The sequence below is a fragment of the Balaenoptera acutorostrata genome, chromosome 3, assembly GCF_949987535.1.
Source record: "Balaenoptera acutorostrata chromosome 3, mBalAcu1.1, whole genome shotgun sequence".
NCBI lineage: Eukaryota > Metazoa > Chordata > Mammalia > Artiodactyla > Balaenopteridae > Balaenoptera > Balaenoptera acutorostrata.
Window position 1 is genome coordinate 5121916 of NC_080066.1, and position 224534 is coordinate 5346449.

Sequence of the window (224534 nt, forward strand, 5' to 3'; positions counted from 1 at the left end):
CCATGTTTCTTTTAACATGGTAGCCCTGGCCATTCCCACTGACGGCTACTCATCTTTGTTGGGTCCTACTCCCAGCCTTTGCTCTTCCAAATTGAGTGTTAGTTGGACCTTCAAAAACTTTTCCATTTCTTTTCCACAAATCTAAGTCATAAATAGGGGAGATGAGTCTTGAACTTGGTATTCTCGTCCAATTAGTTCATCTTTAGTAGGCATTCTGGGGGCTTGTGGAACGGGTTTGTGGCCATTTTATAGTTTTAGGATAAATGCGGAGTTTCCATCTCTCTTTTTTGGTCCTTTATGATCTTTTAAGTGGACTTCAGGGAAAGGAGATTTAGACGTTAAGATGTTTTATATATTAACGTCTATTTTATACTGTGAATAATAACTTTATTTTTTTGTTTTGTAATTTTAGTTATACTACAAATTGTTTTTTATGTGTATATATATATATATATATATATATATATATAAACCCAAATGGAATTTGTGTATCATCCTAGGTGTTCTTATCTTTAAAGTGACTTTATACGTGGAATTTCTTCAATTTTTAAAATATTCAATTAGTAACGGGAGAAATCTGTAACAAAACATATTTGAAAATGTAGCTCCCCACCACAAGGTTGTTGATTTCTTGAAGTTATTTCTACTTTTATTTATATCCTCTGATTTACTGAAAATATGTAGCCTTGGTTACGCTATCCTTATGAATTTCCTCCCCCCAAGGAGTAGTTTAATATTTGTGAATGTGCCATTGTCCTGCAGTCCTCACAAATCTCTAATATTACTAAAACCAATCAAGCAGCCTGAAGACATCAGAAACCATTCTTTCTAGACAGGGAGATAAAAATGTCACCCAAATGAATGAAAAATTTTTTGGTGCATCAATTTTCTCTGTTTCTCACAGTACTCCTTCCTTTCCCTGTATTGAAAGTTTCCATTTGTGTATTCTAGTAGATATAGTAGACACTTGATATTTGGGATTTTTCATGAATCCTCCAATCCACGCATTTGAAAATGTTTAAAACCTTATACCCAAAAATGAGAAACCCCAACTTCCAGGAAGATTTTCAATGACTTGGACATTTTTTATATATCAAAACTTCCCAGTATTTTTTTTGTAAGTTATTTGATGAAAGTAAAGGCACTCCTGATGACAAATAAAAAAATAACAAAGGCAAAATGAGAGGCAGATGCTGGGAAAACTGGGAGAGTAAGGTAGGTTCACACACCAGATGGGGCTTCTGCACACCAGCCTGAGTTTCTGAGGGTTCAGATATTTGGGGCTGCTGGTCAAACCTATGAATGTTAAGTGACCAAATGCACATTTTCCCAGTGTTGGTCCTGTGCTGATAATATTTAAAGAATCATGTTTTTGTCAGGTTCTTTGATCTCTCAAGGATAAGCAAGATAATTCATATTTTATCAACCCACGTCTTCAATTACAAACCTTGTGGTAAAGATCCCTACTGTCAAATTTTAACACTGGGTTCAGAATTCCCATTGCAAATTTACACTTGGTTTTCCAATTAAAATGGGCTTTTGTGAGTCCCCTGCTGGTAGCCATTGGCTTGATAAAAAGTAACTTCATTTGCAGAAAGGGTGTTCAGGGAGCCCAGTGCAAGGCTGACTCTTCTGCTGTTGCCTTGAGCCCAGTTATGCTGAAATATTAAACTTTAGTAAATTAGGTGAAATTGCAGCTTCCTGGCTGATACAATAATGCCCTTTACTGTTTTTCTGGAAACCATCTTCAGCGTGAGTTGTCTGCACAATTCTTCAGCTCTGAGAAAGAAAATTCAGACTATCGTCCAAATCCAGACAACTTTTCCATTTTCAAGATAATTGTGCCCTATCCTGCTTATCTAATAGTGCTTAAACTTTCAAACTCATAGAATTGGATTACTTTATTATTTTAGCACCAGCTGAAGATAGCATTACTTTATCATACCCATCCTCAGATAAGCAGCTGGATCCCTAAAAATGTCAGTCTTAAGTAAAAGTAGCAACTTTTCCTTTATCGATTAATACATATTTTAATAGGAATAGAGCTATGGAAGGAAATCCTACTTCTAGTCACATTTATTTTCAGGTTTTTTTTTTCTTTTTCTCTTTAAGAAGAGCATTAATTCTGAGGCGTTTTATTCATTGACCAAACATTTATTGATCAACTGCTATGTGCAAAGTTCTGGTGCGTTTTCACCCAAGTATTTTAAACTGGAGTAAATGCAGAATTAGTAGAAAGGAACTAGGCAGGCTTGCATTTCTCTTCTTGATATATGCTGTGATTTATTCTGTGATGAAATCACTGGCGACAGCTTTATTGAGCTGTCTGGGCTGCTGGCTTCTCAAAGGCTCTCACATTGGTTTTTCAGGTTAAGACCTTATGCCTCTAGGAGAGCTCAGTTGAAATATATTTTTGTTACTAAGGTCACTAAAACCTTTGAAAGCACCTTTATCAAGGTCTTCGCAAGGTGGTAGAGTCCAAGGGTTGCTTTTGGAAAAATATATACAAAAGCAGATGGAATAGTCCAGTGAGCCCCCATATTACCACCATGGGGTTTAGGGTTTATGGATGTTCCTCCAGGGTTCAGAGTCAGTAGCAAAACCCAGGGAGGTTGCACAGTGGGCCCTGGGGCCACGCTCAGACAGAATAGCTTAGGGCCGAAAGAGGAGAGGCCCACGGCCAGATAAATAATTGGGAAGCCAGACTATATCACGCTGTCATGGGATCGTCTCCTCTAGTATATAATACACGAGATACTAACTAATCAATGAAATGCTAACCCATATGATCCAGCCCAACATGAATTAGAGCAGGGGTCTGACACGTTGTTCTGGAAAGGGTCAGAGAGTCAACATTTCCGGCCCTCTGGGCCGTCTGATCTTTGGGACCACGACTCAATTCTGTCCTTGCAGCGCAGAAGCGGCCCTAGATCAATAAATACAGCCGCACGCGGCCATTGATAACACAGAGGAATGGGGCAGGCGGTTGGTCCAAAGAAGCTCTTCACAGAAACGGGCAGGGGACGAGTTCGGCCTGCGGGCGGTAGTTTGCCCGACCCCTAGGGACGGCCTGGCCCCCGGAAATCCATTCGCCGTCCCTCTGAATCTGCCTTCAAGCAAGGGGAGGTGCTTGGAAGTCCCTAAAAGCCTCTGCGCGTGGGACGATCCAGCAGAGCGACTACTCCGTTTTCAAAGTTTTGGAAGTGGGCCCTCCCTCTTCTTTCGCCTCTCCGAGCCCTCGCTGTTCTCCGCAGGGGCGCAGAGCCAGGTGTGGTCCGCCTGGGCGGGCTGCGTGGGCTTCGGGGAAGAGCGCGCGGCCGCCCAGGGGCAGGTGAGGGCGCAGGAAAGTTGGAGCCCAATCAGCACGGCGTCCAGCTCCCGAGCCCCAACCTTCAGGTGACCCCGCGCGGCGGCGGCGGCGGCGACCGGAGCCCGCAGCAGCGCCGAGCGCCTCCGGGAGGAGAGGAGGCGAGCTGGGCGCCTCGCCACCGCCAGCCGGGCTGCCACAGCGATCCGGGGCTGGGCGGGAGCCGGGGGAGAGAGCCGGGCCGCGGCGGCTACCTCTGCCCGCCGAGACCGGGCGGGCGGGGCCGGGGGCGCGCGCCGCTGCCGCCGCCGCCCCTCCCTCCCCGCCGCCTTGAACGCTGGAGGTGTGCGTGGCTGCGGCGACGGCGGCGGCGGCGGGAGGCGCGACTCGGGGCCGCCCGGGCTGCGCTTCGCCGGGGCAGCGGCGGCGGCGGCGGCTGCGCCTGTGGCTCAGGATGCGGCCGGGAGGCGCGCTGCTCGCCCTGCTCGCCAGCCTCCTGCTGCTGCTGCTGCTGCGCCTGCTCTGGTGCTCGACCGACGCGCCCGCCCGCCCCAGGTAATCCACCGCCGCGCGCCCCGGGGGGGCCCCGGCCGCCCCCTCCCCCCGTTCCTCTCGGGCGCGCGGACTTTCGGTCGCTGCGAGGACGAGCCGACGGGCAGCGGCGGCCTGAGGGTGGGGTGGGACGGGGGCGTCCGGGAGGCGGGCTGGGTGCGTGGCGGGTATCGGAGGGGCGACGCTAGCCGCGGCCGGGCGCCGGCTGGGGCGCCGGGGGACCGGTCAGGGAGGCGAGGGAGCTGCGGCGCCGGACCTGCCGTCGGGTTTCCCGTCGGTCACCCGGGCTCTCCCGCGGGTCCGCGCTTTCCCTTTCTTCCCGCCCCGAGCCTCTTCGCAAACTCCGGGGTCTGGGAGCTGCGCCGGGAGCCAGGGCGCGCGAGGATGTCCCGGCCGCTGGGCTGCGAGCGCGAGGCCGAGCCTGCCAGCCCACTGCTCCCCAACTTAGTTTGCTTCCCGGCTGTGCAGGTTCTTGGTGGAGGAAAGCAGGGCGGCCATCCACAGCACCCGCGCCGCGCCGAGGACGCCCGGGAGCCCGCCGACCCGGCCCCCGCGCACCACGAACAGGTACCCGCGGCGCCGGGCGGCCGGAGGGCGGGGGCGCCGCGGCTCGGGGATGGGGCGCGGCTGCACCGCGGGGCTCGCTTCGACTTGTCTGTTGGGACCACACGATTGAGTGGATTTGAGAGAGAGAGAGAGGATGTGTGTGCCTACGCGCGCGTGTAACTCTCACACTCCCTCAACCTCGCCTGTAAAGCCTGCCCCTCGATGTGGATTTCTTCGAACCAAGGGAGATAGGAAAGCAGCTGCACTTTGAAAAAAATGGGTGCTGAGTTCCCCGCGCGATAATGGTGTGCTGAAAACCTCGAGAAGCAGCTCAGCGTGTCTCTTGAGAGGTTTGGTTGGTTTGCTTTGTGTCTTTATGCTTTCAAGTGCACCGGTGTAAGATTCACGTTTGGGAGCGTGGATTCTGTGCTCAGTGTTGATGTGTTTGTCCTTAGTGAATGGAGACAAAATTTTTCTTTGTCACTCCTGGGAGTATTTATCCATGTGCAATAATTATTTGGGTTTTATCTTTTCTTTTTAACCTGTCGTAAAAGTAACCCATTCTTAGTGCAGAAAGTTAGATGATATGAGAAATGGATTTAAAAATATTCACTCGGAGTCCCACCACCCAGAGATCATATTAAGGTTTTGGGTTTATATTCTTCCAGGAGTTTTTCCCATGTACATGTATTTGGGAAATATACTTAATATTTTATATTTTAAATATACTTTATTTTATATTTTAAATATACTTAATATATTATACTTAATATACTTGTACATTGTAATTTGTTCTGCCTTTTTCCCCTAAAAATCAGACATATATGTGTTATTACAATGTTTTTTTGTAAAACATTGCTTTTAATTGTTGCATAATTCATCGTATGAATGTGCCGTAACCTATATAACTTTGTATTTTTGGACACTTAGATTGTTCCCTGTTTTGTTTTGTTTGCTATTAATAATTCTATGAAGTACATCCTTGTATGTAGATCTTTATCTGCATTTTCAGTTCTCCGGGGTGGATTGATAGAAGTTGAATGATTAGATCAAAGAGTATGTACATTTTAGGTTCTGAATACATTTGGCCAGTTGCTTCCTGGATGGGTTGAATCAGTTTACATTTTCACCAGCAGGATCTACTGCTTTGAGCCTCAGCCTTGCTACTATTTTTGCTTCTTTTAATAAATTTATTTATTTTATTTATTTCTTTTTGGCTGCATTGGGTCTTCGTTGCTGCCCGCGGGCTTTCTCTAGTTGCGGTGAGCGGGGCCTCCTCTTCGTTGCAGTGCGCAGGCTTCTCATTGTCGTGGCTTCTCCCGTTGCAGAGCACGGGCTCTAGGTGCGCGGGCTTCAGTAGTTGTGGCGCACGGGCTTAGTTGCTCCAAGGCATGTGGGATCTTCCCAGACCAGGGCTCGAACCTGTGTCCCCTGCATTGGCAGGTGGATTCTTAACCACTGCACCACCAGGGAAGTCCCTATTTTTCCCATTTTGTATACTGTCTCTTTTCCTCTATGTCTTGTGAATCCCTTTTCCCCTATGTATCTTTCTGTGTATTCTTGGATCTTGGACCATCTTAATTTTCTGACTGCATGACTTAAGGCTCTGGTGTAGTTCCTGCATGACCATCAGAAGGGTTTGGGGGATCCCAGAAGGAATCTTGAAGTGCAGCACGACATTGCCTTCTGCAGCCTCCGACTGGAATCTCACAGTGTATCAGAGGCACTGAGAGATCCTGGGGTAACAAAGCTTTAGAGAAAAATATTAGCCTGTACTTTTACTTTATACAGGGTTGTGTATTATAGGTAGTAGTTTTCCAGTGAATTGGGGAGCGTTGCATCTTTTTCCAAGTCCTGGTACTGTTATACATTCTGGTGTTGTCCCTTGGGAAGACTTAGAAAGTACTAATTAAATTATCTGGTCATAGGCCTTTTTGGAGGTAAATCTTGGATGAATTTTTCAGCTTCTTTTGGCGTACTTCTTTTGGCGTACTTCTTTCTACTTGGCATACTTCTTGAGCTAATACAGGTAATTCATATTTTTTTCAGGATGTGGTTCATTTTATTAAGGTTTTATATTTTGTACCATTCTGTTGTATTTTTTCAAAACTTGTCTTTTGATCTACTTTATATCCCCTTTATCATTTATGATTGATGGTTTGTGCGGCAGGGGTACAAATTTTAATCCATACTACTCGGTTGTGTAGAGAAATTATAATTTTGATTTTTCTGTAGCTGGTCTGATCTCTTCCAAGAGCCCCAACTGTAGGTAGAAGGTATAAGTAATAGTATAATAATAATACTAAAAGCAATAAGGGTAGCCAGCATTTACTGAATGCTTATTGTGGACACTGATCTAAGTCCTTTACATTTATTAGCTCGCTTAATCTTCAAAAAATACCAAGAGAAAGTCTTAAGATGCTCACTTTATAGATGAGGGAACAGGCACAGGCAGATGGAGTCAACTGTCCAAAGTCACAGAGTTGACAAACTGTGGACCCAGGAGTCAGACCCAGGCCATGTGGACCCAGAATCCCACACTCTCAATCTGCCCGCTGTGTAGTCTTTCACAGGTGCTGGGCACGATGGAGTGTGTGTGTGTGTGTGTGTGTGTGTGTGTGTGTGTGTGTGTCCAGGTTAAAGCTTAGTCAGATGTGCCAACTTAAGCATCTCTTTCTGGTATGTTTATTCTCTCTGGGAGCAAATGCCCACTCTTTCAGATTGTTTCCACCGTCTTCTCTGACTTTCAGATGATACCCAGATCTAAGGGGGAGAGGGGCTGAGGTGCGGTGGTAGAGTTCAGAGGTGGGGTTCATGATCATGGTATCCTTTGACCCTCTAGTCTCCAAGGGGATGTTGTCCATTTCCCATCTGCTGGATGGGTACCCCGATGATAGCCAGCGATGAAAGCTGCAGTTTGTGGTTCATTCTTCTCCCTCAGGCCTTCCACCTGCTGGTACTCTCCACTGTCTTGGTCTCACCTGAGCTCCCATTAATGCTACATTTCAGGGATCCGGTGAAGATTCTCTTTTAGTTCCATCCTGAGTTGTCCTCTGCAACATTTGCTACAATGCTACTACCTCACCCAGCTCTAGCTGGCTAGCTTCAGCCAGCCTCCCCACTATTTTGGGGCCCTATCTAAACATACACGGACCAAGGCTGGTTCAGGAAGCTTAAGTATCAGTACCTCCCTCTACTTGCCCCACAAAGTGGATGTGACCCTATGTTAAGTTAGTTTCACGGTAGAAGACTGCCCAAGAAGTGATCTTTTTCCAGAGTCCTAATTGGGGGAGGAGACAAAGCCCCATCTACCCTTGTTGTTACCCTCACCTTTCTCCAAGCCAAAGCTCTCTCTTTCCTTTCTTTCTCCTTTTTCCATCTTTGCTCTAGGCTGGAAATGTGCAGGCTTCACCTGCATCATAGTTTCTTTTTTTTTTTGTCGTGACTCAAACCTGAGCCTTAAGGGTACATTGTGGGGACTGGGAGTAAAAAAAAAAAAAAAAAATTGGGAAAGCTCCAGGAGCTGAGTCTTGCAGGTAAGGTAGTTAATGTGCTAAAGAGGCATAATGGGAGGAATTTAGAGAATCTTTTCTTGGGGCTGTAGCAGATCCTATTTCGCTTGTCCAAAGCTGAATATTACCTTATTCTTTCTCTTTGCATTCTTTTAGGAAAAAGTCTTTATCTCTTTATACTCCCCCAAAGAATGCTTCAGAATAACTAGGGAAAAGTCATGTCAAAGTCAGAAAGACAAAAGAGAAAAATATACTAACAATTCTCAAAATATGACCCCATCACAATGGATTGTTTCTCTTTCTAGTAAACTTTGTCAGTATGCGATATTGGTTTGTTTGTTTTTCAAACAAACAGCTCTTGGATTTATTTCTCACTTCTGATGTATTTCTGTGTTCTATTTCCTTTATGTGGTTGTTTTTTTTGTTTGTTTTTTGGTTTGTTTGGGTTTTTTTTCCTTTGTGTTATTTTTATCTTTTAAAATATCATTCCTTTTTTTCCAACTTAATGTTTTGAAGTGAATGCTTCATTTATCGATTTTTCCCTTTTTCTTTGTAACAGCATTTACTACTATGCATTTTCCTTTGAATGCAGCTTTGCACCTGTTCTGTAAATTTGGATACATAGTGTTTTGGTTTTTAAAAATATATTCTAAATTATTTATAATAACATTAGAACATTTTAATTTTACCCCCATAGTTCTTTAGGAAAGTACTCTCCCCGACCCCCAGAGTAGCAGTTTTAACTTCCTTCAAGAACTTTTCCTTTGCATTCACAGCTTGTCTGTTTGGAGCAAGAGGCCTAGCTTTCAGCCTGTCTTTTAGGAGAATACTTTTAAATTTCCAAGTGGTTGGAATTTTTTTTCTTAAATATTAATTTAATATGTGTTCTTAAATAATATTAATTTCATTTTTGATTATAAAAGACACCAAATAAAATCCTGCCATAATGTGATAAGTGAGCTCCCAAATATTCAGTCATTAGACATGAGAGATCGGATTATTGTGACATTAATGACATGGCCAGAGCAAGTGTGTGTAACTGTCTGGTTTCGAATTCCAGGGTCCCTCCAAGGAAATCATCTAGGTCTCAGTTATGGTTTTCCATCTTTTAGTGGCAGTGTCCATTTTGGCTTTAATATCCACGGTGATGATTCAGGATCCTGTGGCTGGCTGGGACTTTCTGGATAGAAGCCACTGTTCTTTGAATGTCCTGCTGAGTTGGTGCCTCTTTCACTGGCCCATCTGGGAGGATTGGACTACAAGTCCACCAGAGTTGTGGGGACCCCACTTCCACTTCTCTGCTTTCCTAGAGAGGTTCACCTGCTATTGCCATTAATGACCTTTCTTTCCATTCCCTGTGACCCTTCCTCCCTGTAGTAGAACTTGATTTGTCCCTCTAGAGAACTGGGGTTCAGTAAAGGGCAGACATCAAAAGTCAGTCATGTTATATCCCAACTGATATTATTGTAGGGAGCATTACTGCAGAGATTTTATTGTATGTTTTTAGATGAACACACTGAAAAGGAAAACCACCTGTCATTTCAATGTCGAAAAAAATGCTAGTATTCATATTTTCAGTAATTTTATATGCACATATCTAGTAATTTTGCTATGCATATTTTGGTATGGATTAGTAACGTTTTTGTAAACAGCATCTGAGCTTTTCTTCATGTCATTAGTATTCTTCTGCAACATAATTTTTAGAGCATGGTGTTTGAACGTATGCACGTACTGTAATTTATTTATTCTTCCCTTTGGTCACTTCAGTTGTTTATTATTTTTGATTTTGATGTGTGCTCTAATATGAACAAATTTATAGCCTTACACACAATCTTGATTATTCAGATAAATTCCTAGAAGTGGAGGGGCTTGATCAAAGAATATGTGAAAATGTTAAAGTGTTGCTATGACTTGTCCAACAACAAAAGTTGTTCCAATTTATTCTTTTGTAAGCAGTATATGAGAGTGACCATTATCGCAAATTGTTGCCAGTTCTGTGCATTAGAGTTTCTTTTCACTTTTTAAAATTTCATACTCAAGAATAGTATTTCACTGTTGTCTTAATATGTATTTATTTGTTAACCATTGTGTTTAATTTTTAAGATGTTTGTTGACCATTTACATCTTCTTTTAAATTTTTTATTATTTAAAAAATTTTTTAAATTGAAGTATAGTTGATTTATAAAGTTGTGCCAATCTCTGCTGTTCAGCAAAGTGACTCAGTTTTACACATATAGACATTCTTTTTTCAATATCTTTTCCATTATGGTTTATCCCACTAGATTGGATATATTGATAGTTCCCTGTGCTATACAGTAGGACCCTGTTGTTTATCCATTCTAAATGTAATAGTTTGCATCTAGCAACCCCAAATTCCCAGCTCATCCCTCTCCCCACCCCCACCCATGACAACCACAAGTCTGTTCTTTATGTCTATGATTCTGTTTTGGTTTCATAGATAGGTTCATTTGTGCCAATTTTAGATTCCACATATAAGTGATATCATATGGTATTTATCTTTCTCTTTCTGATTTATTTCATTTAGTGTGAGAATCTCTAGCTGAATCCATGTTGCTGCAAATGGCATTATTTTGTTCTTTTTTTATGGCTGAGTAGTATTCCATTGTATATTTGTACTGCATCTTCTTTATCCATTCATCTGTCGATGGACATTTAGGTTGCTTCTGTGTATTAGCTATTATGAATAGTGCTGCCATGAACATAGGGGTGCATGTATCTTTTTGAATTATAATTTTGTCTGGGTATATGCCCAGGAGTGGGATTGCTGGATCATATGGTAAATCTATTTTTAGTTTCCTGAAGAACATACTGTTCTCCATAGTGGCTGCACCAACTTACTTACATTCCCACCAACAGTGTAGGAGGGTTCCCTTTTCTCCACACCCTCTTCATCTTCTTCTTTTTTAAAATTGGCTCTTCATAGCCTTGTCTCTTTTACTATAAAGATATTCTAGTTACTTGTTGATTTACAAGAGGTTTATAAGTGTCAAAAGCATCAAACTTTTATTTATCATGCATTTAAATTGGCTTTCTAATATAGTTAACATTTAATTATGTCTGTGGTTATTTAATCTGTAGAAGTTTTCAACTTTTCTGTATTCATGTCACTTATATCTATTTTTATTGTCAATTCTGCTTTTGAATTGATTAATTTATTGATAATTTATTGATATATTTAGTACCCTGAGATAAGTGGACATCTCTCATTTTAAAATATTTAAATCTTTCCTCCTTCTAGAACTTCTTTTAGCACATGGCAAAAGGGGTGGGCTTTTTATTAAGTTACTATTATTCTATTATATACTTTCTCCTTTGAAAATTACTATTTTTTAAATTTGAATTAAACAACTGCTTACAAATCTAAAAATACCATTTAGATTCTCTTTTCAGTGTTTGACATTTGTCTCTAAATGATCCTCTCCTCATTTCTTTTGTTTTGTTTCCATTCCTTTCTTGGTCAGTTGGCATGTCTTCTTTCTTCTAATAGTTTTAGCTTTGGAATGTGGATAGTAGTGTTTCTGAAACTTCAGATATTTAAGAATGCAATTCTTATTTTTCATCCATGAGTAGTTAATTATTGCATCACAACTCCACTTTAAAAAAATTTTCATCTTAAAACTTTCGTAAGATATTCCTCTATTTTCAGGCTGTTAGGACTCTGAGAGAGAAATAAAGGTAATATTATTTTTATTTCTTCATAAGTAACCTATTTGATCATTTGTTTTACTGGATTCTGTCAGGATTTTTTCTTGAACTGAAAATTTAAAAAATTCACAGTGCTATGTCTTTGCAACGACCTCTTTTGATTAATTTTGTCTATAAGCATTTTTAATCCACTGACCAGGTTATTTTTAAATTTAAAAAATTGTGTAGTATACCTTTGATTATTCGATGTGTTCCACAGAGTCTGCTTTTATTTTGAGAAGACAGTCTTCACTTTCTGTGTTCCGTCACTATACCTCTTACCCACCATCCCGGTCCCGTGCAAACAACTTCACTTCTCTTTCTGAGTCTGCTTTTGTCTTTGTCCTTTTCCTCTGCTCTCTGGTATGGCTTCTCAAATTTGTCCTCTACATTCCTGAATTATTTTTCTCTTCGTGTCAATTTTGTTTTGCCCTGTCTAAAACAGTATATCTATTACATTTTTAGATGTTACAATTTTTTCCTTCTTTCAGCCTGCTTCTTATCAGCTCAGTTTATATCTTAGAAAGCATCGAAGTCGCCTTTTAAACCTCACCTTCCATTTCTTCATATTTTCTTGAGAACATGAAGCAAATGCTTTCTAAAGGTTTCTTCTGTTTCTTATAGTAAATGTTTTTCTGAAGTATGATTTTTCTCTGCATCTTAAGAATAATGTTCTATCCCTAAGTTAGAGAATCTTTTAATAAGTTTTATAACTTGGGAGGCTTTTTTTACATATGTTAATTTATTTATTACATGCAGTAGAACTGATGAGGTAGGTATTATTCTAATTCCTATTTTTTTTTTTTTACTGAACTATAGTTGATTTATAATATTGTGTTAGTTTCAGGTGTATAGTAAAGTGATTCAGATATATAGATATATATATCTTTTAAGATTCTTTTCCATTATAGGTTATTACAAGGTATTGAATATAGTTCCCTGTGCTATACATTAAATCCTTGTTGTTTATCTATTTTATATATAGCGGTGTGTACCTGTTAATGCCATACTCCTAATTTATCCTTCCCGGGGGGCTTGTTTTTTAATTTATATATCCCCAAATGAGGAGTCCTTTCTCTGGCCTTGTGCTCATCAGAAAGAATGCCTTAGAACCCCCAGTGGCTCCCACCAAGTGCTGAAAGATCCCCCTTCTTAGAGCGTCCACCAGATGAGAGGCTGAGCCATTTAGCCCTTAAATAAATGTCTGATTTTTTAAAAATTTGAATTGAAAAACAAATCTGGCAAAATACAGGTAACATAAATTTTACTTATTTGGCTTTTTAAATACTGGACCTTAAAGCTATCTCTTGCTCCCCTGTCTTGACCTCATGACTGTCAGAAAGTGCCTATATTCCTGAGTGATCCTAATCAACCTGGACTTCTGCTGCTGCCAGGGATGGTGGGTGACATATGTCACCGGAAATCCAGAAAGGGCCGGGCTCCTGGGGCTCTCCCCATATCTGCCACCCCCTTCACATCCCAGGGTGTGTGAGATGGCTGATTCCCTTTCTATCCCCTTCCATTCCCTCAGTGCTGCTTTATAAATGATATGATATGATATGACATGGTATGATATGGAAATGACATGATATGGTAATGATACGGTATAGTATGATATGATGTAGTGTGGAATGATGTGATATGGTATGGTATAATATGGTATAGTATAATATGGTAATGATATGATATGTTATGATAATGATATAATATATGGTACAGTATGATATGCTATGATATGATGGTGGTGTAATCTCAAGAGGCTGTAGAAAGGCAGCAGTGCCTAAGCACTGGTACAGCAGCGCCCAAACCAGTTCCTGCTGCCTCAGGAAGCAGGTCCTTCCTGTGTGGGAGTAGCCACCTGATTTTCCGGTTGGGGCAGGCTCTCCATCTCAGGTAAATAAAGACAGGCAGTGGGAGGAAGATCAAAACCGCTCCAGTTTTTTTTCTCCCTAGACCTGCTCTGTTTCAGGGGTGAAAATTTACATCAGCTGCTGGTAATTTCTCCACGTGATGCCCTATTACTAATAACTTTTCCTCTCCCAACCTGACACATTTCTAAAGCAGCTATCTGTTGCCATCAAAATGCGTGGTTGTCATTTTGTGTAGACTTGTGTACTTCCGTAAGAATGTAAACAGTCTGGAAGAGGGAGAATCAGACCTTGTTGACGCCTCACTGTCTTACACTGAAAGTTGTGATAATGTTTTATTGGACATTTTTCTGTTGTCCATGCTCACACTGGGGTCATAACTGCGAGCTTCAGAAAATTCAAGATGAGCGTGAACTAGAGGTTGTAAAAAAAGAAGGCTGTAGAGCTAAACATAACTCTGGAACAGCTAGCTGATTTTTACCCTTTTACCCCTTTCCTCTGCACCCCGCCCTCCAAGTAGATGAAGGCTATTAAATTTTACTTTTGAGAATTGGCATCTTTACTTCTTTGCTTTTAGAAGTAATGGTACTCCGTGTGTCCTGATTTTGAAAATTCAGTATGTTTTAAAGCTGCTTGGAGTCTGGTTGCTGGGTTCCTTTGAAATGAGGCTTTACATCTTGCATTCTGCCTCCTTCCCTACTTCCCAATCCTATGTGTTAATTGCAGCTCTTCTTTTAAAGGTATACAGGGAGTTCTCCCCCATTTCTGCACTTCTGGTGTTCCCTGTTTGAAAATGGATGTATGGTGCTTCCCAGATTGACATTTTTTCAGTCCCTTCGTTCCCTGGTGCCTGTGTCATGCCTTTGGCTGCTCTGGTCTGGTGTAAGCTGCAGGGCACCATTGTCCAGGGGGAGGCAACCCAGAGAGAGGGCTTCAGAACACAGCCTTTAGTCCCTGCCAGGCTTCTGTGGGCCCATTGACATGCGGACAGCAAAGCCAGGATAAACCTGCAAGACATGAAGAAATGTTCTGCTCTTTCCTTTGCTTTGTAGGGGAAGTGGACAGGGGATCCGGAGTTCAGGAAGAAATGGTGTGCGATTGGCCCGACTCTCACTTCAGAGGTGGCTGGAGATGGAATTAAATTTTCTGTTTCATATCACTCCATTGCCTGCTTGACAGGGCCTCTCTTCACCGAGAGCCGGGGTGTTTCCTTTTATGACTTCAGAGGTGACATTAGGCCGTCAGCAGACAATACTGTTTGCACCGGGCAGTTCCCTTGCAATGTAAATCAAGGTGGCCTTAGCGCTGTCTGGACTTGTGCCCTTCATAGACATTTTCCTTGAACCAACAGGCATTAGGATGAAACAACAGAAAAAAAGCCTGCCTGCCTGGGGAAGGAATAAAGTTTTTTTTTTTTTTTTCAGGAGTTATAGAGAAGCACAAACATTTGGAAGGATTAGGTGCTAACAGAGGAAATATTGAGAGGTGAGGCTGGGACACAGCAGAAGGGATGTGACGAGAAGAAAAGGAAATAAATGCATCTCCTCATCTGTCAGGAGAAGTTATTCTTTTTAGAGCCACTAGCAGAAGCTGCTCTGTGGTTTCAGGGTGCAGAGGTTCTGCGACCTCTCATTTGGGGGCCGAAAAAGAGGCTCTTTAAAGGGCAATTGATGCTTTGAGTAAACTTTAGGGAAGTGTTCTCGCATTCTGGTGTCTTGTTTCATGTCTCCTTTTGCCATTAAGAAGATGGTTATGGCTTTAGTATACTTATCTGTACTCAGTAAGAGAGTTAGCTTGTCCAGGGCAGTTAAATCTATCTTGTCTGTACTTTCAGGTTTAAAAAACTTTATTTTGTTCCACGAAGTACTAAGAATACATGCTGTAGATAATCAGTCAGTAATTTCTTGGGAACAGTCATATCCATGGGCATATTATTTCTAAAGATAATTTTATAGGGCATAACCTGAGCTTTTGAAATTATTGAAAAATAATTCCCATTATCTTGTCAGTTACAGTTGTTAGTTCTAAAAACACTAGAATTCTCTAACACATAATTTTTAAACTATGGTATTCCAAAAAACTAAAGTTGTAGGTTGTAAAGACCATTAATTTTGAAACTGATTAAAATCTCCCACTGGCTCCTGGAATCTTAGTTGGATTCAACTGGTACCCTCACGTGCTGTCTCAGGAGGATATACTCAATATTCCATATATTCTTTTTGATATTATACCTCATTATTTCTGTACTCTGTGAGATATAATGTGTGATCCAAAATTTTGTGTCTGGAGTGTATTTTTTTATAGCATATGTGCTACTTTGTTATTTCAGGGGAACATCCGTATTTTAACATGTTTATATTTGTCACCATAGCTTTACTATTTGCACATTAAGTTTGTGGGCACATTTTTGTGTTTTTGATTTGGGAGTTTATCCAATACTCCCTGTTTATTTTGGGGCTGCAAAATACTCATGTTTTCCATGCCTGGGGACTTTTATTCATGAGATAGATTGTAGTTCGGTGAGGTCTGTGTCTTGTCTGTTTCTTTCACCAAAGTTATCTGGAACCCCCAGTGTGTTAGGATTTGAGTCCTCTTGCCTTGTGTCAGTAGTGGTACTAGGTTTTTGAAGGTACACGTTACCATGTTGCATTGCAAGAGAGCCATTTAACGAGCTTCCCTTGGTAAAATACCAGTGTTCGCAAAACCTGATTTATAATTGTGTGGTTGTGTGTGATTATATCAAATAAAATTTTGTAATTGGAGGATGGATTAAAACTGCAGGGTTGAAAACTCATATCTGCAAACATTTCTTAAAGGGAGAACATATTGATACATTAACAAAAAATTTGAATAAGTAGACGGGAACTTTTATGATACTTGTACTCCTAGGAGAATTTTTTTCTAATAAAAAATTTAGAGGTTAGTGATCATTTATCTCTGCAGTCCATCATAGAACTGCTGCTTCTGTGGGGTTTTGAGAACTCTTTGAAAATTCACAGAGCATTGGAAACTTTTCATAGAAATGTAACTTTAGGGTAAATAATGATTTTAAAAAATGCATGGCCAAAGCAAAGATTTAGTGTTCCTCATATTTATGCTGGACTTCTGATGGAAGATCCTTTTAAACCAAGATGCATATTCTAAGCTAGAAGGTCGCCACATAAAAATTGATTGTATAGTGTATTAACTACTCATGTATGTAAACTATAGGCTGGTTTCTTAGTAAAGCTCTAGCAATCTGAAAAAAGTGTAGGTTTTACAGAATTTTGAACACTATAGGATTTCCTCCATTTTTCTCAAGAGTGGTGAGAATAAGACATGTATCACATTTAAAAGATTGTTTAATATCATCTTTACTATAAAAATCAGTAGAGGGCTGGTGTTTGGGGTAGTTTCAAATGTGGAACTTTCAGGGGTTTTTTAATAAATGTAATTAATTTTGTAAATGTAATTTAAAAATCTATGAATTTTATTCAGTGTAACAAATTCTTTAAAATGAAACTTATTTAAATTAATTAACAAGTTTAGAGGCGGGACTTCCAGATGGTGGAGTGAGGGTAGTGTCTACATGCCCCTGGATCTCTACATGCAAAAAAATGAGTTTAGACTCTTACCTGACACTATACACACAAAATTAACTCGACATGGGTCATAGCCTTAAGAGCTAAAACCATAAAGCTTCTAGAAGAAAACACAGAAAATTTTCGTGGCCTTGGATTAGGTAGGGTTCTTAGATACAACACCAGAAGTGTAATCAATAGAGGAAAAAATTGATAAATTATAATTTTATCAAAATTAAAAGCTTTTGTGCTTCCACATACACCGCTAAGAATATTAAAAAGATAACCCACAGATTGGGAGAAAATATTTGTAAATTGTGTATCCAATAAAAGATTTGTATGCAGACTATATCAAGAGCTCTCACAAGAAGACATCTCAATTTAAAAATGGGCAGAAGATTTGAATAGACATTTCACCAAAGAAGATATACAGATGATATAAATGGCCAATAAGCATATTAAAAAAATGTTTAACATCATTAGTCATTAGGGAAATACAGATCAAAACCACAGTGAGGTCTCCACTTCACACCTTTTGTGATGGCTCTTCTAGTAGTTCCACCATGAGTGGGGCAGCTCCCTCCTGAAGCTCATGACAGTAGTCCTTGTTATGACCCAAGAAAGGTTTATTACACAAAGTGGGATGTCCCGAGGTGGGGAGGGGAGGATGGCTCTCCAGGAAAATTCAGGAACAGAGAGAAAGAGAGGGAGAGAATAGTGAGTACACAGGAGTTTTGTAGACACCTTATGAGTCCACAGATAATCCTAAGACCTTGAAGCAATTTACGTTTGAGGAATTATTACAAGAGTGACTAAAAATCAGTATCCCTTTGGCTCCAGGAGTTGTAATTTCTCATTTTTTCTTATTATGAAAGCCATGAGCTTTGCCATCCTGAGTCCTGTAACAATCCCTCATTCAAATTGCCATAATCAGTGGAGCCAGAGCTGACCTCCTATTGAAGAATGTTGGTGCTGGGAACAAAGTTAAGATCTTCCTTTCCTCATAGAAAGATGCACACAGTGACAGGGGATGTTGAGCCTGTGTTTTACAGTTTAAAATACATAAACGTGTGTCTGTTATACCACAGAGTATGATGAGACCCACTGTTACAGTTTAAAAGAAGGCACCAAGACATCTGTTTCCTACAAAGGGGGACCTCTAGTTAGCTAACCTTTAAAATGGTTATATCAGGGACAGGGGAGGGCAGCAGTCTTTGGCAGACAGCTTTCTTAAGGCATATAGAGTAGTCTGTTTGGGGGGGAAGGTCCCTCATTTTCAGTAGGCCCCATTTTTTTATCTGCCTTCATCTGGGCTCCAGGTTTGAGAAAGGATGGCAGAATGGGCAGGTGTTGTTAAGTGGGAAAGGGAATTCTCCTTGGGTTTAATAGATCTGTAGGTGAGTAGTGTTCTCTTTTATGGCTAGAATGAGGAGAAGAGGGACCCTTGTTATATTTTGGTAAGATGTCATAAGACTTAAAAGTCAAGAGCTCCAGGTAACTATGGCAGAGGGCAAAAGAGATTTATCTGGGAGACCACTGTCCATTTTGTAATATCATGAGGGTGTCTTTGAATAGGTCATATGTCTCTTTATTAGGACTCTTTATTAGGACTGCTGCCTGTAGACAATAGGAAGAATGGAATTCCCAGCGATGCCTGTTTTATGACTCATGACTACACTGAGTGAGTAGCGTGTACCCCAATCAGAGTGGATAATATCTGGGGACCCAAAGGGAACTAACAGAGTTTTGGTGAGACCTACAGCAGTGGTGTCAGCAGTAGCATACTGGGAAGGATAAACCCAAAGTAGGCCCACATAAGTATTAATCACTGTGAGGCCATAGTGACTTATGCCCACAAATTGGGACAACAACTCAATACAGTCAATTTGCTAATGAATGAAGGGACATTTGCTCCTTGGTATAATCCTCATTGGTCACAATGCCAGGACAGAACAGGCCACAGAAATCGCATTGGGAGGCTAAGGTTTTGGTTACAGCCAGTGGCATTGTGATACCATGGTGTTTGATACCATGTTTAAGAATCCAAGGTCCACAGTGACTGGGCCCTTAGAGCCAAGGAAATGGGAGTGCTATATGAGTTTACTTAATAAATGTGAGCAAGTTGGTTAGCTATGGCATTAAAGTGAGCCTTTTCCATGGGACCTTTAGAATGAGCTGAGTCATGGGAGACTTCAATATAGTATATTAAAGCAGTAGTATATTCCCAGTGTGGAAGGCCCCATAGGGAACAATCCTGAATATGAAATCTAGTTTGTGCTTGTTGGTTAGACCAAACAGTGGACCCATTAGCTACCCCCAAGGAGTCTGTAAAAATATGGACAATGAACATTTACTGAGGGACTCCTCCAGTGCCCACGTGACTGACCTTGTGGCCCATCCTTTATCTACTGTGTCTTGGCAGTGGGATGGAAAGAAGTAACTCTCCGGTGGATTCACATGGGATGGTGGTGCTCTTGTCCATAAAATAAATGGATTCCCTTTCTTCTGGACTCAGGGGACCTTGCAAGTGGTCTGTGGGGCCAGGTGAGGGGCCATCTTTCTCGGGCAAGGAGACTCCAGAAAGCATGAGAATTAGTGTGTAGAGTTTCCACAGTAAAGAAACCACCAGATGCCACTGGTGGCATTGTTAGCTGGGTGGCTTTTGGGGTGGCCTCCAGGGCCTGTCATTGGGGTGCCCTTCATTCAGATTGACCTGATTTTCTTGTGATTGCCTAAATAGATCTTAATGAAATGAGTAGATGGGATGTATGTTGCTTCCAGAAGCCAAATAGGCAAGTAGATGTTGGGCTTGAGAGGCCGGGAAGTTGGGTTATTGACTGGAGATGGTTTGGAGCAGCCTTCTGGGGACCAAACGATGCCCCCAAATTAAACTGAGGTGGTAGAGTCTTGGATCTTTTGGGGTGCAGTGACCCAACTGTGGTTAGTCAAAATCTGGACCACAGTTTGAATGTTTTGTGCAGTAACTTCATGAGTTTCTGGCCTCGGTAGAATATTGGCAGTCAAAGGCCATAGCTGGTGTTTGAGAACAGAGCAAACCCATGAAGGTCCTGTCTGCATACATGGTGGGGATATATATATATATTTTTGGCTACGCCCTGCAGCATGTGGGATCTTACTTCCCCGACTAGGGATCGAACCTGTGCCCCTTGCAGTGGAAGCGTGGAGTCTTAACCACTGGACCACCAGGGAAGTCCCCCATGGTGGGGATATTGATGTAGCCCACAGGTAATTGAGTGAGGGTATATCGGGGCACCTCATAGATAGATGCAAATTGCGACTGTGAAGCTGGAGAAATGGGGACAGAATAAAATAGATTAGTGAGATCGGTAACTCCTGGGATCTACCTCACGGAAGGTATCCTACCACCCCCGCTCCCCGCCGATGATGTTTATAAGCTTTCTTGTCTAAGGAGTCTTATTCTCAATTGTCGGGATTTGAGTTTTCACCCTGTGGCTTCTCTTTAGTGGCAGAATTAACTTGTGAATTTTCCTTTTTAAGTTTAATAAGGCTGTGACATGTTGAAATGCTAGAGCATTAAGAAGGATTCATAGTCTTTGTCGATGACCTTTAAGAATGCATTAGGTTTTTGTTTTTTGTATTTTGGATCTTTAGGAGGTGAGAAGATAAAGCTGGTTAACATTTGAGTTTTAGCTCCTGGATGCCAAGGGCGAGTCCCTCTGTGCCCCTGAAGATCAGGAACTTTATGGCAAAATCAGGGGCAGGAACAGCTGCAGAGGTACTTGGTGTTCTGAGTGTTCTAATTAACCATTTCCTCTCGGGGAATGAGCCTCAGCGGGCCACAGGGGGATAGCTCTGCATCCCAGCTCACCTGGGGGCCCCCCACTGGCTCACTGGGGCAGTGGTGGTGGTAGAATCAGCGAGCGGCATCACAGTTGTGCTGGAGGCGACAGACGCAGGTGGGAGATGCGACTTGGAGACTGCTGGCACTAGCCAGTCAACAGTGGAAGTGCAAGTGCTATGACTTTGAAAAAGAGTTTGAGGGGGACCTTCAAGATGGCAGAGGAGTAAGACGAGGAGATCACCTTCCTCCCCACAGATACATCAGAAATACATCTACATGTGGAACAACTCCTACAGAATACCTACTGAACGCTGGCAGAAGACCTCAGACTTCCCAAAAGGGAAGAAACTCCCCACATACCTGGCTGTGTGGCTGACAGGATCTTGGTGCTCTGGCCGGGTGTCAGGCCTGAGCCTCCGAGGTTGAAGAGCTGAGTTCAGGACATTGGACCACCAGCGACCTCCCAGCCCCATGTAGTATCAGTTGGCGAGAGCTCTCCCAGAGATCTCTGTCCCACCGCTAAGACCCAGCTCCACTCAATGGCCAGCAAGCTCCAGTGCTGGACACCCCATGCCAAACAACTAGCAAGACAGGAACACAACCCTACCCATTGGCAAAGAGGCTGCCTAATATCATAATAAGTTCACAGGCACGCCAAAACACACCACTGGACACGGTCCTGCCCACCAGAAAGACAAGATCCAGCCTCATCCACCAGAACACAGGCACCAGTCCCCTCCACCAGGAAGCCTACACAAAGTGAACCAATCTTACCCACTGGGGGCAGACACCAAAAACAACAGGAACAATGAACCTGCAGCCTGCGAAAAGGAGACCCCAAACCCAGTAAGTTAAGCAAAATGAGAAGACAGAGAAACACACAGCGGATGAAGGAGCAAGGTAAAAACCCATCAGACCAAACAAATGAAGAGGAAATAGGCAGTCTACCTGAAAAAGAATTCAGAGTAATGATAGTAAAGATGATGCAAAATCTTGGAAATAGAATGGAGAAAATACAAGAAACGTTTAACAAGGACCTAGAAGAACTAAAGAGCAAACAAACAATGATGAACCACACAATGAATGAAATTAAAAATTCTCTAGAAGGAATCAATAGCAGAATAACTGAGGCAGAAGAATGGATAAGTAACCTGGAAGATAAAATAGTGGAAATAACTACTGCAGAGCAGAATAAAGAAAAAAGAATGAAAAGAATCAAGGGCAGTCTCAGAGACCTCTGGGACAACATTAAACACACCACCATTCGAAATATAGGGGTCCCAGAAGAAGAAGAGAAAAAGAAAGGGACTGAGAAAATATTCGAAGAGATTATAGTTGAAAACTTCCCTAATATGAGAAAGGAAATAGTCAATCAAGTCCAGGAAGCGCAGAGTCCCATACAGGATAAATCCACAGAGAAACACGCCAAGACACATATTATTCAAACTATCAAAAATTAAATACAAAGAAAAATTATTAAAAGCAATTAAATACAAAGAAAAATTATTAATTATTAAATATTAAATTATTAAAATTATTAAAATTTTAAAATTAAAATCATTAAATTATTAAAATTATTAAAATCAATTATTGAAAATTATTAAAATTATTATTAAATTATTTAAAATTATTAAAATTATTAAAAAATAATTATTATTTAAAATTATTAAAACAACAAATAACATACAAGGGAATCCCCATGAGGTTAACAGCTGATCTTTCAGCAGAAACTCTGCAAGCCAGAAGGGAGTGGCAGGACATACTTAAAGTGATGAAAGGGAAAAACCTACAACCAAGATTACTCTACCCAGCAAGGATCTCATTCAGATTCAATGGAAAAGTTAAAACCTTTACAGACAAGCAAAAGCTAAGAGAGTTCAGCACCACCAAACCAGCTTTACAACAAATGCTAAAGGAACTTCTCTAGGCAGGAAACACAAGAGAAGGAAAAGACCTGCAATAACAAACCTAAAACAATTAAGAAAATGGTAATAGGAACATATATATCGATAATTACCTTAAATGTAAATGGATTAAATGCTCCAACCAAAAGACATAGACTGGCTGAATGGATCCCAAAACAAGACCTGTATATATGCTGTCTACAAGAGACCCACTTCAGACCTAGGGTCACACACAGACTGAAAGTGAGGGGATGGAAAAAGATATTCCATGCAAATGGAAATCAAAAGAAAGCTGGAGTAGCAATTCTCCTATCAGACAAAATAGACTTTAAAATAAACACTATTACAAGAGACAAGGAAGGACACTACATAATGATCAAGGGATCAATCCAAGAAGAAGATATTACAATTGTAAATATTTATGCACCCAACATAGGAGCACCTCAATACATAAGGCAAATGCTAACAGCCATAAAAGGGGAAATTGACAGTAACACAATCATAGTAGGGGACTTTAACACCCCACTTTCACCAATGGACAGATCATCCAAAATGAAAATAAATAAGGAAACACAAGCTTTAAATGATACATTAAACAAGATGGACTTAATTGATATTTATGGGACATTCCATCCAAAAACAGCAGATTACACTTCTCAAGTGCTCATGGAACATTCTCCAGGATAGATCATATCTTGGGTCACAAATCAAGCCTTGGTAAATTTAAGAAAATTGAAATCGTAGCAAGAATCTTTTCTGACCACAGCGCTATGAGACTAGATATCAATTACAGGAAATAATCTGTTAAAAATACAAACACATGGAGGCTAAACAATGCACTACTAAATAACTAAGAGATCACTGAAGAAATCAAAGAGGAAATCAAAATATACCTAGAAACAAATGGCAATGAAAACACGACGACCCAAAACCTATGGGAAGCAGCAAAAGCAGTTCTAAGAGGGAAGTTTATAGCAATACAATCCTACCTCACGAAACGAGAAACACCTCAAATAAACAACCTAACCTTACACCTAAAGCAATTCGAGAAAGAAGAACAAAAAACCCCCAAAGTTAACAGAAGGAAAGAAATCATAAAGATCAGATCAGAAATAAATGAAAAAGAAATGAAGGAAACTAGCAAAGATCAATAAAACTAAAAGCTGGTTCTTTGAGAAGATAAACAAAATTGATAAACCATTAGCCAGACTCATCAAGAAAAAAGGGAAGAAGACTCAAATCAACAGAATTAGAAATGAAAAAGGAGAAGTAACAACTGACACTGCAGAAATACAAAGGATCATGAGTGCTACATTTAGCTTTTTTATTTAGTTATTTATTTATTGGCTGTGTTGGGTCTTCGTTGCTGTGTGTGGGCTTTCTCTAGTTGCGGCAAGCGGGGGCTACTCTTCATTGTGGTATGTGGCTTCTCATTGCGGTCGCTTCTCTTGTTGCGGAGCGTGGGCTCTAGACGTGTGGGCTTCAGTAGTTGCGGCTCACAGGCTCTAGAGCGCGGGCTCAGTAGTTGTGGCGAATGGGCTTAGTTGCTCCGCGGCATGTGGGATCTTCCTGGACCAGGGCTCGAACCCGTGTCCCCTGCATTGGCAGGCGGATTCTTAACTGCTGCGCCACCAGGGAAGTCCCAAGCTTTCTTGAGGCACCAGGAGGCCTTTTGGGGTCCAGAGTTAGGTCAGGTTGGTTAGGTGCTCTCTCCCTTAGAGGCTGAGCCTGGCTTGGTGTCCAGGAAGTACTTCATTGCTCTCCATATTTGCTACCACTGAGGGAAGACTGATCTGCAGAGGGCAGGAGAGAGTTGGTGGATTCAGTATACGGTTGCCAAACCGATTTTCCAGAAAGAGTGAGGCATAGAGATTTTTTCATCTTGAGCCAATTTTTAAAGCTATATTAAAGTATAATTTACATGTACTAAACTGCATATGTTTGAAGTATTATAAGTTAATAAGTTTTCACCTAGGTATGAACCTCGAAACCATCATCAGAGTTCTGATAATGCCCATATTTACTTCATGTGCTATTATTATCTCTCCTTGCCCTTCCCACCTCTCCAGGTAACCATTGATGTACTTTCCTTTAGAATAGATACGCTTGCATTTTCTTGAATTTATCTGATTGGAATCATAAACTGTTTACTGGGTTTTTCTTCTGGTTTCCTTTGTTTCATAGTTATTTGAGATTCATCAGTGATATAAACGAATAGCTCATCTCTTTATTTTTTGATGAGTAGCATTCTCATCTGGATGTACCACTGTTAGGTTACCCGTTCATCTTTTTATGGACGTTTAGGTTATTTCTAGGTTTTCACTCTTGAAAATAAAGCTGCTACAAAATATATATATATACACATATCTCAACAATATTTAAACCTCTCTCGCCTCCTCGCTTCCAAGATGACCAAGAAAAGAAGGAATAATGGTCATGCCAAAAAGGGCCGTGGCCACGTGCAGCCTATCTGCTGCACCAACTGTGCCGGATGCGTGCCCAGGGATAAGGCCATTAAGAAGTCTGTCATTCGGAACATCGTAGAGACCGCAGCCATCAGGGACATTTCCGAAGCGAGCGTTTTCGACGCCTATGTGCTTCCCATAGTCTATTGGAAACTGCATTACTGTATGAGTTGTGCCATTGACAGCAACGTAGTCAGGAGTCGTTCTCGGGGAGCCCGGAAGGACCGAACACCTCCGCCCCGATTTAGACCTGCGGGTGCTGCCCCATGACCTCCGCCAAAGCCCATGTGAGGAGCTAAGTCCTTAAAGACTGAAGAAATACTGTCCCCTGGGAAGACAATAAAGTGGAAATTATACTTTAAAAAAAAAAAAAGGTAGGTACCGTCTACCTTTTTTTTTTTTAATTTTTTGGCTCTTTTATTTGTTATGTAAAATTCACATTTTACAACTGTGGGTAGAGGAATTACAATCACAATTCCTTAGCACCATGGTAGCATTACTGTGGTAGTACCCCTAGATGAGGGAATGGTATGTGAAGTTCACAAAGTACAAATTGACAGCTCTGTAACATAAAATCCAAAATTAGTAAAATGATTTTTAGATAAAAGTCAAAACAAAATGGAGCAACTCGTATTACTGTCATAAAAGCCTGCCTACAAAAAGCCCAAATCAATGGCGATGACGAGTTTTGAGTGGCAAAGAATTTAAAGGGAGACTAAAAATCATGGTTTATTTGTTGGATGAAACCAGCCTTGGAATTTAAGAAAATCACATTTTAAAGTGTAAGCACAGTTATAAAAAACAGTATTTGAAAATTTTCATTTTTGCTTATTCTCATTTTCAGCAATCATAAAAATGTGAATCCAATCCCATCAGTACAAAACAGTTCCAAGAATATAATTCGTGTCTCAAATATTCCTATCAGAGCATTAAGGACCACCTGTAAATAGGTATGTCAGTTCTAACTGAAGACCAAAAACTGGATTAGGGAGAAGATAAATCTGAAAGTAAAATAATGGTTTCATACTTTGGCAGTTTAGAAAATTAAATAATTTTAAACCTCAATGGAAGAATGTACTGTGAGGAAACAATCCTAACAAAAAAAAAAAATATTTTTTTTTCACTTTTGCAATTCAATTTATTTGCTGTTTTACAACTTATATTTCCAAAGGCTTTTACAATGTCATATTTTCTTGATTTTTGATACAATGCTTTAATAGTTCAATCAAGAGAGATATCATATGATGCAATATTTAGCTCTTCCTTGAAGCTGGAACTCAGCAATTTGTTTCCTCTAGAGCTGCTGGGTATTGCCTAAACTTTATAACATCTGCCTCGAATCTCTGTTACTTTGCAGGGGAACTTGGTTTTTGATTTCTCACAGTTACATTCCAATGATTTGTGAGAGGCTCTCCTGGACTGCAGTCCCTCTGGCTTGGGCATAGTGTGTTTTCTTTGGAGGCTGACACCAGTGCTTTCACAGCCATCCTGTCGTTTCAACTGGTAAACCACAGGGATGACGTGCTCATATTCACCACCAGCTTGTAATAACTTGTACTTATTTCTGGTGGGCCACACCGTCAGCTGGGGAGGGACAGAGCACTCAGGTGGCATCCTGATTATCCTTCCAGCCTTCCGATAAGACCTTCCTTTGGAAGATGCCAGAGGGCCCTGTGGACTCACTTCTTCAAGGAGGCATTCTACCTCATCCATTTCGTCTTCAGCTTCCAACTCAGGAGTCTTCTGAATCCTCAGCCACCCCATCGAGAACACCAGCAACACCAACTCCTGCCAGATCAGTATTCCACAGAACCAAGTCAATCGGAAGTCAGAGCTGAAAACGGATGCTGGGGGAGAGTGCTGAAGACCCCAGTGGATGGTGGAGCGCCGCCACCTGGCTTCACTTTTTGGACAAATTCTCCCCGCCTCCAAGGGCAAAAGGATATGATGAGTTTTCTGGAAAGTTCTCACTATTCGAGACTGGCCTGATTTGAAGAGCAGATTCCAGTGCCAGCCGTGACATAAGCGTCCCTGTTTACCCAAAGTCCTACAAATGCTGAATTAATTTACACTGACCGACCTTAACAGGTGTGCTGCACCACCTCAGCTTTCATCTGCTTCTCTACTTACTCCTGACGTTGAACCTTGAACCTGCCCTCTGAAGTGCTGTTAACTAAGCCCTGTGAGGGCCCCTTGGAGCCCCTTCCTCCCTGACAGTGTCAGCTCTCAGTTCCGCTCCCTCTTTTCCTCCTGTATGAGTTCCTCTCCTAAGTGCAAGCCTTTCCCCAACTTCTGTTCTCGGCCATCTTTCCTCTCGAGATCCCGTGCACGTCCACGATTTCAGCTGTCTTCCTCTGGAGAAAGCAGGGCGGTCAAACAGAAGGTAACTGTCAGGTCGGAGACGAACGTTCCGGGTTGAAGCCCAGCTTCCCGACTTCCTCCCTGTCTGCCTGGGTCAGGTCTGGCATCCTCTGTGCCTCAACTTCCACATCAGTAAAGTGGGTTTGTACTGTCTAAAAAAAAAAAAATGAAGTACTTTTTTTTTAAATTTTTTTATTTTTGGCTGCTTTGGGTCTTCGTTGCTGTGCGCGGGCTTTCCCTAGTTGCACCGAGCGGGGGCTGCTCTTCGTTGCGGTGCGTGGGCTTCTCATTGCAGTGGCTTCTCTTGTTGCGGAGCACGGGCTCTAGGCATGCGGGCTCAGTAGTTGTGGCACACGGGCTCTAGAGTGCAGACTCAGTAGTTGTGGCACATGGGCTCTAGAGCGCAGACTCAGTAGTTGTGGCACACGGGCTCTAGAGCGCAGGCTCAGTAGTTGTGGCTCACGGGCTTAGTTGCTCCACAGCATGTGGGATCTTCCCAGACCAGGGCTCGAACCCGTGTCCCCTGCCTTGGCAGGTGGATTCTTAACCACTGCGCCACCAGGGAAGCCCCCCCTCCCTTTTTTTTTTTTTTTGCAGAAGGACTCACATTTATTGGTTGAAATACAGTACCTAACATTTGCTAAACATGCATTTCACACTAATTGGTCACATTTCCACAGGTAGTCAGTTCACAGAAAAGGGCCCATCCCTTGCCAGACGGCAGGGCGGGAGGTAGCAGAGGGCCTGGGTAGCAGAGCCCGCCAACTATCACTTGGTCCTGCAGGATTGATGGAACCAAGTTGGCGGGCAGCCCTTGGCCGGCCCTCTGGGGACAAGGGCTCAGAGACATCCTGTTTACTCGACTCCTGTACAGGACTGTGGGTAGAGGCGGGCCTCGGGTAGGTAGCCCAGGGGTAGGCTCGTGGATGCACGTGCCACCAGAGCTCCTGAAGGTGGTGTCACGGGAGGTGGTGCTCCCTGTGCGTTGGGTCATAGGAAGGAAATGGAGGCCTCTTCAAGGGGGTGGCTAGTCCCTGGCTGGGCAGGTGGGAAGCACTCCCCAGACATGGCCCAGACACTACAGCACAGCCGCACGCCCCTGTCGCAGGCCTGGGATGGCAACACAGACAAAAGCACCAACGCCCCAGGGCAGGCGGGGTTCCTGTCCCGACAGAGACATGGAAACAGAGCAGGGGCTACAGTATTCTTTTCCCGCAAGATTCCTCAGAGAGGAAGAGACCAGGATGTCACTCAAGAGGTAGTTTTTTTTTTTTTCTTTTTCATGGAAATTTGAGTCAACAACATTATCACCTATTATAAGACATTTCAGAGAAACAAAAAGTTTAACATTTCTTTTTTGAGATTAAACAGGCAAGTTTTATTATCAAATGTAGCAATTCTGCAACAACTCAGTAGTATTGTAGTATTACTGCCTATCTTAAAGTCTTTCAGAGCTTTGGGCAGACAGCATCTTAAGGCAGCCAAGTATAAAGAACTATTTTTCTGATCTTAAGTGCCAGTTATCACCAGTTTTCACACAAAATGGGTTTTTAAAAAAATTTTTATTTCTCCTACTGCGGTTAAAGGGCCATTGCTGGTCAGTGAAGAGGGAATGTTTGGCTCTCCATTCAAGGTGTTAATCAAAGTGATGTAAAGTAAATAAAAATAGCAGCCACATAAATCTTCATGGCATTGCATCCAAGCTAAGGACAGTATGAGTAAATTAAAGAAACATGTGCACTCAGTTAATCAAATCCTGTTTCCTCTTCGGAGTTACACGAGGCAGCAGTACTATCTAGCTAGTGTCTAATATTGCACTTTTGGAGCATAAACGCAGCTAAACACACAGTGCTAAACACTGACAGCGTCAGTACCTGTTCTCACCACGTCAGTGTCTACCTCTCAGTCCAGCATGCTGACTCTAACCCTGTGCTTTTAAAAGTTTTAATTATTTGACAGTTAAGGCATTAGAGAAAAAGTTGTAAGGCTATCTTAGTATATACAAGCATTGACTTTAGTTAGTATATTGCTTTCTCGAATACACTGTTCACATAGCTCATGTTTGTGACATTAAAAACTATGGAATTCCTTATTAAAGTCCGAACCATCAATAATGGGAATAGTACAGTATAAAACAATACATATAAAGCCACAGTATTCAATTACAATTCAAACTAGAAATTACGAACTACACGTAGCCGCTTCATTTTGGGTTTTACATTTTGGCCCCTAGTTCATTCCTGTTTACAAGTGATGCCTACTGAGAAAAAATCCAGCTTCTTAACTATGTATGTTTTGTGGTGGGTGCGCCATTTCTTCTCACTTTTTTTTTCTATTAAAAAAAAAAACACAAAATAACTGTTTTTGAGGATGGGGAAAAATTCAAACCCTTGTGCACCCTTGCTAGGATTATAAAATGCAGCAACCACTATGGGAAACATGTGGCAGATGCTCAAAAAATTGAAACTAGAACTACCATATGGCCAAGTCATCCAAATTCTAGGTACATACCCAGTGGAAAGCAAAGACTTGATGAGATATTTGCAAACTCTGTTCACAGCAGCACTATTTCCAACAGTGAAGAGGTGGAAGCAGCACAGATGTTGATCTTCAGATGAATGGGTAAATGAACTATGGTGGAAACCACAATGGAATGTTATTTACCCTTTAAAGGGAACTCCTGTCGCATGGAACAACATGGATGAAACTTGAGGACAGTATGCCAGTGAAATAAACCATTCGCACACAAAAAGTGCTTTAGAATTCCACACACATGTGGTATGTAAAGTGGTCAAATATATAGAATATCAAAGTAAAATGGTGAATACCAGTGGCTAGAGAGAGAGAAATAATAAAGACTTGTTTTTTAAAGGATGTAGAGATCAGTTTTGTAAGATGGAAAAAGTTCTGCAGATCTATAGCATAACAACAAGAATATACTGGACACTACTGACCAGTACAGCAAAAACTGGTTATATAGTACATTTTATGATTATTTTCAACTACAAAATTTTTGTAAATTGTAGTTTTTAAAATAATTAATTTGTTTATTTTTGGCTGCGTTGGGTCTTTGTTGCTGTGTGCAGACTTTCTCTAGTTGTGGCGAGTGGGGACTACTCTTGGTTGCGGTGCGCGGGCTTCTCATTGCGGTGGCTTCTCTTGTTGCGAAGCACGGGCTCTAGGCACGTGGGCTTCAGTAGTTGTCGCACATGGGCTCAGTAGTGTGGCAAGCGGGCTCCTCATTGTGGTGGCTTCTCTTGTTGCGGAGTGGGTGCTAAGATAGAAAGGGCTTTTCCAGAAAGTCTCAAAAGACGGTGGGAGGATGAACCTCCAAATGTGCATATTATTGGAAATCTGCCTTTTAGTGTATCAACTCCACTGATTGTCAAATTGGCTTGAAAATGTTTCTCATAGAAATGGACCTTTTGCTTATGGCAGAACCCAGACGACTTTGACTTTTCAAAAGGAAGTAGCAGAGAGACTTAAAGCCAGTATAGGAAGCAAGCAGCGTAGTTGCCTTTCCATCATGGCCCAGTACCTCTGCGACGTTCAGCACATCTTGACAATTCCAGGTCAGGCTTTCGTCCCCAAACCAGAGGTGGACTTGGGGGTGGTGCATTTCACCCCCCTTACCCGGCGCAGGATAGAGTAGCCATTCAGGCTGGTGGAGAAAGTCGTTCAGAATGCCTTTCAGTTCTGAAGGAAATATTGCCATCGAGGGCTTGGAGTGTTACTCCCTGAAGCTTGGTGATTAGAAAGCACTGGGAAACTGTTACAGTTGGCAGATGTGGACTCTACTCTTCGATCCACCCAGCTCTCTGTCTTACATTTTATGAGCCTCTGTGATGTATACTGAAAAATGTGTGATGAAGACCCACACCTCTTTGCTTACAATTTCAGAGAAGAACTCAAGCAAAAATCAGAAAAAAGGGTATGACAAGGAGAGTTACAGACTGTAGCTGCTACTTCAGGGGCTGGCAGCCTAGTGGATGTTGATTTTCACAATGTTGAACTTTCATACGTGTGCTCACCAGGTGTGACTTATTCCTCTTTTACAGCTTGGTAAAGAGAATAAATATCATGAAATTTTAAAAAAAGGACTTTACTGGTGGTGCAGTGGTTAAGAATCCGCCTGCCAATGCAGGGGACACGGGTTCGAGCCCTGGTCTGGGAAGATCCCACATGCCGCGGAGCAACTAAGCCCGTGCGCCACAACTACTGAGCCTGCATGCCACAACTACTGAAGCCTGCATGCCACAACTACTGAAGCCCACACGCCTAGAGCCTGTGCTCCGCAACAAGAGAAGCCACCGCAGTGAGAAGCCCATGCACCACATCGAAGAGTAGCCCCGGCTTGCTGCAACTAGAGAAAGCCCATGCGCAGCAACGAAGACCCAATGCAGCCAAAAAAAAATTAATAAATAAAAAAAACAAAAACAAAAACCAGTGGCTCTCCATTTCCCTCAAAGGCGAGGCCAAAGCCCTGACATTGCCCGTGAAACCCTCCTAGACCCGCCCCCACTGCCCCCGATCGGTTTCCTTCCTCAAAAAAAAAGAATACTTTTAAATTTATTTATTTATTTATTTATTTATGGCTGCATTGGGTCTTCGTTGCTGTGCGCGGGCTTTCTCTAGATGCGGCGAGCATATGCTACTCTTTGTTGCAGTGAGCAGGCTTCTCATTGCGGTGGTCTCTCTTGTTGCAGAGCACGGGCTCTAGGTATGCGGGCTTCAGTAGTTGTGGCACGCAGGCTCAGTAGTTGTGGCTCGCGGGCTCTAGAGCACAGGCTCAGTAGTTGTGGCGCACGGACTTAGTTGCTCCGCGGCATGTGGGATCTTCCCGGACCAGGGATCGAACCCGTGTTCCCTGCATTGGCAGGCGGATTCTTGACCACTGTGCCACCGGGGAAGTCCCACAAATGAGTTTTTAAAAGTTGCTTTTTCTGAACTTCACTGACCTTCATGGCTGTGGATTATCCTGAAATCCGTAAAAGTCCTGGCAGCATTTCCTCTAAGCTCAGAACACTGTGGTGAGGTAATAACAACCATACTATTGCTACTTTTGCAACAGTACTCTGGAATTGAGCATAATGGGGGAGGAGGAGGTGGTAGGGCAATCACCTCTTCTGCCTTCTTAGTTTGCACAGTAAAGTGGAAAATCCTGGGCTCAAATCCAGGACAGTCTGACTAGAGCCCACTTCAACCACTGAACTCCAATAATTTGTTTACACATCTTATTTAAGTCCATGTAAGTCAGTTGAGAATCAGGTAGTACCTTTGTCCTACTGGCGCAGCCCAGCACAGCGTAACGCCGGGTGAGGAGCGTACCCGCGCAACCCAGCACCTTCCAGCATTCTCAGGACCAGGCACTCGCTGCTGCCCTTGCTCTGGATGCCGAGCAAAACACAGGCACTCCTGCCTGCTACACACTTCTCATCTTTCCTGTTGGAGGAGGTCGCCTGTAGATCCAGGCTGGGCCTTACAGGCTGCCCGGTTGGAGAGTCAGTTGTGGGTTGAGCCCCACCTCACCTCTTTCCTGCTGTCAGCTGGAGTAGATAAACAGCAGATGGTCATCAGAGCAACTAAAGCCTCAGTTTCCTTAACTGTTAAAGAGAAAATTTTTGATGGAGCTCATCCTCCAGTAGCTCCCTGAAAAAGGGTGCATAAAGTGTTCCAGTGAAGAACCTTTTCCAGGACACTCAACGATGACAGTTGCCAAGTCCTGTAGTAGGTCCTGGGTGAGGAAGCCTTGACTCATGGGACATAACAGCATTGCTGGATGCCTGGTACATTTAAGAAACCTGACTGCATAAGAAGCACTCTACATGGGCACAGGATGTTACCTGGAATCAGAGAACTAAATGATCCTGACTTTTCTTGATTTTAAATGGTAAAAAGTCTAACTACTTTGTGTAACATTACTCTGTACTAATGATGGTCAGCTATTTATTTTTATTTGTATTATTAATATTCACAACTTATTTCCTAATTAAATATTTAAAAGTTCTAGTGCTAATTCTGGTGTTAAAAACTTTTCAAATCTCTATAAATCTGGTTTTGAGACAATTGATAGTATTTGACTTTCTTTGTTAGAACCAATTGCCGAGTAATAAAATTTACTTTTCAAAACAAAACAAAACAAAATCAAGAGGTTTAAATCTTGGTGATAACGCAGTTGTCTGTACAAGCAACTATATGCCAATAAAATGGACAACCTAGAAGAAATGGACAAATTCTTAGAAAAACACAACCTTCCAAGACTGAACCAGGAAGCAATAGAAAATATAAACAGACCAATCACAAGCACTGAAATTGAGACTGTGATTAAAAATCTTCCAACAAACAAAAGCCCAGGACCAGATGGCTTCACAGGCGAATTCTATCAAACATTTAGAGAAGAGCTAACACCTATCCTTCTCAAACTCTTCCAAAATATAGCAGAGGGAGGAACACTCCCAAACTCATTCTGCGAGGCCACCATCACCCTGATACCAAAACCAGACAAAGATATCACAAAGAAGGAAAATTACAGGCCAATATCACTGATGAGCATAGGTGCAAAAACCCTGAACAAAATACTAGCAAACAGAATCCAACAGCACATTAAAAGGATCATACACCATGATCAAGAGGGGTTCATCCCAGGAATGCAAGGATTCTTCAATATATGCAAATCAATCAATGTGATACACCATATTAACAAATTGAAGGAGAAAAACCATATGATCATCTCAATAGAATGCAGAAAAAGCTTTCGACAAAATTCAACACCCATTTATGATAAAAGCCCTCCAGAAAGTAGGCATAGAGGGAACTTACCTCAACATAATAAAGTCTATATATGACAAACCAACAGCCAACATCGTTCTCAATGGTGAAAAACTGAAACCATTTCCTCTAAGATCAGGAACAAGACACGGTTGCCCACTCTCACCACTATTATTCGACATAGTTTTGGAAGTTTTAGCCACAGCAGTCAGAGACGAAAAAGAAACAAAAGGAATCAAAATTGGAAAGAAAGAAGTAAAACTGTCACCGTTTGCAGATGAGATGATAGTATACATAGAGAATCCTAAAGATGCTACCAGAAAACTACTAGAGCTAATCAATGAATTTGGTAGAGTAGCAGGATACAAAATTAATGCACAGAAATCTCTTGCATTCCTATACACTAAGGAATGGTGAAAAATCTGAAAGAGAAATTAAGGAAACACTCCCATTTACCACTGCAACAAAAAGAATAAAATACCTAGGAATAAACCTACCTAAGGAGACAAAAGACATGTATGCAGGAAACTGTAAGACACTGATGAAAGAAATTAAAGATGATACAAACAGATGGAGAGATATACCATGTTCTTGGATTGGAAGAATCAACATTGTGAAAATGACTATACTACCCAAAGCAATCTACAGATTCAATGCAATCCCTATCAAACTATCAATGGCATTTTTCACAGAACTAGAGCAAAAAAGTTCACAATTTGTATGGAAACACAAAAGACCCCGAATAGCCAAAGCAATCTTGAGAAAGAAAAATGGAGCTGGAGGAATCAGGCTCCCAGGTTTCAGACTATTGTACAAAGCTACAGTAAGCAAGACAGTATGGTACTGGCACAAAAACAGAAATATAGATCAATGGAACAGGATAGAAAGCCCAGAGATAAAACAAATACCGTACACTAACACATATATATAGAATCTAAAAAAAAAAAAATGGTTCTGAAGAACCTAGGGACAGGACAGGAATAAAGATGCAGACGTAGAGAATGGACTTGAGGACACGGGGAGGGGGAAGGGTAAGCTGGGACGAAGTGAGAGAGTGGCATGGACATATATACACTACCAAATGTAAAATAGGTAGTGGGAAGCAGCCGCATAGCACAGGGAGAGCAGCTTGGTGCTTTGTGACCACTTAGAGGGGTGGGATAGGGAGGGTGGGAGGGAGATGCAAGAGGGATGAGATATGGGGACATATGTATATGTATAACTGATTCACTTTGTCATAAAGCAGAAACTAACACACCACTGTAAAGCAATTATACTCCAATAAAGATGCTAAAAAAAAAAAAAGAAAAAGAGTTTGATAGTTTCTTAGAAAGTTAAACATAAACTTGTCATATGACCCAGGAGTTCGACTCCTATGTATTTACCCAAGATCAATAAAAACATAGGTTCACACAAATGACTTGTATGTCAATGTTTATAGCAACATTATTTATAATATTCAAACAATGGAAACAATCCACATGTCCATCAACTGGTGAAAAGATAAAACACAGTGTATCTGTACATGAAATACTATTCAGCAATAAGAAGGAGTGAAATACGAATATAATATATTACACTACAACACAGGTGAACCTCAAAAACATTATGCTAAGTGGAAGAAGCCATACACAAAATAACATATGACACAGACACAAGTAGATCAGTGGTTACCTGGGGTGGAAAGTGGGGTAGAAATTAGCTACAAGGAATCTTTTGGGGGTGATGGATACATTCTAAAACCAGGATGTGGTGATGGTTGTATAAATCTATAAAGTTACTAAATATCATTAAATTGTGCACTTGAGCTTTTTATGTCCAGGAAACTTTGTGAGAACATACATGTTTTCATCCACAGTGTTTTGCGCTATGTGTAAGCTTTATGTAGTGTGTGTGCCTACCTGGGCAGAAGCTGACGCATGTAAATAATGCTGTACTGTTGGAATGTGCAGAGGATTTAAGTACTTCTGAAGAGCACCAAGTTTAAAAAGTCTTCTTAGGTAATCTGCGTAGTTACCCACAACATTGAGAAATAGATGTGCAAAGTTCCCCCTTAGTGGTGGGGCAGGTGTGGGAGGTACAAACTATTGGGTATAAAATAGGCTACAAGGATGTGTTGTACAACACAGGGAATATAGCCAGTATTTTGTAATAACTGTAAATGGAGTGTAACCTTTAAAAATTGAATTAAAAGTAAATTAAATAAATTAAAAACAAAAAAACTCCATAGTTCCCCCATTAGCATTCAGATTTCCTACACTTTTTTCATGTTTTCTAAATAGTTCGTCAGGTTTGAAATGCTGCTTATTTAAGATAGAGAATAATCACCCAGAAGTATGTGTGATGCGTAGGTTGTTGTATTAAGCTCCACAAAATCAAGGAGGGTTTTTTTAAAATTATAGAACAGCAATTATCGGGCGGCTCCCAGGTGCTGGTCTTAGCAGCCTCATCTGTACGACTTCACTGAATTCTCACAGGGACACTCTTCTGTAGAACTCTTGCTATTCTTGTACAGAAGGAGACACTGAGACCACAGGACTTAGTCACTTGTCCCAGGCCACACAGCCAAGAGGGGCAGCTGATGGACCTCGGAGTCTGTGCTCCAGATGGAGAAACAGGGGCTGGTCACACTGCATCCCATGTTGAATGCAGGGTGATCTTTCCAAACATTTAGGGGACTGTGGGAGGAGATGTCAGGGAGTGGTCATGAATGACTGAGACATGTGGGGACAAAGGGCCTTGGGGATGAGAGCCTGGGAGGCAGGGGACCAGCCCAGAGGGGACCATGGAATCCCTCCAGACCACAAAGGCAGAGTAATGAACAAGGATGCAGAGTAGACCAAGCACGGAGAGTGCGGCTTCAACGGCTAGCCAGAGGCCCATGTCCCTGTGCTCCAGGATGCTAATCCAGGCCCCAGGATGCTAGTCCAGACCCCACGATGCTAATCCAGGCCCCACGGTGCTAATCCAGGCCCCACGATGCTAATCCAGGCCCCACGATGCTAATCCAGGCCCCAGGATGCTAATCCAGGGCCCACGATGCTAATCCAGGCCCCACGATGCTAATCCAGGGCCCACGATGCTAATCCAGGCCCCAGGATGCTAATCCAGGCCCCAGGATGCTAATCCAGGCCCCACGATGCTAATCCAGGGCCCACGATGCTAATCCAGACCCCACGATGCTAATCCAGGCCCCACGATGCTAATCCAGGCCCCACGATGCTAATCCAGGCCCCACGATGCTAATCCAGGGCCCACGATGCTAATCCAGGCCCCACGATGCTAATCCAGACCCCACGATGCTAATCCAGGCCCCACGATGCTAATCCAGGCCCCACAATGCTAATCCAGGGCCCACGATCCTAATCCAGGCCCCACGATGCTAATCCAGGCCCCACGGTGCTAATCCAGGTCCCACGGTGCTAATCCAGACCCCACGATGCTAATCCAGGCCCCACGATGCTAATCCAGACCCCACGATGCTAATCCAGGCCCCACGATGCTAATCCAGGCCCCACGATGCTAATCCAGGGCCCACGATCCTAATCCAGGCCCCACGATGCTAATCCAGGCCCCACGATGCTAATCCAGGTCCCACGGTGCTAATCCAGGCCCCACGATGCTAATCCAGGGCCCAGGATGGTAATCCAGGGCCCACGATGCTAATCCAGGCCCCACGATGCTAATCCAGACCCCACGATGCTAATCCAGGCCCCACGATGCTAATCCAGGCCCCACGATGCTAATCCAGGGCCCACGATCCTAATCCAGGCCCCACGGTGCTAATCCAGGCCCCACGATGCTAATCCAGGTCCCACGGTGCTAATCCAGGCCCCACGATGCTAATCCAGGCCCCACGATGCTAATCCAGGGCCCACGATGCTAATCCAGGCCCCACGATGCTAATCCAGGCCCCAGGATGGTAATCCAGGCCCCACGATGCTAATCCAGGGCCCACGATGCTAATCCAGGCCCCACGATGCTAATCCAGACCCCACGATGCTAATCCAGGCCCCACGATGCTAATCCTGGCCCCACAATGCTAATCCAGGGCCCACGATCCTAATCCAGGCCCCACGATGCTAATCCAGGCCCCACGATGCTAATCCATGTCCCACGGTGCTAATCCAGACCCCACGATGCTAATCCAGACCACTCTTGAAAGGAACCGACCCTCCCCCAAGAGCTTGTTCAGCGTGGAGTCCTCACCTTCTCTCTGGATGGGCGATTAGAGCCAGTTCAGTCTGTGTGGGTGAGCAAAGAGTCTGTGCCGACCTCAGGGACTGAGGCTGTCTGCCGGTGGCCACCTCCAGAAAGTAGCCCTCTCAGCTTACAAGGAAAACCACAAACCAGGTCAGAGAAAGTACACTGAGACTCCACGATTTACTTAACCCAAGTGGGAACTAACCAACGCAGATAGCTTACTTCTCCTCAGGTTTGTTTAATACGAGAGAGTGTGTGTGTGTGTGTGTGTGTGCGTGCGTGTGTGTGTGCACGCGCGTGCGTGTGTGTGCGCGTGCGTGTGCGTGTGTGTGTGCGTGCGTGCGTGCGTGCGTGTGTGTGTGTGTGTGTGTGTGTGTGTCTCTCTCTGCCCTGCAGTCATAGGCACAGATCTTCCCTTTGTTCCCACCCGGTAGATCATGTTTGCGAGATTGTACTGTACATTGAGGAAGATTTCAAGGAACACACACACCCACCACCCTCACCACGAATTTCATTAATAGCAAGTCTCCTAAGAATGAACTTGTATCCAAACGATTCTCTCCCGACTCACTCACAAAAATATTTCAAAGAATGTTTTGAATATTTGAAACTATTCTTCCCAGCAGTACTGCTTCTGGTACCCGGTTGAGGGTTCTTAATGGCTTCATTCATCCATGCAGCAGATATTCACGCTGTAGGAAGCTTCTGCTCTTACCTCACAGCTGGATGGATATGCAGGTGGTACCTAATTTGATTTGGATGAAAACAGCCTGCTTTCCTCAGGGAGCAGTTGCTAAGTCCAGCTCAGCGTTTGCGGCAAAGCACATCAATCCTCTAATTCCAGGTGTTTTCTGAGGCTCCACTTTGGTCACCCAGGGGTCCCGGATCTGTGCCAGCCCTGAATAAGCATCAGTCGCTGCTCTCAAGTAGTCCTCGGCCAAGGGGGAGCGGCTGCCACCTGTGATGCCCGTCCCGTGTAAGTGCTGTCATGGAAACGTGTCCAGGGCAGCGGGCAGCCCGGGGACGGTTGGACAGGTGAGGGTGCCAGTGTGGAGTCTTGAAGCCCAAGTAGAAACCCCACGAGCAGGCCGAAAGGGAAGAAGACATTCATGACACGTGTGAAGGCTTGGGGGTGTACGGACAAGACGTCTTTGTGAAGCTGGAACTCTTTTAGGGAGGCTGGACCTGGGGGTATGAGCGGAGGGGTGGTGGGCAGGTGCTAGAAAGCTGGTGTCTGCCTGCCTGTGGGCAGCGTACCGTCCGTCCTTACCCGTTAGCTTCTCCCTCCTGGTGGGGCTTTCAGTCTCTGCAGAACAGCTCGGAGGTGTTGTTAAGTGTATCCCTTGAGGCGGAACCAGGACCCTGCCCCGAGGCTGCACTGTTGTTTCTTGGCTGCTGTCCCCTTGTCCCTGCGTCCCCTCCCTTCCCTGATGAGCAACTGTTTGAATCTGCTCCTTAGAACTCAGGGAAGGTCATGAAGACTGAATGAAGCCTATTTTCTGTAATCAAAGAAATGGGAGACACAGAAAGGCTTTCGTGCCCAGGAGCCCAACAGGGTCCTGCTCGGTATCAGGAGGACCACAGCCCCGGCCCCCTGCCCTGTCTCCCAGGGGCACCAGAGGCGGTTACCTGGTTGAGCAGGTGCCTACACCGTGGGGACCTTGCCTGGCGTCAGGGGCCCAGCCTCTGTGTGGTTGGGGTCTATTGTGAACATCCCCCCAACCCCGTGCACATGATGGAGTGAAAGGGGAAGGAACTGAGAAACGGGCCGGAGACCATCAGGGCCTGACCTAAAACCCACGTGATGGGAATTTAAGGAGAAACATGAGAAGTCTGGATCCTCAGGTCTAGGTGATTGACTAGAATTGGGGGGTGAAAGGAACCTGGGCAAGGTCACGGGTGTGTGCGGTTATGGACCGTATTAGTCTGCTGTGGCTGATGTAACAAAGTACCACAGACTGAGTGGCTTAAACAACAGACATTTATTTTCTCATTCTTCTTTTAATTGAATTTAGTTCTGGAGGCTAGAAACCCGAGACCAGAGTTGGTTTGCTCTGAGGGTTGTGAGGGAAGGGTCTGTTCCAGGTCCCTCCCCTTGGCTTTAGGTGCCCATCTTCCCTGTGTGCCAATTTGCTCTTCTTGGAGAGACACTGGTCATGCTGGATTAGGGTCCACCTGACTGGCCTCATTTTCACTTAATTACCTCTTAAAGGCCCATCTCCAAGTAAGGTAACATTCTGAGGTGCTAGTCAGGACTTCAGCATATGAATTTGGGGGTATGGGGACACAATTCAGCCCATAACACGAAGACATAGACAAAGCTGTGAGCAGTGTAAAGTGTAAAGTTGTTCATTCTGAGGAATCATAACGAGGTTTGCCTGTACTTCCAGTGACCTGAATGGGTGTGTGTTATTTGTGAGGTGGGAGGGCCTCTTCCAGCGAAAGAATCCCCTGACCTAAATGGAGGCAGCAGGTCTTTTTTTATTCCAATATTTTTTTAAATTGAAGTACAGTTGATTTACAATGTTGTTAATTACTGCTGTACAGCAAGATGATTCAGTTATACATATATATATATATATACATTCTTTTTTTAATATTATGATTTATCTTAGGATGTTGAATATAGTTCCCTGTGCTATACAGTAAGACCTTGTTGTTTATCCATTCTGTATATAAAAGCTTACATCTGCTAACCCCAAACTCCCACTCCATCCCTCCCTCAACCCCCGCCCCTTTGGCAACCACCAGTCTGTGCCCTATGTCTGTGAGTCTATTTCTGTTTCATAGATAGGTTCATTTGGGTCATATATTAGATTCCACATGTAAGTGATATCATACGGTATTTGTCTTTCTCTTTCTGACTTATTTCACTTAGTATGATAGTCTCTAGTTGCATCCATGTTGCTGCAAATGGCGTTATTTCACTCTTTTTTATGGCTGAGTAGTATTCCATTGTATATATGTACCACATCTTCTTTATCCATTCATCTATTGATGGACATTTAGGTTGTTTCCATGTCTTGGCTATTGTGAACAGTACTGCTATGAACATAGGGGTGCGTGTATCTTTTTGAATTATAGTTTGTCTGGATGTATGCCCAGGAGTGGGATTGCTGGATCATAGAGGCAGCAGGCCTTAACATAGTTCTGGAAATTTAGATTTTCTCAAGGTGAGTGCAATTCCTCTGGCTTCTCATAGCTGATGTCTGGGAGAGACTAGCTGAGGGTCAGTGGCTTTCAGCAGGATATTTCAGGAGTGGTCATGCTCTAGTGGTTGGAGCTCTGGTGGGGTGTGTGTGTGATAGATTATTTTGAGCCAGAAGGAATAAAACTGCTTAAGAGGTAGGGTGGAGTCAGACGAACCCAAATTCTCATCTCTCCTCAGCCCATCTCTCTTAGTCAGCTCAGGCTTCCGTAACAAAGTAAGATGGCGTAAACGACAGAAATTTATTTCTCAGAGTTCTGGAGGCTGAAGTCCAAGATCAGGGGCCAGCATGGTCGGGTTCTGATGAAGGCTCTCTTCCTGGCTTGCAGACGGCAGCTCTTCTCACTGTGTCCTCATGTGATAGGGAGATAGAGATAGAGACAGAGTCCGAGACAGAGAGAGAGAGACAGAGTCTGAGACAGAGACAGAGTCTGAGACAGAGAGAGAGAGAGTCCGAGACAGAGAGAGAGACCGAGTCCGAGACAGAGAGACAGAGTCTGAGACAGAGAGAGAGACAGAGTCTGAGACAGAGAGAGAGACAGAGTCAGAGACAGAGACAGAGTCAAAGACAGAGAGAGACAGAATGCAAGACAGAGAGACAGAGTCAGAGATAGAGTCAGAGACAGAGGTAGACAGAGTCAGAGAATTCTCTGGTGTCTCTTCTTATAAGGGTACTAATCTCATCAGAGGGTCCCACCTGCATGAACTCATCTAACCTTCCAGCTGTAAGCTTCACATGGGAAAGGGGCTAATGGTCTCTCTGGAGCCTCTTGTATAAAGGCACTGATCTGTTTCCCAAGGGCCCCACCCTCATGACTTCATCGCCTCCCAAAGGCCTCATCTCCAAAGAACATCGCATTGGAGGTTTGGGCTTCAGCATATGAATTGGGGGAGGGAACACAAACATTCAGTACATAACACAGTCCTAAATGTGTGACTTTAGACTTTTACCTGCCTTGTCACTGACACCCTACATCTGTCTCTCAAGGTGGTTGGAAGGTTAAATGAGATAACATGATGCACTCAGATAATGCATTTATTCTACCACATTTCATCAGAGCCTGGCATAGAGGAAATATTCAATCAATGAGTCTCAGTTTGTATCCCGGTAGAACTCACAAAGCCAATTCTTCCCCATTATTGTTTGTCTGTGGTGTTCCAGATTATTAATGCCATGTGCTCTAATAAGAATTGAACTTTACCGTATAATCTAGGAACACCTAAATCCTGTGTGTAATTAAATTATATAGTTTGAGAGCCTCTGTGCCCTATTTTTAAGTCAATTTTTATTGTTTTCTAAGTTGGGTATTAAATAGTTAGAAAACCAAAAGGGTACTATTAAATATTTTTTTCTAGAAAAAAGTATATATGTGGTTTAGACTATTGTTAGTGCCTGGCACCTATTAAGTGCTATTTATGTAAGTATTATCTATCAACACTAAAAGACACAATGAAAATTAGCAATTCTCTGCCCCATTTTCCCCACACCCTGTGGCAATAACTTCCAATCCATTAGCTATTTTTCTTATATTTACCTCCATATTTCTTCATAAGGTGCTTCAACTTCTGTTCTTGATTTTTAAAATTTAATGAATTTTTAAAGTTTTTAAAGTGTCATTTCATAATTGAACTTTTACATTTAATTATTTCTTTGAAGTCTATTTATGGCAGAAATAGATTTAGTCCTCTTATTCTCCATGTGCCTCACCAAAAGACAGACAGATGGACACACACATCTCTTCTTTTTAAAGATTTATTTATTATTTTATCTTTTGGCTGTGTCGGGTCTTAGTTGCGGCACGCGGGATCTTCGTTGAGGTTTGGGGGATCTTTCGTTGCAATGCGTGGATTTCTCTCTAGTTGTGGCGTGCAGGCTCCAGGGCACGTGGGCTCTGTAGTTCACGGCACGCAAGCTCTCTAGTTGAGGTGCGCAAGCTCAGGAGTTGTGGCGCGTGGGCTTAGTTGCCCCACAGCATGTGGGATCTTAGTTCCCCGACCAGGGATGGAACTCGTGTCCCCTGCGTTGTAAGGTGGATTCTTTACTGCTGGACCACCAGGCAAGTCCCCACACACACCTCTTCACACCTCATTCCCCCACTTCCGTAGTAGAGTTGAATCCGTTTTTAAGTTAATTCTGTATTCAATTTACATTATCACGAGTTTGTAAATATAAAGCTGAGCTTTATTCTGCACTGTGATTCCATTTCCTTTTTGTTCCCCTTGTGCGTGTTTTAAGTATTTTTTAAGAGGAGTTTTAGATTCACAGCAAAGTTGAGAGGAAGGTACAGAGATTTCCCATATACCCCTTGCCTGCCCTCCCCCCAACACACACACACGCACACACACATGCACACACACGTGCATGCACACACACGTACATGTGCACATGCACGCACACGCACACGCGCACACCCACACACACCCGTGCGTGCACACACACAATCACATGCACACACACGCAACCACACGCACGCACACACGCACACACACACGTGTACACACACGCAGCTTCCCTCATTGTCAACATTCCCCACCAGGTGGTACATTTGTTATGATCAATGAACCTACATTGACACATCATAATTACTCAAAGTCCATAGTTCACATTAGTGTTCATGCTTGGTGTTGTACATTCAGTGGGTTTGGACAAGCATATAATGACATGTATCCAACGTTATGGTATCTTCCAGAGTATTTTCACTGCCCTAAAAATCCTGTGTGCTCTGCCTTCTCATCCCTCCCTCCCTCCCCTCAACCCATGGCAACCACTGATCCTTTTACTGTCTCATTATTTTTGCCTTTTCCAGAATGTCATATATGTAGTTGGAATCATACAGTATATAGTCTTTTCACATTGGCTTCTTTCACTAGAAATATGCATTTAAGGTTCCTCTGTGTCTTTTCATGGCTTGATAGCTCATTTCTTTTTAATGCTGAATAATATTCCACTGTTGAATGTACCACAGTTTATTATTCATTCAGTTACTGAAGGAGATCTTTGTTGCTTCCAAGTTTCAGCAATTATGGAAAAACACCACTGTTAACATCCATGTGTAAGTTTTTGTGTGGTCTTCTTGTTTTTTCTTTTCCTGCTTAATTTTTGTTTGCTTAGTTTTGTGAATAGCTTGCATAAATTTTACTCCACATTCTCCAAAGGAGCTGTGAAATCTCACTCAATATAGTCCAACAATCAGATAATCTATCACGTTAATTTCTTTTTCTAGAAAATTTCCCTCTTGGAGCTGCCTGCTGTCCTACTCCAATCAGGACTTATCCCTCTCGGCCTGCTGCCCCGTTGTCATGCTAGAATTTCATTTCAGGATCATTCTGTGAATTCTCCTAGTTGCTGCCTTAAACGGGGGTCCCTGTTCCTGAATCTGAAACTCTTTTTTAATATACTCCCTCATTTTGGTAGATACGTCCTCCAATAGCTTCCTCAGAAAGGGTTCACGAAAGATAAACTCTTTGAGACTTCGCAGGTCTGAAAACATTTTGATCCTTCCTTACCATTTCATGAAAGTTAATCTAAGACTAGAATTCTAGGTTGGAAACCACTTTCACTCAGCCTTTCAAAGGCATTGCTCAGTTGTCTTCTAGCTTACAGTGTGTCATTGGAAAATCTGGTGTCATTCTGATTGCTGATTCATACATTTATTCATGCATTCATTTATTTTTTTCACTCAGCAAATATCTCTGGGACTGTTTCTTCACCTAGTATGTGCCAGGCTCTCTTCTAGGTTATGGGCAACCAGAACAAAACAGATAAAAGTTTCTGACTTTATTCCAGAGCTTACATTCTGATCTTTTCTATTTTTTTTTTTTTCTCACCTGAGGATACTCCAATCCCCCACTCGGGGGGTATAAGTTTGGCTGTCAGCATTCTGAGAGTCCAGTGGAAGGAGGGTTTAGGGGTCTCCCATTTGGTATATATACTTGGACTTTCACTCAATCATCCCTATTTCCACTATAGTGCCTGACCACACCCTCCTTTGTCATAGATGTCTTCAAGTTTGTAGATTCTCTGGTTCCGTTTCTCCAGAGACTATCAGTCATGTATCTTGCTGGTGTGCAGGAGGGGTGGCTGGAGAGGAGCTAGGGTCCTCCTGTGTTAACTGACCCTCCGGTATACAGTGCCCCTCTCTGCTTTCTGGGGTTCTTCATGCTCATAATTCCTGTACCTTTCTGAGGTTCTGTGCTTCAAACCAGCATGTTTCTTATTGGTATTCCCCTCTGTAGGCATATAGGTTGGCGGTTTTTTTGCTTCGCGAAGTCGGTTATGATTCACCCATCAACTTTTCACCTTCCAAGAAATTGTTTAAATCTCATTTTCTGTCTTTTAATCTCTTTGCGCTTACGGATTTATTCCTTTGTTACTTTGTTATTTCTTTTGAAAAAAATTAATGGGAATTTAGAAGGAAGTGGAGATTAAATATAATGCATTTATTCCACCATGTTTGATCAGAAATTGTACCATATCGTTCCAAAATTTTAAAGTAAATGAATTTTCATGTTAATATATGTATGCTGTTTTAATTTCAGAAGGGATTGTTGGGCCATTCCAAGTTTTTAAAAAGTGTAACCTTTTACACATTAAATTTCAAATTACCTGGTGTGTATATATCTGAAATCATCTCAAAACAGCAACCCTCATTTCACTATTTTAGTTTTCCTAATGGGGAGGTATATGGGGAGGTATATATTTGCAACTTAAGGCTTACTTTACCCACTCCAAAGAGACTGTCCAAAATACAGAGAAATGGTACGATAGAACTTATACTCAAGGTTGATCCCTTTTCTTTTATTGCATTCTGTGTTTTTATATTAATTTTAAAATAGATGTTGTATATTCATTTAACATCTAAGACTAAAATGACTTTTTCACTCTATTGGATGATGTGTCACTACTAGTCTCTTTTGTTGCCACAGAAAATGTCAAAAATAGTACTAGCTGCTCCAATGAAAATTGTCTTCTTATTTCATATGTCATTTCAAACAAAGGATGGTGCCCACACAGGACAAACTGGGGGCTTCATAATTAAAAAGAAAACCAAACATAGAAACAGAGTAAACCATTCTCTTGTCTGGAATTTCCTCCCTGTGACATCAAGAAGGGCTTGTCCTGGGGTCTGGAGCAGGGAGCAGCGACTTCAAAGTGCTGGGGAATCTTGGGGAAGCTAATTAGGCATGCAGGTCCCTGGGCCCCGCCCAGAGGCTGGACTTTGTGGGTGGGGCTCAGTCATCTGCGCCAGCAAGTGCACCGGATAATTCCGATCAGATGATCCTTAGATGACCCTTTGAAAACCCCAGGTCTGGAGGATCCATGAGGCCTGAGACAGCATGGCTTAAGTTGTTCTATTTAGTCTTCAGCTTTCACATGGCCCAGATATGTTCAGCTAAGGGTTTGGACACCTCAGAGCTATGTGACACACTTAGCTTCCTTGAGCAAAACAATTTCTTTACCTGGCGTTTTTCCCCTCTTTAACATGCTATTGTAAACCACTTTAAAGTGATTTTAAACTTGTATCTTTTAAAAAATTGTCATTTTGTGATTATAAATGTATTATAAATTCATTGTGGGAAACAGAAAATAACAAAAATTGTAAAAAATAAAATGAAAATGAGTACTCTCTCACCATTGAAAGGCTACTTGCTACCTTTATCATATGGGTGTATTTTCTTACAGAAAAAAAAATGCCATTTTGTACCTTTCTTTTTTTCATTTAATGTTATTAGGAATCTGAAAATTCTTTATAAATAGATGTTTAGCGTTTTTATTTTGTTTGTTTTTAGCTGCACTGTGCAGCATGTGGGATCTTAGTTCCCCAACCAGGGATCGAACCCTGGCCCTCGGCAGTGAAAGAGCGGAGTCCTAACCACTGGACCGCCAGGGAATTCCCATAATTAGATGTTTTAAGTGACTGCTCTTCCCTTGTCTGAGACTTCCATAATTGAGTCATTCTCTTTAATTTCTATTTTTCACTATTATAATCCTGACCTCCATCTTTTCACTTTCACAATACTTATCAATATATGATATGTTATATATTCTTTTTGATGATTGACTGTCTGTTTCACCCTGCAAAATGTAAGCTCCAAAAGGGAAGGATTTGAAGTTTAATCACTTAAACTTCCACCCCTGGGCTTCCCTGGTGGCGCAGTGGTTGAGAATCTGCCTGCTAATGCAGGGGACGCGGGTTCGAGCCCTGGCCTGGGAAGATCCCACATGCCGCAGAGCGGCTGGGCCCGTGAGCCACAACTGCTGAGCCTGCGCGTCTGGAGCCTGTGCTCCGCAACGAGAGAGGCCCGCGCATCGCGATGAAGAGTGGCCCCCGCTTGCCACAACTGGAGAAAGCCCTCGCACAGAAACGAAGACCCAACACAGCCAAAATCAATCAATCAATCAATCAATCAAACATACGCATCTGATTCAAGATCCTCATTAAAAAAAAAAAAAAAAAAAAAAAAAAAAAAAAAAAAGGTTACCTTCATTAAAAAAAAAAAAAAAAAAAAAAAAAAAAAAACTTCCACCCCTATACTCAGTACCCAGAACAGTATCTGGAACAGAGTAGATATTCCATAAGTGTTTGTTGAATGAATAATGAATGAATGAACAATGCAGTGAACATATTTATGCCCATACTTTTTTCACTTTACGGATTCTTTTCTCTGGGGTTGATTTTAGAAGGATAATCCCTGTCAGCAGATACTAACAATTTTAAAGCTTTGATACCTACCGATATTTTCTCAAGTCTGGAAAGATTATGCCAACTTAGACTCCTACTCCTATAAGAATTCTTGTTTCATCAGACCTTTCCTACCCTAAGTATTATTATGTTTTTGTTTTTGTAAGTTTGATGGATGAAAATGGTACCTCTTTGTTTAATTTGAATTTCTTTGATTATTAATAGTTGAATATTAAAGCTGTATCTTAAAGCTTCAACCTTATGAACAAATTGATGCCTTGTGATTTTTTTTTTTTTTTTTTGGTCATTGGTGTTCAACAATTATTAAATTAAGCAAGTTTTTCTCTATGTGTATGTTTAACAAATTGATGTAGAAATGTGGTTCTTTCTACATCATAGAGAAAAGGCAGAGGTTATTATTATTTTTTCTAGATGTAGAATGTTCATTAGTTTCTTTTTATTTTTTAAATTTTTTATTGAAGCATAGTCGATGTATAATATGTTACAGGTGTATTGTATAGCAATTCACAATTTTTAAAGGTTATACTCCATTTATAGTTATTATAAAATATTTGCTGTATTTCCCATGTTATACAATATATCCTTGTAGCTTATTTTATACGTAATACTTTGTATCTCTTACTTCCCCACCCCTGTGCTGCCCCTCCCCCTTCCCCACTGGTAACCACTAGTTTGTTCTTTATATTTGTGAGTCGGCTTCTTTTTTGTTACATTCACAGTTTGTTGTATTTTTTAGATTCCACATATAGCTGAGATCATACAGTATTTGTCTTTCTCTGTCTGACTTATTTCACTTAGCATAATGCTCTCCAAGTCCATCCATGTTGCTGCAAAGGGCAAAATTTCATTAGTTTCTTGAGTCATACGAAGAAGCCAGAAAAGTTGGGATGTGACCGTGGTCTCAGACATCTGCTCCCTTGGGCCAGTAAGCCGGCTCTAAATATGACACCCACCTGGCGTCCATTCTTTGACAAGCTGGAAAGTACATCTCCATCATTGTTTATGAGCTCATAATACGAAACTGTATTTGTTGGCTGTATTTTTTTCTGCTAGCATGTTCTTAGCATACAGGTCATAAACTGACAACAATAATAAGCCGGAAATGCATGCGGTGTTTTGAAACCGAGGCTTACATGCGTTGCATCATAGCAAATTGGTGGGGTAGAAAAGGCCCATATCCACGCGCCTGTCTGGATGGGTGTAATTGCCCCTGTGGTACCCAGTGCCCTTCTAGAGCGGAGTCTTAAAACAATGAGCTGAGGGGTCCTTTTCCCTGTAAACCCTCCCCGCATCTCGCTCAGAACAAGAGCCAAAGTCCTTGCAGTGGTTCATGAGTCATCGTAAAATCTGGCCCCGTGGCCTCCATGACCTCCTCCCTTTCAGGTCTCCTCCCCGTTCCCTGTGCTCCAGCCACACACAACCCCCGACTGTTTCTACAGGACACGCTGTGCTCTGGTGCCTTCTCCCGACTGCATCCTCTGGCCGGACCACTGCTTCCCGAGCCTCACCCGCAAATAGCCCCCCGTCCTGTTCCTTCCCCTCACTTAGACCTTCTTCCAAGTTGTCCGCTCACGGAGCCAGCCCTGGTCCACCCTGTCGGCCACCGACGCCTCCGCTTGCTGACCTCGCTCTCCTGTCGCTCTTTCCCAGCCGTGTTGGTCTCTGTGCCGCTTTCTACCAGATGGCCTGAGGTACATTTTCCTTCAGGTTGTGTCTGTCTTCTCTCACTCAGAAGTCAGCTCCCCGTGGGCAGGGCTGTGTGCCTCTTTTCCTTTCCAGCCAGGCCTGGAATAATAGAGGCTGACTCAACCTTTGCTCGTCCATTCCTGTTTTACAACTGAAGAAAACGAGGCCCGTGGAAATGACTTTCCCACCATCACACAGGGAGCGGGGGTGAGGGGGTAAGCCCAGAGATCTGAGTCGGAACCCCTGCCTCCAGGGATGTACTTAAGGCTGAAAGGGCCACAGCACTGGCTTTCTGAATTCTTCCTTTGTTTTTACAGTGGGCTTTGCTGTTCTAGTTTCTCCTTGCTTCATGGTGGCCTGGATAGCCTCTGGCTGTCAAAAATCCAAACAAATCTAAATTACAAGAACCTCCCCCCTTTAAAACTGTCATTGTTTACTAAGACGACCACTTTCAAAGCAGTGCATCACTATTGAAGGTGTACACATTGTACATCTTGAAGGGATGTGCTTCACACACCTTGCAACAGCACTGGGAAGAAATCCCTTTTACGGAAAGGTTGTAGATGTGCTTTAAAATAGATGCCCCGACTTTCTTTTTTTTATCCTCCATCTCAAGGTGGAATCTCCCTGACCTTCAGAACAAGGACCACAAAGATTTCCCCCTATTTATGTGTCATTCTGTGAAAGTCCCATGTCTTCACTGGGCTGGAGTCAAGAGGCCACTCGGCCTGTGATGCCAGGACCCTCAGGTGGTCTCAGAGGAAGGTGATGGGGTGAGGAGATCCGGTGACACTGCGGGTTCCCCACTCTGTTTCCGCCGGAGATGTGTCTCTTTCATCATTTCATGTATTAAGCATTTGTATTCAATCTTATTAGCAAAAAAAAAAAAAAAAAAAAAAGAGATGTTTCACAGCAAAAGAGTTTGAGAACCAGGTGGTTAGCGATTTTACAGCTGAGGTCCAGAGAGGCTCCATGTGCAACAAGCTTCTCCAGCACTCAGTGCAGGCTCTCCTTCACCAGCTCACAGGTTTTATGGCCTTCAGCAGTTTTAAAACTGGGAACCACATGCATAATTTTCACCTGAGGCGCTCATTGAAGATGAAAAGTCCCAGACCCCACTTCGAATCTAGGGCATCGGAATCCCGGGTCCCAGGAATCTGCATTTCTAAACAAGCCAAGCGCCCATGTTTGTCCTGGGGCTTTCTCTCAACATACACCCCCCTCAGCACAGCCTCAGGCTGCTTCCTTGTTATCAGGGCCCCAGGACCCTGCCTGCTCTGCACTGGCCACTGTTAGACCTTTATTTCCCTCCCCTCCCGTTGCTCCTCCCCTACCGGCCCCTCCTCCGGTAATTTTATATTAATAGGGGGAAGGGATAAGCCCACTTCGGCAGGTGTGACCCATGCAACTGTATACTTTCTCACCCAGGCGAGCTTCTGGTTTTCACCCAGAAGTCAAGAGTGTCCAGAACCCGTCCGATCGGACTCCAGGGTTGTCGGGTAGGAGGGCTTCTCAGCAGAAGCTGTGGCCGCACTCGAGGCAGCGACAGGGCTCTATGCTCCTCACTTAGCAAGAAGTCCTGGGGGAGCGGTCCAGACTGGTGTCCCAGCTCCCCAAGCTCCCAGCACCCCAGCGTCCTTCATCCCTCCTTTCTACCATCCTCAGCGTGTCCTTCTCATCCTCATGTCTGCAAATCATGGATGCCCCCGGACGGTCTGCATTGCAGTTGGGATGAATTCAGAAGGGCTGAGGGCAGAGAGGGCTCTCCTTTCCTAATGAGGCTTTGCCTTTATACTAGGAAAGGAAATCCCTGCCCGTAATTGTCACATGCCCAGCCTGGCTGTAAGGAAGTCTAGAAAGATACACGTTCTGGCTTTCCCACCCTGAGTACTAGAGGAAGACAAAGGAAGGGGCTTGGTGACTGGCCGGGGAGCTGTCAGTCTGCTTCCTGCCACAAGGGGGAGCCCCCAGTCGTATGGAGCAAGTATTTTGTGTAACCCCATTGATACAAAGTATCTACAAAGAGTATAGGTGCTTGGGAGAGGAAGGGAATACATTCATAGATACTTTGCTACAAGAGCAAAGGATAAGATGCTAAATGAAGCCTCAGTTAAGACGTGAGGTCCAGATGAAAGTGGAACAAATACACAGGAGTACGTGGAGGTGTGGATAGTGGGGTTAGTGGTGGTAGTGGTATAACTCTAAAGGGAAAAACTGGTTGAATAAACATGTAAGGGGTCATAAATTGCAATGGCAGGAGATGTACTCAAAATATGGAATATGGATGCCAAGGGACCTGTCTGCAAGTACTGGCTCTAAGCCAACAGCGGTGCACCTCTGGGCTTACTATTTGAGGTGCTAGTGAAACCATGACTTCCCCACAGGACACCAGGTGGTGGGGTGGCAGTGCAGCTCGGGTGACAGAAGCCACAGAGCGTGTTTGTGCTCCGCTCCAGTTCACTTGCCAAGTTACCCCAGACTCACTTCTGCCCCTGCGGCTCTCTTTTTGCTGAGATGATCAGCAACATAGCCAACGAACACTTCTCCATCCCTGGCTTACTTGCTCCGTCGGGTTGCCCGTTCCTTTCTCCTCTGGATGGTTTTGGCCTTTGACTCCCATGATGCCAGCGTGGTGACTGTCCTTCTGTGTCTCTCATTCAGTGTTGCCTTCCCAGCCCCTTATCAAGCCGTCAGAGGCGTCCCAGCTCTGCCCTCCGTGCCTCGTTCTTGCTCTGCCTTCTGCCCCCTCATCTGCCTGGCTGATTCCTCAGCTTTTCCCTGGAGACCTAGCTCAGCTGCCCCTTCCCCTGGGAAGCCCTCCAGACTGCCTTTCCTCCCTCTAACTTCCTCCCTCCGTGTTTCTTTGGCATAACTCCTTATCACTGGGGGAAATTGACTCTATTTGTCCATTTGTCCATCTCCTGGGTAGACTGAGAGCTGTGTGAAAGCAGGGGCTGGCCATCGTGTTTGTATCTCTAGCATTTCCTGAGTGTCATCTCACAAATGTTTGTTGAATGAATGAATGAAAGTATTAGGATTTATAAGCACTCTAACTCTACAGAGAGCTAACAATCATCAGGACAGCTCATGAGGGGGACAGGATGTGAGAGGGGAGGGAAAGGAATGATGGCAGGTCACACTCAGCTCCAAGGAGACAGGCCCAGCTAGACACTTTTTACATATTGTTACCTTTATCACTACAACAGCCTATAGAACGCATGTTAGAGCGTTTGTGTTATAGTATTTAAAGAAATGGACATTCAGAAAGATTGAGTCACTCAGCTAGTAAGTGAGGGCAAACTTGTAGGGATAATACTAAAAGTTAAGAGAACTTAAAATGAAGTCACAACAGTGCCTCGAAACACTCTGACAATAAGCAAAATAATCTTGCTTCTTTTCTTTGTACAAGGAGAAGGGTGTTTCACAGGCATAGAGAAAACCCGCCCCACTGATTCCATCCCTCGTTGGGTCTGCCTTTTGTTTATTTTGTTATTATTTTTTTAAAGTTGTAAATTGCATGCCATTCTTTTTTATTTTATTTATTTTTAAATTAATTTTTGTTGGCGTACAGTTGATTTACAGTGTTGTGTTAGTTTCTGCGGTACCACAGAGTGACTCAGTTATACATCTACCTGTATCCACTCTTGTTTAGATTCTTTCCCATATAGGGCATTACGGAGTATTGAGTAGAGCTCCCTGGGCTGTGCCTTTTGTTTAGACTGACCTCCTAGAAGGTGTCTGGCTTTGCCTCTGCGGGGCCAGGCAGCAGGAAGATGCACCCTCGATTTAGAGGCAAGGTTGTGAAACAGACCGTTCAGAGACTTCCTTCCTTGCTGCAAGCGCCCTGTGCTCCGTGGCCTACCTACCACTTCTAGGTGGTACTGTTTCCAACTGGTTTTTCAGGTTCTGCACTAAAGTACCTCATCTAATCCTGAATTCTCACTGCTTCTCCTTGTGTGTTGTACCCCATGTTCCCCACCATCAAATTTCTTTTTCCGTATCAGACCCTTACGGCTCTGTGCTGAGCCATCCATCACGTGGCAAACTGTATCATATGTTAATTTCCACCGAGGTGTTCCTGCACGATTCTAGCTCAGTGTTGGGCACGCTTGCCAGCCGTATTACAGTCACTGGGAATCTCTTCAAGACTCAGTGCCTCACTGGGAAGGAGTGAATCTGAAACTGTAGAATTTCAAAAGGGTTGGCTTGGATCTGATTGGACATATAGGGCGCTTGCAAGAGTTTCTTAACCCTAACAGGCTGTGTATTCTGAATACACTCTTGAAGAAGGAATGGATTTTTTTTTCGAATTTTATTTTATTTATTTATTTTTTATACAGCAGGTTCTTATTAGTCATCCATTTTATACACATCAGTGTATACATGTCGATCCCAATCTCCCAGTTCATCACACCACCACCACCCCCCCACCACCGTTTTCCCCCCTTGGTGTCCATACGTTTGTTCTCTACATCAGTGTCTCTATTTCTGCCCTGCAAACCGGTTCATCTGTACCATTTTTCTAGATTCCACATATATGCGTTAATATACAATATTTGTTTTTCTCTTTCTGACTTACTTCACTCTGTATGACAGTCTCTAGGTCCATCCACGTCTCTGCAAATGACCCTATTTCATTCCTTTTTATGGCTGAGTAATACTCCATTGTATATATGTACCACATCTTCTTTATCCATTCGTCTGTCGATGGGCATTTAGGTTGCTTCCATGTCCTGGCTATTGTAAATAGTGCTGCAGTGAACATTGGGGTGCATGTGTCTTTTTGAATTATGGTTTTCTCTGGGTATATTCCCATTAGTGGGATTGCTGGGTCATATGGTAGTTCTATTTTTAGTTTTTTAAGGAACCTCCATACTGTTCTCCATAGCGGCTGTATCAATTTACATTCCCACCAACAGTACAAGAGGGTTCCCTTTTCTCCACACCCTCTCCAGCATTTGTTGCTTGTAGATTTTCTGATGATGCCCATTCTAACTAGTGTGAGGTGATACCTCATTGTAATTTTGATTTGCATTTCTCGAATGATTAGTGATGTTGAGCAGCTTTTCATGTGCTTCTCGACCATCTGTATGTCTTCTTTGGAGAAATGTCTATTTAGGTCTTCTGCCCATTTTTGGATTGGGTTGTTTGTTTTTTTAATATTGAGCTGCATGAGCTGTTTATATATTTTGGAGATTAATCCTTTGTCCATTGATTCATTTGCAAATATTTTCTCCCATTCTGAGGGTTATCTTTTCATCTTGTTTATGGTTTCCTTTGCTGTGCAAAAGCTTTTAAGTTTCATTAGGTCCCATTTGTTTATTTTTGTTTTTATTTCCATTACTCTGGGCCAAAAAAGATCTTGTGGTGATTTATGTCAAAGAGTGTTTGAAGAAGGCGTGTTTCCTCTCCCACAAGAGGCTCTCAGTAAGCATTTGAAAAATGAAAATTGTAGGTATGATGAGACTGGCCTTTGTGGCCTGTGGTATTAGAAGCTAGAGCTTTAAATTCTTTGGGGGCTGAATTCTGAGTTTCAGTAGAGATTTTTGGGGGAGGAAAGACTTCCTTCTCTCACCTCCCTGAGACCTTTGTGATGGGCTTTTGTCACCTGCTGGTGAGATTTCAGGGTTTTGTTCTTCTTTCTTTTACAAACAGTAGTTGATCTGGGAATAGCTTCTTCTTTTTTTTTTTTTTAATTTTATTGAAGTATAGTTGATTTACAATGTTATGTTAATTTCTGCTGTACAGCAAAGTGACTCAGTTATACATATATATATTCTTTTTCGTATTCTTTTTCCATTATGGTTTATCACAGGATACTGAATATAGTTCTCTGTGCTATACAGTAGGACCTTGTTGTTTATCCATCCTATATATACTCGTTGGCATCTGCTAACCCCAAACTCCCAATCCATCCCTTCCCCACCTGCCACCCCCTTGGCAACCACAAGTCTCTATGCCTGTGAGTCTGTTTCTGTTTTGCAGATAAGTTCATTGGTGTCGTATTTTAGATTCTACATGTAAGTGATATCATATGGTCTTTGTCTTTTTCGGACTTACTTCACTTAGTATGATAACCTCTAGGTCCATCCATGTTGCTGCAAATGGCATTATTTTATTCTTTTTTCATGGCTGAGTAGTATTCCATTTGTGTGTGTGTGTGTGTGTGTGTGTGTGTGTGTGTGTGTGTGTGTGTGTATCTCACATCTTTATCCATTCATCTGTCAGTGGACATTTAGGTTGTTTCGATGTCTTGACCATTGTGAATAGTGCTGCTATGAACATAGGGGTGCATGTATCTTTTTGAATTATAGTTTTGTCTGGATATATGCCCAGGAGTGGGATTGCTGGACCATATGGCAACTCTATTTTTAGTTTTTTGAGGAACCTCCATACTGTTTTACATAGTGGCTGCACCAATTTAGCTGATTTGGGAACAGCTTCTTGGGCACTAGAATTCAGAGGCAAAAAGATGAAGCACTAATCAGGGTTGTCTTCTTTCATGAGCAAGTGGGTCTCCATGAGACCAAGACACTAGGCTAATTCCAAAGGCAAAAACAGACTCTTGTTGGACTAAAGGGATAAAGGCAAGTGCAATGTGTCCCCTTATCAACAGAAAGATTCCCAGTGGTTGCCTGGGAAAGTGGTTCCAGTTGTCAGTATTGTCTCCTTTGGAAACCCCTTGTCACTTTGTTCATGGAGAGAAGGTCCATGTACGCTGGGACCTTGGGTGAACGCAGGTTCAGCTGCTGTCCTATGTGCTTTTACCTGGACTGTCTCCTTGACCTCGATCTATATAAAGGAAATCATCACCTCCTCTGACAACAATACAGCAAAGACAAAGCTGTTGATTCTTTTTCTGTTATTTAGCCTCATGCTTTGATGGTCCATCCTATTTCTGAAGAGCTCTGTTCTGACGCTATTTTGACTATGTCCCATCCTTGTCACTCAGCGCAGGTCTCCATAGCTCCACACCTGAAGACCTGTGGTGGCAGAGCCTTGGTCTAGAGCCCAGTGTGGTCTCTGGGCCAGCAGTATCAGGGAACTCGTTAGAAGGGCTCACCACGTAACGAGAGACTCTGGAGTTGAGACCCAAGCCCTCCACGTGGTGTGGATACAGGCTAAACCCTGAGCCCCACCCACCCGGGATGCCTCCTTTCTAAATGCTCGAGGTGAAATGAATTGGCATCATGCTTTATCAAACCATGGCATTCAACACTTTCCTTTTTGTCCTTTAAAAATCCTCCTTTCTTGTACAGAACTTTGTCTGTACTAAAAGATGGAGTCTTTTTGTGTGCAAATTAATAAATTCTGTGGGAAAAATTGGGAACTGACACAATTTTGGCATGATGGAGTTTTGAGTCTCAAATAACTGGTGCAGGTAAGCTAGTTCTTTAGATCACCGCACATTTATGGTAACGCTGGGGATGTTGTATTTCTTTCTTTCTTTCTAAAAGAAAAACAGAAAAAATTAGTTTGATAGACACAAGCTAGGAGTAAAAAGGAAGATACTGAGATAACTATGAGTAAATGGAATGAGAGTTACTCTCAGGTTAGACCTGTTGAAATGTTTGCAGAATGAAGATCCATTTTTCCTTTTTCTGTAATTGATAATAAGGCAAAGTCTTAAAGTGAATAAATCAACAGATGACAGATACACACACATTTCGGGGGTACAGGCAAGACTGAAATAGAGTGTCTGTTATAATGACAGTCAGGCAAAAGCAGAACTTGCAAATAATGCTATGAAGGTTGTTAAGGGTAAGATATCAGCGTAAAGCGTGAGGGGATGGAGGGGATGTTGCTTCAAAGCAGAAAGGTGTGGAAAGTGTGAGAATGACCATCACCGGACCAAAGAATCCAGTAAAAATTTGTTAGATCCCTGTTTGTGATTTTGGATAATTTTTTAATAATTGGCATATAACAGGTACTCAGTTAATACCTGTGATTTTGGCATCACTTTACTTAACTGTAGAGGCCTAGTAGAATCTATATGGTGTTGCTCTGAAGATAATTTCAAGCAAAGATGTAGTAAGATTATTGCTTATGGAAATCAGGACCCATCATGGGCGCCTGAATGCGCGTGGGACAGTGGTCTATTTTCGGTGTGCAGAGAGGTGGGAGAAGTGGGCCCCATTGCTGGACATGTCATCTTGTTTTCGGGATGCTGTCTGTGTTGCATTCTTACCACAGTGGTAGCAGAAGAGAAAGTGAGAGTGTTGACAAAGCTAGCGACAACCAAAAAGAGACAAGAAAATAAACCACTGATGTGTCGAGAAGATTATTCACTCATTTAAAAAGTGTATTTGGGGGGCTTCCCTGGTGGCACAGTGGTTAAGAATCCGCCTGCCAATGCAGGGGACACGGGTTCGAGCCCTGGTCCGGGAAGATCCCACATGCCACGGAGCAACTGAGCCCACGTGCCACAACTACTGAGCCCGCGGGCCACAACTACTGAAGCCCGTGCGCCTAGAGCCAGTGCTCGGCAACAAGAGAAGCCACCGCAATGAGAAGCCCGTGCACCGCAGGGAAGAGTAGCCCCCGCTCGCCACAACTAGAGAAAGCCTGCACGCAGCAACAAAGACCCAGCACAGCCAAAAATAAATAAATCAATCAATAAATAAATTTATTTAAGGAGAAAAAAGTGTATTTGGAGAGGTACAAACTACCAGTTACTAAATAAATAAATCACAGTGTTGTAATGTACAGCACAGGGAGTATATTCAAGATTTAATAATAAAAAAAGGTTTTGTTGGTGGTGAGCACAGCATAGCGTACAGAAGTAGAAATACAGTGTTGTACAAGTGAAACATATCATGTTATGAGTCAATAGTACTTCAATTAAAAAAAAAGAGGAAATTAAGGTACAATGAGGTCAGATGGGTGAATCCTAACCTAATCAGACCCTTATAAGAGGAGAGATTAGGACACAGACATTTGGATACTCAGAGAAGGGACCATGTGAAGAGAGAGAGACAGAGAAGATTGCCTTCTACAAGCCAAGGAGAGAGGCCCCCGAATGAAACCAGCCCTGCCCACACCTTGGTCTTGGACTTCTAGCCTCCAGAACCATGAAGAAATAAACTTTTGTTGTTTAAGCCAAAAAAATTCTATTTACACTATACTGTAGTTTATTGCATGTGCAATAGCATTGTCTATAAAAGCAATGTACCTGCCTTAATTTAAAAATACTTTCTTGCTAAAACATAAAAATACATGAAAAGTACTTTTGGAGCACCCGTACTGTATCACACACCCCACTAGGTGTGCAGGGAACCGAACAGTGATGGGGTCTCTGGCCTCATGGACCTGACAGTCTGCTTGGGGGAGGGAAACATTAATCACAGAACCCCAGCAATATTAAGTTATACGAAGGAGAAGAAAATAGGAGGCTATGAAGACGTAACAAGGGGACCCACTCTGGAGGATTCCAGAAGGTTTCCCTGAGGAGGTGATTGGGATTTGGAGAACAGGAAAGGAGCAGGTGTAAATACAGTAAATTTCACAAGCTTCCACTTACCTGTTTTACATGGTTGGACTTTGTGGGATGGCTTCTGCTTCTGGTGTGGTTTTAGTATTTCTAATTACCTGCTAATTTGCCTGCATAATATGTCAGGCACATATTTTTTGTTATCAGACACCCTCTGAGTGGCTCGTTGGCTCTGATGCTGCCAGATGAATGGCAACAATATTCTATTAACAATTGCTCCCGTGCACATTTATTTTCTGTTGTGTCGGAAGAGATTTTCATCACTTTCCAGTTGGCTCTATTCAATGTGAAATTACAATTGTCTATCATCCTGTCTGGTCCATATTGTTAAATAATTTCTATATTTTCTCTCATTCCCTTCTCTATCTCTTAGCATGCTTAATCTTGTCCCATATTTGTTTATTTTTGGGGGGGAAACTTATAGCCAAATTTAGTGGATTTAAGTGGTGTCGAATCCCTGAAACCCAGGCATTTCTGATCATTTTCAAGTCCCTTTGGCTGTAAAGACATAGATAACAGCACTGCCATTAAAGTAGAAGATAAATTGTTGTCCCTGAGAGTGAGTAAAATAGTTTTTTTACAGTCCATTTCACTAAGTGTTTAGAATGTGTATTACCTGATTAATCAATGTGTTGCAAGATGTAACGACGTCGATGTATTTCCCTGTTCAGCCGGAGGCCGGCAGGAAGGGAGGAACAGCATTATTTAAGGCTCTGTTTGCCATGGAGCAGTAAGTTATCCTCTGTTAATCATGAGAGTAGCTGTTGGCTACCCTTTGGTAATGAGAAGATCAGTATCGTGGGAGGACAGAAGGCGATATATACATTTTGTCTTTGTGATTCACAGTAATTGCCTCTGACTGGCTAAATTCTGTCCCATAAAACAACTCTTAATTACTACTTGTGGGGAGCTGCTTTAGGGAAAATGATAACCCAGAGCATACTTGCAATATTTTGGAGATTAAAAATGATATTTCCTAGAAGTTTAGAGTGGTTGACTCTCAAATACGAGCTTTCTCCCAAAGGTTTTTTTTTTCCCCCATTTATTTTATTTTTAATACCAAGTTTCTTCCCTTGTGGCACGATTTGAGACTGTTTCTGTTGGCTTAAAGACTGTTGTTCTCTTGATTAATATCATTGTTAGGTGCTCTTACTTTCTGTAAATAGATTTAAGATTGAAATTATCGATATGCATGAAATTATAAATTCTGAAATATTAAAATTAATAAAATGTCTAATAGCTTCTGAAAAAGAATGTATAAAGCAAACATTTGCAGAGTCTTTATATTTCTCCACTTGTTTCCTTTTTACTTTAGGGGCTGGATACCCAAAAAAGGAAATAAAATTCAATTTAAGACTTGTTCTAACTTTGTATGCATCCTTTAAATTCTTGGATCTTGCTTATTCAGGTCTAGTTAATTGGACAGTTTATATACATGATTTTTTGTGCATACCAATTAGAAGCACAGATGAATTAAACTACATACTATACAATTTTTATCCTATTAGGGATCATTGGAAGTTGGGTTCCCTGGGAAATAGACTCCGGGATGGAGCTTTGTGTATAGGAAATGTATTAGGAAGTGCTCCCAGGAACAATGCCAGTGAGGGTGTGAGGGAAACAGGATTGGCAACGGCAGAACTTACACTTTAATGCTCCTGCAACGAAGGTCTTGGCCACAGGGCATGGGAAGCTGGAGTGTCTCCTCTGAGTTGGGCTGAACTGAGGTAAGGGGTCAGGCATTGATCAGTCATTGGATGCAGCCCACACCTTTGAGAAGGCAGCTTCTTCACCCGAGGATGGTTCCTAGGGAAGGATCCATGTGGGCATCAGCAGAGTCCCAGCAGCTGGAGGGATGCATGTCCTAGTTCTGAAGGAGGAGTCTGGATGCCACAGCCTCCTCTAGACGTGTGAGCACTAATTTCATAGCATTTGAATATTTAAGCATTTATTTTTTTTAACATTTTTATTGGAGTATAATTGCTTTACAATGGTGTGTTAGTTTCTGCTTTATAACAAAGTGAATCAGCTATACATATACACATAGCCCCATATCTCCTCCCTCTTGCGTCTCCCTATCGCTGAATATTTAAGCATTTAAATTGGTTCCAAGAAGTATTCATCAGTATCTGTTCCTGGGGTGACCTTCAATAGAGGGTTTTGGGGGATGATCCCAAGTGATTCAGGTAGTCACATGACTTCATTCAAGTAGTCACATGCTACCTCTTTACAAAGCATTTCAGAGTCCTCGGTCTTTGAGATGATAATTCTTAAAGAATGATCTATCTCACGGTTATCATTTTATAACCTCATCTTTATCTGTTTGGAAAACATACGTCTATTTAAGGCTTGCCAGGTGGAAAAACTCTTTAAAAATAAAATGCTGATGATATACATGCAAATGAGAAGAATTGGGAGGCATCTTGTAAAGTAGTGTGACTGCCGATCTCAGGTTCAGAGAAGGTGCGTGGAAAGTTAATGTTAGGGTGTGTAACAAAGATGTGTGCAAAAGAGTGGCGTGTAAGAATGTTGTGGAAGAGGCTGAAAAATAGAATGAACCTCTGATGTTTTTAAGCAAAAAAACAAACAAAAAAACGGATATGCTTGTTGCTTGGGGCAAATTGGGTATTGTTCCTTGAAGTTGGGGAAATCGAACTGCTCCATTTCTATTTTGCTTCCAACTTCCCTTTCAAGAGCAGTGATCTTCGAAAAGGAAACATCTGGCACAGTAAAGAGATTGGAAACCCAAGACAGGTGAAGAGGGAGTAAGAGATCACCTTGTCACTTCAAGTAAATTCTGTTGTCCAGATGGAGACAATTTATCTGTCAGGAACTAAGTGTTCCTTACCCATGCAATTGTATACCCCACTGCTGGTCATCTTTAAGGGATTTCAGAGAAGAGGTGATAGAAAACTAAGAATGGAACAAATGTTATTTTGATATTTGAAGAGAGCATAAAGATATATTTTGGAAACCATAAATTGGTGAGCTTGACTCACATTACCCCGAGCAATTAGAAGGGAAATGGTAGGAAATTCCCCGGTGGTCCAGTGGTTAGGACTCAGTGCTCTCACTGCAGGGGGCCCAGGTTCAATCCCTGGTCCAGGAACTAAGATCCCACAGGCCATGAGGTGCGGCAAAAAAAAAAAAAAAAAAAAAGGGAAACGGTAATAGAAGGCTGCATTGTTTACTGGAAACAAGACATGTCCAGTTAACCTCCTTTCTTGTTTTGGAGGGAAGCAGGTGTGTAGGAATATAAGCCCAGGCCCTGTAGGCAGAAGTCCTGGCTCTGAATCATCATTTTGTCACAATTAACTGAACGAGTGTGGTTATGTCACATAATCTCTCAGAACTTCATTTTCTTCCTATGTACATAATAACTCTCTTGGAATCACATGGGCCCCTAGAGGTCAACCTTAGGCTGGTCCAAAAGGAAGCACAGCTCAACATGCAAAAAATAAATAAAAGTTGCATTCTTATTTTCCTTTTTTCTTAGAATACATAAAAAGGGATCCAATTCAGAACCCTCAGCCATGCTGTTCATATCCCGTTTACTCTGTCTCTCACCCACTCCAGAGACTCAGACTTGACAGGTGCTGAGAGAGCTCTCTCGCTTACACCTAGACCACATGGATTTTTTTCCCCCTTTTCAATGCTCTCTCTCCCCACCTACTCACTCAGACCTCTATTCTTTATTATTTCTGGCTGACAACCAATTTCTCCATGTCTTTCCCTTCCGAAGCCTTTCAGATCTATCTCCCTTTATTAATTCTCTGTCACTCTCTGACTCTGATGTACGAAGAGCCCAGGACCGGTCTGGCTGAGACAGCCCTCCTTAGGAGACAGATGGGGTAGGGGACACATGGGGGATTGGGGAAAGCCATTACGGCAGCCTGGCGGAGGGAGAGGGTCAGTGATCAATTTTGCTCTTTCAGTGAGTTTTTAGTATATGCCAGGCAGGTGCTTGGTGCTGGAGATATAGCAGGGGGGCAACAGACCAAAGCTCTGCCCTCTTGGGCAGATACGTAGTGATAAGTAGTTTGCAAAAACAGAAAGTCGATGCTAGAAATGAGAGTAGGAAGAGTCACTTGGAGGGGCTGACATTTGAGTTAAGACCTGAAGGACAAGAAATAATGTTCCAGGCAGAGGGGACAGCGAGTGACCAGACCCTGACCTTGGCGTGTTTGAGGAGCAGAAAGAATGGAGCATGGGGAGGAAGGGGGAGATTTATCAGAGCGATCTGGTAAGTCAGAGCACGTTGTAGGACACGGGCTGTGGTGACAGTTTTGAGTTTTATTCTAATACGTGAAATCACTGAAGGGTTTGAGCGAGAGAATGACAAAATATGATTTCCATCTTTGAAAGCTTCCTCTGGCGGCTGCATAGGGAGTGGATGGCAGTGGGGCGAGGTGGAAGCCCAAGGACCATTCGGGGAGGCCCTGGCTCCAGTCCAGACAAGAGAAGGTGTGCCTGGAACCTGAGTGATGGGAGTCGAGGTAAAGAGAAGTCGATGGATTTGAGGCAGAGCTGCTAAAAGGCTGGATGGGAGAAATGAGCCAAGGGGAGAAATCAAGGGTGATCCATTTGGGGCTTGAGCAGTTCATTGCCATCCACTGAGATGGGGAAGCCTGGAAAGGGAAAAGGAAGTCAAGGGTTATGTTTTGGATATGCTACGTTTGACAAGACTATTAGACGTCCGGGAGGAACTGTCAGCCAGGCATTTGGAGCGTATAAACGAGTCTGGAGCTCAAGGGGGAGGTCAGAGCTGCACGTATAAATTTGGGTGTCATCACCAGAGAGACAGGATTCAAAGCCAAGAAACGAGATGAGCTCATTTAGCATTAGAAATAGCTGGAGAAGAGAAGATGAACTTGCAGCAGCAAGTTCTAGGGCACGCCGGTATTCGGAGGTTTGCGAGAGGAGTCGAAGCCAGCAGAGGGAGACCGGGAGAGTATGATGTCATGAACCCGATAAGAGGAGAGTTTTCAGGACAGAGAGTGTTCAGTTGGGTCACATGTTGCTGAAAAGTCAAGTAAGATGGAAAGAGAGATGTGTCCATTGAATTTGGAGCATGGAAGATGTTTAAAAGCGTGAGGCAAGCAGTTTTAGCCAAATTTGAGTGCTCTGATGAGTGAATAAATTGTTGAGGAAGGGGAAGCAGTGATTTTAGAGAATTCTTTCGAGAATTCTTGTCCCCAAGGGAGGTAGAAAAATGCGTTGGGAGGTGGAGAAAGACCGTGGAGTCAAGGGAGGAGGAACGTCCGAATTCTTGGAAGAAGGATCCACAGGAGGCTCTGGTTACACAAAAGAAAGAGATGGGTGGGTCAGTGATTTTCTTAAGAAGGTGCTAAGGGCTGGGGACCCAGAGCCGGTGGGGGGCTACCGGCTTTTGATGGGAGCAGTGACTTTGTTTCTGTTGTGACTCATGGTAACCTGAAGAAGATGGGCAGTGTTAAGGACTGATCTGTGTCTTCACCAAAATTCATATGCTGAAGCCCTAACCCCTCAATTTGACTGTTTGGAGACAGGGTCTCTAGGGGGTAATTAAGGTTAAATGAAGTCATAAGCTTGGGGCCCTCATCCAATAGGACACATGCCCTTATAAAAGGTGGAAGAGATGCCAGAGAGCTCTCTCTCCACGTGTGCACACAGGAAAAAGTCCACGTGAGGGCACAGTGAGAAGGTGACCATCTGCAAGCCAGGAAGAGAGGTCTCATCAGAGACCAATCCCAGTGGCCCCTTGATTTTTAGCCTCCCAGACCGTGAGAAAAGAAATGTCTGTTGTTTAAGCCACCCAGTCTGTGGTGCTGAGTAGACTAATGGAAGCCCAGAAGGCGAGAGGTTTTAGATATAGTGGAAGATGTACGAAGGTGTTGCCCTTTGTGGGTTTCTGTTTTTGCAGTGGAGTATGAGGTAAGGCTGTGAGGTGGGAGCGTAGGGGTTAGGGAGTGTGGGAAGTTGGGGCAGAGGGAAATAAGGAAGTAATGATTTTGAGAGAGGAGAGTGAAGCTTATTAGGGAAACATAGTAGGCTTGCCAAACTTCAATGCCAATTTGAAGTTTGCAGAGCTGAATTTATTTTATTTTATTTTCACTTTATCATTTTTTTATTGAAATGAAATTCACATGCTGTAAAATAATCACGTAAACCACTTAAAAATGTACAATTGAGGGCCTCCTAGTACATTCAAAATGTTGTGCAACCATCGGCACTTATATATAATTTCAGGACTTTTCCATTGTCTCAAAGGAAAAATCTGTAGCCATTAATCAGCCCCTGTCCCTCAGTCCTTGCCAACAACTAATTTGCATTTTGGTTCAGTGGATTGCCTATTCTGGAGATCCCCTGTCCTTGAAATCATATAACATGTAGCCTTTTGTGCCTGACTTTTTTTTATTTAGCGTAGTGTTTTCCTCTTTCTTTTTTTTTATTTTGTAAATTTTGTACTTTATATTGGAGTCTAGTTGATTAACATTGTTGTGTTAGTTTCAGGTGTACAGCAGAGTATCCATGTACAGTTCATATACATGTATGTATTCTTTTTCAGATTCTTTTCCCATTTAGGTTATTACAGAGTAATGAGCAGAGTTCCAAGTGAAGTCCTTCAGCAGAGTTCAGTGGTTTTTCTCCAGCGGTATTTGGCTGGTCCAGGGATGGCCCAGATGGCAGACAGTTGGGTGCATCCAGGGCTCCGCATTTCCCGGGCAAGGGCGACAGAGAGAGAGAGTGTTCTTGAGGGTGTGAGCTGGGGAAGGAGGGAACTGAAGGCAGGAGTTTGTGTTGGAGGGAGATCGCAATGAGGTGAATCACTGCAGAGAGAAATACTGGAGGAAGTGAGCTGGACAAGTAGAATGTATTAAGTTAACAGCAGTCAATTTGATTTATTATGCGAAACTGGTGGTTAAGACCCTTCACAGCATTACAGTAGCCAGGTCATGGGAGCAACCTAAATGCCCATCGACAGACGAATGGTTAAAGAAGATGTGGTACATATCTCAATGGAATATTACTCAGCCATAAAAAGGAATGAAATTGGGTCATTTGTAGAGACGTGCATGGACCTAGAGACTGTCATACAGAGTGAAGTAAGTCAGAAAGAGAAAAATACCGTATATTAACGCATATATGTGGAACCTAGAAAATGATACAGATGAACCAGTTTGCAGGGCAGAAATAGAGACACAGACGTAGAGAACAAACGTATGGACACCAAGGGGGGAAAGCAGTGGGGGCGGGGTGGTGTGATGAACTGGGAGATTGGGATTGACATGTATATACTGATGTGTATAAAATGGATGACTAATAAGAACCTGCTGTGTAAAAAAATAAAATAAAATTCAAAAATTCAACAACAAAAAAAGGATCCTTCACAGCATTATTCCAAGGATTAAATGCAAATACTTGGTAAGCTGTAAAGAGAATTATCAGGCTGGTAAAGTAATATCGTAGATATATCTTGATTTCCTTAAGGTACTCCACTATAGCTGTCACTCACAAGCTGGACTGATGAGTGACTCATTGCATTGTTGCAAAAACATTTTTGATTCTGCTTGTTTTTAGCTCTGGGCCAACTCCCTTGGCAAAATGGTCAGTACTTCCGTCTCAGGCAACCCTTAAGTAAGAAGTTTCAGGTGGGACATTGGATAAGTAAGGCTTTTTGGTGTTTTCCAGAAACCAGAAATGACTAGATGGAAAAGATATCAAAGAATCATAATATTAATTTCAGGAATCTTAAGCGAAAAGTTGCAGGAACTCCAAAGAAATACACTCAGACGGCACCTTTTTATACTTAGACTTGCTCAGGCAGAATGAGAATGTGATAAGACTTGTAAATTCCAAATTACATTCAGTTGTATGTAATAAAGAGATTTAAGAAGTTGAGAAAATCTGTATTATTACTGGGAAAGAAATAGAAGAGTTGAAAAAAAAATGATAATAAGTAGTTGAATCAGATGGAAGCATTCATTGCCTAAGGAAAAACCCACAGCTATAAGAAAAATAATCATTCTGAATATTATATTTCTTGAATTAACAAATGCACTCATGTTTTGATAGAATTGAAAAAAGAATGTCAGATAATAAAATGCTAGCACTGTGTGTGCATGTATCTCAGCTTTTCCTGCATTCTCTTGATCAGGCAGACCTCATTTTATTGCGCTTCAGATACTGCATTTATTACAAATTAAACGTTTGTGGCAACTCTGCGTCCAGCAAGTCTGTTAGCGCCATTTTTACAACAGCCTCCACTGATCACTTCATGTCTCTGTGTCACATTTTGGTAATTCTCGCAATATTTCAAACTTTTTTCACTAATATTATATCTGTTACGTTGATCTGTGATCCGTGATCTTTGCTGTTACTACTGTGACTCGCTAAAGGCTCAGATGATGGTTAGCATTTTTTCGCAATAAAGTATTTTTCAGTTAAGGTGTGTACATTGTTTTTTTAGGCATAATGCTATTGCACACTTAATGGACTACAGTATAGGGTCAACATAACTTTTATATGCACTGGGAAGCCAAAAAATTCGTGTGACTTGCTTTATTGTGATATTCACTTTATTCGGTGGTCTGAAGCCAAACCCACAATGTCTCCGACGTGTGCCTGTATTCATACGCACTTAATTCCTGTAAAATTCTTGTAGATAATGTTTCCAAAAGGTCTGTATATCAGAAAAATGCAGGTTCAGACCAAAGGAAGATACCTCGACGCAGCCGTTTTGATGTCCCGGCGCTTGGATTTCCTAGGCTCAAATGAAGGATTCACAGCAAAGTGGTCTTCACTCGGGGTCATCCCTGTGCATGATCTTCTTAGGTCACACCTCAGCCCCCCACGTGGCCTGACACTTATGCAGGAACGGGGGGTTGCATGGTGTGGCTTGAGGAGCCCATTTCTCTCCAAAACTTGGGGGCCTGCTTCAGATGCCGAATCCCTGTCTTAGGGCCTCTGCTTGGATGATTCACCCACTCTGAATCCCAGGTTTGAGTTCCTGGGGCTGGCTTGGCCAGCGGTCAGTCTGTGGGGTGTGGGTGAGGCTCTGAGCAGCCAGAGAGGAGGCTGGGAGAGGGCAAGTGTCGTCCAGGGCAATAGAAGCCAAATCTCAGTGATGTGAGGGCGGTCACAGGGATTGCGGACCATGTCCCGGAGAGATCCCCAAGGTGAAAACAGGGAAAGGCAAATCTGTCCAGTGGGAATTGGGTGGGAAGTTGAGAATTGGGTAGCTGTAGGTACCCCCAGGGGAGTAGGAGGGGCCAGAGCACCTCCAGAGGCTCGGTGATTCAGTCCTCAGTCTAGACCAGAAGGGGGCTGCCTTTGCCACCAGGGTTGGGTGATGAGGGCAGAAAAACATTCCTTAAAGACTTTTTAAATTTTTTTTTAAATTGAAGTATCGTTGATTTACAATGTTGTGTTAATTACTCCTGTACAGCAAAGTGATTCAATTATACATATATATACATTCTTTTTTTTAAAATACTCTTTTCCCTTATGGTTTATCACAGGATACTGAATATAGTTCTCTGTGCTATACAGTAGGACCTTGTTGTTTATCCATCCTCTATATACTATATACCCCGTCCTCCCACTCCATCCCTCCCCGATTAAAGATTTTTTTTTTTAACACAGGTATGTTCATTGTGAAGTGTGGTCCATTAAAAACTCATTAGAACTCATTACCATGTATGAGCTTACTCACAAACTCTAGTTTTCCAGATGAGTAGGAAATGGGACTAGGAATTAGCCGAAGAGCGAGAAGGACTATCCTCCAGGGGGAAGGTGTGTAAGGGGGACATGAGATGTTGCAGGAAAGAGGCCCTGTGACAGAGACACAGAGCGTGAGCCCTGCTAAGTTGCAGAAAATCCAGAACCAGACCCAGTAGCTCTGACTTAACAGGATTCGGATTATTCCAGATCTCCAGTAAAATAGCAGCAAGACATTAAATTGTGAATATGCAGATATGAGATTAATACACTGTAATGTAATCAAGAGTTCCATTTTGTTGAGTATTGCTCCTGAGTTTCGTGAAATGAGACTTGATTGACTGCACTGCTCAGAGCCCAACACCTCATTTGAGTAATTGTATTTCCTCTTTTCAAGGATTATTACATTGTGCTGTTTCCTTGTTGAATTTCATCTGTAATTATATTGCTCCATTTTGAGATGGATGGGTCTCCTAGGACACTCTCATAACCCTTCCTAGTTATGATTTACCTAAGCACAGTAAATTTGGTGAGCCAATTCTCTGACACTTTCATTCATTATTAATGAGAGCATTTTGACATCATTTTAACTGCAGTAAAATCTCAATTAAAGAGAATGAACAGAGACTGGGTTCTTCTGGTTAATTATAAGTATCTGGGGGTTAATCAGAAGAACCTTTTGGTTCTAATTCTTCCTGTTGACTTTTATTTTCCTAGAATTTTATTTTACTTTTCAGTCTGATCAGCTCTGGAATCTCTTTTTCCCTGGATAAATTATAATCTTCAAGTATCTCAGGTTCATTGATCATTTATTCATTCATCCATTTGCTCAAATTTATTAGGGCGCTACTAATAGGTAAGGAAGACACAATCACGTCAAAGGCAGACATAGAAATGTGTCACAGGGAATCAAGGGAAAATTCTGGAGGTTGCTTTTTGAACAAATTCTAATTTATAGTTTTTTTTATGAGAACAAAGGGAGCTTTAGAAGATCAAATAAAAAGTATAAATAGACAGCACATGAAGTGGAGATTCCAACATTCTTTTTTTGCTTATGTTGCTTTTAATGGCATTTGAGATTAAAGGTCAAATAGAATTCAACACAGTAACCCTTGTAAGACTTGATAATCTATATTTGAAGATTCTAACTATTCATCTCTTTACCCAGAACTTCACTTCTCAACAAGATGTCTGTCTTTATTGCACTTTTCATGTCTTTTTGCCTCAAAGCCTAACCAGCAAAATGGGTACTTTAATTTTTTTATTTTTTAATTAATTTTTATTGGAGTATTGTTGCTTTACAGTGTTGTGTTAGTTTCTGCTGTACAGCAAAGTGAATCAGCTAAATGTATACATATATCCCGTCTTTTTTGGATTTCCGTCCCATTTAGGTCACAGAGCATTGAGTAGAGTTCCCCGTGCTGTACAGTAGGTTCTCATTAGTTATCTGTTTTATACATAGTAGTGTGTATATGTCAATCCCAATCTCCCAATTCATCCCACCCCCTCCTTACCCCCTTGGTATCCATAAGTTTGTTCTCTACATCTGTGTCTCTCTTTCTGCTTTGCAAATAAGTTCATCTGTACTATGTTTCTATATTCCACATATAAGCATTAATGTACAATATTTTTCTCTTTCTGACTTACTTCACTCTGTATGACAGTCTCTAGGTCTATCCACATCTCTGCAAATGGAACTATTTTGTTCCTTTTTATGGCTAAATAATATTCCATTGTATGTATGTACTACATCTTCTTTATCCATTCGTCTGTTGATGGACGCTTAGGTTGCTTCCATGTCCTGGCTATTGTAAATAGTGCTGCAGTGAACATTGGGGTGCATGTGTCTTTTTGAATTATGGTTTTCTCTGATTGTTTGCCCAGGAGTGGGATTGCTGGGTCATATGGTAGTTCTATTTTTAGTTTTTTAAGGAACCTCCATACTGTTCTCCATAGTGGCTGCACCAATTTACATTACCACCAACAGTGCAGGAGGCTCCCTTAGTTTATAGTTTTTCATCATTGCCTTACACAACATGGGTCACAGAAAAAAATCTTTATTGACAGCAAGATTCCGGTGAGCTTTCTGTTGACTGAATGAAGTAGTTCCCCTCTTTACATTTCAGAATTTCAAAAATCATCATTATTCTGTGATAGGGCCTTCTGCCTCGTTTCACATTTATAAAATTGCCGCAGTGAGATGACATTCCACTTGCTATTTTTATTTTATTATGACATACTCTTCTCATAATTTTATTTCATATCTCAGGTGCCCCCAAATGTTTGGACATGGTTTCTGAAAGACTTTTTGCAGTGATTTTCATTCTGATGACACTAACCTGAATTCCACAAGTGAGCCCAAACAGCCTTTGTAAGATCCACCAGTTTTGATTAGATCAGTAAATTAAGATTTTGGTCGCCGATCAGATGTGTTCAGCAACTAGCCTTTGGAGTATTTCTGTTTTGATAGCATATATTTCCCGGGAGTCTCCACACTTACTGGGGAACTTCTCCATACTGGAGTCCAGTCTTGGCATCAGTTTTCATTGCTTCAGAGTTTCCTTGCTCTGCTGATCAGAAGCCATTGTACCACCCTATTAAACTTTGTTCATTTTGTTATTCTTTTTTTTTTTACATTTATTGTGCACTTTATTTCTATTATTATTACATTGTAATATATAATGAAATAATTATACAACTCACCATAATGCAGAATCAGTGGGAACCCTGAGCTTGTTTTCACTTGCCACTCACTGATAGGGTTTTGTTTTTTGTTTTTTGTTTTTTGTTTTTCACACACACACACACACACACACTGTATTTTATTTTTTACAAGAGATAAATAGACTGACACCAAGCATTGTACATGGATGACCACAACAAAAGCAACAATGATTGCAATTACCAAACACGAAACACACTCATACTATGTCATAATATTGACATTCAGTCCAGTAATCCTCCACTGTAACAGCTCCTTTACTTTGCAGTGAAAATTGATTTGTATATTCTCATTTTGTTATTTTAAAGACGATTCCATTCAGTTTTCTACATGAGGTCCCCAGCGTTTGACACTAATGTTACCAAACCAAACTTGGGTCTCCTCGCCCACCACGCAGCAAAGCCAATCCACTGAGACCAGGTTGTGGTGAAGGAAAATACAGCGTTTATTGCAGGGCCCAGCAAGGAGAACAGGCAGGTAATGCTCGAAAGACCTGAACTCCCTGATGGCTTTCAGGGAATAGTTTTTAAAGGCAACGTTTGGGGGAGGGCTGCAGGGTGCATGACTGTCTTCTGATTGGTTGGTGGTGAGGTAACAGGGTGATGTTTCCAAAATCTCAGTCATCGACCTTCTGTCTCTAGCCAGTCTGGGGTCTCGTGCTTGTGGTCAGCATGTACTCACCATCCTCCACCTGGGTGAGGGAGAGGTTCCTGAAGAAGCCCACAAAGATATGCATCAGATTATTATGCATATCCCTTGAGGAGGAATTAGGACTCTGTTTTATCACTGAACTCTTGTCATGACTTTTCTTGTTAAACTGCTCTTCCTTTGTTTCTGCATTCGCTCACTTTCCTAATTAGTAACTGCTCGTGCCTGCTCTTTGGAACTCAGGGAAGACCTAGGAGACTAAAGCCTTTTTCTACAAACTAGTAATGGGGAGGAGGGGCAAGGAAGGGCTTTTGTACCCAGGAGGGCCCTGCAGGGTCCTGCTCGGTTTCACTAATGCTTTCCTGAAAATGAGTATGAAATATGAATATATTAAAATGAGCTATGAACTTACAGGTTATAAGAGGGTTTTTGCTCTTTGATGACTAAACTTATAACAGTGGTTATGGTTCTAATATTTAAGTATTTTTAAATTATCAAGTGCTATCTCACACAGCACCAGAGAGTCAGTACAGAAGGTAAATAAAAGTTATTTTCTCATTAAAGGTCTTATCTCAGAATTCACTTCTCCAAGTTTTATTGAAGAGATATTTAGTTGCCAGAGGAATTTCCTCATTTGTTTTTTGGTTGGGACAAAGAACTTCTCGACTGGGGTTGCATAGCTGATATGGACACTTAAATGTGGATTTTACGGACATTTTAGAGATGTTTCCCACACAAGTCCATTGGCCTTTTTTCAGAAGACATTGCATCCTCCAACTACATCCAGTTTGCTTGAATGACGCCCGTTGGAGCGGTGTGTTTGACGGGCTGGTTAAGCCTGAGTGAAGGTGTTAGGGATGGTGGGTGTGTGTTGTGTTCTCTGTAGCAGAGCTCCCGGGAGGATGAACCCTGGGTCTGACTCAGGAAAGCAATTATGTTAAATATTCTCAGTACCATACATCTCCTCTTACAGTATTTCCTTGGTTGAGCTCTTCATCTGAAAAAGAAAAAAAAAAAAAAACCTCTTCTTTAGTGACATGGTAACTTATAGCTCATTTTACTCTTGTAGTTCTGTCAAGTGTTTCATTGTTTCTCCCCGCTCATGCTTCTGGCCATAGGACAGGCCCAAATTTCTTGCAAGTCTTACTCTAGCCTATTATGAAAAATCTATCAGAGCAGATGAACTTGATCCAGGAGGCTTATCATGCTTTGTCAAATGTGTGATCCTCAGTCCAGCGGGATTGGCGTCACCTGGGAGCTGGTTAGAAATGCAGAAGAGCAGGCCCCATCCCAGAGCTGCGTTTTAGTAAATTTCCCAGGTGATTCATGGGCACGTTGCAGTTTGAGAAGCACTGCTTCAAGAGGCATTCCGTGATCCTGACGGCCGCCTTGAGGACCCCGGCTGAGCACTGCCTAGGTGGGCTCTCTGCTCCAGTCATCGTGCTGAGCGTTTTTTATGCATTATCAGTTACAAACTTTGCATCAGATCTATCAGAGAGATAGTAATCACCCTCATTCTGCACACGAAGCTGAAAGCATAGAGGGGCTAAATTATTTTTACGGGGCTAAGCATCGAGTGTGTAGCAGAGTAGGCATCTGAACCGTGATGTGTGCCACCAAAGTTTGTCCTCTTTATCAGGTCGTGTTTATTCAATTTGCAGATGCTTCCAGCATGCTCATTCAGAGTGTTAAAAGATAATTTTAATAAAAAGGTAAAATCGTGGCTCTCATACAGATATGAAAATGAACACTTTTTAAAATTTTATTTAACTCATCGGTGAAGAGGCTGGTAAGGGGTGACAGCCAGTTCAAAGGAACAGACGCATTTATAGGTCAGGAATATTGAGATGAACATGGCAAGGGAGACAAAACAGATTTTCCCACTGTGGGGAAGGGTTGTCTCTCCACTGGACATAACCCATTTGCATGCCCGTAGATAAGAACTGTTTTATGTTGCTATCACTTAACTTCAATACATAGAATTGCAAAATAGCTCTGTTAAAGGACAGGCGGGCAAGGCAGATTTTATTCAGTACTACTGCAATGGGTGGAGTTTTGCTGTAGGGGAGAGAGATTGGACTCAACTCTGAATCCAACAAGGAAATGTGGGAATTTATAGCCAAGGAGCAGGTGGGGGTCAGTGGAGGGAACGTCAAGTGGTAAGGGATGATTCTCGCCAAACCAGCCTGCTAGGAATCTTGCCAAAGGAAGACCAGGGTGATTGGATATCGCCTGGGGAATGGTGGAGGATGAGGAATTTGGTCAGGTAGCAAGGGGGATCACACCGGGAGGATGGGGGATTCTGGATAAGCTGACTTAGCAGGGTTCTTGTTAAAACTTGTCTCTTAAGGACATACCCACAAATGGGTCCTAGTTGAAAAAGACCTCAGAGGAGCTTGACTAGAGTTTGGTCAAGGAGAGACCATTTGTCAGTTCCTGTAGACTCAGAATCAGGTAACCTGGAGTGGCGAGTGCTGTAGACAATGAATAGCTCTCCACTGAAGAACAAATTTTTCTCTATAAGGGGAGGTAGAATAGCACAGTGCCTAAGAACACAGACAGGTAGTGTCTGGGTTCAAAACTCTACTCCAGTTCTAACAGAGTGACTTTACATATGTTCTTTAATCTTCCAGTGTCTTATTTCTCTCATCTATAAAATGGGCACAGTCCCTACCTTGTATATTCATTGTGAGGAGTATATGACACATGAATAGAGTTTACAACAATACATAGCACCTGATGACTGTCCAATGGATGTTGCTGTTATCATCTTCATGCTTAACCAGGAAAGCATATCAGAATTTTTGCATCAAGGAATCTGGATATTAGTATCAAAAATATACTCAGTTTATCCAAGGTTTGCAAATTCAAAGCACATTAAAGAAAGGTCAGGGCTTCCCTGGGGGCACAGTGGTTGAGAGTCTGCCTGCTAATGCAGGGGACACGGGTTCGAGCCCTGGTCTGGGAAGATCCCACATGCCGTGGAGCAACTAGGCCCGTGAGCCATAACTACTGAGCCTGCGTGTCTGGAGCTTGTGCTCCGCGACAAGAGAGGCCGCGACAGTGAGAGGCCCGCGCACCGCGATGAAGAGTGGCCCCCACTTGCTGCAACTAGAGAAAGCCCTCGCACAGAAACGAAGACCCAACACAGCCAAAAATAAAAATAAATAAATAGATAATATCCTTAAAAAAAAAAAAAAGAAAGGTCAGAATAATCTTGGCTGTATCAAGTAAGAAAATATTGTTGGAGGTGGGTTTTAAAAGACTTGGAAACACTGTACTGAGAGCAATTCCATCCTGTCTACACTTTTGAGTTGATCTCAAGGCCCCAAGGATCTCACACTCAAGGACCAGTGAAAAGAGGCACGAATGGTCCAGTGCTAGTCACTTGTTTTCTTTGATTTGTTCTCAGTCTGCTCCTATTTTATTTTACCTCTACTTTGACCCTCCTCTTGCCCATCTGGACTTGAAGTTTAAATCAATCTCCATATCAGACTTGTCCTTCTGGTAACCCTCACTTCAACCTGCTTAGGTAAGGCGGTGCCCCTGTGTGCCTCGGAGGACTTATACCTAAACCAGGTCCACCTGTTCCCCTTGGGCAAGCTGTGGAGTGGAGGAGACTGCAAGTTAGATGGAGTGAAAGTCTTTTAGGTTCCTTACTCTTGATCCTTCCTTTAACTTTATAGTGGTAGACAGTGATACTGTTAATGGTTTAGGGGAAGTTGTGCGCTTCGGTGGGTACATTGGCATTGTTCAGATCACACACCTCTGAGTTAGCTGGTGCTGATCCTCCTGGGAACAGTTTTACAGCTCTGCGAGATGTAGTTAACTCAGAGCAACACACAATAATTATCTCTAAATATGCAAATTACATCCTATCTGGTAGCGGTCCAATGGACTTCCTTCTATTTGCACATTCATTTCAGTACTTCTGATCTATAAGTCTGTGTGTTCTGTGGCTTCTGCTTTGAACTGGTTCCCTCATGGGGAATAAAAGAAAATCTTTAATGCATGTTCATTTCATATCTGTAGGATATTTATGATTGTCCATTTTTGAAAACTATCTTTCAACAGTGGTGGAGGGACCAGAATACCTTAGGGTAACTGATTTAGTAAGAGAGTTAGTTAATTAATCTTTGTCAAGGGTAACCAAAGACAGGTAAAAGTCAAGGTGAAAAACCAAGTTAGCAGAGATTATTTGTAGAAATTTCTGCAAGTTAAGGTGGCTGCATGTTCATGTATAAGGAAGTGAAATTCTAATGTAGCCATTTTCAAAGCAGTTCTTAATATTTTGAATTAAATGATATCCACCAAAACACAGATTCATGGTTTCTTGAAAGTAACGTGATGGTGGGAAATAGCCAGCATCCATTCTGCAGACTCAGCATGGTAAGCGTGTGCTTACTTGTCTGCCCTCTGCACCAGACTCTTTGCTCCAAGGCGACAGGGACACGGTCTTGTCCCCATCTTTTCTCCAGTAGCCGTAGTTCTCTGTGGCACAGATGCCTGGTGAGTGACTGAACAAAGAGGTTGGCCAGGGTCTTCCCCTCATCTCTGTAGACACCAAGACTTGATTTTGTCAGTTCTTGGGTCTGATTTCAAAGGCAGACTTGTGTTCACCACACTCATAAGCCAGAATGTTAATTTGTCAATTAAAGAGAGTAATCAAACTCTCCCGGTAGGCTGGGATGCTTGCCTTTCTCCCTCGGGGAACTTGCATGGCACGGGGTGCACATGATAATTAGGTGTTTGCTTGATGAGCTTGAAGTGAGCACAGTTGGCCCCTGTCCCCTCTGTCCTAGAGCTGGCAGGCCACTTGTCACACCAGTGGACGGGGGTTTCTGCTGATGGTCAGGACGCACTCCTGGCTCATCAGCATCTCGTCCCAGGAACGGGGAAGGAGTGTGCAAGGTACGTAGATAGAACAATTCCTATTCTTTGGATTTTCCATTTTTAGGCTGTGTTCCCCATCTGTTAAGAAATTCTTTCTTCAGAGAGAATAAAGTTGATTTGGTTTTAAGCTTTTCATTTAGATTCCCAACTCAGCTTTTGCCTCCTTTCTGGTCACTGTAAATAGAATTTGGATGTCCCAAGAACTTGGGACTTCCCTGGTGATCCAGTGGTTAAGGATCTGCCTTCCAATGCAGCAGACATGGGTTCAATCCCTGGTCGGGGAACTGAGATCCCACATGCCACAGGGCTACTGAGCCCGTGCGCCACAACTAGAGAGAAGACCATGCGCCGCAACAAAGAGCCTGCGTGCCACAACTAGACCCAACACAGCCAAAAATAAATTAATTAATTAAAAAAAAAAGAATTTGGATGTTCTTGAAACTCCTTAGTCACTTACAAGCAAATTATTCTTTAGGATGTTTTATTTGTCCGGGGACTGAATGCATATTGCATTAATTAAAAGTCATTAACTCTGTGTTTTAGTGGTCCTTGTGGATACTGACTAAATAATGATGACATTACTTTGTAGGGACTGAATCACTTGTTCTGGTTAAGAGATATTCTTTGCATTTTCAGAGCCTTAATTATTATTAGTTTTCAGTACCCATTGTAGTCTCTAAGCTTCTTGCTATATTGTGAAATCTTGCCAGTTGGTTTTCAACTCAAGTCTGACTTATGAAGATAGAATTTCAGATCAGCCACATAGATAACAGTGATAGCAGAAATGCTTGTTTTTGTGTATCTTTCTCCTAATCTTATTAAAGATTTTTTTTCCCCTGTGACATACTGCAGTGATGAAAATGTGCCTGAAGGCTTGGTTGCCGGTAGCAAAAAAATAAATCCTACAATTAAATAATAAAAGCAATCAAAATCCATAATCTAAGACTCTCAAGGAATGGAAAAAGAGGAATTTGTACCATTTAATGGTTAGCAAACTGTCAGTAAAAGATGAGACTGGAATTTCAGTCAAGGGCCAGGTCCTGGATGGCTCTGTGTGTCCCTCTGAGGCTGAGGGGGGACATGGAAGGGAAATGACACGATCAAATGTGTATGCAGGACCACCCACCTCGGGGACCGTGAGGATGGAGCAGAAGGGAAAGGGCCTAGCGTACTGGACACCATGAACTTATCAAGGCACCAACCCACCTACTTGGGTGATTTTCTTCCCAGCAGTCCTCAGGGGGCAGGTATAGGAATGCATTAGGCCAGAGGCTGTATTGCTCCATTATGGCAGATTTGCAAGGTGGATGTGACAGAATGTTGAAGGAGCAGGAACTTGGGCATGCTGGTGAGATGCTACCCATGCCACAAATGAGCAGACAAGCAATCTTATCTAGTGACGTGCAAGCAGAGATTGTGATCTTGTAATGGAGCAGTTAAAGAGACATTGGCAGGGCAATTAGAGCCATCTCAGCTCTGGTCTGGGACGCCTCAAGCACTAACTTGGTTCATCAGGTTCTAGCAGATCTCCAGGAGGATGGCCACCGTCCCTCCATGACTTGTCCTGGGAGGCACTCTCCACTGTATATTTGGCAGATTGTATGTAGGCTGATTCTTTTCTCTTCTTTGGCTAATTCTGGTAAGAAGTTCTTTAAAAGGGTTTTCACCAGCAAATTGAAATTAAAAAAAAAAAGCTATCAGAGTTGATGGAAAGATAATTATTATCTTTATAATAGATAATTATCTATTATCTTATTTTGAACCCATGAGAGTCTGGCCCCAGAGATTTTGGTTCTTAGAGTTTATTTTTGTCTCCCAGACCCAACTGCTCAGACCGCCAACTTGAGTTAGTTTGTGGGAGGCAGGGGTCCCTCTCCGTTCATATCCTAGACTTCTACCTAAATGTGAGATCCCCGGCAGCAGCAGGCTCTGATGTGCTTTCTCTGCTGCTTCCTTTATCATTTCAAGTTCTCCCTGAACATCCAGTCCTTTATGGATGGGCCATTCCAACCTGGTCCCCAGTCATCCTTCCTCGGGTTATAAATCAGCCCACATGACTTGTAGCCATCTCATCTTCTGCCAGGTTACTTGTGACCCCAGGTCTTTGGATTTCCTACTTTCAGCTCGTTGTATTTCTCTCTGTCCCCTTTGCCTTGTCTGAGAGATGTCTGCAAATCAGAAGTTCAGGAGGATTTATTCTAATGTCTTCATCTGTGGTGGATGCCATCTTCTCAAATAGGACCATGACCTCTCTCAACTCAGACCTGGGAAGGTTTCTTCTTTTCCTCTCTCAAGAGCAAGTAACTCCCTTGTGGTTCTCCTCACGAGCTCAGATCTAAGGAACGTCGAATTCTCATTTATTCCCACAACGGAGAGGACTGATGGTCTAGCCCTCTCCCTGGAAGGTCTAATGCCTTCCACTTCTCCACGGGTCCTGGCATCTCTTACGGTGTCAGGTCTTCAAGCATCTTAAAACATGGCGGTTATATTGTTAATTTGTATTTCTGTCACTTTGAATAACAAACATTGTTGAAAACAGCATGAGCTAGGAGTCTTGTCTAAGAGGCAGTGAAAGGGGCTATATTGGCCAGATGCCTAATGTAGACAAACATTTGAAGTTTATGGGTTCCACAGGTCAGTATTTTAGCATTTTCCTAGGAAGATTTTAATGACATTAGATGAAAAGGAAGAAAACTAGGAAGATCCTTTGAATGAAAAGGGGGCAGGAGAGAAAGAGAGAACTCAAGGGGCTCCCCTTTCTGTTCCTTTCACTGTGAAATGACTTCTGTGGGTGGGAGAAGTATTACCATACCGTCCCCTATGGTAATAACAACAACTGAGGAAACAACACAGAATGCATTTAGGAGAACAAGAACACAACATTTATTTAGTAACTTTCGTGTATCAGCTGTTTTTATACCCATCCCATGTAATCCCTTGTCTTGGTCCATTCAGGCTGCTAGTCCTGGACCAAGTGGCTTATAAATACCAGAAATTAATTTCCCACAGTTCTGGAGGCTAGAGGTCCAAGATCATAGCATGTACAGGTCTGGTGTCTGGAGAGCCCACTTTCCCATAGACAGCCATCCTCTCATTGTAACCTCACAAGGCGGAAGGGGACCGGGAAGCCCTCTTGGGCCGATTTTATAAGGGCACTAATCCCATTCATGATCGCCCCCTCCTCATGACTTCATCACCTCCTAAAGCCCCACCTCCTAATACCATCACCTTGGGGGCTAGGGTTTCACCCTATGAATTTTGGGGGGGACACATTCAATCTGTAGCATCCCTATAAACTACCTTATTGAGTAAAGATTTAAAAAAGGAAACTCTTGGGTTTAAAGGCCAAGGTCAGAGGGTGGAGCCCAGATTCAAGGCTGGCCCTGCTGGCTGACACCTAAGGCCCCTTTTGTCCCTCTGGCTTCATTCTCTCACCTCCACTTCCCCGCCGGTACCCTCATGTGCTTTCCATGGGCCTTCTGTGATTTCAGTTGGGCAAAGCTGTTTGGAATTTTTATTAACAAGGATACTCTCTGATTTAAGGAAAGTACTCTGACACCGAACCCTGGGTGCCTGTTTGTCACAGTTTCACAATTCAGTCTTGCGAAGCCATCAAAATTCAAAGCACTGCTGGCTCGGTAATTCACTTCATTAACGGTGCTGCCTGAATAAAATATACAGCAAATTAGAAATAAGCAAATCCTTGGAAAGTACGGTAATACATTCAGAAAGCACAGAAGGTGAGGCACGTAGACAGAAGGAGGAAGGAAGTGGGGAGGGGGAGAAAATCGTATCAAGATAAAGAGGGAGGGACTTCCCTGGTGGCGCAGAGGTTAAGAATCCACCTGCCAATGCAGGGGACACGGGTTCGAGCCCTGGTCCGGGAAGATGCCACATGCCGCGGAGCAACTAAGCCCATTCGCCACAACTACTGAGCCTGCGCTCTAGAGCCTGCGAGCCACAAGTACTGAGCCTACATGCCACAGCTACTGAAGCCTGCGTGCCTAGAGCCCGTGCTTCGCAACAAGAGAAGCCACGGCAGTGAGAAGCCCGCATACCGCAACGAAGAGTAGCTCCCGCTCGCCGCAACTAGAGAAAACCCATGCGCAGCAACGAAGACCCAATGCAGCCAAAAAAAAAAGAAAAATGATAAAGAGGGATTTTGTGAGCCCATATGTATTTTGTGCACTGTCTTTTTAGACAGCACTTCTGGAGGATTAATTATGAATCTCTCTTGTTTATATCTTTACCTTGATACCTCCTGCTACCTCACCTCCCATATCCAACTTATTATGAAGTCCTGTCAGTTTTACCTCCAGAATAGATCTCAAATCTGTCAGCCTCTCTTCCTGCCAGTGGGCAAGTGGATGTGGGCTTCTGGTCCACTCTTGGATCGTGATCGCCTCTTTCTCTGGGCACAGAGGATGATTGCCCTTTTCTGACAACCACTGTGCAGTCAGGTCGGGCATGCAGCTAGTTCTGGCCAGGGTGAAGCATCCGGATACAGAGTAAGACCTTCCAGCGCTTTCTTCTCCTGCCACAGCGATTATGGAAGTGGGTTGTTGAAAGGAAGGTGCCCCAAGAGTGCAGTACGCAGTATTCCTAGATCTCAGGGAGCACGGCCGCCCTAGAGAGCTACCCAGTGTCTAGTGGGCATTTCATGAGCAAGAAACAGACCTTTGTGATGCAAAGCCACTGCCATTGGGTGATGTCTGTGGGCACGTCATAGTCTGTTCCGTCCTGGCTGGCAAAGCAAGTTGCCGTCCTCGCTCTCCTGGAGCCCTGCAGAAGCCTCCTAACTTTCCCACCTTCTCTGTAGTCCTGCTTCCTCTCGTTTCATTTCTCAGTCAACTACTTAAAACACACATGAGGCCAGGCCCATCCATCACTCCCCGCCCCTAACCTCCTATTGCTCCCCGTGTTCTTAGGGTCCATTCTAAACCTGGTTCACCAGGCCTGTGTGCTCTGGCCCCTACTTACTGCTCCAGACACCCTTTAGCCTTTCAGCCTTGAGCCCCACCGGCCTCCTTTCAGCTCCTCAAACATTCTGGGGCCTTTGCACATGCTTTCCCCTCTATCTGGAATGTTCCCCCCTCTTCCCAAAGTAACGCCCTTGGATTACCCTGGGGATCTCCACCCAAATGACACTTTCTCAGAGGCCCCCCGCCCCCAGGATGCAGGCAGCTCCCCACTACGCTCCTCCATAGCACCCACTGCTGTCCTCGGGATCCTAACCACAGATCAGAATTCGGTATTCATTCCTGTGGCTGTTTGTTTGATATACATCGTTCTCTTTAACCAGACTGCAAGCTCCACTAGGGAAAGGGACTATTTGCTGTGTTATCCAGCTCCGTATCCTAAGTCTCCTGTGCCTGGCTCCCAGCACGTATTAGGTCCTCAGCAAATACCTTCAGGATGATTAAATAGATGCACTACCAGGAAGCTGGAGTTGTGTGTATGTTTTTGAAGTGTAGGGAAAGTGGTGGTTGATATTTTTTGGGGCATTTACTGTGGTAGGCGTGGTACCAGGTGCTTTTCATTGTTTCCTCTGTCGTGTATATATCATGACAATAGCGCTATGGGGTAAGGACTAGAGATGCAGAAACAGAGGCTTCAATCAGTTCAGTAGCACACATGTGTCCGCAAGGCTTGTTAGGCAGCCCGACTCCATGACCCATTTCCTTAACTCGCTTTGTGATTTGGTTTTGTTCCAACTCCAGTTTTTCCAAGTTCATAAAACAATAGCAACAGACCCTTGTATCACAGCTACTGTAATAATCAAAGGCCAGATTTATCTTGCCTTCTTTTGGGAGAGAATTACTGATCTCCTGTGTCTGCATGCTTCCTAGCCAGAGACATCTTTTAAAAATAAAGCCTGCTTACAAACACAATGATTAAAACTATTCAATAACTTGTTCATTGTACATACCTCAAAATATGAGAACCTGAAAATACAGTCCCCCATGGAGTGTTCTGTTCTGTTTGACTTTATCATGTCAACTTTCTTTTTTCTTTTTTAATTTAGACCCATTGTCCGAGGTGAAAATATCAATTTCCTTTTCCACAGAGAAATCCAATAAAGGGATGAAAATCAGACCTCAATTGGGCCCACTTTATCAATTAAATCTGCTTTTTGTTAACCGTATCTCATAAGCTCTCCTTTTAAATCAATCTATTTTTTAATCTCTTTCACAAAACAGCACATATCTGAACGAGAAGTTCCTCCCGCCGACAGAGAGATGCCAAAATCTGCAAGCCGGCTTGGAGACTTTATCTAACAAAACGAGAAAGTAAGTTCTACTCTTTGCATTTAATTTTTTTTTTAAATGGAACTTTATTTATTTATTTATGGCTGCACTGGGTCTTCCTTGCCGTGCGGGCTTTCTTTAGCTGTGGTGAGCTGGGGCTACTCTTCGTTTTGGTGCGTGGGCTTCTCATTGCGGTGGCTTCTCTTGTTGCGGAGCACAGGCTCTAGGTGCGCGGGCTTCAGTAGTTGTGGCTCGCGGGCTTCAGTAGTTGTGGCTCGTGGGCTCTAGAGCGTAGGCTCAGTAGTTGTGGCGCATGGGCTTAGTTGCTCTGTGGCATGTGGGATCTTCCCGGACCAGGGCTCGAACCTGTGTTCCCTGCATTGGCAGGCAGATTCTTAACCACTGTGCCACCAGGGAAGCCCTCATTTAATTTTAAAATAGGTGTTTTGTAAGTGTCAAAAAATGTTTCACGGCATCTTTGAAATCATTTGGAAAATAAGACTGTTCACGAGAAAAGCAAATATCAGACAATAACGCATATATGTGGAATCTAGAAAAATGGTATAGATGATCTTATTTGCAAAGCAGAAATAGAGACACAGATGTAGAGAACAAATGTATGGATACCAAGGGGGAAAGGGGTGGGTGGGAGGAATTGGGAGACTGGGATTGACACACATACACTATTGATACTGTGTAAAGTAGACAACTGATGGGAACATACTGTAGAGCACAGGGAACTCTACCTAATGCACTGTGGTAACCTAAATGGGAGGGAAATCCAAACGGGAGGGGATATCTGTATGTGTCTGGCTGATTCATTTTGTTGTGCAGTGGAGGCTGACACAACATTGTAAAGCAACCATACTCCAGTAAAAATTAATAAAAAAGACTTCACATGGAGGCATGACCTTGGGCTTGGAGAAGCTCCGTCGGGTGAGGGGCTGAACTGTGCAGACCAGGGTCCGACCCTGGCACTGGGGACTCTACGTATCTGTCCCTGCATCCACATTCACTAGACACTCTGTGTAGTTTTACCAGCTCAGCTTCTCTAGGCCCTCACTCTTTTTGAGAACCCCGTGGCATTCCGGACCCTAGTCTAGAACAACGCACACCTGTATCGAGCCGCTTACAGTCCCATGAAGGTTAACAGGTTGACCCCGGCCCCAGTCCCAGCTGTGGTTCACTCCCAGCTTCCCACACCTGCTGACAATCCTGTATTTCAGAGAGTCTCCAGCACCATCTTCTCCGAACTGGGGAAAAGGAGTTCGAAAAGCTCCGAGCTGCATGCCTGAGAGTCCGATGGTAGAGGCGCTGCCTGGGCCGTCCCGGGAAGGGGCAGAGTCTGGCGGCGCGGGGCGGGGTGGACGCGCCTTCGGGCGGGGCCTGGGCCAGCACCTGTGAATCTCCCTGGAAGGGACTCAGCAGAGTTGCATGTCACTGTGCGCTTTCCAACTTGACCGAGTTGGAAAGTTGTTCAGGGTGAGAGGGAGAGCGGGTTCCTCATGGCAGTCTTGCGTAAGGGAGACCCAGCGGCCTTTCCTTCTCTTTTTCTTCCTAATAATCAGTCTGGCAATCAGTCTTTCTCTCTCTTCTGTCTTCCTCTCCTCCTCCTCCTCCACACCTCTCTCTCTCTCTCTCTCTCTCTCTCTCTCTCTCTCTCTCTCTCTCACACACACACACACACACACACACACACACACACACACACACACACACACACATCTCTTCCTCCTTTAATGTTAAGAACAGTTTACGGGAGGAAGCAGTTAAAGCTGCCTGTAGTCCATGTACTTCCACCCCTGGAGGGTGACCCGGGGGGGAAAGGAAACTGAGGTAGGCAGCCTGGTCTAATCTCCTTTCAGCTAGACCTTGGGTAATAGACTAGTAATACTCGCTGGGAGGAAGGGACGTTATCCACGGAATGTCCTAGCAGTCTGCCCCCTGCCTGAGGAATTACTTACATTAAATGGAACCCAGGATCCGTGAGGCAGGTCTCCCTGGAGAGCGGCACGTGGCTGTCCAGCTCTCTAGGTGTACGGGGAAATGTTTCCTAGTTTAAACGTTCCTGCTGTGTAAGGAACCCAGGGACCTCACTTAGAGGCCTCACCGACTCTCCTGGGCCAGAGGCGCACGTCCAGTGCAGGAAGCCAGGACCGGGGAGGCCCCCTGTGACGTCCCAGGTGCCTCTGCTTTGTCTGAGCCTCCCGACAGCCTGGATCCTTGAAGTTAGTGGGAAAGCCTGCTACCCAGTAAGCTTTCTGATTTGAGTGAATCTGGTTTGACAATCCAACCCTGTATGTTCCTGTATGTTAGCTCAGTTTATTACAATGGATAGTCCTCTGGAAATGTTTGTTTTCTCTTCCTTAAATTCCAACTGAGGGGCCTAAGCGTCCTAGAGAAATCCACTGTGCTGCGTACTTGCATTTGCTGCACGTGACCCGCTTCTCTCCCTTCGCCACAGTTTGGTCTGTGTCCTTCTTTGCCCTGGGAGGCCGACCTACAGGGGCTTCATCCACAGGCTCCTGGCTCCTTTGTCAGCTGGTTTTCTTTGGATTTGACTCAGAGGAGAGCCTAGAAATGGATCAGGAAGAGGGAGGAATGAAAAGAAGCTTTTCTCTTGTGATGTTGCTGCAGGCGAATTACATCCTTGACCGAAGGAAGGTGTTCCATCCTTAATGAAGGTCATGACTTTTGTTAAGTGTCTCTCTCTCTCCTTTTTCACTTCATTCCCTCCACTGGACTCTTCAGCCTAGGGGTGAGCTCTTAATGATCCCCTGATAACTGTATTTGGATTTTCCTACATCCAGCCCAGGACTTTGGGAAAAGTGCCTCTTTTAAGCTTTTCTTAAATGACTCAGTTTGAGCAGGCCACTGGTTTTGCCAGGACCCTTGCTTATGGTAGATGGGCCAGAACTAAGAGTTGCAAACGCTTCTTTTCTTGCAGAATAAATACATTGAATTTTGAGGTGGACGTAAAGCAGCTCATGCATTATAGATGGCACTGCACGTCTGTTTTGATCATATTGGAGCCACTGTTTTGCTTGTTGTTTGCTGGGCTCTTTCTGAACCTTTTCCTGAGGGACTCAAATTCCAAATGTCTTGCGGCACCACGCCTCATGAGAGTAGAAGTTGGAAAAATTGGTCCTTGCTCCCCCTTCCCTGCGACAAGCCTGTTGTATTCCTTGCCCGACATGTGAGTCAGTGTGTGAAAGTTTCAACTGACTCTCTTCACGTCTCTCTCTCTGATACGAACTGTCTTTGTTCCGCAAAGTGACAGAAGTGCTTAACGTGGGGTTCCCTGGTGGCGCAGTGGTTGGGAGTCTGCCTGCTAATGCAGGGAACACGGGTTCCAGCCCTGGTCTGGGAAGATCCCACATGCCGCGGAGCGGCTGGGCCCGTGAGCCACAACTGCTGAGCCTGCGCGTCTGGAGCCTGTGCTCCGCAACAAGAGAGGCCGTGATGGTGAGAGGCCCGCGCACCGCGATGAAGAGTGGCCCCCACTTGCCGCAACTAGAGAAAGCCCTCGCACAGAAACGAAGACCCAACACAGCCATAAATAATAAATAAATAAATTAATTAATTAATTAAAAAAAAAAAAAAAAGTGCTTAACGTAACCATGACCCATAGCTGTACTCTGGAGCAAAGCACTTGAGTCAACGTGGCGGAAAGTTCTTTAATCATGGAAGGTGATGTTGTTTTTCAAGGCAGAGAATTTTACAACTCTTTTATGGGCGTCCACAAACATGGTTAACTGCAGCATGCTAATGAGATTGCCTGGGCATATGTTCTCATGTTTGCTCTCTCACTTTTTTCCTATTGTTTTGGATTTGGCGCTAAGACCTTTTCTCGGCTGTTCTTTAGAGGGATGCCTTTTCATGACCTGCACAGTTTTCAGCCAGCTCGTGTAATTAGCCTGCACTGTTATTCTGTTCGGCAAAGGTCTAGAGAAAGTAGGCATGAATTACCCATTGTTATGAAAGTATTATTTTGCACTCAGGAGACTAATTTGTTCAGTTGTATTGTCTATTGTCCGGAACCGTGCGTTCTGCGACCACTGCTGTTACAGACGTACAGGGGACAATCAGGAAAGCTATTCGGTGTGGTGATAAAAGGCAATTTCATTTTCTTAGAAATAATGATTTAGCTCTGTTTTGTCATGGTCTGTTAAAGAGTTAGAATTTTCTCTTTCTTCAGCCAATTGGTCCATTTCAGATGCTAAAATAGAATTTAGGAAGACGGCACTAGAGTGGGAGGGAAACAGTGCTCTGTCTCCCGCTGGTATTGACTACATTTTTCAATAAAAGGAAGTTAAACAGTTGCCATTGGGAAGACCATCGGGATGGGGTACCATGTATCACAATTCTTTATTTTCTGTTTAAGACTATGAGCTCCAAGACTATGAGTTTGTGGTTCTGTCCATGGTGCCTATCACAGGGCTCAGCACATAGTAGTTGCTCAGTAAGTATTTGTGGGATTAAACTAATGAATGAATAAATATACTTCTTAGATCCTCAAAGCATTTTCTCTACTATCTCTAATTTCTAACTCTTAAAAAATTATCCGTAAACTTCAACTCCTTTTTGAAACCTATCTTTCACTTCTCTGGCTCTGTCTCTTACTTTGAATCTGAAGTTTTCTGTTTTTTCCTATCTCATCCTTTCTCCCTGAATGTTTCTCTGGGTTTCTCCATCCCAACCTTTTTTACCAGGTGTCTCCCAGATAAAATATTATCATGAACTAAAATGCTACCTAGCCGGGGTTTCCCTGGTAGCGCAGTGGTTAAGAATCCGCCTGCCAATGCAGGGGACACGGATTCGAGCCCTGGTCCAGGAAGATCCCACATGCCACGGAGCAACTAAGTCCATGTTCCACAACTACTGAGCCTGTGCTCTAGAGCCCGTGAGCCACAACTACCGAGCCCACGTGCCACAACTGCTGAAGCCGTGAGCCACAACTACTGAGCCCACATGCCACAACTGCTGAAGCCCGCACGCCTAGAGCCCGTGCTCTGCAACAAGAGAAGCCACCGCAATGAGAAGCCCACGCACTGCAATGAAGAGTAGCCCTTGCTCACCGCAACTAGAGAAAGCCCGCGTGCAGCAACGAAGTGTAGCTCACCGCAACTAGAGAAAGCCTGCGTGCAGTAACGAAGACCCAATGCTGACAAAAATGAATAAATAAATAAATAAATAAATAAATAAATAAATTTATTTTTTAAAAAATCTTTAACATACTACCTAGCCATCTTATCACTGCTAGTTTGCATTTTTCAGTATGGCAAAGATTATTTGTAATCTTTTGTGCTATGTGTATATTATTTTAAAATGTTGACCGTATGAATATCTGAGTTGTCCATGTTAGTCCACATTGTTTCAGACCACTGAGCTGGGTTTTCAAGAGCAGATACTTCAGAGGGGCTGATCCAGGAAATGAACTCATTCCTCCCCATGTTAGGTTTTGCTGCCTCTGTTCCTGTGCCTTTTTCTTCCTGTGTTCCTCTTCCATTTTCCCAGATGATCCTGGATCCCAAGAAAATGTGCATCTATATTTCTTCAGTTTCCACCACCTGGTCAGGGTAGATGAAATACTCCAACAAAATCTCCCCAAACGCAGTGTCATAACACAATCTTGTATTCTCTCTCATGCAGCATTCAGTATAGATATTCCTTCCTGGTCAGGCAACTGTGCTCTGAGTAATGACTCAGGGATTCTGGCTCTTTCCGTCCTGTGATGCAGGCATCTTCAACAGGTGACCCCAGCGTTGCTGCTGAAGGAGAGGGTGCTATGGAGAAAGCACACCCAGCTTGGAGGGGACACACATCACTTCCGTTCACGTTCCACTGGCTGGAACTAGCCCACCTAGATGTTTCGGGTCATGTGACTGGGCTTGGCCAATAGAATGTGAGTGGAGCTGGTGCGTGCTTGGCGTGGGGGACGTAGTTCCTGGCTGGGGTGCTGCTTACAACAGCAGCTGTGCTTGGAAACGGAGCGCCAATCAGTGACGTCAACCAGATATTTCTGCGCCATGTGTATTAAATAGCTCTGCCGTTCCCATCATTCTGTTTACTCTAGGCCCTTCAGGTCTTCCTTAAAGAAGGAAGGAAACATTTTTCTTAAACAACAGCAATCTCTTATATCTTCTGAACACCTGAGTAGTTTAAATAGTACTTCTAGTGAAAGGAGATATTTAGAGCTCTTCTTAGGCACAGAGTGTAAGCCACTGCCCTGTAACTTCCTGCATAATCACCAGGGCATGAAAAAGTTGCTTGTGTTCAAATAGTTTTTCTTGGTAAGATTCAGATTCTCAGAATTAAGGTTTGGAACACAGGCTTGCATAGGCTAGGTGTGGCTTGAACCATACACTGCTTGGTGAGTGTGTATGTTTGATGAGCTATTTCATGCCGTACCATTTAAAATTACTGAGAACAAGAGAATTTTCTGAAAGGATCATCTTAATGGGGCATCCTAAAGATGTCTGTTCGAAGGCTCTGTTTTGCAGGGTGAAAGGCAAAGTGAATTGAAGTCTGGCCCCAAGCGTTCTTCCTGTTTATTATCTCAGAGAGCACAGCATGACCTGAATTGCAGCTTGAAAAGAAGAAGTATAAATTATGGCAGATCAGGCTTCAAAAAACCTGACTCTGAACGTATCACTTGACAGCCTGTTAACAAAGCAAGTATTCCTAAATTTTCACTTGTCTGTCAGGAAAAACGGTTTGTGGTCATATACAAGATTTTCTCGGCATAGAGTGATATACTACTTGTTCATCTAGCTTTAAATCTATGGTGCTTTCTTTGCTTCTTAAAGAGATACCCACACTTTTGTCTGTCTTTTCATCTCTGACCCTTTAACTTGCCTTTTGTGGTCAGCTTTTAAGGACTAGCCCTTAAAATCTAGCCCTACTTCCTTTCCTTGGTATTGAGGTCAGAAAGAAGAAGTTAACACAAAACCGCCATTCATACCAGCTTGGTATGTTCTTAATATCTTGTGATGTATCTCTTTGTAACCAAAGGAGTGGCTGTGTTTGCTGGTATAAACTTTTAAGTTGGGGCGGGTGAGCTAACATCGAGGCTATGATAGAAGTCTCTGGAAAGTTTTTTTTTTTTTTTGCAGTTGTGTCAAGTCTATCAAAAGGTAGTTTAGCCATCATTCTGTGCCTCAAAGGATACATAAGAAGTAAACCATCATACAATTTAAGAACTTGAAGGAATAGTCTCTTAAATTCTTCTAATCCATATACTTTTTTATGTGTAAGTTTTGTTTTTCTAAAAAATCTAATTTCCTCAGTTCAAAGATAAAAGTAGGATTATGCCTTGTTCAGAGTCAGGCAACCAGTTAATGAAAAGGTGGGAAATAAAACATTTTGTGTGTAGTTGTTGATGCTAGAAGGTAACTAGAGGAATTCTAGTCTGAATTCCTTAGTTAATACGTGGCAAGAGTTGCTTAGTATCATTTGTTACCATGCTGAAGATTGGAATCGTGAATTATTTGCTTATAAGTGTTTGTCGGTGGAAACAAAACCGAATTTTCCCTCAGAGGAAAACTGAAACACTGACTTTCTCATTGTACTGCAATCTTGATTACGTATTCACATTAGGAATTATTTCCAATTTTAGAAGTGGGATGGAGAAAGAAAGCAAATCTGTCATTGATACTTTTGTTCACCACTTCCAAATACGTTAAAGGTATCGTTTCTTTACTAGTTGTGGTAACCAGACTTCCAAGATGGTACCCAATGATCATTTCCTCCTGGTATTTACTTGCTTTTCCCCTGCCTCACTGAATAGGGCTGCCCTGTGTAACCAGTACGGTATCACAGAAATAACGATGTGGGATTTCAAGGCCAGGTCATAAAAGGATTTGATAGTTCTGCCTTGCCTGCTCTTGGGTTGCTTCCTCTGGGGGAAGCCAGCTACCATGTCATGAGAGGTCCACATGGCAAGGAACTAAGATCTCCCACCAACAGCAGCACCGCCTTTTCAGCCATGTCAGTGAAGCTCCTTGGAAGTAGATACTTCGGCCCCGACCAACATCTTGACTTTACATCCTAATGAGCTGCTGGGCCAGAACTATCCTGCTAAGCTACTCATGAATTCCTGACCTACAGAAACTGTGCAGTAATAGTTTATTGTTGTAAAACAACGAAACCGCTAAGTTTTGCAGTAATTTTTCACATAACCACAGATAACTAATTGACTACTCAATTCACAGTCTTTATGTTACTATATTTTTATCATAATGACAATTATTGTGATTACCAAAATTATCAGTAGTGGTAATAACAACTACCGTTTTTGTGGACCTACTGTATGCAAGATAATTTAAGTATATCTACAGTCTTTGCGGTATTTCTTCAGAATAGCTTTTGTTATTCTAATTCCACAAGTGAAAGAGATGAAGTCAGAGGGTTAAATGGCTTGCAGAACATCAGACAGTTAGAAAAGGCAGAGACAGGGCTTGGATGAAATTCTGACTGTTTTATTCTCACTACTGTATGGTTCCACCCTTAATGAGGACAGAATTACAAGTCACAAATACAGGAAGAGAAAGGCATTTGACTTTAAAATGCAAACCTACTTAAAAGCAATCTTCCTCCAACATACCATATACTTTCCTCACTTTTTGTTACTTATTTTATTTAGGCATCCATAATGTAAATATACACAGGTAGCTTGATCTCGTACAGCAATCGCTGTACCCTGATGGTTACTCGGGGACCAGTGTGGCTTTTCTTGGTAAGATCACGGTGGATGGCTAATTTTTGTCATAGTTCAAAACTAATATCTGAAACCTTTGGGTGTTTTTATGTTCTAGTCATATATTAATTTTCAATTTCAGAAACACACAGCAACTTCTCTGTGTCCAGCACGATGAAAGGCACAGAGACAGTTATTCTCAACCTGGAGGTGTGTATCATACTCCCTGGGAGCTTTTTCAAAGGATGCGTGGTTGAGAACAGGTTGAGAACTCTTGCTTAAGGAACACAATGACAAATAAATTATTTCTACTCTTTAGCAGCTTGCAGTATATTAAGAAAGTCAGGGACTTCCCTGGCGGTCCAGTGGTTAAGACACGGTACTTCCACTGCAGGGGCCGCGGGTTTGATCCCTGATTGGGGAACTAAGATCCTGCATGCTACGCAGTGCGGCGGAAAAATAGAAAAAAAACAAAACCAAAGCAACAAAAAAAACAGAACATCAACAACAAAAAAGTCAGAGAGTTACAATACTTTAGTTTCTCCTTCTCGATCTTTCTGGATTCCTCCTCATCTCCCCTCACTTGTGACACTGGAGTGTTCCAGCACTCAGTCTTCAGACCTCATTTCTTTTCATCCTCAGACCTCAGGGACCTCATTTAGTCTCATGGATTTAAATACCATCTACATACTGATGATTCCCAAGTTTGTATTTCCTGCCTAGACCTCTTTCCAGGTTTGTATTACCTCTGCCCAGTGATCACCTCCCTGGGGTACTCATAAGGAATCTCATACCTTATAAATCTCACAGGATCTCCTGGATCCACCCCCCTGAACTTTGTACTTCAGCACTGTTCTCCATTTCAGTTAATGGCAAGTCTGTTCTTCCAGTGCTCAGATCTAAATGCTTGGAGTTTTTTGACGCCTTTCTTTTTATCCATCCCATTGTCTGTCATTAAATCTCACTGGCCACCTTGAAGTCATACCCAGAAGCTGATAATTTCTTACTCACTCTATCACTTCCACCCTGGACCAAGCCATCTTTATTCCACTCCTGGATTGTGGCCAACATCTCTAAATTGCTCTTCTGGCTTTCACCCCTGCTCTCCTAGAGACTCTTCTCAATGAAGTAGACAGTGGGAACCTTTCTAAATGTGAGTCAGATCAGGTCACTTTTCTGTTCTAATGTTTTCGCATTTCACTCAAAATAAAAGACAAAATTCTTAAAGCAGCCTACAAGGTCCTTAGAGCACTTCTCAAATATACATGTAATATATTTGCCAATAACAGCACAAAGGAGCTGTTATGGGTGGGAGCAGAGTTGCATCAGGCTAAGGAAATGACTACAAATGGTAAAGTAATAATTATAACAATGTGCAGTTGGGTTTATAACATTAATAGATGTAATATTATATAACAAAAATTCCACACAAAGAAGAAAAAGGGGAGAGAGCAATATAAGAGTAATATTTTTATATATTAGAACAATTAAGCTAGTATAAACTGAAAGCTGATTCTGATAAGATGTGTATGGTAAACCCTAGAGCAACCACTAAAAATATAGTTAAAATTATTAAAGATGTCAAAATGCTACATTAGAAAAATTCACTTAAGGCATAGGAAAGCTGTAAAGGAGGAATAGGGGAACAAAAAATACATGAGACATAAAAAAACAAAAGTAAAATGGCAGATGTAAATCTAACTGTATCAGTAATAACATTAAATATGAGTGGATTAAACCATGCAATCAAATGGCAGAGATTGTCAGACTGGATTAAAAAGCATGATCAAACTATGCTATCTACAGAAGACACATTTTTGGATTCAAACACACACATAGATTGCAAGTGAAAGGATGGAAAAATATATATCTTGCAAACAGCAACCACAAGAAAGCTTGAGTGGATATATTGATATTAAAAAAAATAAACTTTTAAAACAAAAAGTGTTAGTAGAAATAAAGCAGATCTTATCATCATAAAAGGGTCAATCCAGCAGGAAGATATAACAGTTATAAACACATATACATCTAATAACAGAGCACCAAAGTACACAAAGCAAAAATTGACAAAGGGAATAAATAATTCAGCAATAATTGGAGATTTTAAATACTCTATTTTCAGTAGTGGATACAACACCAGATGGAAGATCAACAAGGAAATAGAAGAATTGAACAACACTCTAAACCAGCTAGACTTAACAGACATCTATAGAGTACACCACCCATCAACAGAATATACATTCTTCTCAAGTGCGCACAAAACATTGTCCAGGGTAAATCATATGCTAGATTATAAAACAAACCCCAGTAAATTTAAAGAATAGAACTAATACAAAGTATGTTATGTGACCACATTTTAATGAAATTGAAAAATAATTGAGAAACTCACAAATATGTAGAAATTAAACAACATACTCTTAACTATGCAGTGGGTCCAAGAAGCAATAGAAAGGGAAACCAGAAAATACTTGGAGACGGATGAAAATGAAGACACAATAAGCCAACGTTTATGGGATATGCAGGAGGTGATAGCTAAAGTGTACAAGACGTCTTTTTGAGGTGGTAAAAATGTTCCAAAATTGACTGTAGTGATGGTTGCACATATTTGTGAATACTCTAAAACCCACTGACTTCTCTGCTTTAAATGGGTGAGCTGTATGGCATACTAATTATACCTCAGTGAAGCTGTTAAAAAATTTAACAGGTCTACAAATCTTTTGAGGATTTTATTTTAAGACAGAGTCTGATTCTGTAGGTGAGAGGTAGGGCCCGAGAATCTGCATTTCTAATAATCTTTCTATGTGATGCCAATACTGCCAGTCTGAAGTCCACACTTTGAATAGCAAGGCCTCTGCCATCAGATTTCCTGTGACCTTTCTGACCTCATCTCATGCCACCTTCATAAGTGGATTCCTGAGTGACTCGTGTGTGATTTCCAACCAACCTGACCATCTTGCTGCTCCTCAAACATACCATGCCTGCCTCTACCTCTGGCCTTTGTACTTGTCCTTCCCTTTGCATAGAATGTTCTTCTCATTCCCAAACCCCCACATGTGTATCGCTAACTTAATCCCTTTCTTCAAGTCTCTGCCCAACTCTTACCTCCCAGGGAGGTCTTCCCTGACCACCCCACTTAGATTGCAGCCCTATTTCACATACTTTCTTTCCCTCTTTTCCTGCTTTATTTTTCTTCACAGTACTAAGTACATTATACTTCAACATGCTTTTAATTTATGTATTATTTGATGTACAGTTTGTTAGGGCTGCCGTAACAAATTACCATAGACTAGGTGGCTTAAACAACAAAAATTTATTTACTCACAGTTCTAGAAGTCTAAGACTGAGGTGTCAGTCAGCAGGTTTGGTTTCTCTGAAGCCAAAACCAAGTCTCTCTCCTTGCCTTCTTGCTGTATGTATGAAGCATACATACATGGTCTTTTCCGTATATATGGTCTTTTCTGTATGTAGGCCAGCCTCCTGGTATCTCTCTGTAAATAAAAACTTCCTTTTCTTGTAAGAACACCAGTAGATTGGACTCGGGCCACCCTAACGGTCTCATTTCAATTTAATCCCCTATTTAAAGGCCTTATTTCCAAATATAGTCATATTCTGAGGTACTGGGGGTTAGAGTTTCAACGTATGAATTTGGGGGAAGACAGTTCAGCCCATACATTGGATTTATTGTCCATAATCCCCTATTACAATATAAATTTCATGAGAATGTGCATTTTTTTAAAAGAATTAATTTTGTTCACTATTTTTATTATTGGTCTCTAGAACAATACCTTGCACATAACAGATGCCCAGTAAGTACTTATTGAGTAAATACATGAAAACAAAAGGTAAGTGCTATAGAGATATTTAGTGGATTTAGGGTGGTGCAAAGGACATAGGAGAAAGAGATCAACTCTGCTTATGTGAGTCAGAAGAATTTAAAAGGCAAAAGGTTCATAGCCATTCATATATGGTTTAAAAATCTTACCAGGTGCAATATCCATGCTAACTTCTTCCCTCTTGTAACTCACTCTAACTATATAATGTTACTCTTTAAAAGATGGAGAAACACTCAGTTTATTGGTTCTTTCTGATTCCTTGCAATATGTAGGATCCTAGTTCTAGAAATTGATAGTATAAGATCACTAAACTGTTATTTTCAACTCTGGATATCCTCTTATATGTGAAGATTTCCTTCCATAAACTTGAAAAGTGGGTCATCTTTTTTTCATCTTCAGAAATCATACAGCAATAGTGTTGTGAGGGAAAATGCGAGAATCGTAAATAGCAGCCTCAGTCCTTGTTTATTCATTCTTTCCATCCTGGTGATGTATCTGCATGTTGCAGATATTTGTGAAGGGGATACTTTAAAAAAAATATATCTTTATTGGAGTATAATTGCTTTACAATGTTGTGTTAGTTTCTGCTGTACAACAGTGTGAATCAGCTCTGTGTATACATATATCCCCATATCCCCTCCCTCTTGCATCTCCCTCCCACCCTCTCTATCCCACCCCTCTAGGTGGACATAAAGCACCGAGCTGATCTCCCTGTGCTATGCTGCTGCTTCCCACTAGCTATCTATTTTACATTTGGTAGTGTGTATATGTCAGTGCTACTCTCTCACTTCATCCCAGCTTCCCCTTACCCCCTGTGCCCTCAAGTCCGTTCTCTACATCTGCGTCTTTATTCCTGCCCTGCCACTAGGTTCATGAGTACTGTTTTTTTTTTTTTTTTTTAGATTACATGTATGTGCATTAGCATACAGTATTTCTTTTTCTCTTTCTGGCTTACTTCACTCTGTATGACAGACTCTAGGTCCATCCACCTCATTACACGTAACTCAATTTTGTTCCTTTTTATGGCTGAGTAGTATTCCATTGTATATATGTACCACATCTTCTTTACCCATTCATCTGCTGATGGACATTTAGGTTACTTCTTAAAATGATATTTTTTGTTGGACTGTGAGGTACTGCTTGACTTTGGTATTGTATCAAATGAGTCCAGTGAAGTAAATTGTTACCCCAAAATAATTCTGATAAATAGCACCATGAATAGCTTTCCACTTACACTATGTATGCCTATTTCATCTTCCAGATCTACTCTCTACCTTTTTCGTTCTTGCTGTGTGCTCCAGGAGGCTGATTTCCTTGTGCTACCTCAGTTGGATTCTCATAAATTTTGGCTTCTGGTTAGGGTCACTTTCTAGAAGTCATTGGTATGAGAGTAAAAAATGGGAAGAGAGAAAGTTTGGGGTATTTATTCCCCTGGATCCCTCTCTGTGGGAGTGGTTTAGGGATGACTTCATCCTCTACCAAAGGCCACCTCTCCAGTCCTGTGACCTTCTTCTACACCTCTAGCTATAGCTCTTTCTGGCTAGTGTATGGACTTAGGGTGGTAACAGCTTTCCTACTCTACCCCTATTGTAGCCTTGGTGTGCTTCACCAATCCATGTAGCCTTTCCTTTACCACCTCCCACCCCTTTGTAAATGGATACCCCCTTCCCTCTTGGTTGGCTAAAGTTAGTCACTGCTTGCAGTATTTCCTAGCACGTGTCTTAAACATTCAATTACTGTCCAAACCCCAAAAGTTAATGATCCAGGACAGAGAAAGTGTTCTTTAAAAAAAAAAAATCAATATCTGACTTTTTCAAATGTGGCAATTTGTAGATTTCACTGGCGCTGTGAAGAAGAACATTGGCATCTTTAGGAATTCATTCCTAAAGCTGTTTTGGAATACTTAACTTGTCTGAGAGACACTAAAAGATATACAGAGAATAAAAGTTTGAATCCCTTTCTCCTATGCCAAGTGACAATAATCACAGCATTCTAATTAGAAGTTACCATCACAAAGAGTTAAAAACGATGTAAATTGAATTCTCCTGCCTTTAGTGGTTGAAATGTCAGTATGTCAGTACCATGTGTAGCTCAGTTCAGTCTGCTTGCTACATATTTCTCTTTTTTAGCTGTCACACATTCATCAGCCATTCCTTTAGCATTTGCCTTACCTATTGAGGTGCTCCTGTGTTGGGTGCATAAATATTTACAATTGTTATATCTACTTCTTGGATTGATCCCTTGATCATTATGTAGTGTCCTTCTTTGTCTCTTGCAATAATCTTTATTTTAAAGTCTATTTTATCTGATATGAGAATTGCTACTCTAGCTTTCTTTTGATTTCCATTTGCATGGAATATCTTTTTCCATCCCCTCACTTTCAGTCCGTTTGTGTCCCTAGGTCTGAAGTGGGTCTCTTGTAGACAGCATATATATACGGGTCTTGTTTTGGGATCCATTCAGCCAGTCTGTGTCATTTGGTTGAAGCATTTAATCCATTTACATTTAAGGTAATTATCAATATGTATGTTCCTGTTACCATTTTCTTAATTGTTTTGGGTTTGTTTTTGTAGGTCTTTTCCTTCTCTAGTGTTTCCTGCCTAGAGGAGTTCCTTTAGCATTTGTTGTAAAGCTGGTTTGGTCGTGCTGAACTCTCTTAGCTTTTGCTTGTCTGTAAAGGTTTTAATTTCTCTGTCGAATCTGAATGAGATCCTTGCTGGGTAGAGTAATCTTGGTTGTAGGTTTTTCCCTTTCATCACTTTAAATATGTCCTGCCATTCCCTTCTGGCTTGCAGAGTTTCTACTGAAAGATCAGCTGTTAACCTTATGGGGATTCCCTTGTATGTTATTTGTTGCTTTTCCCTTGCTGTTTTTAATATTTTTTCTTTGCATTTAATTTTTGATAGTTTGATTAATATGTGTCTTGGCGTGTTTCTCCTTGGATTTGTCCTGTATAGGATTCTCTGCACTTCCTGACCTGAGTGACTATTTCCTTTCCCATATTAGGGAAGTTTTCAACTATAACCTCTTCAAATATTTTCTCAGATCAGCCATTCCTTTAAAAAGTATTGCCCAGTGGAAATGATTGGCTGTACTGACTGAAAATCTTATACCGCTGTATTGACTTGCAGAATTTATTTTCATGTAGACCTGAGCTCTTCAGGGGTTTTATAGAAACTAACTACAAAAGACTCTTTGATCTACACAGGATACCACTTAGAAGCATACTGACAATATTATTGCGGTGTCTCCACCCATTTCAGTAGACAAGATTGGCTTTCACCATGAAGAGATGTTATAGGAAACTAAATCAGTACCTCAGCTGTTTACATAGGACTGATAAATGAATATCTTCAAGATAAGGTCTAGGCATGTAATAAGTACCCAATAAATATTTAATGGTTACGTTAACTAACCATAAATTGTGCCTTTTGAAAAGTCCTATTTATAGCTTAATTGAAATAAAACTAGTCACAGCATGTGGGTCTTCATCTCCAAAGAGACGTCTCTACAAAAACATTTTATTATTACTCTTTATTGAGGTATAGTTGATTTAAAATATTATGTTAGTTTCAGGTGTACAATGTAGTGGTTCACAATTTTTAAAGGTTATGCTCCATTTATAGTTATTATAAAGTAGTGGCTATATTCCCTGTGCTGTACAATATATTTTCATAGCTTATTTATTTTATACACAGTAGTTTGTACCTCTTAATTCTCTACCCCTGTCTTGTCTTTCCCCCTTCCCTCTCCTCACTGGTAGCTACTAGTGTGTTCTCTATAGCTGTGAGTCTGTTTCTTTTTTTCTTTTTTTTTTTAATTAATTAATTTATTTATTTTTGGCTGTGTTGGGTCTTCGTTTCTGTGCGAGGGCTTTCTCTAGTTGTGGCAAGCGAGGGCCACTCTTCATCGCGGTGCGCGGGCCTCTCACTATCGCGGCCTCTCCTGTTGCGGAGCACAGGCTCAGTAATCGTGGGTCACGGGCCCAGTTGCTCCGCGGCATGTGGGATCCTCCCAGACCAGGGCTCGAACCCGTGTCCCCTGCATTGGCAGGCAGACTCTCAACCACTGCGCCACCAGGGAAGCCCTGTTTCTTTTTTGTTATATTCACTAGTTCTTCTTTTTTTTAGATTCCACCTATAAGTGATATCATACAGTATTTGTCTTAGAAAAATATTTTAAATTTTAATATTATATTTACCTAGTATCATTTTTGTATGTTATTTATAATCTGTATCTCATTTTGAGTATTATTAATAATGACTGAAATAGACATTATTTATTCTTTTGAAAATAACTTGCTGCATTATTTAGTATGATTTATTGTATGTCTTGGTACCAGAAAATACTTCTGATGGAATTGATTTTCAGTTTCATTCTGAAAATAGATGAGATGCAGCATGATATATTGGAAAGAGAGCCAGAGTGTGAATTAAAAGATGTGAGTTTAATTCTTAGTTCATCTCCTTACAGTACAACATTGAGCAAGCTGTATATCTTCTCAGAACTTTTAGTTTTGTCATCCATAAAAATGGGGGTGATATCATAGGGGTAGCTGCCTCTCACAATTTTTGGGTGAAGACCATACTTTGCAATTGAAAACCAACTATAACTGTAAATTTGCAGAAAGTCTGACGTGATTTAGAGCATTTTACTCAACAGGAAAATTCTATAGAGGCACATTTGTTTCACAGATTGGCCCACTCTTGTAGCATCCATGTGATTTTTCCTTCTCTAGCCATGCTCCCACCTTACAAATCATGATGGTGCTGTGGTAGTCTTAATTATCTCAAAAAGCTGGTTGGTGATTTATTGTTCAGTAGAAAAGGACCAGCATATAGGGGAAAAAAACTCTCTTTAACATTCATTATTCTTTAGTCTTCCCCTTTATAATACCAGAGGATAATGCTTCATTTCTAGACATAAAAAAAGATTCTTTGAACACAGCAGCTCCTGGAAGTAAGTAGCTTGAGTATTGTCTTCTGATTATAAAACGGCCAGGAGTATTTCTCCTTTTAAAATATTGATACATAGGTCTGCTATAATGTGTTTGACTTGGTTTTAAGTATCAGGGACTATAAAGTCAAAAGCCCTTCTATGCAGCTAACTTACTAGTAAAATCAGGTACATTATGATTGGCATCTTTCAATATTAAGTTACATTGGAGCCAGCTACAATTTATTGGGAGACATATGTCATGAAAACAAAACGTTTTTAAGACTGTACATACTTTACAATGCACTTTTATTCTAACAGGCAATGGATGATAATTTTAATGTTCTAGACTAAGCTTGATATAATGGGAAGGATGATTGTCAAAATGACACAAACTCTGCTTTTCAAGTAAGCCAAAGTTAAAGTATAATATACATAAGAGTGCTTAAAACCTTTGGAGAAATAAAGTCATCTGTAATTTCCCAAGCTTGTAGTTGCTCCTTGGATCTAGTATGATAGTTTTGTTTCACTGAGGCTTAGAACCCCTCTGAATCAGTTTTCTTGATGAGTCAGGTGTGGCAGCAAAGTCTTAACCTGGCCTTCTCGGCCAGCCTCCATAAGGCTCAAACTGGGGGAAGACTGGAAAGTTCTGAGCCAGTCTCACAGGTTGTGGAACAGAGGTGGAGAAGGAGAGGGGCAGTGGGGCGCTCATGTTTAACAACTAGCTTGGGGAGAAAGCCCTGACTTGTCACATTTGCTGCTTCCAGTGATGTAAATAGTCCCACCTTGGCTAATTTCAAGCTACCAGTGGTTTAACAACCTGCTCACAACGTTGCTGGACATTTACCAGGCAGTTCTTCCAAGCTTGTATGAGCCAGCTCTAGCACAATAATGAGAAAGAAAGTATGGAACTAGGAAGAGAGGTTCCCCACACCCATCCTGCGGCAGCAAAGAGAGTTGAGAAAAGAGCTTACTCTCAAGTCCAAGGGTTGGCCAAAATGAGATCGGGATTTACTGTGTTTTTTGCTTTTAAAAGTTGCACAGGTTAGATCTCTCACAACATAACCCCTTTCCTCTATTTCCTGTGTGAAATCTCAGCAAATTCTGCATTGATCTCGATTGAGGGAGTTCAAAGTCGAAGATGGAGGCAGTCATGGGTTAATCATTGCAAAAAGGGTAAAAGTGTAACCAGATACGCACACGTGCACACTCATTTTATTTCATGCTAAGAAATTGGGGGGCTTCCCTGGTGGTGCAGTGGTTAAGAATCCGCCTGCCAATGCAGAGGACACGGGTTTGAGCCCTGGTCCAGGAAGATCCCACATGCCGCGGAGCAACTATGCCCGTGCGCCACAACTACTGAAGCCTGCACGCCACAACTACTGAGCCCTCAAGCCACAACTATTGAGCCTGTGCTCTAGAGCCCGCGAGCCACAACTACTGAAGCCCGCACGCCTGAAGCCCATGCTCCGCAACAAGAGAAGCCACCGCAATGAGAAGCCCGCGCACCACAACGAAGAGTAGCCCCTCTCGCTGCAACTAGAGGAAGCCCGCACACAGCAACAAAGACCCAGGGCAGCCAAAAATAAATAAATAAATAAATTTATTAAAAAGAAAAGAAAAGAAGCTGGGAAGGTAGGAAGGATGAGTTGGGTTAATGGACTGGCTGAAGTGACTGACAAGCTACTGAGCTCTAATCTGAGGCTCTTCAAGCAATATGCTGAAGGAGGGGTAGGCTTTAATATTGGGCTAGGTGATTTGTGAACAGGTCAAGGGAGTGCAAGTCAGCACTGGGGAATGTTACTGAGTAGAAGCCATAATCCATGGAGTAAGGAAATAATTGCTTTGAACTTACAGTAGTTTATGACCTCATTACATTTTGTATTTATAATTAAATTACTCACGCATTTCCTGGGTTAACCAGAATAATCAGCTTGACCTGGGATTGTGTTAGTCTAGAAATGCTCAGCCATCGAGGTCCTGTGGGGAAAGGCATAGTCTAGAAGGGCAGCCAGTGTGTAAACACGGAATGAAATTCAGTGTGAGAAAGGCTATTATAGGAGTATTGGTCTAAGGACTCTGAGAACACATAGGAAGTAGCAACTTCTCAGCTCTTTAAAAAGCATATTCATTTCAATATACTGTAGGTTCAGCGTGACTAGAATTTTGAATTTTAGATATTTGGTCCTCAACAACGGCCGATGTATAATGCTCATTATCGTATTTATATCACCGTGGAAAATACAATTTTTTTAGCCCAATATGAACATTTTAAAAGTTTTTTGAGGGGTAAATGATGTACAGTGTACTGTAACTTAAGCATGCCATGTGAGGAGTCTTGGCATATGCGTGTACCATTACTCCAGTCAGGATTAGGAAGACATCCATCCCCCATCAAAGGTTTCTCGTGCTTCTTTGTCATCCGTTCCTCTCTACCACTGCTGCCCCTCGTGTGGCAGCCCCCATTTCCAGACAACTCCTCACGGGCTCTCTGTCCCTGTAGGCTAGTTTTCATTTTCTGGAATGGAATCTACGTTGTGTACTCTTTTTTTGTCTGTATTTTTTCATCCAGTGTACTTACTTTGAGATTGATCTATGTTTTTGCGGGTATCAATGGTTCATTTCTTTTCATCACCAAATAAAAGCAACACTATCCTTTGTAAGTAGATACCACCATCCGTTCATCCATTCACCTCTTATGGACGTTCACATGATAGTGATTTGGGGCTGTTACAAATAAAGCTGCCATACAAGTCTTTTTGCGGATATAAGTTCGCATTTCTCTTGGAATACCTAGCAATGGAACAGCTGGGTTGCATGGGGTATATGTAGGTTTACCCTTTGAAGAAGTTGCCCAGTGGTTTTCAGAAATAGTTGTAGATTTTACATTCTCACCAGTAGTGTATGGGAGTTCCACTTACTCTGTTTCTTGCCAAACTTAGTGTGGTCTGGCTTTTCAGTTTTAGCCATTCTAGTGGATGCATAGTAGCATATCATTGTGATTTTAGTTTGCAGTTCCCTAGTAGCTAATGTTGTTGAGCATCTTTTCATGGGTTGATTTGCGACCTGTTTACCATCTGTGGTGAAGTGTCTGTTCAAATCGTTGGCCCAGCTTTTAACTGGGCTGTTTGCCTTATTGAACTTTGAGTTCTTTACATATTCTGGATAGCATTCCTGGTACTGCAGATTTGCTGGTATGAATTCCTTTAGCCTTTTTATACCTGAAAAAGTCCTTATTTTACCTTCATTTTTTGAAAGGTTTGCTCACTCTCGAATCCTAGATCGACAGTCCTGCCAAATCCTGTACTGTATTTTAATGACATTGTTCCACTGCCTCTGACTTGCCTTGTTTCTGACAAGTATGCTGTAATTCTTATCTTTATCTCTGTGTACGTAATGTCTTTTTCCTCGTTTACTTTTAAGATTTTCTCTTTATCACTGGTTTAAAGAATTTTTTTGTATTATGTGCCTTGGTGTAGTTTTCTTCATGTTTCCTGTGCTTTGGGTTTGTTGAGCCTCTTGGATCTGTCGGTTTATAGTTTTCCTTGAATTTGGAAAATTTGCCACCATAATTTTTTCAAAATTTTTTTGGTCTCTTCTCTCTTTCTAGGACCATAATTTCTCATTTAGGCCCCTTGAGGTTGTCTCACAGCTGAATGATTCTCTACAGCTTTTTCATTCAACCTTTTTTCCCCTTTATGTTTCATTTTCAAGTTTCTATTGCTGTGTCTTCAAATTCACTCATCTTATTTTCTTAGCTATACATCATGAGAAATTTAATTTCTTTTTAATTTAATAAGTGAAATTTAAGCAAAACTTTAGACTCTGACACATTTGGTTTTTATGATAGGATAATAATTTCTCATTTACTGTACTTTTCATGATATGTTTTATTTTGATGACTTAAGATACAGTTGCAGTTCTCATTGGTTTAATTAGATATTTGTATTTGGCCCTTCCCTTTCCATTTCTCTTTAGTTGAGCTTTGTGAGACAGCAACTCTTTTATAACTTTTAAAATTTTTTAATTGAAATGTAGTTGATTTACAATGTTGTGTTAGTTTCAGGTTTACAGCAAAGTGATTCAGGTACATACATATATACATATACAATATACATATACTTTTTCAGATTCTTTTACATTATAGGTATTACAAGATGTTGAATATAGTTCCCTGTGTTTTATCTATTTTATATAAAGTAGTGTGTATCTGTTAATCACAAACTCCTAATTTATCCCTCCCCCCCCCCACCCTTTGGTAGCCATAAATTTGTTTTCTATGTCTGGGAGTCTGTTTCTGTCTTGTAAGTAAGTTGATTTGTGTCATTCTTTTAGATTTCACATATAAGTGATATCATGTGATATTCATCTTTATCTGACTTACTTCCCTTAGTCTGATAATCTCTAGGTCCATCCATGTTGCTGCAAATGGCATTATTTCATTCTCTTTTGTGGCTGAGTAATATTCCATTGTGTGTGTGTCTGTGTGTGTGTGTGTGTGTATATATATATATATATATATATATATATATCTCATATCTTTTTTTTTTTTAAATTTTATTTATTTAGTTATTTATTTTTGGCTGTGTTGGGTCTTCATTTCTGTGCGAGGGCTTTCTCTAATCGTGGCCAGCAGGGGCCACTCTTCATCGCGGTGTGCGGGCCTCTCATTATCGCGGCCTCTCTTGTTGCAGAGCACAGGCTCCAGACGCGCAGGCTCAGTAATTGTGGCTCACGGGCCCAGTTGCTCCGCAGCATGTGGGATCTTCCCAGACCAGGGCTTGAACCCGTGTCCCCTGCATTGGCAGGCAGATTCTCAACCACTGCGCCACCAGGGAAGCCCTCATATCTTTTTTATCCATTCATCTATTGATGGACACTTAGGTTGCTTCCATGTCTTGGCTATTGTGAATAGTGCTGCAATGAACATTGGGGGTGCATGTATGTTTTCAAATAAGCATTTTTGTCTTTTCTGGATATATGCCCAGGAGTGGGATTGCTGGATCATATGGTAACTCTATTTTTAGTTTTTTGAGGAACATCCATACTGTTTTCCATAGTGTCTGCACCAACTTACATCCCCACTAACAGTGTAGGAGGGTTCCCTTTTCTCCACACCTTCTCCAGCATTTGTTATTTGTGGACTTTTTAATCATGGCCATTCTGACTGGTGTGAGGTGGTACCTCATAGTAGTTTTTGTAGTCTTGATTTGTATTTCTCTAATAATTAGTGATGTTGAGTATCTTTTCATGTGCCTCTTGGCCATCTGTATGTCTTCTTGGGAGAAATGTCTATTTAGTTCTGCCCATTTTTCGATTGGGTTGTTTGGTTTTTTGTTGTTGAGTTGTATGAGCTGTTTGTATATTTTGGAAATTAAGCCCTTGTCAGTTGCATCATTTGCAAATATTTTTTACCATTCCATAGGTTGTCTTAGGTTCATTTTGTTTATGGTTTCCTTTGCTGTGCAACAGCTTGTAAGTTTGATTAGGTCCCATTTGTTTATTTTTGCTTTTATTTCTCTTGCCTTGGGAGACTGACCTAAGAAAACCTTGGTATGATTTATGTCAGAGAATGTTTTCCCTATGTTCTCTTCTAGGAGTTTTATGGTGTCAAGTCTTATGTTTAAGTCTTTAAGCCATTTTAAGTTTACTTTTGTGTATGGTGAAAGGGTGTGTTCTAACTTCATTGAGTTACATGAGGCTGTCCAACTTTCCCAACACCCCTTGCTGAAGAGACTGTCTTTTTCCCATTGTATATTCTTGCCTCCTTGGTTGAAGATTAATTGACTGTAGGTGTGTGGGTTTATTTCTGGGCTCTCTATTCTGTTCCATTGAGCCATACATCGGTTTTTGTGCCAATACCATGCTGTTTTGATTACTGTAGCTTTGTAGTATTGTCTGAAGTCTGGGAGGGTTATGCCTCTTGCTTTGTTCTTTTTCCTCTGGATTGCTTTGGTAATTCTGGATCTTTTATGATTCCATATAAATTTTAGGATTATTTCTTCTAGTTCTGTGAAAAATGTGAGATGACAATTCTTTTGTTACTTTGCATGATGGACCCTGGTACACACATTGCTCTGATGGTTGTCCTGTTTCCAATGTGATCAAATGACTAAAAACCACGCCTTGGTGGGTAGTCACAATGTCACGTCTCTCTCTTGAAGAGCCAGAAGTTGAGAGAGCCTTGAGTAGGCTGCTGAATGTGCATGTCTTCTTTTTTTTTTCTTTTTTTTAGCTTAATGCTGTTTTGCGGAAGGTCTTTAGATTAACTCTCACAATGTGGAGGCAGGTGATCCTCACTCCAGCTGGGAAGTGCCACTCTAGACAAAGCTTTGGGGCTAGAGTATAGATCTCTCGAGTCCCTTGGTGACAAGACTTGGGGCCCATGAGAGTGAGGTAAAATGGTTGAGGTTGGAAACCTGTATACAAGTCAAACTATTTTTAATCTCTCCTGTGGTAGCTCTTTGCTTTGTTCTCCTTTAGTATTTTGCAAAGTCTTTCAAGATTTTCAGTTTTTCTTAGCTGGTCCAATGGGAACCAAGAGAAAATATTTTCGATTAATCTTTTTTTTTTTTTTTTCCGATTAATCTTGGTGGCAACATTGACAGGCGAGATACCCAAAAGGTAGGTAAATTTCAAGGGCAAAGGAGTTGATTGGTTGACTACCTTCCCCACCTATAATAAATACTTCCTTTTAGAGACAGACTTTGGAGCATCTGCATTATACTGCATGGGGGTGGAGAAGGTCCTTTTCCGACAAGATTCTTTACTGCCTTCCCCAGACACTCATCAACATATACTCTATCTTTTTATTGCAAAGCCTTGATCTCAAATAGCTGGCAACTAATGACTATGCTATTAACTGAAAGGAAATTTAAGGGTTTTTTCACTCAAAAGGATACATGCATTTTAATTGATAACCGTTAAAGACTAGAGGCTATTTTGTGATTTCAGGGAATTATTACTTAATGATGAAATTTCAGGTAGAGGGAGATCTACCAGGGACTGGAATCCGGCCAAACTGTACCACTATGCCTGTAGATTTTTATGCCAATATACATCTCTTTTAACTTGGCCCAATCTGGTTTTTTAGTGTACTGTTCAGAATTAAAATTTAAGATGATTATTTTGTGGAAATGTTATCCATATATCCCAAGGTAAATCTATCAACTTAAGAGTCTGAAAAAGATGGTAAACTATATATTTATGGTAAGTGTCTATAAAAATATATTTATTTGTTAATGAGAAGCTAAGGTGAACTAGCCATAAGATATGCATGTGAATTAGTGTGCTGTCGTGGTTGGTTTGTAATACTAAACTTGACTTATGAATGTGAAAATTACATATTCCTAAATCAACATAATAATTCTTGGTGAATTGCATGCTCCTAGAAGTTTTGAAATGGGTGTGATGTTTACTTATTTCTACATCACCTTATTTCAGAAAAGACTTAGAGGGCTAAAATGAGTAGATTATAAGTGTCCTTTAGAAGACATATATTCATTTAGCAATAAGTGAGATCTTTATTTTCTAATTTCATTGACATTTGACTTTTAGGTATTCAGAGGATGACTATCTTCAGATTATCACAAATATCCAGAGCTGTCCATGGAAGCGACAAGCAGAAGAACATGAGAAGTTTAGGTAAAAAATTTCTTCATAAATAATATGAGATAAAAAATGTTTTGTACATTTGCTTTGTCGCTAAAATAAGCAATGCGTTGTTAAAAAGAAACGTAGAAGGGGCCAAGTGACCATCAGGAACTTTTCGTTCTGAGATCCTCTCATGAGACACAAGGCCCTGTATCCCCAGCTCTTAGATAGAAATTTGTAATTATGTTGCTGAAATTAATTATGGAAATCCCAACTTCAAAAAGAAAGTTTTTGTTGTACTTTTTATCATATTTTAGAGGATGTTGCTGCTTCTTTGTACCAGTTGTATTTGACATTTATTTGTAAATAACATGTAGCAGTGTAAAGGAATTTTGGAAAACATAGAAAGAAAAAAAAATCACCTGTGGTCCCAACACTCTAGAACAAAAACTATGTTCCTTTCTGCATATTCCCTTCCCGTTTTTCTCATTAGCTTTTTAATCTCAGCAACATTCAGGAGCATGAGATGCTCCAGGTAATAACCCAGGGAGGTGCCGTCAACCTGACAAGACCAGGTTATCAGTGGATGATTACAGAGCTGTCTTGTGCTTGAATACCTCGGAGCCCATCCAGACAGAAATAAATTGTGTCAAAACAGTACCCTGCGGGGGATGCCTGGGTAGTTCTCTGGCACTGCTTCCTCCCGTTATCTGCTCATAGGGTGCACCCAGGCCAGGTATCTCTGTGCCTGCCTGGGCTACCTTGCTCTGCTTTTCTTTGCCACGTGCTGATTCTTTGCTTTGCATCAACACAGGTTTATGTCTTGTGCCAGGTTATTACAATTCGGTAATATGCTTTTATCTTTACCGGTTCCTGTTTTCAAAATTTACGTTAAGCATCGACTCTTCTAAAAACCTTATTAAAGAGACTTGGCCTTCCCCTGAGATTCTCTAATGCTGCTCAGTTCTGTTTGCTGTGGGAAGCCAGCTCTTCTGCATGCAGGGTCCTTCAGTCAGTACATGCTGGAGTCATTGGACCAGCTGTCTTTGATTCTGGTGCCCCTGGAGACGGGTTGTGGGCAACTCCCATTGGGTAAGAGAGAAACTTCCTGATTGGGTTAAAGCTGAAAGTGAACATCCTTCCTCCACTGGGTAGACACATGGTTGTCATGACCTCCTGTAGGATTCCATTGTCTTTCCTAACTGGCAGTTTAGAGTGTGGGATTCCTGTGTAACTATTTCATCTCCAGGACATTTTATGCTAGATTGTCCACTATAGACTGAACTTGTCCCCTCAAAAGTCATAAGTTAAAAATCTAATCACCAACAGGATGGCATTTGAAGGTGGGGCCTTTGGGAGGTGGGAGGTGATTGGGTTATGAGGGTGGAGCCCTCATGAATGGGATTCATGACCTTATAAAAGAGACCACGTACTGCTGTCTCGCCTCTTCCATCATGTGAGGACACAGCAAGAAGACAGCTGTCTAAGAACCCAGAAGTGGATTTTCACCAGACACCGAATCTGCCAGCACCTTGGTCTTAGACTCCCAGCCTCCAGAACTGTGAAAATAAATTGTTGTTGTCTCTAAGCCACCTGGTTTATAGCATTCTGTGATACCAGCTCAGATGGACTTAGACACAATCCTACCGAAGACTAGATTTGAGAGATTCTCGTGACAGGAAGACCTGATAGAAAGTTGCACGGGCAATTGTAACCTAAGCGATCACAGGGTCAATGAGTAGCAGAAGAGTCTGGTTTTTTGTTTTTTTTAATTTATTTATTTATTTATTTTTGGCTGTGTTGGGTCTTCATTTCTGTGCAAGGGCTTCCTCTAATTGCGGCAAGCGGGGGCCACTCTTCATCACGGTGTGCGGCCCTCTCACTATCGCGGCCTCTCTTGTTGCGGAGCACAAGCTCCAGACGCGCAGGCTCAGTAATTGTGGCTCACGGGCCCAGTTGCTCCGCGGCATGTGGGATCTTCCCAGACCAGGGCTCGAACCCGTGTCCCCTGCATTGGCAGGCAGATTCTCAACCACTGCACCACCAGGGAAGCCCAAGAGTCTGGTTTTGAGAGACCTTTCTACAAGTGCAGAGTAGGCAAAAAAAGAAAGAGAGAGCTATGGAGGTATTGAACTATTGAGGATTAATCCCAGATAATTAGCTGGAAGGACTAGATGAGTAGTGACACTGACAATTAAAGTCGGGATAAAGGAGCTTCCACTTCTGGTGGTAAAGTTGATTTAGGGCCAACCTTCTGAGAATAATACAAACAAAACGAAGTATATGAAACACTTCTTTTGAGGACAATGGAGAGCTACCAAGGCAGGGGGAGTTTCCAGGACTAAGATCCAGAAGAAGAGAGAAGCTGAAGGAGAAGAGACGCCTTTGGAGCTGCTTTCCCTCACAAGGAACTTGCTGGATGCAAAAGCAGAAGCATGGAGGAGAGGTAGAGACATAGAGCAGGGCTTCCAGCATACCCTAGAAGAGACCAGTTCTCTAAAAGACTGAAGCCCAATTGAAGTCATTTGCATCCTCCCTTGGATTTAGGTCTGCCCTTAGCCTAGATGCTTGATAAAACCAAAATAATCCTGGGGCATCATTTAATCCACTGAGGGTCCCCAATAGAACAAAAAGATAGAGGAAGGGCAAACGTGCTTCCTCTGCTTGAGCTGGGACATTCATCTTCTCCTTGGCCATCAGCCTTTGGACTCCTACTGGGACTTACACCGTTGGCTCCCTTGGTTCCCAGGCTTCGGATTTGGACGAGAACTAAACCACTGGTTTCCTGCGCCTCCAGCTTGCAGACCGTGTACCGTGGGGCTTCTCAGCCTCCGTAATCATGCGAGCCAATCCCGCATAATAAACGTTCTTTCTACATAGCTATATTTACAAAAATAATCCTCTCTGGAAGAAGGTGACCTCCTTCTGAGCCTTGAATGATCTCTGCAAGTTTTTACGCACAACGTCTAGCTCAGTTAAAAAGAGAATACTTTTTAAAGGTTTTTTCCTTCTTTCCCTCGTGTGTGTGTGTGTGTGTGTGTATGTGTGCACATGCAGGCACTAAAAATCAGGAGTCGCTTGGAATCCAAAGCCGTATGAAAGTCACTGGTGCAAATGATAATGGATAGATGCTGTATAGACGGCTGGTATGCAGATTGACTGGCCATTTTTCCCTTAGAGCCATCTCAGTGTAAAAAGTGCATCCATAACTGTGATGATTACCCCATGGTAATCATCTATCCCTTCAGTGCCAATTTAAGTAAACATCTGGGACCGTAACACTTATTGTTTGTTGTCTTTCAAGAGAACAGTCATGGTGACATTTATTTATTTACTTGAATATTTATTATATTGGTACATTCTTTTTATGCGCATATTTGTGAACTAAATTATATAAACCCTCATCAGAAATCTGTGCAATTAAATCGTAATAAACCGTTCACTTTCCTCGGTTTTTACTGATATAGCTGGCCAAATCTGGGGAGTTTCTGGCTTATTTATAAAGCTGGCATTATAGAAATGTCCCCTATTATTATAGATGTCAAGTAACTAAATAGTATTCTATTTTATTTTATTTATTTATAGCAATGTATACCAAATTGAAGAAAAGTGAAAGGTGGTAATATTCTTTTAGCAGGAATAACAGTTAAATTCTAAAAAATATGAGCAAGTGAATATATTCTAAATCCAGCTGTAGCCTGATTGTTGAAACTCACCAAAGTTGACACCTAGGGGCTATTTGAAGATTATGGGACTTTGTGGTCACAGGATCTCAAAATCAGAGAGCTTTTAAAAGCTTTCCTTAAATAAATATGCTACTCGCTAGCATAGGGCATACATTTTATTTATCAATAAATATTTGTTTCGGGATTACTCTGTCAAAGCACAGTAGGCTTAAGCCTGTTACAGTTTCAGACACAAAGTAGAACCTCAGTAAATATGTATTAAATAAATGGATGTGTGAAAACCAACAAAGGAATGGAGGGTTTTCTTACTGATTTCAAAGAAATTGAAACAGTTTGGAGAAGAGAAATAAAAGTGTGACTATTTATGATTTAATGTTAAAATGAGTGACGTATACAAACACCGTAGTATATCAATGCTCGGTCACTGTGGGATGTAATTTCTTGAAACGTTTTGTGGAAAGAGGCAGGACTGAGCTGTAGCTCTGAAGACAAGTGGAAAGAGAGGGAGAGACCAGGAGTGATGGGACCAGGAATAAACATGAGTAAGTTTCAAGACCAGCTTCACTGTTGCAGTGAACTTGTTCTAGAGGGTGCTTTGGATACAGGGGATACTTACAGGTAGATGAGGTTGGCCTGATGATGCACAGGACTCTGATTATCAGAGTAAAATCCTTCCACAGGCTTTCTGTAGATACCAGGAACTCAATAGGGATATTGCCAGCAAGGGAATTACATGATGAATCTATTATTTTAGGGAATGCATTCAGTCAGCAAAGTCTTAGGAGGGAGTGAATAGACTGAAGGAAACCAGAGCAGTCAGGGGCTGGTGGTAGAAAGATGACTGCAATATGATGAAGATCTAAAACATCACTGGTAGCTATAGAAATAACAAGGAAAGGACACTTGGCTGTGAGCTCTTTGAGGACATGGTTTATTTTTTTTAATCTTTGTATCTCCTGTGACTATCACATAGATGGTACCCAATAAACAGCTGTAGTATACATGACTGAAAAAGGGGCAGAACTTGGTTGCTTATTGATTCCTAGTTTTCTAATTGAAGGAGAAAGAAAAATAGAGTCAAAGAACCATGAGAAAATGTGGGTCTGGTTGATTGGGGTAATAGTGGTGCTAGTGACAAGTAGAAAGATTTCAAGGGGAAATTGCTTTTGAGAAGATAAGCCTATTTGGGGCAGGCTGTGTATGAGATGACTTTGGGACAACCAGATGCAGAAGATGTTTCCTTGGTCTGGGATAAACATGTAAGTGTTGAGAGAAAATGAGCTCTCCCAGAAAAGAAAGTTTAAAAGCTCGGTTATGTAAGAAACATGGCCCTGGAAAAGCCTATCTTCTCAGCAGTCTTAATTTTTTTTCCATTTAACAATGTTTGTCCGCTTTTCATAGATTCTTCACCTTTTAGTCATTCAGTAATTTAATTGTGAGTCTGAGAACTTGTACCTGGGGTTTGAGTCCCTAACTTCCCTCAGCCTTTACCTGGAAACATCTGAGATCTATATTGGTGGTTCAGTGAAGCCCTTGAAATTGTATGTGACACTTTGCACATGTTTCTGGGAAAAAGATCCCTAACTTTCATCAGACTCTCAAGGAGCCTGGGAGCCCCAGAGTGGACTAAAATATTTCTAAGAACTCTTCCAGACCTGAGGCTCTGTTTGCTTTGGGGATTGATTGTTTGTTTCACCTTCCATGTAAGCATGATGATCGTTAAGTTTAGGTGTGGCTATAGCTCAGATTTATCCCTACTTGTAATTCTAAATTAATTAATTAAATCAATTCTACACTTCAGTTATGAATTGTTATTTCTGTGAGATCCTAAAGAGGGATCTGAGTAAGAGTTGAAAATGTCCTACCCCCTTTTTTCTCCCTTGGCGTGTAATTCCATTTACGTATAATTGTACAAAGTTAAGAATGTCAAGCTGTCTGCCTTCTGCTTTTAAAATCATTAATTAATTTTCCTATTAAAATTATTTTCCCCAAGCACAAGTTGGTACACGTATACTAATTTGAGGAAAATCTAACCTGGATTTCAGTTTAAGAAATTATAGATGGTCCCCCATTTACGATAGTTTGACTTAACAATTTTTTTATTTTATAATGGTGAAGAAACAATATGCATTCATTAGAGACCGTACTTCACGTTTTGAATTTTGATCTTTTCTGTAGTGTCTGAGGACAGAGGGAACAAAAAGTGTCCACCGAACCGAGAAGGTATCTTGAGGTTGAAGAATGAGGCAGGCAGCTCCATGTAATCGGTGGATCCGTTTATTATATGGTAACTTACATACAGGGTGGGATCAGGCAGACGTTGGTCCAGAGCATGTGCAGCTGTACTCTGCATCTCCGAGGGGCAGCTGGGACAATTTTATAGTTAACCTAGGGTATGGGGGTATGTGTTTGCAGACAGCAAGCGCATTCCTAAGTCAAGATTTATGATGGGGAGCTAGTCTCATGGGTGCCAGGAATATGTCCGCGAAGGTCTTTATCACTGTTTGGAGACTAACACAGCACAGAAACCACCTGGACCTAATGATGATTAAACAACATCTATGAACTACAAAGCCCTTGACAACAAAGAAGAGATTGACCCCCAGTACAGTCGTAGGTAGGGTCATTGGAAGGACAGGAGGCCTGGGATGGCATCAGTATGCTAACAGCCACGCACCAGGATAGCGATACATACCTGATATCATTTCGTGATGCTGGGCAGCTCCCAGGCAGCCTGGTGGTCACGAGTGTGAATAACCCACGCACTGACAACCATTCTGGACCCAGACCACCATTCTGCTTTTCATCTTCAGTACAGTATTCAATAAATTACAGGAGATAGTCAACACTTTATTATAAAAGAGGCTTTGTGATAGATGATTTTGCCCAGCTGTAGGCTGATCTAAGTGTTCTGAGCACGTGTAAGGTAGGCAAGGCTAAGCTGTGATGTTCGGTAGTTTAGGTGTATTAAATGCATTTTCGACTTAGGATATTTTACACTTCTGTTGGGTTTACTGGTGTAATCTCATTGTAAGTGGAGGAAGATCTGTATTGGTTTCCACACTGTCTCCCTGTCACGTTTAGAGATGGGTAGGTAATCATTTGCTTGAGCAGGACACTTGGATATTTGAGAATAATGTTACCGAGTCCAAGCTTGTACTTCTCGCCATACAACAGGCCAGTAAATTGAGAGGTGAGTTGTTGGAGCGAGGACGATCGCCTTTATTTGGAAAGCCAGCAGACTGAGAGGATGCTGGACTAGTGTCCCAAAGAACCATCTTGCCCGGGTTTGGACGCTAGCTCCTGTTATTGCTGCAAATATTTTCTGGTTCCTGCCAGACTCAGGAGGGGATGCGTTAATTCCTTTTTCCCTGCAGCCACTCACAGGTGGGCCTGGTCAGGATGTTTCCTGTGAGCGAAACAAAGGTATTTTAGCTTAAGCCTCAGGCATGCGAGGCAGGGTTCCTAGAGGTGGGCCATACTTTTACATCCCTTTAGTGATAATCTAGCAAAAGCAATAGAGCAATAGAATACAAAGGTTGAAGTAAAAGAAACAGATCCAGTATGGAATCAGATGTGCTCTTCCCTATTACAATAACATCGAAATACTTAAATTTAAATTAAACGTGTTATGAAATGCTCCCGACTCCTCTTCCTCATCTTCCTCTACTTCGCCCTTGAAAACTCTTTTGTGAAGCTCTGGAAACTTCTGGTAAGCAGGTTTTATCCCAGCAGAAGACCTTTGAGCTTCAACAATCAGTCTTAGATTCCCTCGGTAACTTGCATGGTTATTACTGCATTAGCTTTCATGAACTGTTTTCTGACTTAAAAGATCTGTGTTCATTTGTGTAATCAATTATAGAAAGCTAACAGGTATACAAGCAACAGAGCTTAATTTTTATTTTACTTTCACTTTTTTTTCCCCAGAAATAGTCGCACGATTATTTTGTTTTGGGTTTCTTTTGGAACCTCTAATACCATTTGATTTCTTGAGACATCCCTATGTTTCACAGACGTGAGTTTGAATACAAACATGACTGAACATTATCAGTATTTACTGAAAACATAGTGGCAGAAAATGGTGCTATTGTATAAAGGCACATGTTTATTTTAAGGCTCATGCAAATGAGATGCGTTTCAAATTACTTGTAAAACAGGTATTTTGTACCTGATTACTTTGTTAACAGATAACTATTACATGGTAGCAATTTTAATAAATCTCAAATTATCCCCTCAGGTTTGGTTCGATGAAAATTTCTTGAAAGTAACTTTGTCTTTCTTTGTGTTGGATATAAAAGAAAAGATTCCATTGCTGTCTTAGCAGATTCCTTGATATTTCTAAAATAACAATCAATGTGTTGCTTTCATTTTTATTTGAGCTCCTTGGACAAAATACAGTGTTAAACAAAAGAAACTTACAGACTACATATCACATACGTTAATTTTTTTTACTATGTGACACTTACATGTTTGATGGTTTAGCTATGTGAAAGGATATAAATTATGCAAATGAATAGATGGTTAAGTTAATCAATATTTTTCAAGAAGTTGTAAAACTGAGCAACCAAACTTAGTTTGACCAACAAAGTTTTCAACTATTTTCTAAAATATGTCTCCAAAAGCAATAGCTATGGTTTGATTTTGGATAGCATGTGGTGAGCTTACTCCCTTTTTTTTTTTTTTTCATTCAGTCAACACTTAACATTATTAAGTCCCAGACATTTTGTCTTGTAGCATAGATTTCTTGGAGAAAAGCAAAAGTCATCTCTATCAGGGGCTGCTTTTGATTAGACAAAAAACCATGTTCATTTTTCTGAACCTCTGTTCTCTTCCTCCTCATACCCTTTAAATTGCTGCTTACGATTCATGCAGGGTGACTATGGTGACAGCTCAGAGCAATACATATTTTTTAAAAAATTTAAGAAGATGTTTGCACTTTGTGATAGGTGTTTCGGGTCAGTTGTCAGATTGAAAAAGCTTCTTTCCCTCGTTTCCTCTGCCTCGAGACCATTTTTCAGTGTTAATATTCTGTCATACCATTTTCTATTTGTCATGCCATGCAGCCTGCCTGTGCATTTAGAAAAGCAACAAAAACCACACCATGTCATTACATCCGCTGTATTTAATAATAGAAACTGGCTCTGTACATTTAGGGACTAGTTCCTGTCTTGGTCTTCAGAATATAAACTTCGCCATAAAAGTGCATCAAACCACATGGGATTCACTGATCTTCTAAATGTTATTTCAAAAAACGTTATCTCCCAAGTTGTACTCTGTATTAACCATATTGCTTTATGCTCCTAGGTCGGAGAAGTCTTCTTCTAGACCACCCTGCCTTTCAAAACTTCTGCTCCTTGTTACGTTGCTTGGGGTATCTTCATTGGTACCTTACATTGTTTAAACACTGGTGCAATGTCCCTGTATATGTAGAGATCTTTCTCCAGTGTTTCAACATTATCTCCTTCACTTCTGAGTTAACGTTTCAGTGGAGTTCCTGTCCTTTGCTTTGACAGTCATAGTCTTTCATATTTTCTTTACCTTGGTTTACTTATATTCTACTCAAATAGATGAGCTGATCTTTCATAAATGTCAGAATATCAGTGTACGCATATAAGGGCAAAACTCAGTCATCTGAGATACGGATGGAATTTGGTCTTTATTCATTCTCTTCCTTAACCTGAAACTTGTGTGAATCCCATATTGAACAGGGAATCACATACCCTCTTGGATTTTCCTATGGCTGCCAGGTTATGAAGCAGAACTTTGAGTGGGTTGAGGTAAAGCTAAAATTGTGAAATGTGTGAAACTGTCCATTTATTGTATATTTCAAAACGTATTGAACATCCAGCTCTGGGTCAGGTGCCTGGGCTTCCTTCCACCCCGCCTTTTTCATCTTCTGTAAATTATCCCAGTTCCTTCCTCATTTCTCTCTTGCTTCTCAATGCGATGCCTCAGAGTCCAGAGACACAATGGGATGTCAAGTCTCCATGTTCCCAAATGTTTTCTCCCTCATCCTTCCTCAAAACTCCACTTTCTCTGTGCCAGACTACCCCTGCCGTGGGACGTACTAATTCATGTTACGATGTGAATGATGAATGGGTGGCTTTTTTGAATGCCATGCCTCCCATTCTGTATCTAACTGGATTCATTAAGGACAGTCACCAATGTCTGACTTTCTAATTCTAAATGTCTAGGCCATTCTGCCTTCCTAATGTTGTGAGAGAGCCAAGAATTTGAAGGTAAGACTCTGTGTGATTAGTATCATGAATTAACCTGAATCAGGGATGACTATCAATTCTCGCATCCTATCTTTCAGTGTGATGCCAACCTGATAATCCCACAAACTCATAACAGATCCACTCTGGGTTGCTGGAATTTCTCCCAGTGGTCTGGGAGGCTAGTTCAATCTCACGGGTGGTTCTGTTTTAATTTAGGTATAGGCATATTGCTAAAAGAGGTAGTGTCTATTTGAAGCCCTTAATTCTTCTGATCTTTTGGGGCTGAAACAGAATGTTTTCATGCCTTTTGAATCCCTGTGAACCACTGGAATTCTTAGATCATTGTATTCTTAAAAGCAGTCTATTTTTTGGACTTCCCTGGCGGTCCAGTGGTTGACTCCATGCTTCCAGTGGAGGGGGCGTGGGCTGGATCCCTGGTCGGGGAACTAAGATCCCACATGCCGCATGCAGCCAAGAAATAAAAAAGGAAAAAACAACAACAACAAAACCAATCTATGTTTTTAGCGTGAAACATATATTCATTGTGAGCCAGTTGATTCTAAAATCACAGTATTTTGACATGCCATCTTGATTTGAGTTTTCATTTCACTTCTTACCCAAAGACCCTTCTCCACTACACAACTGAACCCTGGAAAGAGTTGTCTATACTCTCTCTGTCTTCCACCCACATCTTTAACGACAACATTTCACCTATGTCAGCAGTGACCCCACGTGCTAAATCCAAAAGGCATTTTCTCTTCCTATTTTGTTTGAGCTCTCACCTCTTACCAGGATTTGGAAATGATACACCATTCCTCGCTCCTTGAAAGATTCTCACCCTTGGTTTCTGTGTCGCTCCATTTGTTCTTTTAGCTCCTTCCTCCTCATCCCCATATCAATCCATCCCCGAGTCCTGTTTGTATTTTAGAAATGTCTCTCTAGAATATGGGCATCTTTGCTGGTGCATAGGAGACACTCCATGACTGACTATGGTTGGGGGGACCCTGTTTGCTTCATCACTATTTCTCCTTTGGATTACTGCAGTGACCTTCACGATGGTCATCAGCCATCATGCTGGTACCCTTCTCCTTTCTCTATACAATAGCTGGGTGGCTTTTTTGCAAAATTTTATTGGAGTATGGTTGATTTACAAGGTTGTGTTAGTTTTGGATGTACAGCAAAATGATTCAGTTAAACATATATTCATTCTTTGTCAGATTCTTTACCCACATAGGTTATTACAGAATATTAAGTAGAGCTCCCTGTGCTATACAGTAGGTCCTTGTTGGTTATCTATTTTATATATAGTAGTGTGTGTATGTTAGTCCCAAGCTCCTAATTTATCCCTCCCCACCACATTTCCCCTTTGGTAACCATATGTTTGTTTTTGAAATCTGTGAGTCTGTTTTGTAAATAAGTTCATTTGTATCATTTTTTAAAAATTAGATTCCGCATGTGAATGATATCATATGATATTTGTCTTTCTCTTTCTGACTTACTTCACTTAGTATGATAATCTCTTGGTCCATCCATGTGGCTGCAAATAGCATGATTTCGTTCTTTTTTATGGCCGAGTAGTATTCCGTTGTATATATGTACCACATCTTCTTTGGATGGGTTTCTTTAAATGGAAATTGGGTGATGATGGGTGGTGACAACTCACTTCCACCAAGCCTACCCCTGCCCCAACCTGTTTGGAATCCGCTGGGTGTTGTTGTTTTGCGGGGCCGGGGAGGGGCAGTGCATTCAAAACTGAGACTTAAACTCCCTTTAAGGCCCTATATTTCCTGGCCACTACCTCCTTTTCCGGCCTCACCTCACACCACACTCCGCCTGGCTCTTTTTGCTCCATTGCGTTGGTCTTCTGTCTCATCAAATGTCTGATACTTGCTTCAGCCCCGGAGGCTTGACAGCTCTGTCCCTTCTGCCCCCCATGCCCCTGTTCATGTGCACTAACCTTTCAGATCCCACATCCGTCATCTCTTGTTCAGGAAGGCCTTCCCTGAACACCCTGATGAAGTCACTGCTGCTGTCCTGTGATGAGATTCTCCTTCATAACACTGATCACAAGTATGGATTGGAATTTTGTGTGTGGGATTAATTTATAGCCCTGGTTACCTGTGATCCATGTATTCTGTAGAGTGCAAAATATTGATGGGGAAACATCTTCATCAGGAAGAACAAGAATCTTTCTAGATGGTTCTAAAATGAGTCAGGGCTCAGTATAGGAACCAGGAGTTGGAAAGTATACTCAGGTTTCTGGGCTCAGAGCATAGGCTCAGCTTCACATTGGCTTCATGTGTCTTATTTTATTGACCTTTTGTTTGTTTTCCATAGTCGTTGATTTTATGTTATATTTGATCTCCCTATGAATGCTGAGTTTCCACTAGGGACCATTTTACCTTGGACAAGAGGCACCTGGGCAGTTGTTTATTTGTAGCATCATTATCATTCTTATTAGGTTAAGTCACTTCTCCCGGCCAGTCTCTTTATCAGTTTGATAAAGATGAGTAATACCTTCTTTCATGAGTTTTTATGAATTTTCAATACATAGAATGTTCAGTACAGAGTCCGTTATATGTTAAAGTCTCAATACTTGATCACTATTATTATTATTATTGTTAGTTTAATATCATTTTCCTAGCTTACAATGAATATTTTACTAAAAATAGTAGGTTGCAGTCTTCCTATGCATCATCTGCAGTAGAAAAGGACTTACCTTTATAGGAACTGTCTGTGGCTTGTCCCTCCCTTTCAAGGGTCAAATCGTGTTTGGCAACACGCTTCAGAGGTCCAACAAGGAATGACTTTGAGTTGCCTGAAAATTAACCAGCCTAATTCTAGGCAGAGCACAGAGTTCTGTATCCCGTTCTTTCCCCAGATTACTTAGCCCCTCAATGGGGACAAAACCCTAACCGTAACCCTAACCTTAATCCTACCCTGGCAAGTTCAGGGTACGATGCCTTATCTGTTGGGCAAAGCCTGAGGGCAGAGATGAAAAGTCAGGATTTGGAGGGAAACCAGAGGCCAAAAGCAAGAAAATAAGTGCCCAGGTCCCGGAGGCCAGGCAGAAACAGAAGCTGAGCTTGGGGCTGAAGCCAAAAAAGCAGAATCCCACTACTGGGCATATACCCTGAGAAAACCATAATCCAAAAAGAGTCATGTACCACAATGTTCATTGCAGCTCTATTTACAATAGCCAGGACGTGGACGCAACCTAAGTGTCCATCATCGGATGAATGGCTAAAGAAGATGTGGTACATATATACAATGGAATATTACTCAGCCATAAAAAGAAACGAAATTGAGTTGTTTGTAGTGAGGTGGATGGAGTTAGAGTCTGTCATACAGAGTGAAGTAAGTCAGAAAAAGAAAAACAAATACCGTATGCTAACACACATATGTGGAATCTAAGGGGAAAAAAAAAGGTCATGAAGAACCTAGTGGGGCTTCCCTGGTGGCGCAGTGGTTGGGAGTCTGCCTGCTAATGCAGGGGACACGGGTTCGAGCCCTGGTCTGGGAAGATCCCGCATGCCGCGGAGCGGCTGGGCCCGTGAGCCACAATTGCTGAGCCTGCGCGTCTGGAGCCTGTGCTCCGCAACAAGAGAGGCCGTGACAGTGAGAGGCCCGCGCGCCGTGATGAAGAGTGGCCCCCGCTTGCCACAACTAGAGAAAGCCCTAGCACAGAAACGAAGACCCAACATAGCAATCAATCAATCAATCAATTAATCAATAAAAATAAATAAATCTTTAAAAAAAAAAAACCCTCAAAAAAAAAAAAAAAAAGAACCTAGTGGCAAGATGGGAATAAAGACACAGACATACTAGAGAATGGACTTGAGGACATGGGGAGGGGGAAGGGTAAGCTGGGACAAAGTGAGAGAGTGGCATGGACATATATACACTACCAAACGTAAAATAGATAGCTAGTGGGAAGCAGCCACATAGCACAGGGAGATGAGCTTGGTGCTTTGTGACCACCTAGAGGGGGTGGGATAGGGAGGGGGAGGGGGGGAGATGCAAGAGGGAAGAGATATGGGAACATATGTATATGTATAACTGATTCACTTTGTTATAAAGCAGAAACTAACCATTGTAAAGCAATTATACTCCAATAAAGATGTTAAAAAAATCAAAATTAAAAAAAAATCAAAAAATAAACTGCAAAGAAGTGAATGTCAAAAGACATAAGCTGGAGTCACGAACAACCTGGGCGCCTTGTTTCTAACCCGTAAACTCTCTCAACTCCAGTTTTCTCATCTCTAAAACGGGAATGGGGGCTTCCCTGGTGGCGCAGTGGCTAAGAATCCGCCTGCCAATGCAGGGGACACGGGTTCGAGCCCTGGTCCAGGGAGATCCCACATGCTGCAGAGCAACTAAGCCCGTGTGCCACAACTACTGAGCCTGCGCTCTAGAGCCTGCGAGCCACAACTACTGAGCCCGTGAGCCACAGCTGAGCCCGTGTGCCACAGCTACTGAGCCCATGAGCCACAACTGCTGAGCCCGTGTGCCACAACTACTGAAGCCTGCGCGCCTGGAGCCTGTGCTCTGCAACAAGAGAAACCACCGCGACGAGAAGCCTGAGCACCGCAATGTAGAGTAGTCCCCCACTCACCACAACTAGAGAAAGCCCTCGCGCAGCAACAAAGACCCAACGCAGCCAGAAATAAATAAATAAGACTACTTACTACTTTAAAAAATAAATAAATAAAATGGGAATAATTATATTTTCTATCTCCCTGGTTGTTGTGGGCATCAGATGTCATAATAGGTGTGAAAATGCTCTAGAGAGTGTACAGTGCTTTACCAGGGTGAGTTTGTGAATGCTGATCTGGTTGGATATTTACTATGCGTTGGAAAGGGCGAGCTTTTTGACTCCATCTACCAATTCAAATGCTAATCCTTCCTGAAACATCCTCACAGACACCCCCAAAAATAGTTTTACCAGCTCTCTGGGTGTTGACTTGGCTCAGTTGACAGGTGAAATTCACTATCACATCTAGTGAATACCAAGCGTCCTTCATTTCTTAATGTCTCTTGCTCTTTTTACACAGGAAGGGGGAAGTTGCCATGCCCATTATCATGAGCACATCTAGTTGACTTTGGAGTCACCAAGGATTAGAACTGACTCTGTTTTTAGGGATGATGGGAAATGGAATAATAGAAATACAATGCCATTTTGTTTTGTTTGTTCTAAGCATCTCAGCTGTATACTAACACTGGCTATCATGGGGATCTTTACCATATGCAGGTGACCTGGGAAATGACAAAGAACGTACATTTATAATTCTGCCACTAACTATAAAGGCTTACGATGTCCCATTAGTCAGTGACCCAACACAGGCTGCAGAAATGACATTTTGGATAATTATTCCGACGTTTTTCCTGGGATGTTATTAGGAGTGATTAGGTATTTAACATTGATTTTTGATAGTGATTTCTTTAAAGTGCAGGGGGCATGGCTAAATCAATTCTGGTACATTCAGACAGTGCAACACTACTCCAGCAAAAAAAGGGACAAATTACTGACATACATGGCAACATACATGAATTGCAAAAACATTTATGCCAAGTGAAAGAAGCCTTACACAAAAGCGTATATACAATATGATTCTTTTTTTAAAAAATTAATTAATTTTTTAAAAACATTTTTATTGGAGTATAGTTGATTTACAATGTTGTTTTAATGTGATTTATATAGATTTATATTTATATAGATTTATGTATATGTTTATATAGATTCTGGAACAGGCAATACTAATGTTTGGTAAAAAATAATCACAAAAGTGGTTGCCTTGAGGCGGGGGAGGGCTGGAAGTGGACTGGGAAAGAATTTGAGGGAATTATCTAGTGGGGTTGATAACGTTCTGTATCTTGACAGGGGATTGGGTTACAGGGGTATATGCACTTCTCAAAACTCATTGAATGCACTTGGGATTTTATTGTATGTAAATTCTACCCCAAAATACAAAATAATGATATACATGCTGAAGTATTTAGGGGTGAGCTGTACTGATACCTGTAATTTACGTTGAACTGCAATAACTACAACAACAAAAATGGATTGATGGATAAATACACAACCAGGCAAATATAGTAAAAAATCACTTGTAGAGTCTAGCTGGTCATTACTCACATGCTCATTGTCCAATTCTTTCAACTTTCCTGAGGGTTTGAAAGTTTTATAATATAATAATTGAAAACATAGTTTCAGAAAAAAACAATTTTTTAAAAAAATTTTGGCCACACTGCACAGCTTGCAGGATCTCAGTTCCCTGCCCAGGGACTGAACCCAGGGCCACAGCAGTGAAAGCACCGAATCCGACCCACTAGACCACCAGGGAACTCCCAGAAAAAAAACTATTTAAAAACCCACAAAGGGTACTTTGCTTAGTGGTTTGTTTTTTTTTTAATAATTGCATTTTTAAATTTTTATTTATTTATTTTTGGCTGCGTTGGGTCTTCGTCGCTGTGTGCGGGCTTTCTCTAGTTGCGGCGAGCGGGGGCTACTCTTCCTTGTGCGCGGGCTTCTCATTGCAGTGGCTTCTCTTGTTGCGGAGCATGGGCTCTAGGCGCGCAGGCGTCAGTAGTTGTGGCACGCGGGCTCAGTAGTTGTGGCTTGCAGGCTCAGTAGTTGTGGCTTGTGGGCTCTAGAGCGCAGACTCAGTAGTTGTGGTGCACGGGCCTAGTTGCTCCGCGGCATGTGGGATCTTCCCGGACCAGGGCTTGAACCTGTGTCCCCTGCATTGGCAGGCAGATTCTAAACCCCTGTGCCACCAGGGAAACCCTGCTTAGTGGTTTTTTTGTGTGATGCAATATTCTTTCAAGCACCAAATATCCTTAGAGAAATTAAGTTACTTGTAAAAGGTAAATGAGAATCTATTCCATTGCCTTTCTCAACATGCTGCATAAAAGAGACATTTAAAATTATAAACACATAAGGATTTCTGAGTTTGCAATATGTCACATGAATTGTTAGGAAATTAAATTTATAATTACAAATACTTAGTGTCATATTTTTGACTACACATCATTTCATTTTCAATTTTTTCTTTTGTTGGTCTCCATGAGCTATTAGAAATGGCGGGTTCTGAAATGCAAAGAGAAATAATAAGCAGGTGATAGAATTCAAGTAAGAATGTACTATTTTAATAATATCAGCTAACTGATATGAACTAATTTGAAAATCTTGATTTTTAGGGTACAAATAATATCACAGCACTGACTTTTCATACCCTGAGAATTACTGGCATTCACGAAGAATGGAATATAATTCAAAATGACTATGACAGATTAGAGCGTTGTATTCTTTCAAAAGAACCAAATTCAGTAGGAACATATATAAAAGTATACCCTTCAGGACCAAAAACCAGTAAAAAAAAAATATGCGATGGGAAAGGGCCAGTTAGGAATTTAGGGTATCAGTACTGACCACAGTCAGCTCTGTCTGCTGAACAGTCACTGTTCCTTGTGCTATGGTGGGATCCAACTTTAATAAATATTTTTAAGTAAAATGGAGAAATTAGTAAAGGTTTAAAGATGAACAAGGTGACATTAATGAAAAAACTGGTCTTATGGAGAAAATCTGAGAGAAGAGGCCATTCTCTAAATGCTTCAAAATTGAAAAGGTTCAAGTTTTGCTTGATGATTACCATTTTCAATTACATGAAGTGTTTTTTTATGGAGAGATTCTATGAAAAACTAACCAGGGAGGTGGATTTAAGTGAAGAGAGTTCAGTTGTGCAAATAAAAGAGTCTCTTGACTTCAGGGTTGATTAAGCTGTGGAATAATTATCAAGAGACGCTACGGAGTCTACATCCCCGGAGAATTACATAAGCAAAATATAAATTCTGAGTGGTTCTGGAGTCACCTGCCAGAGGTTGGGGGCAAATTCCGACAACCCCTGGCAGGACCTTTCTGGGTCTGCATTCTGACAATAAGGTTTCACTCCATAGGAATAGTTTCGAAACATAGCTCAGTACTAAATTACATTTTTCTGGGCTTTCTGTAAAGAATGGCAGCTTTAAATTCACGTCATTTAAAAATTCACTCTATTAAAGTACAGCAGCGTAGTTATGGTTAGCAGTACTGTATTGCATACTTGAAATTTGCTAAGAGGGTAAATCTCAAGTATTCTTACTATAAAAAAAAGAAGAAAAAGAAAAAAGATAACTATGCGAGGTGATGGACATGTTGATTAGCTTGGTTATAGTGATGATTGCACAGTATGTATGCATATTAAACCATGAACATAAACAATTTGTATTTGTGAATTTTTTTTTTTTGGCCGCACCATGAGGCTTGTGGGATCTTAGTTCCCTGACCAGGGATCAAACCCCAGACCCCCTGTTAGGAAGCGCAGAGTCCTAACCACTGGACCGCCAGGGAATCCCCCGTACCTATTTGTGAATTATACCTCAGTGAAGCTCAAAAAAAAATCACTGTATTGAATGATGCTTCTTTTCATTGAACTTGTCTCATAATAAATGATTACATATTGCTTTGGTGATGAATTGTGACACTGGTCTTAATTTAGTTTCTGTACTGTTTAATAAAATAATTAGAAGGTATTCTGTCATTTTCTCTTTGTTGTTACAACATTATCATGAGAAAGAAGTCTTTGTATTTAAACCATTATATAATCAGTATTTCCTATGGGTGACTCGGTCCCTACCTGAGTGTAAGTACGTTAATGTTCTTTGCTATTTAATCCTACCACAGCACTCTTGCATCATCCAGGGACAGTTAGAATGGAATGAGATAAAAATGTCATCTTTGCGAATGAGGTATCTTCTCTCTGAAAGTCAGTATGGCAAAATCCTCTCCTGCGTTTTCCATCGTCGTCTCTATTTTGGGTTTCTTAATCTTATTCCTTGACTCACTTTTATCCTTATCCTTCGCAGAGTGAAACTTGCTTCGTGTTGTGATGCCGTTCAAAACTTCATTGTTTCTCAAAATAACACTCCCGTCGGGACTAACATGAGTTACGAGGTGGAAAGTAAAAGCGAAATCCAAATCAGAGAGAACATTTTTGATATGTTGCCAGTGGTGAGTGAGAATTTCTTGTGGTTTGTGTCACCATTTAAGGTGAATCTTGGCTCAGATTAAGATATAAGAATGGAGCAGTTAATTCAATAAAATGCCACACTCTGTTGTGTTGTGTAAGATACGTATGGCAGTCCCTTTTCAGAAGGCAGTTTTGAATACTTGTGGCTCTGCGGGGAATGGTATTTATATCTTAAATGATAAGCTCTTCCAGCCCTTGAGTCTTCATGACTCATCCTTGAATGAGATGAGGTACTTGGGCTTTCTGCATAGTAATTACCAGGGCTTGGGAAGATGACCATTTTTCACCTGCAATAAGACTCCTCCAGTTGTCAGTTTCAGTGACTAAATCAATTCCTTCACAAAGAACTGTAGGTTTATGTGGCTAATCTTTGGGAAGTAAATACATAAGAATTTGCGGTCTGTAAACATAACCTCCACAAGACAGGGATTTTTATCTACTGTGTTCTTATGTATCCCAAGCTCCTAGAACATTCCCCAGTGCACAGATGCATTCATTACATATTTGTTATTTAAACTAATGAGTAATGATACTGTATCATTACAATATAAATCCAAACTTGGGGGGAATTTTTCTCCGGAAAATATCCCACTGCTGATGAACTATACTCGCAGGCATCTTTTTATGATTTGATGAAAAGCAATTAGGCCAAGTCAGTGGTCAAAATGGGATCACTTTAAATCTGCAGTTTACCAACTGTAGAATATTCACTTCTTACAATTAATTCCATTTTGCTGGACCTTTGACTTGTTTCAACTATTTTATTGTCATGTAAGTTGTTCCAATTTTTTTTTTAATATTACAATTCAAAGGAAGTATAATTTTCTGGGAATGAACGAAAAATCAATATAAAATGTTAGAGAAAAAATATCGCACATTTTCCGGAAGGGAACGGGGACCAAAAAAATAACTCATACGGCATTCTGAAAATCCCCTTGTGATGCACTGAAATTACCAATAGCTGAAAAGATAGCAACTAAAGAATATTTATATCCCTTATCAGGGAAGACCTTGGGGAGTTCCACAGAGAGCAACTCTTTCACCCTTGCCATTTTTGCTAGTGTTTTCCTTGCTTTCGGCTGGTCAGAACAGAGGAGCTGCAGGTATTTTTTTGCTTCTGATTGGCACCTTGAAAAGAATAACTTAGCATAAGCTTGACAATTCTGGATGCAATTAACAACAGCATCCATTTTCCAAATTAATACTGACTTTTTAAAACTAGGGGGAGGAAATTCTGAAGTTAATACGGTAACAGCTGCAAAGCGAGGTCACTTTTCTGTGTTTCTTCAACATCCCCTTCACAGACACAGCATCCGAGGTTGTTTCCCACACCCCAACCCTGCTCTGTTCTGTGGGGCACACAGCGAGCAGATCACAATAGATGCTTTGGAATGTTGTGAAGTCACTTACTCCAAAGCTTTGCTAAGTTACTTGAAAAGAAAACCACGAAGCTGGTTTTCAACCAGAGTTAGCAACAAGCAGGCAGTTGAGTCGCCCAGATTTGCGTTTCCTTAGGAGCCTTATTTTAAGGAACGTTGAAATTGTCATTTATTTGAACTCTTACTGAACGTAAGATACCAAAGCATATGGATTTTTTCCTCCCAGTTGACCAAGAAACCAGAGAAAAACATTCATTATTTTGAGTGCTTAATTGGAGATATGTTCCCCTCAGTAATCTTTTCTATTGTACCATAAAGAGCCTATTTGCATTCTGCCCTGTCTGTAAAATTCAGAATTTACTGTGGTATCGGTTAGTAAACACGGTCTGAAAACATCTTGCGCTAGAAGTTCAGTGATTTGAAATAGCCCAGGGTCTGTGGGAACCATTCATTAAAGAGCCAGTCACTCTGCTGGGCGTCACATCTGTGCAGGGAAATAAGGCATATCCTTCAGTTAACCTTTCACCCCTAGAATGAGAGGACCTGTATAATGTGTCGTGGTTAAGACCACAGACTCTGAACCAGATTGCCTGGGTTTGAATCCCAGCTGTGCTGCTTTCTAGCCCTTCCTTAAACTCATGCCTCCGTTTTCCCATCTGTAAAATACTCACAAGGTTGTTGGATGGATTCCATGTGTTAACAAGTTACAACTTGGGAAAGTGCTTCTCGCACCAGAAGCACAGTATGATTTTTCGTTTTTATGGACAAACGCAGACGTGCTGAAAGAGAGTTCTCGTCACTCGATTGGCATCTCCCAATGCAGATTCAGGAGCACAACGGGAGTCAGGGTGATTCAGGATCTGTTGGGCAGCTCAGAACCACGCCGGTCCTGGGGCGTTGCCAGTGGGGCTGGTACGCGGGGCGGGAGGGTGCCCTGATTCGTAGCAGTGTAAATATCCCCATTGTGGCGATTGTAATTTACCAGTGGTTTCACAATCGGCTGACAAAATTCCTGAATATTTACCAGTTGGTGCCCATAAGCTGGTACAGCTGGGTTCCAACATGGCACTGGGGGTTGCACCCAGGTGGCCATTGGGCCAGTCGTCACCCATCGAAAAGCAGTGATCCTCTGGGCGAGGTCTGCAGTAGAAGACGGGGGAAATGAAAAGTAATAAACATGCTCTCTGCCCCTGGGGACCTACACTCACATTCTGGAGACAAAGCAGGTGAATCAGGACTTCATCATTGCGGAACTCTGAGCTGACACCCTTGCTGCTGGTTAAGGTCACATCATTACTTCTGGAAAAGTGACCAGCAAAGGCAAAGTACACTGTCAAATTGAAAAGTTATGTTTCAGACCACGGAGCATTTGGTAAAAGTGGGAAGTCTTTTGGGGTCGGCCAGTTGGGTCCTTGGAGGAAACAAAAATGATTCCGGCCTTAGAAATGAATTTGAAACAAGTCAGCAAAGAGTTACTGGGCCTCCCTGAAGCACCGTGGCAGATCATTTACAGAGATCGCAGGCATAAATCTCCTGTCATCACTGAGCTGGAAGGTCTAACTATTTAAGAAGCACAGAGAACTTTCACTAAATTATCTATTAATTTTCTGGCCAAGAATAGAGAATTTAATGCTACTTTGGAATTGCTTTTTCTGTTTTTGGCTGAAAATGGTCCTGTTTGTCGGAAAGGCCCATGTGGGATTTTGCCATCCTCAATTTATTTACTTAATTATGTGATGTAATATACGTTAAAGTACATTTTAAGAACAAGTGTATTATATTTTGTATTATTACATTATGTTTGTCTATGATATGCTATATATTCCTCTCAAGAGAAATGAAACAGGTTTACAGGATTTTTTTATGATGTCATAAGTTGATTAACATGCTGTGGTATTGCTTCTTGTTCTTTTTCTTTCCTTAGCATGTGTAAAAATTAAGCTACTTGAATTAAGCTGATGATGTTTATGGTTCTAAAACTAAAGCTATTTTATGGCAGTTTTTCCCTTTCTCCTGATAGTCTCAGCCTTTTGTGGGGTACCCCTACAATCAGTGTGCGGTGGTTGGAAATGGGGGGATTCTGCATCAGTCTCTCTGCGGAGCCGAAATCGATAAATCCGACTTTGTTTTTAGGTAAGCTCTGTCAAATTGGTTTCTTTGACATCCAAGATCAGCTGGATATTTTAAATGAATAGGCTAAAGATGCTCTGTGTAAATTTTGACCTTTGAACTCTGTTGCTTAAGCCTACAGTTTATCTGGTGTGTTTCCAAAAGTGTTAAATGGACCATGAGTTCCTCTGACTGTTGCTATGGTCACTTAACTTTCCAGAAACCCCGCATGAAATCATAGTCAAAGAGGGTCTTCACTGAAGGACTTGTCAGAGCCTTCAGTATATTAAGGATTTTTTTTTTTTTTTTTTTAAACAGAGCATTTCAAGAACACTTTGTTCTCAGGTAATACTTGTGAAAATACTGACTTAGATATTGTATAGCCGTACAACGTTGTTGTTTATTTAGGTTTCTGGCCTGAAATTTTTTAAAAATGTGCAACTTCTAAATTCTGATCTTTTAAAATGTTTATATCTCAATACAAGCTAGCTTGCCAAAACAGAAACAAAAGTGGTTTCTCTGTGTGTCTGAACTAATAAGACAAGCCACAGAGCATCTCCACTTTCAGAATATTATGGAAAGAGGATTCATCCCTGTGAGGGTGGATTTCAATTGAAATGCACCTTTTTATAAAGTCAGTTGAAATCCGTTTCTTCCTATTTCAGGAGCACCGATTGCATACATCAGAGGAGATCCTTTGATCTTTATTGATTTAATGCTGCCCATTTTAGCACATGAAAAAGAAACACGATTCTGAATCAGTAGCTCCCCCTCACTTTAATCTCGTTTAGAATTTTATGCTGAAGATAATGACAGAACAACAGACCTGGCAGTCCAACCATTATTGAATGTGTTCCTCATGATGAATGTGAAAATGGCCAATACCTGCATGATTTAGCTATTTTGTTAAAGTACTCAGTATGGAAAAGCCATAAGGAAGATAAATAATTCTTTTTGTAATAGACTTTTTTATAGACTGGAAATTCCCAAAACATCTGGGGTGAATATTAATGCCTAAACATCCATTTTACTTTATAGCAGATATAAGAAATACAAGTTTAGGTTTAACAAGCAGGAAAAAAAAACCCCAAAACAAAAAACTCAACAGCTACTTAATTTATAACTCTAAAATAAGTAGGTATATTTCTAGATTCTGCATTTGTTGATGCCAGCTATTTTTCTGAATATAGAGTTCCTTTTGAAGTTAGCCTTCCAAACTGAAAGGTCAAATTGGGGCTGTACATTGTTGGTGGCATTAAAATTTATTTAATTCTTAAGCCTTTGTCTATTTTGGTCGTACATGTTTCATAGTTTATAAAACCATCTGGAAGCTGATTATCTTTTTTTTTTTTTTTTTTTCATTTCAGAAGATTGGAAGCTGTCAGTTAAGTGTGTAAGGAGCAAAAATAGGCGCTGAGTGGCTTTACTGTACTGTGTGTATACAATACCCAATATTTCCCCTAGGGGTCTCCAATGATACCATATTGGAAATCATCTTTGAGTCTTCAAAAGAATATGAGACTGTTCTAGAAAGTAGATTTGTTACAGGAAGCCCACTAATGAAGACATTTCTGTGGCCTATTATCTCAATTAATATTTATTTTTCCCAAGGTGCCGTATTTGTTTTCTGATGTATCTTTTTTATCAGTGAGAGAAGTACGTGTTTCATTTATTCATATATTTCATAGAGCATGGAATAGAATATTTCAACCTCATCTTACAGAACACATCAAGTTTAAACAGTCTTCCTCAGAGATGCTCCCTTTTGTATATATAGCTTTAAAGAAATGATCTACTTGAAATTCTGTAAATGATACTTTCTCTTTTCTGTGTGACAAGAATATACTTACTCAAAATTACAATTCTTAATTTGTTTTCCAATTTAAAAGGAAAATAGTACTCAAAAGAGGATGAGAACATCAATATGAAAACATCATTATAAGAACATTAAGGCTTTATTTATTAACAGCTTAATTTGGTGGGAAAACAGTCCATATGGGAATCAGGAAATTTTGATTTTTTTTTTATATAGCCTTTGCTTCTGACAGACACTATAACCTTAGTCGCAATGCCTCAATTTTTAAAAATCTGTAAATTGGTGATCATACCTCCATGGGAATCTAATTAATATAAATAATAATTTTAATGAACTCTTCAAAAGCTAGGCAAGGTGTAATTGTCATTTCTAGTTTTGTTACTTATAAAGGGCTTACATAATACTGAAAGCATTTATCAAATTCATTTATTTTATCCAATATTGAAATGCCAACTAAGAGTTCAGTACTTCTTAAATGGCTTTCGATGGAAATCAGATGAATTCTGAGGACCCTCTTAACAATAATTTTCTCCAATAAAATGAGAATGATCACGTGTATATGTGTGGATGTATGTGGATGTACTTTTTTTTTTTTCACAAGTTATATTTTGAGAATAGTTTTCCTTCCAAATTTCAGGTGTAACCTCCCCCCAACCACAGGAAATGTTACCAGTGATGTTGGCACTAAAACCAACCTGGTGACGCTAAATCCCAGTATCATAAGACTAAGGTAAGTACCTCAAATTACATAACTATTCAAGAACATTTTTCTCATTATTTAACCTGTTTCTTAGTCTGAGCACTAATCTTGTTGCTGAGACTGACTTCTAATACAGCTGGAATGGCTTTTTAGGAAAATATATAAGAATATATTGGTAATTTAGGTTGTGGCTCATAAGAGGTATGTCCAGTTGTACTTCTAATGTCATAAGCTGAATGTTGCTAATCCAATGAGAACTTTTTAAACAATAATGAAGTTCCTGTTTTAGATTTCCTTTCAGAATTTTAGTGTTACTCTTGTCTTGATAGCGCTTTCTTGAAAAAACTTAGTCTATTTAGAAGCTTCAGAGAGTAACCCTTAGGAGAACCTGGCAAAATCAAGTTTTCACTTCGGGCAGTTTATTACTAAAAAATAATTCCTGTATTTTATTTTCCACAATGTAACTACTACAAAATGTTGGCTGTTTAATAAAAATCCCGTATATAGTTTTATTCAACTATTTTCGTCCGAAGTGACTAATAATTGTTATTAGTAGAATACACCCCTCAAATAGTTCTAGTATGGCTTAAGAGAATATAAAATATTGTACCTGTCTCCCCAAGGCTTATTTTCTAAACACACACAGTCATGCACACCAGTATATTTACTGAGGTATTATTTAAATTAAACACATAGAGCTATCACAATCCATGGAGGAAATTTAAGATGCGTGTGTGTGTGTGTGTGTGTGTGTGTGTATGCGTGTGTATGCATATAGATATTTTAGGCTTTCTAAAGGAAACTGTTATTTTATAATAACATGTATATACAAATGTACAGCTCAATGAATTTTTTTTAATGTACAGATATTTTAAGAGTGTGTTATGTTTGAGAAAACATTTCAGCATTATACATTTGGAAGGTAATTCATCATTAAGAAGCAACCTTAGGAAAAAATTACCGAGTTGGAAGATAAAATAATATAAAAAATGTATGTCCAGTAAGGGTATTGCCCCATAAGAAGGTAGAAATGAAAAAAAAAAAAAAAGAAGGTAGAAATGAAAGCCTAGATATGCCAAGAAGGAGAAATGAAGACCTCATCCCTGAAATTTACAAGATGCTTACTTAACATGAGTTTTCTCTGAGTCTGCAGTTTGTCTCTTTTATATACAGTGATATAAATGGTTCTGTTTTTTGGCCAATGGTGAATTCAGCCTCATGTTACCAAAACTGCTCCTTTGATGATTACTGTTAAAATCATGATGTTTTAAAAATTTGGCAGATATGGGAACTTAAAGGAAAAGAAAGCAATATTTCTGGAGGACGTTGCAACCTATGGAGATGCGTTCGTCCTTCTGCCAGCATTTTCCTTCAGGGCCAACACTGCGGCCTCTTTTAAGGTGTACTACACGCTGAAGGAGTCTAAAGCAAGACAAAGAGTTTTATTTTTCCATCCCAAGTACCTGAAAAACCTTGCCCTCTTCTGGAGGACTAAAGGTGTGACCGAGTATCGCCTGTCCTCCGGCTTGATGATCACAAGTGTGGCAGTTGAACTGTGCGAGAACGTGAAACTCTATGGATTCTGGCCCTTCTCTAAAACTGGAGAGAACACACCTGTCAGCCATCACTACTATGATAACAAGTTACCTAAGCGCGGTTTCCATGAGATGCCCAAGGAGTATAGACAAATTCTCCAGCTTCACATGAAAGGAATCCTCAGATTACAATTTAGCAAATGTGAAATAGCCTAAACCAGATGTCTTTAAACGGGAATCATGTTCACACAATGCAGTAGGTGAGTGTCAATGTTCCAAACACCGAAAGAGGGGGTTGTAGGGTGTTGTAGGAAGAGTCCCGAAATTTGGTTGGATCAAAGCTCTGGCACTAGGTTTGCAGTCTCAGCAACTCATTTCATTGTTCTGATCTTCAGTTCTCTTCCTGTAAAATGGGGACCATGATCTCTAACTCATATTAGGAGAATCTGATAATCTGTGAAAACTTTCCGCAAGTATTTAGCATGAGGTAGGGACTCCATGAATATCTCCTCGTTGATATTTTTAACAGCCGTTTTCACCTTCACCAGACATAATAAAAAGGCAGGCTATCTTGAAGACTCTTTCTGATGAGAACAGCTGAACTGCCAGTGTCCACTGGAATTCTTTCTCTGGCAGGAGCCTCTATTATCCGTAATATCGTTCCCACCTTTCTTCCTGTCTTAAAGAGGGCATATAAGAAAACTGTAATTAAACAAGAAACCCATGGTTATGCAGGAATGAACACCTTACGCCTCTAATTACATTCACTTGTGTCTTGAGCTGTGCTGATGTCGTGGTTGGATTTAGGCCAATCCTTTTCCTCCTTTATCTACATTTAAAAATCACTCTTTAATATATATATTAACTTCCTATCTCACTCTTAAGCCTTTTCCTCTCCCACTGACAGGATTTACTTCAAGGGCAAGAATAGTTACAATTCTACTTACCTGTTGTCTGTGGCGGTCACTCATACAATTTACTTTGCTAAGGTTGTTGAACAGCTGCTTCACGCTAGACCCTTTCCCAGGCTCCGCGAGAGGGATATAAAAATGACTAAGTCCTGGGGACTTCCCTGGCGGTCCAGTGGTTAAGACTCCGCGCTGCCACTGCAGTGGGCACGGGTTCGATCCCTGCTCTGGGACCTAAGATCCCACAAGCCGTGTGGCGCAGACAAAAAAAAAAAAAAAGACTAACTCGCGCAGGAAGAAACAGATATGGTGCTGTGAACAATGAAAGGGTGTGCTCAGTGTTCTCACGAAAGCTATGGGGAACAGAGGCAGGAATCATTCAGTCCATTTCAGAGAAGAGCTGGTTTCTGAATTAAGCCTAGATAGGGAGTAAGTCTTTACCAAATGAAGAAGATTCTAAGTAGAGGGAATATGATGGGGAGAAGGCTGTCCCCTTGATTCTTTTTTTTTTTTTTTGGCTGCATTGGGTCTTTGTTGCTGCGCGCGGGCTTTCTCTAGTTGCGGCGAGCGGGGACTGCTCTTGGTTGCGGTGCGCGGGCTTCTCATTGCGGTGGCTTCTCTTGTTGCGGAGCACGGGCTCTAGGCGCGTGGGCTTCAGTAGTTGTGGCATGCGGGCTCAGTAGTTGTGGCTCACGGGCTCTAGAGCACAGGCTCAGTAGTTGTGGCGCACGGGCTTAGTTGCTCCGCGGCATGTGGTATCTTCCTGGACCAGGACTCGAACCCATGTCCCCTGCATTGGCAGCTGGATTCTTAACCACTGCGCCACCAGGGAAGCCCTGTCCACTTGATTCTGATTCATGAAAACGAGGCTGTTTGAAGGTAAATCATGGTCTTTGCCCCAAGATCTGCCCCATGAGGGTAGGATATAGCACATGGCGGTGGTGGCTTAGGCCCACATCTGTGAAATGGGAATAATACCAAGCTGATTGATTTCATAGGAAAGTTGTAAGAACTAAAGCACAGAGAAACTTAATTCTCATAAGGAAAAGTGTACGTTTACATGAGAAATAAGACATCAATATAAAATAAAGCTTAAGGAGACATTGAATATTAGCATTTCGCAAAACTCCCTTACATCCTCATGATACATGTTAATACAGGTCATAAGTGCATCCATTGCATAAGTTATTTGACTTAAATAAGTAATTATGTGCACACTGTCGTGCTCGTCTTGGTACCAGCACGAGAAGAGCAGAAATAGGAGCAGAGCAGACTGAGCAGCATGACAAATTAATTACAAATATAATTCTGAATTCTTACCTTTGCCAGATTATTGTCTTATTCAGGGTTCACTTGTAAGAACACTCTGCTGTAAATTGCTTATTTTGATAAAGTACATCTTTAATTTGATTGTAGTTGCCATTTGTGATGCCATTCTTTTTTATTTATTTTTATTTATTTTTGGCTGTGTTGGGTCTTCGCCTCTGTGCGAGGGCTTTCTCCAGTTGTGGCGAGTGGGGGCCGCTCTTCATCGCGGTGCGCGGGCCTCTCACTGTCGCGGCCTCTCCTGTTGAGGAGCACAGGCTCCAGACGCGCAGGCTCAGCAGTTGTGGCTCACGGGCCTAGTCGCTCCGTGGCATGTGGGATCCTCCCAGACCAGGGCTCGAACCCGTGTCCCCTGCATTGGCAGGCAGACTCTCAACCACTGCGCCACCAGGGAAGCCCTGTGATGCCATTCTTAATTTACATTTTCATTTGTTCTTCTATAGCAAATGAAACTTATTACCGCCATAAATTGATTTCAAAATTCATATGGGGATATTTTCTAAAAGGAACGTGCTTTTAGTTACATAAAGTCTAATTCATTTTTCTTTCTTTGTGTAGTGACAAATAAATGACTTTTCTACTGCTTCTAATGGGTTTAATTAATTTCTGAAAATCTGCTCTCAGGATTGGTAATGTTTCTATCATGTTACTAGCAATGATTATGAAAAATAGATCGGAACACTCTAATATATTATAGTTTAGTAAAACGTTTCCCTCAAAATGTTTTCTGCTGGGTAGAGACATAAACTTTGCTTTTTGATGACATGGGAAATACATGATTGATGAGTAAAAATAATAGAATATAGTGAAATAAAGCATTAGATATACAATATGGAGACTTTATAAGTTATTTAATAAAGATTACATATGATTAGGACATTTAGAGCCTACTTAAGTTTTTCCCATGTAACTTCCCATTTTAACCTTGGATATTTTGTCTAGAGTATCAAAACATCAGTAAACTTTTCAGTGTCACTGATAAGGATTTCGGAAATATTCAAAATGGTGTGAGAGCAAGGAACATTGTCCTAATGATACCCATGTTCCGGTTAAATGTCAGTAGAAAAACTTTTAAGTTGTGGAGAACATTTGTAGATCTTTTCCCATGGACACAACCAAAGTTGGTTTCTTGTTTAACATTTGTATTAATGTTTGTGTTGCCAGCCTCAAAGCATGTTGACGTTTTTACAACCGTCCCAGCTAGGTTCACATTAGCCAAAAGCCTAGGTCACAAAGAACATGTGTGCTCTTTCTATCTCTTTCCTGAGTTGAAATCACAAGAGCTTGCAGTTACCTGCCATTGCGTGAAACTCTCCTTCACCATCTGTAGTGTCCTCAGGGTTTCTTTATTGTGGAGAAATAAAGGGAGTGGGAGGATGGAGTTTATGTGACATTATCAAAATTCATGTTCTATTATATTTTAGAAAGCCAAAAAAAATTCTGTTTTGGAACAGAAGAACATTATTGGTGCATCACAATGGAACACGTGGATGGTCATCCTCCGCCAGAGAGGAAATGTTATAATGTAACCTATCAGCTATGTGAATTGGAAATAGTAAGTCACAGTTCTTTAGATCCAAACAAAAAGAGAAACTCTGAACTGCATCCTGTAGATTTAGAGATTAACCGAGTCTGACCATGACACTCAAGAAATCCCTGGGTGTAATGAGCACTGGTTAAATGTCGTTACATGGGTGGATTTGATCTTCTCCTCTTTAACTTCAAGTACATCTATAGGCATGGAAAACGGAAAGTCTGAGTACTGGTGCTAGCCAGTACTAAACTCTTAGTTAGGACTCCAGCTTGTAATACCACCCGCCACCAGTTTCTAAGGAACATACTGGCTTGCTTGATTCCATTTTCTACTTGTTGTTTAGAATCAATGGGGCAATGTAAGTGAATAACAAGAATCCAAAATAGTTTCTATTGAAATCCAAGGGTAAGGCAGGAATATTTATTTAAGCATATAATAATGCTGTATGGCCCTGGGAAGGGCTCCATGAATAATTGCATGGAGTTAAGTTTTATAATAGTCCTTGAAGTCTCTGGTGCTTTTTCTTCCTAACGAAAGGCAAATGCAAATAGATCATGACTTTCACGAAGGAAGATTTCCTTCTGCATGTAAATTCCGACCCAGTGAATATGTGGGCACTCAGCCAGGTAATCAGCCAAGGACATTTTTTTGAGGACTTACTGTGTGTAGAATACTGAAGTAAGCCATAAATCAGACCTGTTTGGGACAAGATTTTTCCTTGCTTACAAAAAATTTACCAGTTAAATACTATATCATGTCAAGCACCCTAAATCATTCCATGGATTTCCAAACGCTTTGGGAAAATTGGAAAGCTTTGTGGATAACAGGTCTGCTCACATTCTAAACAGCTACGTGTGATGCAATATGTAGTATAGTTATGACATTAAAAGCATTTTATGTATGTAACATGACACGGAAACACATTGTTTTGCTACTAAACATTGAAGGAGTTGCAGGAATTCACAGGAAATATCTGAAGCACTTGACCTAATAAGACTATTTCTTTCTTTATTCTTGGTTTTTAAAAATCCCTTTAGAGCCCCTGGGTGAGTTCAAGGTTTCCTACTTGCATGTGGCTTCAGAAGGCTGAATCCATAGTGAGCAGTTACCATTACCCTCCTGAAGGTGGATGGCCAGGGATATTTTTCTTGCCCATCTCATCTGGGTCATCACCCTTCCAAGAGCATTCTTCTTTTTATCAAAAAAAGTGTGGTATATGATAGAGATGCATCACTTCATTTTATATAATGGAGAGAAGATCAACTCTTTAGCAGATGGTATTGCAGCACTGGCTCATAATAGAGAAAAAAACAAATTCCTACACTGCACCATAGAACAAGTTGGACTCCAGGTAGATTAAACAGGGATTAAAAGATGACTGCAAAGCTAATAGAACAAAATGTAGGTAAGGGGCTGTACCCCTTAAACATAACCCCCAAATAATGTCTTAATCAGGTTGAGAAATGATGGCTATGGCTACATTAAAATGAAGAATTTTCTAGTCAGTGAACAACACCTTAAAGCTAATAGAGAGTGACAGACTAGAATAGCTTTTAGCAATGCATAAAATTAATGACATTATTATAGAAACATTCCCGGGAACTACAAATCAACAAATGAAAGACAGGAAACTCAATATAAAAATGAGCAAAGAATAAGAACGTGATCTACAAAGAGAAAAGCTGAGTAGCTAATAAGAATAGAAAGTGATGCTCAAACTTACTAATAGCTGAGAAATGAAAATTAAAATGAGATATATTATATTGCTAAGAATTCATAAGATTGTTAATTCCAAATGCCAGTAGAAGTATAAACTGATTCAACCATTTTGGAAAGCAGTCTCGAAGTACTGAGTTAGTAAAATTAATTATTTGGCCTATGGCCCAGCAATCCCACCTTCAGACCTATGTCCCGGAGAACTTCCTTTGTAGGTCCACAAGGAGACAAGATTTAAGATATTTATTTCATTATTGTTTGCGGTAGCAGGAAGTTGGTTACACAGGTACCCATCTCTAAGGGAGTCAATGAGGTAACTTTGATAAACACATAGTATGGAATATATCAGTTAGAAGCAACTTACTGGATGTGTATAGAGCTAGGATAAGTCCTTAAAATACAGCAGAAAGGGGAAAATAAGAGCTATAGCACAATGCCATTGAAATATATGTTAAAGCATATATATATATATATATATATATATATATATACACTTACATATACGCATGCATACATGTGTACATACATATTAAAGGGCATATATTAAATACTAGAAGAGTGCCAATTTAGGAGGGGGTAATGGGAATGGCTTTAGAGATAAAGAGATTATAGATAAATCTATAAATTACACATTCATTCAGTTAAACACAATTTTTTTAAACGTCTTTATTGGAGTATAATTGCTTTACAATGGTGTGTTATGTTAGTTTCTGCTGTATAACAAAAGTGAATCAGCTATATGTATACATATATCCCCATATCCCCTCCCTCTTGCTTCTCTCTCCCACCCTCCCTATCCCACCCCTCTAGGGGGTCACAAAGCACCGAGCTGATCTCCCTGTGCTATGCAGCTGCTTCCCACTACCTATCTATTTTACATTTGGTAGTGTATATATATCCATGCCACTCTCTCACTTCATCCCAACTTACACTTCCCCATCTCTGTGTCCTCAAGTCCATTCTCTACATCTGCGTCTTTATTCCTGTCCTGCTCCTAGGTTCTTCAGAACCTTTTTTTTTTTTTTTTTTTTAGATTCCATATATATGTGTTAGCATACAGTATTTGTTTTTCTTTCTGACTTACTTCACTCTGTATGACAGACTCGAGGTCCATCCACCTCACTACAAATAACTCAATTTCGCTTTTTTTTATGGCTGAGTAATATTGTATTGTATATACGTACCACATCTCCTTTATCCATTCATCTGTCGATGGACACTTAGGTTGCTTCCATGTCTTGGCTATTGTAAATAGAGCTGCAGTGAACATTGTGGTACATGACTCTTTTTAGTTATGGTTTTCTCAGGGTATACGCCCAGTAATGGGATTGCTGGGTCGTTTGGTAGTTCTATTTGTAGTTTTTTAAGGAACCTCCATACTGTTCTCCATAGTGGCTGTATCAATTTCCATTCCCACCAACAGTGCAAGGTTCCCTTTTCTCCACACCCTCTCCAGCCTTTATTGTTTGTAGATGCTTTGATGATGGCCATTCTGACTGGTGTGAGGTGATACCTCATTGTAGTTTTGATTTGCATTTCTCTAATGATTAGTGATGTTGAGCATCCTTTCATGTCTTTGTTGGCAATCTGTATATCTTCTTTGGAGAAATGCCTATTTAGGTCTTCTGCCCATTTTTGGATTGGGTTGTTTGTTTTTTTGATATTGAGCTGCATGAGCCACTTGTATATTTTGGAGATGAATCCTTTGTCAGTTGTTTCGTTTGCAAATATTTTCTCCCATTCTGAGGGTTGTCTTTTCATCTTGTTTATGGTTTCCTTTGCTGTGCAAAAGCTTTTAAGTTTCATTAGGTCCCATTTGTTTATTTTTGTTTTTATTTCCATTTCTCTAGGAGGTGGGTCAAAAAGGATCTTGCTGTGATTTATGTCATAGAGTGTTCTGCGTATGTTTTCCTCTAAGAGTTTTATAGTGTCTGGCCTTACATTTAGGTCTTTAATCCATTTTGAGTTTATTTTTGTGTATGGTGTTAGGGAGTGTTCTAATTTCATTCTTTTACATGTAGCTTCCAGTTTTCCCAGCACCACTTATTGAAGAGGGTGTCTTTTCTCCCATAATGCATCTTTTATCCCTCTGGTTCTTTTTAATTTTTTTTTTCTATCACTAGTTTTAAGCACTTTTTTTTTTTTAATTTATTTTTGGCTGTGTTGGGTCTTCGTTTCTGTGCGACGGCTTTCTCTAGTTGGGGCAAGCAGGGGCCACTCTTCATCGCGGTGCGCAGGCCTCTCACTATCGCGGCCTCTCTTGTTGCGGAGCACAGGCTCCAGACGCGCAGGCTCAGTAGTTGTGGCTCACGGGCCTAGTTGCTCCGCGGCATGTGGAATCTTCCCAGACCAGGGCTCGAACCTGTGTCCCCTGCATTGGCAGGCAGATTCTCAACCACTGCACCACCAGGGAAGCCCCCAAGCACTTTTATTAGTATGTGACTTGGTATAATTTTCTTTAAGTTTTTTGTACTTGAGTTTCTTTGAGTATCTTGCATCTGTGGACTTACAGCTTTCATCAGATTTGGAAAGTTCAGGCAATTATTTTCAAATATTTTTTCTGTCTTACCTCCTCCTTTATTTTTCTGGTCTGTTTTTCATTTTGGGTAGTTTCTATTCCTGCATCTTCAAAGTCGCTAATTTTTTTGTTTTACAGTGTCTAATCTGGTATGAATCCCATCCAGGATGTTTTTCATTTTAAACATTGTAGAAGTTCTGTTTGTGTCTTTTTATACCTTCCATGTCTATATTTAGTATGCTTGTATACTTATCTTCTTGAACATGTCAGATATACTTATAACTGTTTCAGTGTCTTTTTCTACTAATTTTGTCATCTGTGTAATTCTTGAATCTGTTTCTACTGATAGATTTTGCTCCTCAGTATGAGTTGTACTTTTCTGCTTCTTCAAACATCTGGTGATTTTTTTATTGAATGCCAGATATTGTAAATTTTACTTTGGTGTGTGTTAAATATTTTGCGATTCTGTAAATATCTTAAGATTTGTTCTGGGAAGAAATTAAGTTACCTGTAAACAGTTTGTTCCTTTTAGAGGCTTACTTTTAGTCTTTGTTAGTTGGAATCATAGCAGCGCTATCCTAGAGCAAATTTTTTCTCACACTGAGGCAATACCCTTATGAATACCCTACTCGGTGTCCCATGAATTACAAGATTTTCCTTTATGTTTGGTGGGGACATGAATTATTCCTGGCCTTTTTAAGTTTGAGGAATTTTTCCTTCTCTTTTCTGGTGATTCTTTTCCCAGATTCAGGTAGTTTCCTCACTTAAATGTGCTTGTCATTCCTCAGCTGAAGACCAGAGAACACCCTGCAGAGATTTCTCTCCATGAAGCCTTCTCCACTCTGTATCTACCTTGGCATCCCCAGACTCCTAGATCTATAACCTCTATTCTCAGAGAACACTGGACTCTGCCTGAGTTTCCCCTCCCTGTGCTGTGGCCTGGAAACCATTTGGCAGTAAGTTAGGGCAATTGTAGGACTCAACTCATTTGCATCTGCTTTTCTCAGGGATCACCATCCTGAGTTGCCTAATGTCCAAGTGTCTGAAAACCATTGTTTTATTCATGTTGTCTGTTTTTTGTTTTTTTTTTTAAGTTGTTTCAGATAGGAAGCTAAATCCAGTACCTGTTACTCTATCTTATCCAGGAGGAGTAATTTGATATGATTTTATTTCTGTAATGTTTGCCACCTGTCTTTTCTTGGAGTTGCTGGAAATATCTTTTAGGATTTCCCTTTGCCCATCTGAAATTTGGGCCTGCTTTTTAAAACCCAGTATTCTATAATAGACTACCAGATGTCAGTGAGATCCCTTGGAACTAATTTTATTATGTGAATGTAATTAACATATTTAATTTAGGGCTTACTATACACTTGACACCTATACAAGAACTTGGCTTACGTTATCTTATTAAAACCTAAGTCTGTGAGGTAGATTATATTATCTCCACTTGATATATAAGAAAACAGGCTAAGAGAGGCTAAGAAACTTGCCCAATGTTATACAGTATACAGGTGTCAGAGCCAATTTTCAAATTTAGGTTGTATACCCAAAGCTTGTATGTTTAATCAATATTTTAACCTCTCTTTAGCTTTATTATTGTTGATGTTGTTTTGTTTGGGGAAATAAGATTATCTAAAATTTTTAGATTTTAGAATTTTACCTTCATTACATTGGGTCATTTTTAATTGTCTTATTCTTAATAAATTCTAAATTTTAACTTTTCTAAATTGAGGAATTATGATTCAAGCTTACACTATAAATTTTTACATATTCTACTATATTCGTTTTAAAGTTTATTGAGAAGTATCCACTATGTTAAATTCCCCTGAGTTCTTTTTGAAATGAGCATTTAATGTGATAAATTAATTTCTTTTATCAGCCTGATTCTATTTTATTTGTTTTGAGATATGTGTATGTACCTGTGTTGTGAAATCCAGTAAAGTACCAACGGCATTATTATTCTATTCCTTGTCTTTTGGGACCTCAAGGAGATTCAGAATCATTACCTCAGCTATGAAAATGTGTTCGTTGGAGGCTAAGATCACAGTTTTATGTGATATGGAAATGTGAGCAATCAGAAATTAAGGCTGTTAAAGATTTGCCAAAGTTAATAGCAGGTATTCAGTGTGCAAGGCAAGCAGCTCTTCAAACCTGATACCATTTATTGAAAGCTAGTATTGCACCAAGCACCATGCATAAAACTTGACCTGTATTTTGAATTCTTGCAAGATTGCAATGGAGAGATCAGTCTGATTTCCACAGATGAGAAAATGACTCAGGAAGATCAGAGAGCTTTCAGCCGAAAATATCAAAAGCCTCATCAAACTGGCTTAAACTTTATAGAATTCTTGGCCACAGATGTAGAAGTCCAGAGACAGGGCAACCCAAGAACTTTGGTTCTGGCTTCATTTCCCTGCAAGAGTGTGTTGACTTCACCTTAAGACTAGTTGTTGAACAAAAGCAGCACATGCGGACCTCATACATGTGCATCTGTACATCTGTACATATCCAGAGAAGAGGGGAGAGTTACTTCTGGACACTATCCCAGAAGATAGAGGAAGATCTTTCCCCAAAACCTCAGCAATCTCATTGGTTCAGACTGGTCACGTGTACATTCCTGAACAAATCATTGGCAGAGGGAATAAACAGGATTTGGGGTTAACCTTTATAATTAGTCCTATCCCTGGGAAGCATGGGCTTCAAGGGGGACAGGTGTGTACCTGAGCAAATTCAGGGTTTTGTTGGGAAGGAGGAAGAAAAGATTTTGGATGGGTATCTAACCGTATTTGCTACAAGCAATTTTCTCTGTGTCACTCATCTACTAAGTGATTGAACTGGAGTATGAGCCCAAGTAGTTGTGACTCCAAATTCTATGATCTTTCTCTCAAGCCCTAGAGACTTTTAGTATGCCATTCTGCTGATCATAGAGAAAATACACTGTGTGACATTAAAAAAAAATTTTTTTTTGTATAATCAGTTACTAGGGATTAAATGCATTCACTTCAGAAGCAATTCTTACATTAATGACTCCTTTTCCATTTTCGTTTTGGGCACTGATCCCTCTTCTCTATTCATCAAAATGTAATATGGAGGCTCCTGTACTCTTATTTGTTTTACTTGTAAGACAATGACTTGATTAATTTTCATCAAATATATGAAATGAAATGTTTCACGTGTGAAGTCTTAGAAATAGCTATTAAGACTTTTTACCTTAGAGTAGACTTTCTGTGCTTACTGATCTTTGGGTAAATAGAGTGATATTTTAACAACTTTGTCTAAAGAGCCCAACCTTATGGTTTCCCAGAATGATATTTACCCATTAGTTATTTACCCAAGTTGCTCTTCTAAGAATCGTGAAATTCCCTATATGGTAGTTATGGTCATAGAGTCTAGTTATAAACATCTCTGAAGAGAAAGCTTTCTTCCATTTAGCATCTGAGGCAATGAGCTAAGGCAATAGCTCATTGGAAGCTTATTCTTAATAATAGTATGTCCTGGTTTGCCCAGATAGTCCCTGTTTATCCCCCTTTATTCTCAGAAGTGTCCAGTTTGAATGGTAACATAGTACCAGGTTCTTGGAAATTAGAATTTCTTACACAGGATTCGGTGGGACTGTAAACCATATACCTTAGTCCAAAGTTTAAAGTTCGGGTTTTAAAATCTTAGAGATGTAATATTTCCACCTCTCTGGAATATTATTCCAGTGACAAAAAGGATGGTGCACATGTTCTGGAACAGACATTAGAGGGGGTTATGTAACATTGTGAATGTACTTAGTGCCACTTACACGTACAATTTAAAATAATCAAAGAGTTAAATTTTAAATGAACGTTATATCATAAGCAATTTAGTATATGTAAGAAAAAACACATATTAAAAATGGACTTGGAGAGGAGGGAAGGAATGCTTGTTGTCTCCATGGGGAATGGATTTTGTTTTCTGAATGTGTAGCTTGCTCTGTAGACAAGGACATGATTAGAAGGTTATGCCGTCATTTGCAATACTCCCTGAATCCATTCTAATACCAGCTTTCTTTTGGGGCTGTGAATATATTTAATCTCCTTTTCCTGTGCTAAGAAATGCGGATAGAGGTACCTGTTCCATCATAGATTAATGGAATACCGTTAATGGAATACCATCATAGATTAATTTGCTCAGTGTTTTAAAGGCAGAGAACCTATCATTTTAACTTTTTAACATACTTAACTCTCGTCAGTTTGTCAAAGTATTTCTAGGTGGGATTAAAGGTAGACATTGAAGTTGCTCTCATGAGGGTAAGGAAAATGATCCATTGTATGAATAAAACACCAGTCTTAAATATAATGCTGGTATCCGCTTACTCAAGAGGAGGTGCTGATTATTTTCCCCACTACCTTTTGACACAGTGATAGCAGTAAATGGCTTCATTGACAGTAAATGCCAAAAACAATTATTAACATTTCGACTGTATCTAGGAAAACTTAAGGAAACATTTGCTTCCTGTGTTTGTCTGTCTCTTCTGTTTTTGTTTTTGTTTTTGAGAAACTGCTAAAAATTCCACAGTTTCGAAGTAAATTTTAATGTCTGATAAATTTCCAATCCATTCAGTCTCATTTCATAAGTATCTTTGGATGTATATAGTTGTTTTATAATTAAACAGAGCACTTCAATGATAGCCTGCTTTATAATGTTTGCAGTTACAAAAGTTGGATGTCGTTGAGCACTGATGATTTTTTAATAAGGATAGCATCAGCATATTTTATTATCATAGTGGATGTCATCTAGGTAGGTCCCCAGCTACTTCCAACTTGCAAAACCAAAATGCGTGATCAAGCATGAGCAGAAAATAACTTTTAAGATTTGTGTCATTACTACCTTTTTTGAGTTATTATTCCATTGAGTTCTTTGACGTTGTTACCAGTATTATTCTCATTTTACAGATGAGAACACTTGAGGTTTCAAAACAGCAAGTAACTTGAACTAGATTATATAGCTCAGAAGCAGAAGACTAGAGAAACTACTTTTTAAAAACTTTTTATTTTGAAATATTTCAATTTACAGAAAATTAGCAGAAATAGTATAATGAGTACCCCAGTGACCCTTCACGTGGAATCAACTATTGATTTAAGGGTAAAGTGAAGATCTCATGATCCTTTGCCCTACGTCAGCATGTATTTTCTAAGAACAAGCACAATTTAATTAGTAATGGACTTCAGGAAACAAATTTCCTTCTTCACTAATACGCTAGATTGTCTCCCCAATCTAGATGAAGAACAAGACTGTTATTTGCATATACAACCACTGAGTCTGTGCACGGATTTTGTTCCAGAGAATAACGTTTTCTAGTTTTGTTTTCTAGTTTGTGCTGTCCTTTGGCATATTTATAGTCAAACAGTGAGTGCTGTTGTGAGTTGTCAGTAAATGCAGTCTAAAAACCGTTCACAAAGTTCTTATGATTATAATTCATTTTGAGCGGCTTTTTAACAGCCTGTATGGCCTTTGGATGCAAATGAGGAGACAGAGTAAGAGATGGGAGTTCTCAGCTTTCCTCTCCCCCGATTTTATTCAATAAAGTTACTGCTGTGAATCCAAACAGAATCCTTGAGTCTTCAAACATCTCCAGCTCCTGTATGCCTTCAGAAAATGTTAACGTGGTTCATTCTGTCACAGGCTTTCTGAGGGTTATGACAAAAGGCTGGAAGGTTTTATGTTTCCCCCATCGTCACTCCCCTTCCAGAAAGGTGTGCCTACTTTAAATATTTCCTTGAGCAGGGAACTCTGAAAACTCCGAAGGCATGTATTCTGGGATGTTTTTCCTTCTGTTCCGTAACATATGTTGGAACTAGTGAATTGTGACCCTTGTGACTTCATACAATGTCCTGAGTCAGCCACTCAGGACACAAAATGCACACAAAATGTGCACAAAATGCACACTTACTGCATTTCGTGATCTCTCGACATTGGCACCATTGCAAAGGCAACTCCCCACATAATTCATCACAAGTGACAAATCTGGCTTTTATTTCAAGATCCTCAGTTGATACACAGTAAAAGTGCCTGTATGATATCAGATGCTTGGAAGTGTGACCTGTCAATCTCTGAGATACATGGGATTGCAAAGCACCTTTTGTTTAATAGTGCATGGCGTGAAACGGCATTTCTTTTTTTAATATTTTACTGAAGTATAGTTGATTTACAATGTTGTGTTAATTTCTGCTGTCAGCAAAGTGATTCAGTTTATATATATATATATATATATATATATATATATATATTCTTTTTCATGTTCTTTTCTATTACACTTTATTACAGGATATTGACTATAGTTCCCTGTGCTGTACAGTAGGACCTTGTTGTTCATCCATTCTATATATAATAGTTTGCATCTGCTAATCCCAAACTCCCAATCCATCCCTCCCCCACTCCTCCTCCCCCTTGGCAACCACAAGTCTGTTCTCTATGTCTGTGAGTCTGTTTCTGTCTCAGAGGTATGTTGATTTGTGTCATAGTTTAGATTCCACTTATAAGTGACATCATATGGTATTTGTCTTTCTCTTTGTGACTTACTTTGCTTAGTATGATAATCTTTAGGTCTATCTATGTTGCTGCATGAAATGGCATTTCTGACACTAAACATAACATCAGTCTTTCCTCAGACACTTCATACAAGGTAGATTCCTGAGGAGACAGTGATCTGACATATTTTTCATATATGTAAGATCTCAAAGCTTAAAACTGGCACATTCTTTGAGTTTCCATTGTTTCTACTGTATATCAGATCTACTGAAGTTATGAACATGACTTCCTCCCCCTAACTGGCAATCTGCCAGGTCTCAGGAGCGGTCTCAGGGATGCATGCTTTTAGGGGTTTGCTGTCCTCACTCTAAAGTTCTTTACTTTATTCCCCCCAAAATCAGCAAACCAGGGAAGAGTATTTTGTCCAAGACAAGAAGAAACACACAAACCAAAAAAAGGGACATTATAGAAGCAAGATAGCACTTGGAATAATTTTAGATACAGCTAATTATTTCTTCAAGTTGCCTTTAAAACTTTTGGAAGTAATTGACTCTAAGCTGTAATTATATATATTTTTCTTCAATATTAAATAATCTAAGAGCTAAAATTAGTCCAAACTTGAGGAAATGACGAATTCAAACTAAAATAAGAGAACATATTTTTTTTTACTGCTAACTTTGTCTTAAGATGAGATACGTGATACTGTTTCATGCCAAGTAACCATACGTAGTTCAACTCCTGGGACTTCAGGATAAGGACACTGTTTTTAGAAAGCTGTCTTTGGTGGTCCAATACCATTTTCCTCGATTTCCTATCAGCTGACTTCTGCAATGTGTTGAGGTTTTGGTTTTCAAATGTAATTGATAGAAAACAAGTTTTTTAAACGTAGCATTGTTTTATATGAGAATTAGTGTCCCTTTCATTAATTTGCCAGAAACTAGTAGAATGTCTGTTATGGGCTGCTTATAGGGATAGAAATATGGGACAGTTTGTTCTTTAAAAATTCAGATTCTAGGAGAAGGACTAGCTTGTTAAAGAATTACAACATAATGCGGTGAAACACTCAGAGAGCTCTAGAAACACAGGAGAGGTGCCCTAACTCTGCCTGGTTGCTGGTTGGGAGATGAAGGATTAAAATCCATGTAAAGGCACATGCCCAGGTATAGGCAGAGGTTATAGACTCTTGCCAACCTTAATTTTATTGCTTTAATACTTACTAGCGGCACGGGTGTTATGTGTCTTTTCAAAATGAATTGATTTTAATCCTACTCCTTAAAGAGAGCCTCTGGTATAGGTTTCACTTTCTTAAATTATTTTTTCTCCTCTCCCTTTATGACCCTCCGTTTCCTCGTCTCTAACGTGAGAAAAATAAAAGTCAGGACCACCACGTATGGCTTTGGAGGCTGTTTGCACAACTCCCAGAGGCACCATTTACATGGACCAATGTATGAGTGGCGCCCCCTGGAGTTTGCAGCTGTTATTAATAGTACTTACCCACAGGGCTGTGGGGAGGATTTTTTTTTTTTTTTACCAAGGTGGAATGCAACTTTTTAAAATTGAAGTATTGTTGATTTACAATATTTGTTTCAGGTGTATAACAGTGATTCAGTATTTTTACAAATTATATTCCATTAAGTTATCACAAGATAATGGCTATAATTCTCTGTGCTGTACAATATATCCTTATTGCTTACCTATTTTATACATAGTAGTTTGTATAAATCTTTTTTTAAATAGCTTGCTGAATCCCCTACCCCTATCTTTTCCCTCTCCTCTTCCCTCTCCCCACTGGTAACCACTAGTTTGTTTTCTATATCTGTGGGTCTGTTTCTGTTTTACTATATATATTCATTTGTTTTATTTTTTAGGTTTCACGTATAAGTGGTATCATACGGTATTTGTCTTTCTCTGTCTGACTTATTTCACTAGGTATAATATTCTCTAGGTCCATCCATGTTGCTGCAAATGGCAGAATTTCATTCTTTTTTACGGCTGAGTAATATTCTGTTGTATCTATACAACACATCTTCCTTATCCATTCATCTGCTGATGGACGCTTGGGTTGCTTCCATATCTTGAATATTGTAAATACTGATGCTGTAAACGCTGGGGTGCATGTATCTTTTTGAAGATTAGTGTTTTGATTTTTTCCTGATACCTACGCAGAAGTGGAATTGCTGGATCATATGGTAGCTCTGTTTTCAGTTTTTTCAGGAGCCTCCACCCTGTTTCATGGTGGCTACACCAAGTTCCATTCCCACCAACAGTGCACAGAGGATCCCCTTTCTCCACACCCTCGCCAGCATTTATTTGTGGTCTTTTTGATCATAGCCATGCTGACAGGTATGAGGTGATATCTCATTGTGGTTTTGATTTGCATTTCTCTGGTGACATTGAGTATCTTCTCATGTGTCTGTTAGCCATCTGTATGCCTTCTTTGGAAAAATGTCTATTCAGGTCTTCTGCCCATTTTTTGTTTGGGTTATTTGTGGGGGTTTTTTTGATACTGAGTTGTATGAGCTCTTTATATATTTTGGATATTAACCCCTTGTCGGTCATATCATTTGCAAATATTTTCTCCCATTCCAGAGGTTGTCTGTTTGTTTGGTTGATGGTTTCCTTTGCTGTGCAAAAACTTTTAAGTTAAATTGGATCCCTTTTGTTTATTTTTGCTTTTACTTATTTTGCCTTAGGAGATGTATCCAAAAATATCACTGCGATTTATGTCAAAGATTAAATGATCTGTGTAAAGTGGTAAGCACAGTGGAGAGCACATAAGGATTCAATACGTGTAGCCATTGCTGCTATCATTATTATATTATTATTATTATTTCACATACATTCTTTTTATATCCTTTAAAAATGTGAAACGGAGATGTGTCAGTGAAGAAATCCTGAAAGCTGATGATATGCAAACGTAATTTCTAATGAGATAAAGCCAATATTATGTATTTAAAGAGATGTCACTGCAATTATATTTTCATTGCAATTAATCATGACAACATTGTAAAGTGTCTTATACCTTTTTTGTGGTATATAAATGATTGTCTTCTATTTTTTATTTCCGAGTGGAGGAATTTTAGTAGGTACCCTGAGCTTCTCCTACACTATTTTTGTTACAGTATAATCGACCCTATAATAGCTGCTTCTCATAGGCTTTAGAAATCTATACTTGAATTAAGTTATTTTTCAAAATAAATGAATAGTAACTGGCCTCAAAGACATATTAGGATGACTGGGTTTTTAAAATATTAATATTTTGTAAGACAAAATGCATTGGTGCTTGCTTTTAAAATATAAATCTGATATTGCTAAAATATTTCAGTAACTATGCTTTGTGCTTAAATCCTTGAAGAGCTATGAAAATGCATTTGCTTCATTATTGATCATTTCCTTACAACTCTGTACCTATTATTGATATTTTAGTATCTGTGTTTCATAATAATAAAGATATGCTGAACACATTTTTGTGCTTTCATTGATGTAAATTCTAAAACAGCATATTTGTCTAATGAATTTCTCCAGGTATTTAATTTCAGGGACTATTGCTAGGTAGAAGATACTTACTCTCTTGCCATTTACATTTCAGGAAATTTCTGACATGAAGCACATTCCCTTTTATCAGAAAATTATAAGAAAAAGTTAAATGAATTGGGAATATTATATACTGACTTAGGGTAAGGATAAGCAAGTACAATCAACAAACCTCAAGATGTGTAATGGTTTAAAAAATACTGAAGTTTATTTCTAATTTTTTGTAAAGTCCATAGTAGGTGTTCCTTCCTACACTGTTGGTAGGAATATAAATTGGTATAGCCCCTGCGGAAAAGAGGATGGAGGTTCCTCAAAAAGCTAAAACTAGAGTTGCCACATGATCCTTCAATCCCACTCCTGGGCATATACCCTGAGAAAACCGTAATTCAGAAAGACATGCACCCTATGTTCATTGCAGCAGTATTCACAATAGCCAAGACATGGAAACAACCTAAATGTCCATCAACAGATGAATGGATAAAGAAGATGTGGTACATATATACAATGGAATATTACTCAGCCATAAAAAAAGAATGAAATAATGCCATTTGCAGCAACATGGATGGACCTAGAGATTATCATACTAAGTGAAGTAAATCAGAAAGAGAAAGACAAATGCCATATGATATCACTTATAGGTGGAATCTAAAATATGACACAAATGAACTTATCTATGAAACAGAAGCAGACTCACAGACATAGAGATCAGACTTGTCGTTGCCAAGGGGGAGAGGGGTGGGGGAAGGGATGGATTGGGAGTTTGGGCTTAGCAGATGCCAACTGTTATATATAGGATGGATAAACAACAAGGTCCTACTGTACAGCACAGGGAACCATATTCAACATCCTGTGATAAACCACAATGGAAAAGAATATGAAAGTGAATGTATATATGTGTATAACCGAATCACTTTGCTATACAGCAGAAATTAACACAACCTTGTAAATTATCTATACTTCAATAAAATAAATTTTACAAAAATAGTAGATGTTCCTGATTGGTAGGAAACTCACCTCCAAGTGGTAATTCTAAGACTCTGACTCACTGCATTTTGTGTTTTGCTGTCTTCAACACATGATATCTAAATTTGTCCATCTACATATATTCAGCAGAAAAGAAACAAACATGGAGAAGTACAGTTTTGAGTATTTTTTATGAGCCAGATATAAATATGGTGCCCAGCACTTCTGCTCATGTATCATCCGATGGTGACCTGGTCATACCTAACTGCACAGAAGGATAAGAAATGTCATCCTTGTTTTTAGGAAGGACAGAGGTTGGGGTGAGCAGCGGAAAGTCCCTAAAAATCAGACATCTTTTGGGCACACTTTTTTTCCACACATGGAACACACTCTCTCCCCAAAGAGGACAATCCAAAATATCATATATATAGTGGGTACTGTGGAATTCCTCTTTGGTGGATGTATTGCTTTTTAAAAAAAAAAATTTTAATTAATTTATATGGTTGCACCGGGTCTTAGTTGTGTCAGGAGGGCTCCTTAGTTGTGGCTCCAGGGCTCCTTAGTTGCAGCTCGCCAGCTCCTGAATTGTGGCGCCTGGGCTCCCTAGTTGTGGCATGCAAACTCTTAGTTGCGGCATGCGTGTGGAATCTAGTTCCCTCACCAGGGGTCGAACCCGGGCCCCCTGCATTGGGAGCACGGAATCTTATCCGCTGCACCACCAGGGAAGTCCAGGATGTATTGCTTTTGTAGTCCACTTCCTACTTGTGTAAATTGAGGAGATGAAGGACAATTTTAAAGAATGAGCCATCAAGGGCATTCTTGTATTCTGGGCTCATAATATTTCTCTGGCACTGTGAGTCCTTCAAAAACTTAAGAAGCCTCTGATTTTTTTACTTCCAGTCCGTTTTTTGTGTTAGGAACCAAACCCACATTCTTTCCTCGATGTAATCATCAAGACTAATTTTTTCGCTTCCTCTGTTGCCCCTTTCTCTCAACTTTTTGGGGTTACCTGGAGGCCATGAGAAGCAGATGTAGCAGGCTGGAAAGACTTGTTAGGCTGAACCAAATATTTGGCAAAGCTGATATTGTATCAGCTGGGAAAGCAGACCAAGTACCTGCTGAAGCCCTCGCTCTAAGGCAAGAATTAGGAAAACAATATTAGTAGTGTTGGTTGTTGTCACTTATATTTAGCAAAGGATTACAAGAAAGAGAGGCGCTCCGGTGAGAACTGGCTGGTTTGAGACACAGCTGGAAGGGAATAGAGTGAGATCATAAATCCGGTGACTTATGAAAGGTGGGAAAGCCCCTGCTTTGGGACCCTATGCAAGCAGTGATAAGGCCAAAGCATTTTTTCTACGATTGCCACTAGCCACACATCATGATTTTTAAGTATTGAATGCTGCTGCTAACTTCTCAGTTTTAGGTGAAACTTGTCACATTCATAAATATAACTTGTCATCCCCAGTTTATTTAGTGATTGTATAAATAGCATAAGCATATAATGAAATCTAATGTAATCTTCATTAGATGATATTCAGCTGCCCTTATTATAATAGTAATCTAAATTCGATAAGTGATGAAAATGTATTATCTTCATCTACGCGCACACACACACGCACACACACACAAGATCCCAATGGCCCATTAGCCGTGCCACTGAGAAAGAATATTCTGGGTTACTAGGAAAGTATGTTAGCATAAATTAAAACAACTGTGTTTTCTACCAACTTACTACTGTTTTCCTCTAGTAACATACTTTAAAACCTCTCTCCAGTATTTGTCTTTACTGCAAGTGTATTCCCATTTTACTCATAGGGAAAGTGACAATAACAATGGCCATCATTTATTGAATGTAATTGAGCTGGCGTTTTACTTAAATCTCTGAATGCTCCCAATTCCCTTATATATAGCTACTAGTATTTCTATAGTGGACGTGGTTATTTTGATTTTATTGGCAGGAAATTCACATTAAATCTAAAACAAAAGAGGGAAAATGACTGCAATGTACGATCTCCCTCAAGAGCAAGTTGGACGCATGTGAGAGTTAAAGTAAGAGGTGGAAAGCCGTTGGATACCCAGACAGCCATTTCTTCAGTCTTTGCTCCCTGGTTCTGAATGACATTGACTTTGTATTCCTCTCCCTGGCTCCTGGTTTCCTTTCTCTTTGCTGTCTTTCTCCGCTTCTCCGTGCATGTGCTACCCCGCCATTCTCTGGGTCCAGCCTCAAGCAGAGACTTGCTGACTGCAACTCCATCTGAATGATAACTTCTAGAGTGGAAATCTGATGGTCGGGGTTTCGGTCAAGTATCCACTGCAGGCATTAGCCCCAAACATGACCACTGATGCCCCAGTTTGAGGAGGGGCCTAGAAGCGGGGAAGGGTGTGCTCTGGAGAAGAGTGCTGTCCGGGGCTAAGCAGACACCGTAAAAGACGTGCACTACAACAACATTCTTAAAATAAGGAAACTGAGACACCGAGAAGGTAATGATTTAGCCAGAGCTGCTAATAAGAGGAGAAGCCAGCAGGATGTCAACTCAGGTCCTTGTACATCCAAAGCTCATATTGTTACGTTTTGCTACTCAGCTTACTGTGTTGTAGAGTATGAATCAGCAGTTCTTTGAATCACTGTCTTCTGCTTTCACTGTCTTTGTTCAGCTGTATATAAATCCTTAATAGATAGTCCATTATGGTCATAATAATAAGTATTAGAGATCTTAATCATTTTTCAATGACCTGGTCTTCTCCTTTAGGATTTCTCCAACACTAATACATGCTGAAGATATAAAGTTAACACTTTCAAATCTTTCTAGTCATTTATTTTCCCGTTAAGTTCAGTTTATTTCCCAGAAATTCAATGCCAAAAATGTTTAATTCATCAGTAGGCGGAAATCTGAGACCCCTCGAGTAGATTCTGTGATGCCACGTGAGCTGACACTTTTCTTCTGGAGGCTGCTTGTTGATTATTGGTGGAGCCTTTTAATTCTCTTTTACCACCAACATGAAGGAATGCACTTTGACCCCTCTGGTTTCCTAGTTAGGCTACTTCTGTTCTGCAAGGGAAAGTCAAGGTGAACAGAGGGTGACATGTTTGCTGTCATCAGCAAACAAAGATTTTATGATTCTGGGAACACAAAAGTAAGAAGCGGAATACCAGGTAAAGGATTGGGCTCAAAAACGTTTCCACTTTTAATCTGACGAGGAGAGAAGTGATTTCTGCTCTGTGGTGCTTAAACCTGTCTAAGTGGAAACAGGCTGTCCTATAAAATCAGCACGAATTCATATATACGGTGGCTTTTGAATATGGATTTACTAGCCTGTAGGGCCCTCTAGGGACTGCATTGTCATCTCCAAAGCCTGATTCAATCAGACCCACGAAGGAGAGGTGAAACAATGTTTCAGGCCACACAGGTCTTCACCTCAATCTTGCCATCAAGAGATTTTCTTCAATATGTTATTTGACTTCATTCACTAAGTGCATAACAAATATTTGAGGGGTGAAGGAAGGGAGTACAGTCATATCTTCTTAAAGGATGATTATTTTTTAGCTGAGAATAGCTATCAGGGGACAGACGTTTCATAATCACCACCATCTCCTCATAACGTGCACTGCGGCTAAATCAGATTTGCTCTTCTCCTGAAATAAAGGATTAGCAGAACTGCAGGTGCTGAAATGGCAATTTGATGTCAGCTTCAATTTTCTGCAGTTTAAAAGAGGTGAGAGTAGGGCTTCCCTGGTGGCGCAGTGATTAAGAATCCGCCTGCCAATGCAGAGGACACGGGTTCGAGCCCTGGTCCGGGAAGATCCCACATGCCACGGAGCAACTAAGCCCATGCGCCACAACTACTGAGTCTGCTCTGTAGAGCCCGCGAGCCACAACTCCTGAGCCCGCGTGCTGCAACTAGAGCCCGTGCTCCGCAACAAGAGAAGCCACCGCAGTGAGAAGCCCACGCACCACAACGAAGAGTAGCCCCTGCTCGTCGCAGCTACAGAGAGCCTGCGTGCAGCAACGAAGACCCAACGTAGCCAAAAATAAATAAATAAAATAAATTTGAAAAAAAATTAAGAGCAATGTACTTTAAAGAAAAAGGGGTGAGAGTAGTTGGCATTCTACAGAACGCAGGGTGTCCAGTCAAATGCAGAATGCTGACAGCTGTTTGGAAATGGATCTGCTCTAATAGATGATTCTTTCTTGTACACAGAATGCTGCTAACAAGCTCCAAACTCAGATTGTCTAACAGTTGGCACAGCTACTTCTTAGATTGCCATATTGGGACTCATTAAGAATTAAACCATACTCTCCAGATTGCAAACTGGTGATCTGGGGTAGTAGAAATTTGCAGCTTCTGATTTTCAAAGATTTCCGAAGATGTTTTGCTTTGCTCTGGGCTCAGTACTCCTTTGTGGTTCACAGGAAAATGACATTCTCACCTCCGAGAAGTGGGGACAATTTTACACCCTCAAATAAACGTGCAGTAGTGGAGATTTCTTCCGTTCACTTGCTTTGGCTTTTGCTTGTAAAGCCTCCAGGATTCATAGATTTCAGCTCATGTGATTTTTATTGTAGACAATTAAGAAAATTCTAGCCTGGATCTCTCTTATGAAATGGGTATTCTGTGTTATAAATGATTTACTGGGAACTAGAAAATATTTATTGATTCATAATTTCATGATGTGATGCAAGTGATGGGGGAAAATGAAAGAATAAGTGTTTCTTTTTAAATAAAATAGCCCTCAATAAAAAGTTAGTTTTCTTTCCCTCCTTTCTCAGGCTGGACATTAATTCTGTGATGCTCCTGTCATTCTGAAATACAGTCGTTCAAAATAAATCTTTCCTTCCGTGCATATATGTGTGTTTGAATGTAGGTAAGCCACCTTCTTTGTTTTTAACTGATTCTGAATGTTACTGGCAAATCGGTAATAGTACATGCTGCAAAGAGCCCTTTGACCAGAGTGAGTAATATTGACACCAGATTATAAAAAAGAATAATCACTTCTTACCCTTTAGTTCTTTCTAGGAAGCCTTCAGGGTGGCAGCTCTTAGTAGTTAAAAGAACAACTTTTATATTTTGGATTAAAAAGGAAAAACTAACTCTACACCACAACACTGCTGACCCAATATTTTTTGAAAGGACTGTTGAGAGGGCAGATCATTTAGACTTGCCCAGTGTGTGCAGCAGCAATCTGTTCTTGCAGACTGTATTTTGCACCTACCACGGAAGTATGGGCATGCCTCATTTAATTGCGCTTCACTTTATTATGCTTCGCAGAATAGATTTGCATTTTCTACAAATTGAAGGTTTGTGGCAACCCTCCATTGAGAAAGTCTGTCAGCGCCATTTTTCCAACAGCACTTGCTCGCTTTGAGTCTCTGTGTCACATTTGGGTAATTCTCAAAATATTTCAAACTTTTCCATTATTATTCTATTTGTGATGGTGATCTGTGACCAGTGATCTTTGATGTCACTGTTGCAAAAAATTACAACTCACTGAAGGCTCAGGGGGTGGTTAGCATTTTTTAGCAATACTGTATTTTTAAATTAAGATATGTACTTTTTTTAAAGACATAATGCTGTTACACACTTAATAGACTACAGGAGAGTATAAACGTAACTTTTCTATGTGCTGGGAAACCAAAAATTTCCTGTTACTCACTTTCTTGTGATGTTTGCTTTATTGAGTGGTCTGGAACCGAACCCTCGATGTCTCTGAGGTCCGCCTGTACAAGAAAAAGTTGAATTTGGTTTATTCAAACTAGAAATATTTATCAGGTACCTTCTGTAGTCTGCATCAACTATATATACATCTAACTTGAACTCAACAGAGTTTATTGTGTTGAGGTACATATCTTCTCTTCCTAGTTTGCTGAGAGTTTTTTTGGTGAAAGGATGTTGAATTTTGTCAGTTTTGTTCTGCAGCTAATTAGATGATCATATGATTTTTATCTTTCAGTCTGTTAATAAAGTGTATCACATGAATGGATTTGCATATATTCAACTGTCCTTGCATCTGAGGGATAAAACCCATTTAATCATAGTATATGATCCTTTTAATGTACTACTGAATTCAGTTTGCTAGTATTTTGTTGAGGATTTTTGCATCTGTGTTCATCATCAGGGATTTTGGCCTATGGTTTTCTTTCCTTGGAGTGTCTTTGTCTGGCTCCAGTTTCAGAGTAATAATGGCCTTATAAAATGGATTGGGAAGTGTTCCCTCCTCTTCAGTTTTTGGAAGCGCTTGAGAAGGGTTGGTGTTAATTATTCTTTAACTGTTTGGTAGAATACACCAATCAAGCCATCTGGTTGTGGGCTTTTCTTTGTTGGGAAGTTTTTGATTACCTTTATCAATTATTGGTCTATTCAAGGTTTCTATTTCTGCATGATTCAGCCTTGGAAGGTTGTATGTTTCTAGAAATTTATTTCTTCTATGTTATTCAATTTATTGGTGTATAATTGTTTGTAATGATCTCTTAGAATCCTTTTTATTTCTGTGACATCAGTTATAACGTCTGTTCTCTTTCTTTCTTGATTAAGCTCATGAGAGTTTATCTATTTTATTGGTCTTTTGGAAGAACTGGCTTTGGGATACATTCAACCTATTATCATGTATTTTTTTTCTATATCATTTGCTATCTTAATTCCTTTTTAAGCTCTTTTGTCTTTGATTTTGTTTCCAATTTCTTAAAACTAGCATTACATTTCCTTAATTTTATTTTTTCTATAATTGTGGAGGTATTTGTGTAGGAAAGTGGTAACTCAGCAGGTCTGGCCGCTTAAGCTCTGCACATTCCCAAGAAAGATCTGTCTTCAGGACTGGCCCTTGGCTGGCTACTGGGAGATGAACTCTGAGCCTTGAGAATATTCCACCTAATTAGAATGTTTTTGCGTATCTGGAGCCTTAGGCCATGCAGTACAGTTCAATCAGTTTATTCTAACAGTGTGATTTTTTTGTGAATGCCTGTCTTTGCTCTGGGAGGTTGGAGTCTGAATAGCTGAGGTCAGTCATGCAGACACTAAGTGCCTGTGTTTCTGATCTTCAATAACACCCTGGACGCCAAAGTTCAAGTGAGCGTCCCTGGTCGACAGCACTTTGCGTGTGTTGTCACACATCAGTGCTGGGAGAATTAAGCGCATCTGTGTTACTCTACAGGGAGAGGACACCTGAAAGCTTGCACCTGCTTTCTCCTGGACATCATCCCATGCACCTTTTCCCTTTGCTGATATATATTTTTTTAAATAAATAAATTTATTTATTTTTGCCTGCATTGGGTCTTAGTTGCTGTGCACAGGCTTCCTCTAGTTGCGGCGAGCGGGGGCTACTCTTCATTGTGGTGCACAGGCTTCTCATTGTGGTGGCTTCTCTTTGTTGCAGAGCATGGGCTCTAGGCACCAGGGCTTCAGTAGTTGTGTCACGCGGGCTCAGTAGTTGTGGCTCGAGGGCTCTAGAGCGCAGGCTCAGTAGTTGTGGTGCACGGGCTTAGTTGCTCCACAGCGTGTGGGATCTTAACCACTGTGCCACCAGGGAAGTCCCCCCTTTGCTGATATTAATCCCTATTTTTTCCTGCAATAACCGTGAGTATGATAGTTTTTCTGAGTCCTTCTAGCGAATCGTCAAGCCTGAGAGTGGTCTTACGGTTCCACTGAATACAGTTTTCACTGTGTTCCGGAGGTTTTAGAATGCAGTGACCTTCCTTTCATAGCTTTCCCTATCATTCATGATTTTGTTTTGATTGTTTTCTTCTATCCAAGATATATTTAGAAGTAAATTTCCTATTTTCTGAGTCACAGAGGCATATTTCAATTTTTTATCTCATTTTACTGGATGATGACCAGACAACGTGGTCTTTAAAATTTCAGCTTTTGAAAATGTTAGGTTTTTTTCTCTTTGTAAAAAGTATATTCATAACCAAACATCATTTCTTTACTATTATATGAAAATAGGATATTATTCCTTTATACTTTGGATACTCTATTTTGCCACTGTTTTGCCCCATGCACCAGAAAGATGATGATTTTTGAATACTTTTAATTTTACTTAACCCTCTCCTGTCCTCAACTCCTAGGTTTTGTTGAATTTCTAACTTTTTAGTATCAGGCTGTCATTAGCATGTTACTCACAGTTTGTGGAAGAAAGAAACTCTGTGCTGTATATGGATCAGCTCTATCAGAGGCAGCTTGAATTATCTCTGTAGCTGTTGAGAAAAGAACTGGTTGGGAGATGGGTGAGGCAAGCTTTCTGAAAAACAGGAGAACATGCAGTGTGATGGGTTCATTATCACAAGGCCGGAAAGTTCACATCCTGAGTGGTAGGTTGTTTTTCCCAAGTCTGATGAGTTAACTTACAGCTGAAGTGAACGAAATCAATTTCCTATAACAATGTTTTCAGGCTTTGTGGTTAAACCATTATATTTACAAGCCTGCTTGTCAAATACTTATATTTCTCAAGGAGTCTTGTTTTTTCCTCTTAATTATCAGTAAATTTCAGGACAGCATCTCTTCCTGAGTTAGTTTAATCTCAAAGACCATGGACCCTTCTAGGTAATTTCCAGCACTGTTGGTTTGTTTATTTGTTTGTTTAGAGTCTCTGGTAGTCACCAGGATGTAAATAGTTTTCATCATTCTCCTTCTTGTCTTCCTAAGAAAAGCAATATCAACACAGCCCATGAAGACTTATGTCATCAAAGACCACTTTCCTCTCAAGGCTTCTTATCAATTAAAATTATAAATTAGATTTCTATAATTAAGGTCAGTCAAATAAATGAAGCCTCTAATTTCTAATCTTCATATTCTATCACTCTTCATTTAGATTTAATGATTTATAAATTTCAAGGTTCATTACTGATCACCGTTTTCTCTTTTTATCTTTCTGATCTCTATTCTGAACATTTGGTTGTGTGGCTAAAAGTTGTTTCTTGAATATTGTCCTTGGATGAGGTTCACGGAATATATTTTTAGAATCCCTGCATATTCGTAAATAAATATATTTATTTTCCTTGATAGGTGAATGGTATCTTAAATGGACATGTTTCTTGGATTTCAGGGGTGTTCTTTTTCCCAAAAGCCTATGGTGATCTCCCATGTTCATTCTACAGACAAACTAATGCAAGTCTGGGGTGTGTGTGTGTGTGTGTGTGTGTGTTTCTGAGAGAGAGAGAGAGAGAGAGAGAGAGAATTACTATATTTCCTGTCTAAAATCTTGTAAAAATTTGGTTTTAGTTTTAGACTTTGGGAATTTTGACAAGATACGCATAGGGATGCCTCCAGAATGCTCAGCTGTTGAATTCTAGACTCAGATAATGTGGTAGGTAGAAAAAAGTTCTCTCAAAGATGTCTTACTCCTCAGAACCTGTGACGATGTTATCACATCAGAATTAAAGTGGTGGATGGAATTAAGGTTGCTAATCAGTTGACCTTGAGTTGGGTAGATTATCCTGGATTGTCTGGGCGGTCCCAGTGTAACTGCAGCAGCTCTCCTAAGTGAATGAGGGCGGCAAGAGGGTCAGAGTCGGACAAAGACTGAAGACATTAGTACACTGCTTTGAAGATGGAGGAAGGGGGCTGTGAGCCAAAGAACGTAGGCAGCCCCTAGATGCTGGAAAAGGCAAGGGTGTGGCAGATTTTCCCCAAATGCCCCCCAAAGGTATTCGGCCCTGCGACTCTTTGATTTTAGCCCAGTGTGACACATCTTGGACTTCTGATTTCCAGAACTATAACATATTCATGTTGCCTTTAGCCACTAAACTTGTGATCATTTGTTTCAGCAGCAACAGGAAACTAATACAGTTGATCTCTCATCAAGAGGAAAAAAATCCTGCCTAAGCTTTTTCCTGTTGGGCTGGTCAGAGGTTTTATTTATATCCTCCAGGTCTGCTCATGGCTAACAGGCTCTGGAGAAACAGCTGGAAACTGCAATTAGGGGAGGACACCAGGAAAGCACTCAAGTGCCAGCTCGCTAAACTTCTCATCATTTACCTTTTCAACCTTGTGTCCTGCCATCTCAAGCACAATACCTTCGCCTTAGACTTCATTTCTCTAGTAAAGCTGGGCTACTTACTGTTCTTTTGTGTCCTTTGTTTGAATTTGAATGTTCTATTAGGTTATAAATGTAGAGGTTGCAGACAAAAGAGAAAGAGAGAGAGAGAAAAGAACTAGATCTGAGAAACAAAGCCATGGTCAGGTATAGCTTTCGTTTTCTGGGAGGTAACACTAATAGAACTATGGGTCAGAGAGTGTGACGTTCCCTGAACTCTACAGACTAAGAGGTCCTCTACCTGCAATAAATGAATAAGTTAGTGAGAATAATTAACATGACCTATAGTACAACTGAGATGAGGCTCAAGAAAAGAACTGACTGGATAGGGATAAAGCCAAGCCTGAGACTTCCAATCAGGGAATTAAAAGGCAACAGATCAAATTAAGGAATCCGTCCCACCATTTAGAATTTAGACTTTGCTTGCTAATTAGAAGCCTTGCTCTATTTGGCAATAATTACTCATGACTGGAAAATTTACAGGTGCAGTAGTACTCATTTAATGGAGGAAATGGGCTCTCACTTAGGAAATGCACTTCTCTAGCAAAAGTGTGTATCACCACGGGGAGAAATAAGATAGAAGACAGGAATATGTTCCATGATATCAGACTGAAGGAAAACAGCCATTTAAGACATGTAAGTAATGTAACATCAGATGTTCAGGAAAGAATGAAATATGTATTGGGGAAGTTTTGTTTGGAGGAGAGAGGATGGTGTATTGCATAAAAGGAGAGAAGGCCACCAGAGATGGGCCAAGACTGGCTGAGCTGGGGAGGGGTCCTGTCTGAGTCTGAGAAAGGGTTAAGGGCTAGTTAGAGCCCCTGGGCCTGATCCAGCCTGCTTGTGGTTATAAATAAAGTTTTATTGGAACACAGCACGTTCATCCATTTAGGTATCGTCTACAGGTGATTTTGTGCTACAGTGACAGTTGAATAGTTGCCACAAGGACTTTACGGCCCAGAAAGGTGAAAATATAATTTGGCCCTTTACAGAAGAAGTTTGTTGATCCCTTGGTTAGAGGAAGCTCTCCATGGAAATAATGGAAATGGCCGTGAGGTCCATTCTGAGTTGTAACTCGTAACAGTTAAATGGCCCAACTGTGTATTCAATGTTATCCCATGAACAGCTCTAGCGTGCTATCTGTGGGAAAGAAAGAGATAGTTCTGGTCACCAAGCAGATTTCATGTTTCCCGGGTAACCCTGAGAGTGAGTGGCATGAGAGACAAGACTCACATCTATCCCGAACATCAGTTGGAAAGATGGAATTGAAAACTGCTGGCCTAGAGAAGCCTGTGTTAAGAGATTAGGGATTTTAAAAAATGTTTTAAAGATGTCAGTGATGAAGAGACCCTGCATCTTTCTCCTTCAGCAACGCAGCCTGGAATAAGACTCTACCAGCGCCCCGCCCCATCCCCATCCAGCCTCCTTCAGCTCTTACGGCGGGGCGGGGGGGGGGGGAGGGGGGGGGGAATGAGGAGGAGTACATCCTGAAATTGCCTTTTTGACGGTCTCCTTCCCTGGTAGTCCATCCAAAGTTCAGCATCAGGTTTTCCTTTAAGCCACTAGAAAATGCCTCATGTGATTTCAGGAGTCCCTTGGATCCTGAAAATGTTCTACCCTTTTTGTTGGAAGTTTAGGGTGGGGAGGTTGGTAGGGAGGTTAGGGGTGGGGGGAAGCATAGGATAAGAGATTTAAAGAAAATGCAGTGTTGAGTGGAGCAAACATTTTAGAGTGGATTGCTTTCAGCCAGAGTCTCTGTGTGACTTCATGGTGGAACCTTCCCAGTTTGGGTAGTAGGGAGAAAAAGATAAGAAAAACAGTACATGAGATGCCTGAAAAGTAGAATATCACGACGTTTCCCAAGGCACAGTGGGTAGGTGCTGAAGGCAGAGACCAGGGAGAGAGATGTGGAGATATAATAATTGTATAAAGTGCTGGCCTATTTATTGGCCCAGGGCAAAGAGAAACTTTATGTCGAAATATGTCATTTATCTACAAAGCGGACCCTCTGCTTTACATGACTTAGAAAGATACTTGGGTACGTACCTTCATCTACTTCAGCACTGTTTGTTTTTCATGAAAGTATATTCTAAGTGCCTTGAAGGCTAGGGATGCCACCTTTTCTCACAACCAGAGCGAGTAATGCTTGTCCAGGTGGTTAATATAGAGAAAAGTTTTTATTCCTTGAGTGAGGGGGAGATTAGTATTTCATTTGTAAGAACTGGAATATTTTTTGGTGTCTGCCTCCGTAAGGGTATTGTTCCAAATTTTCCCTTAAATTTATAGCCTAAGAAAGCAAAAAGTTAAGAATTCAGTATATATATATTTTGAGTTCATGTTAACAGTATTTTAAGTGACTTTGGAGGGCAGGGTCTTTGTCTTGTTCACTGGGTATCCCCCCTGCACTTAAAATATTGCCTAGCACACAGTAGGGACTAAGTATTTTTTGAATTTTACTCATGGATTTTTTTCTTGTGATCATCTTTCTATAGCTTTAAATTTTTGAGTCAAATATTTTGATTTTCGAACATCTTCCTACAACCACAGAGAACTGTTTACTGGATATTAATATGCATATCAAGTTTCAGATACTAATAAAACAAGATTGGAGTAGACTTTATACATTTTGGGGGGGATTTACTAAATAGAGCATTTACTCTTTTTTTACATCTTTATTGGAATATAATTGCTTCACAATGTTGTGTTAGAAAAGACAACTGAAGCAACTGACAAAGGATTAATCTCCAAAATATACAAGCAGCTCATACAGCTCAATATCAAAAACACAAACAACCCAATCCAAAAATGGGTGGAGGACCTAAATACACATTTCTCCAAAGAAGATATACAGATGGCCAACAAATACATGAAAAGATGCTCAACATCACTAATCATTAGAGAAATGCAAATCAAAACTACAATGAGGTATCACCTCACACTGCTTAGAATGGCCATCATCAAAAAATCTACAAACAATAAATGCTGGAGAGGGTGTGGAGAAAAGGGAACCCTCTTGCACTGTTGGTGGGAATGTAAATTGGGGTTGTCTTTTCTTCTTGTTTATGGTTTCCTTTGCTGTGCAAAAGCTTTTAAGATTCATTAGGTCCCATTTGTTTATTTTTGTTTTTATTTCCATTACTCTAGGAGGTGGGTCAAAAGGGACTCTATATATTTGATGTCTCAATGAAGCTTTCATTTGCTCACTTTATGTTTCATCTTATTTTTATTCGTTGTCTTGTATCAGTTCTAATATATCTTTTCTAGTGTTTATTTTCATAGGAGAGCCCATGGGGTTTGGGTAGTTATTGCTTATTTAGGGAACAACAATCAGCAACAACTACAACATACAACATATTCCTTAATTTACACAAAAATCTGGTGTAAAGAGAAAGTAAGTAACATATCTGAGGGCATTTGTATAACTCTTGGGGATGAGGTCCTAAAAAATAATTTTCTCAGGCTTCCAAGGAATCATCACTATGCCTCATTTTTTTCTCTTTAACAGGAAAAAGTATATGAAAGTGGAATCTATCACAAGATTAGTATTTTAGAAGTATTGTGATCCCATCTGTTTGGTTAGAGAGAAATAGGACCACCTTTCACATTTTAAAATTTCTTTTGAAAGGACTTGAAGTAAGTGCAAGAACGTTAATGGACTTCCTAACTTTGATCTACTACAAGTAACAGACATTTTAGGGTTCTGTAAGAGGAATGACGTGTTCCAGGGCTAAGCATGCGGAAGCAAAAAAATTCTTTCACAGTCATATATAGTGCTAGTTTACCTCCAAATCTGAGATACCCATCAACCTGAGATTTTCATATTTACCGTTCAAGATAGCTGGAAGGAACAAGAATCAACAAAAAGATGGAGATAAATATGGAATGACTGTCTCATGTTTACACCAATGAATGGTTAAGACCTCAGATTTGAAAGTAACCAAACCTAATGTAACTGAAAGTGGGGTCCGGCTGCCCCAGCTCAAAAGCCAATAAAGAGGCCAGGTTGGTGGAGAGGAAAGGTTGCTTTATTTTGGATGCCGGCCACCCCTGTCCAAGGCCGACTCCCCACCCTGATCCCCCCACCCCGACAATTAGGGGGCAAGAGCTTCTACAGGCGGAGGGAGGGGGTTACGTGCAGAAACAGCACGGGCAGCTCTGACCGTCATCTTGACATTGGTCATCGGTGGTCTGACCAGCGTCATCTTGATCGTTTTAGGTACAGTTAATCTTCAGTTCCAGGGTCGGTTTGTTTCCATTTCTTTGAGACCACTTTTCAGAATTGTGGCAGCTTCTGTCATGGCTACAGTCTGGTCATCATGGAGTTCACTTCTTCCACCTGGTGAGGTTTCAGTATCTGTAAGACGGCTCACAGGATATGGCTCAGATTAGTATCTATAGCCCTTGAGAAGGAACTAAAAGTCCTTGACTATGCTTAATGACCAAACTATTATTATTTGGTCTCCTTTGACCATTTTCTCACTCTCTGATTAAACTTATTCTTCGGCTAAAGTTTTTCCACAGACAAAAGGCAAGCAGAGGACATGGGGGGCAGGGAACACAGGTTCCTGCTCCGTTTCACTAAGACTAATAGGATTTATTTATTTCTTCTTTTCCATGATGGTTTATTACAGGATATTGAATATAGTTCCCTGTGCTCTACAATAGGACTTTGTTGTTTATCCATTCTATGTATAATAGTTTGCATATTCTAAGACTAGTAAGATTTAAACGCTAAATTGGAGAACATAGGATGAATTTTAAAGAACAGAATAAAAATTCTCATTTCCTTTAATAAGTTGTAAAATGCTTACATTTCTAAATAAAAGTTTACATTGTTACTTTACTTGGAGTTTTTCTGATTGATCATCCCCCAACTGAACTCTTTTTGGGGTATCAAAAAAAAGTGGGAATTTGAGTCCTAGCAAGATACTGGGCTTTCTCCATTTGCAAAATAAAGAGTTCAAAAGAATTGTAAAGATCATCTCATTCAACCTTTGAAATTCATTTCATTTGTAAATCAAATGGAGCTCAAGTTTAAGGGAGCAATTAGAGGGTCTGGAGGAGAGGCAGGAAATAGCTGTTTTGACTGAGCCAGTTTCTTTCTGAATAATGCTATCATCTGGATTTAATCTTCTGGCAATGTGGTTTATTATGCAATAGGCTTTAAGGCTTTCTCAAAATATTGAATATTTTTATGGAGTTCTTCATATGCTAACTATAGATTGTGTATCATGGTAACATGGTTTTTATTTCTTAGGTTAAAATGAAACTCTTCTTCTTGAAGAAAGACAAATTCATCCTATTGATTCTTTTTTACTCCTGCCTTAAGCCCTGCACCATCATAGTAGAACATGCCTGCTTCATTTTTTAATATCAGGAGTGTTTTGCTATACAATGCCTTTAATTATCCAGGTAATAGAGCAGCAGTGGGTTCTGACTGGCAATGAGGCTGCCCAGCTTTCTCATGTGCGTTTGATAGGAAAGAATTGCCCACCCTCCCCATCACCTCAGCTAAATGGATTTTATCTCATTTCCCAGACTGCACAACAAAAGATGAGTAAAATGAAAGAAGCAATTGAGGAGAGGGTTCCTTGAATAATCCATGTCATAAACCATCCTGCGAAACACCAACTGAACTTCTTTGAGACCTGAAAGCTCTGAAGCTGACCTCTACACAATTAGATATTTCTACCCCTTAGAGTCCTCTATTAAAGCAGAAAGAATGGAAAAGAAACCAGATGAAGATGAAAATCTGGCTAGTTCACCAGAGATAGAAAACCAACATTTTTTATCTGATTATCCTTTTTGAAAATCTTGAGCAGAATTTCTTTTCAAAATGATCATTCCCTTCTGCCAAGTCCATTTCCAGGAACCATAGTATGTGATACATCAAGTTCATGAAATTCAGAGTCCCTAAAATTTCCATGAAATTCAGAGATGAACTTTTTGTTTTTTAACCCTCAGATGACAGTCACAGAATTTACGCTGCCCTTTAAGGGAAAGAGAACAGTAAGGAATCACATCTATTAAGTAAGGCCTCAGTGAGGCTGGCCGTGTGCTCAGTGCTTTCATACGCCTTTGTTTTTAAGGTGAAGAACGAGGCTTGAAGGGGCAGAATAAGGAAAAATAACCAGAGTGCAACATGCCTGCTTGAGTTTACAGCTTTATTGCAAGGTACAGGGTATAATCTTAAACTAGAGAACAGTCTTTCATATTCTCCCCCTCTCTAAAATACAATTTCTATTTAGACAACTAATGGTCCTTAAAATGTCTCATCAAGGAAGCTGCACAACATGTTTCAAACGTAGAGTTGTTTTCCCTTTCTTTTTTCCAGGTAATAAACACTTGACATTTAGGAAATGCCATTCTAAATTTACGAAGCACATAGCACTTCTCAACTACATTCACTGTATTGTTAGGTGCCAGTCACGTCCATAAATATGCCTCGTCGAACAGATTTTCATTTATTAGCGTGGTGGTACATTTTTAGAGAGGGACATGAATGCCTGACTCACGGAGGGTGACGTAGCATTCAGATTTAAATGTTTATAGGAAGGGGAACTACTTTTTAATTCTTTAGCCTGCCCTTCTTAGTACCTCTTGTATATTGCACAATTGTGAAGGATGGTGTGAATTGTGTTTGCTCAGCTTATCACAAGAATCTTGGCAGTAGCTTTTTAGCAAAGAAGAAAATGTAAAATGGATGTTAATTTCTCCTGTAGTTAGTCTGGGTGTTAGTGGCAAGCAGCAGAATTTAATTCTGGCTTTCTTCGACGTAAAGGGAACTTATTGGGATGACAGCAGAGCTGGCGGACCAAGCTTGGAAAAAAAGCCAAGAAGCACAGAAGCGTGAGAAAACTGGACAGCAGGAACCGTACAAGAGGTCACAGTGGAGTCTCGTCCACCATCATCAGTAATGAGGCTGTGCCTATGAACTCCAGCCATCCCTCTGCTTTCCTAATCCTCACCGAGACCCTGAAGGCCAAGGAGAGTCTTGGTTCCCTGACTGCTTTGCGGTAGAAAGAGGAAATACCTACTCATGTAGACCTCAGGAGAAAGATTTCCATACTATGGGAGATTTCCTAAAAGGGAGGATAGGGACTTCCCTGGCGGTCCAGTGGTTAAGACTCCACGCTTGCCCTGCAGGGGGCGAGGGTTCAATCCCTTGTCGGGGAACTAAGATCCCGCATGCCAAGTGGCATGGCCAAAAAATAAAATGAAAAATTTTGAAAAAAGGGAGGATTGGGTGGTAGAAGGGTCATGTGAATGTTGGACAGCCGTTTGGATGGCGTGAGGCCCCAACATTCAAGGACAAGCTGATCTAAAATGGAGACTATAGGGCTTCCCTGGTGGCGCAGTGGTTAAGAATCCACCTGCCAATGCAGGGGACACGGGTTCGAGCCCTGGTCCGGGAAGATCCCACATGCCGCAGAGCAACTAAGCCCATGCACCACAACTATTGAGCCTGCACTCTAGAGCCCGTGGGCCATAACTGCTGAGCCCACGTGCCACAACTACTGAAGCCCACGCGCCTAGGGCCTGTGCTCCACAACAAGAGAAGCCACCGCAATGAGAAGCCCACGCACCGCAACAAAGAGTAGCCCCTGCTCGCCACAACTAGAGAAAGCCCGCGTGCAGCAACGAAGACCCAAAGCAGCCAAAAATAAATAAATAAATATGTATTAAAAAAATTAAAAAATAAAATGGAGACTATAATGTATGCTTACATCCCATCTTATCTCTTTTCCTCTGCCAATGGCTACCACCCTTATGACCAATTAGAAAGAAAAAAAAAAAAAAAGAATCTTAGCTATTATCCAGCTCAAAGTCTCCCTTTTACAGCTCACTTGAGGTTCTGAGAGAGGGTGACTTGCCCAGTGTCACCCCCAGAAAGTAGCAGTGCCGGGATTTAAACCCATGTCCTTCGAGGCCACCAACAGTGCCTTCATCAGTTGGTCATGGCGATCAAAAGTCACAGCCATCCCATGTTAGGTTGCAATTTTAGTGGCGAAAACATGAAACATTTTCATGAGCTCACTTAAATAGTACTTTTTGCTTCCCAAAATCTCTAGTATCATTTCAGAGAGAGTAAGGACACCTGAGTTTATTTATTTATTTGTTTATTTGCCAACTCCGTGGTCTCAAACAAGCTACTTAATCTTTCTGAACCACTGTTCTATCTGTAGAAAATACAAATATACCTATCCTTATGACATTGTGGTACAAAATAATTGTGATAATACATAAGGAAGGCATTCTGTGTACTTTAAAAAACGGCACGGGACTAAAAATATTTTAAAATACAATTTAATGTGTTACATTAATTAACTGGTTAAAATAGAAATAATTTTTAAAAACCTGACTCCCACAGTTACCCTTAACCAACAGGTAGGGCCACAATTCCTGTCTCCATCTATAGTTTACTAGCCCAGGGATATTCATTGCTTTGTCTAAAATGCTGTGTATTGAGGTAGGAAAGTCAGAAAAATGAGGAATTCTAGAACCCAAGTCTTCTGATTCAGAATACAATGTTTTTCTCATTGATATTAGTAACAGTTGGTCTTAAGGGCTTTTTATTATGTATAATAAACTAACTCAACTAACATCTCTAATTCTCAGACCACCCAAGTAGACTATAATTGCCTATTGTGCAGTTGGACCCTGAGGCTCAGAGATGTTATATTACGTTGCTGGAAGTTATCCCAGCTGGTGGTGGAACTGGGATTTAAACCAGCTCTTGCTTTCTCCAAAACCTCATTCTGTAATGTCCCACTGCCTTTTCTAACATCCACTTCCCCAAAGTGACAGCACTATATTTAAAAAACAAGAGGAAATGTCAGCTGTGTGATTTTGTCATGAAAACAATAATAACACTATCATTTATTGAGCGGTGTATGTGCTAAAGTCGTATCCGTATTATCTCATTAAACTTTCACAATATACTCTGAGAAAACTACAGCTTAGACAAGTTGAGGAACTTGACCGAGACCTTGCAGATGGCGAAGACAGGATGCAAACTCCTTTGTGACTCCAAGGCCCATGATCTGAATCACTCACTGAGGCCAGATTCTGCAGAAAGCCCAGAATTGCAAAAGAACAAATTAACTGCTGGGCTTTAGTTTGCCAAACCCCTCTTACGGGGGTAATTTGATCAGAAGCAAATGCCTTGTCTCTCTTATGAGAAGTGAAATCCATAAACTGGAAAGGCGTGAGAATGAAGTTTTCAGTTTTTCTACATCAGCCAAATTCATCTTCAACCAGAGCATTTTAATGCACTCTTTTTCCATGTATTGGAATGACTGAAGTTTTCAGAGATACTTACCCCCATCTAAAAAATTCCCTCACACCATATATGAAAATAAACTCAAAATGGTTTAAAGACCTAAATGTAAGACCTGAAACCATAAAACTCCTAGAAGAGAACATAGGCAGAACACTCTTTGACATAAATCATAGTAATATTTTCTTGGATCAGTCTCCTAAGGCAAAAGAAATAAAAGCAAAAATAAACAAACGGGACCTAATTAAAGAGCTTTTGCACAGCAAAGGAAACCATCAACAAAAGAAAAAGACAACCTACAAAATGGGAGAAAATGTTTGCAAACGATGCAATTGACAAGGGGGTAATGTCCAAAATATACAAACAGCTCATACAACTCAGTATCAAAAAAACCAAACAACCCAATCAAAAAAACGGGCAGAAGACTTGAATAGACATTTTTCCAAAGACGACATACAGATGGCTAACAGGCACATGAAAAGATGCTCAACATTGCTAATTGTTAGAGAAATGCAAATCAAAACTACAAGGAGGTATCACCTCACACTGGTCAGAATGGCCATCATCAAGAAGAACACAGATAAATGCTGGAGAGGGTGTGGAGAAAGGGAACCCTCATATACTGTTGGTGGGAATGTAAGTTGGTGCAGCCACTGTGGAGAACAGTATGGAGGTGCCTCAAAAAACTGAAAACAGAGCTACCATAAGACCCAGCAATTTCACTCCTGAGTATACATCCAGAAAAAATGAAAACACTAATTCAAAAAGATACACGCACCCCAGTGTTCAGAGCGGCATTATTTACTATAGCCAAGACATGGAAGCCATGCAAGTGCCCATCAACAGACGATTGGATTAAGAAGATGTGGTATATTTACACAATGGAATATGACTGCCATAAAAAAATGAAATAATGCCATTTGCAGCAGTGTGGATGGACTTAGGGAACATTATGCTTAGTGTAATAAGTCAGAGATAGACAAATATATGATATCACTTATATGTGGAATCTAAAAATAATACAGCTGAATGTATATGCAAAACAGACAGGCTCACAGACATAGAAGATAAACCTAGGTTTACCAAAGGGAAGAGGGAACGGCGGAAGGACAAATTAGGGGTATGGGATTAACAGATATGAACTACTAGGACAGATAAAATAGATAAGCAACAAGGATATAATGTATAGCACAGAGAATTATACCCATTATTTTGTAATTACATGTAATGGAATATAATCTGCAAAAATACTGAATCACTTTGCTGTACACCTAAAACTAACACAATATTGTAAATCAACGATGCTTCAATTAAAAAAAAGAAATTCCCTCAGAGAAGAAGGCAATCAATAGAGGTGGTCTCAAAACTCCTGACCACCAGAGGGCGGTGGGCCCCATAGATCCTTGCTACTCTGTAGAGTCCTGGACCCGCTGCAGCATCAACTGGGAGTGGGCTAGAAATTCGGTATCTCAGCCCTGCTCCTGACGTATTGAATCAGAACCTTCATTTCAACAAGATTTCCTGATGATTTGTGTGCAAGTTAAAGTATGAGAAGTGCTCTCCCAAATTGCAGCTTGGTCAGTCAGGAGCCAAATGGCCCCAGAAAGTTTCCTGTTCTTAAAATATGATAAAGTAAAATATGATTGAGTATTTAATGCGAGCAAGGCACTTTGTGTTAATTGCCTCTAGTTGTCATTCTAGGTAGGTGTTCTTAATCTTTTTCAGCTGGGAAGATTGAGATTCAGAGAGATTAACTGGTAGAAATTACAAAGCCAAATGGAGGTGCCTGGATTTGAACGCAGGTGTATCTTCCAACTGAGCAATATTCCCGCTATTCTTGCTTTTTGAAGCACTGTTTTTGAGGAGGTATGTTTTGGGATCATAAAAAGATAGAAAGGGGTTTGGTTCATTTGACTCTTGCCTTGACTGTGCTTCTCTTTAGCTTAATGTTTCAAGTATAGCGGTTTCTATCTATCTGGTAGATAAAAGGACTGTAATAAATAATAGAAAAATTCAGAAATAGTCTTTTTTTTCAGAAATAGTCTTGATGGTCATAATAAATTCATCTTTTACTTAGAATAGTTCTGAGTTGTGTCCAATAGATATTAATCCGTCCAATTCCATACAGCTCATTGTGGCCCTTGGAAAAGCCCTGTGATTTCTAGACCTACCAGTAGATGTCAGTATGTCTTTGGGCACCACAATGGCCATTTAGGTATTTGCCCTGCTGTTCTCTGTCAGCAATCAATTGTCTTGAAGAATAGATGGGTTTTGTTGCTGTTGTTGCTTGTTTGCTTGATTGGTTTTACATTTTCACGTAGTTGGAGCAGTCTTCTTAGCCTCGTGTCTTCAAAGGCGTTAATGACCCAGAAGCAATTTTCTCTATTCCTCTCTCTCTCTCTCTCTCTCACACACACACCTTTTTTATGGAAAAAGATTCAAATAAAGGATTTTCTCCCAAGGAGATCTTTCTGTGAAGAAGTTGGGAAAAGACGTTTGAGGATACCAAAGCCAGATTTCATAAAGCTTCTGGCTTGTGAATCAAACACACCCCACTCTCCAGGAATTAAGCAACTACTGCCATGTTCACTGCCAAGCCAAAAAGAACTGCCCTTTGAAGAAAACAACTCAGAAATCAGCAAGACAGATGGCTCACTTTGTGTACTTCCATCAGAGTTACCTCGGGTAAGAGCATAGCCTCCTACCAAGGCTTTATTTATTTCTCAAATTATATTTTATTTGCAAATGTTTTCTGGGACCTGCTTTCAGAGCTTTATTAAATGTGTAAGAAGGCTGAATAATTTATCAGGTTAACAGAAGGCTGAAAATTTAAGTTGACGCGCATTTGATTTTAGAAGCTGGTGTTTGATTTGTGTGGCTTTTTCGTGCTCCTGCCAGCAGCGGGTGTGCTAATAACAATTAGACTCTTCCCAGCGGAGTGCTTTTTCTTGTTTGCCTTCCAGAATGATATGGATCCTTTTTTTTTAACCTTTGCTTTAGATTAACCACAAAAAAAATCATTTGACAGGTATCTGAAGAGACTGACTTCACTGACAATGGAGGTTATTTGTAGCTTCTTGGTAAAGAAAAAGTCCTGAGAGAGATTAAATAAGAGTAACGCTTTCTGAGTCATTAGGTGCTAGACAGGTTAAAATACCAGGAAAATACACTGTAGCATTCAGTCTGGTACCAGGTAATGACTCAGTGATTCTCTGGATTTTCGATATTCTGTGTGGAACATTTAAGCCCTTCTGAGGCCTGATAAGCAAACAGTTTTAGTTCACTTTGCAAAAGAGGACAGTAATCAGCTGTTCGTTGGCAAATTTCCAAGTGCTTTAGGGTTATTTCATGACTCCTCTTTTGTGATTTAGCTATTATGTATCAAATTGATGGTGAGAGTCATTCTGTTCAAGAAGTTTGGAAGTGGAGCTAGTCTCGTTGTTTCTCAGAACTCATCTATTTACAAGCTAGGTTTTGGGCTTTTGTTGTTGTTCTCAGTAGTCTATAGCGGTTGAGAGCACACACTTTGGATTTGGATTCAAATCCCACCTTCATAATTTACTGGCTGGATGACTTTGCATTACTTAACTTCTGTATAACCTCAGTTTACTCATCTGCAAAATGGGTATGATAATCCTTGATTTATTATGAGATTATTGTGAGATCTCCATAATACAACTGGAAAAACATCTTTTCTCTGTCCCCATCCCCTACTCCAGGGACTAGTTTTAGATGTGTCTGGGGAGGTTGGTCTGCCTAAGATTTGACGTACTCATTTAATCATCATATATTAAGCACGTACTGTGGGTCAGGCATGTGTGTGCTGAGTACTAAAGATATGACAGTGAACAAGACAAAGAGGGTCCCATCTGTCATGGAATTTACATGCAAACAGGGGACGCAGAAAACTGAACAACAAACACACAAATACAGAATAACATTATAGACAATAATAAGTGTTGTGGAGAAAAATAAGGTAAAGGAACAGAAAGTGAAGAAGAAAGTTAAATCTCTTTGAGGTGGTGATCTTAAAGGAAAATGATCATTTAAAAACTTGAGTAGGGCCTTCATGTAGCTAAAGAGAGGCCATCAGGAGATGGATGAGTAAGTAATGGGTTTCTTTTCTCAAATACAGAGCCAGGACACGGTCTGAAAAACAAGAGAATGAAAGAGGGGCAGACACTGCTCTGTCTAATAATGTAATCATTTCTCCTCATTGGAGGGTGAGAGGAATCTTTGCAGGTTATGTTGCATCTAAGGAAATATTCTTTAACAAGAATTACTGTGTGGTCCTGGGTGGGGTGACCGCAATGGTTCAAAACTCCCTTCAAGAGAACCCACTGTGGCATGTAGCTCATTGACTGTCTCCAACTGGCACTTTTTGGGGTCTACCTCTCCATTCATTCTCGATCAATGCTGCCATGAGACCATTCCCAGCCAACGACTGAGCATAGCATGTGTGCTAGAATAGGACCATTTGTTGGATGCAAGATTTCTCGAAAGGATGCCTTTTGCTCAAGACTCCCCATTGCTCTGGCCAAGACTTTTCTTAGAGCAGCACTGTAATCGGAGCCTCTTCCTATCCAATTCTTCCTTCCCTCCCTCCTTTCACAGACGTCAGGCCTGCCCTGTGGTCTGAAGCTTCTCCCTCCCTACTTCTCTAGCTCCCTTTGTCCTTCATAGGTATTTCATCCAACGAATCTTTTTTTTTTAACAATGTCTTTATTTATTTATTTAATAACGTTGTGTTCCACGCCGTGTGGCACGTGGGATCTTAGTTTCCCGACCAGGGGTTGAACCCACGCCCCCTGCGATGGAAGCACCGAGTCTTAACCACTGGAACACCAAGGAAGTCCCTCATCCAACAAATCTTTTGTATAGCAGTTCCTTTTTGGCTTCTACTTCTTGGAAGACCTGAACAGACACAGTTGGGACCAGGAGTGGTCAGAGAAAACAGGTGGCAAGATGAATCTGCCGGCCAGGGCTCTGTGAGACAGACACAGAGCTGGGTTCGTTAACAGACGTAAGGATGGAGCCAGAAGGGTCCCTTAAGCATCAGAAGCCACGGAGCTGCAATTACCATCATGGCTGGCAAGGTTAGAAGGGCAGCTAAAGAGACTCAACCCACCGGAAGTGGTGGAGATGGTTAATAGACCCTGGCTTCCTTATGGGCAAAGTAGACAATCACCCAGCAAGGGTGCTTCTTAATTCCTCTAACCCAAAGAAGTCAAGAATTGAGGCGCAGAAGGCAGATGGCAATCATCTAATAAAATGTTCTGATCTCTTGCTCAGTTCTGACTTGAGCCAATGTTCAGATCTAGAACACTTTGACTCTAGAGGTGGCCGGGCCCCTAGAGAAAGAACGCTGAGATGCTTCAGCAGTAATTCCTGCAATTGTCCCCAAGTCCTTCCTCTAAAAGGACCTGCAGTCATTTACTTGAGTGACTATACTCCGGGGGAAGAGGAATAACCAGACTTTTTGAGGGCTTTTGGACACAGGGCGTGCATTGACAATTCCATGGCCTCCTTGCTGGAATGGAGGATTATGGGGTCCAGGAGATGCATAAAGTCCTGGATAAAGTCCAGCTCACAGTGGGTCCACTGTGTCTACAAGAATCACCCACTGGTCATTTTCCCAGCCCCTGAGTGTGTAACGGAAATGGACATACATGACAGAGTAGTCACATTGGGACTGTGGTCTACGAGGTGACAGCTGTCGTGGTTAGGAAAGGCCAGATGGAAACTACCCCTCTCCACCCTCCCAGTCAAGATATTAAATCACAAACGGTGTCATATCCCGGGGGGCCGGCAAACATAAATGCCACCATTGAAAACCAAAAGAATACAATGGTGGCGGTTTCTATCACATCTCCATTTAATTTACCAGCATGAGCCTTGCAGAAACTCGCTGCATCCCCAGTTTCATCTACTGTGCTGGGTGCTGCATTATTGCTACAGCAGATTAATAAATGCCTCAGGGAAACGGCATGCAGCCGTTGATTTGACCCAGGCGTGGTGGGGCTATTTTCTGTTCTTATCAGAAACAATTTGCATTCATATGGAAAGGACAGGAGCAGTCATTTGCAGTTTTGCTCCAGGCTTCCATGCAGTCTCCCACCCTCAGTCATGATGTAACCCAAAGAGATCTGGAGATCCTTAGGACCATCACATGGACCCACTACATCAGTGCCGCCATGCTGATCGGGCCAGGAAAGGAAGACGTGGCTGGTACACTGGAGACCTTGGTAAGAAATGGAGGGTGGGCGGTAAACCCTGTCAGAGTCAGGGACCTGCCATTTCAGTAAAGCAGTGGGGTCCAGTGGTCAGGGGCAAGCCTGGATATTCCCTCCAAAGTGAAAAACTGTTACTGCATCTTGCATCTTTTTTCCGGAAGAAGAGAGCACGTTACCTGTTAGATTTCCTTGGATCACTGAGACGTATTCCGCATGGGAATGCTGCTGTGGTCCAAACACCAGGTACCACACAAGGCTGCCGGCTTTGTGGAGCCCGCAGTAGGAAGAGACTCCGCAGCAGGTACCACCAGACTGTGGTACAAGAGCCTTGATGCTTTGGCCATAAAAATCCAGCCGACTCTCTCGTGTTGGAGGAGCCTGTAGTTCATGGAGAGCCCTGGGGGGAGAACTACTACACAGACCCCTGTGTTCTAAAGGAAGGCCATTGCGTCTGCAATGGAGAATTACGTCTTCTCATTATGGAGCCTAGAAGAGATGGAAATGGTGCATCCAGAGCGGAGCCTGAGCAGGAGCGGAGAGCACAGGCACGCTGCAGGAGCTGGCAGCCCACACACCCGTGTCACCGTCTGTGGTTGTATTAGTAGGCCTTCCCCTGCTCACCTGTGGCCATTTGGGGGCGAGGTGCCGTACAACCAGCAAAAACTTGCACCTGGTGTGCAGGTGGGTTGGCTCAGTTTGCGGGTAGGGGCTGAACTACTTGGTGCTCTACTGCAGCCACATTCAGGGTGGCCTCGAAAGCTAGTGGGGAGGGCAAAACTCTTCCTAACGAGCAGGAATGCAAGTGATGCACCTGGCGTAGAAGGTGAAGCAGCCCGAGATGAGACTATGTAGAGATTCCTGGGCTGAGACCCACAGCGCGGCAGGCTGGCCGAGTTCCTGGAAAGAAAAGGACTGGACTGTTAGACGCAAGGAGGGCCGGGGTAGAAGCATACGGACAGGAACATGGGAGATGCACGGTGTGAAGATTTTTGTATCAATTAATGCCGACCAGAACACATCCCAGCACAGAAGAGACACCGAACACCCAAGGAGACAGAATGACTCTGCAACTGACGTTAGCCAGCCATCATTATCTTCTGTCTTAGAACTGGAACAATAGTCACATAAATGGAGTGGCCACAGTGACAGACTCGGAGGCTACACATGTGACCAACGGTGTGGACACCCATTTACCAAAGGTAAACTAGTTACTGCTAATTCTGGTTAGTACATCCGGGCCATGTTATAGCTTTGCGGGTCCTCTGCCCTTAAAATGCATGCTTCTCGGTGCAGCTACTATGGAGAACAGTATGGAGGTGCCTTAAAAAACTAAAAATAGGGGCTTCCCTGGTGGCGCAGTGGTTGAGAATCTGCCTGCTAATGCAGGGGACACGGGTTCGAGCCCTGGTCTGGGAAGATCCCACATGCCACGGAGCAGCGGGGCCCGTGAGCCACAACTACTGAGCCTGCACGTCTGGAGCCTGTGCCCCGCAACGGGAGGGGCCGCGATAGTGAGAGGCCCGCGCACCGCAATGAAGAGCGGTCCCTGCACCGCGATGAAGAGTGGCCCCCACTTGCCGTAACTAGAGAAAGCCCTCGCACGAACCGAAGACCCAACACAGCCAAAAATAAAAGAAATAAATAAATAAAGTAGCTATAAAAAAATTAAAAAAAAAAAAAAAAAACTAAAAATAGAGTTTCCATATGATCAAGCCATCCCACTCCTGGGCATATATCCAGACAAAACTATAATTCAAAAAGATACAAACATCCCTATGTTCATAGCAGCACTATTTACGACAGCCAAGACATGGAAGCAACCTAAGTGTCCATCGATAGATGAATGGAGAAAGAAGATGTGGTACATATATACAATGGAATATTACTCAGCCATAAAAAAGAATGAAATAATGCCCTCTGCAGCAACATGGATGGACATAGAGATTATCATGCTAAGTGAAGTAAGTCAGACAGAGAAAGACAAATATCACATGCTATCACTTATATGTGGAATCTAAAAAAAATCTAAAAACAAGGACCTACTGTATAGCCCAGGGAACTCTATTCAATATTCTGTAATAATCTAAATGGGAAAAGAATCTGAAAAAGAGTGGATATATGTATATGTATAACTGAACCACTTTGCTGTGCACCTGAAACTAACACAACATTGTAAATCAACTATACTCCAATATAAAATAAAAATTAAATTTAAAAAGTTAATTTTGTTCATAGACAGTGAACTATTAGGTATGGAATTTGTGAAGTGTCAAAATCTTTGACAACTCCTAAAGGGACATTAAAACCATCCAGTTATCGTCTCTTTTCCTCAAGGAGATACTCATTGCTTCAAGTTCAGGAAGGCAATGGCTGAAAGAGAAGATTGGGTCTCTATTACAGAAAGGCTTCAGAAAAAGTTTTGGATATACAATGGTGCATCTCCCCTTCAAGGGTCCTTCTCAAGATGATTTTCCAATTAATGTATGTTAGAACAGTGCTCACTCTATCATAAAGCAAATTTCCATGTACTTGGTGTTATGAACTGAATGTTTGTGTCCCCTCAAGATTCATAGGTTGAAAGCCCTAAACCCCAATGTGAAGGTATGTGGAGGGGCCTTTGGAGGAAATTAGGGTTAGATGAGGTGATAAGGATGGGGTCCTCACAGTGGGACTAGTGCCCTTATAAGAAGCAACCAGAGAGCTAGCTTTCAATCTCTCTCTCTCTGCCATATGAGGACAAAGGAAGAAGACGGCCATCTGCAAACCAGGAAGGGGGCTCTTACCAGACACCAAATCTACCAGCACCTTGATCTTGGGTTTCTCAGCCTCCCGAACTGTGAGACGTAAACGTTTGTTGTTTAAGACACTCAGTCTATGATATTTTGTTATAGCAGCCCAAACTAAGATCCATGGGTTTATTTGGGGGTACTCTATATAACAGTAAGTCCCCTACATACGAACCTTCAAGTTGCGAACTTTCAGTTGCGAGTGTGCTGTGTTCACATGTCCAATCACGTAAGTTAGTTCACGTGTCTGCCTGTTCACTCGATGCCAGCCCCTGGATGCCAGCTCTTGTACTGTGCTACTGTACTTTTCAAGGTACTGTACTGTAAGATTAAAAATGTTTTCTTTATTTTTTGTGTTTGTTTTTTATGTATTATTTGTGTGAAAAGTATTATAAACCTATTACAGTACAGTACTGTATAGCTGATTGTGTTAGTTGGGTACCTAGGCTAACTTTGTTGGACTTATGAACAAATTGGACTTAAGAACGCATTCTTGGAACAGAACTCGTTCGTATGTAGGGGACTTACTGTGTATTCTCTTGATGTCTATCTCTACACCAATACTACACTATTATATTTTACTATAGCCCTATCTGGTAAGACATGTCTTTCTAATGTGGTGTTTATTTTATCTAAAAGAGTATCTTATTTCTTCTCAACTCTTTGCTTTTCTTTGCACATAATTTATCTGTAGATAGTTTTGGGTTTTCCAAATAAGCAATTATATTATTTGCAATTAATGACAGTTTTATCTCTTCTTTCTATTGCTATGTCTTTAATTCTTTTTCCCTGTAGTACAGTATTGAATAGGAGCAGGGATAGTGGGTATCCCTGTTTTTCTTGATCTTAAAGGGAATAATTATATTATTTTGCCATTGTTTTTTATGTTTACTTTTGCTTTCTTATAGCTACCTCATATTGAGTTAAGAAATATTCTCTATATTCTTAAATTTATTTATTTTATTTATTTATTTTTGGCTACGCTGGGTCTTCATTGCTGTGCGTGGGCTTTCTCTAGTTGCAGCGAGCGGGGGCTACTCTTGGTTGCGGTGCGCAGGCTTCTCATTGCGGTGGCTTCTCTTGTTGTGGAACACAGGCTCTAGGTGTGCAGGCTTCAGTAGTTGTGGCTCGCGGGCTCTAGAGCACAGGCTCAGTGGTTGCTCCGCGGCATGTGGGATCTGCCCAGACCAGGGATTGAACCCGTGTCCCCTGCATTGGCAGGCGGATTCTTCACCACGGTGCCACCAGGGAAGTCCCTCTATATTCTTATTTTCTAAAAGTTTTTATATTAATTAGGTGTTGACTTTTATGAAACTTTTTTCTGTGTCTATTAAGTGAATCATGGTTTTCTCCTTTCATATGTCAAAATGTTAAATTATGTTAATCAGTTTTAATATTAAAATACTCTTGTACCCCTGAGCTATATGCAACATTTATTATTTTTATATGTTTAGAATACATAAGTATTGTTTTTAAATATATTGCTTGATTTGTGTAGTGATAAGGAAGATACATCACTTACATCTCCTGTTTCAAGAAACATAATTGACTCATGGCCCTACTGTCATCCCTCTGGATTCACCACCACATTTGGGTCAAGGACACACTTCCCCTGGGCTGCTCCCAAACCAGTGACTGAACATGATAAAGATTATAGTACTGACCCATTCCTGTGGGACATGGGACTCTTCTAACCAGCCACTGACTTGAGGACCTTCCATAGGCTTTGCTGAAACTTTCTTAAATCAGCACGGCAGTCTGAGGCTACTCCTACGATTCCATCCTTCCCTCTCTCCTTTCACTGGTGTCAGACCTGTATTGCAGCCTAAAGGCTCACCTATCTCTTCCTATGTCTTCCCATTTATCCATCAAAATAAGTATCTTGGGCGGCGGAGACGGGCGCCGGCCTGCAGGTCGCGGGCCGGGAGCGGAGGGGCGGCCGGGGCAGCGGGCGGCCGCGGGGACGCCCCCTCCCAGTCCAACGTGCTGCCGGGGAAACGGCGCGGGGCCGGCGGCGCTTGGGCAACTTCGCGGGGCGCGCCGTGGCCTCCGGGGGGTCCGAGAGGAGCTGCCACGTGGGCGGCGGGGCCGCGTGGGTGCGTCCCGGGGTCGGCATCGAGGGGCGGGAGGAGCGTGGCTTGCGGCCAGGCCGGTGACCAGACGTGTCTCCCTGGATCCGTTCTGCAGCGGGGCTGCAGGGCACCAGCGAGCGCCAACCCTAAGCCGACCCAGCATGAGCGAATTTCCCTGTAAAAAACGTGATGACTATTTGGAATGGCCTGAGTATTTCATGGCAGTGGCCTTCTTATCGGCACAGAGGAGCAAAGATCCAAATTCCCAGGTCGGAGCCTGCATCATGAATGCAGAAAACAAGATTGTGGGCACTGGTTACAATGGAATGCCAAATGGATGTAGTGATGACCTCTTGCCTTGGAGGAGGACAGCGGATAGTTATACTGGATACCAAATACCCTTACGATTTTCTTAACAATGCCAGAGACTGTTCATTTCTACACACAGCTAAATCGTGGTGTTCATAGGCTGGGGTGAGCACCGCCAGCGTCTCCTGAGAGGCCCCAGCTCAGCTCTCTGCCTGCAGGATTGCAGAGCTGCTGCAGGACTCACAGGGACACTTACAACGTCCCCTGAAGACGGGAGGCCTGGGAGGACGGTGGACCGGGGTCTGTATCCTGTCTGAGCCAGAGTAGGCCCTCAGTAAAAGTTCATTGACTGAAGTGCCGCGCCGAGCTGAATGCCATTATGAACAAAAACTCAGCAGATGTGAAAGGCTGTACCATGTATGTCGCCTTGTTCCTGTGTAATGAATGCGCTAAGCTCATCATCCAGGCAGGGATAAAAGAAGTTATTTTCATGTCCGATAAATACCACGACAGCAGTGAGATAACAGCCGCGAGGCTCGTGTTTGAAACGGCCGGGGTTTCCTTCAGGAAATGCACACCGAAGTGCAGCCAGATTGTCATTGACTTTGATTCAATTCACAGCAGACTGAGTCAGAAGCTCCAGTGAGTTACATCTCATTAAACCTCCAGAAGATTGGGATTATCCTCTTCTAAGAAGCTGCTAATGCCTTTCATCTTAAAGTTACACATAACTTTTTAATAGCCGGGACGGCAAAAGTCGACATCTAAAGAATGTCAAAGCTCACATCTTCCTGACTCGCTCTCCTGTCACGTGGAATCTGCATCTGTTGAAACCATCGATTTAGGGTTTAAAACACAGGAGCTGTGGGTGCGCACGGGGCTGGAGCGGCGCCTCCCCTCCCGTCTCCCGGTTGTCTGGGACGCGCATGGCTGCGCAGAAGGGCATCATCAGCCGTGCGTCGTCCACTGCATTTCACAGCCGCTCTTCAGCGCCACGTGTGCTGGGAGGACAAACAAACAACTGGCTGTGTTCCTATGTTCCTACCGGGATGAGCAGACACGCTGACCTGAACATCGGGCCGAATGAAGCATCGCATGTAACGCCCTTGGGGAAAGGAAAGGAGCCGCAAGACGTAGCATTTAAGTGTTTGCTTTCGAGAGCTGAGGGAGCCCCCAGCCGCCCAGCCGCCCACCCAAAAGCCCTGGACGGGGTGCGCCTTCGTCCTGGCAGATGATGAGTGCAACCGAGCGGGCATTGTTTCCCGGCTCTGCTGTGCTGCTCCCCACAGGGCGGTGCGCGGAGCGCCTCTTCGCGGTGGGGACATCTGTTGTTTGTGCTTCTTACTCTGGCTTTGTGGGTGACAACGGAGCTCTTACATTAGTTTATTTGAGTAATGAGTCGTTCCCGGGGAAGGCAGCCCATCGCCCTGCGTTGCCCCCAGGTCCACAGCCTGCCCGGGGGGCGGAGGCCCGCACCGGCTGCCCTACGTGCCAGCACGGTTCATTTCCAGGGCTGCTGTCTCCTATCCTGTAAGTGAAAGGGATGTGAGGAGATGTCAGTTCCGTCCAGATCCCTTGGTAATGGGAGCTCACTTGTGCTCCTGGTGCCCTGCCTTCATCGGCACACATCTCACCTTCCTAATCACTTCGATTTGGGGAATGGGTAGCAGTGCACCTTGTCTTTAATCTCATTTCATTTTTATTAAATGTGCTCAGTACCTTCGCTGAGAAAATGGTTTCTTTATCCTAAAGATTATGACCGTTTTAAAGTGCTCTTACATCTTTATGAGTTTTTATTTCGTCTCTGAGGTTTTGGATTCCATATTCTGGGGCATTTGTAATTTGGCTCCTTACCAACATTATTAAAATCTTATTAAAATCCCCCCCCAAAAAAATCTCTTGTACATCTAATTCCATCTTTTGCTGTTCAAAGAACCTCAGCCAACACAAGTTAGTGTGCTGATGTTTTGTGAGGATATTTGCATCTCTATCAATGAAGAAAGTTGACCTGCAGTGTTCATCTCCTACTGGGTCTTTGTCTCGTTTGGGGATTAAGGTTATGTTTTATTCATATAATGAGTTAGAAAAGGTTCTCTCATTTTTATGATTTGAAAATGTTTGTGATGATTTGGAATGTATACATTACGTATTTGGTGGAATTCAACTGTTGAGATATCTGTTCTTGATATTTTCTTTTCTGTTTTTTGACGTGGACCTTTTAAAGTCTTTACTGAATTTGTTACAATATTCCTTCTGTTTTATGTTTTGGTTTTTTGGCTGCGAGGCATGTGGCATCTTAGCTCCCTGACCAGGGATCGAACCCGCACTCCCTGTACTGGAAGGTGAAGTCTTAACCACTGGACCGCCAGGGAAGTCCCCTGTTCTCGATATTTTCTTTTAAGAAAGACTATTCAGGTTTTTTTATCGTCTTAAGTCAGTTTTGATTGGGACTTCTGGTTTCAACCTGCTGTATTTTCCAAAGATGGCCACAACGTTCGCTCTCATTCCACATGCTCTTCTGTAATGTGACCTTGCCACTTCCACGTGGAGAGGTAGAGTCTAATTCTCCACTCTGGAATTTGGGTGGTCTCTGTGGCTGGTTTGACAGATGGAATGCCGTGGAAATTACGCTGTGTTATTTACAGACATAGCCCTTATCAAACCTGGATATTTCTGCTTCCTGCCTCTTAGCAGTGGGTCAAACTGTAAGAAGTATAACTATCCTCAGACCACGCTGCGAGAAACCTAAGCCATGGATTATGAGACAATATCTGGAAAGTGAAAGAAGGCAAAGAACACTGAGGCAAGAGACTTAAGAATGAAGAAGTCATCTTCTATGTCAAGTCCAGTGAAGGCTTCAGATGACCCCAGCCTGAGCTACCGCCTGACGGCAACTGCATGAATGATCCCAAGTAAAGGCTCCCCAGCTGAGTCTGGTCAACCCACAGAATCATAAATTGTTGTTCTAAGCTGCTGAGTTTTATAATTGTATGGTTCATAGTGGTAATTGATAACTGAATACCTGTCTACTCCATGAAAACAACTATAACAGCTGGAGCAGACACATACACACATACACGTGTGAGCAGACACAAACATGCACGCAACTGTGTAATTATTTTGAGAGCAACCAATACAGTCAAGAATGGAGATTAAGGGCTATATTCCTTCAGAGAAGCAAAGAGTCCAAGGTGAAATCCACATTCGCTTGGTTTTTCCCATGAGGGCAGTTTCTAAATGCGGGAGAGAGCTCAACATAAAACGATAATTCTTACTAGGCTAAGTTGACAGAGAAGCATTCAAATTGTTGGCCACCTCCTAGGCTGTGTAGGTTCAGGGTGAGACTCCAGGAAACCCAGCAGAAAATAGTAGCAAGGAAACTAAAAGCTGAGCAGACTAGAGCGTCTGCCAAAGTGGAAGGGCTTTGATAAATGCATCTAGGCTGTAGCTGAGATCCAGAAATGTCCTATCCTGGGGTTAAGGAACACATTTGAGAGGTAAGGACCAGTACTAAGATAATGGAGTTAAAATAGACAAAACCTAACAAAAACTGTAACTAACCCTTACCAGGATCAAGGTGACCCACTGGTACTCTATTTGCCTGTAGAAAGAAAACTGTTCTTCCTTTTTAGAGGATGAAGACATTGTCCAGAGCCTAAACAAGCATTCATTTAAAATGTTCAGCATGCAGTAAAAAACTATGAGGTGTCCTAAAAAAAAAAAAGGACCAAATAATCAAAAACCAAAAGAGAAAACAGACACTGTAAACAAATTCACACATGATTCACATATTGACACGAGCAGACAAAGACCTTTAAACAAACATTAAGAAATAGTAGGGACTTCCCTGGTGGTCCAGCAGTAAAGAATCCGCCTTCCAATGCAGGGGACTCAGGTTTGATCCCGGGTCTGGGAACTAAAATCCCACATGCCATCAGGCAACTAAGCCCGCGCGCCGCAACTACTGAGCCCGCATGCCTCAAACGAGAGCCTGCGTGCCGCAAGCTACAGAGCCCATGCACTCTGGAGCGCACACACCACAGCTAGAGAGAGAAAAACCCGCACACCACAACTAGAGAGAATCCCATGTGCCGCAACTAGAGAGAAACCCGCACGCCACAACTAGAGAGAAGCCTACGTGCTGCAACCAAAGATCTTTCATGCCACAATGAAGATCCCATGTACCTCAACTAAGAACCGACACAGCCAAAAAAATAATAAATTAATTAATTTAAAAACATAAAAAATAAAATAAATATTTTTTAAAAAAGAAATAATTACAATTAATGTGATAAAATAAAGGAAAATATAGAGAAAATTTCATATTCTGGAGAGACAGAGGCCCGTTACTGAATTCTGATCATTGTCAGGCCTAGAAGCCACGGTCTGAATGCCAAGGACAGAACAGGAACTTTCTCCACCTTAGGTCAGCCTGAGTAGAGCTGAAGTGACCTGTGTAGCCTCTTTGCAACATTTGGGAAGTAAGATGCATCCAACACCTCGTACACAACATTCCCTGTTTGCCTTAGTTCAGGCTGCTGTAACAGAATACCGTGGCCTGGGGGACTTAAACAACAGAAATCTACTTCTCACAGTTCTGGAGGCTGGAAGTCCAAGATCAAGGCGCCAGCAGATCCGGTGTCCGATGAGAGCCTGCTTCTCTTTGTAGGCTTCTCCTGGTATCCTCCCAGGGCAGAGAGCAGAGCAGAAGGAAAGCAAGTTCTCTGTGTCTTTTTAAAGGACACGAATCCCATTCATGAGGGCTCCACCTCATGAACTACCTCCCGCAATTAATTAATTCATCACCTCCCAAAGGCCCCACCTCCTAATGCCATCACATTGGGGGGTTAGGATTTCAACATATGAATTGGAGGGGGGACACAAACGTTCAGTCCATAGCACTGTTCTTCCCCAACGAGACTGGGAGACTATGAACTCAGTAAAGGAGCAGACTGTGGTTGTCCAGCCAGCACCCAGCACAGTGCCTGATACATACGGGGAACTCAAACGTTTAGACTGGTCTTCTTGGACTGTGGAAAATCTTCATCTGAGAGCAGCCTGTGACTCTCCTAGAACCTTCCATGGCTGTCTGCTCACCTCCCACCGTGCCCTAAAAGAAATACTTGCCTTACAGGGTAGCTGTGTAGAGAAAGTCTCCAGAGCATTTGTCTCAAAACTTCTCTACCTTGAGAGGGGATTTAAGAAAACGGAGAAGTTGACCAGTCACAAATGGCCACAAACCTTTAAGCAGTGTATTAACCTTCAGTGACTTTGCAAACTTACGGCCTTTTGAAAATGTCCATCACAGACCTAGTTCAAGTACAGACAAGGAGAACGTTCTCCAAATGTTTAACTATGAATTCTGTTGTGGGCTGAATTTGTGTCCCTTGCCCCCATGTCCCCCATACCCCCTTCCCACACCCGTGTGTTGAGTCTTAACTCAGAATGTGACTGTATTTGGAAATACAAGGGGTCTTTAAAGAGGTGATTAAGGTAAAATGAGGTCATTTGACCTAATCCAATGTGACTGGTTTCCTTACAAGAAGAGATTACCTAAGGGGAGAGGCCTCAGGAGAAACCAACCCTGCCAGCACCTTGATTTTGGACTTCCAGCCTCCAGAGCTATGAGAAAATTAATTTCTGCTACTTAAACCACCCAGTCTGCGGTACTTTGTTATGGCAGCCCCAGTGGATTTATAGAGACCCTTTGTTTAGCGGAAGCCTGGCAGGTTGGGGAGAGAGCCTTCTTTGGGGCATAGGGTCTGCTTCAACCTTGTTTTCTTCAGGAAAAGACCAGGGGAAGCTGGTGTCCTCCCACCCGTCCCCCATCACCACACACAGTTCCTCCTTTAGTCCCACAGCCTTGGAAAGGAGAGTTCCTTTCCCAGCGCCTTTGTCAGAGGCTGGTCATGGGAAGGGGGACCTCACGATAGACACGCTGTAACTCAGTCAGACGTCTGTCTCTGTCACCAGCCACCTCGTCCATCTATCACGACAGTGAGAAACCTTAGCAGGACTTAATTTTCACAGTATTTCCACAGATTGCACCATCCCCTTGGTAACTTTTTTGAGACTTCACACTCTATGTCATTGTTTTCTTCTCCCCATCCCCTACTTTTTTTTTAATCTCCTTTAATCTGGGATTAATGTTATACATAAAAGAACCAAGCATTCATCTTTACTTCACCATAGGTGGTGAGAACATAGTTTCTTTTTATTCGTTTTTCAAAGCGGCAGGTAAGGAAAATGCTAGCCGTGTAATTAAAGATAAACATTTAAAAGACTTAAATAGATTTGAATTCCTACGAGGCGGGGCCCTGTGAGGCTTTTCAGAAGGGCTAATTTCTGACAGTCGCAGATAAGGGAGGCAAGCTCATCTTTTTTGTTTCAGGGAGGTGATTTTAGAAAGAGCTGTATGGAATTTTTAAGGGAGGGGAGCCCACTAGTCTCAAAGTATTTGGGCAGAATTTGTCATCTTGGGTCCTTTTCCCCTGGGAGGAGGGGTGAGGGGGGAACTATAGCTTCCTTCCTTCCTTCCTTCCTTTCTTCCTTCCTTCCTTCCTTCTCCTCTTTCTTTCTTTCTTCCTTTCTTTTTTTTTTTTTTAATAATGAAGGGTTATATGCTTGAAGAAAACTAATACGGGGCCAGTGTCTTCTCTGGATGATCCTCCTAAGCCAAAGGTAGGGTAGAGATGAAGAGACAGGAGTAATAGGACTGGGAGGCTGAGAGGAATGTGGTGAAAATGGCTAAAGAACAAAAAACAAACCCAAAAATCAAATAGAAGAAGTTTCTTCAGGGCCCAAGCCCCGGGATGGATGTTTGCTCTGGCAGTGCTGATTAGGTAACTTAACACATCAGTGTTCAAATATGGGGGTGGGGTGAGGGTGGGGTGCAGGACCACTCAAGGAGTCTCAGCAGGAATGTCCTTTCCTATAAGATTATGCTAAGGGTAGGTACTCAGTGCTCTGTGGTGACCTAAATGGGAAGGAAATCCAAAAGAGAGGGGATATATGTATATGTACAGCTGATACACTTTGCTGTGCAGCAGAAACTAACACAACATTGTAAAGCAACTAGACTCCAATAAAAATTAATTTAAAAAAAAAAGATTATGCTAAGGGTAGGATGACCAGATAGAAGCTGTTGTTCAAATAAGTATACTTGTGAGTCTGAAAGGGGGCGTTATTAATAAGTAAGCATAAACCAAGACCATCCTACGCAAACTAGGACGTAAATCACCCTGAGTAGGGGTCACTTCCCTGGGCCAATTCTTTCTTTACTCATGCGGTACCCACAGTATCAAAAATGATGAAAATCACAACTAATATTACTTAGCACAGTGCCTGGCATTTAGTTAAACTAAGTGTAAACCATCTTACTTTCCCCTGAGCAACTCTACCAAGAGGTAGATGCAAACACTTAAAAATTACAAGGAGGGACTTCCCTGGCGGTCCAGTGATTAAGACTCCACGCTTCCACTGCAGGGGGCTCGGGTTCGATCCCTGGTCGGGGAACTAAGATCCCGGGTGCTGCGTGCCCCCCCCCCCCCCGCGAAAAAACACAAAAAACAAGGAATGCCTACCACATCATTCCTGGAGGAGAGGGAATCCTAGTAATACAGGAAATTGGGACTTAAGTCTAGGAACTTCTTACTCAAAGGAAATTTCCCTCCAGAACACACATTGGGCCATTAAAACTCTATTGCTTCCAGGCAATACCCTCCCTCTTGCATTTATTTGACTTTATCCCTCTTCCTCAACTCTGCTCACATTGTGTGACCTGTAGGAAGGTTTTCATGACCACAGCACTTCATTCTCATTGCTCTAGGTTTTGAAAGCTGATCAGAGACTAGCATCATTTTACCACGACTCACATGTGTTAATTTCACCTCCCAATGAACAGCTAAGGATTTTCCTTTATTTTGTGTCTAACATCACTCCCCCAAAGCACAAGTCTTTAAAAATATCTGTAGGTGGATATATAGATTTAGATATCACATATAGGTATAGATATACACACAGAAAAGCAGGGTAGTTTCCCATGTTGGAACTAAATGAACTTGTCCCATTTCTCTGCATCTTGCTAATGGAAGATGCGGCCGTTATATCCTGGATGTTGCCCTACACTTTAACCCCCGTAATGGAGTTTGTGCCACGTATATGCTGCACATACCAAAATGCAGTTTTCATTTTAGTCAAAAGTTTTTTTAATTTTAGGAGGTCTATTTGTTAGAACTGAAATCACACATGGACATGGACCCAGCTGGATTCATTTTATGAAAAGACCTAGCATCATTTTGTCTACAAATTATTTTATTATGTAACATCTATTTATGAATTTTAAAAATAACTTAATTGAAAAGAAGCGAGGTCTGTCTAAAATGGCCAAATTAAGAGCTATGCTTCAAGCCTAAAGTTGAATTTCTCAAGTTAACCTAACCTTGATTTTGTGGGAATTTGACCAATAAGATAAAAAAATATTTAACCAAAACATATATTGTCATAAAATTTAGAGAATTGTTTAGATATCAAATAAGCAAGACACCAAAAGAGTTTTCCAAAGATTTATTGAAGCAGAAACAAGTTGGTCAGATACTTGATGGAAAAAAGCAGTTTTAATGGTATTCAAAAATACTTTTTAAAAAGTATTCTAGCACAAGGCGTCTTCGGTAAACTAGATTATGTTGTAAACTTTTTTCTAAATCTTTTACGAGTGTTGGTTCTCAAGAACTAGAGCTTATTCCTATTTCAAATCTATCTTGCACTCCTGAAAAAACTGCAGAAAGGCACTTGAAAGCTGTTTCTTTAAGATACGGATTTCTTTTTTATTCTCACTGGGAGTATTTTGCCGCATGGATTACGTGCAGTTTTTATTCCAGATCATCGTGATGCTGGGAAGTTTCGTTGATAACCTGTTAAGAAAAACAGAACTCAAATCAAATATAATACTACATACTAATGATTAAATTACCCCATAAAGCATGTCAAAGAAAAATCCTAGGAAAGGCACATAATTTATTGTGAAAGTTGGAAGATTACGTTGGTTCTGCATGACCAAGGGTCACAGCGAGCAGGAACAGGTACATATGTAAGACGCGCTTCACCGGTAGGCAAAATACGTAACTGATAGAATGTTATGACTTAAAAAAATAAACTTAAAAAATACTGTATTTATGAAGAAGAATGCTGTTAATAATCAGCAAAGTTTAAAAGCAATGAAAACATATTAAAATGTACAGCAAGTACATTTTATGTGCAAGGGAAGATTACATGAAGATTATGATACATTTTGACCATTTCTTTTCCTGGCATAGAGAGGTAATGAGAAACTACTTGATCATATGGCATGTCCTTGTATTACATCATGACAGGGTCTAGGAGTGTCCAGGGGAGGCCATATGTCCAGGATCAAAACATTCCTGCTATTGAGGCAGTCTAATGAAACTAGTTTAGGAAGTTAACTTAAGGAAGCGGTACTCCTGTTTCAAATCAAGCACCAAAGGAAATCACTAATTTTAGATAAAGGCAGACTACTCTCCCACCTTCACATCTAGGAGCCAAATAATTAGATGGCTGTGTGTACTGCTGGAAGAAGAGACCTATTCTCTTTTTAGGAGGCGTGAGTGAAACTGAAACCTCCCAAATTAGCTAGCTGTATCTGAGATAGACTTACTGATCTAAAAGTTTATCACTGCCTGTCTGAAATTACTTGCGTTTCGATATAAAGTTACCAACCTGACCGTCTCTGGTTTCAACTGTCTTAATCAGAAGCGTCCTTTTTGAATGGGTGTCAACCAGAGGGAGTGAATCCAGATTGGTTTCTGAATAACGAAAACAGGTCCAAAATGAGTAAAAATGAAATTTTAAAAACGACAAAGAGACGATTTTGTCCAAAGAATTATGATTTTTTTGTTCATGATTGTTTAAAGCACTATTCCCCAAATAATTCTAAAGACTATCACCTGTTTTAAAACCCAGAGGCTAACAACACTGTAGCATCAGGATGAGATGGACGACTTTAGTGTATGCTCCAACAGGAGGGCAAAAAAATGGAATTTCACTTCAACTGGATGTAGAAAATGTAAGACAGTACTTGTTTGAAAATTATGCCTATCTTAAGAGAATTCTCTCTTGTATGGCATTTTTCAAGTATCATTTTAAAAATGAGTGCTTTATAAACAGAATGGTTACAAGCTGCTAAAATTTTTCATAGGGACTTCCCTGGCAGTCCAGTGGTTAGGACTCTGTGCTTCCACTGCAGGGGGCCTGGGTCTGATCCCTGGTGGGGGAACTAAGATCCCACATGCCGCGCAGTGCAGCCGAAAAAATAAAATAAAATACTTCATGAAGGACAATCAAATACTTACCCCTCAGGTTCAGGGAAGAAAAGTTTGGAAGAGGCAGAGCAATCCTAGAAAGAGGTGAAGAAAAACAGTAAATTTTTTGGAAAACAACAAGGAATACATTTATACACTTCTCATTTTCATCAAATAAGAAGATTTACAATCCACAGGTGAGGGATTCACTTCAGAAGCATTTACCTATGATCGGTCTCATTAGTACATTTAAATATTTTACTCCAAGCATTTTCTCCAAGGGGCTGGAGGTGTGACAGAGTGACTCTTGGTTTTCACAGAATCAATCGTAGGTTGAAATCCCAGCTCAGATATTGATTAACTGACTAGGACAAGGAACTCAAATCTCCAGATCTGAACTGAAGGTTCCTCATCTGTAAAAAGTGGTAAATAGCTACCTTGAAGAAAGGCTCTGAAGATGAAATGAGATGATGCATGGAAAGCAAGGGGTGTGATACCTCACCCAGGGCAGCTTGGCATTCACTCCCACGAGCCCCCGTTCCCTACCTGCTCTCCTCTCCTTCCAGCAGCTTCCTGTAGGTGGCAATCTCGATGTCGAGAGCCATCTTAACATTCAGCAGATCCTGGTATTCACGCAGGTGACGGGCCATCTCTTCCTTCATGTTCTGAATCTCATCCTGCAGGCGGCCAATAGTGTCTTGGTAATTAGCAGCTTCTACGGAAAAGTTCTCTTCCATTTCACGCATCTGGCGTTCCAGAGACTCGTTCTGCAGGAGAGATGAGAAAGGCCGCCGGTGTTATTTCCCAGAAACAAACAAGCAGAGCTATCCCCCCAACCATTTCCAGACCGTTTGCAATCATTTCCCCTAGAAGCAAATGGGGAACACTCCCATTTTCAGCGGAAAATACAAGTACCAAGTCCCCTTCCTAGTGGAAGCAATAATATAGGTAAACTAAAACCTTGGGATCTCCAAGTTCTTTTTGAATCTGTCTTGACGACTCATTGTCTTTGGACTAAAATGTAAATTTTTCTCCCTTTGAACAAAGTTTTCTCCCGATAGCACCCCGAGCTTGGCCACCTGAAGTGGGTCCAAGCTGGTGACCGGCCCTCTCTCCTTGCGCTGTGATACTCACGGTCCCTTTGAGGGCGTCCACCTCGCAGGTGAGGGACTGCACCTGCCGACGGTACTCGTTCGACTCCTGCTTGGCCTGGCGCAGGGCATCGTTGTTGCGGTTAGCCGCCTCGGAGAGGTCAGCGAACTGTCAGGGAGGAAGCAGAAACCTGGGTCACCCACGTGCCTTGTCCACACGTCCTCTGAGGTTCTACCTGGCCTGGATAACGGACACGGCTTAAAGATGGCAAACAAGACAGATACGAAAATAAGGCAGGATACCAACCAACTTTTACGCTCAAAGCTCAAATCGCAACATGTCCCAGGATACGCCTAATTTGTTTTGAAAACCAAAGGAAATGAGGTGGAAGGCCAATGTGGAGATTTCCAAGTAGAAATTCCCTCTGTCTCCCTCGTTTTCAAAGGGTGGAGGTCAAGGGCAAGGGGGTAACCTGCAAGGAGGGTGACAGCGGGGCAGTGGCAAGGGCGTCTGCTATTCTAACGGAGGGGGTGTGAGTCATGGGGAGGATGCAGCAAGAGATAAGACTTGCGCAGGAGGAAAAGCCAGCTAAACTTGGCAGCGAAAAGGTACTTCGGAATCATTGCAGGCAGGTAGAGCGTTTTCAGAAAAGAACGCTTTTCTTCCGTCCTGGCCACACTCGCTCGTTTCGCACCTTGGACTTGTACCATTCCTCAGCCTCCTGGAGGTTCTTGGCGGCCACGCTCTCGTACTGCTGGCGGACGTCACGCAGGGCAGCCGTGAGGTCGGGCTTGGAAACATCCATATCGATTTGGACGTGCTGTTCTTGAATCTGGGCCTGCAGCTCCTGGATTTCCTGAGGAGAGAAAAGACAGAAGGTCAGCCGTGCCGAGTATGGGGGGCGGGGGCAGCTTCACCCACGATGGTTCACAAACTGTGACTGCTCTCACCTCATCATGGAGTTTCTTCAAAAAGGCAATCTCTTCTTGCAAGGACTCCACTTTCCGCTCCAGGTCCAGACGTGCGAGCGAAGCGTTGTCCACATCCTGTTTCGAAAAGAGGAAAGACAGCGCCTGAAGGAGGATGTTGAAGTCTACGGCCTACCCCAGGTGTTCATTTCCAGTGAACTATAGGAACTTATGGCTCTTTATTATACAGACGGGCATTGACGGATTTTATAACCTTCGAGTAAGTTTGTCAATCACCCAGTGCTACAACATACTCTGTTTTCTTTTCTTCATTGACCAATTTGAACTGTGGTCCGCTGAGTGGTACTCAAGGTGACCAGTAGACAATTTTAAAATAAATAAGTGTATGCCAACATGGCAGGCTGCAGTCAATCAATTACTATTGAATCCACATGATATCAGTGAAGTTTCTATTACTTTTTTAAATCTAGAAAATCAACGCCACAGCATTTTGGGGGGTTAACATCATGGCATAGTAGGATAATGGGAGTTGGTCAGGTTTCACAACTTCGTGTGTACATGGGAACGTGCAGAACAGAAATTAGTGCTCCAGAAGTTTCAGCAGATAGTACATAAGCTCTTTCCACCGCCCCCCCCCCAACTCAAATCTTTTGAAATTTATCCTTGGGATCCCAAGCAAGTCATCTGGCATTCAAGTTACAAGGCTAGATTTATACTCCAATTCAGGATGTGCCCGGGCAAAAACGTAGTTCAGGCAAATAAGGAACAAGAAGTGTAACCCTGAACTGTATTTGCTTTGCTTTCTCTGGTAGATTTTTCCCCTGGAACTCCCCTATCTCATCCCACAAGGGTGTGTCCACATCTTTTTCACTTACAACTGTGTCAGTTTGGTTCCTTAGCTTGTTTCAGAATGACTGATCAAAATGCATACGGGGTTAACTGTATGTAAAATTTTTGCTGCTCTGGTCAACTTCTCTGTTTCCACCATTTGTAAACTGCTACATCCCAAAGACTTAATTTCCCCTTAAGGGAATGTCATGAGGATTTTTATAACTCTTATCTTGTAATCAATTATATTTGGAGTACAGTTTATAGCCTTACAGTCTTAAAATATTGACATGCTTCTATCACCTTCATGGAAAAATGAATGAGGAATAAGTGATAAAAAAAGATCAGGCTTGGGGAAAAAATTTCATTTTTGCTTGTTGTTAAACCCTACAAAAGATATACAAGATGATTTACTACTCTCTATAAAAAAGTTCAGTGTGTCATTCTACTTCTTCGAAGAGAATATGAGGGGTTTTACCTCATCCCTAAATAGGGACAATTTATACTAATATTGTTTTATATGAGGTTACTACTGGGGGTAGAAAACATTACAGACACGATGATCAGAAATGCTCCATGACTGAAATAAACTACTCATTGCTGTGTTTAATTTGGTAAATGTATTTCTGCTTCAAAACGTTATTCTAGACTGTTCGTCTGAAGGAGCTTTTATAGCCATCCCAGTAAGTGCTCAGGAGAATGCAACTATGCTGGCGACTCTTCCTGCTTTGGGATTCCAATTTTAAGTTAAAAATCATTTAAGGCCATCTATCTTTGGAGCAAGAAAACCTTTTACTTAAAATCCCATTCTTCATGTTCAGGTTTATGCTTTATGGAGAGAACATGCTAAAGAATGCAAAGGTTCAAAAAAGAAAGGCCTTTCGACATGTGAGGTATGACTGTAGCTTTAAGAACTCTTCACATCACATACTTGGGAGTCTGGGCCAGATATTAGATAACGGATGTTAGCAAATACTTGTGTCCAATTAGAACGGTGCTTGCATCATTACATAGTCAGTAAGAATGCAGCCTGTTGCAAAGCGTCTCTGGGAACACAAAGACTCCTATTCTTTCCGGCCAGAATGGCCCCACTTGCCAGGATGTCTGTATCTACATTCCATAGTGAAGCCTGTAGAAACCATTAATACCTTTCAGCCAAGGGGACAGATGGCTCCTTTTCACCCTTATTAGGTCACAAAATAGTTGTGCATAGGGATACTTCTATCTAACCTTAGGGCCACAGTAGAACTTGCAGCGAAGAAAAGAAACTTGCTGGCTTAAGTCCAGTTAAACTAAGTTTCTTATCCTCCAATACATTTTACATTTGAAACTACAGGGCAGAACTGCGCTTTTGGCGGCCTTGTAAAAGGTAGCCAACTTGACTTTGGCAAAGCGCCATCTAAATCAAACTGTAACTGTTCGAGATCAGAATATCAACGTGTTGCAAAAATGAAACGAAAAAAAAATGATTTCTTGGGAAAAAAATCTTGAAACAAAGTAAAAAGTTAAAGACTTCCCTTTATGTCCTAGAGAACGGTTTGATCATTCAAGGGTTTTTGTCCGGAGCAGCTCCGAACTGTGGTCTTTCTGCCACTAGGGGGCTTGGAGCGCAGACGTGAAGTTTGGCACGACGTATATACTTGGGTTAAAGTAACTTTTAGAATTGCCCGTGGGGCGCGTGGGTGGCTGGCGTCCGGTGGCTGCGAGTGGGAACAGAATCTACAAACCTGTCTGAAAGACTGCAGGGTGCTCTCGGCTTCCTCCCTCTGAAGCATCTCCTCCTGCAACCTGAAACAGGCGCGCGTTAACCACAGGGGCACGGGGAAACCGCCAGGGGCGGGGCGACCACACCCAAACACCCCGCCGTGGCCGCCAGACCAGCGCTGCTGCGCCACCTCCGCGGGCACCCAGCGACCGCGGCTTTTAGGGCTGCTGCTGCCCTCGGCTAGTTTTAGCGGGGCCTTGGCCACCGCGTAGAAAGGCAATCACGGTCGCCACCACGATCTGCGAGACGACCGCCACCACCCCGCCCCGGAGGAGACTCTGCAGTCCCTTTGTCTCGCTCCCTGCACGGCCCCGGGGCTGGCAGCCCGCCGTGGCGGGGGGGGGGGGGGGGGTGTGGGGGAGTGGGGCAGGAAACTTTCTCAAAGTTTGGGGAAATCGCATGCACCGTTTGCAAGGGCCTTCGAGGACAGACAAAGCGGTAGTTTTAAGAAATCTGAAACTTGAGACAGGCGTTCTTGGGCAAATGAGTGGGGCTAGAGGGGAAATGCTAACTTGAAAGATCTGGGTTCAGGGCGGGGCTGCGCCGCAGCAGTCACAGCCCGGCTCCCCCGCTGTCCCCCGGGCAGCCGCCGCCCGGGCCACATCCCCAAGGGCGTGGCGGCTCCGCTCCCCCTCTCCTTCCCTCCCGCGGCCCCGCGTGGGCGCCTCCTTACTTCTCCCGGAGACGCATGATGTCCTCGGACAGGTTGTCGCGCTCCACCTCGACGCGGGCTTTGTCGTTGGTGAGCTGGTCCACCTGCCGGCGCAGCTCTCGCATCTCCTCCTCGTAGAGGTCCCCCAGGCGCGACTTGCCCTGGCCCTTGAGCTGCTCGAGCTCGGCCAGCAGGATCTTGTTCTGCTGCTCCAGGAAGCGCACCTTGTCGATGTAGTTGGCGAAGCGGTCGTTCAGCTCCTGCAGCTCCACCTTCTCGTTGGTGCGGGTGTTCTTGAACTCGGTGTTGATGGCGTCGGCCAGCGAGAAGTCCACCGAGTCCTGCAGCAGGCGCACGCCGGGCACACTGCTCCGCAGGCGCATGGCCGCGGAGCGCGTGGCGTACACGCCGCCCGGGGACGAGGCGTAGAGGCTGCGGCTGGTGCCGGGGCGCAGCGCGCTGCCCAGGCTGTAGGTGCGGGTGGCCGTGGTCACGTAGCTCCGGCTGGAGCTCGGCCGGCTCGCGGTGCCGGGGCCGCCGAACATCCTGCGGTAGGAGGACGAGGACACGGACCTGCTGGACATGACTGCAGAGGGCGGCGGTGGGCTGGGCGGCTGCGGTGGCGCGGGCTGGCTCCGGGAGGAGAGGCGCGCGAGGGCGCGGTGGGTGTGGGCAAAGGGAGCGCTGCTGCGTCTCTGGCGCGGGGACCCCGGGAGCGAGAGTGGCAGAGGACGGGACCCCGCCGAGGGCGCAGTTTTTATAAGCCGGTTAGGAAGAAGGGTCCCCTCCCACTGCCATCCCGGAGACAGAGTGCGCCAACCAATGGGGAAGGCTGGGCGGGGGGTTAGGGCGGGGGCGCCCTGGAGCCTTCCTCCTCCCCCGTCCTCCGCCCTGGGGACTGGATATAGTCTCGGTTACTTCTTGGCTGGGCTGGGACTTTCGGGGGCTTTCCTGATGGTAGCCCGAGCTCTGCTCACCTCTGGGTGCTGAAAAAGGCGGGGTCGCTCAGTGGTGGGGGGACCCGCCCGGGACTGGACCGGAGGGGTCCCGGGCACCGAGCCAGAGCGGCGCGGGAGGGGCGCGCAGCAACGGGGCTGCGGTCCGCAGGGAGCGGGTGGGTGGGGAGACCCGCGGGCCAAGGGGCAGGAAGAGGGGGAGTGCGGGTTCCAGCAGATCGGAAGGCGTGGACAAAGAAACAAAGAGGGTCTGGGATTGGAGCCCGAGGTGGGAGCGCGCACAGCCCGGGACGCAGGGCTCGAGCCCCCCGAGCAGCCTTGCGCATCGCCTGCTGCGGAAGGGGCATCGGTCGGGCCCCATCTCTCTTCGCCCTCTAGTCTTGGAGAGTCCTCTTCGGGGACCTGACGGGCTGGGTCCGGCTTTGGACGGCGGGAACTGCGAGGAAAGCCCGGGGGAGATGGGTGGGGTCGCTGAGTCACTGGCGGCGAGTCACTGCGCCGGGCCGTCCCGCCGAGGTCGAGGGCTGCGAGCGGTTCAGGGAAACCGTTAGACGAGATTGACCCAAATTTCCCCGGGTGCGCGCGCGCGCGCACTGTTGGATGGAAGTTTTACGCAACTTCGAGCTGGGCCTGCGCTTTCTTGTGTGCAGTTCGCCTGCGTGGAGACTACAGCGCCCGTAAATTCTTAAGAACTCGCCAAAGCCTGATTTTGCTCCAATGTGCAGACTTCTCTTTAGTAAGAAACTTCGGCCCGGCTTCTATAACCGCCAAATTCGGGTCTGCGGCGTCACAAACGCCCTCCGGAAAGGTTCTTCTTGCAAAGTTCCCTCCCACCCTTCCCTCCGGTCTCCTCTCGGCCTACCCCTGCCCCCACAAAACCACACCCGGCTTTTAACATGATCTGGAAGTTTTGGGTGAAAGAGGAAACTCAGCGTCCGCAGTTGCAAAATCAAATTGATCACTGGTTTTTCTGCTGTAGCGGAAGTCATTAAAGGTATAATATGCATCAGTTATAGAATTAATTAGGTATTACTTTAAATGCTTAATTCGATGAATGAAAGGCAATTTTATACCTCAAATGATAGAATGTTTGAGGGAAGTAGATTTATATGTTCATTTTAGATCAGCGATGGTGCTCACTGCAGGATTCTGGTGACTTGTCTGGGAAATGTCACTGGTCCCTTGGCCTATTTTCCAGAAGAATTCTTGCAGTTGGTCTCGGAGTGAGGGAGATAAAACTGTCTACAGAGCAAAAAACTTTTGGTCTAGGGCACCAAGGTAGTGTTCAGATTCTAACACCAAAACCTTCCAGGTAAATCACTCAACAGGGTTTTTGTTGCGATACTAGTAACATGCACAACAGCGAGGTTACCCACAGAGGGAGATGAAGAGAGCCAATCCAAGCCAGTCTTTTAGTCATATCTGTAGCAATTTAAAAATCAGAGGTTTGTGTTTCCTTTTGTATTTACAAGACTGAAGGAGTATTGAGAGGATTAGCCCCAAAACCACTGTAAAAATAAAAGCATCTTGATTCTATAGTGAATGGGGGTGGGAGGGTAGGGGGGAAGTAAAAATTCTTCCGTTTTTGTTTTGTGTTTTGGAAGGGGGGGTGCTGGAAGTTACCTGGCATTTAAGAAAAATAGTTTAGAACCAAATGAAGGGTTTATTCCAGCTTCTTTGTACAAGCCTCTTTTAGGCAATATTTTGTTTACTGCATTTCAGTTAGTTCTGGCAAATGGGGCTGCCAAGGTCGAAAACTGCAGGACCCCTTGCGGTACAGCTCCCCTGCTGTGGATTTCCTTAATTCTCTCCTTCCCTGGGAGGCTGCGGGTCCCTCCCAAGCATTCCTGGGGCGTGGTGCCCTGGCAGACCAGCTTATGCTCCATGTTACCGTCTTGCTCTCAGAGCGCCCTTTATTCAAGCCACTGCTCAACAAATGTCACCATTGTGAGTTTGCCTGGAACCCTTAGGATGAGAAAAAGCCACCTCCCTCTGGGGGGAAGGGAGGATGGACCTTTCGCCCACCTAAAATGCTGATCCCAGGGCAACAAGCTGGTGCTGTCAGAGGACTCATGCTGACTGACTCACTACGGAAAATGAGGGCAAGGCTCTGGTGTGGTGTGGCAGGGTGCCCTGTTGGTGACCACAGCAAATTCCTCAGGCCTGTGGTGACTTCCTCTGGGATGGACGCTGGCCCTCCTCATCATCTGGGGGTATCCCTCCTCCTTTCTAACCTGTCCCCGATCTGTATTCTCAGGACTGCGGTATGTTCACTTGCTGCCCTTCCTAGTCAGCCTAGGCTGCTATAACAAAATACCATAGACTGGGGGGCTAAAGCAACAAATATTTATTTCTCCTAGCTCTTGAGGCAGGAAGTCCAAGATCAAGGTGCCAGCCGATTTGGTGTCTGATGAGGGTCTGCTTGCTGGTTCGCAGATGGCCATCTTCTTGCCGTGTCCGCACGTGGCAGAAAGAGTGCACGTTCTGGTCTCTTCTTATAAGGACACTAATCCCATCTTAGGGGCCCCACCCTCATGACCTCATCTAAACCTAATTACCTTCCTAAGACCCCACCTCCGAATAGCCGCACATTGGAGATTACGGCTACAACATATAAATTGTAGGGGTCACAAATATTCAATCCGTGATACTTGCCATACACCACGTGCACACACACACACACACACACACGCACACACAGACACAGTATCCGATGTGTCCTTCCTATTAGAAATTGCCATAGCTTGGGGTGGATTGTAGAGTGCAGGAAAGTGAAGGTTACAAAAACACTATTACTCATTCATATAGAATGCATGAGACTTTGGAAAGAATTCATTTCATTCTGAGATAAATTATACACCAACCAGGACAGTGCCTTAACCAAGGAGGGCTAGTCATCAATGAAGGAAATATATGTCTGAGCTAACATCCTTGAGCATGATAACTAATCCTGCTCTATCTGTGCCCCCATGTTCTTAGCTACCTTTTGGAAGTAAACAGTGTAGACATAGCTTTCTCGGTTTTCATATTTATTTTTTGATTGATGTGAAAACCTATTTCCAGGGTGTTTTCAAACGCTGGACCCTGAAGCATCTTCAAACACTGCCTGCTGCAAGTTGTATATAAATAAGGACACAGTGGTACAGTGTGTAGGCCAGGCGTAAACATTACCAAATCTAAAGTACTAACAGTGATTTTGGAATTTGCAAGCTGTGGTGATGTCAGTTGAATCAGGCGATTTGAACTGACGGACCAGCCAGCCATGCGGAGAGGAGCTTAGTGGCCTGTGGAGGCTTTAGGAGAGCTGGCTGGCAGGAGGTCATGCCAAGAGGACAGCTTCTAGCTGGATCGCCTGGACGGAATGTCAGCAATGAGAAGGTGGATAAAGTGAGAGGCTGAAAATCATGGCAAAATCTAAAGGGCATAGTATTAAAGGTAATAATAAGAATCAATAATAGAAGTGCTTTAACTTCTGTGTCTACTGGAGGACAGGAAACTTATATGACCAGTCTGCCCATGGTCATATAAGTAGCAGTGGAGGCAGGAAGGGTGCAAGCATTTGAATGGAGCCCTTTCTGATTCCAAATGCACATTTCTTTTCTCTTTGTCTTGATAAAATTTTGCTTGCTATTAATCAGTTTAATTCACAAATATCATTTAGGGGCGTACTGTGTTTCAGGGGCTGCAGAGGGAGGACAACTGCCAGATCGTGTTGTGAAGGAGCAGATTCCTAAAGGAATTTGGGGATAGAATATCATGTTTTATGTTATTCAAATGATGGAACAGTGATTCATAATAGATAAGAAGGGAGTCTGGTTTTTACCTAACTCTAAATCCTTACTTCGAGAGTGAAATATTTTCACCTGGACTCCTTTCTGTCTCTTGAAAGGCATTATATCCAAGGTTGGACTTAGCTCATCTCACACCCTAAACCCCACAAACCACAGCAGCTTCCCCTTCAAAACTCCCCTGTCTATTTAAGGCAACATAGCAAACTAACAAGATTGGAAACTTTCGTCATCCTTGCCACCTCCTTACCCTTCGATGGCTCAGATCCCATGGGTGTCCTGTCCGTTGCTTTCTGCACCCACTCCTCTGTTATGTTGCTGTGACTCACATCCAAGCCACTTTGTACCTCATCCCAGCAGTACTGCAATTGGCTTCCCTTCTTCCAGGCTCTGCTTACCCCCACCAGTGTGTCTGACTTTGAAACAAAACCTCTTTTTCTTAACAACTGCATGCTTAAGACTCCCTAAAGATCCAAAGTGAATCATTCCCTTGTGAGAAGGTAAGCTCCATGAGGGTAGAGACTTTTCTCTCTTTTGCTCACTGTCCTATCTCCAGTGCCTACAGAGAAGCCTGGCACATTTGTTGAATGTAGGAATTAGTGCATGAGCAGTTCATAAAGGGAGGAGGGAGGGAGGGAAGAAAGAGGAGACTAATATTTACTAGCGTCTATTACGTTCAGGCGGTGTGCTAGTCATTTTAAACATGACGTCCTCTAATCTTTACAGGGTATTATGATCCACAGCTTTTATTAACTGACTCAAAACACATGTATTGAATGTTTACCATGTTCCAGGCATCCTGCTAGACAGCAGGGAACGTGAACAAGGCAGGTATAATCCATGTGGTCTTGGGACGTAGAGCTGAGTCCATGTGTGCGTATGTGTGGTACAGAGAGACAATACTTAAGTAAAGGAACAAACCAAATAATTACAATTTGTAATAAAGATGATGAAGGCAACAGAAATTTTGCTTCAGAGGAAGTTGAGGCTCATAGTTTGACAGTGGCCTTTGAAAGCTAGGCTAAGGATGTTCCCATCCATCCTGAGTTCCCACTGCTCCCCCCAAGACAGCAATTTCAGTGGAGCCCTAAGTTCTTTTCTATCCCATGAATACACCACATTTCCCCCACCCTCACGTCTTTCCTCACATTCCGTTCATTAGGCAGGGGAACTCGTTTTCTGTACTGCCTGCAACACTTAGTATACTCAGGTAAGTTAAGAAACTTTTCATGCCTCTGGGGAGCTCATAGCCTTGAAAAAATTAGGAACCACATGAAAGAGCTGTAATACATAGCAGAGTATGGTGAGTGAGTGCACTGAAGGGTTTAGATGGAGAAATGATCATGTCCATTTGGGGGAGATCAGAAAATGTATTCAGAGAAGGTGGTATTTGCGGAATGAGTATGATTTCTACAGCTTATCCTAGAGAAAGGATGCTCAAAGTTGATGAAACAGTATAAGCAAAAATTGCGTATGTGTCCAACTTCTAGGGACATGTAGGTAATAGTAAGAATCCCAGTGTGGCTGATTATGGAGCAGTTGTAGGGGAGAAAGGGAATGGAAAGCTAATATGGGATCATGCGTTGGAGGACTAAATGCCAAGGAGAGGAGTTTATAATTAATGTGGTGGGCAGTGGGAATTCACTGTGATTTTTGACTAGGAGAAAGACATGCTTGTGGCCGTGTTTCAGGAAGATTGTTCTGGCCTGTTGTGGAGGATGAACTGGGGAGACCCATCTGAAAGCTGTTTGCAGTAGATCATGTGAATGGTAAAAGCCTGATCTTTAGGGAGTCTTAAGCACGCAGTTATTAAGAAAAAGAGGTTTTGATTCAAAGTCAGACACATTGGTGGGCGTAAACCGAGCCTGAAGTTGGAGAGAGGAGGAGCAAGTCGAGGGCTCTGAGCTTTCCGGACAGATTAAGAGAATGGAATCCTTATAGTTGGAAAACAATTGTTTTTAGGTGGAAAATTAATCTGAGATGAAAGATAATTCACTCAGATCCATTTACCTGGAAGTATCTTCCCTTCTCTAGTCTATATAGAGCAAAACCTCATGAAGAAGGTGGGGTATAAACCCAAGGGGTCATGCAGTTTTACTCCTTACAGCATTCTAGTCTGTTCACATAAATTAATATGGATTGCTTTAGATTGTTCCATATGCGATTTGCGGGTGTTGGTCTGGTTTCCCCCAGTTGGTGCAAAATCAGGGGCTTTTTCAGTATCCTCTAAAACAGTTTTGAAAAGTTCAGAGACACGAAACACTTTCATGCCCATCATTTTTGTGTTTCAAAAAAAAAAATTCAGAGGAAAAGAAGCTTAAAGACAAACTTCTAGAATTTTCTTTGATACTTTTGTGGGGAAAGCAGATGATAGTTTCCCATAAAACTATATCTACTACAACAATATTATGGAATTTGAGCTTAATATAGATTAAATATACTTTTTTCATATCACAAATTATGAAAATTTGTTCTGAAACAATATTGTAATGTATTCATCTGTCATCTCTAGAACTTTAGGAGATTAGACATATATATAATTTACCTTTTCATCAAAGTCTAAGGTACTGTCTCTGACTAAGGAAAGAGAAGGTGGTGAAGATGTAGGAGGAAGAGGGAATATTAATTAATATACTGAGGGAAAAACCTAGTGCAAAAAAAAAAAAACAAGTCGAGTCCATGTTAGACAAAGACGTGAAGCTACATTGTCATTATTGGTTCACTAGATCCAAAAAGCAAGACAAAAGCAGTCCAGTTATAAAAACCAGACCTTATTTGAAAGAGAGCTAAGTGATACCGTCACAGTTTAGTTACTTGCCTAGTGAGACCTTAAGAAAACAAGCAGGTTTTGCCCTGTGTCCTATAATGTTGTTTTTACCATTTTCAGGATAGAGAAGAAAGTCATGCCAGTGCCAGAAAATTTGCCAAGTGCTTTGGCATCCTGGGAATTTATTCAGCTTATTCTGAGGAGGTCATCAAGTTCCCAAGGGGCAGACTTTTTTTCAGTAGATATTTTGGTAATGGGTCTAATTATAATAACTTTGTTTAATAGCATACTTTTCTTTGAAAGAACTGAAGAATTTTTTTAAAATAATTTTTGGTTTCTTAATGGTAACCTATGAAGTTGGGAAAGGGATATTGATTATCTTATAGCCATAATCTCTTTTCTGTATATTTGGGAAAAATAAAGGAACTCCATCCCACTTACCTCAAAACTGACTAATGAATTGACCAATCTTTCCAAAAATCTGGAGAAGCTTTAGCTCTGCTGTATCACTTTCATTTAGCCAGTGAAATGATGTTCTACAGAATCTTGAATATTAAATTTAATTTTGACTGTATTTGATAAACTCAGAGTTTAAAATATACCCCATCAAACTTAGGTCTTTGTGTATGCTGACAAAGATCAAGGTGATTTGTAGGGGTTAGAGATGAAAATCAAAAACATTATGCTGAGGGGAAAAAAGTCCAATACAAAAGATGTGAAACTATGTTCTCCTAATTACAAAAAAAAAAAGACAAAGTGTTAGAAAAAAAAGTGAACTTATATATCAAAGTAACCCTAAATGGAGCCATATGGCAAATGAAAGGAAATATAAAATGGCATGAGGATAAAACTAAGCAAGGCAAAAGGATTAAGAAATTTCACTGGAATGAGAAGTAAGTTAAGAAAGACCATTCTGAGTTAACTGTAGCAGAATAAAGGGATTGGCAGCCCTCTCCATAATTCTGCTGCAATGGTTTCTAAAATATTGAGTAAGGCTTTGTGATTCTAATTAGCTAAGTACTAGAAATATGCCTTCTAATGGGACTCATATGGCTATATGGAATAACTGCAAAAATATGAGGGGGTTTGAGCTTAATATAGATTAAATATACTTTTCATATCATAAATTATGAAAAACTGTTCCGAAACAAGATTGTAATTTATTTATTGGTCATCTCGAGAACTTTAGGAGGCTGGACGTATGTGCAGAGAATACAGTGCAGTGCTATTTGCGTGTCTAATCAGGGTTTTCCTTGTGCTGACTTTGGGTTGGTTTTCACAGTCCTTGATTAGTGAACTCTAAACAATGATAATGATAACCAGGCATAACTTTGATGTTGTTCCTTAAATTAGAATGTGGCCCAGATAGGAAAGCTAATGGTAATCATAATGATAGCCTATGTATATTGAGTGCCTGCTATTTGCCATGTGTTAACTTATTTAATCCTCACAACAACCCTACTAGACATATGAAGAAACTGAGGCACAGAGCAGTTAAGTAACTTGCTCAAGCTCACACAGCCAGGAAGTGGCAGACCTGGGATTTGAACCCAGGACTTCTGGCTGTAGGTCCCACACTCCAAAGTTCACTGTAGTGCGGTATTTCCCATGCTGTGGGAAATACACATGTATTTTTTGTACTGCTGCTGGTGACATCCCCAGGTCTCTGGAATTCTAACCATGGTGTCTTGTCTATCTCTTTGGACTTTCTCCCCCCTGTTCTGATACAGCCACAAAACCCCTTAGGATTCAGAGAATATGGTGCCCTTAATGAATCATCAAGACGTCGATGGGCATTTTGGGGCTTTTCTGTGGAGATCTCATTTCTTAATTCTGACTCAGAATCATCCCACCAGAATGATTTGATGGTTATGACATATCATCCCTGCATGCAATTAAATGAATAACAATCCTTTACCCACACTTGCTAGTGGAAAAGAAAGAAACTGACCACATTTTTGGAACACATTGACTCTATAAGTAAGAACAACTTCTCCCCGTACTTACTCTCTATGAGTTTGAATTTTAGAGAGATTTGTTAACATTTGGAATACTAATATTACATAGTCCAAGAATAATGAGAGATGTGTGTGAAATGAGAGGTTTAGTGAACTATCCGACGACCAAGATTCTTGAGGCCAAACTCAAGCAATGTTACTGATAATACATGCGACCTTACTACCCAGTTTTAAACATTTCTTGCCCAATACTAATCTCATTGCCGGTTCATCTCAGATTTTTCCAAGAAATGCTCACTTGTCCCAGCTCTCTGTTAAAAGAGAGCATTGGTAAAGTGCTTCATATGAGTACAAGGGCAAGAGCAACTAATATCACAGCCCCATTGTAGATAGAAGGGGAAAAGGATGCATGAAAACGTAACAGCCTGATGAAATCCCAACTCAGCAGCAGTGCCATTACTTGATAGATTGGAATATTCTTTTTTTTTTAAATATAGGCTATAAGAAGAGAAAGTACTTTCTTTTTTTTTAAAATTAATTTTGTAAGTGAAATAGGGAGCATTTTCTTTTTTCAAATTTTATTTATTTATTTATTTTTTATTTATGGCTGTGTTGGGTCTTTGTTTCTGTGCGAGGGCTTTCTCTAGTTGCGGCAAGCGGGGGCCACTCTTCATCGCGGTGCGCGGGCCTCTCACTATCGCGGACTCTCCCGTTGCGGAGCACAGGCTCCAGACGCGCAGGCTCAGCAATTGTGGCTCATGGGCCCAGTTGCTCCGCGGCACGCGGGATCCTCCCCGACCAGGGCTCGAACCCGCGTCCCCTGCATCGGCAGGCAGATTCTCAACCACTGCGCCACCAGGGAAGCCCAGATTGGAATATTCTTAAGAGAACCAGTGACCCTGTTCAGTCAATGCATTTTGAGTCCTCCTGGGGGCCAGGCTCTCTTCTGGGCCCTGAGGACCCAGAATTGAATAAAGCACCTTCCTGACACTCAGAGGGCCCCTAACTGACTCATCTCTTCTCTGTTAAATCCTTTTGTCTCTAAGTCTTGCATAATCATGCTGTCACATTGAGATCTAGTTCAGTAGTTTCATGACGTCCCCCTCAAGTCAGAGTGAAATAACAGCGACTCTTCCTCTGAAATCCATGGAAATGTCGAGTTTGCTGTTTCATTCTCCTTGATAAAATAGAGCATAATAACTAGTTGCTGGGTTACTACAGAAAACTCAGGCCCCAAACGGCAGCCGGGAAGAGCAGTTAGCAATTAAGGAAAGGAAATGATTAGTGGGTTTGAAACCCAACCCACTGCCCATGTACTTCTTAGCAGAATCAGGCATCTAGGTTACTTAGGCAACTTTTATCACTAAGGAAGTAGTTTTGGTGACTCATGCTCATACAGAATAATTTCTTTCTAAATCTGTGTATTCAGTGACCTTACCATTATCCTTATGTTTTTCCTTCTCTTAGCACTGGGACATAAAGACTACATTTGGATGGCTTTGGTTCATCACTTATTAGTGTTATCCTTCACTGGCTGGCCCATATTTTGAAATTTAATGGACTCATGGTGATCAGAGTAAAAGGGCAGTAGTTCCTGCAATATATTGCTATATTAAAGGTAGAACTAACAGCTTCTTTTCTAAGCAGAAATGTTGTATCTTGTAATAACAACGTTTCTTGTCAGTTATTTTTATTTATGGAACAGTGCTGTTTAAAATACTAGTCATACTTTTGATAAATAAACTAAAATACTGAAGTACTTTATACCATAACATAAAATCCCTTCATTTTCCCCAAAGAGATGCAAAATGGAATGAAAATCTCCCTGAGAGTTGTCTAGAGATGATCATCACAAAAATAAAGGAAGCTGAAGAAAACTCCTTTGCCAGCTTCTCTCTTCAGATTTTTGATCTACCTGATTGATGTTCCAACAGTATTTGTTTATGGACAGTTAATATTTTTTTCTGGTAAAAAAATAGTAGAGATGGTGTAGAAAAAAATGAGTAATGAAAAGTGTTATAGGTTGATGATGTGTTTGGAGAATTGTGTGCAAGAACTTACTATTGACAGAGAAAAACAAAACAAAACAAAACTGGGAGCCAAGTGTCTGAGATGATTCTGGGTTAGGACAGGAGCTGCCTGGCTTGGTCTCCAGGTTTTTCTGGTAGCCTCAGTGGTGACAGCTTTCAGTGTGGTCAGCCTCAGGATCACGTGAGTCGTTATTATGTTTTTTTTCTTAACCCCAGAAACCATGCCGTAAGTCAAAATTTAGACAGTTTAGCTGTTTTCATTTTGCTTTCAATCTAGTCGTTTTCTGTTTTTAATTTTGTGCCTGGAAAAACTTGAAAAAGGCCATGAGTCATGACAACTGTTTCCTTTTCCTCCAAATAGAAGCCTTAGCAGCTGAGCGCTTTTCAGTGGGGACCCTTTAGGGGAACGTTTGGGAGAAATACGTGTCCGGGGGTTCTCCCAAAGTGTGGTACCCAGACCGGCAGCGGCGGCATCACCTGGAAATCTGTTAGAAGTGCCCACGATTAGGCACCACTCCAGAGGTGATTGAATCAGAGACTCTGGGGAAGGAAGTCTGTGTTTTAACAAGACATCTAGATGGTTCTGAGGAACGCTAAAGTCCGAGAACCACTGTGCTACTGAATTGTTAGTATTTGTGGCTATCAAGAATGTGAAAAATATAGTGGTTGGAAGGTGGGCATGTTTATGAGTCTTTGCTTGTGAGGAGATGAAGCATAGAGAGAAAAGAATGCTTTCACTCTTGGAATTCAAAAAAGAAAAAGAAAGCCTGGAATTTAATTAGCAGGACTAATTGCTTGCATGAACCTTTGCTCTCTCAGAGAACAGCGACCCAGATGACTAGGTTACTGTGAAATATAGTGGCATGGTTTTGAAGTTCTAGAAGAATCTCTCTAGTGAGAAAAGGCATGCCTTTCCATATTAGGACATAAATTCAACTCAGGTTTGTAGAATCCTATAAGATTCTTGTATCCCAGTGACTTGGCCAGCTCCTTTACTTCTTGAGGCCCTACTTTCTACATCTGAAAACCATATGCATCGTTAGTTGCCATGAATTATCTCATTGGAATGAAGTGAGGGATTCATTATATGGAAGAGGATTTGTGAGGCATCTTGATTACTGAAAAATGCAAAGCATAAGGATCAAGAGTGATGAATATAAATATTGATGCAACTATGAGTTGATATGTCAACTTCCCTTTGATATGTGCTCCCCCTTTTTATTTACTTATTTATTTAGGCTGCACCGGGTCTTAGTTGCGGCATGCGGGATCTAGTTCCCCGATCAGGGATCGAACCCCGGCCCCCTGCATTGTGAGCTCGAGTCTTCCCCACTGGACCACCAGGGAGGTCCCTGATATGTACTCCCTTTAGTCTTGACTCTCATGTATTCATTTTTGGTGTTAAATAAATCACAGTTTTTAAAAGCTTTGATCTTCATTTCCTCATGGAAAACACAGTATTCATGATACCTACTCACAGGATTGTTGTGAGAAGAAAATTAGATTAAAATATGAAAAGGCAGTTTTAAAGCTCAAACATTACAAATTTTAGGTATTGTTGTTTTGATTGTGGTTATTTCATGTCCAGATTGAGAAAGCTTTGTGATTGTTGACATAATGATATCATCCAGGAGTTTGGAATAAGTGTGTACATCAGCGGATTTTATGATTACAAAAAATAGCTATGTTTACTTTTCTACTACTTCTCCTTCAATGGAATGTTCCCATTTTCTCATGAAGTGGGGAGAGATCCACATATGTTTTATTAAAGAAAGCAAGCCTGGTATTTTTTATCCTTTGAACTGAGAGACTACATATTTATTCATTGTTTTCAAGTCAGGCTACCTGGGTAAATTCCCAATCCTCTACTTACTTGCAACCATGGATAAACCTCAGTTTCCTCATATGTAAAATAGGGGGGGTAATAATACAGATTCGTGTGAAGATGAAATGGGAAATGTATGTATAAAATACACAGCAGAGTGCCTGGCACAGAGTAAGCATTCAGTAATGTGGGCTGTTGTGATTATCATTATTAAACTGTAGCATGAAGAAGAGGAAGAAAGGTTGTGTGTGAAAGTCAAGGGCAGGAGGGAATAAAAAGACAAGGGGGACAGCTTTGAAAATGGTCTGATCGTCGTGCAAATGACAATCCAAGCAATTCCCACGACTTTTGAAAATCAAAGACTTCCCAGTTGCTTCCAATGAGAAAATTAACCATAGTCATTTGTAATGTCCACGTTCCTGTAACAAACAAAATCACAATCTTGCTTGAAAGTTACATGTCTTCCCTTTCCCAGCATGAGCATGCAGAGGCAAAGAGCTGTAGGAAATGGGAGTCCTGGTCTCTCTCTCTCTCTCCCTCCCTCTCTCTCTTTCTCTCTCCCTCTCTCTCTCTCTCCCCCTCCCCCTCCCCCTCCCCCTCTCCCTCTCCCTCCTTCCCTTTCCCTCTCCTTCTCCCTCTCTCTCTCTCTCTGAAGTGCTCCTACTTCTTCTCCGTCTTGGTAACTGAAGTTTCTTGCTGCTCTAGGGTTAGAGCTCATAGCAGAGAAAAGGTTGGGGAGATAAGAAAGTTCTTACTTGACAAGGACTGTTGATGATCCAGTACTTAAAACTGGCCCTCTCCATTTGGCCTGTGTTTAAAACTGGCCCTTCTTCTAGCAGGTGCTTCTTTGTTTCCCAAAGCTCCCTTGACCTGCAGAAGTGCATTTGTATTTGGTCATCCACAGCCTCAAGGAGTCATTCTGAAGTACACCCCTTGCTGCTTTTTGCTATGGTACCTACTTTCCAGCGGATGATCCTGAACAGGATCTAAGACAGCTAGTGCTATCTTGCATGGCTCAGATCTGGTCCAAGGGAAATACTTTACCTTCAAAAGCTCAGAGGGTAATGAGGACACAATTTTCAATCCCTGGGTAGCCCTTTGAAGCTCTTTGCCTTACACTTACAGTAAGCAAACAACCCCATAGATCTTCTGGTCAGATTCACACAGCATGCTGGCAACTTGATCCAAAAACCTTCATCTTCAAAAATCTCCAACTCTTTTTGCCTTTGACATGGATAAATGGTTATAAGAGTTACATAACCTTCCTGGCATGCTTCCTTTGAAAATGTTGCTTTATACCGTTGTATTTCACTTTGGAACATAGTGTCTAGTGTTCAATACTTTAGTCAAAACTTGCACTTTAACTCCTATTCAAGGTAAAAGGGGAGAGGACCACTTTGGGAATGCTTTGATTTCACAGACTATCACCCCAAAGTTGCTGGTGCTGCAGAGGAAAGGATGGTTTACACATGCAGGTGTTGTAATTGGGAGCCTCATGAATGCCCACCCTAATCACAAAGTAAAGCTGTAAATGTGAGTAGTGGTTTTTCCTCATAGGCAGTTTTTTTGGTTGTGGTTGTGTTTTTGTTAAAGCAACTGACATTGCACTTGGGACTTATTTATGTTATTACTTTGGGAGATAAAATGTGTTTAAAAATAGTGTTCCCATGAAGTTAAAAAATGGTTAACTTTCATCAGTTGTAAGATGATCCTAGACTACCATGTGTGTTAAAATAAACTTGTCTCAAGACAAATTAAACAAAAATATTATGTATTGTGTTTAAATTTTTTTTTTTGCATTTTAGGCATAACTTTTTAAAATGTGAAAACACACATAAATAAATGTGTATAGATATATACAACTCTGAGCTCATGCCAAAAATGTCTGTGACTGCCTTGTGATAGTTTTGGAGATGGGTATCTGAGTATAATATGGATATGGGCTTGTCATTGGAATGCCATGGAAGCCTCCTGTGCTTGTTTTTGTAGATCCTAGATACTATTGTGAAAACTATACAGACCTATCAAAACTTGCTGAGAATTTTAAAACTTGACATATTATACATTTCTCTACTAATTCTTTTTTTTTTTAATAAATTTATTTATTTATTTATTTTTGGCTGTGTTGGGTCTTCATTTCTGTGCAAGGGCTTTCTCTAGTTGCGGCAAGTGGGGGCCACGCTTCATCGCGGTGCGCTGGCCTCTCACTGTCGCGGCCTCTCGTTGCGGAGCACAGGCTCCAGACGCGCAGGCTCAGTAGTTGTGGCTCACGGGGCTAGTTGCTCCGCGGCATGTGGGACCTTCCCAGCCCAGGGCTCGAACCCGTGTCCCCTGCAATGGCAGGCAGATTCTCAACCACTGCGCCACCAGGGAAGCCCTCTAATAATTCTTGATGTCAATTTGGTTGTTTTTTAAACTATGCTTGATTGGCATGGCAGATTTAGGGTAGTCAAATCGTGAGATAATAAAATACCTATCTATGCATCCATCCACCCAGGGGACTCCTGAAATATTCGAATTTAGTACTAAAATTGCCCTTAATTAAAAATAAATAATAACAATAATAAAAACCGTGGCATTAATTTGAATTGAAAAATAAAGCAAAGTCTGTATTTTGGTTCCTAATTAGGAAAAACGAGAGAAAGATTTTAAGTCTTGAAATATTTTCTGTTTTATTACATTTTTATTATAAGTATATGGGGACAATATTAGTGAGGCCAGGGGCCTTACACTTTAGTGATTTTTTTTCTTTTCTCTCCTCTCATTTTGTCTTCCCTCCCCTCCACGCTTCTCCTTTCCTTTTCTTTGCTGATAGCGGGTGATGTGCTCCAAAGAGATGAAAATACCTGGAAAGATTCTGTGGACCAGTCAACTCTGAGCCAACTTGAGGATATGGGGGCAAGAGTCCAAAAGGAAAAGAGAGACAGAAAGAGAGAGAGAGAGAGAGGGAGATGGATTCTTCTAAATTTTGTGCAACACCCATTAACACCCATGTAAGCAGGATTTAGCATTTAAACACATAGCATGGTGCATCAAGGTTGGTGAAAAGATGGTGTACCGGTAGGTCTGAAAAGGGGGGAAGTGCGTAATAAGTGCTACATTAGATAAAGCAAGGTTTAAAAGGGTGTTATAGAATTGGAAGCATCAAAAGGGACTTATGACTTTAAAAAGCCCCCCTCTAAAGCTGAAAGGGTAGAAACGGTCCCTGGTATCACACTACCCACAGCCGCAAGGTATGTGGGAAAATCTAACATGTCCTCTAGGCGCTGGGTTTTGATCTCTTCTGCTCTTCTCACGGAAAGGAACTCAGAGGATAACCGGTACCAGATCTTGGGAAAATATTGAAAGGAGCTAAGAACGGGAAGGCATAGCTAAGAAATGTTTTCCAAAGTAGAGGAATTGTGACGCTTCCCACCAGATGTGAGAATGTATTATGAAGCTTGAGTAATTAAACGTGTGGTTCCCCAGCAGACTTTTCCAAGGGATACCCCGCCCCAATGCAGATCACACTAAATTAGAACATAGTGTGTAGAACCGGAAGTATTAAAAGCCAATGTGAAAGGGGAAACTAGATTTTTAGAGGAAAGTTGGGTTTAAAAACCTCACCTTGAGAAGGGTCTGCCCTTAACATTCACCTTGGTTTTCAGGAGTGAGGAAATTGACCTCATTTTCCCTTTACCCAAGTCAATTTTCATCCCTTTGGCGTCTTGTTACTCTTCACTCACTGGATCATTTAATTGCTTCATCCAGGTGGCTGGTGGGGATCACAGCTGCTCCTCACTGGACGCCCTCTGCTTCCAGCAATTATCCGTGTCTCCCCTCGGAGCAGCACCATATGCCAGAGTGGGGCTTGTGGGGGACCGGGGACAGGCTTTAGGAGAAGTTTTAATTTAGTGCCGTCATTGAGAGTGATGCCCTTGTGTAAAAGGCTCATATAGAATACACGTACATACAAGAAGTTTTTATTGTTTTTGTTTTTAATGCTATTCCGTTTTTGTTGTACATTTCCCTGCATCTTGCTATTTTCACTTAGCAGTACCTATGTAACCCTGCTAAAGAATTTTAATGGTATTCTAAGTACAAAAGGAAGCTCTTGGAAGTTTTTGAACATGGTGGTATATTTTGTTCTTCAGACGATTATTCCAGATTAAGTCCAACAGCATCTGTGATAAAACATCCCTAGACCCCAGTCTTCCAATCCCTGCTGAGACCACCGGTTCTCAGTTTCTTATACCAACACATTAGGTTTTCTAGACTCCCCCACTGCTGACCCCCTCCTCCCAAATATTCTCACACCCAGACTGTCTGCCACCCAACCACCCCCTCCCCAAAGTTCCGTCACTCACTGTTCTCTTTGTACTCGCTTGTGATTTCTATATCTGAAGAACTGATTTCCTTTCAACTTTACTTCTTTGAAGTCCTAGTGCTTTGAATTATTTTCACTTCTTTCTTTCTCGTGGAAAATTCCTCATGGTTGTTTTCATGAGCATCAGTAACAGGGAGTTTGCTACCAGCAAGTATATCCTGCCAGTGTTGTCTCAGTGAATGGGTGACTTTAGAGTTTAAAAGAATCTGAGGAGTCGTATAAGATAATTGCCTGACCAAGGCAAGCATCTATTTTTAGGATTGTTCAAATGGTCATCAGATTAATACTTCCGGGACTGGGAACTTACTACCTCTGTGGCCATTTTATTTTATCATCGGACAGTCTTGATTATTAGACTTTTTTCTTATATTTTGCCTTCTTCTAAAGGGTCACTCTTCTCAACCTCTAACTTGTGCTTCTAAAATCAGAGTATTCCCATTTTACTTCTTAATATCTAATTGTAATTTTCTAAAACCACAATGACTGTTTTCCCATAAGGCCTTTGCTCAATTTAAAATTTTTTTATAGCTTTATCGAGGTATAACTGACATACAATAAACAGTACATACTTAATTTGATGAGTCTTGACCTATTTATACACCTGTGAAACTATCATCACATTAAAAGTAATGAATATATCCATCACCCACCCCCAATTTCCTCTTGCCTCTTTATAGTGTCTCCTCTCTACCCCTCCCCTCTGCATCCCCAAAGGAAGCCTTAATCTACTTTTCGTTACTATAGATGATTTGTGTTTTCTATAATTTTATAAACATGGAATTATACAGTATATACTCTTTTCTTGCCTGGTTACTTTCACTGAACATCCTTTCTTTGAGACTCATCCATGTTTTTGTGTTAATCAATAGTTCATCACTTTTTATTGCTGAGTAATATTTTAATGAACAGATGTACCACAACTTGTTTATCCATTCACTTGTTTAAGGACATCTGGTTGTTTCCAGTTGTTGGCTGTTACAAATAAAGCTTCTATGAACGTTTGTGTAAAAAAAAAAAAAAATCCTCACCTTGCATACTATATCAAAATAAAGTTTAAAACTGAAACATAAGGAAAGGAAGAACATGGAGGTGAATTTAGCTTATTTTTTTCTAAGTAAAGGACTCTCTAAGCCTAAAAAGATACAGGGTAAGTCACAAAGGAAAAATATGAGTATTTGGCTGCAGAAAATTAAGTACTTTTGTGTCATAAGATATTATAAACCAAATTAAATGGAAAATGTAGAACTGGGAAGTGTTTTTGTAATACATGTGGCTGATAGCTTTAGAACTAACAACAAAAATAATATTTGTGATAATTCAATAAAAAATGCATATTAACCCAGTAGAAAAAGGACAAATGTCACAAATAATTGACAAGAGAAAAAATTACAGATGACTAATAAATGTATACTTAACCCTAAACATATACAAATTTAGGTTTTTATGTTAATCAAAAAAAGGGAAAATAAAAATACCATACTCATTTGTGACCTACAAGATTGACAAAGGTTACAAATGGCAACACTTCATAAGGATACAACAGGAGAGCGTTCCAGCCACTGCTGATGGGAATATGGGCTCTGCAGTCTTTTTTGGAGATGACTTTTGACCATCTGCATAAAGGACTTAGGTTATAATTATAAACTTTTTACCCAGTAACCCCATTTTAGACTCGATCTGGTAAACATAATAAGAGAGTATTTGAATATTAATATGCAAGAATATACATTACACTCACTATTGATGTGAAAAACTAAAACCTCTTAAGTGTTCAATACTGAGAGAATGGAAAAATAAATTATTGTTTATGTATTTGTGTATTGTTAAGGCAGGAAAGATATTCAGTAAAGTGTTAAAAGTGGTTGTGTTTTAGGGGTAAGGATGGAATCAAGGTTTTATAGAAGGATGTATCTTATTTCCTTTTTATACTTTTGTAATTTGTTTTACCCCTCAAAATTAGTGTGTATTATTTCTAAAATTTCTAAAATTCAGAAAAAATAGAGATCACACTTAAAAATGTATATCTTTTGATATATATAATGAAGTGCAGAATTGGTAATGATAAAACGTTAGGTGAAAACAATCAGGGTATAAAATACATATGCGAGGGGCTTCCCTGGTGGTGCAGTGGTTAAGAATCCGCCTGCCAATGCAGGGGACACGGGTTCGAGCCCTGGTCTGGGAAGATCCCACATGCCATAGAGCAACTAAGCCTGTGCGCCACAACTACTGAGCCCGAGTGCTACAATTACTGAAGCCCGTGCGCCTAGAGCCCATGCTCTGCAACACGAGAAGCCACCGCAATGAGAAGCCCTCGCACCACAACGAAGAGTAGCCTCTGCTCGCCGCAACTAGAGAAAGGCCGCACACAGCAACGAAGACCTAATGCAGCCAAAATAAATAAATAAATTTTAAAAAATACATATGCGATAAAATTATGATTTTGGTAAAATATAATTTGTGCAAAGACTAGCAGGAGAAACATCAAAATATCAGCCATAGTTCTTTCCTTCTTTTTATATATATTTATTTCCCTATTTTCCCAATTATGGTTTAAATATTTTATTTATTTTTGGCTGCGTTGGGTCTTCGTTACTGCACACGGGCTTTCTCTAGTTGCAGCAAGCAGGGACTACTCTTTGTTGTGGTGCGCGTGCTTCTCACTGCGGTGGCTTCTCTTGTTGCGGAGCACGGGCTCTAGGCATGCGGGCTTCAGTAGTTGTGGCACATGGGCTCAGTAGTTGTGGCTCGCGGGCTCTAGAGCGCAGGCTCAGTAGTTGTGGCGCATGGGCTTAGTTGCTCCGCGGCATGTGGGATCTTCCCAGACCTGGGCTCGAACCCGTGCCCCCTGCATTGGGAGGCAGATTCTTAACCTCTGCGCCACCAGGGAAGTAAGTCACTCTCTGGGTATTTCTAATGTATGTTTATCAGGTCTCTTTCACTTTCGGTGATAAACAAAAATTTATTTTCCAAATAATAATGTCTCATCTCTATAGGGAACAAGTATTTTGGTGAAACTGCAATTTGAAGCTTTTGGATTTTAAAACTGTGAACTCTACAAGGATATATAAAGACTGCTCTTTGTTGCATTCTTTTCCCACCCTATTCTAGGATTTGAACCTAAAATGAACGGAGTGAAAAAAGATATGACATGTAGATTCCAGACATTCTTTCCTAACCAGAATGATTTTTAAGGGCTAATGTGAATTTTTCCCTCAAAATATGCCAACTCTCTTATTTATTATTTGATGCCTTCCGGACATTTTTTAAAAATACTCTTACTATCTTCTAATTTCTCTTCCTTTAAAAATGTGCCTCTGTGATTTGTAAATTAATCTGTTAACCCAGAGAATATTGTTTTATGTGACACTGAGCAAATCATGTGAAGTTTTCTCCTTTTTATTCTTTGTAATAAAGCAGAATATTAAAAAAGAAAATCTGATAGGTCTAAAATAGATTAATAAGCATTTTAAACATTCATAAAGTTCTTTGAAACTTATAAGCCTATATTATGATGTATTATTGATGTTATCCTATTATTAAAACATACTTTCACCATCTACTGAAATATAGTCTATTTCAGTCATTCCTATTCTCTGAATGACTAAACATAGAGCAAATCCCTTTGGGACTTGTACTGTATTTTAACTTAGCAGTAATTACCTTAAATGGAAATGAAACACTAATAGTCTTGATCTGCAGGAATCAGTTTAACTCTAGAATGCAAGGGTTAATGGCCTCTGGTGCATCCCAAGTGTGAATAGAAAGTTTGGGGGATAAGTTGGGCTTGTGTTGTATAATATTTATGGAAGTGACTTTGAAAGCTAGTAAAGTCAATTTTAACAATTTTAAATAAATACGAAGTTGGTTTTTTTCCTTATACAGTGAATAAATATAGTAAGTGCAGTATTATGGGACTGTTATATTTCATTTATTTTTATCACTATTGGATCATATGAGAATGATTCTAAGTTCTGTCGTGCATCTAAACCACTACCTAACTAGCAAGGGTAAAATGAAAAATCCTTGTATATAATTCTTCTCTGGCTTTTAGTTTGTCAGTACTGATAATTGTAGCAACTTTTGAAAAAAAGACTATGAAGAATAATAAGGGCTTTTATGGAGTGTGTGTGTGTGTGTGCATGCAGGTGTGCCTGCGTGTGTATGTCTTTTCCCTTTTCCTCTTCCTGATACTTTTGGTTTGTGTGATTTGGTTACCTCAGACAGTTCTGGATATTCAGGTAAATTACTAGAGAAAAGGAGCAAAGTAATAACAGCTCTCAAAGGCATTACATTTTTATCTCCTCTATTCATTGAAGGCTATAAAAGAAAACAATAAAGACATCTTGTTGGATAATATGCAAACTAGTCTCCTGGTAATATAACTTTTGGAAACACACTAGGAAAATAATTCTCTCTATGTAATTGTTAGAAAAGAATGGGTTATACCTTACATTATAATTTGTGGTTCAGCTGTTAACTGAACAAAGCTCAAACAGAACAAAGTGGAAGGAAATCAGTATCTATTGTTCTAGGCATATTACTGCATTTCTCTCTCCCTTATATATATATATATATATATACACACACACACACACACACATATGTATATATATATACAAATTAATAATCGATTGGATACAGACGACTACCTTGCTAGCAAATATTACCCTTCTTTCATAGAGGAAGAAAGTGAGTATTAGAGTCAGGATTCATATTAACCAATTTGTTTATTTTTAAAAAATAAGCTTTGGAACCTCCCTGTTGACTCAGTGGTTAAGAATCCACCTGCCAATGCAGGGGACACGAGTTCGAGCCCTGGTCCAGGAAGATCCCACATGCCGCGGAGCAACTAAGCCCGTGCGCCACAACTACTGAGCCTGCGCGTCTGGAGTCTGTGCTCCGCAACAAGAGAGGCCGCGACAGTGAGAGGCCCGCGCTCCGCGATGAAGAGTGGCCCCCGCTCGCCGCAACTGGAGAAAGCCGTGCAGCAATGAAGACCCAACACAGCCAAAAATAAAAATTAATTAATTAATAAAAATAATAAGATTTATTGATGTATAATTGTGCAATAAAATTAATCAATTCTAATGTATAATTTTGACAAGTGTATACGGCTAAGTAAGCATTACCACGATCAAAACATAAAGCTTGGGGACTTCCCTGGTGGTTCAGTGGTTACAACTTCACCTTCCAGTGCCGGGGCTGTGGGTTTGATCCCTCGTTGGGGAGCTAAGATCCCACATGCCTCGCGGCCAAAAAACCAAAACATATAACAGAAGCAATATTGTAACAAATGCAATAAAGACTTTAAAAAATGGTCCACATCGGAAAAAAAAAAATAAAGCTCTTTGTATCATCCCAAAAAATCCTCCTATGACCCTTTGCATTCAGCCTCTCCTTTGTGCTGGCCCCAGGAAACTCCTGATCTTTCCATGACATTAGTTTTGTCTTTGTCATATAGCATGTAGTTCTGCGTGTCTGGCTTCTTTCTCTTGCATTATTCATTTCAGAATCATCTATGCTTCAAGTATATCAGTATTTCTTTTTATGGCTGAGTAGTATTCCTTTGTATAGTTATACCATTTGTTTATTCATTTGTTACTTGAGGCACATTTGGTTTGTTTCCAATTTTAACCAGTTTATTTTTTTATTTTTTTTTTTTTCGATATTAGTATTTATTTATAAGAAATTTTACAGCAATTCCTGGTCAGATCAAAGGCAGAGCACAAGAGAGTTGTAGACTGCCATTTTGGAGACCCAGCAGGCTGTGTGGAGTGAGCAGGGCACTGTCGTGGCTTTCCTAACTGGACCTTCATCTTGTAGATTTTAACCAGTTTATTTTAAGGACCATGTTCCTTACCCTGTATCAAGCTGCCTTTGCAGGAGTGACTGGGCAGAGAATCTATTATAAATGTTAGTAATTAGTCTTTGAGGTTGATTCTCTTTGGTGAAGCAAAATTACCCTTTTTGCCTGACCTTTAGAACATGCATTGCTGTATGGGTTCAGGTTCACTTCACAATTCTCCAAAGTTGCCTCTATTCCTCAGGCCAACCTGTTCTCAGGAAGCACCATATTCTGGTGACTAGGGCTGCTTTTGTTTGGACCCCTGGGCTTT

General features: G+C 41.5%; 3 protein-coding genes and 2 pseudogenes across 3 annotated transcripts; 4 read left to right on the plus strand and 1 right to left on the minus strand.

Annotated features, from left to right (window-relative positions):
* Window positions 1-3761: 3761 nt before the first annotated feature.
* Window positions 3762-135658, plus strand: ST8SIA6 (ST8 alpha-N-acetyl-neuraminide alpha-2,8-sialyltransferase 6). Its single transcript, XM_057543961.1, has 8 exons — window positions 3762-3862; window positions 4328-4426; window positions 83825-83914; window positions 108896-108982; window positions 127740-127884; window positions 131303-131415; window positions 133845-133937; window positions 135190-135658. The coding sequence occupies exons 1-8, from the start codon at window positions 3762-3764 to the stop codon at window positions 135656-135658; spliced, it is 1197 nt and encodes a 398-aa protein (XP_057399944.1).
* On the plus strand, window positions 25186-25512 carry LOC103016686 (40S ribosomal protein S26-like). The gene has a single exon (XM_028162436.2). It carries the CDS (start codon window positions 25186-25188, stop codon window positions 25510-25512), a length of 327 nt encoding a protein of 108 aa, XP_028018237.2.
* LOC102999989 (mitochondrial dimethyladenosine transferase 1-like) lies at window positions 28670-31540 on the plus strand (annotated as a pseudogene).
* Window positions 135659-184993: 49335 nt separating the features above from the next.
* Window positions 184994-185789, plus strand: LOC103016970 (deoxycytidylate deaminase-like; annotated as a pseudogene).
* A 7904-nt stretch (window positions 185790-193693) lies between these two features.
* On the minus strand, window positions 193694-201450 carry VIM (vimentin). Its single transcript, XM_007196522.3, has 9 exons — window positions 200747-201450; window positions 200036-200096; window positions 197502-197597; window positions 197246-197407; window positions 196594-196719; window positions 196006-196226; window positions 195511-195554; window positions 194879-194964; window positions 193694-194055 (listed from the first exon to the last, which is right to left on the minus strand). The coding sequence occupies exons 1-9, from the start codon at window positions 201307-201309 to the stop codon at window positions 194014-194016; spliced, it is 1401 nt and encodes a 466-aa protein (XP_007196584.3). The 5' UTR covers window positions 201310-201450; the 3' UTR covers window positions 193694-194013.
* Between the last annotated feature and the right edge of the window lie 23084 nt (window positions 201451-224534).

What these genes read in the sequence shown, in the direction of transcription:
- VIM (XM_007196522.3), bottom strand. Translation starts at nt 201,309, where the DNA reads ATGTCCAGCAGGTCCGTGTCCTCGTCCTCCTACCGCAGGATGTTCGGC. An exon ending in TGGACGCCCTCAAAGGGACC is followed by an intron (nt 196,227 to 196,593) that starts GTGAGTATCACA and finishes TCTCTCCTGCAG; the next exon opens with AACGAGTCTCTGGAACGCCA. An exon ending in CTGGAAGGAGAGGAGAGCAG is followed by an intron (nt 195,555 to 196,005) that starts GTAGGGAACGGG and finishes ACCTCTTTCTAG; the next exon opens with GATTGCTCTGCCTCTTCCAA.
- LOC103016686 (XM_028162436.2), top strand. Translation starts at nt 25,186, where the DNA reads ATGACCAAGAAAAGAAGGAATAATGGTCATGCCAAAAAGGGCCGTGGC.
- ST8SIA6 (XM_057543961.1), top strand. Translation starts at nt 3,762, where the DNA reads ATGCGGCCGGGAGGCGCGCTGCTCGCCCTGCTCGCCAGCCTCCTGCTG. An exon ending in GACGCGCCCGCCCGCCCCAG is followed by an intron (nt 3,863 to 4,327) that starts GTAATCCACCGC and finishes CCGGCTGTGCAG; the next exon opens with GTTCTTGGTGGAGGAAAGCA. An exon ending in CCCCCGCGCACCACGAACAG is followed by an intron (nt 4,427 to 83,824) that starts GTACCCGCGGCG and finishes TTCACAAAACAG; the next exon opens with CACATATCTGAACGAGAAGT.